Genomic DNA, 288,358 nt, shown 5'->3' with positions numbered 1-288,358 from the left:
TGTCCCAGAGTGACAGAAAGAAAAAAAGTCTCAAAATTCTTCAGCTGACTCACGACAGAGGCATGAAGCTATTGTGAGGTGCCAGACCTATTGGAATAACATTTGAAGATAATAAGAATTATTTGAATAAATGGGTTGTAAATCTACTTAACTACTCCATTTATAATGTTACAAAAGCAGCAATTCTTTCCCAAGTCAATAGGAACACAGTGGTCATGTTTAATTTAATAATCAAGTAATCCATGGACATTAAAACAAACGGCATACTCCAGATACATTTTCAAAGGGTGGGGGGTAAAGGGGGGGAAGTCATATTGAAATCAGATGCCATGTGCATCACACATCATTTCTTCCTGTATTGCACTCCTGTCCTGCCCTGTTTTTTCCAGTTCTGGAGATACATCTGTTTCTTCTCCCTCAGTTGATATGATCCAGTTAAATCCAAGCTTTGGAGACACTTGCATGAAACATCAGTGATTACTCGATTTCTCAGTACATAAATCTAACTACAAACCTCGCTGTGTAGATCTCTGTAATGAGGTAACTTTTCCTACGAAACATTTTTGCCTTTGCTGCTATCAGTCCTGAGACCCACTCTAACCAAATGCTGTCAAAACTGATGTCCATATAACACACAAAACAATTCTTTTCCCAGATCAAGCTGATGGAGAGTGAAAGGATTAGACAAGAGAAGTTGCCTTTCAGTTGTTGCAGGGACGTTCAGCATTTCAGTAAGCAGCTACAGTATAATTTGAATACTCAACTATCTGTACTAAAAATCAAGGGCTCATATAACTTCAGCTGAATAAAAATTGTTTACACAGACAACTCTCTTTAACTTGCCATTTAGATGCCCCAAAGTGTCCTTATGCTGTTTGACCTTTACAACTGCACAGGACCCTGTAAGACGCATTTGCACTAGCCCGAGCTCCATCCCCAATTCCCTGCTCGGTTCTTGTCCTCCATCCCCAGTCCAGTGCAGATGACCCTCATGATTTAATGTAAATGTGACTAAGTCATTTGAACAGTCTGCCAGTCAGTCAGACAATGAGGATTGATACAACAGCAGTCAGCAGCAGTCTGCAATGCTGTGTCCAGGTAAGGAAGGGCATGGACCAGCTGAACTAATCTGGTCAGTTCATATCAGAAAGGAAGTTTGTCAGACTGAATTCTGTGGCATACCACAGTTGCCAGATTTTGTCCCTGTTTAACCACCTCCTCTCAGTGGGGGAAGGGGGAAGGAGAGAGTCATCTTATGCCCCCTAAACATTTATGTATTTTTTCAGGGCTGCTGGAACAATTTGTATAGTTGGGTGCTGAGAGCCATTGAACCAAACTGTTTACCAATTGAACCAAACCCTTTCAAACCCTTGAACCATTGAACCAAACCCTGTTTACACCCCCCTTCAAGCCAGGGGGTGTACCAGCACCCCCAGTTCCAGCACCCATGCATTTTTTGCATTTCTCTCTTGGCAAATAATTGACTAATTGCTGTTGTGATCTGCAGGATTTGGCTCTTCCAGGTCTTGGCTGCAGAGCTGGTCAGCCTTTGCACCTGAGAATACTTAATCTGAGGTGAGGAGGACACTGAATTTTCTTGTATGCTCCCTTTCCTTCTCTGTCTGGTCTCCAGATCTCAGATGTGAAGGTGGCCTACAGCTTGATGAGAGGCAGGATGGGTACTTGTGCCTATGCTGAGGGGAATCCAGTCTCAGTTGCATTGGAAGATGGAACTACAAACAAAAAGCAACACAAAACCTAGGGTCATCTCTGCAGATTTTCAGTTGCTTTAAAAATATCCTTGTTAGTGGGTATAAAGCAGTGGTAGGCAAACTATGGCCTGCAGGCCACATCCGGCCCCTGAGCTCCTGGCCCTGGAGGCTCGCCCCTGGCCCCTCCCCTGCTGTTCCCTCTCTCCCACAGCTATGCAGCTGCATGGGCAGTGGGGCTCCGAGCTCCTGCTGCTCTGCGCGGCATGGTAAGGGGGCAGCGGTGGCGCACACGCGGTGGTGAAAAGGTTGGGTAGGGAATCCCGGGGGGCAGTTGGATGGGGTGGAGGTTCTGGGGCGGTCAGGGAGCAGGTGGGGTTGGATAGCGAGTGGGAGTCCCCGGGGGCCTGTTCAGGGGGTGGGGGTGTGGATAGGACGGGAGAGTCAGGGTACAGGGAGCAGGGGGAGGTTGGATAGGGGGTGGGATCCTGGGGGGGCTGTTTGGGGTGGGGGTCCCAGGAGGGGGCAGTCAGGGGACAGGAAGTGGGAGGGGGCGAATAGGGAATGGGAGGCAGGCTGTTTGGGGAGGCACAGCCGTCCCTACCCAGCCCTCCATACAGTTTCGCATGCCAGTGTGGCCCTTGGGCCAAAAAGTTTGCCCACCCTTGGTATAAAGGGTAGACCTCTGAACATAGGACAGCCTTTTGGAGGTGCTGATGATGGACTTGTGGATCAGTGAAGTTATGCTGCCTCATATGATATTTGCTCATATTACACCTACTAAGGAGAAAGCTTTAATGTTGCGTGTATTGCATTAATACTATATATTGGTAAATATAAATGTAGTTAGTACATCAACTTTTGAGCCTTTTGACATGGTCCCAATGTAATAGTATCAGTGTAACATCTAGTTTGAGAAGGTAGGTGACGTAATATTTTCTATTGGACCATATTTTGCTGGTGAGCGAGACAAGCTTTTGAGCCACACAGAGCTCTTCTTCAGGTCTGGGAACGGAAAGACGTATGGCTTGAAAGCTTGTCTCTCTCATTAATGGAAGGTGATCCAATACAATATATTACCTCACCCCACCTTGTCTCTCGAATACCCTGGGATCAACACAGCAACAACTACACTGCATATCGTATCTGGTGTGTCTCTGAAAGGAAGCTAAATTTTGCGCTTCCTGGGCAACAGACAATAAGCTAATGGTGTTTTACATCTTTGAATAGTATGGTACTAATAACTAAAGGGTAAAAAGCAACATGAAATGTGAATTCTCAACAAAGGAATGCAATTAGCCAAACTGACCAAAGTAAACAATGTAGGTTATTTTATTGTGGTCCTGTGAATTTCTTACTACACTTCACACTTGAAAAAAATGGTGTAAAAACTGTCATTAGAATCAATTTTCCTTCATTATTGCATTTTCAGTTAGGAATAAAGGAAAAAAGGCAAAATTTGCATGTTTTCAACTGTTTTTAACTTTTTGAAGAATGTAAAATAAAATCGTGTCAAGCACAATTTCTGTAAAGCAAAAGTACTTGCCATTTAATAGCTCTTTGCCTTCTCCTTTGAGAAAATATTTAGAATATTATGTACCCAGTATGGCTAAAATTTGAACATATGATCGGAAGAATAACCACAGTGATCAAGAGATACTGAAATCAGAGAAAAAGGAGAAGGAATGAGACAGGTAAACACTAAAGTAATATTCTATATGTTTCACAGAGACTTAATTATAGAGTTTCAGAGTAACAGCCGTGTTAGTCTGTATTCGCAAAAAGAAAAGGAGTACTTGTGGCACCTTAGAGACTAACCAATTTATTTGAGCATGAGCTTTCGTGAGCTACAGCTAGCTCATGAAAGCTTACTTATGCTCAAATAAATTGGTTAGTCTCTAAGGTGCCACAAGTACTCCTTTTCTTTTTAATTGTAGAGTACAATTATTCATTGGAACACACGAGAAGATGGCTCACAAAGACACTGATATTTTACAAACAAATCTTAGGATTGCATAGTATGTGCCATAATGTTTTATTTCTCCTGAATCTCGTTTTTTTTTTTAAAACAGCATAATGATAGCTTGATCCAGACCTGATTCACAGTAAATTGAGAACACGGAGGCTTTCTAAAATGTTATAGTAGCATTTCTGCCAGCAGAAATATAGGAACAAAGTACAGACCCTACTTGGCTACGTATGTCATTTTTAAAAAAATGCTCCTTGCTCTTCTTTGCACTGGGATATTATGCAGCAGTCTGATCACTAAAGTTCACATGCCTTTTATCCATTAATAGCCTTTGCCAGATATAATTCAACTCTTTTTGGAGCTTTAAAAAAAAAAAAAAGGGATACCAAGAAAACTGCTTTGTTGATTATGTAGTCCTAATCCACTAGGTGGCACTTTAACTCATGTGAAGAAGGATCCTGGATTGCTGGCGTGGGATGGTACTGGCCTTGTCCAGCTATACCGAAAGGAGGACAGGAGACACTTGATATGGATCTAATCAGGCCGCAACTTTATTATTAGATGTCTGGGACTACCCAGAAGTTAAAAGTGTACAGTGCAGTTACCCCATGTTTATTCCATAATTACCCAGGGGCTTTTACCAGCTTCTCCCTCTTTTCCATCCAGGTCCCTCCAGCACATCCATTGCTGGGACCTTAACCCTTTAAGGTGGGCTGGCTCCCTGCCATTCCAACCATCGGAGCACCAAACCCCCGACCTTTCCATTCCTTTAACCAGTCCCTCCTTTTTAAGTCCTTTACCAGGCCATTTATCTGACAACTGGATGCCTTCTCTATGGAGTACCTGCACTGAACATCTGCCACAAGGAGGCAATTAGTTTCGTTTCCTCCTGCCCTAAACCCAGCTGTGATCCCAGACATCTTCCAATGGTCTTTTGTGTAGCAGCCCAAAAATATGTCACCCCCCAAGTTTGATAGGTGAACCCCCATCCTCCCAAATGAACTCAGTTGCCCCTTGCAATATGCAAGGATTCTCAAGGACTCCCGCAGGCCATATAGGTGACCAGTATTCCAGATCCTGAAATTGGAAGAACTCTTTACAGCTTTCTTCATAGCTGAGCCATGTGCCCGGAGCCCAGGGGAACAATGTTTCTTGAAAGCCAAAACTCTGATCAATTTACATTCACTTTAACTATCCATAGGAGTGAACAATCAGTCCTTAAGAGGGAAGGACAAATGGAGCAGTTCTTCTTCTCTCCCTGTGGAAAGATGCTAGCAGTGAGCTATAATTCAGCCTAATTGAACAGAAGTGGGGGTGCATTTAACTGGGGCACCAGCTATGCAACAGAGGAGCTATGGAAGCTCTCTCTGAGTTCTTCCCCTCTTGCTTTCTTGGACAGTTCCTCCTTCTTTTATTCTTCATCCTTTCTGGTTGGTCTTGCTCACCTTTACATCCTCTATAAACCACTGTAATATGTGCTGGAGGGAAAAAAAAGAGAAGACCTGCAGACCAGTAGAACAGGTTGCTCCACCTTCAGTAAACATTCCTTTATGTACTGGCATGGGGGACTCTGTCTCTCTAGAGTACTCACACACCGGACTTTACCTTCTTATTGAGCTCTGTTGAGTGTTCCTCCTCACCAGGGCAAAATATACCCTCTCGCCACCCACCCAAATGGGTGGGACGCTACACATATACTACTAGTCAAAGACTGGGTCAAATCCAGGGATCACTTGATGATTACCTGTTCTGTTTATTCCCTTTGGGGCACTTGGCATTGGCCAATGTCGGAAGACAGGACACTGGGCTAGAGGGACCTTTGGTCTGACCCAGTATGGCTGTTCTTATGAATTGTAGATATAAAAGGAGAACCACTGTAAGAGAGAATGGGCCACTTTATAACTTCAAAAATGTGGCTGGTGTGTGTCTGGGTGGGTGTGGTTAAAACCTTGACCATACTTTTCACATCCATGCCAAAGAATAAAATATTTGCTCCTTCTCTAGCGGTATGGAGACTTCAGCATGGAGAAGTTCGGCTGGTCCATTAGGCAGCAATTACAGTTTTTATGAGGCCTGTCAGATATGCCAAAGACAACACTGATGTTCTGAAATAGACTTTTTTTTTTGAGAAAGAGGAGGTATTCAGGCAAGAGAATTAGAACATAAATTGGCGGAGTGGCTGTCTTGGGAGATGGAAGAAATTTAGATATAAAAAGATGAGCGGGTTATCAGAATGCAATATCCCAGATGTTAACCATGTGAAAGCTACTGTGGGTTCTGCTACTAATTTATCAGGGAGTTGAACACATTTAAAAGGGCAAAATAGGATCCCCTGAGTGACTGAAGGTTCCCAGAGAGTTTTATTTTTTTCAAGCACAGGTCTGTATGGTCAAGGCCCAAAGTAGTTTTCTTGCACCTTACTGCTGTCATGGAAAGTTTGTGAAGCCTTCTTTTTAGCTTTTATTATGATTACATATTTATATGATGGTAGTGTTCAAAGAATATTGGCACTCCATTGTACTGGGTGCTGTACAAACACAGAAAAGAGAAAATCCTTGTCCTGAATGGTTTACAATATAAAGACTTCTGATGTAGGCTCTCATTTATAATCCCATCATTGGATTGCAGAGGGGGAACAGATTAGAATTTGGCCCTTTGTGTTTTACAGGTATGGCAAACAAGCAACATTTTAGATATAGTCACCAAAAAAAATCAACACTAAACATCAGATAAAGATCAATGTATGAAATTGCATCATAGTTTATGTTAGATGGAAGAAGCCAACTGAGGAAGAGAAGAACTAAGGGGAGTCACTGAAGGGGTTAAGCCAGAAGGGTATCCCAACTATTTCTAAGATCTCCTGGAAGAGACTGAGAAAGAGCCAGGTGCATGGGTGTATTCAATATGGCTCCCTCCCATCATATTGGATTGTTGATAAATCATTTTAACAAATCATTTTTAGATTATTGAAGTTGGTGTCTTCAAACTTTGGCTTCTTTGTGGTTTTTCAGCAGTGATGTTGGGGCCAGGTAGAGATCTGCACTTGTGTGAACACTGAATAAGAGTTGCCTTTAGAACCAAAAGCATACAACAGACACTGTGTTAGAACCTAATTCTGCCAGGTACTGAGCACTCCTTGTGAAGAAGCACTGAGCACCCGCATCTCACACTGAAATCAATAGGAAATGAGAATGATCAGCACATTACAGGATCAAGTTCTTAAATCTGGCCATAAGCAAAGCAGTAGTTAGCTGGTAGGTGCAATAAAATCATAGATTCATTTTTTGTGTGATAGTGTGAATTTTCTCATTCTTCCGTATTAACTGTAAAGTGGCACCAGTTCACTGCTTTTGCATACCACTTTGGATACCCCCTGACTTCTTTTAATGTGTCCATGCTGGTTCATTGCTGAGAAGGAAAAGTGGCATTGTGCCAGCCCTAATTTAGCAAGAAGATGCTCCAGGCAGAGCATTTCTGGGGATTATTACATGCCTTGAGTGTGTCAGTGCCCAAGAAGTGCAATGATCCCACAGACATGTCGGGAATAAGTCATTGCTATTTTGAAATGGATATTAAATGTACAGTAGGAGAGCATGGGAAAAGGAGGGAGGGAGAGAGAGAGAGGATTTGCCACATTTTGAAAAGTTTCCATAAAGATCACAATGGGCGCATGTTAAATGCTACAGTGTCTCTTGGCTGTATGTCTGTCTAGCAATCCTCCACTGTTTTGCAGAGTTAGTGATAAATCAGGCTGGTTTAGAACATTTTAGGTATACTGGCCATTCATCACATTCCTAGTAAGCAGGAACATTGCTATGTTTTCTCCTTATTCACATATGCCTCTAGAAAGGGTAACAGCATTTTAAATGCTCAATTTGTAAATGCTTGTTTATCATTCTAGAAATCACTGTCTTTTGGAGATACTTTTTACAAGGGTGCCTGTGGACAGGATAATTGTTTTGTTGGCATATATGGACACAGACAATAGATTTGACAGATCTGTCATCTCCATCCAGATGTCATTTTCTGTTCCATGTTAAAGGATCTACAATTAAATACAGCTTTGGTTCTTTACAAGTTCCCCTGTAAATGCTCTATTTCTGTTCTGTACTAGACCAGAGATTCCACCCTCAATCACTACTGATTTAATGCCTAAGTTTTGTAATTGATTTCACATTTTGAGTCTGCAATTTTGTGCCCACAAGTAATTGTGGGAATAAAAGATGGCAATCTAACCTCTAACTGGATGATTGCAGGATAGGGCTTCTATGAAACAGGCAGAGGTCTTAGATCTCCATTATACTGCCATAAACATGATGACACTAGGCTGTAGGTCACATTAAGCAATTTATTTGTTATGTACTACAAGTACAAAACGAAGCTGGAAAAAATAATAAATCCATTCATATTGTGTCTCTCATATATCTATATAACAGGAGTGCCAAAAATCGTGTCACAGTTCCACTAAGACTAGATCAGTAATCAAATATTTTTACTTTCAAATCCTAAAATGCACTTGACTATAGTTCGTCTGATGGGTATCTAAATCAAATCAAATTCAAGTAGCTCAAATAAACTGAAAAAAAAATCAGTCTTTGAATTTTTATTGTTTTACAGTCTCTGAGCATTCAAAGGACCAACAAACATAAAACCAATTTTGTATTAGCTCCAAACTCTAATGTAGTTGCTGTGAAATAGGAATTGAATGAATCTACAATCATTTCTCTACTTATCTAGACCTTCGTGGAAATGGTCTGTGTTCTTGTACACATCTTACAACATTAAATTACAATGACATAATGGATGGTTGTTTTACGAATGCATTTTCTTTCTTTTTTAAAATGACTCATTTTGTGATAGGAAACATTGATTTTTGTTGTTGTTGAAACATAACATGTAATTGTAAATAAATATGTTCATTACACATAAATATATATTTATGCATGTTCATGCACGTGTGCGCATGTGTGTACAATCACACATGGATATATGGAGATGAAGGATGATCTTGTGGGTAAAACAGACCTCGAGGCACCATGTGAGTTCTATTCTGACTCTACCACAGATGATATCTTATCTTGCTATTAGTTTTTGCTGAGAGTATCTGTTGCAGTTATGAAGCTTTCTATAGCTACTCGCTATTTCTATTTATAGCTAAAATTCATTCCAATAGGAGTAGTGTGGGGCAAACAACCTAACTAGTTTAAGATGGAACTTCATAAGTTTGTGAACAGGATTATATGGTGGGGTTGCTTGCGATAGGAAGGGGCGGGACTTGGTGATCTAGGATATCCCTTCCGGGCTTATGTCCTATGTTTCTAAAATGGTCGAGTTACTCCATCTTAGTTACAAAGTTAAAATAGATTAGCAGTATGTTTGCTTTGCAGTCTCTATTCTTGGTCATCCCCGTATGTATTGTGTTTTTAAATGTAACTAAGAAAGATGTCAAAAGCATAGCATAGGAAGTTTATGAAGTTTAAGTTTATGTTTATGAAAATCATTTTGAATTGCAACAGAAAAGATGGGAGTAGGAAATCTTACAATCCACACAACCATTTCAAAGTGCAACATTGCTGGCAAACATGTCATTTTCTCCAAGGAATTAAAAAAATTAAAAATCTAGGTCTATCAGAAAGTTATTAAGATAATATTTTCCAAACTATTCACAAAGAGATATGGACTGTATCAGATTGGTTTTTAGAAGTCCTGCACACTCACTGCTCTCACAGACTTGCATTAGAATTGTAGGTGCTCAGCACTTCTAAAAAAATCAGTCCCTATATAACTGATGTTGATCAAGTCTCTCTGAATTTGTTGAAAGTATTATTATTACTACTAAGATTTACTGAAAATATTGGTACTAAAGAAATAAAGTCTCTGAGTTGTCAATTATCTCTTCTGAAGTTGGATGACAAATGGCATTTTCCATTTGCTTGAACAACTTCAGGCTGGTTAAAATCAACAATTAGTACTTAAAAACCAGAACACCAAATGTGACAGGTTAGTTAAAATCTATTGGGGAAGGAACATGCAGATAGTGACTGTAGGACGGGGTTATTACATGGGGGGTTGCGAGCTATCAGCCTCCACTCCCAAACCCCGCTTTGCCTCCAGCATTTATAACGATGTTATAAATAAAAAACACGTTTTTATATATTTAAGGGGGGGGCGGGGGCTGCACTCAGAGGCTTGCTGTGTAAAAGGAGTCACCAGTACAAAAGTTTGAGAATCACTGCTGTAGGAAATTGAGGAGGAAAAACTACTGAAAGAAATCCACACCTCCCAAAAAGCAAATACGCTAAATTTGAACAACAAAGACAGGAGTCCCCTGTGACTTTCCTCAATGAAAGGAATGTTCAGATCTTTTGTAGTGAACAGAATTGCAGGTACTAGTAGGTTGTGGACGGCAGATAAGAACTATTTTTCCAATGGAGCAGTTTTCTGTCAGAATATGCTGTTTCATGACATTTAAATGTTTTGCAGGAACATGTTGATTTCAACAAAATTTGACAGAAGAAAGTAGAAACATTTTATGTGAATATGGTAAAAGTGTCTTATTGTGGTAAAAAGTATCTTATTACCATTTTGCCTTATTTTGTTTTGATTTTATACTTGTATACTTTTATGCTTTGTTTTGATTTTATATTTCCATATTGACTTTATTATATTTAAATATATTTAATATTGTATGCTCTATTATGATGTTTTGACATTATCAAAACAAAACAATATCACTGAAATAAAATGTTTCCGAATTTCCATTTCACAGAAAATGTCAGCATTTTGACTTTTCATTCCGATTTGAAATAAAAGCAAATTTTGAAAATTTCAGCATTTCGAGCAGAATGGAAATGGTATTTTCCACGAGCACTACTGCAAATAAAGGAAAGAAGGAAAGATTTTGTTTTGCTGCTAATGGTAGTTTTGCTCCTTTACACACCCATTCCCCCACACAATCCTTGGGAAAGTAAAATTTAATCAACTCCATTTTAAAACCTTTCAATCATTAAATTAATCACTGACCCTTGGTAATAGCAAATCTGAAGTTGCTTAATTTAGAGTACAGGTAGTAGAGTGCTGTGCCATTTTCAGGAAGGCATGACCTGCGCACACATGGTGTGTGCAAAGTTATGCTGTGCAGAAGACTCTCTTTGGTTCTATTTGCACGTTCAGGGGCCAGACCGAGCTATCCTGTGGGCCAGATCCAGTTGGACAACACACAACTGGTTGGGCATGCGGTGCATGCACTGCGTATATAGACAGCACACCACTGATTACAGGTAAAAGCTATTAGCGTCCACTCCATCCCCTATGTCCTCCCACCTCCAGAGCTGTGTTGAGCTCAGCTTTGCTGCAGCTTAGAATCAAGACCAGAATACATGTTCCTTCTTCCTCTTACATCAACAGCAGAAAGACAGGTCCTGCAAACAGATCTCTGCTACTGATCTGAGCTCATTTTGTTGGTGCTGCAGAAAGCGGAATAAAATGCAGATAACTCTTTAATAGTTACATTGTCTCTAAAGTAGATTCTGGGATATGTTCATACAAAAAAACAAAAAAAAAACCCCCAAAACCCAACCTCCCAGCAGCTGCTTAAAATCAGGGTTTTGTTCATGTTCTTTCAGGCTCAAAGAGTGCCCCAGATCTACAGGTTTTTTTGTAGACCAGATCATATGTTTTTTGAACAATTCTATCCCCTTTATCCTCCGACTTCCACAGGCACCACCCTGCAGCACAGGCAGTAGCAACAGCCCCTTTGCTACAGGAGGTAGGTCCAGAACCATCCCATTCTCACCTGAAACGGTTTTCTGTCTTTGGCTTCGCCCCTTCCTTCCCTGGCACCCTGAGGCCAGGTGAGCCCCTCCAATTCTCTCCCTGGTCTTTGTGGGGACACCATGAAACTGCTCCCCATCACAAGGGTCTCTGAGGGCCTACTAAGTACAGACCACTGACCTTCTTAAGGTCTAAATAGGCAATTCTTCACAGGGTGGCAGAAGTGAAGATTCAATCCTACTCTTTCCGCATCTGGCTCAGTCAGAGATCTAAGGCAGGAAGATATCCACAATTCCTAGCATAGGAGATACGCGGAAAACAACAGAGTTTCTAGAAGCAACCACAAGTTAGAAATTTTGGGGCGTGGTGACTAGGGTCACCATATCTGAGATGCAGAAAAACCAGCCACTGGCCAGCTCCTCACCAACAAAATGTGTCCTAATGCTGACTATAACTAACTGTTACTAAAATGTTTTAGAGAGCCATTTCTTTCTTGCTTCTCTCTCACACACACAAAACACCTCAAAATGTGCGTATTTTTATATTATCATTTTTCTTACTTCATCCTAACATGGTGCCACAGTCCAGTCTACAGGGGTATGAACTGTAGAAGGCTCTAACATGTCCCGAATGAAAAAAAAACAAAAACAACAAAATAGCACATTAAATCTTAACTGGTGAGGCAGAATAAAAAATTCCTGCTAGTTAAGAATTACTAGGAACACTTGTGTAAGGCCCTGAGCCCATACGGTTTGGTCTGATGCTGACCCTGTGGAAAGGCCGGGTTTGGTTTGTGGACCTGTATTAATCAGACCACGCAAAAATGTGTCCAGGTCAACTCTTTTGTGCTAAGAGTAGTAAATATGAAGTCAGTGGGAGTTAGCCTGTCATTTGTGCTTCTGAAAATCTTCCCCATGTCATTAAAGTGAGCAGTCACAGAGTGTGACAGACACATTGAGAGCAGAAATGATGAGCAAGACATTACATATTTATAAGCTATTTTTACAGTCACCCTAAATTAGCCGATATTTATTTCTTTTGGTATAAGATGTTGATAGAGCAATTTTTACTATTAGAAATAAATCTGAAGGAAATGTTTCAGTAACGCTGTTGGATAATACTGTAGCAAAACACACAGATAAAGATGATGTAGCAAAAAAAAAAAAAAAAGAAAGCATTGAGAAAGAACTAAACAGCAGAGCATCTCATCCAGAACTAGTAACCAATTTAGACTCATAGCAGATAAACATGAGTAAACAAGTAAATGTGGGGTTGTTACACATCACCGGACATTGGCAATGCCAAGAGGGATGAGCTGGAGTGCCGATGAGAAGTGCAGTTGGGAAAGTAACTCAAATACTTTCCTGATGGACTGTTTTTTTCCCTCTAAATAGACAACCTATCCTAAATTCTCAATTACTGAGGAACAATCTTCACTCATTGTTATAGTTTGCTTTCCACCACCAACGCTCTGTATAACTTTTTTCATGAGCAATGTACCCGAATGCATGGATGCTAAATATCTAAACTGTATTCTTAAATTCATTCACCTAAATTTGGGTTATTCTGGTTATGCAATATGTTTATGACTTTAAAAACAAACTTTGTATTTGTGGATAATCTAAGCGCTATACCCAGATGTACAGACACTCTTTTCTCAACCTATGTATTATATAGTTTTTTTAACATTAGCTTTAATAAAATTTTTAATGACAACTATCAATCCCAAGATATGTATGTGTGTGCATGTACGAGCAAATGTGCAAGAAAGAGAATGATTTTGAAGCTAAACATGGGACAGATGAGACATATGGCCACAATATTCTGTTTTTATTAATAGTGTGAGACTGCATTTATCTAACATTCAAAGGCCTGAATTAAGAAGACTGTATCATACGCCAGTTCCTATCAGTTCTTTGTACCAGTAGAGGAGAAGGGAACAGGGCTTTGATGTGGTGTGAAATAGCAGTCTGTGCCACCTGCATAATGTGATCACTTTGCCAAGTTACTTCCACTATTAAAAAAGCATGTTTAATCATTAAAGGGAAAACAGAAATGTTATCCAGTACGATTGTTTCCTTCCAGTGGTGCAAACTAACTGTAAACTCAGTTTAATCAGACAATTAAGCAGGGTTTACAGCTGCTTTGCATTACCAGAGCAGTGCAAAGCAGCCAGAGTATTCCAGTGAATCTAGCCCTCCATGTGCCCATCAGCTAGTGAGAGGGGAACTGAAGACCAAATTCAGTCCTGTCTATGTATATGATATTTAGAAGGTAAAGGCACTGAAATCTGATGGGAGGGCATTCAACTATATTAAGGATAAGTTTGCCACAGGGTAGAATTCTGTTGAAAAATTACTCGTGCAAGAGAAGAACAATTAGTATCTGTCTGTTGGATTCTTATATTTAATTGTTTTTAGGGGGGGGGGGGGGAAGGCATTTGCTTTTGCTATTAGACCTGACTATACAGAAACTATAGAACTGGGTGCAGTGCTTTCTCCGTAGTTAACATACAGCCAATTCAAACTAAAGACTAACAACATTTCTAAAGCCTCAATTTAAACCTTCCTCCAGACAGGTAACTAATAACTTATACTATAACCTGTACAGACGGAGGAACAAACGTATGCTAGACTGACCATACAATATGTATAGTACAAGGAAAAAAACCCCCCAAAACACAACTTGTATTAGAAGACACTGAAAATAGGATCACAAGAAAACAACAGAAGATTAAATTGCCACCAAAATCTTACAGTAGAATTCCTGGAAAATACCTCCATCTGAGAGCTCAGCAGAAACACAGTGTGAGTGCTAAGGAGCTGAAGGTTGAATTGTGTTGCAAAATTGCTCATTCAGCTTCAGAAATTCCTTTGCAAAAAACTACCCTTTTCAAAATAACACAAAATATTCAGTTAATTAAGAAAGAGCCTTGTCTGCTGGTCTTTGAGCTATGGAACTGTAGATCTTGTCAATAATCTTATCAATAACTTTCCCCACTCTGATCTCAGTTACACAAGCATGAAGAAGTGAGTGGATTTACTCAGGATTGAAACTAGCCTAATGAATGGGGAAATCTGCCCACTTGATTGCTTCTGAATATGGGGCTGGATACGGCAATATATGTTTTGACATTTCCGCACTGAATTTTTTGTGAACTTTTCATTCTACACAGAATATAGATATCTTGACTATTCTTCCAGATTCAGCACAAACAAAAATGTTGAAATATTGGCATTTCCTGAGGGATGTAAATTGTAATTTTTTTTACGATTATTAACAATCATGTTACTTCCTATTCCTTATGCGTAAAGACCCAATCCTGCAGTCTCTACTCAGGCAAAACTCCCTTTATATTCATACTGAAGTTGTTCCTCCCTTCTGCCTCCCCCAATGCTTCCTTATCACCTTTTATATTTTTCTTATTTGGGTCCACCCCTTTCTTCCCTTACCATTTTTTCCCCTCCCTTAAAAAAATGAATTGAGAACTCTAACTCCCTTATGAGGAAATTATAACACACTGTCACATAGTGCAGGGACACTAACTGATTCTTAGTGAACAAGAGGTTAACTTCAGCTCAGCATCCCCGTTTCTTTGCACAGGTGCTCAAGGGAGAGGCTATGTGAGTATCTGCTTGGATGAAAGACCGAGAGGGGAATGCCCTTGGGAAGGTAAATTTCCACACCAGTGGGTCAGAGAATTGCATTATGTCACAAGGGTGGGCATGGCTGTTTATATATTTTAATTTCCGGTTATGAACACTAACACTTGAAGCTTCTGTGCTGAAGCTGGCTTAAATATATATGTAAGAAACAGGGGCCTGGTTTTCAGAAGCTCCGAGCGCCTGCATCTCCTGTTGGCTTTAGTTAGAATTCAGTACACAACATCTCTGAAAAAATCATAGAATCATAGAATATCAGGGTTGGAAGGGACCTCAGAGGGTCATCTAGTCCAACCCCCTGCTCAAAGCAGGACCAATCCTCAATTTTTGCCCCAGATCCCTAAATGGCCCCCCGAAGGATTGAACTCACCAACCTGGGTTTAGCAGGCCAATGCTCAAACCACGGAGCTATCCCTCCCCCCCGATAAAGCCCCCAGGCCTTCTGGAAAACCTGGGTTTTAAGGCTAGTGAATTTTTGTATGTCTTCAAAGAGTATCAGTTCTTGTTTGTAAATACATAACTAAAAAAAAGGGTTAAAAAGCTTATTAAATTTTTATGAAGGATACCTAAGAAATGGAGAGAGAACCCTCTCTCTCTCGAATTCCCAAATTCGATGTTTTTCAGTCACAGTCATTTGACTTTTGTCTTCCTCCACAGCCACGCACATGAGACTTCAAGTTCACTTATTAATGTTTAGGAGCATAATGGTGTCCTCTCATTTGTAATCTTTCTGTTCTGCTAGTTTCCTTGATGATGTGAGGAACATGAGCCTACAAGCTGAGCACTGTCTAGCAGGGTTGTGTTCAAGAATGTAATGTCTGAACTTGGGATAAATGAATAATGGATGTTAAATTGTTTACTTAAGACAATGAATGGGGTGCTGGCGTGCTTGAATATTAGCTTTTGTGGTCAGAATCTCAAAGCACGCTGTGCAAGCCAAATTTCAGTTTCCTGTATACTGTTCTGCAGGAAACTGATTAATTTGGAAGCCTGGCTTGTGGCTTTTTTTTTTTTTTTGTAAGTTCATGTTCCATGTTTTGCAGGCACTTGCTGAAATGTGATTTTTCCTCTTGTGACGGAGAAGGCTCCTTGTAAAATCAAAAACTTTCAAAAGTTTCAAGAATGGAAGGCTACACTGGAAGAGTCCCTTTGGAGAAAGGAGGAGCTGAAGTCAAATATGAGGAGGTGGGGGTTCCAGACTCTACCTGCCTATAGGGTTCCTGTCCCCAAAAGCGCCAGCAACTGAAGAGGACTATATAGGTCATTCACTGCCACCACATACTACAGCTGTCTCTATTTTACTCTTGGAGAGAAGGGGAAGGAAATGAAAGGCATCAGATAAAAAAAACTGATTGTTTCAAAGAAAGAAATTATAGGAGATTTAATTAGTGAGGTTTAGCCCCATTTGGCCTTCATTACTAGCTTCCATTGCTGCAGAGAGAGAACTACACAGTACCTTTGAATGCCCTCACTAAAACAGGATGCTGGTAGAGGTAGATACGCATTCAGAAGTGTCTTTGGAGTTGTAAGATCTGCGAGCCTGCTGGGAATCAAGGAGAGACAAATGAAGTTAGTGATGGCTGAAAGATAGAGAGGTTTGGTTTGGATAAGTTCTGAAAAGGTTGGATCGTTATCTGAAGTTAACAAAAATATATCGGACTTTTTTGGATCTTTCTCCTCTTCCTTCCTGTTTCATCCTCTCCCTGCTTTCCTGACCTTTCTTCTGCCTCCATCCCTCCATTATTCTCATCCCTACTTCTCTGAACCCCAGGAAAGTATTCCAGTTCTTTTATCTTGACCTGACCTGATGTATGCCCTGAGTTTAGGTGTTACATGACTTATGAGGTGCAAATCTCAGATCTGTCATATTCTCTGCTAGGCTACGTTATTAACATCTGTAACATTCTGGGGCTTCCTGAGGTGTCCGGGTATTAGCAAGATCTGAAGACAGTAGCCAGCCCAAGGGACCTTGACAAGCTTTATGGCATCTGGAGAAGGATTTCAGCAAGAAAGAGGTTTAGCAGAGGACTGTTGGGAGTCACAGAAAAGGACAAAGGCACGTATTCTATCTTTTATGAATCCATTCTATTCCGGACAAGATCTGAGATGAGGATAGGAGTGGCTCTTTTTCTAACTGATTCATCCATATCCAACACGGGACTCCATTTACAAAAAAAGGTACAAAGAGGATTTGTAAAAAAGGTAAAGAGAAGGATTTGAGTAGGCAGGTAGGAAAATAATGGCAGATGGATGAAGAGAAACCTCAAAAGGTTTGGATGAATTTGTATGTTTAAGATAAGTATCCAGTTTTGGGGGGCACTTCTGAACTCGATCTTTGTACCTTTAGAGGTTTTGCCATCACTAATGTTTACATCATCAAAAAGCGTGTGTGTGTGTGTGTGAGAGAGAGAGAGAAAAAGAGAGAGAGGAGAAAGAGGCTGATTTATGAATCTGAATTCTTGGAAAGACAAATTAATTGCAGTGTGGCACTTCTCTGTAAACTAATATTGACATAGAGGACAGCAGGAAGAGATGAAGACAATGAGGAGACCCTGTAGCACTTAGCAATGAGGAGATCCTGTGTCACCAAGGCCTATTAACCAGACATGTACAGAGGCACTTAATTTGTTTGGAAGAAATAAATGTGCATCCTAAAGGTGAATGCAGTAATAATAAGCATTTTATAAGATTATCCCCTTACAAATACACACAGCAGAAATGATTACACCCCAGACCTCTGATTAATGCTGGGCCTATCTTTTAAAATATATATATATTGGACATTCAAAACTATGTGTAATAACAAAAGGTGAAAGCCTATGAAGGAATAAAGAGAATGGATATATATAGCCTGATCCACTCCCCATTAGAGTTGACTTAATGATGTCAACTGACTCTAATAAGCTTTAGATCTGGCCTATAATTCATGAAAATCTGTTACATAAAGACATCTCTAACTACTTTTATATGGAGTGTCTTGCACCAGATTATTTGTATTACACTGGAGTATGCAGAAGTAATACTGATTGTGCTCACTCTGGGCTCTTATGGCAATGAGCTGTGCATCTGATCAGGAGGAAAAATTTAAATAAATGGTTTATTTTTCACCTAAAAAGGTCAACAAGATCATAGTTTTCACATTGCCCAAAACCACCCCTAGGCAATCATATTGGAGTGTTCTTGGAAGAGGTGCAAATAATATAGTACTTGTATAGCACTTTACATCTTCAAATTGCTGTTAGAATATTAACTAATGCATGAAACGTTAGCAGGCTTAAGTTATACAACTTTACAGCTCACTTGCTGCATTTATCTTTACTGCTGCATCTCCTTATATCAATTTAAAAAAGTTATATTCACTTATAAGATTTTTTTTTAATCGGCAAATGGGTTTATTGTATGCGGTGGGGTGAAAAAATGTGAAAAAATGTGAAAAAAATGTGAAAAATGCACTTTTGGGGGGAACTGACCTAGCAAAGTCTGGGACTGAGGGTATCTGCAAAAAATTATACGATTAGAATTGGCACTAACACTTCCTGGATCCATTAAGCATGCGCATATCTGCCAATGCATTTATTTGACAGCTTGCAGTGAGCTCATTGGAAATGCTCTGCAGCCCTTTTCTCACAGAAATAACAGAAACAGCACGACAGCCAGATATTGCAAAAAGTATTCAAGACAGAAACTTAAGCCTTTTAAAAATGACAAAGGCAGTGAAGAGGGTGCAAATATTATGAAGATGAGTATTTTAACTTTCAAAGAATTCAATGAAGAGACTAAAAGCTCAAGGGCTAATCTAGACAATGTTTTTCTATAATTTAGGCCTGCATGTCTCAAGCACCATGAAACCTGTCTCATTCAGATGACAAATTCCATTGCTGCATCATTGCCTATATATTGACGATCAGGGAATGGGGAAGGTGCAAGGAACTTTGTGCTCCCTCTCACCCACCTACCCCTTTCCCTTACTTGTGCATCTTACAGAAGGAGCAGGGACAATCACAGTCCCTATGTTTTAGGGAGTGTAGGGATTGTTCTCTCCACGAGCCACTGGGGAGGATGGACATTACCCCACAATGGTGAGAGGGTGCTGGGGACGTGATCCCTCTACATCAGCCTGCAGAGTGGGCTAGGCACACCAGGGAAGTACACTGCATCATTCTAAAGGATATTGTTGCCTGCACATCTCGCTACTGCGCTGGTGCAAGTGGGCACAATCCTTTCCTGTGTATCCTCCTGGAATGGTGCCCTTACAATTTAGCCCTTAGAAATTGTTTTCAGAAGAAATGTAAAGACATGCTGGCAGAGTGAGCATCAAACAGCTTTAGAGCTAATAATAATTTCAGATGCATGAGAAATACTACCCATTGTTACCTTTTCTTTAAACTTATAGTATCACACTCATGGACCTGAAAATGCTGTTCGAGCTATACTATTTTTCATTTCCAGAGCCACCATTTCTGGGGCTGAAATAGCAGTAAAAATTGTCCAAGAAAGTATGAAGATACAGTAATAGCCTCCCAAGGGGCATGGAAGAGCCAAAAGCAATGTCCAGTATTCCTGAAATTCAGTGGGATAGCAATTCTGTGAATGTTCTGCTTAGATAAATGACACCTCTGCCAAATGCCCAACTAGCTATCTTTCAATCCTAAATCTTTCCCCTTCACTTGTACTTGTTTTTCACAGTGGTAGTTTTATCATTAAATACATCTGCCAGATTTGCATAAAGCTAGGTGCCAAAAAGTTATGCTCATAAATCAGTATTTACATGTCTAATTAAGTGGGCTAACTTTCAAAAGTGCTGAAATCCACTGAAGTAAATATGAAATAAAAACTATTTAGACTTGATTAGCCCGCTAAATCATTCAGATTGCAAGTTCTTTGGCACAGACACGGTCATTTATTATACGTTTGTACAATTCTTAGCACAACGGTAGTGTGGTCTGTAGTGGCTACTTCAATATACAAGTTTAATAAAATAAATAATTTAATTTGATCACTACAAATAGTGTTGGATACAACTGAGTTTGCCTAGAAGTTAAAGATTTCTTATATTTTAGCTTATTCATGTTCTTTTCCATTTACAGAGTCCCACACAAAATGGAGAATCCTCCATCTGGGAAAACTGGTTGGGGCTCCCAATTAGCCTTATTACTTCCCCAGCACTCAAACCATTTCCACACTATGGACCATCTATCTGAGGTACTTATATGTCCCCCTCACTAGTGTATCTAAGTGCCTCACAATCTTTAGTGTATTTATCCTCCCAACAACCCTATGAAGTAGGCAAGTACCATTGTTCCCATTTTACAGATGGAAACTGAATCACAAAGAGGCTAAGTGACTTCCCCAGGATTACGCAGGAAGTCTGTGGCAGAATGAACCTGGGTCTGTTAAGTCCCAGGTGAGCACCCTAACCACTAGACCATCCTTCCTCTTTGGGAATCAAGCAGTAATTTTTGATGGTAATGAAACATATGAACACTAGGGTCCTGATTCTACTTGCACCAGTGTAACTTCACTGATTTCAGTGGAATTATTCCTGATTAACACTGGTGTAAGTGAAAGGAGAATCAGGCCTCTAAGTCCTGTCCAATGAAAAACATTATTTCATAGTGAAGGAACTCTGCACCTCACTAAAGCAATTGGATTAAACATTTTGAACTAACACAGAATCCATGAATTTTAAAGCTACCTTGAGCCTCCTCCATATAATTCTAAAAGAACACAATATTCTTCATGCTAATGCAGTGAAGATTGGATCTCAACATTTCAATATGTTGATAAATGCAATTGTAAAAAGAGACATTAAACTGCAGAATCATTTTACTTCCAAATTTTTGCTAACTTAACACACCAAGAAACCAATATTGAAGACAAAGACATGCTATTTTGTGATGAAATGTTCTTAGACATTGTCTGCTAAATCCCTATAATTAGCATGGCCCCTGGTGAATGTCACTGCGTATTTGATGAAACAGGGCATGAACTCTGCAGCAACACCCGGGGGGGTCCGTAATGCTATCCAGAATGACTCTTGGAATTTTTAACTACTAGATAGGTTCTCCTTATCTAGGAAACTCAGGGGAGAAAGGCATTTGTCCAATCTAATGACCCCTGTTAGCAGATTTATGCCACCTCTCTCTCACTCTTTCTTCCCTCCCCACTCTACTGATGTTTAATTTGAGGATTTACTAAATTTCAGAAAGTTTATATTTAGGAAAAGAATATTGAATTAAACTGGTCAAGGAAACAACCAGTGAAGCCCATTTTCTATTTTATTGTATATGCTTGTTTTTGCCATTATTATTGCTCCGTTATTAAAAATACAACACAGAGATATAATCTCGAGGGGAAAAGATGCCTTCTTTTCAGAAAAGAAATAATAATTTTATCAAATACAAAAACATCAAGCAGCTCCACAGGATTAAATTAGAAATGTATATTAAATAGACAGCCTGACCTAGGAAAACTTAGCACTACCTCATTACTATCAAGAGTAGTCATTTCATCCTGAACATGTTACCCAGTCTTTTACTTTCCTTCACAAAGACAGAGTACAAGCTATGTCACCATTCTCTTTCTTCAGGTATAATCATTTACTTTTCATATTTCAAGTGGCAATAATTCTCACCAGAAGCATTGAGTCCTGAAATATTATAGAATTATTTCAAATTGAAATATTAAAGACTTCAATATTAAGGTCAGATTTTTTTTTCTTCTGAATGAGACTTCACAGTTACAATCAATAAACAGTGGAAAGAGATTAATTTTACATAATCTTGTTGGTCAGATTTGCAAAATGAAAGCCAGAGTCTGTTTTGGAAACAGGCCCCATTTTATGCGCTGTATTGTTTTATTTTGATGGGGTTGGTGTGTGTGTGTGTTGGGGTAGGGGTGGTGATAAGGGAACAGTAGATTGAATGAAAGGTTCCAGTTTAGCCCTTTTCTAATATTATGTCCTAAGTAGTGCATGCTTCCAAGAAAATGATCACACACGTCCGGTGAGCTGGAATCAAGAAAGGAATAAAGTTTCCTGTTATATTAAGGACTAACTCCTTGATTAAATGACAGGTTTCAGAGTAACAGCCGCGTTAGTCTGTATCTGCAAAAAGAAAAGGAGTACTTGTGGCACCTTAGAGACTAACCCATTTATTTGAGCATAAGCTTTCGTGAGCTACAGCTCACTTCATCGGTTGAATGCATCCGATGAAGTGAGCTGTAGCTCACGAAAGCTTATGCTCAAATAAATTTGTGAGTCTCTAAGGTGCCACAAGTCCTCCTTTTCTTTTTCCTTGATTAAATATAGCCTCAAAACAAATAACCTCCCTCTGTGTTAACTAGCCTAATTAATCTTCATGCTAGATTAACTTGATAAAACATTGACCTAATTTAGGATTAAAAGATTACCAGTAACATTTTGAGCTGAAAGATGTAACATGCCTCATGTCAACACAGTAATGACAGAATTAACCCTGCAAGCCCTCTTGAATCAGTGCATTAGATGCTGCTACTTGAGCAGGGTTTAGATGGTCTGTTAATGGCTGCCATACAAAAAAGGCTAATACTGAAGCATTCACAGCTAGCTGAGCAGACCCACTATAGGTCAGGCACATACTAAGGCAGGCCATAAAGTCAAAAGGGAAAACGACTGAGCATACCACATGCAGACTGAAGATGTGCTGCCTGCTACATGTCAAGTGAATTCTACAGTCAGATAGGTGTTTGGCTCGAGTAATAAAATAAATTGGATGGCAGCTCTTTGACTTTTTTACTAATAAAATAAAGGAAGTAACAGTGACATTTGCTTCTGCCTCAATAGAGCATCGCCATCTTGGATTTTACTCAGGGATGTCAATAGCATCAAAAAGCCAGTTCGGGGGGGCTGGGCGGGGAGGTGTTAAAAATAGATAATAGATTACAGCATAGAGTGAGACAAACTGTGCTTCCAAATATTGAAATGCCCAACACATCTCACATTATCCATTTCAAAGCTCTCCAGCTAAAACTTGCTCCACTCATTACAGCAGATGCTACAATTTAGAATGCAACTAGAATATAAATCCTTCATTCACTCATGCAAAGATGTTCCTTTGGGGTTGGAACTTCCCATGACTGGTCACAACTGAATATATCTGGAAAGCATGAAAAAAATACATAGTTTTGGGGATATTTCATAGACCATTAAAGGACAAAAAGAATATATTTTATTTCACTGAAAAAAAGGAGATGCTCTGACTTGCTCATCAATGGATGAATAAAAGTTACTTCAAAACTGGTGTCTAGCTAGTCTTCATAAATGTGTTGGTTCTACTGCGCTAACAAGAGTAAAAACGTGGTCATCACTTATTTGAGTCAGTAAAGTAAGTAGAAAGAATAGTGAACACACATAGGGAGCAGATCTATTGAGTAAGGTGTTGGCATATTTAACACTAACTTTTCAGAGTAGATCTGCCCCTTTATCCGTGATTCTTCTAGCCACTTGCTTAATTTCTTTATTGTTTCCCAAGTCTTGAATAGTAAATATTCACAGGAAAAGCTGACTACTTAGGGCCAGACTGTCTTTTATTTGATTATGTACAGGTAATGGGGTTGACAGTGCAAAGACCCTTTATACCCTATACAGGGCAAGTCCTTGTTCTTGAGAGGATGCAGAAAATACTCCATCTATGCACACAGGAGGATGAAAATTGCCCCAAAGGGGCTGATAAGGATCAGGGAAGAGACAGAGCTATGGATCGTGTAGAGTGGTTATAGGGGATCTAAGAGACTGCCCCCTGGATTGACAGTTGGACAGGGACCACTACAGACTAACCTTAAGTGAGTCAAGCTTGTGAAAGGAGGATACAAAATACTGTAAACACATGTAGCCAATAATTTTAGTTTATCATCCATTTATTGTGTGATGTTATGATTAATTGACGTCAAATTATATAAAATCATTGTATGTTAAATAGAGTTAAATTGTAGGATTATAGAAGTATAAGACTGATCAGTATCTCGAGGGAATCATATTAGGTATCTAAGTAAGGAAGGCTGAAATGCAAGACCTGAAGCCTGCAAGATTTTAGCTTAGCTATTTTAGGCCTTTGAGATAAGAAATGCTGACATAAGTAAGTGACTGAAGAATAACCCAATGCCCTAAGATTATGGGGAAAGAGATACCAAGTGGTAATATTGTGACAAATTAGCTGGAAGATTAATTTTAAATCATAACAATGCTATAGAGGCACATCGGTCTCCAACATTGTCTTAACCAGAGGATACAGGTTGTGCATCAGTGCTAACGAGAATAAAGAGAACCTACAAAACCTATAGATATCGGGGTCCTTTATGTTTCTAGGGGACATCAGACCAATAAGGAAGAAGAGGGTTGACACTTTCGTGTAGACAGAATCACATTATAAAAATGTGGTGCCCAAAGCAGGAAAATTGAGCGTCCTATGGGAGAACTCCAGCAGGAACCATCCATTTACTGATGATCAATCCACGAGAGAGAGAGCCATCTGACTCCAACTCTGTCTAGAAGGATGTGGGTATATCTGTAGTTATAACTGGTGCCTGGACACATTTAGGAGTTCTATATACTGTGACATTAATAACTTTGTTGGTAACTTTAAAATTGATAAACGATAGTGGACCTTGTTTTTGTGATTGCGTGTGTTACTTGCCTATGGTTTCATAGGTTCCTATGAGCTCTAGATCGAAAATGAGCAGAGATAACTCTGCTGAATTTAAGACTATAGCCGTCAGAGCCGAACCCTCGATGGTGTAGTATAACATCACTAAAATTAACTTTAAATAAAATTAAAAGCTGCACACAGATAAATTAGAGAAGGACCAAAGCAAAACACAGAAAAAAAAATGGTCTCTCTTGCTTTGTCAGTTATTCTTTTTTAAACAATTTTTGCAATATTGTAGTATTAGCCTTTGGCTAATTTGGGAGGGCTTTTTATTTTTATGCATACCTTACAAAAGCTTAATATAAATCATATGACATGCACTCTCCCCCCACCCCCAACATCCCCCCCCAGGAGGATAAATGGAGGAATTTTTGCATTTATTTCCATTAAAACCCAGTGCCCCTTGATAATTTATTGCTGTAGCTATATCTATGCATTATGACATTTTTTCCTATATTAAAAAAGGAACAGGATATTGAAGTTTTCCTAAAGCTACTATTACTAATGTCCCAAAACAGTATATTTTCAAGTGTTTTATTATACTCTGTCACTTACCATAAATTCATGAAAAAGAAATCAATTATTAATCCTAGTTTGGTCAGTCAATTTGGCACAATATAGAGAGGTTTTGAAAGCTGAGTAACAGAATTAAGAGCAGTTCTCTTGCTTTTATTCTTCTAGACTAACAGTTTGCAGCCAAACCAAGCTGTGCTGCAATTCTCATCAGTTCTTAAAAGCTACACAGGGTGGGTGCTAGGTCAGTATGTGGATGGGACAACATACAGGAACACTCAGTTTTTCATGATGGGAGGCCTTACAAAAACCAATTTACATAGTAATAGAGAGAACCATATTGCTGGATGTGTTGTATTTTCAGTTAGAAGTAAAACACTTGACCATCACTGGTTATTAGTAAGGCTATGATATTCTTACAGCAGTCACAGTGGTAAAGGAAATCATGAATTTAAATAAATTCTGTAAAATCTTGGAAACGTCTGTAAAAATACATTTGATTAAGCTCCCACACCAAGTGGCATTGCAACCTAGTGCACGGAGTTGCAATTTTAAGATGCTTATTGTAGACAAATGAACTAAGCAGAGAGGAGTAAACGTATTGGTATGCTCTAGATGCTTTGTGCCACAATCCCAGTTTATGGTCAACTGTGATGCCCCAGTGTACATTGTACTGAGAGTTGCAGGTACCACAGAGCCCTGTGGGACCCTAGAACAATTCAACAGGAGATATGGTTAATGCTGTATTTAAATAAAAAATTCCACCTAGCTTCTCTATTGTTTTATATCTTTTTGCTATTAAAAGTGGTTTTTTCTGTCATTTACAGAGTCTTAAATGAAAGACATTTATTCCTGTGAAGAGAATTAAGACAGTTCCAAATGGTTTCATTTTTATTGTTACCAGGAAAATAAAAGCTACAGCTCACCTTTCCATTCTGACTGCATTCTGCCAGGGTATTAAATTAATTCTCCTCCCTCTTCCGTTAAGTGGTTCGCTTTTAGTCAGTGTTCAGTGCTGAAGTTACTTTGAGTACATGTTGAGTTATTAACTTTCTCTTTACTTGGATTTATTGTGAAAGTTTTCATACTCTATTACAAAACTGAAAAAATCTTTTGGTGGCAAACCATAGTAAAGGTTTAACTTTTCAGAAGTGTTCCTTTATTCTAGATCTGAACCTGCTTCCACTGCTATCAAAGGGATTTTTTTCCATTTAAGTGAAATGGGAATGGAATCAGCTTCATTATGCATACTGTCTGTCACAATTACTATCAAAAATAGTTTGATACACGCTGGTGACATCATTTATATGACTAGATAAAAGCAATTACAGTATCACTAATTATATCCACAGTAGAACCAATCATTACAGCTTGTCTAAAATTGGTCAAAATTTAGATGAAATAAGAGGGAAATAGGTCAATGGCATTTTTGTGAATTCTCCCTCTCCCCTGATTATTTACCTGCTGTTAACCCTAGTCATTGAACACAATATCCAATAATTAAACCTACTTTGTTTTCATCCAAGGACCTCTGAGAGCTTCAGAAACATTAATTTGGCCTCTCAATACCCCTGCAAAAGAATAATATGCTCACATTACAAATGGGGAATTGAGGCACAGAGCTTAAATAATTTGTTCAAGGTTGCACAGCTAGTCAGTGTTCGAAGCAGGAATAGAATTCAGCAATACCAATCCAAGGGCTTAAATACAGACAAGCACTTAAGCGCATATTTAAGTTTAATCTTATGAGTAGTCCCCTTGACTTCAAAATTAAGCATGAGTTTAAGTGTCTTGTTGAATTGGTTGCTCTATCACTAAACCACATCTCCTCTCGAGCTAGTCAACATATATTTTCTGGGAGGGTACAGAGAAGATTAACTTTATTCATGTGTGATCTCACGATGAGCTCAGAAATAAAGACAAATATTTTATAATTTTAAAATAGTGATCTGGGGCCAAATCATATCTTCCATTTTCACAAATTGAGGGAAAGGGGATGTAGTGGCTGGCATGAGACAGAAGTAGAGGGCTGAATTGTTTCTCCTTCTCCTGACCCTAAGAAAGTTTCTCCATGGCAGCTCCAAGGACTCTTGAGTCCGCACATGGGAAAGGAAAGGGTTATGGCTGGGGGATAGCCACTGCATGCAGCATCAAACTCAGCTCCACCATGAATCCATGAGTTTGTTAAATTGTCAGCATGAAATTTAGATGGTTTTCCTCTGTATACCTTAGAGTATGATATATCCAAACTGTCTTCATTGCATACAACCTGCCTCAGAAAAATCCTCCATATCTTTTGGCCAGAACAATCTCAAATCAAGATCTATTGACACAGTGCAGCCAAGAGGATCTGAGTACCATCATTGCCAGGAGGTGTTGGAGATGGATTGGCCATGTGCTTTGGGTGGAAACTGATTCCATCGCCAGAGTAACAATGAGATGGACACCTGAAGGCAAGCGAAAACGAGGCCGCCCGAAAACAATATGGTGAAGAGCTGTGGAGGCCGAGCTGAAAAACCTGGGGCACAGCTGGGGAACCATTGAAATATTTGCCAGAAAGAGACAGGAGCTTCGTCACTGCCCTAAATGCCCGAGGCGTAACAGGAATATGATGATGATGACTTAGAGCGCTATTTTAGGAGGCAATTCTAGCATTAGTGGGCACAAGGTGATCCCAGAACCTGCACTGTCAGGAACCAGGACCCAGGGCACAGGACATCCATGTGGATGACCTTAAATCTCCGACTTTCTGTGGGAGAGAATAGTTGAGGTGAGGGAGCCACTGAGCCAGTTCCACGGGGATGGGGAGGACGAAATGATGTTTAAGAATGACAAACTTCCAGGGAAATTCTCTGAGAGTGTTCTGCTCAGTTTTCCTTCTCCGTGTGGAAATAACTGCCCAGGATCTGATCTGGCCTTTTGTTCTTACAACCTGCAGTTTAAATGCTGTGTATGTTCTACTTATTTATAAATCTCTCACTCTCCATTTAAAAAAAAATGTGTGTGCTGTGTTAACATTACCTGTGCTCCTAAAACGTTTTGGGTGATCAACAGCTCTGCATGTCAAACAGCATATACTACTTGCTTTAGCCAGCAATATAAAGAAGTGAGATAAAAAGGCTGGGTGAGAAAGCCATAGTAGTTTTATAGGAATCCTCTCTGACATTATGACTCTCCATCTTAGAAAGTTATTTCAATGTCTCCAGAACAAAACAAAAAACTTAACATTCAAAGTTGTGAGTACTCTTAGTTTGCTACCAATGTTGTCGTCAAACCACAATCACATCTATTTGGTTTTTAATACGACCTTCACACCATGATTGACAACCAAAAATTGTATCAAAATTCTTATATATAAATGATTTGATGAGGCTGATGCTTTTCATTATTCCCGATTTTAAAGTAAGGCTACATCTACACTGCAAAAAGGGCGTTCTTAACACACGTTAACTATCCCATGTTAGTTAACTTGGGTGAAAAAAGCAGCCTAACTTGGCAGTTAGGCTTTTAATTGAGTTTAGCAGCTCAAGTTAATGCCTAGAGGGCTCTCAGGCCCACCAAACATCCTGGGTCTGAGCTTGGGTGCTAGCTGGAGTCTCTGCCAGAGCTGCAACATGTACCTTATTTTTAGTGTGCTGGTTCAAGCCCAGCTAGCATGAGCCTTGCTCCCAACTGCAATGTAGGCATACCCTAGGAGAGCCTGGAGTTGAACCTGAGCTGATAACCTGACTTAACAAAATCTAGTTTGTGTCTTCACTGTTATTTTAGGCTGAGTTAGCTAACCTGAGTTAAGAACGCACCTTGTTTTGCAGTGTAGACATGCAGGGTAGGGATAGGGTCCAGGGCGACCTAGACAAATTGGATGATTGGGCCAAAATAAATCTGATGAGGTTCAACAAGGACAAATGCAGAGTCCTGCATTCAGGACGGAAGAATCCCATGCACCGCTACAAGCTGGGGACTGACTGGCTAAGCAACAGATCTATAGAAAAGGACCTGGGGATTACAGTAGATGAAAAGCTGGATATGAGTCAACCGAGTGCCCTTGAAGGCTAACGGCATATTGGGCTGCATTAGTAGGAGCATTGCCAGCAGATGGAGGAAGTGATTATTCCCCTCTATTCAGCACTGGCGAGGCCACATCTGGAGTATTACGTCCAGTTCTCCCCCCGCCCCCGGCGAAAGGATGTGGACAAATTGGAGAGAGTCCAGCGGAGGGCAACGAAAATTATCAGAGGGCTGGGGCACATGACTTACGAGGAGAGGCTAAGGGAACTGGGCTTGTTTAGTCTGCAGAAGAGAAAAGTGAGGGGGGATTTGATAGCAGCCTTCAACTACCTGAAGGGAGTTTCAAAGGGGATGGAGCTCGGCTGTTTTCAGTGGTAGCAGATGGCAGAACAAGGAGAAATGGTCTCAAGTTGCAGTGGGGGAGGTCTAGGTTAGATATTAGGAAACACTATTTCACTAGGAGGGTGGTGAAGCACTGGAATGGATTACCTAGGGAGGTGGTGGAAGCTCCATCGTTAGAGGTTTAAGGCCTGGCTTGACAAAGCCCTGGGTGGGATGATTTAGTTGGTGTTGGTCCTGCTTTGAGCAGGGGGTTGGACTAGATGACTTCCTGAGGTCTCTTCCTACCCTAATCTTCTATGATTCTATGATCCTTCGCAAACTATTAACTGGTTATATTGGTTGGTTGGCTGGATTCCCTTTCTGCCATTTTATTTGATTGCTTTTAGAATGAAAGTACATAACTACTCCATTACTGTTCTTATACTGTATTTAGAAGCAGAAAGGGATGAAAATAGCCAAGCACTTTTCTCCTTTCTCCCTCTCTCCTCACATAGACTAAAGACTTATTTGTTGGCCTGTATGAGAGTGTGGGTGTAAGCCTTTTATGATACAATATCATCCATACCCACAGTAATACTGAAAGTTGTTTGTAAATGCAAATAGCAATCTTTTTAACAACCCAGAAATATCTCTTTTTTTAATAGTGGTGTTATTGGGGTAAGGAGGAAATTGGTTTAAGTAACAACCATTTTACAAAGCTTAATCAGATAAATGACAATTATATATAAAACTGACACCTTGTTACTTAATATATCTGCTTCCCCTGCCTCTTCTACTCAGATCTGCTTGTTTTACTGAGAAAAACAAAGTTTTACTTCTTTTAGTTAGAGCTGAGCTAATACCCCCAAAATATTCTCTGAGATATTTGCTCAAATAGAAGTTGGGTGCAGCTATGTTCATGTCACTTTTGTGGTCACTTTCCATAAATAATTGAGCAAACAAAATTATTAGCAGGAATGTTCACCGAAACAGCACACTTTAGGTGAATAGAGAATATTCAAAAAGCATAAATTATAAAATGTGAACATTTGTAACAGAAACCAGTTTGCAAGAGGTACATTAATTGATCAGGGAACAGAAACATACCATGTGATTTATTTGCCCAGTCAAAACTAATCAATGCATCTCAGATTTCATATATTCAATGTCTGCAACAAACTGCTTGTGGATGGAATACAAAGCAAGAATTATTATTGCAAAATATTTGCCAAACTATTTCAAATGGTGAATAAGTTTGAGAAAAATCACAATCTACACATGGATAATTCACAAACAGAAAAAGGGATGAATTTCACTGAATAAGTTATTTGCTATGTGTTACTGATTCACCTATGTTACTCTTGTAGAGCCAGTATACTTATGGAAGAAGGAGCGGTATTTTATTCTGTCACATGCAACAGGAACAAAATCGTTCACTTGGTTCCAGTTTGTAGAATTACCATTACTAGTGATGAAGTATTGTAAGAAGCAGAAAACATACTGCTTGACTTTCAAATAGTTGAGTTTGCCATATAGTATTGGCATGGGATGGGGGTGGGGGGAATGACATCACACATTTGAGCTGTAAATCGAGCAAGTTTGTTAAGGAAGTAATTGAAAAAGGCTAAGTCCATGGCGTCACTTTGACAGTCAATAATTCTCCTGCGTTTGATTGCAATTTAAATGCACCTACTTTGGCAAGTTATATTTAATTTATTTGTCAGATGTATTATTCCCATTATAAAATAATAACTGCTTTAGTCACCTCCTGAAAAAATCAGACCTGACCAAAGTTCACGAATATTTGCTAGAAACCATTATTCACTGGCTTTGTCTGTGGCCAAAGAAGTCACCGCTCACTAATAGCAAGGATGACCATTTTGTCAGGAACTAACACAGAACTGCATGACACTGACAAGGACAAACATTATTATAATGAAAAATGGTGCAGGTCTTTCTTGAAAAGGGCACGTAATTTGCATTGTATGTCTCCCCACCCCCCACAGGAACTTGTCGAACTCTGAATGCTCTAAACCTGGTTGTATTGTAATGAAATAACCAGTTACAGAAAAATAGGAAATTCACTTTTATTGTCAATAAAATCAGTAGCGTCTAATTCTTTTTACTGAATGATTAAAATGTATTGCTCATCAAGTTTTGAAACAGAAATAATTATCTAGGTAAAGTGGAGCTACAAAATAGAAAAAGTCTGAAAATTATATTGAACATCATTATTCAGGCCCAAATACACAAGAGAGAGACATCTTTCCCAACCCCCACCCGACCACAGAAAAGTCCAGGTGTTAAGTTTAGTTTTCTAGATATTTTCCCTCTCTTATATTTTATGAATGCAATTTCATATCTGTCTTGCCATCTGTCACAAGAAAGAACAGACATAGAACAGTGGCAAATTCACGTTAAAGATACTGTCTTGGGATAACAAAGAGAAAAATTAATGGACATGGATTTACAGATTATTAATGATTTTTCTTGTCATTTTTTGAAAAATGAAAGCTATGCACGCTGTCTCTCTCCCCAAACAGATTGCATTTTATTCCTCTGCAGTTTGTCCGTCAGGCTTCACTCTGACAACATAATCCAAAACTAATCCAGAGCATTCAGTTTTCCTTGTTGGCTCTCATGCACTCTGCTTAGACAAATCCTGCTACCTGTCAGCCCTCCTGTGTGTGCCAAACAGGCTGCCAGGTTAACCCCTGGGGAAGCTGAAAGACCTGCTGACTTAACCCCTGCTTCCCTTCAAATAATCCACTGTAAATACATAGGATGTTAACAGGCTAACTGTTCTAATCAGGGCTGGATCCCTTAAAATCTGTTTCATACACAGCCCTTAAGAACTGGGGATCTGAGCATCACTGCAGGAAGAGGAAAGGCACTGTTTCCAATAACACAAGCTCTAAGCAGATGGATAGAACACACTGAAAGATCTTAATCCCCTAAACCAGTTTGTGAAAATATACATATCACTTCACTGGGCCATCTCACTGCTTATAAATTCTCCCTAATTGTCAGAACAAAGTAAAATAGTGCCATAAAAGAAATCCTAATTTAGTTATAATTTAGACTCACATCAGCCCCATTGTTTTTGCCAGTCATTATTAAAATTAACTTTTCTATTCTTAGATTTTTTTTTATGGAGCCTAAAATTGTATGTAGTACAGCTGACTAAATAGAACAGATTTCAATACACTGCAAAATTTACAAAAAAAGATTTTAAAACTATTTTGACAGGTAAAAATATATAATTATTTTGCACCATTACTTAAAACAATTCAATCCTAATACATCAAACCTGAAATACAGAGGACAATTTGAATTTACAAGTCTTTAAAAAATACTCACTATTTTTTTCCCCCCAATTCCTTCTCTTCATTGGAATTCAAGGCACTTCTGCTGCTGCTGCAGCAACAATCCACAGCAGAAAATAACTTGGGTAAGCACGGCATACCAAGGAACACTTAAAAGCCACACTAAGCTTAGCCACATGAGAAATGTAATAAAACATCGCTCAGCTCATTTAATGTTTGGAAGGCATGATGTCCCGGTTAATATCTGAAGTGGGGGAAGGTAGGGTAAGCCATGGGAGTGTTCCTGAACTCTGCCACAAACAAAACTGGGAAGGTCTATTGTGACTTCTGATAAGAACATTTATTTTACTTCAATTAAATTTCAGGCATTCTCCTGAGAGAAAGAAAGGGAGACTGTTCTTCCCCACCCACATTCATATTTATACATATACGCACACAAAGCACACACCTATCAGCCTCCGGAGTCCTTCGAAACGTTTAATTTGTGTCACAAATTCTTAGTAGCACTGTTTTTATGTAAACTTGTGGACCTAATAAATAGACCGTCACCTTATACAAATCACAAATTCAAGAGGTATTTAAAATAATCCTTCCCCTTTTAATTAAAGGGTACACACTTAAAAGTCCATTCTTGCTTTCAAGAAATTACTGGTTTTATAACTATGCTCAGTTTTTACCATAGCAAACAGATCTGAAACCTTATTTTTTAAGCTCACCTATTTTTAGATCTTTACAAGGTCTTATACTTCCTAGCAATATCAACATACATATTTTGCAATATACATTTTTACATAAATTACTGATTCTTTAACATGACATTTTATGAAAACCAACAGTGAATGTGTTCTCTTAATCTGCACTCTCTCTCTCATCTCAAAATGATCATTATTTTGTTGACAGAAAAGTTCAATGGAGTGTCAGACAATAGTTTGTCTTCTGGGAGTTGACAATGTTTGGTGGGGAGAAGGCAGGCGCCTATGAAATGTATCCCTGTCTGAGATAATGCTGTTTTGAATCAGAGTTACTATTTTATTTAGTTTGCTTTTTTTAAAAAACATGTGCATTGGTTAAATTATTTATACAAACAAATTAAACAACAAAATGTAAACAAATTACAAAGTTGGAAAAGTAAAATGAAATAAAAACTCAATGGCCAAATTCCCATTGATGTCAGTGGGGCCAAGATTTCACTCTCAATCTACTGAAGGCACTAATAGATTCAGTTCTATTGATTAGTATTAATCAATACAGAACAAAATGTTTTAAATGTAAGTTCTGCACAGTAACAAAGCTCAATATTGTACGTAAAATACTGATGCCAAAATGAGGAAAACACTTAGATGTGAGCGCAGTTTCATAAAACAATTAAATGTTATATTTAGAGGAATCAGTCTCGACAAGATATTAAAGCAAATTCCTAAGAGATAACTCTTTTCAAAGTTATCTTTTAATAAATGTGCATTGTGCAAATGTGCCTTAGCCTCGATTAAATTCTCACAGCACAAGAATTCTTTAGAGAAGAACAGATGGCTATTTTGCTGATCAAAATATGAAGATGTATCAGAATTGAACTGGAACTTTGAGAATTGCTGAACAAAAATCTTACTTGCAGTTGCCAAAAGTCAGTCAGTCTTTAGGGATGCTAAGCAAATTAATTTAAAAATAACCACACACTGCGGTTACCTAGCAAATGCCTGGGTTTAAGCTGAACTTCTTTGCTTTTGTACTAAGTCAGTAATGAGCAAACAGTGTTTGCAGAAGGGCTCTAAGAATGCTACTAAGGTGATTCAGTGGAGCAACATTTTAGGCCGAACTTAGGCATGAACTCAGAAATTTAGTTTTAAGTTGCGTGATAATCCAAATATACAGGCTTAGATGTCTACATTACAGTTGTTTACGATATGATGATTAATGTGTAACTAGTCAATACATTACAAACCTATGTTGACAATTCCAGGGCATTTGTTGATCATTTTTCCTTCATATAACACCAGCTGGGAGATGTTTTCCTATTATTGATCTTGCCACTTATCAGCTATTCACAACATATTTCTTTGTAGTTGGTACAAAATTTAAACAATGTGGACCTGGTTCATTAACCTTTTGGAGGGTTGGCAATAGGGAGAGTTGAGAATGAAGAAGAGAAGCAGTCAAAGTCATCTTAGTTATTGAGGTTTTGATTTTGACCAAGGGGGGGGTAAATATATCAACTTTTGTAGCAATGAAATACCACACTGAGCCTCTTCTAAAGCCCTTTGAAGCCAATGGAAGTCTTTCCACTTCCTTTAATGGGCTTTGGATCAGGCCCTCTTTGAGCAAAGATGAAAGTGGGTGTTCAAAAGTAGAAAAATAAATAAAATTCATATAATGCAATGGTAACTAATCCCTGATGATATCCAGCAAAGGAGCAGAAAAGACGGTTACATTTTCCTTAATGTAGTTTAGTTTGAAGGTTCAGATCTAGAAGTCTGAGATATTAGCAACATAACTTGAAACTAAACAAAAATGGTAAGATTATAGGTTTCGTTACAGGTTAGAACTCAGAGCACTAGTTGATTGAAAGGTTCATGAACCTTCTGAGTAAATTTGAGTTCAGTTTAGAGTAAATATGGGCTAATTAATGGTTTCAAATTGAAATCATGGAAAAATCATAGATTCATCTACAGTTTACTCATAGTATAATTTATTGAATCCAAAACTGAAAGTGAAATTTGGGCTGGGGGTGCCCAGACCTGAAATGTGAGAAAATGCTCACATGAATTTCTAAGTTTGACGCAGACCTATTTATAATTACACACACACACAAATAGGTTAAAAGAATGTTATGGTTGCAAAGTCAAAACACCCAAAACACAAAAAATATGATGCTGTCCCCCCTCTGTGCATGCATTCTTATATAGTCTTTAATAACTACTTTGTTGGTGGTCCCAGAACTATGAGTCACCTTGTTACCCCTCTGCCCTAGCAAAAGTGAGACTTGCTGGTGCTAAACTGTGTGTCAGTTTCCCGATCCACACAGTCAGACAGACACCCAGACAATCTCCCTCAAAGATCTGCCAGCCTTTCCTTTGTCTTGTAGCTAACACTTGGTGCACCCCAGTTCCCTAGACCCTTGGAAGGGCATTCCCCTGGACTATCCAGCCCACATCACTGGTCACTCACTGAAATGACCAAATTCACTATTTCCAAAGAGACAGCATACACACTAGCTTGTTTGATTCAATTAAGAATTCACACTTTGCTTATTATTACAGGATTGAGAAGTACTTAATGATAAAACAAGAAGTTATTATAGGACTCCTGCCACTCCCAATCTCCAGTCACCCAGGTTCCTCATCCCAGTCCTAGTCTTTTTGTCCAGCCAGTTCCAGTCATCCTCTCTGGACTCTCCAGAAATTGTCTTTTTTTTTTTAAATGACAAAATTATGTTTTCAACTGAACAACATCTGTCTGAAAAAAAAATCTGCTTTTCATGGACAATTTCCATTTTTCATCAAAAATACCTGAAAACTGAAAAGTTTTAGCCCAAAACCGAAATATTGCTATTTGTAAATACTGCTGCAGTCACTCATGGGAGTTGTAGTTTGGGTGCCCTGTGCCCCCATTCTCCTCTGAGGACCAGGTTCCCAACTGGACTATATCTCCTATTATGCACAACAGTCAGGGATTCCCATGACCACCTGTGGCATCTCAGCAAGCTGGGGAGATCATGTTGCATGAAGATGTAATTCAACCAGGGAGCCTGGCACACTGAGGAGAACAGGGATATGTGCCACCTGAACTACAGATTCCATCTGCACCCTGTGCAGCATTTCCTAACTGAAATTCTGGGGTTTGGCTGAAAGTTTTCATTTTTATTTTTTCACCAATAATCCTAAATTTCTAATCGGGGGTAAAAGAAAACATGGTCCAACCAGTTCTAAACATCACGTAACTTTAACTGTAGGTGGTATCACCAGTTCTACCTATAATTAGCAGAGCTTGCAGAGATAATAAATTAGTGACTCTGGCTTGTAAGGGGCATCCAGTCAAATAAGCAGGTCCTCACGCAGTTTTAACCCAGTCCTCTCTCAAACAAGATCCCAATGATTTCATCCAGATTTTTTCCCCAAGCCACACCGTTGAGAGGTAGCTGCATCACACAGAGAGAGGGTGCAGCATACTTTAGCATTGCACTTAGCTAGTTTCACTGTCCAGTGTAGAGAAGAGGTTGGGATATGCCCTCATGATTTTCCATCCTGTTTCAGGCAGCTAGTGATCAAAAAGATTTTAGGAATTGGGAGGGCCTGCTCTCTCCGGTCACATTTAGGGGGATCCTGCACCGGGACAATAAAATGTGGGAGAGGCTCCTTGAACTATTCACTCCTTTGTACATCCACAATCCAAGTCTTACTGGTTCTAGAGCACCTGGAAGTCCTAAGAGGACACCCCCCTGCTCATCTTACTATTATAATACTCCCCCTTGTGCCTCCTTCCTTTCATGTGCCCCCATATTCTTGTCTCCCTTTTTGAATTTTGCAGTGGTCCTGGCATTATTTAGGATATATTTTTAAGGTCATTCCTCATTGGAAGCATAGCAAGTGAACAGAATCGAATAGTTCAAGTGTAAAATGTTTCTCATTCATCAAACTCCAAATCCATGGAGAACAGCTGTTTTTGTGACATCATATTTTACAGAAAGCAAGTATTAAGAATGAGCAAAGCAACCACATCATAATACACATGGGGAATCTGATGGAATCTAACTCTTTTTATTGGCCTATCAAAATGATTTTACATTTTACTGTACCATAATCAATTGTACAGATTTTTTCCTGTTTTAGGTCATGATCTTGCAGTCTTGTTTGGCCCAAATTCCCTTTGACTTCAGTGACAGTTTAGCCTGAGTAAAGAGTATAGTATCAAGCCATGATTATTTATTTCAATGAACATTTACTTATTTTTTTTGCTCAACCAAAATCCCATTGTTAGGGCAGGTTATATATTATATTATTTGATGTGCTTAATCTTAAAAAGATATCACTTTGTTTTTCAATATTGTATAGTGTATACGTATGTGTGTGTGTATATATATATATATATGTCTAAATTATATATTGAGAAGGGTGTACATACTTAAGCCCCCAGTAGGAAACAGTAACTATCTCCCAATAATCTCTGCATCATGTTGGAGGGCACTCCAAAAACCTGCTCATCAAGTTACCTTTCTTGCTTCATTCAAATGCCTCCTAAAAATAATGGCTTACATTGTGAAGCCTACTTTGATTGAAAGCCCCTTGGGGAAGGAACTGTCTTTTTGTTCTGTGTTTATAGAGCACCTAGCTCAGTAGAGCCCTGGTTCAGGACAGGCAACAAAATAAAAGACGTGAACACTGAGTACGCCTGACTGAAAAATAACCCATGTTCTTAATATTGTTAGTTACCTTTCTCCTCTCTCTCCCCTGCTGTCTGTATCTAAATCCTACTTTGACGTCATACTGTATCTCTTTGGATAAAGGGTTGTGTATGCAATTGTACTTATGCCTGTAAGCACCTAGCACACTTACATGTGCTCAAAAAATAACAAGCAAACATCATCATCTCAGCAATCCATCTTCTAAGTGGAAGGAGTGCAGAATACATGATATGCTGGAGTCATGTTCGTTTTAAGGGGAGAGAATAGGCGGGTAACAGACAGATGCTGTAAATGCTCTCTGCTATCATTTATTCTGACACATTCTATGCATTTCTACTGGTAAACCAACCATTGAATAGATGCTGAGATAAGGCTCTCTTGTCACAACTTGTACTTTCCAAAATAGCAACACAATTCCAAAGTGCAATGACATGAACAGCACTTACTTGGCAAATCATTTTTTGGCTGAATGCAATTCTCAGTCCCATCTCCTTTGCCCTCTTCCATCAATTTGCTCCAGCAGAATCTGGCCATTCACAGAGGAGGCTTGGCAGCTGCAGGAACCCAAGTGTCAAGCTCTGGAATGAAGTTTTCCAGCAGTGGAAAATTGGTGTTAATTTTGACCCATGGATTTGGCTAATTAAAGCAATATATTAAATATTAATATCACTGGCAATTTCTAGTAAGTCAGATCTGTACGCACTAATTAGATGTTCAGAATTCCATTATCTGTGTACCATCAGTGGAACACATTCTTAGCAGGGTTTCCAAAGCTCCACTGAAGAAACAAGAAATATTTATCAGGACCAGATAACCTAGGCAGGAGTTTTCTTCTGTTTTTTTCCAAGTGGTAAATATGTATGCTAAATGTTACTTTCTAGGCTTACTCTACCTTAACCCATAAAAGCTAAAATTGCCCTTCTCCGATTAGAAGACACTAATATTCCTATTACCACCCTTCCCTTTTCCTAGGGCTCTTGATGGGTCATACAGCTGCATCTCAAGTTCCCCTTAGGTGTTTCAGACGCATATGGGAATAGCAATTTCAGAATCTCTTGCAGTACATTTTTGGCGGTGTTCAATAAACAAACAGTCATGTCAACTCAGATTTTTTCTAAACTAATTTGTTTTCACCTCATCAGTACAGAATAAGCCTGTTTATGCTCTGGTACTTTTGAGAGCAAAAAATAATGAATTACTCATAAGAAAGAAAGAATATTTACATGGGAAATTTCAGATTAGTAGACTCTTGTTATTTTATAATGGGCCACTATTTACTGTAATCAGCAGAATAATCCAGTTGCATGATTAGCCTAACAAAAATCTAAGAATTGTATGAATATAAAATTTCATAGAGTGGCGCACAGATAATAATTGGGAACATAAGCAGCATGTGAAAATACGAAGTCAAATTCTGTTCTCTGTTACATCACAGTGTAAATCTACAGTAACTCCATTGCTTCACAGTGGAGTTACTTCAGAATTACACTAGTGCAATGAGAGAACAATTGACCCAAATAGATTACTATGATGCATTCATATAAATTGATTAAACTATATGTGACAGTGAAGAATCTAGGAGGCCAAAAAAGTTCCTTTTAAGACCCATTCGCAGTATACCGTATGTCTGAAGTTGGGTCCTTCTATGTGCTCCTACAGGGCCTACTTGTCAGTCATATTTTGTTTAAATATTAAGTTAGTTTTCCAGTGAAATCTCCATTTTCACAGCGATGACATTTCAAATAGTCCTTTGTGGGGGTTTAAAAAAATTACAAGATGTACTGTGAATGTTGTGCAGGCTGGCAATATAACAGTTTTGGTCTGAACTAGACCTGTTGTGTTGTATTTGTGCATATCAGAAGTGAAATATAATTCGTCTTTAAAACTAGGGCCAAACCATTTAAGGGTTTGAAATTAAAACTGCATAGTGCTTGTTATGCATAGCTGGAAGTGGTAACCAGTTGAGTCCTTGCTGTATACTCTGATTGGTGTTCATGTGGATTACATTTTAATATTATCCTGGAAGCTTAATTATAAAGGATTATTAGCAGATCATAAGAGTATTGCAGAGAGATAGGGTCACACAGAGTGAAATATTATGAGCTGTCTAATCTTTGACCGCTCTCTCCATATTATTTTGGAATCTTTGCACAAGAACCACTGACAAATCTGTTCAAGACACACACACTTTTCCCGCGCCCCCCCAATCTAAAAGACTCTCACTGGGTCTCCTGGTACCATTTGTATTGTCATACTGGTTAGATGGTAGACTTCCTGGGGCAAACGTCATACTTCCTTTTGTGTCTGCATAGTGCAAAACACACTGTTTTTTTGGAGGTAACAAATCTTCTTTCTGTGTGGAAGCATTGTGGCCATCCTAGCACTCTAATGGATAGGAGATGGCCTATGTGAAAGACATTTAGAGTCATGATACATTTAAAAAAAGGAATATGCGTGAGTGTGTCTATATATAGAAAAGTATCTAAGATACCAGCAGGCACAATAAAATTGCAGCAAACTGGAGAATTGGTAGAGGTCGTTAAGCTTTTCCTCAGTTGATAGGAGTGGTCAGAATATAAGCAACACTGTTTTTTGTAAGGGGACGGACTGCAGCCTTAAAATAGCACTTATGTTAGCTTTTGTCACATTAACTGTGGGAACTCTGGTGGAAATACATTTAGATACTTGACTATAAGTTCAGAGATAAGCCTGGCTGATATTGTGAACAGCTCGCCTGAGAGGTAAATTGCATGCAGAAACTAAACATGACAGCCTAAGATAAAACACTTATTATGATTAATTCCAGAAGATGTAACAGGCTTTACTTACTGCAGCCCCAGGAAACCTCACTTCTACCTGATAATGTTTACAACTTCAGTTGCCTTCACAAGGCACCCCCATGCTTTCATACTAGCTGGCCTCTTATCTATGAAACTTCTTGCCAAAGCAAATTTTAACTTCTGTGTTATTCATGCAAGTGCTTTAACAGATTTACAGGTCTTTAGGATTTTAAGCACCCATTAAAAGCCTAAAGCAGGCTCACAGCAAGACAATTTTTTAAAAGGCCGTAATTGCTAGAGACTGGTCTTCTTGTGAAAGGCTTACACTATGGTAATTGTTAAACAAACATTAACTCTTGTGGAGGAAAGAACATCAGGGACACTAATATCTACAGTCTCTAAGACATTTACAGAAGAGAGCATGCTATTATACTATATTCTTCATTTTATATGTAGAATAATTCAGTACCATAATACAGGGAAATAGCTATTAAATATCAGAATAAATAATTTCAAAAAACTTTTTCTGGCTTAACTTTGACATTTATTCTAGATGCCTCCAAATAACTAACTTATATTTTAGTTCCCTTTTTCTTCAATATTTATGTTTTTCTTCAATAAATAATGATATTTTATGCATCAAGGAAATTAATACTCAGCTGGAAAAACAAATCTGTCTCCTTAAAATTACTCCATGGAGGGTAATAATCAGAAATTTATAACAACAGATGTAAAATCCAAACATAAACGAGCAAGAGACCCAAGAGAGGATTTCCTCAAGAATGAATTATTTTCGTAACAGTTGGGGGGGTGGGAGGGAGTGTCGATACGATTCTTATCCAGTATGAATCAAATCCACAGGCAATATTTTTTAGTAACTAGGCGATGAAATAACTTGGGAGAACTGGAAATATATTTACACTTAAAACAATGGAATTAAAGAAATAAATGCATTAAAATATGAACCTAAAATAAAGAAATGAAAAGAGAAATAAGATGGGAAAGAAAGGAAGAAAAATACTCTACTACTTTTCTTACCACAAGCAAATAAGAGGAAAAGCTAAATGTACTTTGACAGAATTAAGTAAAAATCAGTCTACACATTAGCAAACTCAGTGAAACTGTCAAAATGCCTGCAGTGTGCTACCTGATTGTTGTTTTGATGAAACCTGGGGACTTAACCGATCCAAATGAAGTCATAGGGGCTGCTATTATTATTGATTTCAGTGGAAGCAGGATGGGAACCAGACTATAAAAGTGGGGTTCTCTCCATATGCGGTGATTACAAATGCTCAGTAGGTGCACGTTAGCCCCAGCGATATAGATAAAATTCCTGCTTGTGTAATTACATTCTTATTAGCTATAGCCCTGTGTAGTTTTATTTGGAAATAGTACTCTTCTTCATTTCCTGCCCTAAATTATGTGGTGTGTACTGTTAAACAGCTGCTGCATTCTACGCCATAGATAGGTAGTATTTTACTATTTGGTGGGGAAAGTAATTACCATGGCTTTTGAATAAAATTTGCATTGTTGCATTAAGGGCCCTATTTTGCTACCTCTATGCTGAGTAGTACTTAGAGTGGTCTGTTGACTTGATGGGTTTCAGAATTGGAATACATATCATCATCATCACTTAAAGAAATGAATGTAACAAAATGTCTCTGATGTTATTTTAGGTTTATTATTTTTAGGTTTATTAACCAAATAAATTGGTTAGTCTCTAAGGTGCCACAAGTACTCCTGATGTTTTTTTAATTGATCAATGCTTTTTTAGACATCGTCATCTGCAAATCACCACTCCATTGCAAAATAGCTAAATATAGGGAGGGAGAGACTGCCTGCCAGAGAGACTCTGATTCACATTTATAGTATATTATATGCATGGATGCACATGTGAGGTCAAGAGTGGCTGAGAAAGATGCACTCTAGATCAACCTCCAGAAGTGCCAGAGGAGCTGAGGATCTGTCACAGCTCATGATCCAACCAGGAAGGAAGGGTAACCTGAGGTGTTGAGGCATTGTCAAACTGAAGGAGAGCAGCAACTGCCAGATCTTTCCACTGAATAGAAGCAGGCAGCACACAGATAAGAGTACCCTTGTCACTTAGGGGCTGCTCTCACTCAACATAAATAATGCTTGAAAAACTGTGAGCAGGACCTGGATGATCAGGAGCTCTGGCTGCTCAGTGGGAAACACTGGCCCACCCAGCCGCTGCACAAGCTAAGGCTGATGTCCTGCAGCTAGTGATGCCAATGACCTTAGATCAGATGTTTGTGATGTAGACACCTTCTCTGCTGCATCACTATGAATGTGCTTCCCCTTTACAAGCTCTTCTTCCCAGTCTCCATTTAGCATCCCCAGTCGCTGACTGTGTTCCCTGAGGGTGAGCAGTCAAGGTGTCCAACTTGAAAATCAGAATTTTGGACAGCCAGAAAGAGTAAATAAAGTTTAAGGCTGACAGCATAATAATAATAATTGTTGATTGTTATTATAGGGAAGCAGCTGATAAGTCAGTCTGTTTCTCAGCAGTACCCCACAGTGTGTCCAAAGCTCTAATGAGCCATACTCTGTGACTGAGAGGGAAATAAATGAAAAAAAAAAAGCAAACTCCAATATTAGCATAATCAAGCTGCCTTTCAGAGCACACAGTAAAGCAGCCTTGCATAAGACTGCACGTAAAACGGATTGTAAATAAAGAAAGCCACAATTACCGTGACCACACATGCACAAATACGATTGCTTACACAAGTGAGCAGAGAGCCACCTAATTGACCGTATGCATGTGCAGTTCCCCAATCTGCATACAAAAACACGATCATTATACACTACAACTACAGTGTGCACCTTTACAAAAAACAAAAAACATTTAAACCAGTTCTAGCTAGATTCCTATTACACAGTATGCCCAGGGAATCTCTCAAACTGGTAGTACCTTCATAAGGCACCCACTGTGGCTGTACAATTGCATAGTTAAGTTTGTTGAGAGTTAAGACCAGAAGGTTCAAAATGTTGATCCTTCACTGAATCTAAAGAGGACCACACCAGGCTACATAGCCCTCTGTCTACACAAAATGTCCTTCCACCCCTCAGATCTTGTGACAGGTTTGTGAGGTAAAAACCAGCCATATTCTCCCTGGCACTGGAATCAATCAGGAACAATTTATCTGACTTGCTCAGAGAAAGCATAGCAAACGCACAAGCCACTCCTAAGAAAATGAGTCAGAACAACTTCTGCTAACTCTCCTAATTGCATGGGATAGGCTCAGCCAATAGGAGAACCAGTACCAATACCATGTGATTTATATGAGCAGTCACAACTAAACTTGTCACAAACAGTTATCCTAGTAGCTGGAAAAAAACCAAACCCAAACCACAAACATGAAAAATGTTTTAAACATTTTCAAAATCTCAGGTAATTCTTCCTATTTTGATAAATAGTTAATGAACCTGAAAACAAGAAAATTTTTGACTAGACAAAAACATTCCAGGACTAAATATTTTGCCCATTTCTAATCAATATATTTTACTTGTTTTATCTATATTTAAAAACATTTAAAATAGGAAAACTGGTATTATAGCTGTTATAATCATAAAAACACATGTAAGCCATGGAAAAATTGAGAGAAAAATTCACAGGAACCACCTACCAATACAAGGCAAATTCTGAAACTTTGTTTGTTTCCCCAAGCAAATTATTTCAAAAATTATCAATCAAAACCAAATGTTTTCAACAAAAAACAAAAATTTTTCACACCAGTTTTCATTTTGTCAAAAAAAAAGTCTGTTGAAAAAGTAGTTTAAATAGAAATTTTTCAACACCGTATAGTATCAAGGATACTTTCAGATTTGCCCTTGTTAACACTAGTAATGGGCCATCTCTATTATTGGCTTGGGATTTCTTTGCCAGTAAATCTCTCAATCCCCCTGTCAAAAAGAATTTTAGGACTAATTACTAATTTCTGTAAGTAGCTGGAACTACTCAGTCTCTTGCAAAGTTCCCTGCAAGTAGCAAGATACTGCAGAATTACAATTCAGATCATGTCAGATTCTTCATAGAATAAGCTGTAAGGTTTTACATAAAAAAATTTCTCTCTAAATAAAAATGATATAGTATATAATTTCCTGGCAGTAACTAAACTCAATATTTTTTCTTAATTAAATTAGGCATTAGCTAATTGCTGCAGGTTTATGTTCCTGTTTGTGTTTATTAATTAAATTTGTACCATCGCTCTCTATCTGTTTCTCAATCTTTTCATCTAGCATTCTATGTTTATATTTTAAATGCATATTAGCTTTCATGCAGGATTCTGGAACTACAGTATAGTAGTTCCAGTGACAATCATTATAAAATGATACAGAACATGTATACAAAACACGTTGAAAGAAGAAATTCAAAACACCAATATTGGGACAAAATCAGATAACAGAATAATTCATTAGCAATGGTCCTGTTAAAAAGACGGGTAAATAAACATTGTTAATATATAACTACACCATTCGAGAAGGCCTCTTCTCCCATAGATGGGCAGGGCATTTTGAGTTTACCCACATTAGTCTCATTAATACAAATGGAAGAACAGACACTTCAATCTAAGTCAAATAGAAAGAGCATACTAATAGGGATGGCCGGAAAACAAAATTCCAAGATGCAAACATTTTTGAGGTTTTGGCATTAGTTTTGGTTCCGATGTGGATTGAAAACGATACCTTTAAAAAAACAGATGGGGCTGAGGGGGCACAGAGGGGAGAGAAAGACAGCAAGAGAGCAAACCGCCTCAAAACAGTCAGTAGCCCAGTGGTAAGGACACTCCTGTAAGATTTTGGATACCCACATTTAAATCTCTCCTCAGCCTGACTCAGAGCAAGGAGTGGAGCCTGAGTCTCCTACATCCCTCCCAGGTGAATACTGTAAACACCAGGCGAAAGAGTCAGCCTGTCTTTCTCTCAGTGTGTCATGTTGGAGCTGATCCACCACAGCAGAAATAATTACTATTCATTGGAAACAGAGAGAAAGAGATCAACTCTATAAACTGGTGGTTTTGACCTTCTTACATCCCACTGACTCTTCTGGGGTGCTGTCTTTTTGTTTGTTTTGATCAGATATTCCATCCTGGAGACAGATACATTTCTGCAAAAAAAATTTTGGTAAGGACACATTGGCATTTTCTGACCAAAAAACTGCTTTGTGAAAAAATTGCCAACTGGCACTGCATACAAATATTCAAATTTTTCTAATTAGGTAGATTTCTCAGAATTAGAGAGCAATATAGCCATTATCGCCTTCAGTTATTATTTATTTGTACAGCAATAGCACCTCAGAGCCCTAGTCATGGACCAGGGCTGATGATGATCTCCTTAAAATATTGCAGACTGTTTTACTTTATGTCTGGATTTTACTCAGCTGTGTTCATTACTCTACTGAGCAGCCATAGCTTGTTAATCCATAATGCAATTATGCTAACATAGCACACTGGTTTTTACCATCCCTGAGAAATATTTCGTAGTGGGAGCAAAAAGGATACCTTTGCCAACCTCCTTAAAAAAAATAAATAAATAAAAAAATCACAGGAGAAGCCACTATCCTGGAACAATCACTCTCTAGCGAGGAAGTAGTAAGGAAAGCACACTTTTTGCTAACCTCACATTTTGCCTCTTTGCTTCCCCTCTAGCCCCAGTGTGCAGTGCCATGAGCTACCTGTTTCTCTCATAGAAAGCCCATATGGAAGACCTGAAAAGAAAAACGTGCAGCTCTTCATGGGATGGTGGAAAGACAAAGGATGAGGTTTGCTGAGAGACCCCTTTCCCTCCTTCAAGTGGGAGCATGGCAACAGATGGTAGTAAGAATGTGGGGAGGCAAAGAGAGAAATAAAAAGAAACAGGAATTGAGGAAGCCATAAAATGGAGAACCAAGGACAGAAAGATGGGAGGACCTGAACAAAGCATTAAAGAAGAGGTAAGGGGATATTGGGTAAGAGAAAGGGAAGAGGGAAGAGGTAAGGGGATATTGGGTAAGAGAAAGGGGAGAGGGAAGAGGTAAGGGGATATTGGGTAAGAGAAAGGGGAGATACACTAATAATGGAGTAAAGCTGACAGAAACCAACCAGTGATATCAAGATGGAAGGAAAGAATGAAAAAAAGAAATAAGGGAAAGGCAAGAAAAAGGGAAAAACTAAAAGGTCAGAATTTTAATCTTTTCCTTACAATTTTTTTTATTTCCTTGGCTGAAAGTGGGGACTCTACTTTAAGTCCAGGTGCAGTTTTTGGGCCAATAGCCATCCTGAGGTTTATCTCAAGGGAAAGCCTCAAGTCTTCAAACTGACCATAGCCCTGGGTGGCACAACATACCAGCATATTTCAACCATCAATATGAGAAGTGAACACGCCAGTTATTCTGAGCCCAGTTCTCTCAATCTCCAATACCGGTGAAATTCTGGTTACATTGAAGTTAACGGGAAAATTCCAATTGACTTAAATAGGGCCTGAATTTCACAGAGGTAGCAATAGTACTTTATGCCACAAATAGTCCCATGATTACTTGTGGAAAAGTGAGAGTAAGGATGGCAGGATGAAGCCCTTTATATATTGGACATGTGTTCCTTGTGATTTACTCACTCACAGGGCTGCTGAGAGTGCAAATTAGGACCAAACTGGTTCACCTCTACTTAAGTTGAGCAGTCCTACTGAAATCATTGCAGCTACTCAGGGAGAAAAGCACTATTCACTGTGAATAAGGGTGGCAGAATCTTACCGTGTTTATAAAAGCATGATTGGTGCTAATTAATATTTTTATTACTGATCTGTGTAAAATACTGCATGGGATAGCTTTGTGTGTGATAGAAATGTAATAAATAATTGTTAATTTATGGTATTTTTTTTCTGTGATAAAAAGCACGAGTGTAAAACATGGATTATCTATAATTTTTGGTCCCGTTTACTACTCAACTTTTCCTCAGAGTATCTGGCGATGCACGCTCAGAGTTGAGGCCTGTTCTGTGAGACTGCAGTTAACGGACATAATTACATAGCTGTCGATAAATAGTCTTTAAAAAATGCTAATATTTGCCTTTAACGGAAGCAAGTGATTTTTAGCAGTATGACTCTTTGATAAAATGGTACTAGACAAAGCAAAAGCTAAGATTATGGGGGGCCCAGTTCCTCAGTCAGTGCTGATGGATAGAAGGCATATAAAAACGGGAGGGTCTTTATCTTCTCTTTGCATACAATTATATGAAATAAAAACTGCTGTCAGTCACGCAATCTGGAAGAGATACAGTTTACCTTTCTAGATTTTGAAGTACTCAATTCGTATCTTTCGTCTTAAATGGAGAAGAAACTCTTGTTGAAATGAAATGGAAATTAAAGAATTTTGTGTAAATCTCCTAGGTAGCACAATGTGTGTTTTCATTGATCAGCTCCAAGTTGTCATAAAACGCCAGTGTATGTAGGGTAAGAGTAATCACCAATATTAGTGAGACAGCTCACCGCTCCCCCCCAAAAATGTGTCTGTCAGTCCTGCAGAAATTGGAAGTATTTCCCTTTAGGATTAAATAATTTTTGGCTCTACATATTCCTTTTGATTAAAATAGACATAGTAGGATACAGAGCCAGAGTCAAAAGATACCAAAAATAAATTTATTAAAATAATGTAGCTAATATCTGTTCTCTGTTACACTGGTGTAAAATCGGAGCGAATCCACTGAAGTTGATGGATTTACTTCAGACTTACACGTGAGTAACTGAAAGCAGAACTGGTCTTTCGGTAGTATGTTGGAGGGCTACACCACTCACCTTTCACAAGGAAACTTGGAAGCCACTAGCCTACAAAATGTAATCCTCAGCCTCAGGAGATGTGCGGATAAGGAGCTTTTATTTGTATACCACCGCCTTTTATTCAAATGGATCCCTAAATGCTTTACAAATAAGATGCACATGGGAATCCCAAAAGGTACATTTGTAAAAAAACAAACAAACAAAAAAAACCACACAAGCTCAGGGAAGTTGTTAAACAACACTGTCCCGCTGATAGGTGCCACTACCAATATGAGTTTGTTCTAATGCAATTTTTAGACTTGCTAGGGAATTGTGTGGGCAAAGTTCTGACAGCTCTGTCTAGACAGAATTCTAACTACCTCTCCTGCTCCTGAAGCTGAAATAAACTGTCATAATAAATTCAGGGTTTTTAAAATTTACCCCAGGTTCTTTGTCATTACACCAAATACATATTTATTATTTGTATTGTGGTAGCACACAAAGGCTTCATGGCCCCATTATGCTGTACAAAAACCGAAGAAGATACCCTCCTGTTCCAAAGAGTTTTGAATCTAATTTAAAACAAGAAGCAATAAGGGCATGCAATAAGCAGAGGTGGATTCTGTTTTGTAGGACCATGGGCCAGAGCAAATGGGGGCCCCTTCCCACCCCTTCCACCTGCAGTCTCCCTGCTTCCCCCTCCCCTGCGCTCATGCTGGGGAAATGGGGTCAGGGCATGGGGGCTTGCCCTGCTTCACCCACCCGCCCAGTGGTCCAGAGCGGGGGCTTTCCCTGCCTGCTCGGCGCTCCAGCCGGGGAATGGCGTTGGGTGTGGGGGCTTGCCCTGCTCCCCTGCATGAGCACCGGGTAGGGGGGCAGAAGGGGCAAGCCCCAGCGCCCTGACCTTGCTCCCCAGCAGGAGCCCTGGGCAGGCAGAGCAGGATGGGATGTGGGAGCGTCCATTTTTCCAGGGGCCTCTAATTGACCAGGCTAATCAGCTACCGGCAATAAGCAATAGGAAAACAGGACAAAGGAGGAGGAAGTTAAAAGAATATGTTCATGCGGTTACAAAGGCTAGTGATATGCATGACCTAATCATCATCATCTGGCTTATTTCTTGTAGACAACAAAATAAAAATGATCTTGAGTGGGGATTTGAAAGAGAAAGGGTAGTGGCCTTACAGCAATAGCATTCAATGTGTAAGAGGCAGTATGGAAGAAAGTGCAAATATGGTTATAGGACAAGAATACAAACAGGCAGGAAGGGCTAGCATAATGGCTGGAATGGATGATGCTGTGGTAACATATAAAAGCAGTTAAGTAACGAGGGGCCGTGAAGTTGAAGACAATAAACTTGGATTTGATAGGCTAGAGACAAGAAGTTAGTGGAGCGATTTGACGAGGGGTGGGATACAGGCCATGTAAGTTTTATTAGCTTCTTAGCAGCTTGATAGAAGCAACACAGATTTTGAAGCAACCAGAGTGGGTGAGATTACAGCAGTCAAGGTGGAAGATGACAAAGACCTGGGCAATAGTTTTAGCAGTGCTATTGATCTATTCATCATATATAATGCAATATGCCACCCGCCCCCCCAATAGAGTGGTAGCCATTAAAGCTAAACCTTCCCCAGAGATACAGTGCAGCATTATCTGAGATAGTGTAGCTATTCCTTTTTCTAAGAAAAAATAACTGCAGTATCTCAAATAGTATATGGAAACTATAGATGCATTTTGGATTTTTAAATGAATTTAAATTGTATATTAACATGTGATTGCATCCATGGGATAAACTCTCATACACTTTTGACTGTCTCACCTGTGTTCTGTCCACAAATCTATTCTATTTTTCTATTCTAATATCCAAAATTGCTAACCTACCACCACTATTAGCAAGAGATAAATCAATCAACAAAAGTTAGCCTGCCAGAGAAATGTTTTCTTCTGTTTCCCAAATTGTGGGATTTCTCCCAAACGTGGAAAATTACATGGGCCAAATGCCCAGGATGGGCAATATACAGTCCCGGAGGAGTGTCTGTACATAGTATAAAATGACTGGTACCTAACAAATTCATGTCTCTCTACCCCAATTAGGAGAAAAAGGAAAACAAAGACTGTGCTCTGACTTTTTATCTAGTTTAAATCTCTACCAGACAAGATTCCAGTAGAATCCAAAATCTGAGAGTTCTGAAGGATCAGAGATGCTTCCAAATTACCCTTAGATTGCTTAGTGAATATTAAACCTCTCTGAAGCTAAGCATGTAAGAAATCTCTCTTGTACTGTTTCCATGTGTTCTGAGCAGTGATAGATATGTTACAGTTCTGTTTGCATCCCCAGTGGCGGGAAGGGGGGGAGGGAAGGGGGCGTGACCCACCAAGTGCAGCTAAGGACACATTGTTCAGCAAGTAGGTCAGCTGAATTCCTTTCCACCACAATGCAGGGACCTCACTCTCCACTTGGAACATGGGGGATATTAATGTATACGTTTCATTAGCTCCAAGTGGCATTCCATTCAGACCCCTTTCCCCCCCCCCATGAATTTAGAAGAGCAAGACTCTCATGTGACCAAAGCACTCCACTTCATCACTGGTCTATTCATGTCTTAAACCCAGTTCATGTCCTCTTGGGTAAATATGTACTCAGGCTTCTGCTTACCAGATGTGTTTATTTTAAAATCTGGAACATTTCTAATTTAGGCCCAATCCTACAAACACTCAATACCATATTGACTCCAGGGGGACTTTTGCATGGTCATAAGCATTATGCCTGGTAGTAACCATTTGCAGAATTGTGCTCTTGTTTGGTAAAATTATATAATCTTGTGAAATATTTTTTCATGTGACCCTACTTTAGAGTGAAAGGTCTAAACATATAGTCTCCTTCCCCCACTTCCCCCCTTCAACCCTGTTGCAGAATTTGATATCCAATCCAGATGTTTGGCCTTAAAAACATAGAGCCAATTCTTCCTTCAGTTACACCTCTGAAATCCCACTGCCATCAGTGGAACTACATGGGTGAATCCGAGGGCAGAATTTGGCTCCTACAGTACTGTATATTTTAAAATAAAATACCTGATCTTTCACAGAGCTCTTACTAGCCTCAGGTTCCCATGTTTATTTCCATTTTAAATATAGGTAGATATGAAGTGAACCAAAACCCGAGATGTAAAAATCTGCAACTTTCACGGAGGTCCAGAATCTAAACCTAGCTCTGGATCTGAATTTTTGTGATTGGAGTCCAGCTCCAATTATAAAACACAAAATAGATCTAGCTAAATAAACTACTTTTTCTGTTTCCCATTGGAGTGGTCACATCCTCATCACCATGTCAGCCTCAATTCAAATGTAAATATATCAGAAAATAGATTCTGGAGCAAATAATTTGATCACATTACTTCAGAGTGGGGCTAGACTACTCAGAACCTGGTCCTCTGAGATAGCGATTGCCCTCTCTGAAATTCTGTGCATCTTCCACTCCTGGGGCCTGCTCCTGCCATCCTTACTCATATTGGATTGGCCCTTACTATACTAATTCAATGAGTCTACAGCATTTGTGAAGTGAGATAATACTCAATATGAGAAAAGGTGAGTGAATCAGGCCTCGATTGATTCAAAAGGGAGGTAAGGGTGCTCAAAAAAAAATTAAATCATCAATCAATCACAGGATGTGGCCCTGTGTGACACCAGTCATGTGTGTGCCTGTTAGAAAACACAAATTATATACAGTAAAAAATAAAAATAAGAGAAATATTGAGACCAAGATGTGCATATCTCTCATTGATGTTAACCTCACCATCCCTGCACTTCTCCCCTCATTCCCATACCATCACGTTATGGACAAGAGCAGGAACCTGGTCTTGTGTATCTTCGTAAGTCTCTTACCACACATTATGCACTAGATAGATGAATCACAATACATGTTTGATGCAATCAAACTCAGCTCCCGGACACGGTGGATTGGAATGGGAGAGGCAGAGAGAGTAATAAAGGTGCTTTTTTCCCATTCATTTTGTGCTTATGCGATTTATTCAGTACCTACTGCAGAGATATGAACTTCCAGGGCTTCTTTATTATTAACACATACAATTTACATTGGGATAACACCTTTCATCTGAGAGCCATTTTTACAATGCACACATTCAGCACCACTGAAGCGCAGCCACCTCTGAGGTACAGGGTAGCAGACAGCACAAAACAGTGTGTGCATCGGTGGCGTGGGGGAGGAAGAGGTGAGGGGTTGGAGAAAAGAGAAATGTTGGTCAAAGACACCAAGATAAACACCTGTAGTTGTGGAGAGCCTTTTCAACTCTTATCCTAGCTAGTTTAATTTTTTTCTCCAATCAAGCTTTTGATGTGGAGAGACAGGACCCCATCCCCAGAACATCTATTTTTAAGGCCCAACCATGAAACCCTCCCATAATATGCTACACAGAACTCATTTTCTCTGTTTTGAAAGAATGAGGGGATGGGTCTGTTATGTCAGGTTTCAAAACCGTGCTTCCACAGAGCCTATGTATTTTGAATCGGAATCTTAGACCACTATGCCATCCTCTCCATACCAGAGTTTAGCTTTCTAATAGATGCTGTATAGTGGAACTGCTCACTAAAAGCATCTAGAAGGGTGGAAAACTATATAACACATTGCAAAAGGAATGCAGGTCTTGCCCATTCCTGTTCAATTTCAACAGCCCCTTTGTGTATGTTTAGGAGTGGTAGGCACTTCTCCGTATCTGACTTTTTTCCTTTGCATTGTAAGGGTGTTTCGCATTTCACACAGTATTTCTTCTATTAAAATTCTTCTTGCTGCCTTAAACTGCTCACCTCCTAGCACCCAGACAGCTTTTGTGCCATTTTTCTTTGTGAATCATGTCTAAAAATAAATTTACAAGCTTTCAGCAGCACAGATAAAAAGGAAAAATTTCCCCTCGTCCCATTAGTCTCATATAAACCTTCTTGTGCTGTTGGGTAATACTCTCACATTGAGTTGAGTCTGTTGTGAAAGCTTTTTTATGTTAGATTAATTGATTCATACATGTCATTTCATTATATCTTATCTTATCTTTTACTTAGCTTTCTGGCAACAAAGACTCATAATTCAAACACAATTTTAGCCAAATGAGTAATACCACTTGTAATAGGGTGATATTTAGTTCTTGTTATTGCAGTATACACAGTCTCTCTCTCGCTCATGTTGTGGTGTATTTAGCTAGGTAACTATTATGTCTTTGTTTTCCACATTCAGCGGAACTACTCACATGAGTTGTTTGCATTATAGTTTTTAGGACCATGACCTTAGTTTGTTTTCTTGCACTTTTGAGTAGAAGGAGAGGAACATATATCTATTTAAAATACAGCTGTGTGAGTATAATATAAATATAAATGGACACACCTTAAAATGAGGAAGAAGGCATCACAGGGTACTTTATAAATGATTTAAGATGGCTCTGCTTCTCTAAATTCCTTTCAAAATGCAACATTTCTAAATAAAACCTGCATGGACTCTTGAATGAGTGATAGTTTTAGTCAAACATTGTGTACTAACAGGTCACAGATGTCTATGAATCAAGCAGATATGACCACCCTGTAAACCAAGCACTTCATGCTCACCAGAGAACAGACTAGTCAAGAGAGTAGGTTTACAATTACAGAGTGATTTTATATGACAAGGCACTACTTGTTAAATTACCTGGTGCTGGGATGGCTGCGTGCCAGAAGAAGAAAGTGCACGTCAAAGACCATAGAATTGCTTAACAAACGCACATTCCAAGGGACCGATTCTTCACTGCCTTGCACATTGTACAGCTATTTATACCAGTTAAAAGTGAGTGCAAAATGGATATAAAATGCTACCAAATTGGAATAATTGTATTTTACATCAGCTTCCACTGGTGTAAATGACTGCATAAAGTGAAAGGCAGCGGAGATTCAGGATACACTATGGAATGTAACCCAGTGATATATATTCTTTTGAACCTGACTGCTATTTTCTATTTCAATGAACATTTTGTTTGGCACTTTTTGTACTCGGGTCATACTTTTTATCCTTCCTATATTATTGATGGAAAATGAAAAGGTTAACACTACTTATCTTGACACTGGCAAATGAAGAACAACTTGAGTAAGAGGTTCTAGTCTGTAACAGTTGAATGATTTCTGCATGTTTGCTTCCAGTTTTAAGCTATGATTGCTTACTACTAACAGTAGTGGTAAAACACACATTTGCAGGTAATGCTCTAATCTCACAGTCAACTCAAGCAATCTTATCCTGTGAGAGGGCTCTAAATGAACCAACATTGTATTATGGTCTGTTAGCTGTATTTGTAAAAATTATACCAGAGGCATTACAGAAATTTATTGAGGTATATAACTTAGTTAGAATGAAAAAAATATTTTTTTGTTAATGGCATCCAAAATTGAGAAAGGTGCTTTACATACGTATAGAAAGACAGGTCTGTACCCCAAAGAGCTTCAATCAAAATAAGACAATTAACAGAAAAAGGAAAGGGAGACAAGAGATGTAAGGTGAAGTGTTTTTTATTTGATCTCATACCTACTTCCCACTTTTTGTTACTTGACAATAGACTTCCACTCCCTCCATTTTTATTGTATTTTTATTAATCCAACCATCCTTTATTTAGAATTTTAACCCTTCCCTATTAACTTAAAAATATTAGATCCATGTGGCCTAATTCTGTAAAATATTTATTACATATCATATAAGGGCACAATCTTGCAAAAGCATAGGCAACTTTATGTACATGAATAGACCCATGGTTTCACATAAGTAAACTTACTTGTCTGCATATGTGTTTCCATCATCTGGCCCTTTTATGGTATGTAATGAAAATACTTAACACTAAAGATAGTTGAATGATGAAAAACAGATTTACAAATACAGTTGTGAATAAATGGCCCAGTTTCATTCCGTTCTTATTCCTAGATGATATTTGTTACTTTGTGAGTATCTGAACGTCTACTGGGAATTCATGGAAATGTTTGAGAATCCTGCAAGTTTCACAGATGCCAGTATAAATGATTACCTCTACACTGGTCGTGCACTATTCACTATTTATTGTTCGCTAAACAATTTCAAGTACCAGAAGAAATATCATATGACTTGAGTGATCAGTCACATATTGTTGTCCAAACTCTTTAGTGAATACTTTCACAGAAATTAAGGTTAATTTGTGACTGTTTTGCAAACAAAGAAAGAGCTAAAACCATAGTAAACAATTCAACCAGCTCTACTTAAAACCTATACACAGGAAATCTTTGTATCTTCAATATTGCCAACCCCAAACACTCAAATAGTGTCAGCAACCCTCAATTTTTTAAAAACATTGCATTATTTTTATTTGCCTTTTGGTTGCACTTGGTCACATTTTCTGCAACCGTGAGAGCTAGAAACTTACTTTAAAACCAAAGAAGGTGGAGATTCTCATGCAAATCACTTATTAGCAGCAGCGTACTATCGCCTAGGCCGACAAGGCCTAGGCCTAGGGTGGCAAATTTGCAGGAGTGGCAAATTTTTAATAGCAGCATTTTTGTAATTGTGGCATCAGTGACGTGCACTGCGATTCTACCAATCATAGCGCGTATTGAAACCACCTATGACGGCGCGACACCATTTAGTAAAGAACATGCTTGCGACAATCCTAAGCATTAACAATATGACCGGAAGGAAGAAATTAAGCAGTTCTTCAGTTAAAAAAATGCTATACAAAAGAAAGAAAGGGAAAATGAAATGATAGCAAAAATGCACAAAATGGATTCCTTCGTTGTATCAGTTAGTACCGACAGTGAGACAGAAAAAAATACTTGAAAGTAGTAGTGAAGCAAAAAGTGAAAATATTGGTGTTGATATTGAAAATATTGATGTGATTAAAGTACATAGTGAAACTAAGGAAGAAATTCCGGCTGCGGTTATTGTTGAAGAAAATGCTCCAAATACTGGCATATCAGAGACTACCGGGAATCATGTTAATCTGGATGTCTTTGACAATACTGCAGAGATTTGCAAATCATGTCAATCAGAAATTCAATCTGACATTGAAATATCTACCATAAGTGACGACCCAGCCCAATGGCTATTGAATGATGCTACAATTGAGTATTTATCAACAGATGGTATTAAACAAAATATTGATATAGTGATTTTACTAACTCAAAAAGACAATATACTGATAAAAGGTGTGTTCTAACAAAAAATGTGTTTGAACAACATCTTTTAAATGGTGAAGTAAAGCCACGGCAATATCTTGTATATTCGGAGAGCAAAGGAGCTGTGTTTTGTGCCCCATGTCGATTATTCGGAGGGATCTCTAGTCTGGCGACGAGTGGATACCATGACTGGAAAAACATATCAGCTCAACTACGTGAACATGAAAATTCGACTGAACATAAAACATGTACTAACAATGGTGAAGAGAGGTGAGATATCCGGAAGAATGGATACAAATTTCAAATGGAAGAAGACATTATTTATTGGAGAAATGTGTTGAAGAGGATTGTAGCAGTGGTAAAGAAACTGTCAAGCAGAGGACTTGCATTCAGAGGTAAGGTAGAAAAATTTGGACCACCTAATAATGGCAATTACATGATGGCCCTTGAGCTTGTCGCAGAATTCGATCCATATCTAGCAAATCACATGGCATGTTACGGAAATGAAGGTTGAGGTAGCGTATCTTATCTTTCACCCTATATATGTAATGAATTTACAAAATTGATGGCTTCAAATGTGATCTCAAATATTATTAAAGAAGTAAAAGAAGCCAAATATTTCTCCATAAGCGTTGACTCAACTCCCGACATATCTCATGTTGATCAACTGGCTTTTATACTGATATGTAAACAGTGATGGCATACCAGTAGAGAGGTTTCTTTGTTTTTTTAACCAAATACTGGCCACAAATCAGAACAGTTAGCTGATGCTGTATGTTCAACTTTGAATGGTTATGGATTAGATATAGTAAACTGCCGTGGCCAGTCGTACAACAATGCTACTAACATGTCTGGTGTATATAGTGGGTTGCAAGCAAGAATAAAGAATATAAATCCTTATGCTGTGTATGTGCCTTGCTCTGCACATTCTTTAAATCTGGTTGGAGTATGTGCAGCAGAAAGTTGTCAAGAAGCATGTTCATTTTTCTCAACTGTCCAACATCTTTATTCATTTTCTTCTGCCTCACTGGTGGGAGATTTTACTATCTAATTTGAAGCCAGATAGTAAAGTAATAAAAAGACTTTCTGAGACTCAATGGTCATCTCCAGTGGAAGCTTGTCATAATTCGAATGAAAACTGGAATGCTATAATTAAAGCCTTAAATACAATAAAGGAAGATGCTACTGAGAAACCTGTTACACGTAATGAAGCTGCAGGCCTGCAGCTAAAACTCCATCAACTTGAGGCAGCTTTTATGGCTGTATTTTGGAGCTCACTCTTGGAAAGATTTCATATAACTAGCCAAAAACTGCAAAATGTTTATATCGATATACAGACAGTTGTAGAACTCTATACAGGACACATCAGCTCTATACGGGACTTGTTTGATATGTATGAAGAGACAGCCAAAGAAAAATCTGAAATTGAAGACTATAAATTTGACACAAGGCGAAAAAGAAAGCGTAAACTTCCATCTGATGAGACACGCGAAGTTGAAGTGGAAATGTGTGGAAGAGATAAATTTAAAGTAGATACCTTTTTAACAATACTAGACCTTGTATGCTCCGAATTAAAATGCAGAAGTAATGCGTATCAAGAAATTTATGGCAGATTTCAGTTTCTCTCTAACATTACCAATAGTTCAACATCAGATATAACAGTTCATGCTAAACAATTACAACTATGCTACCAAGGAGATTTAGAAGAATCATTCGTGAATGAGTGTCTAGATTTTCGATCATACATGGAAGGTGTCAAAATTCCTGAAAATGAAAAGAAGTCAATTTTAAGATATTGCAGCCTTCTTTGAAATCTAAACATTAATTCAGTATATCCAAATATTGATATTGCCTTCTGAATGTTCGTTTGCACACCTGCTACAAACCGTTCAGTGGAACGATCATTTTTGGCATTAAAAAGGGTGAAAAACTATCTGAGGGCTAATCTCAGTGAAGAAAAAGTAAACTCCCTTTCTCTCCTGACAATTGAAAAGGATCTAACAACTTCTCTGGATTATACAGAATTAATTAATAAGTTTGTCGCTCAAAGGTGTAGGCATAAACAAATGTAATTACTTACTACTCACATACTTTTATTTCTTTTATTATATCTACATAAAATTAAAAAAATAAATATTTGATATACACCGGACCCCTGCTTGAACGCGGGGGTTTGGATCCATGCGCGGTCCCGCGCTATAAGTGAACTTGTGCTATACAGATGTGCGTTCAAGTGAGGGTCTGCTGTACTTGCAATTTTCTTTTAATAAAACTTGTAAATGTTCAATTATTTTAATGATATTTAGATTCATTTTAGTGCAAATTAATTTGTAAAAAAACGAAAACAAGTTCATATGGGGGGCGGGTGGCAATTGTTTCAGGGCCTAGGGGCAGCAAAATCATTAATCCACCACTGCCTACTAGGACTTTATGTAAAAAACCTAAATATTACAGAAGCTATAAAAATCATGAGAGTAGGCAACACTGATTTTTCAAAGTATTGTTAAAACATTACACCACTGGGAGGGAGGTAAATATTGTTTTCACCATTTTACAACACACAACATTTCAGAAGAAGAGCAGGAAATACAACTCAGAAGTTTGTCTTGCTTCTCTGAGTTCCGTCCACTGGACAATTCTTCCTCCCTGTACATATTCCACCACAAAGGTGGTGGAATCTCCTTCCTTAGAAGTTTTTTTAAGGTCAGTCTTGACAAAGCCCTGGCTGGGATGATTTAATTGGGGATCAGTCCTGCTTTGAGCAGGGGCTTGGACTAGATGACCTCCTGAGGTCCCTTCCAACCCTGATATTCTATGATAGAAGACTAGCATCAGCAGTTACACCAGCTAGGACTGCACCTTCAAAATGCACCCCATCACATGTACTCAGACCACCAAAATATCATCCACATTCTTGTAATATCTTGATTGCATATTTCTCTTTGCTGACCTGCCTCAACTCTCATTTCTTGCCTCTGTTGATTCAAACTACATCTAAGAAACTAATCTTCCTTTCCCACTGCCCTACCCTGGACTCTCCACTTCCTTGAACTGCTGCACTGGCTCATATTCATCTCCCAAACTTCTCTGCAGTCTGAGACTAGATTATGATTTTTGCCAAGCAGATATAATTTGAATAATTCCTGAGATTGATTTTTGCTCTATAGGTCAGTCATGAATAGCCTGTTGTGAATATTCAGTATTCAAAATTTCAGACATTTTGATTGGACATATAGGTCAGATGGTACATTTCGTTTCCCTGACTGGATGAATGATCCTCTTGGAATTTGTTTTCTGGGGCGAATACTTGCAAATGTGAAGATGAAATTTGCATTCTATGAATATTCTCCAGTACTATTCAATACCGCTTTGATTAACATATCTGCATGGAAACTTGGTCATTAGAATACTTCTGTAAAGGGAACATAGGAGGGGTCAAATTCTTATAATGTAAATCTATTTACAATTTTCAGTGAATGTACATGGGGTTCAAGCTTTTTGTTCAGGTATTTTAGTTTTTCAGTGTTGCCGAGCTCTACTGACAGCATAGAATCAAGGAAATAGAGGGCACAAAGAGACCTGGAGACATCAAGTCCAGCCCCCTGCACTGAAGCTGGACCAAGTAAACCTAGACCATCCTTGACAGGTGTTTGTCCAACCTGTTCTTAAAAATCTCCAATGATGGGGATTCTACAATCTTCCTTGGAAGCCTATTCCAGAATTCAACTACCTTATAGCTAGAAAGTTTTTACTAACTTAAATCTCTCTTACTGCAGATTAAGCCCATTAATTCTTGTCCTACTTTCAGTGGACATGGAGAACAATTGATCACCATCCTTTTTTATAGCAGCCCAAAACATATTTGAAGACTTTTATCAGGGTCCCCCTCAGTCTTCTTTTCTCATGACTAAATATGCCCGGTTTTTTAACCTTTCCTCATAGATCAGATTTTCTAAATCTTTTAGCACTTTCGTTACTCTCCTCTGGACTGTCTCCAGTTTGTTCACATCTTTGCTAAAGTGTGGCACCCAGAACTGGACACAGCATTGTAGCTGAGGCCTCACCAGTGCCTAGTAGAGCAGGAAAAATCGCTTCCCATTACACTCTTGCTAATACACCACAAAATTATATTAGCGCTTTTCACAACTGCATCAGCATTGATGACTCATTCAATTTGTGATCCACTATAACCCCTGAATCTTTTTCAGCTTTACTACCACCTAGCCAGTTACTCCCATTCTGTAGTTGTGCATTTGATTTTTCCTTCCTAAGTGAAGTCCTTTGCACTTATTTTTACTGAATTTCATCTAGTAGAATTTAGACCAATTCTCCAACTTGTCATGGTCCTTTTGGATTCTAATCCTGTCCTCCAAAGTATTTGCAACTCTTCCAGCTTGGTGCCATCTGCAAATTTTATAAACACACTCTAATTACTTGGATAAAGCAGTTGAAAGAAAATATTAAGTAGTACTGGACCCAGGACTGACCCCAGTGGGACACTACTGGATATGCCTTTCCATTTTGACAGAGAACCTTTGATAACTTAACTTTTGATAACTTAACCTTTGATAACTACTCTCCGAGTATAGTCAGGTGTGCACCCACCTTATAGTAAATTCATCTAGAACATACTTCCTTAGTTTGCTTATGAGAATGTAATGTGGAACCTGAAGAATAGCACTTTGTACCTCAAAAACTTGAATCTGTCACCAACAGAAGTTAGTTCAATAAAAGATATTGCCTCACCCACTTTGTTTCTCTAATGTGGGACTGCGTGAAAAGCCTTACTAAAATCAAGATATATCATGTCTACTGCTTCTGCCATTCCCTAGGCCAGTAACCCTGCCAAAGAAGAAAATTAGTTTGGTTTGGCACAATTCTGTCTTGACAAATCCATGCTAGCTCGTCCTTTATAGTTCAATTATCCTTTTGGTACTTACAAATTGATTGTTTAATAATTTGTTACATTATCTTTCCAGGTATCAAAGTTAGGTTGACTGGTCTATAAATTCCCACGTTCCTCTTTGTTCCCCTTTTTAAAGATAGGTTCTATGTTTTCCCTACTCCAGACCTCTGGGACCTCACCTGTCCTCTATGAGTTCTCAAAAAAAAAAAATTGCTAAAGGTTACAATATTGCTTCAACTAGTTCCCTAAGGACTCTAGGATGAATTTCATCAGACTCTGCTGACTTGAATACATCCAACTTACCTAAATATTATTTAACCTGTTCTTTCTCTATTTTCAAAAAGAAAAGGAGTACTTGTGGCACCTTAGAGACTAACCAATTTATTAGAGCATAAGCTTTCGTGAGCTACAGCTCACTTCCTCAGATGCATATCGTGGAAACTGCAGCAGGCTTTATATATACACAGAGAATATGAAACAATACCTATTCCCACCCCACTGTCCTGCTGGTAATAGCTTATCTAAAGTGATCATCATGTGGGCCATTTCCAGCACAAATCCAGGTTTTCTCACCCTCCACCCCCGCACACAAATTCACTCTCCTGCTGGTGATAGCCCATCCAAAGTGACAACTCTTTACACAATGTGCATGACAATCAAGTTGGGCTATTTCCTGCACAAATCCAGGTTCTCTCACATCCCTCCCACCCCCATACACACACAAACTCACTCTCCTGCTGGTAATAGCTCATCCAACCTTTCTCTATTTTGGCTTTCATTCCTTCCCCCTTGTTAATATTAAATTATGTTGAGTATCTGGTCACCATTAACCTTTTTTGTGAAAGCTGAAGTAAAATAGGTATTAAACACCTCAGCCTTCTTTAATCAATCAGTTATTAGCTCTCCTCTGTTAAATACAGGACCTATGCTTTTGTCTTTTTCTTGCTCCTAATGTATTTAAAGAACTTCTTTCTATTACCTTTTATACTTAGAAAGGGACATTACTCATTTTGTTCCTGAGCCTTTCTGATTTTGTCCCTTTGTGCTTGCACTAATTTGTACTCCTCCTTAGCAATTCACCCATGTTTCTAGTTTTGGTAGGATTCCTTTTATCTAGGACCTCACATTTATACAGTAGCTCTCAGCCCTGAGTATTTTCCCAATTGATAAACCACCTTGGAGCAGGAACTCTTTTTTTGCCAAATTTGGAACTTTAGTCAAACTACATAGATTTTAAACCTAAACTTTTGAGTATTAAGATTCATTAGTTCCCCTGCTTGCCCTAGAGATGGAGAGCCAGAATTACGATGAAGTGAGCTATAGCTCACAAAAGCTTATGCTCTAATAAATTGGTTAGTCTCTAAGGTGCGACAAGTACTCCTTTTCTTTTTGCGGATACAGACTAACACGGCTGCTACTCTGAAACCTTTCCAATGAGAATTTTTATTGTTTAAAAAAAAATCACACAAGCTTCTGTTAAAAATCAATGTTTTTTCCCTAAAATTAAACTGCTTTGCCAAAGGAAGTTTAAATGAAGGAGAAAAGTATGTAGTGACCCCCCCACATGTAGTAAAAAATTTGGTCGTTCTGTGAAACTTCAAATACCAGGAGATTGTTTTATCCCTAATACAACCATACTTCTGGATCACTGCCTTCATCATTGGTCTGTTCCAGTATTTCAAGTCTGCCTTAAGTCTGGCACTGATTTTTGCATTAATATAATAGCTTTCAACCAAATTAAAGGCATAACAAATATATCATTATAAATACCATTTCATTATTCTCATAAATAAAATCCAGTGGACTGAAAATCCATGGAGTCAGTCCCACTAGCTATTTGGTAAATGGTGAGCAGATCCGCATTTACTTAGCCCTGGTCTATACTGTGGGGTGGAGGGGGAATCCATCTAAGTTATGCAACTTCAGCTATGTGAATAATGTAGCTGAAGTTGACATACTTAGATCGACTTACCGTGGTGTCGAGCGGTAGTACAGGAGTCAACGGGAGAGCACTCGGGGGTCAATTTATCGCATTGAGACTAGACAATAAATCGATCCCCGCTGGATCGATCGCTGCCCACCGATCCGGCGGGTAGTGTAGACATACCCTTAGTATATACTTAAGTATCTTTTCCCCATTTTTATAAAAAAGCAGTAACGTTATCATTTTTACAAACCATTAATCCCCCCCGCACACACACCATTACCCTGTGTTCTACATGGGAGAAACTTGGCTTCAGGTCCTGTTCAGGACTCATTTCCTGGGCTGGCAAGGCCTAGGAAGGAACACCAAGAGTCCAGTCCTGCAAATAGTCCTGTTGAAGTCAAAGGAATTGCTTGCATGACTAAGGGCTACTCATAAGTAAATGTTTGCAGACCCAGGCCCCCGATGCCAGGTGTCATTCTGCAGATACTACTTTAGCTGAGTTAAGAGCGAAACTTGAAGATCAGTTTATAGTGAGCTACACCAGCACAGTGGCTACGAACCAGCAGTCTCAATTACTCTTCTTGCATTGAGGGCACTCTGGGCCCAGAGTATTTCCCAGGTGCACATCAGGGACAGGCAGTCCTTTGCGCTAGCTGCTCTACAAGCTGGTCCCTGGCAGCCAGAGGATTGGGACGGCACAAGCCATCATCATTCCATCCCTACACTGGTGCAGGAGTGAATTCAATCTTCATCGTTTTGAGAGGGGACATTGTTTGGGGATGGGGGAGGAGCGAGTCCGCCATTAAGGCTACACATATACCAAAACCCAGTTATTTCCTCTACTTCTCCTCTACGAGCCCTCGTTGGATCATTATATTAGTACTAATGGTTGGAAATAAACTGCAATTTTTTTTCCAGAAAGGCTAAATGAAAATGCTCGGCATTTTTTATTTATTGATAATAAATAGGCTTGATAGCTATGGATATAAACCAGCAGGGCAAGGCTGAGTTTTAACAGCACACTCTGTGATGTCAAAGTTATAAATCATACAGGGGAGTCTCATGTTATGTAACATCCCACAAACTGAAGCACTAGCCATTTTTTTTAAAGTAATAAAGTTAAAGGCTAAGTAGGTTACTTATCACTTTACAGCACTCAGACTTCAGCTTGTACAACACTTAAAAATGCACAGATGGACTTTAGAGTCTTTAAAATCAATTTGTAATTTCAGAGCTGAAGTTATACACATAAACCAGAAAGCAATGCAGTCTTTTGAATAAGACTTTGAAGCCCCTTTAAGTAAAACAGAGGCATTTGGTATCATTACATTATTATACTTGGAAAGATGAAATGCTGCAAAACATTGCAACATGGTGCCAAAGCTAAAAATGTAGCCTAGAGCTCAGACATTTTGGGACAGGACTTTTTAAAATGAACTCAGTCACCAGGTATATACGGATTCAGAAGGAGATGTATGAAGGGGACATCCAAAAGCCAACTCCTAAATTATTATTCTTAAAACATGTTTTCTCTCTTAACCAACTTTGATGTTAGTCCATGAAAATTATTTACCAGAGATTTAAACTATAAGCAGAAAGCTTTAGGTATCATTTTTGCTCTCTCATTTTTTCATTATATTCTTTTTATACATGTGAAGACTGGTCCCTGCACAAAAGAGCTTCCAATTTATAGCCCAAATTTTATGTGCCTTATTCACATGAGTAGTCCTTTTTATTTCAATTTTTTGTAAATAAGGTGAGGAGAATTTGACTAATGATACAAACCTATTGCGTGAGGTTCTCTTGCGCACATGGACATCTCACTGTTTTGGGCCATAAGAAGAAAAGAAACCAACAAGAGATGGGAAGGAGGTTTCAACATTCTTGTTTAAATTGTAATCATTGACTCTCTTTTCATTGTGAGTGAAAGGTTAGAACAGTGTTGTTTCAAGTGGAACAATCTACCCCCCCCCCCCATATCATACTACTTGTTGGACACTCTGCGCTCTTTTCCATGTAGGTGCTGTTCTGCTTGCTTAAAATTTTACCAGTACCAGCTGAAGTTCCCAGACTCCCAGCTCCCTTAAGTGTTTCCATTTGGGGAAGAAGAGGCTGTGAAAAGTCAGTCCCTTGCTTCTCCTCAGGTGGAGGAGGAAGAGGAGAGAGGTGTGCTGGGAAAGTCTAACCCCCCTCCACTCCATCATCTTGCTTGTCCTCTACAATGCAATATGAAGGGAGAGAAGAGGGGATCTGACTACTTGAGGACTTCGTTAGGGGGATTTGGCAAAAGATGTCCCATATCGGTGGTCTTTGAGAGATTTAAAATAGTTCTCATTTCAACCATTATTATACTTGGATTTGATGCACTTTTTTCTGCTGCTAATAAATATAAAGGAGGCAGGGAACCTCCTCATCCCAAAGCCAAAATCCCTGAACAAACCACAGAAGTGGTCTACAAAATGCATGGGGCCTGATTCCCCACTGCCTCCTACCTTGTGTAATCAATTATACCTGTGCCATTCAGAAGTAAAGTGCTACTGTATTGGAATGGTTTATGTGATATCAGAGGCAGGGTGCATTCTGAAGAGAGGAAGAGAGGGCATAGGTCAGCTGCAGACCTTTCAGAAGGAGAATTATGTGAAGTGGATGTATGTCTCAAGAGGGTGACAACTAAGGTGTCTTTCATAAGCCAATCAAATAGTCTTCCTTCAAACATTTCTTAGATCAGAGACTGGTAGTACTCACTAGCTCATATGCATCTTGTCACTTTTATGTGCCCCACCTTTTAAAAAAACCTGATTGCTTGCCAAGACTTTCCGTAACTTTTATAGGTCAGCTTACCCTTGTGTTGCTTTTTTCCTCTCCCCCACCCCCATCTCATGTGCTACATTCAGAAGTTCTTGTGCACCCTGCTGAGAGTCTAGCCTTCCACATGCTATTTTTAAGCTAGTGAAATGTTTAATGGCAGATATTCCTTTTCAAGGTTTACAGATTTTTGAGACTGAATTTATATATTTCAATGATTGTTGCAAAATGTTTACAAAACACATTGCTGGCCAGCTATTCACTTTCTTATTGTATCTACAAGTTCCGTGCTTTGCCAGTTGTGTATCTGCAAAGAATATATCTGCTGTTCCATTAAGAAATTTGCTTCTGAAGTCTCGATGGAGTATGGGTCAAACTGGGGGGGTTGATTTCTCTGAACCTTTTAGGACCAGCATTACTGAGTAAGAATACTGCTTATTCTCATGGCACTGAAGACAAAGTAACCACTATCCCTTGGAAGTGAGCATTCACAGGACTGGGCCTTTACTTCATTAAGCATGGTTGCTTCAGAATAGACATGAGATAACTGGCTGGTAGAAAACATTTCCAGATTTTCTTCCAGAGGTAATAGGGATTAATGGAAATCATTCATGGTTTTGTTTGCATATCTTGGATGAAATGCCTACACTGAAGTCATTGAAGCTACAGCAGAATTGAATATTTCCCCTTCCTTTTTACCAGCTCTACTGTGAGCACCTCACTCACACCTTTTCAAACATCCACTGCCTCCCTCATTCTTTCAAGATCCAGTGATAGGTTCTCCAGCACATCATCTTTTCAATATCTGTCTTTTAGACCTTAGGGACAATGACTTTGTATATGTATGTATATTTGAAGATGTGTGGGAACTCCATCTCCTTACAGTATAACTTCAATAGAATCATTAAGGTGTAATGTTGTGGACAATAAAAATCACACTGAAGTATACTTACGAAGGAAGAACAAGTTATCATTTTTTCTGGTGCAATCTCAGTGTCCACAAAATTGTTTATTGAGTATGCCATTAAAATTGTGCACTGATCTTCTCCTTTACTAAAGTAAGAATTTCCTGGGACATAGGCCCTTATTCCATTTTATATGAAAAATCTGGAGCAATCTTTCTTTTGTTTGTAAGTCTGACAAATCAAAAGGTTAGAAAGTATGCAAAATATTGAGAAAAGCAGTCTTGACAAATGGTACTTCTGAATGTTGAAGACCATATCTGTGTGAAATATCTTCATTGAAACTTTGAATCTTCATTGAACTCTATCAGCCACAGTATAGGTCACAAGATGTGTTCATAAACCTTAGCCAATGTTCTGGAGAAGCTCAAGGGACAAAGAGATTATTCATGCAGCTACCTTCCACTTGTTCCTGCCCTCAACAGCTACCTAAGCCCAAGGACTCCTCTCCTGTAGAATGTTCTCGTTGGAAGCTCAAGTTCTGTGAACTCAAACCCTCAAGTCAGATGGCAGAGGCTGGCTCACTTCCCACCATTATGCAGCAAACCTCAGTTCTTAGTTTACAAAGTATTTTTTGAATTGAACTCTGAAGGGTTTACATATCTTTACTCAAGAATTTGTAACAGCACATAGAAAGCAGAAAGATATTGTACCAGATAATGACCACAGTCACTGAAAGTGAATCCAGAGTAACTTCATTCAATACAGTTAAACTACCAGGTTTACATTGGTATAACTAAGATCAGAGGTTTCAGTTCTCTCCTCTGCTCTGTCTCCTTTATGCCACTCATGTACTGTAAGGATGGAGAAAGAATGGTCTGGTAGGTAGGGGACTGAGTTTAGACTCAGTAGACTTACGGTCAACTTCCAACATAGCCACAAGCATCCTGCGGTGACCAAGAGCAAGTCATTTATCCTGTGTAACAGTTTCCCCAACTGTAAAATGGGGATAGTACTGTCCTACTTCACACAGGCATTGTGATTAATTAATTAATGCAAGGTGCTCCTGTGCAATGAGGGCCACACAAGTAGCTAGATAGCTGCAAAGGAGGTTTGAAGTAGCTGTATAACAAATACATCCTTTGTAAAGGACCTCCTCACTGACACTGGGCTGGCAGAGTAGTAGGGAATATGCTGAAGGTAAAGAGGGAGGATGTAGCGGGGTTAGGGCTGATCAACAGATAGGGATTTCTCTCTCATAGAAACATTTGGCAACTGCCTCCCCACTCCCCCAAAAAACAAAAACAAACGAAAAAACCATCAACACAAACATTTTCACCTAAATTTTGATTTTAGTGGGTGGTAGAAATTTGAATACCAAAATTTTGGCTCCCAACCAAAATATTCCAGTTTGTGAGTATTTTGTTTTTCCACAAAGCCCCCACATTTCCCCATGTAAAACACTTTTAATCAAAAACTTCATGGGAGGGGGGGTGGAGAGAACAACTTTCCCTTAAAAACCAATTCTGGTGGAAATTTTTCAACCAGTCCCTATTCTGGGCCAGTGAAGAAGTTCATACATGGGTGTAGGAAGCTGCCATAAATTAGAACAGGCCTGGAGGTTCTAATTGGTTTTGGGGCAGGACAGGGCCCAGAATCTGGTACGCTGAAAAATGGCTTAAAAACAGTCTTGGCCTCTTACCCCCACCATTCAGAGACAGGGTCAGCATCTTGTTAGCTCTCTCCATTTAAATGATGACGATTTCTCTCACTGACGCAGTCACATTAAGTAAAGTTATTGAGCCAGATTCTGAACTTATTTACTGTGGGGTAAATTGGAAATAACTCTATTGAATGCAGCATAGTTACTCTGAATTTAAACTGGTGTAACAGAGAGCAGAATTTGGTCCACTGAGAAGAATATCATTAAATGCATATATTAAAATTTTTTATGAAAAAAAACCTTATATTCTTCATGATTCTAAATATACACAGACATTTCCCAAATGGCAATGTCTCTAATCAGTGCATGCAAGACCAAAATGAACCTCAGTAAGCACAGCTGATTTACAAAATGCAGGGTGCATTTTAAAAGGCAAGAGAGATAATTAAACAAGTTGTCTTTTAAATGAAAGAATGAATTATAAATTATCTCTATTCACATTGAGGGCTGTACAGCTGCATTCTCTTACCATGAGTCACTAAAGTGGACCTTTGCCATTGGCTGAAATCCATGAGTTTCCCCATGTTGCAAACAGCATTTCAGTGATATATATCAGAACCAGGCTGTTTAAAAAACTTTAGATGAAGATTTTTCTTCATACATTTTGGTTTGAAGGTATAAACAACTGCTCACAGAATTTTATGCTATTTGTATTCAAAATGCAGGAGAATATCTTTCACTGACTCAATAGTAACCAAATTCAAACTTTATATCCCCTCTTTTGGGTTATGTGGGTTTACTACAATGTAAAGAAAAATACAGAATAGGCTCTATTTGGATAAAATGGAGTGTTTAGAAAGTTTTCAGTATAGCTAATTACTTTATAATGTTACACAATAGCAAAGCAATTGACAGCCCCGTAATTTTCAAAGAGATACTTCAGGACCCACAGAGATCGCTGTATAGGACACTAAATTATTTATAACAACAGGAAAATCAGACTTTGTTTTCTTTGTGTACATTGAGCTTACAGTATGTATAACATGGGATCATGCCTTCGGGTAGTATTTCCCAAAGTGTGGGAGGGACAAAGAGCTAGCTATGGGACATTGAAACACTTCTCAGCTGCTCTCTGGAATCTGAGTTTTCATTTAAAAAAGTCACTAAATGTATTGAAAACCTCCAAAACATGAAGCAACTGTAACTGAAGGAAAGGCATCTGTTTGAGTTTGCAAAGAGCCTGAAACAACTGCAATCTTTTCAATGGGTGCTAACTCAGATGCAAATCATGGTACTTTAAATGTCAACACTATTAACTATTTTCCTGCTTGTGAAAGCATATGAGAAAGGAGAGGGTGTATCACATTATGAAGATGCACACCAGTGTTTCACAGAGTAGGAAAGGGAAGAGAGGGGAAAAGAACTAGCTGAGAGGAAGTGCTGAAGATTTATACAGTAAGGTGTGTAGGCTTTTACATACATCTCAGAGGTGCAGTTGGGCAGTACGGCTTTTTTTTTTTGAAAGGGGGCTTAAATTTCCAACGTTAGGGAAACTTCTTAGGAAATATGACAAAGAAAAGGTGCAATATCAAAGTTCTTCATTTCAATACTACAAAATCATTTTGCTGCTGATTTGATAAAGCATCTGCCTGTGTGTACTTTATATAGCATCAGCAACTATTTCACCTTTTCCTTGGTAGATTGTCTAAAAGCAAAATCCCGCCCTAACTCACTAAAGGCACTTGAGGGTCAAGAGTGGGGTGGGGAGAGGGTATAGGCGAGGTGGTAAGGACAAAGTGGAGGATTCAATAACCAGCCTATCCTACTACCTAAAGATGGGTTGATGCAGGTGTGCCTACAACATGCTACAGAGCACTCCTTTTTCCTAAACCCAAACAAGCACCCTGTACCCTCCATTAGTGCCTGCTGTTTACCTCAACATTTGCCCAGAAGACTGAACCCCAGACTGCCTGAAAATATCCCTTTAGGTGTGGAATGCCTGTATGAGCTTTCCTCATAGTGCTTAGGAAAATGCCAAGAGCATACCCTATTCTGCTTTAGTGTGGAGGCAGCAGTGGCAAGGGAAAGAAACAAAGAGGTTTTTGATCTCTCTTTACCCCTAAAGTCCCACACAACATAAGGCCAGAGGTGCTGGTACAGAGCATTTTTAAAGATCGGTCCCCTCCCTCTTGTTTCTTTGCTGGTATTTTGTCAGTAGTTCATGGCACAACCTGTGTGTTATGGAAGTACAGTGGTAATCGACGATCCTCCACACTGAGTATTTCATACTTCTTTCCAATAGAGTCAAGGCTTGAGCCTGCAAGGTGTTTCAATAACTGATCAAGAAGGTCTTCTGATGAATATTGTGTGAGAAGACAGTTCACATGAGATGTTATGGTCAAAGTCCTCCTCAAGTTAATTTTCATCTATCTGTTTGAGATCACTATTTACTATTTGTATTTCAGTAGAACCTAGAGCACCAACTGTGCTGGGCATTGTACAAATTCAAAGTAATAGACAGTTCCTGCCCTGAAGTTCTTACAATCTAAATAGGACAAGGCAGACATTGGGATGGAGGGGGAAAAACAAGCTCACATAGTAGGTCAGTGGCAAAGCCAGGAATAGAACTGCTGCTAAACCTCTAAAAGAGTAGTTGGGCAGCCACATATCCATTCTGAAATCATCGTAGAATGTGCATCATGTCTGGTACACTAGTCAGCACTGAAGGTGTGTTTTGCCTGACACCTACCTAGCATGCTAGACAGCAGCAAAACTATTAATATACTTTCCCCAAATAAATGCTGCTCTGGAAAGAAGTTTTCTGGTGAAACTCAATGTTGGACATTAGGAATGAGCAGCTGCTGCATTAGAGTCTCTTTTAGGTGGCCCTGAAATCTGATGTAGTCTTTCTTATCCCAAGCGATCCAGCAACTTGAAGGCATCCTCTACACAGCTGACACAAGAACAGAATTTATCAGACAGTTCTTTCATCTGTGGCAGGTAGCCACAACTAAATCCCGAGCCTGATTTCTGTATCTGCCTGACTGAGAGGTGTATCTATTTCAGTCACTATATTATTTGTCTGCATTTTATATGAAATCCTTACATAAGGCATTGGAACTCAAACAACCCAATTAAGCAGCACTTTCTGAAAGTTAACCTTGACTGTACAGAAGATAGCAACAAGTCACAAAGTTGTTGACCAAAATGCACAAAATTAAATAATGTAGTAAAATACAATGAATGCAGGATTTATCAGAATTGCTTTGGTAAGCAAGCCAGGTGGAAGTGGAGAGAGTGGAAAGGGGGAGGGAACATTCATTGTAAAAAAAGAAAAAAGAAAACATCTGTGTATAGAACAAAGACTCTTGTTTGAAAAAAAGGTCAAACACATAATTTTCTCTGGTGATTATTATTAGCGTAGTTCTTCGTGCTAGAAAGTATACCTAGCTGAAGCTGTAAAAGCAGCAGCAGATAAAGCAGAGTGCTCACAACTTAGCAACAGCTTTGAAAGTATTGTCAATAAATGCGACAGTTTGAAATGGGGCCAAGTGATAGTACGTGATAATACTGCACAATTGAAGCAGCACTTCAGTATCTAATCTTGGGATTACAGCAGATCTGGAGGTTCACACTATTGAAACCATGTCACGACTGAATTTATAGCTCTCCTTAGTTGATATAAATAACAGCTACAGATTAGTGGAGGCAAACTATGATACAGTCTAGCAAAAAAATGCCTCTCAAAGCCATGGAAACTTATTTTTTCATCCAAAATCAAAGAAAGAACAATCTGAGCCGCAAAAGATGCTGAAGCATCTGTTTTCCACTATCACCATGTTTATAGAAATGTTTCCAAAGATCCAGTTCCTTGATATTTTGGCTTTTGGTAAGTTGACATAAGAAAGCCCTGACTACCAACCAAACTTTTGCCAGACACACACACGATTTTACATGCAAGAGGCCATCATCACACAACCCTGCATGCGCGTGCGCACCCCCCCCCCCCAATTATGGGATTTGAAATAATTAGCAGAGTTGATACCACCCTAAAAGCTGATAAAAATCACACGCAATTCATTAGTGGCAATCCTCCAGAAGTGCTTTATTATTTTACAAACTGTAAGAGGAAAGCCACTGTAGTATGGGGGAGGGGTGAGTGAACAAATTGGAAACAGAAGCTTAAAGAAAAGGTGGGGGATGCCATTTTGGCAAGTAATCTTTTAAACACTGTTTCTCATGTCATGACTAGACGCTGTCCAAGCTACAGCCAAATCATAAGATTAGGTCTGATTCGCCAACCATTCACTGTCATTCTGGGTTAATATCATGTATATAATGTATCTGGTGTGTTTACTGTTTTTCCAGCAGCTGCAAGAATCTTTTACATTTGGAAGAAAGTGTTTTGAGGGGTGGGAAATATCCTCCCCACCACCACCATTACATTTAACTACAAAAAGAGGAACTACACAAAAATGAGGAAGCTAGTTAAATGGCAATTAAAAGGAACAATCATAATAGTGAAATGCCTGCAAGCTGCATGGAAAATTTTTATTATGGTGTTTTTAGAGGCTCAAACTAAATATATACCCCCAAAATAAAATAAATAATATCTGAATAAATAATAACAATAATAAAGTAAGGACCAAAATAAAAGAAACATCACTATGACCAAACAGACATGTTTTAAAAACTGGAAGTCAAATGCTACTGAAGAAAATAGAAAGCAACATAAATTCTGGCGAGGCAAGTGTAAAAGTATAATGAGGTAGGCCAAAAAAGAATTTGAAGAGCAACTCGTAAACGACACAAAAGCCAACAGCAAAATATTTGTACGTACATCAGAAGCAGGAAGCCTGCCAAATAATCATGGGGCCATTGGATGACTGAGGTGCTAAAGGAGCACTCAGGAAATAGAAGGTCATTGCGGAGAAGCTAAATTAATTTTTTGCATTGGTCTTCACTGCAGAGGATGTGAGGGAGATTCCCCTTCACTGCAGAGGATGCGAGGGAGCCATTCCTTTATTAGGTGACAAATCTGAGCAACTGTCCCATATTGAGGTAGAAGAATTGAAAAGAGCACAGAAAAGGGCAACAAAATTGATTAGGGGCATGGAAAAGCTTCCATATGAGGAGAGATTAAAAAGTCTAGAACTGTTCACCTTAGAAAAGAGATGACTAAGGGGGGATATGATAGAGGGCAAAAAATCATGAATGGTGTGAAAAAACTGAACAGGGAAGTGTTATTTACTCCCTCACAAGAACCAGGGGTCACTCAATGAAATTAAAAAAAAAATCTGACAATTAAAGGAAGTACTTCTTCACACTGTGCAAAGTCACCTGTGGAGCTCATTGCCAGCGGATGTTGTGAAGGCCAAAAGTCTAATTGGGTTCAAAAAACAATTTTAAGTTCATGGAGGATAGGGCCATCAATGGCTTTTAGCCAAGATGGTCAGCGATGCAACCCCACGCTCTGGGTATCCCTAACGCTCCAATTGCCAGAAGCTTGGATTGGATAACAGGGGATGGATCAATCAATAAATTTCCCTGTTCTGTTCATTCTCTTTGAAGCACTGTCAGAAGACAGGATAATGAGCTAGATGGACCATTGGTCTGATCCAGTATGGCCATTCTTATGTTCTTACATTTACAGATTTTATTTATCTATTTTGCTGCATTCGCATGGAAATTCCACAGAACATGGCTCTTTTTTAGTCTGACTGACAGGTGCATCTGCCTTGGCAAGAATAAAACTCAGCTCCATTACATCCATAATCCTTCCATATGACATTGTTACACAGGAGATATATCATTTCATAACATTCCTGTCAGGGGGATAGGTTGCCATTCTACATTGATAGGTATGGTTGATGATGAGCAGCAAAGAGTTTACTTATTATTTAAAATGCCTTTCCATCAAATTATAACAAGTCTTATTACAAGATACTTCAGGCTTAGTTTTGTATTGCCCTGAAGCATGTGCAGTCAGCTACACCAGTGCCAAAACCATCAAAGCATTGGGAATGGGGGAAGCTTCCTTATGGGGTACACAGCACTCACCTGTAGTCCTGGAAAGACCCAATGGACGTCCACATTATGATCTTCTTAGTTATTTAGTTATGACCTTTTGAAGTTATTTTAGATGATTTTGAGAGATGTTTATTAGTTTTATCTCTCTCTCCCTCTAAGCCCTGTGCAGTTGGAGTTGGGTAACTAGAGCATCTTGTTTTAAAAAGGTGGAATATGAAAAATAGTCACAGACACTTTTAAAAACAAAACTCTATAAAATATTCCTAGTCATTATTCTGTAACATATGTGGCATATACATACTTGTCTGGTCTGGTGTAAAGGTTTTATCAGCATGCATTGTGGATGCCCTGCATAACTCTCTTGTGGCTTCATTGCTGACTGATGCCACAGTCTCAATTTCATATTGAATAAAGCCTTTATATCACACCACATCAATATGTATTCCATATTCACTTCTGCTCCCATGCACAGCTCGAAATCCTGCCCTCTCCTTTTTGGACAATTTAATAACTTTGACATTGCAGCCTAGATCCACAATGTTGGGTGCACTAGAAATGCAGAGACAGGTAAATGAAATTGAGTACCAGGGAAATGACACATTTAGATACAATTGTTCGGTGCTCTTGTACCACATAGAGAATTAATGATTACCAGTCAAATATTTTTTTCCCCACTGTGAATGTTTTGTCAAGGAATGATCTCCCTGAGGTATTATTTTTAATCCTCACTTTTAAGTGGCTCCTTAACAAAGGGCATTGTGTTCCCTTCATTCTATCCACGTAAATCTCCAAGCTAATGGAGAAACAATCAGAGATTTACTTCTTTGTCTGGCTGTATAAGAGAGGAGGGCTTTCAAAAGGACACATTTCTTTCATTTGTGAGAAATTAAATCCAGGTTTAAAGCTCTTCTCTAGCCCACTACTGTTTGCTTTCTTTGGAGGGAAGCTGCAGCAGTGCCAGGCCCCGGGAAGGATCACTACATGTGTTGGCAATCTTGCAAAGTGAATGTATAGCCCCTCAGATTCAATATTGGGATATTTATTAAGAGAAAATCTTGCCTGAAGCTCTTTATGGGGGTCTAAGCTAAGCTAAGCTACTGGCAGTCTCTTCTCGGGTCAGTTTCCTGTTGTTTATCCCCGGTGATGTTTAGAGCACTGCTAATCCACTTCCTGGGGCATCCCACTGAGATACAAGTCATATTATTAACAGTTAGTAGTTTTGACCATGATGTCCAACAGGGACATGCAATTTGGTTCCTGGAATCTCCTGTATTGCTTTTAATTTAGACAAATCACTCCTGGCTGGAGAGAATAAAGGAAAGATGAAATGGGAGGGAGGTAGAGTTTTCTCTGGTAGCTTTTTTGTATGACCTTTAATTCCCTGCACTTTTCTAATACACCTACTTCATTAAGGTCAATGGGGCTGCATGGGTGTATTTTAGGATAGCGTTTGTCCCCTTCCACAATCTGTAAACCAGGTCTATAATCAATAAGATTTAAAAATCAATGGAGTTATGCCATTTTACAACAACTGGAAATCTGGCCAACGTCTGTAAACCTTATTGGGTCAACCTCAGCCTCCATTAGTGTTAACAGCTTTTGTAAAAAGCTGCCTGTTTCTTCAGTCAGGTTTTGAGTTTTAATCTCTACAACATAATTTCATTGGGAGGAGAGGGGATCTAGCAAATACAGCAGGGAAATGGGAGTCAAGACTTAAGTTCCATTTCTAGCTCTGCATCCTTGACAGCCCCGTGGGTTTTTCAAGCCTCACTTTACTCATCTGTAAAATGGGTATAATATTATTTGCCTTCCTCAGAGACTTCGGGCTATAGTGAGCCTTGAGGCTCAGCTCTGAATAAAGAGCAGTACACATAAGTGCTCCACCCCAGGACCAGCTAGGTGTCACAGCTGCATCCCTGCTCTCCTCTTGCTCTCAGGGTGAAGTAAATTACTGCAGTCCTTGATAAGATAAAGCTTACATCCCCACCATCTACCCTGGCCAGCCAGTAAGTGGGGATGGTACTAAGACTCCTCTCTCTTTCTTTCTCTGTCCATTCACTTCAGGGTGACATACTCAAAGTGAATTAGCTAATGTTTTAACTTTTATCCAAATCTACCCCAGGCCTCCAAATAGATCCTGTACATCTTCGTATTCTACTTTTCCCAGTTTCTTAAATGCTGTGATGTAAGATATATGCAGTGCAACAGTTAACAATGTTGACATTTAAAGTATCACATTTGGTATCTGAGATAGCTCACACTGAAATGACGGGGGGAGTTCACTCCTTAAGGCTATTATTTCAGGCTGTCTGCAAACTCAGGCAGACATCTACACTAGTTAATCTTTAAAAACAGGAAATGAAACTTTGTTATTTAAATGGAAGCGGAGACTCTGTGGAGGCTTGTCCAGATATGGACTAGCTGAGATATGGACTAGTCTCAGAGTCTCTTACCTTTGCTAGTCCCAGATGGCATTCCCTACAGTGATCTAATGAAAAGCAGTAAGGCCAGATCCTCAGCTGGTGTACCTCAGCATAACTCCACTGAAAAAAAAATCAGTGGAACTACGAGCTCGGGTCAGGGGCTCCAGAACATGGGGCATGCCCCCTGACTTTTTACCAGTGGTATGGACAAGTGACAGGGGAGTGGGGTGAAACCACTCCCATGTTAAGAAGCTTCCACCACCTCTGACTGGGGTTCTGGTTCTATGAGTGCAAGGTATTTGTGTCTACTCTGAATAAGTCATTCCTGGCTCCATAACAATTGGTCTCACAATTCCTCTTTAGTTCTTGTTGATGCTATTCAGCAAAGTTCAGCAGAAAGGTGCACTTATAAAAATGGAAGTAGAATGTTATGTGAAATCAAGAGGGTAAGGATACAAGCAGGCAAATCAGTGCACTGCTGGCTCATTATACAGCCATGGCTACTTAAGAGTTACTTTGCTGTAATTACTACAGCAAAAGGGATTGAATTCTCCTTTAAAATTCATTGGCTCTGCTACGGTTACAACAACAAACCAAAACAAATTATTTTAAGCTTCCTTCATAGGTGGACATGCAGAGCACATGCAACTGCCAAACAAAGATAATGGTAAAACTGAAGGTTGAAAAAGAAGTACCTGATTTGTGTGAATTTTTCTCCTTCTGGTCTTTTTCAGTACACAGTTTTACAATTAGACCAGGTTGTTGGGACATGCCTCCCATAGGCCCTAAAAGTATTTTAGTGCTTGGCTGAAATATTGTTTAGTGAGCATAAAGACCCTGAGCCCTACTGATACAGAATACACTGTTAAAAGAGGGTTTTATGACACCTTAATTTTTCACAGGGTGTGACTGGAGCCTGATTAAGGGGGGAAAAGCACATTCCTGTTAAGCCACAATGCTGGAGTCACACTCAGATGACCCCTTGACATTTTCCAGTCATTGCAGAAAGGGCTGTCCCCTCTCTGGAAATAATCTAAACACTCATTCTCCTGACAGAGAAGAACCAGAGATAAGGAGAAAATTGTCTATAGACACTTTCTGATCAGCCACCCCCTCTTAAACTTGACAAGAGACTTGCTGTAGTTGGACAAAAAGTTTGCTTTAACTTGTAACAGACAAATGATCACAGGAGGCCCATCTCCCATGAATAAGCAGAAGGATACTATTGGTACCATAGCAAAACTGGAAGGATTCTACAGAATCAGTAACACACTAACACCAGATCAGTTGATCGCGGTCCATTTACTAGAGACAGAAGTTGAGATCTAAAATTTTTCCTATGAGTGGGATTGATCAATCTTGGTCAAGTTCAGCTTTAACACATCACTATATAAAATCTAGAAGAAATACAGGCACAAATGCACTGGTAAATTTAAGCATGGAAAACAGCATTGTATACGACTTGGCAATTAGGCTGGATAGTTGGTGGTCCTGTCATTCAGAAAATACTCAGGCATATTTAGATTTTAAAAAAACAAACTTCTAATGAAAATAAGAGTAAATTAAGAACAGTGATGGACAGAGAATTGAGAACCGCAGCAGAAGCTGCATTACAATTTGTAGAGAGAAGGGAAGAGATACACTAATAGCCTTTGATGCCTTCCTACCATTTGCTTTACTGCTTTCACCCTTCTGTTGACATACATACACACTGCAGGAGAGACAGAGAAGCTGGTATTGGGAAATATTCAGCTCACCAAACAGATCTAATAATCACACACTATGTCAAATTTATTATTTAATTTATTTATCCTTAGTGTAGTTGCAAATCATCACAAGCAGTATATATTGTACCTAATGAATGAAATCCAGTTGTGCTTAGTTTAATAAAAATGTGTACGCCTTCGGGTTTTGGAGAATTTGCTAAGATATTTTATGAAATACAATAAATATGGAAACATATTCCTAAAAAATTGGTCCTCGGACACTTCAAGTGCAGAAAACATGTTTAGGTAAAACTTCCATATATAAAGCTTGAACTATTACAGGCAAACTATCAATGGGTATCAAAGGAAATTTATTTGGAGCTTTTGGAATGAGTTGTGGGTTTAAGAGAGTCAATAATAAAGACAAATTATTACTAAGGTTTTTGTTTTGTTATGCAGATGGACATATACTTGTGCCAGAGTTCAAATTTTCATTTGTTTGGTCTGTACTTTCTGGTCTTTTAGGACATTCTTGGCATAACAAAAACATCACATATACTGGAGTGGTATCAACTTTCTGGTGAAGCTTGAAAAAGATCTCCAGACAGGAGTTTTCCTCCAAGTCAGAAAAAACATACCAGTAAATTTTTTTTACAAATTACAGCACCTAGAAAATAAAAGCCAAAGTTAGTGCAGTGATGAAATATCACATTTTGTGTGGGAAACATGGATATGTGAAGCAAATTGAAAAAAAACAAAACAAAGACTGTAGATATCCCACCTTCAAGCCACACAAGTTTAGACTATAGAGCCAGAGACTACAGAATTTGTATAGCCCTTCTGGAAAAAAAAAAAAAAAAAAAAAGGAGGTTAGTGATCATTATGTACGTTGGCTTTTCTGAAAGATGTTAGCAGCCATTGGCTGAGCAAAGGAGGCATGTTACGGGCACCAAGGAACTTTGGGAAACGTCTACATTTCAGATGAGACCTAGAGTTGTCATGAGCTGTTCAGTGGGTGTATGAAACCACCAATGCAAATTTTAGTTTTCCTTTGTTAATTTCGCTACTCCAGCCTGCAGGAGCCTCTGGCTACAGGTTTTGAGGAATTATTGACTAAAGGAAAAGGTAATTTTTCAGGTTAAAAATGGTTTCCCTCCCTTTAATTTCAGATAGAGTCCTCTGAGAGTGAAGAGGCCTGGAAATTCTCTAATATTTGGAGAGAATATTTGGGGATGAAATATTCAAATCCAAATGTTAAGCACAGTCCTATTCAGCATGGCCTGCTGATCACGATGTTGCAGCAGTTTTAGTTAGCTAGTGCATAAATTAAGGAGAATGGCAAAGGAGGCAAAGTGTTCACTTGCCATTTCCCAGACAGAGCGGGCAGTCATCTTGCACAAAAAAGTACCAGGGGTAGCAAACGAAAGTAAACATGTGCTAATAAGAGGTGTATGTTTTTTGGTTTACTTCCGGCAGCAGAATCTTTGGACCCATCCCATTGTAGAAAGACTTCAGGTTGCTTAAAATCTCTGGAAAGAAGACAGACTAGGAGGAAAGTCCCCTCATTAAATTCTTATCATTTGACTGGTCCCTATGTACTCTAAAACTTCCACTGTTTGGTTGGGGGGGTGGGTCAGAAAGAGGGTTTGGATCAGTGATAGGTAGAAGAACCATTCTAGATAATATAGTACTGTACATTCTGGTTTTAAGTTATTTGTATGAGAAAGGAAGGATGGAAACCAAACCTCACAAGAGTGTTTCTGGCAATCTTCGTGATGCTCAAAAACCCCAACAACTTTTGCTAAGCACAGCAGAACGTTGGATATACAGGTTGGACCAAAGTTCTTGCCCCATCAAATCTATAGCTGGTTTGAATTTGTCCTTTTCTAGTTTGGCTCGTTGTACAAAAGGAAATGGTCTAAAACACTGAGTGAGTAAGATATCCCCAGGATTTATGTACTGTTTTAGTTTTTTACTCTTATTAATGAGGCGGTTTTCCCCACTACCCCACAGTCAGAGCATAAGTAAAACTAGAGATTGGTCTGAACTACAAAGTTAGAATCTGAACAATCCCAAAGTTAGGGGGTATTTGTATGCAGGGATTAAACTGTGTCCATCTCTAATGCAAAGAATAATACAGGATATGCAATCCTAACAGAAACAAGAAAAAAATAATTATTCTTGACAATCACTGGTTATGCAGCAAACAAAAAGGGGTGCAGGGGAGGAGACAGAAACAGATTCCTGGTCTAATATTTTTTGCCAAGAAAAAGTGGTCTGATCATACACCATTTATTAGGATACAGACTCTTGATGAAGAATAACCAAAGCCTAAAGATGAACCATGTTTAACTTCACACCTGACACTGTAGGATACTTTGCCATTTTTTTGTCTGAGGGATTTTTAAGAAGAGGTGTCACTTAAAAGTTGAAGTGCTATCAGTCTGTCTGGGAAATGTCTGTCTGAAGGAATCTTGCGGTCTCTAAATTCTTGTCTGTTGCTGTCATCAGTTAAATAGCCTTATATCTCTTCTCCAAGAATTATAAGCTAGTAGAATTGCTAAAGCTGGCCTCAGAGGAAGATGGGAAAATGTCCATTGTACAATCCATCATTTGTCTGCTTTAGAAATGTTTAGATGTGAGGACTTACTGTCTTGTAAATGGGAGTGCTGCTGAAAATATCCAACCATGTTCTAAATCTGAGAAGAAATGAACAAAAGGTGGGAAGTTAAATGGGTCAGGGGAAGAGTGCTGGGCAAAAGAGCCTTCCATCTTTCTACTGCTGGTTAAAGCTAGCCTTAGCCAACTACTGACTGACCGTTGACATGCTCTGAAGGCTGGTCAGTGACCTATGAGAATCACAGTTCAGTCTGTGTACTCATGTCTTAAAACCACACTTCACAAATAGCATCCTGGTCACAGTCTCAGCGCAGAGGAAAGAAATTATATCTAAGTATGGAGTCTCTGCATCAGGGAAGGGACACGTTAGGACAGGATAGTTTGGGGAAACTTTTGAGCTCTATAGTACCTGTTCTATGGATAAACTCACACCCTTGAAGACTGAAGCTCTAAATTCACTGACACACATAAAAAAATAATAAAACAACACACAGTAAAAGCCATTGAAAGTTAAAATTTTTCTAAGCATTAGTGCACTGTTACCACAGATATCGCCTATTATAAGAACAGGGGAAAGCGGGTACACGCTGAAGTACTGCTGCATGCTCTTGTAGCACTTCACATTTTCAAAGTCTTGTACAAACATTAACTAATTAATCCACATCCACTGTTATTAAATACACTATCGTATTAAGAACTGACCTAATGTAACCCTAAATGTTAAACAAAAGTGCAGTCTTCAGAAACGATAAAGATGAAGTTCATAAATACATGTAACCGTGAGGAGTCCATCTCATCGCTTCTTTCACAAACATTTAATCATTTTAAAGATATTAGCCAAACTGATCTCTGGTTGGTGTAAGGCCACTAAGTTACACCAGAAGTGAAGTTGGCCCATTAAGGAGCAATTATCATCAGAGGAACTCTGCTGCATGCTGTTTCTGCAAAGAGCAATTTGATTTAGTGACAATGGTCTCTATGCTAGTGTTTACAGGTTTAAAGGATTAGAGAGCCCTTTAGATTTTAAAACAGAAGATCCTGGAGGATTTTGTTTTTAACTCCAGTTTATTTCCTAAATCATACATTAATGTGATTTTTGGATATGAAATACACAGCGCTAAGTGCTCTAGTGCTAAATTAGTATAATCTAAAAAGAGAGGTTTAACAATGGAAACACTAGGTCTCTCTCTCATTCAAATTGCCTTTTAGGAGCAGAACAAGAATCCTTCTCTCCATATCTCTAATCTTTACAAGAAATACATTCCCTAAAACACATACATACTCACTCTCCTTTTAGGACTATCATGTTTTACTGAAGAGTCATACAGCAAAGTTTACAGACATATTTAAAGATAACTAAGACTGTAAAGTAAAAGCCAGAAGCATCAGTTTAAGAGAGTTAATTTATCTGACTTTTGTCTTGGAGAATAATAAACATATTCACACTAAGTGCATCAAGGGATACCAATTCATACCATAGAAATACCTACTGGAATACAATAAAAAACAGATACAATATACAGAGTTCGTTTAAGAAATATTTCATTCATTTTCTAAGTGTTGTAATGCATGTTATGCACAATGTGTACATAATATTTTTGTTTCATTTCCAGTGCAACTTTCCCGCCCATTGTGCATTTACTTCCACTATAGAAAATAAATAAGCCTGATCCAGTAACATTTCAAGGCTTCTTTATTTATACAGAGCCAAAAGTAATCAACGACTGTCTCCTACTACTAGCAATACCTCTTCAGGCACTGGGGGGATTATTTTGGAAGTGTTTCTGGGACAGAAGATAACAATACTGGAAATATGCCTAAGTGCCTTGGCAGAATCTGGGAGTGAGCCAACGTAACTGCTCCCCTTCTGAATATTTTAGGATGTTTTTGGACAAGGGGATCGCTCTCTTCTATGTTCTATAGTTTTCAGGAAGTTTAGAGTATAGCATATTTTATGCCATTTATACCTATGGGATTCGCAAAAAGAAAAGGAGGACTTGTGGCACCTTAGAGACTAACAAATTTATTTGAGTGTAAGCTTTTGTGAGCTACAAGATCCGATGAAGTGAGCTGTAGCTCACGAAAGCTTATGCTCAAATAAATTTGTTAGTCTCTAAGGTGCCACAAGTACTCCTTTTCTTTTTGTGAATACAGACTAACACGGCTGCTACTCTGAAACCTAAGGGATTGTGTCAGCTTTGGAGCAACTGAGAGTTAACTTTTCAAAACTTGACATAAAGTTAGTTTTTTAAAAAATATTATGGCATGCTGAGAAAGAAAGAGTAATTTTGGTGTCTTGCACGTCTGTTAGGTGTTGTGTCATTGTATCAATACACTTATATTAAATGTACAGTGGAGCTCCCTCTGGCTAGCAATGTGCTTATGACTTCCAAACTAATGGATAAATAAGTAATAGATATTAAAACATCAGCTATTGTAAATATTGTCACTGGTACAGTTCAACTACTCTTGTGAGAACACTGTTAATAAGAATACAGGGGATTTATGAGACGGTTGGGGTGAGGTACAGACTTATACAGGCTGTCAGCATGAATATTAATAGGAACCGTGCACATATTTTTTCATACCATTGACATAGTGGCATGCAGATTCGTAACATGAGAAAAATGTTATTCAATCTGGTTATTAGGATCAATTAGATTATGAGACATTTTCTATCTATTTTCATGAGTTTTGGCTAATGTCAGTTCAATGTTTATCAGTACTAATTGTGTCCATAGAAACAATGTTTAAAGGCTCTAGCCAGATGGATTTTTTTCTTTGTTTACTGGCCACAATTCATGAGATTTCTTGATTCATTTGATTTATTGGATTTGGTTTATTGGAAGGACAGAATTGATTCAGAGAATAGAAGAGTTCTCAGCACTTTTTCTATGAAATCTAGACCCTGGGCTTTGCAAAAATCCATCTAGAAATAGTCAGGGCCCTTTTCCTCAACCCTTGTTCATATATAGGAAGTGATCCCACACTTGCTCAGCTTTCTCCAGGTATTTTTAGTTTGTCTTTCTCTATGTAGTGTTTTGTTCAAGTATGCTTGCTCATTGCAAAACATTCTCCGAAAGAGCTCTATTATGGCCAACAGGAAACAGTAACAATGCCCCTGTTGTATGTTTCCCTTTTAAGGGCAAGCAGCATGCTTTGTGTACATATTACTACTGCCCATCCCCTGCTTGTAGGCATCTGGGTTTACACTATGAACTGTATATCTGCTTGAGCCAGGTAACAAATCAATGTGATAGAAGGGTACAGAAATATTCTGTGTTCTTGATCTCAGTGCTTCCACACACATACAACCCCTCCTTCAACATTATTAATTAGTACAGTTATTATTTATGAAGCACTTTGAAATGTGCGAGGGACCTCAGAAAACTAGTGCAGACATGGAAGGACAATCTAAATTCAAGATGTCTTAAGAAAGGATCATAAACAGGCAGATGGATTGAGGAAGGTCAAGTTAAAGTAAGAAATGTCACATCGTCATGGTTCTGGAACTTTTTCTCCTTACCTTACTTTTTCCTCTCTTTTCACTGGTGAGAAGGCAGAAGTGAGCTTTTAGGAAGGATTTGACTGTGGTGAGGGAAGTGTATTGATGACCAAGTTTGAAGATATCTTGCAACTATAGTGCCATCATGGAAAAAGGTAGACAGGCTGTGAAATGAGGGGATGAAGGGACATCAAAGCTAGTATCACTGGTGGAGCCAGAAGGGGGACAGATGAAGATGAGAGGAGACCATGTCAGAGATATTGGCCGAGGCTATCCAAAGTAGAGTCTCTCAGATAATACAACCAGTGGGGAACCAATGGAGTAACAATCAAAGCAATGAAAAAGAAAATATGGGTGGATCTTTACTATATCCACATAAGAAGGCATCACATTTTGCTGTTAGCCGATAATGGTGATACACTTGTGAGTGGTTGCCTGCTTTTGTGTCTAGTAGATAAAGAACAGGGCACAGGAGTCAGGTGCCTGGGGTCCCTTCCTGACTTACTACTTTGTCTGTGTCCTTGGGCAAGTCACTTAATATCTTTATGCCTCTGTTTATCTATTTGATAAATAGAAATAACAATAATAATACAACACTGTTTCCTTGTGATAATGAAAGAATGTTTCTAAAAGCACCAGTGCCCACTACTAAATGTATACTCAAGTATACTAAATGTATACTCAGGTGGCAGAACTCCACCCATGTACATAAACTCATCGAAAACTGAGAAAACAATTCTACATCAGATGGCCAGCAAGAATAGCTGGAGCCAATCAGCTTGCTTCAGTTACTTCAGCCTTTTCCCCTTAATCACAGGTGCATAAACTCAGGATAGACACCTGAAAACATTACTCTTTCTAGCTAGGAGTCCCATCTTCAGACAAATGAAATTTTGAAAATTTTCAGACCGCTTTACACTTGATGTACATAACAGTCATGATACTTGCACAATCCATGTCTACGTCTTTTTCAATGTCACTAGAAGATAAATGCAAGATAAATGCCAGGTAGTTGTGGGTTGTAAATTGATAAGATGGCACAAAGAAAAAAGAGAAATCTCTCCTGCAATATACTTTTTCAAAGCCAGTCCTCACACAGTATGGTTCATTACATGTTATCTCAGATGCCTCCAGCACAGCACCACTACCCAGTCTCTCCACATGGTATTGCTACCCACCTAATAAATGTTGCAAAGGGAGATAAGGACAAAAAGTCTGAAGGAGAGGTGAAGACAAAATGAGGGCAATACAAACATTTTCCTACCTGAAACCGAAGAAAGCATTTAGCCTATCACCGCAGATGAAGCAGAAAGGGCAATCAAAACACTGAAAACAGTTAAAGCCTAGGGACTTGATCACCTCTCCCCCAAATTTCCAAAGAGCCTGGGAAAAAATGAGCAGGCAATGGCTAGCCACATTTCTATCTGGAATCATCCAGGAGAATACCATACCTAAGACCTGGTGCAGAGCACAAGTAATAGCCCTGCCAAAACCTGAGAAAAAATACTGACATCTCTTTGCAAAGCTGCATGCACAAATTGCTTGAAAGGCTTATCCTTCAAAGAACTGCCCCACTATTGAGGAGAGCCTGAGTGTAGTCCAAACAGGCATCAAACCACAGCACTTGTGGTCAGCTCCTAGCACTTATCATCTACATGAAGAATGGCTTCCAAACTAGGCAAAAGACATGTGCAATATTTCTAGATCTTTCTACTGCACATGACACAATTTGGCATACAGGCCTAGTGTACATTGGCCCTACTGAAGTGTGTTATGGCTGTGGAACTATTGCTGGCAAAAGACCAGCTCCTGGAGGTTCCAAAACAATGGTCTACCTCAGGGATCAGTTGTAGCACTGACACTTTTCAACCTCTTCATAACTGACCTTCCCAACACTACTGTCAGGCATTTATTTACACAGACTACATCTGTCTGGCAGAACAGTACTAGGATTTTAGTCACTTGAAGTAGTGCTGGCCAAAAAGAGGATGTACCACACTATTGGCTCAGATCTTTCAACACAGGACTAGCAGACAGTTGAATTAAACTATACTATGAGACCAAGTAACCTGGCCTGGCCAACACTGTCCCTCCTGACATCAGGTGACAAGTTACCTTGCAGAATTTGCTCCTTATGATGCAAGACATGCCACATTTACCCCTGTTTAAAGATGTGTTTAAGGTACTGAGTCATCATCTCAGCTCCTGAATGGTTAAGACACTTAGACTTACACACTTGACTTGATTGTCTAGATAGAGGTAATCAGAATATATATACCAATTGCCTCTACCTAGATACTAGAGAGAGAGAGAGAGAGAGAGAGAGTTCTCAAATGTTAACATGCATTAGATCATGTGCCAAACAGAAAGATGAAGTATTAGGGAAAGGAAAAACACAAAGGTTAAGCCCAACTAAAACTGCCATCATGACAGGTAGTATTGAAGGGGACCCTCAAAAAAAAATCTCATTGTGGCCCAGATGAAACTGGAATGACAAAGCAAACCATGAAAATACACTCTTCAGGCTGCCTGTATGGAGGCATATCCATGATGGACAGGGTTTGCGTTAGAGTGAGCCATTGTTGCTCTACTTGGGTGGCTGAAGGTGTAAACCAATAGCCGACTAATGCACACCCTGGAATGGCTTATTGCATTAGTAGTCTATTATTGCATTGCTCTGGTGGCTTAAATACCTGCACCAGTAGCCTTCATGTAAGGCACACCCTGAGGTGGATTATTGCTACATTCCAAAAGCAACAAAAAGTAGGTTCTAAAAAGTACTTGTAGCCTGGTGAAACTAAGAAATACTGGAAAATGCAAAAGAAAGACAGGGTCATGTTTCAGGCTATTTCCAAATCAAAGAAGTTCACACTAATTTGGATAAGCTACATTTGAATGTTTATCTGAACCGCCAAATAACTTTCAAGATTTACTCACCCTAGTTGCCTGAAGTCCTCAATATTTTTATGTATCTTTATCTTAATATAGATACAGAGGGCACTTACACAAACTAACTGCCACTAAGGACAATATTTGATCCTTTGTATGCTACTCTGCATACAGAATTGATATACGACTATTAAACAATAGCTGAAGACTCATTAGCCTTCATGATAAATCTCAGTAAAGATTTGTGATACTAATAGAATACTTTTAGCAATCAGTTTTACATTGGATAAAATTACTTGTCCCACCCCTTTTCCATCTGTTCAAATTTATTGCTTTTCTGAAATCTGTCCCAGTTCTCCTCTAAAATATAGCGGATATTAACTGTGGAGATAGCAAATCACAGAACTTTGTTGAATGTCATGAATATTATTGCTATTCCATCAGCCAAATTCATGCCATATTTAAGTGCTGGCTACGTGGTCAGGCATCCAGAACCTGTTGCAAACAGAAGGAAGTGTCTAGTCCATTCCCTCCATTCTAGTGCAGCAAAATCCAGTAACTCCCCTATTGCTCCAACTCTTTAAAAGTTAAAAGCAATAGTTTCCAGACCACACAGTGGATGGGTGGCAAGTGATTTAGGATGTTAAAGTGATCAGAGTGAGATCATAGAGTTTCCCTCCCATCTTCATTTTAGGATTTCTCCCCTTTTTAATAACCTCATTCCAGATCCTCCTCTCAGACTCTGCAGTGTTACAACAGTGCCCCCAAAGGGTACTCAAGTACAGTGCGGTCTTAAAGGGGCTTAAATCATTCTTAGGGTATGTAAACACTGCAATCAGATAGCTGTCAGGGGCCAGCCTTGGGTGACTTGGGCTAAGGGGATCACATTCAGGCTTGGACTGCAGCCTGAGCTCTGGGATTCTCCCACCTCACAGAATCCTAGAGCCTGGGCTCCAGGCTGAGCCAGAACATCTGACTACATCACAGTTAAACCGCCCCGTTGCCCAAGCCCCATGAACCTGAGTCAGCTGGCAGGAGTCAGCTACGGGTGTCTACTTGCAGTGTAGACATATCCTTAGAACTCAGACTCCTGCTCATCAGTGTTATGAAGGTCCCTAAAATTAACATCACATTCCACTTTCTGTCAGCTAAGTAATGGATCTTGCCCGTACAGCTATGTTAGGTTATACTGAGATTAAAATCCTGTATCAAATCACTGAATTTTGCCCTTTGGGTTTTGGAATGATTGGTAAATGCTCTAAATGGATAAATGGCAAGCGCTAAAAGATACTTTGATCATTTGAGAGGGAGAGAAAAAATAGTTTGCATTTTAAAAAAAAATATTTTGTACTTTTGTCAAATTATATTACTTGTACTGTACACATCAAAATAAAACACTATACAGTAACTAACACCTGGCCCAACCTGCAGAGTTTGAATTGAATCCAAATTCTTAAATTTGGGAGTTCGATAGTAGATGGATCTGGGGTTCAAGATGGGACAGAGGTTGCAAAGTTTGCAGACAATACAAAATTACTCCAGATAATTAAATCCAAAGATGACTGCAAACAGTTATGAAGGGATCTCACAGAACTGGGTGACTGGGAAATAAATGGCAGATGGAATTCAGTGCTAATAAGTGCAAAGTAATGCACATTAGAAAATATAATCCCAACTATATATACACAAAATGATGGGGTTTAAATTGGCTGTAACCACTCAAAAAAGAGATCATAGGGTATGTCTACACTACGAAATTAGGTCAAATTTATAGAAGTCATTTTTTTAGAAATCGGTTTTATATATTCGAGTGTGTGTGCCCCCACAGAAAATGCTCTAAGTGCATTAAGTACATTAACTCGGCAGAGTGCTTCCACAGTACCGAGGCAAGCATCGACTTCCGGAGTGTTGCACTGTGGGTAGCTATCCCACAGTTCCCGCAGTCTCCGTTGCCCATTGGAATTCTGGGTTGCGATCCCAATGCCTGATGGGGCTAAAACATTGTCGTGGGTGGTTCTGGGTACATGTCGTCAGGCCCCCGTTCCCTCCCTCCCTCCCTCTGTGAAAGCAAGGGCGGACAGTCGTTTTGCGCCTTTTTTCCTGAGTTACCTGTGCAGACGCCAGACCACGGCAAGCGTGGAGTCCACTCAGCTCACTGTCACTGTATGTCTCCTGGGTGCTGGCAGATGCGGTACTGCATTGCTACACAGCAGCAGCAACCGATTGCCTTGTGGCAGCAGACGGTGCAATAGGACTGGTAGCCGTCATCGCCATGTCTGAGGTGCTCCTGGTCACCTCTGTGAGGTCGATCAGGAGTGCCTGGGCAGACATGGGCGCAGGGACTAAATTTGGAGTGACTTGATCAGGTCATTCTCTTTAGTCCTGCAGTCAGTCCTATTGAACCATCTTATGGTGAGCAGGCAGGTAATACGGATTGCTAGCAGTCCTATTGCATCATCTTCTGCCGAGCAGCCATGAGATGTGGATGGTATGCAGTCCTTCTGCACCGTCTGCTGCCAGCCAAAGATGTAAAAGATAGATGGAGTGTATCAAAACAAGAAATAGACCAGATTTGTTTTGTACTCATTTGCAAACCACCCCCCCTTCTGCCCCCCGTCTAGGGGACTCATTCCTCTAGGTCACACTGCAGTCACTCACAGAGAAGGTGCAGCGAGGTAAATCTAGCCATGTATCAATCAGAGGCCAGACTAACCTCCTTGTTCCAATAAGAACAATAACTTAGGTGCACCATTTGTTATTGGAACCTTCCGTAAAGTCCTGCCTGAAATACTCCTTGATGTAAAGCCACCCCCTTTGTTGATTTTAACTCCCTGTAAGCCAACCCTGTAAGCCGTGTCGTCAGTCGCCCCTCCCTGCATCAGAGCAACGGCAAACAATCGTGCATCTGAGTTGAGAGTGCTGTCCAGAGCGGTCACAATGGAGCACTCTGGGATAGCTTCCGGAGGCCAATACTGTCGAATTGTGTCCACAGTACCCCAAATTCGACCCGGCAAGGCTGATTTAAGCGCTAATCCACTTGTCAGGGGTGGAGTAAGGAAATCAATTTTAAGAGCCCTTTAAGTCGAAATAAAGGGCTTCATCGTGTGGACTGGTGCAGGTTTACATCGATTTAACGCTGCTAAATTTGATCTAAAGTCCTAGTGTAGACCAGGGCTTGGAGTCATTGTGGATAGTTCTCTGAAATCATCTGCTCAGTGTGCAAAGGCAATCAAAAAAGCTAGCAATGTTAGAAACCACTAGGAAAGGGATAGACAATAAAACAGAAAATACCATAATGCCACTATATAAATCCATGGTGATGTAAAAATCATGAATGGTGATCAGAAAGTGAATAGAGAAGTGTTATTTACCCCTTCACATAACACAAGAGCCAGGGGTCAGCCAATGAAATTAATAGGCAGCAAGTCTAAACCAAACAAAAAGAAGTACTTCTTCACACACCGCACAATCAACCTTTGGAACTCATTGCTGGGGATGTTGTAAAGGGCAAAAGCATAACTTGGTTCAGAAAATAATTTGATAAGTTCAGTGAAGATAGCCATTGATGAACCTATTAGCTACGATGGTCAGCGATGCAACCCACACTCTGGGTGTCCCTAAACCTCCAACTGCCAGAAGCTGGGACTGGATGATGGGCTGGATCACTCAAATAAATTGCCCTGTTCTGTTCATTTCCTTTGAAGCATCTGGCACCAGCCAATGTTGGAAGCCAGGATACTGGGCTAGCTGGACCATTGGTCTGACCGAGTATGGCCATTCTTATGTTCCGATGGCCCAGATCTGACAATTAAATTCAAATAAATAAATTAGCACAAAACATTTGGAATTTGTTTTCTGGAGGCCCCCGGCACCTCAAACACCATGCCCTTCATTTGTATACACATGCACTGAGGACCTGGTTCTGCCGTCACTGAAATCAGTGACAAATCCCATATTGATCTCACAAGGCACAGGACAAAATAGGTTTTGTCTACACACAGAAATTGCACTTGTTTAACTTAAATCATTTTTTGAATCATTTTAATTAACCTGGTGCAAAACCCTGTACAGATATTCCCAGTTTGGAGTAAGAGTGGCTTATTTCAGTTTTAAATTAAACCTGTTCCTAACTGATTTAAGTTAAATCAACATAAACTGAGTTTCTACACAGCCTTTTGTACCTTTTTAACTAAATCAATTTTAATCACACCTTGAGTTAAACCTGAGCAACTTTTTTTTAAATAGAGACTAGTCCTTAGTCCTTTGTCTGTACCCCCATGAAAAAACACTGAGTACATATCTACCATTTTATACTGTACATCATTTTCATGCTTTGTGGTTCTAGCTTCCATCCATTCAACTTTCTTAATGGATCATTTTAAATTTGATGTCACAATAATGTGTTCCTTTGATTCACAGTATATGCAGGTTCTCCCTCTCTTTTTTAAATATGTAGAAGTCATAACTCTATGGCGAGGGTTCATACAGTAACCTTTTAATTCTGGCATGTCCACTAAAGGGTTACAGACATTTCTGTCCCAACAAGCATTTATGGTTTGACAAATTTATTCTTAGTGTCAATTTAACACATGTGTTTTGAACTTAAATTTGATATACACCCTGATGTTTTCTATTAGATCATATAAACAAGTATTTGATTTAAAACAGATTTTTTTTGTTGCTTGGCTGAGGCAGAGAGGAGAAATAAACATCACTCTTCACAGGGATACAGATGAGGTGGTAATAACATTAAATAAAACTAGTAAAATAAGAAAAAAAATATCACTAGTTTGAGGAGCAAAAAACCAGCACCACAATCCTGTTTTGTGTACTGACCTTCTGGACAGTAATAGTTCCTGCGAATTAGTTCCCTATTGAATTCAATCAGAATGGGGTTTACCTAATTTTTCCTGGGAAAGGGCAATCTGTCACCTTTAAAGACAGACACTCAGTAGGTATCAATACAAAATGCAAGAATGCAGTGTTCAGCATTGGTTTCTGCTGTGTGGGAAGAATCCCTTTTCCTCACTCACATATTTTAATTGCCGCTAAAAATTACTCTCCTTCTTACTCCTTGTGTTTTGTAAAATTATGAGACTGCAAGTTTGCAGACACAGCTTGGAAACTTTAAAATCTAAGAGGACTCAAGTGAGAGCATTTCCTTCCACCCTGGGGGATTACTGCCGTAATCAAACTTTAATGAAAGGAAAACCTCAAAGGAGCAGTGTGTGTTGCATGTTTCTTTGTGGAAATATTCCCAACTCAGAGAGGGCCAGTTCACGGTCAGGATGCCTTAAGGAAAAGACAAAACAAATTTGGATACTAGCATCCAGTTTGTCTTTGTAAATAAGTGACTGGCCAACACAGAGATATAGGGCTGATTTCAAAACAGTGCCACAGCTCATCACATTGCTAAAGTTAATATTTGTAAAAGAACCAAGTTTCAAAGCTGATTTGGTAAAGTATATTGCACAATCTACCCAAGCAGATGCCTTGAGGGAATACATCCATTAATTTACATTATTCTTGCTGCTGCTACTATACTTGCTCTTATCTAAGGAAATTATTCTGCAGCAGGTCAAATACTTTACAGAATTAGGTTCTAAGTGATTAAGCAGTCTTCATATTATTTTATTTCAGGCAGAGAAGGGCATTGATCCTCCTGACCTGCATGCAGTTAGAATGAATGGGAGACTCAGCTAGTGAGAAGATGATATAGGAACCTAACATCTGTGTTGCTTAAGCAGAATTTGGGGCTGGCATTCAGCTTTGTTGATTCATCAGCACATGGGGCATATAATAAGGAACTGACACCAATCTATAAATGAAAAACATCCCTATAAATAATCAGAACATTTAATCCCCCCCACCAAAAATACATAATACAGACAAGCTAGAATGAAAGGTTAATTGAATTACAAAAGTCAGAGTCAAAAAAGACCCATTAGATCACCTAGTCCATCTTTCTGCCAGTGCAAGATTGAACTCGTGTTTGCCAATGTCTCAAGAGAGGAGATTGCCGTTGTGTCTCTTAGGAGAGGGAAGGGTTTCAAAGATGGTTTAGAAATGTGTATGCATCACTAATTCTCATTTTGTTCTCCACATAGCTCTGCTTTTATTGAAATTCTAAATCAAAGAAATTCATGGGAACTTGTAAAGTCTCTTACCTAATCCTGCACTACTTCCATAAGCAAAACTCCTAGCTTCAATAAAAGCTTCACACACACATAAGACTTAACAGAACTTATTCTAACCGCAAGGGTTGAAAACCACGTGCTTTATCACCACATCTATTTGCAATGGAGATAATTTTCCATCGCTCTAAAATCCATTTGGAAAGACGAAGCTCTGTTAGTTTACATGAGAACTATCTCACCAACAGCAGAACATCCACTTACCCCAGTGTGCATTGGAACTGGCATCAATTCTTTCATTGAAGGAATCAAGCAGGGAGCCTTTCAGAACTGCTTGGAGCTTATTGGCCTCTGGCCTCTATCTGCTAATCTACTCATTGACACTTTGACACAGGGAGTCATTTGTAAAAGGTGGGAAGTTTTAAACAGTACCCAGAGACATGTAGAAAAAGCACAAAGAGCTCGCAAACTCTGTGTACGTGTTTTACAATATTCCCAGAGAGCACGTGAATAGCATTTACTCCTAATGAAAAATCCAAACAGGATAGAAATGGGTACATTGCAAAAGGAACCTCCCCCCTCTTGCAGTGCCTTTTAAAGCCTCATCTTTTCACAGTTAAGATTCAATCTAGTTCATTTCCTGATGCAGCAGATATGAGATCTGGAAAACCAAATTGTCTCTCAGTCCTTCATCAGCTGCAGCCAGTGAGATATACTTTCAAACAGCCCTGAGTGCAGTACTGCAGAGGTTTCAGCTGAATTGATTAAGAACAAATATTTCTAAGAAAAGAGTAATTTTGCCTAAGTAAATTGTAATTGTCTTTTAATTAATCTGAAGTTCTGTCAGTGCAGAGCTAATCTAGAAAATAATACAAAATTGACTAGCAAATTGACTCTCAGTGGGTTTCCTGTGAAATACGTAGTTTACTGGAGAGCCCATGAAACATGCCTTAAGGAAAAGACAAAACAAACTTGGATACTAGCATCCAGTTTGTCTTTGTAATTAAGTGACTGGCCAACACAGAGATATAGGGCTGATTTCAGAACAGTGCCGCAGCTCATCACATTGCTAAAGTTAATATTTGTAAAAGAACCAAGTTTCAAAGCTGATTTGATAAAGTATATCGCACAATCCACCCAATCAGATGCCTTGAGGGAATACATCCAAATTCAGACAGCAGTATTTTGGACCTCTTTAAAATAATGGCTAGGATTTTGTATTGGATCACTGAGCAATTTGTATCTGCTAAAACACAAAATAACATTTTAGAACCTTACACTTTTTTTTTAAGTCTCTGGAGCTAACACAGATATGCCAGAGGGAGCAGGGGGTTCTGTTGCTTCCCGAGCATCACCAACAGATTTGTTTACTGAGTTCAGTTACATGATCAATCAATTACACCTGAGGCAGTTGGTCTGCTACTCAGTTTTTCTATTCTTATCCACTTGGGGCAGGGTGAAGGGGAAAGAAGGGTGACTGGAGGCATATGTGACTTTAGGTCAACATTATGCTCCCAAATATTTTAGGGCCATACAGAGGGCCTGCCCAGCTACAGCAGTCTCTGAAGATCCTCCAACCCAAGCCCCGGTGTCCCTACAGCAATGTTTAGCCCTGTGGGCCTGAAGTCAGGTGGCCTGGGCCAGCCATGGCTGTGCACGGGTCTTTTATTCCAGTGTAGATGTGCCCTTAGTCACTCTGAAGGGCAGCGTTTAGGACAAACCCCTCTCCTCAGAATTTTCTACTGGCTAATTTAGGCAGCTCTGCATGCTGTCTTTTGTGGATCCCACTTTTAGGTGCCTAACTCTCTCTGTGGATTGTGTTGGGACTCTGAATTCCACTGGGTGGCAAAACACCTAAAGTTGGGTGCTGCAATGCTGAGCATTGCAATACCTAAATCCCTTGCTGATTCCAGCCCCTAGTGTGCCAAAGAATCAGGCCCAATTAGGGCATAACTGGAAGACACTGAGATCAGATGTGTGTAAATGAGGACATATTCTGACCTGCTGTATCTTTATTACTAGTGATGTTGCATGAGGAGAATCCAGTCTGCATGTCAAATTCCTAGCTAAATTCTCAGGGCTGGCAATTACAAAAATCATCATTAGTATTTTTGTTATAGAAGGTACTCTCAGACAAACGTGAAACCCCACAGTGTCATTTTTATATGTACAGTCTTCAGAGTGGAAAAATACTAAGCAAAATCATGTTGTGAAACATAAAGCAAAAATATTTTCCACGTTCCCGGCCCATGTATGTCAGATACATAAACTCAAATTATTGTTTAGTTATTCTCATGGGGTGAGTTTTAATGCACATACATTATAAACATATTAATATAAAGATGGCAAGACATGACATGAAATACAGATGCTTGTAACATGTCACTGGCTGAAACAATTAATTTCTATGTTCCCATTGAACTAGGACGTTAAAGTTTGGTACACTTATTCATTACGGTCAGCTGAGGCAGTTGTGCTGGATATGAAATGACATTTAGGTCACTTTAGCTCACCCCAGTTTTATTTATTAGGCTTAAGTCAAGAAAATGTCCATAAGTATGTTTATTCAGTACTTGATTAGAAAATATTATTAAGTTCAATGTTACATACTGCTATAGTTGCTTCCGGTCAGTTGTATATTTCATTATAGTGTGTTCAATCACAGACATTCAAAAGAATGTTAATGGCAAAACACTGGTATAAGGAAAGCGACTTCATCCTATGCATTGTGAATCTAGTACTTTCACATGTTTTAAGGGGGCCTGAAGAAAAATATGTTCTTCTGATACCTCATTAATATAACCTGTCCAATGCTTCTGCAGCATTTTAGATTATGGTGAAATTACTTAATTCCACTTTTACTATACATCAGAAACACTTCAAGCAGTATTAGTAGGAGGCTGGAAAACTGCATATGTATGAATAATGGATCAGTGACTAAAATGAAAGTGTCCCTTTATTGATCACAGGATGCTTTTGTTGATCAAAATAATAAATATTTCAAAGCCACAGTTTGCCACTGCTGCTGATGTGGATAGCCACGTATGCTCAAATGGTTCATGATGTTTTCTAATGGCTCATGATCAGACTGCATATCCACCTTGTGCCCAGACATGAACTGATGGAATTGTTCCATTCCAAACTGCCAGTAGCTACTTGTCTATCTGAGCACATCTCCTTTCTGTGTCTGTCAGAGCTCTACTTGAAAATGCTATGGGCTACTGGCTTTGTATCAGTGAAGCTCCAAGGCCTCCTTCTGCAGCATCATAGTGTAGCTCCAGATGTTTTGCAGGACTGTAGTACTTTAGGTCTGGTGTCTTATTTATGATTTTTTTTACTTTCAAATGCCTGTTCTTAGATCTCTGACCATTCTCATTGTGTATTATCTGTCTCAAGGGTCTCCTGACTCCGTGGCCAGTGCTTTACCCACTAGGCCACCCCGCTTTAATTGATCTAATTTTCTTAGGATCTAGATGGAGTCCCTCAGAAGCCAACAAATGTCCAATGTAGACATTGCCTCAATTTTTCTCAGTTTCAGCTTGTCCACATTCAGCCTAATATGCTGCACCCAGAACCTGTTTAGGAATTGTCACACCTTGGTATCATGGTCCTAGATTTCTTCTTCCTTGACATCTTCTTCTCCTGAAATTAAGAATGATGACATTAATTGATGACATCAACAATCTTGATGCGTGAGAGTACCTCTAGTTTCTGGTTCATTTTTCATTGGAATGCCTCTGGGATTGGGCTGATGCCCATAGGTATTTGTATCCAGTGGTACCTGTCAAAAGATGTGGCAAAGTTGTCAGGTGGCTGGTTGGCTCTTCTAGCTCAATGTAGCAGAACCCATTCTTCACATGATAAATAGTGAACACTTCTACCCTGTATAAATTGAGTTGTATGTCTTCAATCCTTGGTAATGGGTAGTGACGTCTTTTCAATATTCTCTTCAGTGGTTTTGGGACAGTGGAAAGCCTCTGTTTACCTGCAGGTTTTCTCACTACTGCTAAACTGCTGATCCACTCTGTGCTAATTTTAATGTGCATAATGATGTTTCTTCTTTGCAGACTTGCCAGTTCCTTCTTCAAGTGGCTCCAGCAGGGCTAATGGCATTCTGCATTTTGGTAGTCTCAGAGGCTGCAAATGGGGTCTATTTCTAACTTCAGCTTGCCCTCTAGATGTCCATCTCCTTCATTTATATGTCCTTATAGTCTGTTAAAATGCTGGACGGGGCCAAAGGTGAATGTACTCCTTCCTCTCTCAAATTGAGTATATTCTGGGGTACTGTAATCAAATACATAGCTTATAGTTCCCTGCTGTCCAGCAGTGGATGGTACTCCTGTGTGTCAACTACTATAAACTCCAAACTATAACATCTCTTGTTTTGCAGAGTTTTTATTGACAGCCTGCATTTGCCCACTGGCCTCAGAATGATTTTATTGTACATCACCAGCACTTAGTCACATTCTCCAGTCTAATATCACTGCTTATCAGCGTTGCTGGGATTACATCGCAGCTGGTTCCACAATCCAGCTGGAATCAAATTGGTTGTTGATCTAATAACATATTTACAAATATGGCAGTTGAATGGCTGGAGCCTTCTTCTGCAGTGCGTGTATATTGAAAGACTTTGGCTCTTCTAAAATCACACTGCAGATATCCTCCTTTTCATTGGAACTTTCTACATATTCAGTGAATGCATCTGCTGCTACTTTTTACTTCCTGGGGTGGCTGAGGCACTGGGATATAAAGTGGGTCTGTTTCCCATATCTCTTGCACTATTGCCTTTAGGCTGGGCACTTTCCTTTTTTGCCTCTTATGTTGCTTTCCACAGAATATACATTGAACCTGTATTCTCACTCAGTCTCTCTCTGTCCTGCTTGCTGGGTTCCTTTAGATTGAGCCTGTGTACTTGTTCTGCACTAGTGGCTGTTACTGTTTTGATCCTTTCTCTGGACAGTTTAGCTGCCTTTTTTATTTTTAGGCATTTCATGAGGGTTAGATCTCTTTTTCTCAACAAATTCTGCTGTAAACTGGAACCACGTGCCCCACAAACCATCCTGTCTCTAATTAAGGAATCTTTAATGTCTCCAAATTAACATGTGGATGCCAGAGTTCACAGCTCTATGTAAGTATCTATTCCCTCTTCTGACGCTTAGTTTAGGGTCAAAATAATCCAGTATCTCTTTACAATCTCATTCTGTCTGCGGTCACAGAATTTATCATATACCTTTATCAGCAATCCCTCTGTTCTGAGTATAATTCCTGGCAACAGTGTTCACTTACTACTCGTCCCTTTTCCCAATAAGAGAGTTTAAAAAAGCTCTTTATCTTCATTTTTCATCATTTCCCCTCATGGCCATTTCTGTATACAGACGCAGTTCTTGCTTCCACTGCTTCCACGGTTGTACTAGATTTCTGTCTGTAAATCCAGCATTTCCAGTGGTCTAAGTCCCTCCTGCTTTCTGTGTGCTCTGTTTCTAAATTATGCTTTGTTTGCTTGTTACACACTCTTCCTGCTGTGGGTCTCACAAGATTGCTGGCACCATGTTTTATGTACCAGGTGCTGGGCAAAACATGAAAGGACTCTGTAAAACTAATCTGTAAAACGTGCAAAACCAGGCTGGCTCTTTATTAAGATGATTGACAGAGATGCTGCAACTGCAGCCAACATTCCACCCATATGCACTCAGACTGCCAGGTACTACACAGGAAAGTCACTACTGGTGGTAGATAGACTGAGTAGGGCATACCTTCCACAATACAGCACAGTTGACTCTGTGGAACAGGAGATAGTCTGTAAACATGCTGCAGTACCTTTGCATTTCTGATGTATGCTCCAGGCAATCCAAAGCACCAAACAAAATGGGGTGCTAAAAACAATAAAACAGTTCATACTCCTGGTTGATCACATCAGATGGAATAATTGCCACAGATGGTGAAGAGTTTAGAGTTTTAAGAGCTGACATCAGGAGACAGATACATGCTTCACACCACAGGATCGAGGCATACCTGAGATGAACATGTGTATCTACTTCCCAGGCATGAATGTCCAATTCAGAGAGTGTCCATGGAACAGTTTGAGGTGTGCAAAAAGCATAATGATCAACAACAGAAGGCGGCTCTAGAACCTAATGAAATCTCAACCCAATGCTGAGATAAGGTCAGAAGAGACCAATTTGATTTTAATGACAGGAACTACATGGTCACAGTAGATCACTACTCTGATTTCTGAGCAGAGTATTATCTGGAGGACACTTGGGCAAAAAATGTGATGAGGAAATTGAAGGCACTTTTCACAAAGTATGGTATACCTGATGAGCAATGCTCAGACAATGGCCACTGTACACTGCACAGAATTCACATGATTCAACACCAGCATTCAGAAAATGGGAATTTAAGTACAAGACATCTTCCCCTTCCTACAAATCAATCAGAAGGCAGTGTCACCAGTAAAGACAACCAAGAGACTGATGGCAAAGGCAAAACAGATAGGAAAGGATTCCTACCTGGCAGAGTTTTACCATCATGATATACCCTCCCAGGGACTGGATTGTAGACTGATGGGGTGAGGAACCAACACTGCTTCCCAAGTGGGGTAATCTGCTGAGGTCCTGCAGAGGAACAATGGACAGCACACAGATGCAATTAAGACAACACCAAGATAAGCAGGCAGCCTGCTACAACAAAGGAGCTAAGGACCTGAGGCCACTGCTCACAGGGAAGGAGGTCTGAGTCCAGCCATCAAATAGCCGCACAAAGCAATGGCAAAAGAGGACAGTCTAAGCTGCAGTTGGACACAGGTCATATGATGTATGCAGAGTTGTTGGAACCATACCAGTCCTAGGATATTAGAGAGAGTGAGCTGTAGCTCACGAAAGCTTATGCTCAAATAAATTGGTTAGTCTCTAAGGTGCCACAAGTACTCCTTTTCTTTTTGCGAATACAGACTAACACGGCTGTTACTCTGAAAGGTGGATGAGGTTATATCTTTTATTGGACCAGCTTCTGTTGGTGAGAGAACAAAAATTTCGAGCTACACAGAGCTTAGAGACAAAACTGAAGACCACTGCAGAGTAGAGGCAGACAGCTGGCTTACCCTGATAGGGGAGGTCAAGGCCAGAAACAGGAAGACATAGAAAGAGCCTTAGCCATCAGCCATCAGTCTGATGTAGAAGGGTCAGAAGAAACAAGGTATATGAGCAACATAAAAAAACAATAAGACACCACCAAAACAGAATGAAGACAGCAGGAGGATGGAAACAAGTCCCCCATCAACTGTGATAAAATAGGAGGCCTAATAAGCTGCACTGGGTTGGGTAAGATGCCTGTTAGAAACCTCTGGCCTCAGCCAGTTAAAAAAAACTGCTTGCACAAAAGATACAACAACTGTTCAAAGGAAAGATTAGCAACTGGCATGAAGCTTGGAGAGAGGAGCACGGATTGCAGGAGGCAGAAGTTTGCCTGGAAGACAGTCCAAGTACACACAGAATGCTAGCTACAGTTGAAGCATCTCTCTTAATAGTTCTCTTAATAAAGAGACAGTTTAATTTTTCAAGCATGGAGTCCTTTCATGTTATCATTCAGCACCCAGCACACAAAACAGAGAGTAGGAGAGCTGTATCCCACCAAGATCACAGCCCTGCAATAGCCTTCCGCACTTTATCTTTGATTAATCAGGGTCACAAGGATGACTGGGTGCCTGGTTACCCTGTCAGTTTGTGTTGTAGCCACATATAAAATGGCATGGTTGTCACAGCCTGTCGAACAATGCATTGTGTGCTGTTTCTATCCTGACAGCAATTGGACTTGAAAGTTCAGGGATGTTCAGGCCCCGATTGGGAGAGTCTTGGAGTTTGGGACAGTTCAGATCCAGACCTGTACTCTGTGGCTCAATTCTGAGTAGTATTGTTTGTGTTTGATCAGATTTGTACAAAAATGAGAGCTAGAGTGACTATGAAACAAAGTTTGGTTCAAACTGCTTGTGTGCGAAGCCAATGCAAATACCATGTCTTTGGTGAAGAACATACAACAAAGCTGCAAATAACACCGACATGCGGGAGATGCCTGTAAGAGAGGATTATCTCTGATCTATCTATCCATATCTATCTATATAAATAAACAGATATTTATTTAACATACCACACAATCAAATCTAATTAGAAGACCAATTATACAAATGCTCTAATTGTCTGAAAGAGCTTTTACAAGTTAAACTGAGTCCAATTATGTGGTCTTTCTTTTGGGTGCTACAGGAAGAACGACCTTTACAGTGTTTCTTTGCTTTGAAATTTCTATATATGCATTACAAGGAGGGGTGGAACATGGGGGAAGTTGAGGGATTCCCTTTAGGAATTGCTGTTTTACATCAATGGCACCAAAAGAGGGCAGCACATGATTTGTCACCCTTTAAAAGTATTTATTCTGTTTGCTCTATTTTGTTGAGTTTAAGCCATGCTTGGGTGCCCTCTGCTGTTCATTTTGTTCTCAGAATTTTAAAAGGAAGAAAATGTGAGCTTTGTCCATTTACCTTTTGGCAGCTGGACAAAGAGGGTTGTTTTTTTGGGGGGGAGAGGGGATAATGTTTCCATATTTATTGAATGCAAATTCTGTTTTGTGCTCTTCTTTGCTAGTTAAGGCTGTTATCAACCTTAGGATATAGCTCTCTGTAAAGATATTAATAAGTATTCAAGCAGCAGATGACATCTTCGGACTGTGAAAAAAGAAACACACTAAAATGGCTGTATTAAAGAGTTACAGGAGATATCTTTAGTTGAAACAGCATCATTAGATGGTATTTTGGATTCTCCGCAGTTGATTTCAAGCAGTGTCTTCTTTCCTTTAGCCTTTAGTTGGATCAAAAATAGTAATGGATGAAACTTTAAAAATCTATACATCAAATCTAATTTTGGATTCTTCTTTCTTGGGTCTTCATCTTGAGACAACTATGGTTAATTTTCAGCTCTTCTGAGCACCACAGCCTTACTCTGTCTTTCATGCAAATGAAACTTCTTAAGCTTTTTCAATATCTTATTCAAGCTTTTGGATGTTGATCTAAGCCAAACACCGAAAACATTTGTATTTTTTGGGTAATCATAAAATTCTGGAATAAATTTGAAGGTATACATTTGTTCAAAAAAAACCCCATTGTATTGTCTATAAATATTTTTTCAATATAATGAAATCTCCAAGTCTGAGTTTCATTTACAAAAGGTTTCAGAGTAACAGCCGTGTTAAGTCTGTATTCGCAAAAAGAAAAGGAGTACTTGTGGCACCTTAGAGACTAACCAATTTATTTGAGCATAAGCCACAAAGGCCACTTTAGACTGTTTAGTCTGTACAAAATGGTTTTAAAGTGAATGTAAAGCAGCGTAAATGTAAATGAGAATCAGACCGTCCATTTTTTTTCAATCTGTGTTTCATTGGGTAGGTCAAGGACTTATTAACATCTGCCCACTTCTTACTGCAGCCAGCTGACTGAAAATAGCTGAAAAAAGAAGAAAAAGAGAATATTTTCCCCATTTTGAACATTGTTTAAGTCTTAGCCCATTTTACCTTGAATATAACATCTTAATTCCTATTTTCCACTGTTGTTGTTCAGCTGTATTATGTCAACTCAAAAAAGCATACAGCTTTTATGAAAGATTCTATACAAAAGTTGTCTTGTATTGTTCATGTCATGGCAAAATTTTGCTTGAATTGTTTTTAAAAAATCCTTTGTCCTCTTTTTTTTTTCTTTTAAGCATTCAGCATGTGTATTGAGGAAAAAATGCACCTAAATGCTGTAACAGCAGAGTGACTTCACTTTCCAACTGTCTGCTAGATTTGCTTTGCATAAAGATGTGGACACTTATACGACTGTGTGTGTTTTCTTTCTATGCCAGACAACTAAGAGAGTGGCTCAGGATCACACTGTAGCCTTTTGCTGTGACTAATCTCCCCCGGATTTGGCGTAGCCTTTCAGGCTGCACTTCCTGTCTGAACCCGCCTATGCGCTCTGAAGGCAGAACAAAAACAAAACAAAAATCCGGCAAAGAGCCATTTTTTTGGAGAATGCCAAAACATTTGCTATGCAGGTTGAACTTCAAAGAATCTTTTAAAAAAAATCAGTGCAGAATCTTAGTCATTCTTTGGCATTGTCACACAGTGTAGAGGTCTTTTCTAGGATCAGAGTTGAGCCATTAATAGTGGGGAACTCTAGCTCTCTTCAGTGATGGGAAGGAACTGAAGAGTTTGTGTAATCAGTGCTAAAACAACTTTACTGGAGCTAAGCAAAAGGATTTTTTTCTTCCTTTAAAGAAGAGTTGACTTCAGAATCAACATATTTAACTGGAAGGATTTTTTGCTTTGTTTTGTTTTACAATCTGCAGCCTACAGTAAATTATCCCCAAATTATTTGTGAAAGTGCATCTTTTATGCTTCCCACATTGTATTTTTAAAGACAGGAGAAATAAATAGACTCCAGTGCTCCAAAATACAGTTTATGTAGGCCTGATCAAAAGATTTGCCCTGTTGATGGTATTTAGACTCCTAAGTACCTAAATCCCTTTTGAATATGAGATTTTGGATCTTAAATCAGTTAGGTGTTGCAACACTGAACACAGCAATTTAAAAAATCTGGGCCTAAGTGACCAGCAGAGTGAGGAAGGACTGTCTGTCTACTTGGGTATATTGCCTGTCTGTCTGTCTGTCATTATTTTAACTTCCTACAGCTGTGGTATGTGAAGACTACAAACAAAACTGTTTATCAGGCCTAGTTATCTCTATAAGGATCCTGCAACCCTTAGTCATGTAAACAGGTAGTGATTTCAATGGAATTACTTACAAGTAAGGATCACTGACCAAAAGTTTCAGGGTTCAGCCTACATTTTGTAGTATTTGTTAAATCCTTATTTAACCCCATTATGACAGCAACAACTACCTTACGGGGACCAGAGAGGAAACCAAACTCTGTGAGGCTCACTTCATGGAATATCCTGGAAAGCATCCCCCACCTGGAGTGAACCCTCTTGGATCCTAAGGATGGTCAGGAAAATGATGGCTGTCCCTCTATGTACTCTATTGGTTCCCCCTCACCTGGCACCACAGCTCTTGCAAGAACTATACTGCCAGTGTCTGGGCGCCCCATGGAGAGAATCTAGGCAGTTAGTGTTGTCTGAAGCAGCATTGACTCTCAGTGGCACATTCAAAGGTTTATTCCTGGACTGAGCAAAGGATAGTACTGCAAGCTGGGAGATGCATTTGTCATTGGGAGTTTTTCCCTGAGTAAAGCTCTGAGTCCATAGTGCGTGAATGGTGAGGTAGTACACTTTTATAAAGTTGGAATAATGTATACAGTTAAAGCATATGTTTAGAGCAGCACATCATTACTTAGTAGAGAAAAACTTTTCAGATAGGATTCCAAAATGCAATAGTTTCTAATTCTTAAATAAGGTGTTTGAATTCATAGAATCATAGAATATAAGGGTTGGAAGGGACCTCAGGAGGTCATCTAGTCCAACCCCCTGCGCAAATCAGGACCAATCCCCAATTAAATCATCCCAGCCTAGGCTTTGTCAAGCCTGACCTTAAAAACTTCTAAGGAAGGAGATTCCACCACCTCCCTAGGTAACGCATTCCAGTGTTTCACCACCCTCCTAGTGAAAAAGTTTTTCCTAATATCCAACCTAAATCTCCCCCACTGGAACTTGAGACCATTACTCCTTGTTCTGTCATCTGCTACCACTGAGAACAGTCTATTCCACTGGTTCCCTGTTTGTAAGCTTGGGTTTAGCTAATATCTCAGGATGATTTTTGTTTCTTTATCATTTAGAAAAGCCAGGCATATTTCCTTGATCCATTTGTTTTTCATGAGAGGAAAAAAATAAAGTTATTCCTCCCAATCCTTTCCTGAAATATTCTAGCAGATGAAAATGTTTATAAACAGAATGATTTTAATACCAATCAGATTCTGTATGAAACATCACTCTGATATGCTATTTCTGGAATTAAAAGAAGATAGGAGAGGAAAGGATAAAGACAATATTCATTTACAGGAAACACAGATCCCCACTCCCTCTTACCACCATCCTCTGGAAACAACTCTACGTCACTTTAAATAGCCCTTTGGTAGCCTTTTAAATCTGGTTATCAGTCTTCTTTTATCCACGTTCCATTGATAGATACTTCAACAACACGCAGAATTCCCACACTTTCACTACCTCTAGATCATCCCCCCTTTCCGTGGCATGAAACATAACTAAACATTTCTTTCCTTCTCGGAGATTTATTGTTTTGTAGATAAACTTAATCTCCCTCACTGTCTCCCACATCCTTTCCTCCAAAGCTTGGGCCCACTGCAAATTGAAATCTTGCAGGACATATTCTTTAAGAGGAGTAAAGGGTTGATTTACATAGCAGTATGAAAGAAGCTATCACCTTGCCATCAAGGTGAAAGTAGTGCATTGGACACCTGGAGTCAGCAGATGTTTTTGGATGTTTGTTGTTTAAATATCTCTCTTGCATTTTCAACATAATAGCATTCCCTTCTCTACAAAACTAATTAAAGTATGAAGGCAATGGAGATAGCATGCAATGTCACAATGTAATACAAAGCCATACGGTCCATCCAATAGCAGCACTTCCATTAAGTGCATAGATGATTCATACACATTCCTATTATATTTTCAAAATATACACATGGATAAATTACACATAAGGGAAGTCCATACCAACCATATTTCTCAATTTAGGAAGTTTCTTGTCCGATGAAAGTCAAAAAGGATACCTTCAGTCTTCATGCTGAGGCTCATTTTGCTTACTTCATATTAAACTAATAATCCAGAAATACAGGTTTCAAGTATTTCCTCATTTCGCCACTCCAAATATTTGTGTTTACCTTCTGTGGCAGAACTGGAAGTTGGTGCCTACAAGGAATGCACAGTGCAAACTAACTTGTGATGACACCATGACAATATCACTCATCATATAGTTTTAGCGCAACATAAAAAAGTTAAATTGAAAGGTGATGTTTTTAACCCTAGAGTTTCTATAGATCATTATAGACCTTCCACAATAAATCTTTCCACAATCTAATTAATTTGTCTGCTAAGATATTTTTTAAAAAGAAAGCATTATAATGTTAAAAATTACGCCACACAACTAGAGAAAAAAAATTCTCCTCCAGTTTGATCTTTTAAAAATCCTCTTTTTCAACTTTTATCTTTTCTGTTGCCTAACACTTTTAATTTATATGATCACTTTTCTCTAGGATTTTTAATTCTGCTTATGTATCTGTATAATCTGCATTACAGATCTTTAATAGGGATGCATACATATGAACATACATAACAGGCATATATATACGCAGACATTCAACATCACATGCATCAACATATAGTATACTGTACAGAGTGCATATTTCATATATTTGCACATAGTCTGGATAAATACATGACCAGGGGAATACTTTATAGACCAAATTTACTGTTTAGAATATTTAGGAGGATCCTTTGAAATGGGAGTAATCTGTTTTATAAACTAAACTCTCAAATCAATTTTGCATATAAAGGACAAAATCACTGCAGTGTAAGACTGTGTAGATTACAAATATGCATTAAATTACATATTGTTGCAGAGGAAGTTTTTTTTGCAGATGATTCACTGAACACTTTTCTCTCTTCCTGTTTGACAATATGTTGCCATGCTATAAAAGCCCTAATGCCCATTTTCAACGATTAACTGTACATCAGCATTACTGCCTCAAATCCACAAGTTTCACATCAAGCATTAAATGGGATGAATATTGATCTGCTAAAGAGGATTTATTTATTTCTAGCTCTATCCAAAGATCAACTGTTAGCAGCTTTTGGTGGATCTGTTGAGCTCTCATAGCACAAAGCTACTGCATGCATGACACTGGACTTGACATTTCAGTTCTGGAAGAAAACCAACAGTAAATTCAGTGCAATAATCCTAGATAAATGAGATGATCACTGGAAAAGCTGAGATAGTTAAGTGGTCTATCAGAGAAGTCCAAAGGATGATATTGAACAGTTGTTACATCGTGACCTGTCTCATGTCAATATGGGCCAAGATCACCATAATATCAGATACTTATATAACCACATTTTAAAAAGCAATATGTCTGCTGCTTATTTTAGAACACCTTAAAATTATTTCCAGTATCGAATGAATATATATGCAATCAATGTATAATGAGATATGTTTGAATAGCAGACAGTTTACCCTTCAATGCATTTTAATCTACCAGCTCTGTAATATATATCTACCAAGTCAGTAATATATGAATAATTATATAATATGAAATGCAAATCTATAAAACTGAGCTGGTAACTGTAAGAAGAATTTAGAATGGCCTTTGAAATGTATTTTCCAGAAAGAATCTGTTCCTATTCTCTGACCCAAAGATCATTCAAATACAGAAGTCAGCTGATCAGAATTTCAAGCAGATTTCAGATGAACCAAGAGCTGTGCTGCCTTTTTTCATTCAATTGCATGGGTGCCAGAGAATGCTGCATTCTTCACTGCCTTTGAAAGCGAACATTTAAAATGCTAACATGAATTATTGTAAAAATTCTGCTGTGTCACACACACACCAGAATGAGAAACTCAGATAGCGAGAAAAACTATAATTTCATCTGACTATTCATTCCAGGGACTAATAATGTTGTTCCATTCCACTACTAAATTATTCATATTTATTTTATTGCATATTCCTATTAATCTTTGCTAATTCTCTGATTAATCATGAGACAGTGTTAATTGAAGCACACCTGAAAAAGAAACAAAGACGATGAAGCATGGTCCGGATATTTACTATACCTAAACATTGGGGGCAATATTGTCTCATTTTTAGCTTATCAGAAAGCACTTTGCCCTTTAAAAAAAAATCTACACTGTGCATTATTGAGAATGGATCTGAAAGCTGAAAAATGATGCTTTTGTTTTGGTTACTTGAATGCTCTGAATTATCTAATGTCCTTGCCACAGGTAGCACTTAGTTTAATTAGGTTGTATCCACAGACTAGAGTGTCTGGTTTGCCAAAGACATAGTGCTTTTGTCAGGCTCCACAGTGTAAATGGAAGAAAAAGGGACTGGTGCAAAGATTATAAACAAGAGTAGCCCTTCATGTAAGGCAATCATTAGTTCTTTCCTTTTTTCCAAATACCTTCATTTCATGTCACCTATCCGAAATATCATCATGGAGACTATATTAGTGAACACAGTATTGACACTGTATATTCAAAATGCCTTTAGGATTTTGTATTACTTCCACAGTGCCTGAGAAGCACAGATTTAATAACACTTGGAAATAAAGCTACTCCTAAAAAGTCTGAAAGACAATGTGGAATCTTTACTATAGTGTGTGTTTCCATGAAAATATCTTTAAAGGAGCTAAGCTGATTTAGGCTCTGGCCTAATGTCTTTCTCCTTCCACTTGCTGTGCTTCATTTTTAGATTCACTGTGCCAAGATCTTTTTTTGTGAAAAAATAGTGGGAACTATGGAACAAAATTGTGAGTGAACAGTGATAACAAAATTCTGTCAAAGCTAATCTTTGACTATCAAGTTAATTATGCTGGAGACATCTAAGGCAAAGTTAAATCCATATCCCGAGAAATGAGAGTCATTTTCCCAGTTTCTTCATACTCAGAGTTGGCTGTCTACAAACTGCCTTCTAGGAACAGTATCCACATTTACAGTAGAAGGGGGTAAAAAGTTAATTCAGGTAAGTAATTCTTTCTGATTTTGTTGGGTCTCAAACCAATAACTAAAATATAAAATAAAAATATAAAGATTAAGATTAACTTCAAGAAAAACGTATATAAATTGTGATATCTATAAATTCGAATGTCTATAAACAAACATTGCTGTGGTTGTGTTGGATATCATTCTATTTGACTGGGTCTAGAATCTTTTTGGCAGGGAAACAAAATCAGGAATATTTAACTAATTCCTGGTAGGACATAATGCTTTTATCTAACAATAACTCCTTTCTTCAGAAACACTTCATAACATATGCCACTCTGAAACACATTACAATGTTTGTGGTTTAAAAGCATGGCAACATTTCAGATGTGGAGAACTCTCTCTTCCACCACCACCCCCTTTAGCATCATTATGGTCATTCATATCTTTGCAATTTACTGTAATTGCTTGGTAATTTTTTTTTTCAGAAGAAGTACTCCAACATTTTGTGCTTTAGGTGTGTTTCTAAGCATGTCCTTTTTGTGGAGATTTATTTGATCTTAAAGCACAGTTGTATCTGCATGTAAGAAGGTAAAGGCCAACTCTCATGAAGCAGTGCTGACTGTTGAAACAGAAATATTAGTAGGCATTGGGGTAATCACAAACAATAATGTGACTAGAGCCAAATTCCGTAGCCTGTACTCAGGAAAAACTTCCATTGAAGTCAATGGGAGATTTGCCTGAGGAAAGACAGTAGAACTTGACACGTGTTAAACTTTCTTTGGCACCAGCTTGTCTCAGATGGGATGCAATATTATTCCAGACTGCCTCCATGCAAACGAACATGTTGTCCTTCATGTTTATTTTCTTCTTTGACACATTTTCCCTTTTTTAGGAGATGGATGTTTCTGTGACTTTTTAAGCTGCTTACTCCAAAATTTGCAAAGGCTCCAGCCTCTTCAACTGCAGTGTGCCCTGGTTTTTATGACTTCTTTTGTTTATTCTTTTTTTTCTAGCCCAACCAGGGCTATCACTATTGTTAAAAAAGATGGACTCCATGTGCTGCTACAGACCATGTGAAACACATATGAGGATTCTGTGTGTGTTTGTTTTACAAGTCACAAATTCTAACACTACCTAACAAAACTCCTAGCAACATAAAATGATGCAATAAACCTCTCTAACAGTAGCTGATTTGTATGCAACATTGACCATAAGGGTAACTCTTCAGTAAACCTGAATCTCATATATAATGCATAGCAGTTAATAAATCATAGTAAAATCAGGTGGCTTAGAGCCAACAATACCCAACTAGTAATGGAAAGAAGGAAAAGATTTATAGAGAGACAGACTTTGTCTGGATTTTGCTTTTAAGAAGCTCACACAGTGTAGTGGAAGACCTTGCTGTGGTTTCCAGCTGGACATCTGTGTCATGCTGACTCATTCCATCCTCCCTCTTTGCTGCCCCCTCATTTACCCCACCTCTGTTTGAGACCTTCCTCTTTGACCTTTTGCTAGTTATTGGTCTGCATGCTTCCTAGCACATATGCTGGAAAGAAGAGAGAAGAGGTCAGAATGAGATCACATCACTGTTCCAGAAAGTTCGCAAAGCTAAACACCACACCTAGACTGCAAACTAAAGTAAAAATAAATGATGAATGAGTAAACGGATCCTTTTGAAACTGGTTCCTAATTCTAAATTGCTATGCTACAAAACGCTCAAAGTTTCATGTATCCCCCTGTTCCAAAATATGATTTTAGCTCATTGTTTACAACAGGAAAAGAGTTTTTTTATTTAAATATCAAGGGCAAAAACTCTTTCTTCACTCTCATTGGAGACAGGGAGAGCAGGATATTAGAGACGAGATATACTCTGTCGATCTGAAAGAATTTTGATATTAATCTGTCTGTGGTAACCAGAAAGCCTTAGCCAATTTTCATTATTAGTATAGACGTAAGATATGTCACCTCAAAGTTAGGTATATTTGAATCTGTTGCACATACACCTTCCTCAAGACACCGGGCTGTGTTACAAATCATATATTTTCAAAAAAATAAAACCCAAATGTTATCATCTGTGCTACTAATAACAGCTTATTAAACCCAAAAGAATTTATATTCCACCATTTATGCTGTTGGTTTACTTTTTGTTTTTCATTCAGCTTGGATAAGGGAAATACACTGCTCTGTTACAGTTTGTTTCTATTGATTTTATGGTTCTCAAGCACTAACACAATGGTTCAGGGTTTTGAATTGGAAACACCACAGGTAAATGTTTCAATCCAACTAAAATATTCTTTTAACTGAATTAAAAGAAAATCATTAAAACATTTCTATTAATATTAAGTTTTGTAAATCCTCTTTTTTTTTAAACAATGTGAACTCTGGCTCTGCAGTACTGGATAATGCGTCTGTTTAAAAAGAAGTATATTGTACACAGTAAAAATGCAATAAATAAAGCAAGCAAAATCACATTAACAAAATTGCATTAAATATTCCTATTTTTTTCTGAAGGATTCCTATTACTAATGGAGCAAACTTTTACAATACTAAGCAGACCCAAAGATCAAGAATTTTAGACATGGTTGTTTTTATACACGGTTTCTACTGCAAGTAATTTGTGTGTTTTGTACACATATATTTTCAGTCATATATATTTTACATTAGACCTTAGAAAATAATTCAGAACAAATCATTTATATAACCAGTTCATCTTGTTTGCTAAAGGCTTATCATTGTGTGGATTGTAACTTCCTTAAGTATGTTCATTATTCAAAATTACTTGATGCATTTTTGGCAGTTTTAAAACAATCTATAAGGACTGGTCACAGACACTTCTCTGTGCATGTTTGATAATCGCTGTTTAAGATCTCTTTGTTAGCTGTGAGTGATTATAGCAGTCAAGTAGAACTGTATCTGTTCCTGGAATGGATGAGCAAGCAAACATTTCTAGTACGAATATTCACATGACAGAATTTAAAGTTCAGTTTCTGTAACTACTTGAGCATATACATTTAAATTATATTTTCTGCAAACATTTGTACCAATAACATTTAATTTCAGTGTATAAATGTTCACAGAAGGTGAACATAAAGGGCTATGAAGTGCCTTTGTGGTCAAAACAAATTCTAATATAACATTTACAAATAGGTGGGAGTTAGGTGCCTAAATACCTTGAATCCCACCCAAAATATTTTTGTTGTGTTTACCCACCTGTATTTTATATATACATATATGTGTAGGCGTGTGTGTGTGTGAAAATGAGTTATCGTCAGCCCCTAAACCTGCTGGATTTTTTGCTTTTATTATGATTTATGTTAATAGGGATGTCCTATGTATGTGTCAAAGAATTGGATACAAAATTCATTTGAGACACTAGATGGCAGCACCGGCTTGATGAATGACTATCTGCTTTGTATTCTTTTATGAGCTTCTATTGCTACAGATATTGCTATTTGATTGTCAGATGAGTGACAGACCCAGGCCTAGTAGAAGAGGGGCATGCAGGAAGAGTATAAGGAGGTCACCTGACTGGGGGAGATTTTTTCTTCTTCACTGACTTGTAAAAATTAGCCATATTTAACATTGTAATTGTCACAGTACATTTTAAGTTAATTTCTCCTATCTTAATGTTCCCTAATGTTCAAGAGTAGTCTGAATGTTTTCTACAATATATAACTTCATTAATAATTTCCAAAAATACATAAAAATACACAATGAAAAATTTAAAACTAAAGCAGTACTGTACATATAAAGTCGGCATCCTTTCTGAATCTTGTAGGGTTCTCAGGACAATGTTGCAGGATACTTGGCACCAAGGCTTCTGCAGGAGCTGTACTGTCAAAGGAAGGCAGAGGAGCTGGGGGGGAAAGGGGACTTTCTACAGAGAAGAGTGCAGTGTCTCTTCATACAGAGGAAGTGCTACTGCCATAGAACACGAGTGCAAACCCCAACCTGTGATGGAGGAATTGCAACCTCATGGAGTTTCCACTCCTTTAATTAGGTTATTCCCATATAGGGGGTCATGGGGCCCTATATACATGCAAGACATACAACAGATTAATAAATGAAAGCACTTATTTTATAAGAATAGCATTGTATGTAAAATAATAGTAAAAATGCTTTCATAATTCATGTATCAACGTAAGCATAAGATTATCCATCTCTAATGACAAGAGAAGACCTAACAAATGTACTCCACATTGATGTGAGAAATAGCCAAGAAAGTGTTCTTCCAGAATCCATAGTTCCTTGGTAGTATTTCACAAAGAACAGTCTGCTGGCAGACTCTAAGGATGTACAGTCTGTACAGTGTCTAGGTCTGTGGTTTGACTCTGTAGCTACTAGCCAGAATATTCCACTGTCAATCAGTGCTAGATAGAAATAGATACTGCTGTGGCTATTAAACACAACTAAGAGCAAATAAGAACCAGGAAGATCATCTGAAATGGATAGCAAAAGGTGTTCAGTAGGTCAGTCAATTAATATGTTACTGGAGGAAAAGCATAAATAATGAACATCTTTTCTCTCAATAAGTTATTTCTCTGAACTGATGAAAAAAGAGTGAAATGCCTAAATATCTGTCACTCAAAATCCCAACAAACAACTTTTTTGCCAGAAAAAAACACATCAAAAAAGAATTAAATTCTCCACATCCTAGAAGAATGCTATGGAGAGTGTTTACAAATAGTCTATCTGGGATGTATTTTTTTGCTGTTTGAATTCAACAGATACTTGAACCCCCATTTTCACTAAAGGCTGTGATTCAGATGGGGAGCTGGGCCACAGAAATCCATACTGCTTGCTTCTACTATCTGTAAATCTTTGCTTGGCTGTGTATGGAAAGTCACATGGACAGAAAAAAAGCAACTCTTAAGCATAATATAGGCCCTGGAGAAGAGATATGAAACTAAATCCTTGTATTCTTTCCCATGAGTTGATACCTTATTTATACTGTAGCTTGAAATATTGGTACAAACTCAGCAAAAAGAAGACAAAATTAAATAAAAGAGGCTTGGGGAGGAGTAGGTATGGAGCTTTGGCGGCGGAATATGGCAGCTTTTTAACAGAGAACAACACCACTATACAACAGTTTAGGACATGAAGTTAAGAATACAGAATCCAACTGAAACTACATTGGGACTTTAGATAGACAAAATGTAATAACCCAGGTTGGAATTTAACTAAGACTTCGGGGGCTAATAATCCTATTCTTGCAAAGAGACACCAAAAGGGTATCTTTATTGACCACAAGTGGTCAGGACCTTAGTTTTACTTTTCATTTGAAAGATGGATTACCTAGAGACAAATTGTGACAAGGATGTGATCTTTCTGAGAGATGATTTCCTGGCCAGCAATCTCCACTTCCGCCACAACCTGCAAAAAGAGCTCAGTGAGTATGAGATTTAATACAAAATTAAATAAAAATCTTTTCTAAAATTGTTGCCAAAATATTTTAAATATGGGCCAGTCATGGATGATTGTGCTGTAATCACAGTAATCTGAACACATTTACTATTTAATCTATCTTTAACATAATTTTATTTTAAAAATTCTATTTCTTGTTTTTGGCTTATAGATTGCAATGCTTTACACATCAAATGGTCAATTCAACGAAGAATTAGAGCACTTGATAAACAAGTAAAACTATTTAACAATATTCTATGCAAGATGGAATGTTTATATGCAGATATTACACATACACACACATCATACATACATATGATCCTGCAAATACTTAAGCATGTATGTGAATACTCCTATTGCCTTCAGTGTGACTATTTAAGTGTTTAAAGTTATGCATATGCTTAACTGTTTTCAAGATGAGGATAATAGATATAAATACAGATATGATAGTATAGTGCGGTATAAGATGCTTTTTCACCATGAATTTTGGATGGATGCATTATTCATAGTGACAAAATCAAGCATGAGTTACCCAGGTCATCCAAGACAAATTTATGCTGATAAAACATTTGTACCATCCTACACTATCATATATTTTGTGCCAGATGTGTTACAGAAAAAAATATTTTAGGAATATTTAGAGAGCTTTGAGAAAAATATATTAGAACTATTTTTTGTATCTCTACCTTTTAATGCATTAAATATGAATGCAACTAGACAGGCCTCAGAAGGTGCTGTAAAAATATCTAAACATGATGTAAAATAGTTTTCCTATACCTGAAAAAAAATTAAAGTCCATTATTTTGAGCCCTTCTACAGCTAGAAACAACTTGCTGAGGTTATAATCCTCCTGTTCTAGCTCTACTGGAATGGGGGTCAATTAACTTTTAAACCTTAGTAGTAAGGGGTGTATAAAAGCTGTTACTGGTGAAAGACTGGATTTTGCTCATCCAGTCCTGAGGCAAGGTTAATTTGTTAGGAAAGATTCCGTATTTGGTGAGAGAACAAAGAAACATTTCAATGGCAGGTGGATTTTTTAAAAAATAGCAGCTGTTTAAAGCTGTTAAGGAGTTTGAAATGTTAAAATAAGTCTCAGGAGATAGATTAGTGGGCAGAGTGCAGGTGAGGCAGTTAAAAATGGATGCAGTTTATCACATGGTCTGTAAATCTTGAGCAAGGTCTACACCAATATCCTCCAGCTGATTTGCACTATTCTGGCAACACAAAATAGCTGTAAAACAGGCTTAAATGAATGGTTAAACAGGTTTATGGCTCTTGAGTGTTGTCAGATGCGTGTAAAGAAGCTGAAATGTACTCGTGAATCTAGCTCTTTGTGTGTGACTGTTTTATGTTTCAGTGCCTTGTCGCATAATGGTGAAAGCCAAATATGGGAGTTTAGTCAGGGTAAAAATCCAGTAAAATCTTTGAAAATAGCAACTTTTCTACATATATTTGCCACTGCTCTTTTAGGAAAATAAGGCTGTATCAATACAATTAGAGAACTTGGAAACTAAGAGCCAAATTATACCCTAGAATGTCTTTGTGTGACCTAGTTCTAGATAGAAGGTTACGCCTTGAGGGGCCATTACATTTGCACGTGCGCGCGCACACACACACACACACACACACACATATAAAACTTCGTATTTAAAAAAAATTGGAAAATGCATTATCTTAAAAGAAAGAAAGTTATTTAAGTTGCAAAGCCAAGCACTTATAAATTAGGACATGCCAGATTTATAGCTGCTTGTGAAACATTCTGTTACTTTGTGTGTATGTGTTATGATTTAGTCTTTAATTACATAGTCACATACTATTTTTCAATGCACATGATGGCCACACCTGAGGGCAGAATTAAGGTTGTGCCAGAAAATTAAATTTGGCATTTCCCAACTTACAAGTGGCTGACTTTGCAATCTAAATAGCATTTTATCTTAGTTGTTGTTTGTTGTTTTGCTTAATATGTATTCAGCATACATAAAAACTGGGCATATTTACTTGTATACCTGTCCTCCATTCTTCATATAGTTCCTGTCTTAAATTATACGCTCTTCTGGGTCAAGGCCTGTAGTGTCTTGTGGAAGTAAATCCAGGCACACATACAGGAAGAGGATTAATGCTCTATTAGTGAAGCTGCAGCAGTCTGCTCCAGTCTCCGAGAATTCCAGCACTACACTGACTTCAAGCAGTGCGGAGGCTCTCAGGTTACCGCAGTACAGTTGCTTGCCTTAAAGTGACAGTTCATTACTGGACTATGTCTCCCTATGTGCATATACAACACCAAGCACAATGGGACCCTGACTGTGAGTGACTTCCCTGGGTCTGATTGTACTACCACAATAGAAGAAAATAAATAGCAAAAATAGATGTACAGTTCTCTCATTTTTATGCATAGATCTATGTGCTATCCATTTGAAAGTTTGGCAAATTATGTCAATAGGCCTTGTACCAAAAGGGATAGACTTTTAAAAGGTGACCATTGTTTTGGTGTCTTCAGCTTGTAGGTGTAAATGACTGTGGTTCAATTTCATACCATACTTATCTGTAGTTACAATTAATGTCACCTGGAATCCTAATTAGTGGCAGGAACAAATCAGGAATTTAAACCTTTACATGAATTTAAGTTTTCACACAAGTAATTTCAGAAACAAACTTGGACTTGTAATTATTTGTGTCCATAATTTAACAGTACGTATAGGAAGACCTTGTTAAGGCTGAGCTGAAAATCAGATGTACAATCTTTTAAAATAACATTTGCATATACAATATTTCATGCAATGCTCAGAGAGCAAAAAGTAACTCATGATCCTAATCCTACAAACTCCTACTGATATGAGAAGCCCTACTCATGAGAGTAATCTGACGTAAATCAATAGACTGATGATTTGAATAAGGACTGTTCCATGAGTAAGCATTTCAGGATTGGTCCATCCATATACTACATTTTTCACAATTCCTTACGGTGAATTGCAGAAGTGCACTTTTGTATAGGCATTAGAAGCAAAGCGCAGATTCCTTTGTTAGTATTCATTTGAATAGAAGTCAAGCTGCTCTGTTATTCTGAGCCACCTTTGTTTGGTTTTTTGCTGCTGCTGTTTAATTTCTTTCTAATTTTTCATGCCAATCATTCTCATTTTCTTTCTCTTTTATCTGCCTGAGGTAAAGCAGGATGTTTATGCTCGGGACATGCATGGGTGAGGAGATGGGCCCACACAAGAAGCAACTTGTTGGCTCAAACAGTATGCAAGTAAACGGCTAGCAGATTGGGATTGTTCACCGCAGAACAGAATCCTGGACAAAATGATGGCATCAGCCTGCTGAAAGCAGGTTGGGACCATTACTGGTAATTATAGTTAATCAGCAACAATTGTCTTGACCAAGATACAGATCAACTCTGAGCACTAACCTAACAGGACCTAATGAGTGTAATGGAGGATGAAGAAAGTCTGATTAAACTTGCAAGACACTGAGTGACCTGAGCAGATGATGCATTGTAATTCCCCCACCTCTCTCTCTCTCTCTCTCACACACACACAGCAGTCCAGATGGTAACAGCTTCACAGGCAAATCACAGTACTGTGGTTATATGGCAATATGGGTTGCATTGCAATGTGCTTTGAAAAGTGGTTAATGTTTAATGCAGTGGGTAAATATTTATTTGAATTTCCTACCGCGTTTATTTGATCTGGCTGTAGTGGGTTCTAAACGTGGGGATATTGTTGAGCTACTGTCAAATTTTCTAACAGCAGTTGTAGATTCCATGATACCTTTTGGAATTCAGTGGTTTTGAAATCTAACAATAGAAGTACAAACCATAACAGCTATAACAGATAATAGTTAGCTAAAGGGGGAAAAGTTCTATTTTTTCTGAATTTGAAAGTCAGTTTAGTGCCCGTGAAAGAAAGGGACTAATAGCACTATTTTGAAGTAGGCATAGCATGGGTCAGCTGTGAGCAAAGTTTTCCTGCATAGACCTATGAGGGTGAAATTCACCCCAGTGCAGAGGGATAGTACAAGGCCTATGCATCACTTAAATTCAACATAATACCTCCAAATAAATCTTAAATGGAATTTAAGCTTCATGCTGACCCTCGCCTAATTTCACCCAGAATTCATAATGATCTGCAACACCTCTGCTGTTCCAGCCTGGGACCCCTCTTGAGCAGATAATAACGATCATGCCCAGTCACTAGATGGTTTTATGAAATGGATAAATGGAAATACGGAAGTTAACATACAACTCATTTTCATTAATGTACAGGGTATGAACACAGATCAAGTGAAGAGTGAGTGAACTAAACCACCACAACAACAGCCTCTCCAAATTCAAGTTCTACAGGAATAATGAATATCAGCTCTCTACCTAGCTCTCATATGTGGTATGAATGTGTTGTAAAATCAGCCATGGTACATCATATTTACTTGGGGCTGATTTTACAAGATGTAGTGGTTTCCCTAAAACATATTCAATAGTTTTAGATAATTAAACATTACCTCAATATCTGCAGTGCTTACTAGTTATTCCTGTACAAATACTGACTATTATCTAGTTATCTAACACAAAATTGAAAAATTTTAAGGGTGATTCCTATACATGTCTACCTGTGGCTTTGCCTCTAAGGTTGGAATTGAGCCCTTAAAGATTGTTAGAAATCTGTTTATTTCTATAAAAAAGTCTACATTGAACCATAACTTTCTTCTTACTGAAATGATTACATGAGAACAAATACAGAGAAAGAATTTTAACCTCTAAGATGCTGATTAATAAAGGGTTCTTACAAAACAATGATTATACGGCAAGTACTCATACTTCTGCAGGTAGTTATGTCGAGTCATATGATTCTGGATTAGCTTTGATTTGGGAATATACTAGTGTATGAGAAGAAGAGAAGTGGACATGGTTTTACTCCCAAATAGACTATAAGATATGAGAAACATTTATTTTGGCTTTTACAATGAATGGTTTTGTGATGAATAATTGGAAATTATGTGGATTATTAATATAAGTACCTAGTATTTTCTCCCCATGAAGATACTTACACACCATAATCAAGTTACACCGCAGGCTTCTTTCTGATAAGCTAAACAGAGCACCTTAAGTCTGTCACTGTAAGAACATTTTCTAGCCCTCAAATCATTTTTGTGGCTCTTCTCTGCACGTGCTCCAATTTTTCAACATCTTTTTAAAAATGGGATCAGAACTGGACATAATCATAGAATCATAGATTTTAAGGTCAGAAGGGACCATTATGATCATCTAGTCTGACCTCCTGCACAACGCAGGCCACAGAATCTCACCCACCAACTGCTGTAACAAATCCCTAACCTATGTCTGAGCTACTGAAGTCCTCAACTCATGGTTTAAAGACTTCATGATGCAGAGAATCCATCAGCAAGTGACCTGTGCCCCACTCTGCAGAGGAAGGTGAAAAACCCCCATGGCCTCTGCCAATCTGCCCAGGAGGAAGATTCCTTCCTGACCTCAAATATGGCGATTAGCTAAACCCTGAGCATGTGGGCAAGACTCACCAGCCAGACACCCAGGAAAGAATTCTCTGTAGTAACTCAGATCCCACCCCATCTAACAGTAGTAACTCAGATCCCACCCCATCTAACATCCCATCACAGGCCATTGGGCATATCTACCGCTAATAGTCGAAGATCAATTAATTGCCAAAATTAGGCTATATTTCCATATCAGTTTGTTGTATAAAACCTAAAGTGTGCTACGCTCTTTATAGAAAATACAGACATGGACTCTTCTCTGAAGAGCTCACAATCTAAATTTAGGTAGCGTATCATGGGGGCGGGGAGGGGGAATTGACATGAAGTTTTGAGGCAATAGCGTTTTTGAAGACAGAAAGAATGATCCATTGCAGTAGTGACAATATAGCACATAACCACTCTTCTTTTGGTTGTGAATTTAATTTAACTGGCATATAGATGACATTTTATTGTACATAATAAAGAAGATGGGCAAACTGTGTCAGATACAACAGGAATCGCCCAAAACTATCTGAAAAAAACAGATCTGAATCAAATTTTTGTGAGATTTGAAGAAGTTCATTTAACTGCATGTCCTGGTTATGTCAGGAGACCAAATCTTTCCAAATTCCAACTGAATGAGTATACGTCGCAATTTTGTGACCTCAGGGGCTTGATCTCTTTTTTACACTGTTGGAAATCAAGAATAACACCAGTGAAGTAATGTAGGAAACAGATCTGGTAGAATTTTTTGAATTTTCAAGTTTTTGGTGAAACATATTTGCCGTTTTTTCTAACCAACTAAAATAAATTTAATTCAACTTTTTTCATAAAATATTTATCATTCTTCAGTCAGCTCAAATCAGAATTGAAATCAGAATCAGACCTGAGAAGTTTTGCTGAATATCTGTATTTTTGGATGCCGACCATAACTGAACTGAAAGAAACCACTGAACCTTTTAAAGTTCATTATTTACACATTAGGAAGATTCCATGCTCAGGTATCTGGGTGCAGTGCCATATTCATAAATGGATACACTGTTGTTTGTAAGTCCAGTTGTTTATTTTCACACAATGCATTCTAGGCATGTTCTTCTCTCACTCTCATTGGTCTTATGCTGGCGTAATTCCATATATTATTCCATACAAGAGAATTTTTACATGATTTATTGGTATTTGTACTTTGTTAAGACAATACACATAATTGATAAAATAGGAATAATCAAATCTTATACCTCATGTCCTCTGCTGCTTGCTGTCGGAGTCAGAGAGGAATCCACCACATACCGCATTATATAATTGGCCAGTTGAATCATGTGGGGTTTCACCTTCCTCCAAAGCATCAGCTATAGTTTATAGCTGGAGGTAGAACAAATCTAATATCTTATTTTCAGTAGCTAAGTAAATTAATTGATAAATCATATCCCAATCTTGATCTGTGGCATGGGGTCTTCTGTTTGAAAATATTGTGGGTTTTTTTTTTGTTTTCTGAATATGCATATCTTGTACTTTAGTTTCTCCTTTTCATCCAATTCCCCACTGGAATTATGCATCCTCTAGGTAACCAAGAGGTTCCTACTTCTACTTAATGGAAATGTGATTAAATGAACTACACACCATCAAATACAAACATATTCCACACTTGTAAAGATAATAGCATTTGCCAGAAAGTTGCTTGAATAACATTTATTATGAACAAGACCCTTGTGGTTTTAATAAGCTGTATCAAAAGATCATAGACCCCTCAAATGAAGGCAAAATTAACACAATAAAGGAAAAAAGATAAAAATACAGCCACAGAAAATTCTCTGGCATCAAGTTTCACCAGAGAAATGGGTGGATGAGAAGGGCGTTTTTTGTAATCAAGTTTTTTGGTTTCCTATATTAAAGGACCAAAAAGTAAATCTGCATATCCATTTCATGTTTTTTCTGCTCAGTGCTTCCTTTTATATTTGACATCTTAGAACCTTGCTCTTTTTAAAATAAGTGACAATCATTTAAGACTTTGCTTACGTGAATAATGATGTAACAGACAGTCCTTGATTCAGTGCTTCTGAAAATGATGAGAGCACTTGGCTTTTAGCCTTAGTACTAAATCATTTCTATGACGCTGTAGCAGGGCCCACTGGTTCCTGCCTCTGTTCAAGTCTACCAACAGCTAGGAGACCTTTATGCTGCTAAAACACCCGGTGCAGTTTATTTACAATGTTGGTTCCCACCACCCTTGTACAATATACAGTCTTACTCCTACAGTCTCGGGGAGCCCTCAGCTCCTGAGGCAAGCAGGAAAGAACAATTTCTCTCTCTCCCTATCTCTGCCTACTTCCCCCTATCTACTTCCTGTGCCTTTTTGTATCTTCTGCCGAATGGCCTAATTAGCCTTCCAGCTCTCCTCCACCCACCAGTTAGGCACAACTCTTCTTAACAAGGTCTGTTCTGCAGTGTTTATTTGGAGCTGCAGTGACCAGAGTGTTGGCTAACTGTTGTTGCCCAGCACTCTGTCACAGATGCATTCTTGAGAATATATTTACATTTCATTTTTGTCCTAAACTTCCTTAAGTGGATGTCTCACTTTGCAGAATGGGTGCATTGATGCAGAAGATTCTTAGTTTGTGGGTGAACCTTGTGACCTATCAGTGAGATATGGTTCACTCTGAGGACAGACTCCAGATAGGAGAGGAAGGAAGAGTTTACCCTAGTTTTTGACCAAAAGTGAGCCAGCAGCATACTGTGTATCTCAACTAGTGAAAGCTGAACTTCAGAAGGCTGGGAGATTCAGTTTGGATAAACTCTTACTCAAACCTCATGGTTATGAGTAGTTGGACTAGAAATCATACTGGAACATGCTTTCCTGGGAGATTTCACGCTCTTTGGCCTAAACTCCCATTGATTTCACAATATTTTGTCACTTCAGCTACCATCCTGAATGTGGAAGAGACTTGCAAAACTGAAAGACAGGGGAGAAAAGCTCTCAAAAACCCCAGAAAAGGATTTGTTCAGATTTGACTTGAAATTTACAAGTTTGGCTTGCCTATCCTGGGGCTTTGTGGTGACTGTATGCTTTACAGTTAGAAGTAGAGAAGCAGGTTCCAGAGGGGACTTAGCCACAAAGAGGCAAGAAACAGAAAGAAAAAGAGAGCTGTGCCTTTGCAGTTATCAGTTGCTGATGTTTTTGGGGCACACTCTGGATCTCGTTCCTAAGGCTCTGTGCTCTGAGTGCTCCAAAGATAGAACAAGTGCTGCAAAAAGTCATTAAACATTAAAACCTGTTCAGTGGCTCCAGAACCTTGAAGTTGGACCTTCTTCACCCAATATAACAAGAGCTCCAGGTGGGAACCTGGTGTGTATCCCTGATCTGGGAGCAACTAGGGAGTACGGGGAACTATATAAGGGAGCTCACACATAAACAAAGAGTGGAATTTCACAGGAATTTGACACAAGATATGTTTTTAAGGAAGAAAACACTTGGAACAAAAAACATGAAAGAAACCAGTTCATAGCTAGTATGCTGGGAAAATGCTAGTTCAAGACAAAACACATTTTATTACTGATGTTATGGTAGAGGTACCAGGCTACGGGGCATTTGGATTACTGGTCATATAAATTATGTGTTAAAGAACTGACCTAACTTGCTTATTTATGGCAACTATCTTCCTCTGGTCTCTCTCTCTCTCTTTCTCTCTCTCTCTTTCTCTCTCTATTTTCAACCAGCAAACATCTTGCCAATGTGTCAGAAGAATGTCCCATTGCACAGTAATAACTCCAAGGTCTGATCACTTATGAACTTGGATGAGACCATTGTTACAGAGCCAGTTGTTGGGTCCCATGAAATCCAATCTGTTTTCTGTTTGTTTTTGTTTTTTGTTTTAAATGCAAGCTGCTGACCTTCTTCCTTGTGATGAACCTTGAAAATGTTAACTGATGTAAACCAACATAAACAAGGAAAAGAGGAATATGCAGCTGAATTCCTCTTCTGCAACAGAAGGCTGAGGGATAAGGCATAATGTTCTAAGCCCTCTCCCTATTGTCACACATTTCTTATGTAAAATAAGGCAGTTAAGTATGGGTGTACCCCAAAGAATCATTTCACTAACTCCCCCCCAAATCCTGAGGCCAGACCTGCGTACAGCGGTGTGGTCACAGTGGACTGGAAATGGCTATGCTTGCAAAACATTTCCTTCACCAGCCCATCCCAGAATTCTAAAGCCAGCTCTTCAGGGTTACAGGCTGGGATTGAGCCAGCTGCTGCTCACTCAAATAGGTGCCCCAATTCATCGTCACCCACCACAGTAGATGCTGTGATAGCAGCTGCAAGAGGAACTCCTCTCCTGCACTGCCTCTCCCCCAAAGCTGCTCGGAGCGTGAGGCACACACCACATCATTCTCCCACCTCCTGCTCCCAATATGTGCATGCCCACAGCTCCAGCAATGCACCAAGAGGATGCAAAGTCAAACTGCTGTTGCAGAGTGAAGTTCTGCAGCAACTTCAGCCTGCCTCTCTCCTTGGTGGTACCCTGCTTTGCCCAACCCCAGCCGTAATGTTAAAGAGTTAGTATTTGGAAGGAGCCAAGAGCCCCATTACCCTCCAAACCACTCACACCCGCCAGGGATGCTTACTCCCCCACAGCAACTAGGAGAGACCTCAAGAACCAAACAACTTTCCAACCAGTCACCTGGCACACCAGCAAACTGGACATGTATCACCAGCTGATGAGGATAATCCTTGAAAACTCTTCTTGCTATAAATTTGACAGCACATCACTGGTCCCAAAATGCCAGTGCAGAATATGAATAATTCACCGTTGGCTGCAATGGGAGTTACTTGTAACTGGTGAGGGTAGAAGTTGTAGGGAGAAATAGCCTCCAGATTGGAGGTGGTAATTTAATGTAAATAAAACATGAGATATTGTTAATTACCACTTTTCTATTTAAGTCCTACCAAAAATTGACTGGGGGCAAAGAGAGGAGGTACAGGGCCATCATTTCAAAATAAAAGTTCTCACATAGATACATTCTTTTGCCCAGAACTTCAGTAAGAGGTGAGCAATGTTAAATAAGGTAAACACCAAATAGTGCACATAAAGAGTTCTTATTTACTTCACAAGTCTAATAATGACTATAGCTGTCAGGTTAGCTTGTGAAAAAAAATCTATTTAGTCAACCTATTTACTCCATTGTCATGTATTTTTTTAAATTTGTTTCATTACCTGAAACCTGAAGAATTCTCAATGATGACATTGGTATTAACTGTGTATAGATATATACTAACTGTAATAGGATACATTAATTTTGTTTTAATAAAATAGACTTTAGTGGTGATTTACCTTTTCTTTTGTAAATGGAAAGCATCTATCAGATTGTTTCAGATGTCGGAAAAAGTGTCTTTTCCCAGTTGTTTCTTCCAAGTAAAAGAAAAATGGATGTCTTATTTTATGATTAAACTATATTGCTTCCTTAACAGTGATTTTATGGATGTACTTTAATTTTAATAATTGCCGACAGAGAGTCAATTGGAAATACTTGAATCAATTATAGTGTGTTCATACATGCCTAATACACTGTTAATTCAGAAATAACTCTTATAATCTCTAAAAAGGGAGAGTGCTGACACTTTTTGGTTTTTGCCTGTGCTCCTGCTGACAATTACAAAGGCAAACGTATTGGTTCCAAGAAGATTTAGAGATTGCCATCTGCCACTATTATGATACTTAATAATCACTTATTACCAGCAGCAGCCTGGCTTCGATTTATATTGAAAATGGTAAATATTTTAATGTCCCCATAAGAGTAAATCGAGCCCGGAAGAGCTAGTTTTGAGTCATACTGTAAAAGTTCTCTTCAACAAATACTAAGGAAGGATGAATATATCCACAAAGCCCATTTTTTCTCTTATCCTCAGGGAAATTATACAGCAGTATGGTAGTGCAGGATTTGGCCAATTATGTTCATATTCCTGTTGTTATTTTTCAGTTTAGCTTGTTCAGGTAGAGGTGGACCATGCCCTATTACAAATGATTAGATCTGAAATGGACAATATCCTTGGTCTACCTTAACTTGTTTGCCCTGTCTGGCTCATTTTGCTGTGACTGTGTTTTATATGGAGTGATCTTACAATCCTAAAATAAGCAAAGTTCCCTCTGACATGTTATTATTACTTACTATTTATATAGACCCAAATGGTATTATTTTCACCTTAACATATGAATGTGAAAGCTGGAAATCCACCAAAGGTACAGACAGACATCTAAATGCTTCAAAAGCAAATGCTTCAGAAAAATAAAAAAGTATTAAATTGACTGAATTTATAAGAAATGCTGAGATTTGTCAGAGACTTCAACAATCCTTTATCTCTAAAGTTATCCAGAACAAAAGATGGAAATATCTGGGGCATATGTTAAGAATGTTAAGATATGCCATTGGGCAGCTGGAGGAATATGTAAAAAGGGACTGATTGAAAATCTCTCCATTGAATGTCATTTAGATAAGGAAAAATTATGGGACTTAACAACACAAAGGACACGCAAAGAGTAGCTCAGGATAGAAAGGAATGGCAGAGCCTTGTTTGTGTCCTAAGCAACATTTGATGGTGCAGAAATGATTTAGATTCAGAACAGTGTGTTAGGTGCTTCACCGACAGAAAATTAGGCCCTAATGGGACTGCTCACATATAGAAAGCTACTCAGGCATGTAAGTGTTTGCAGGATCTGAGCCCATAGAAGATTCCTGCACTAATGAGCTTACATTCTAAATAAACAACACATTTAGGAAGAGGGGAAGAAAGATATGCAACACCATTTTTAAGGCCCCTTGCCTGAATTTTTACTCTACCCTAACCCTATGTTTCCTGTGTTCCTATACCCTAGTCTCATTTAATTTTTGCCTTTAAATTTAACCCTTATCACTCTGCCTCCAATAGTTTTGAAACTCTTTACAGTCTTCCTAGATATTCTCTGTATCTCACTCCTAACCTTCATCATTTTCCTTTCCCTATGCCCAATTCCTCTTTCTAATTAAACTTTCGGGTGGTTGATTTCAATTGACTTTTGGCTTGAAAATTTCAGTGGGAGTTTTACCCTGTGTAAGGAGTGCAAGACTGGACTCTTAGGGCTTGATCCCGTGAGGTGCTTCAATCAACAGTAGTCTCTGGTGCTCCACACTTCTCATAATAAGGCCTGAGGCATGTATTTGTTGTAAACAATCGAGGCCAAATTTTTCAAAACTGGTCACTGATTTTAGGTGTCAATGTAGATGTTCCATCAAACACCAAAAGTTTAGGCACTCAGAATAGCAACCAATTCTGAAAATGTGGGCCTGAAAGTACAATGAAAATTAGCTGGATATAGCCAGCAGTACCATATTCTAATGATTTTGCTTTCATGAACAATCCACTAATCACAGTACACTTCAGCAGTGAAGGATGAAGGATAGTCTTATGATTAATCTTATGATATGAACAAAATTGTCAGACACACAGATGAACATAATTTGTTGGGGGAAGAGTCAACATGGTTTTTGTAAAGGGAAATCATGCCTCACCAATCAACTAGAAGTCTCTGAGGGGGTCAACAAGCATGTGGACAAGGGGGAATCCAGTGGATACAGTGAGCTTAGATTTGCAGAAAGCCTTTGACAAGGTCCCTCACCAAAAGCTCTTAAGCAAAGTAAGTTGTCATGGGATAAGAAGGAAGGTCCTCTCGAGGATTGGTAACTGGTTAAAAGATAGGAAACAAAGGGTAGGAATAAATGATCAGTTTTCAGAATGGAGAGAGGTAAATAGTGGTGTCCCCCAGGGGTCTGTACTGGGCCTATTCAATGTATTCATAAACGATCTGGAAAAAGGGGTAAACAGTGAGGTGGCAAAATTTGTAGATGATACAAAATCGCTCAAGATAGTTAAGTCCCAGGCAGACTGCAAAGAGCTACAAAAGGATCTCTCAAAACTGGGTGACTGGGCAACAAAATGACAGATGAAATTCAATATTGATAAATGCAAAGTAATGCACATTGGAAAACATAATCCCAACTATACATATAAAATGATGGTGTCTAAATTGGCTGTTACGACTCAAGAAAGAGATCTTGGAGTCATTGTGGATAGTTCTCTGAAAACATCCACTCAATGTGCAATGACAGTCAAAAAAGTGAACAGAATATTGGGAATCATTAAGAAAGGAATAGATAATAAGATAGAAAATATCATATTTCTGTTATATAAATCCACGGTACGCCCACATCTTGAATAGTGTGTGCAGATGTGGTTGCCCCATCTCAAAAAAGATATATTGGAATCGGAAAATGTTAACCAAAGGGTAACAAAAATGATTAGGGGTATGGAATGGCTGCCATATGAGGAGAGATTAATAAGACTGGGACTTTTCAGCTTGGAAAAGAGACAACTAAGGGGGAATATGAGAGAGGTCTATAAAATCATGACTGGCGTTGAGAAAGTAAATAAGGAAGTGTTATTTACTCCTTCTCATAACACAAGAACTGGGGTCACCAAATGAAATTAATAGGCAGCAGGCTTAAAACAAAAGGAAGTATTTTTTCACACAATGCACAGTCAACCTGTGGAACTCCTTGCCAGAGGATGTTGTTAAAGCCAAGACTATAACAGTGTTCAAAAAAGAACTAGATAAGTTCATGGAGGATAGGTCTGTCAATGGGTATTAGCCAGGACGGACAGGGATGGTGTCCCTAGCCTCTGTTTGCCAGAACCTGGGACTGGGCGACAGGGGATGGATCACTTGATGATTACCTGTTCTGTTCATTCGCACTGGGGCATCTGGCATTGGCCACTGTTGGAAGGCAGGACACTGGGCTAGATGGACCTTTGTTCTTACCCAGTATGGCCATTCTTATGTTCTTATGATTACAGCATAAAAATAATGCTCAGAAAATCTGGGTTCTTGTGCTCTGCCACAGACTTCTTGGATGACATTGTCAAGTTATTTATTTGTGTTTCAGTTTCCTATTTGTAAAATGGAGATAAGACTGCTTCCTCCTACCCTTAGTCTGTCTTGTCTATTTAGACTGTAAGATTTCTGAGGCGGGGGAACTATCTTTTACTGTATATTTGTACAGTGCCCGGCACAGTGGGACCGTCATTTTGGATAGGGCCTAAAGGCATTACTTTAACACAAATATATAAAAATAATGAAAGTGAGGCACATTATCAAGGTAGAATTCATGAATAAGACCCTAGTGACTTCATATCAGAGATTGGCTTGACAGTGAAAGTTTTAGAATGAGAGATCCTTTTGTTGCGTGCTCAATTCCAATGTTAGGGGGCTGAAATATCTAGACAATTATCTGTCTTTTCACACCCATGTTTAGTTTCCATTTTATCATGCAATATTCCATTTCTATACTATGCACTGTACAGCTGGGACATATTCAGCTGCAGACTTGGGACTTGCCGGTAATTGGAAACAGGTTCTGAAGCAATTATTATCGCACAGTAAAACTACAGTGTTCCATGTGCTGCACACCCCTAGTAACCCTAGCCATTTTCTTTTCATCTGAGAAAAGAAAGCCATGCATTTGCTAAAAAATTTTGACAGCTAAGTGGCAAATGCGCTATGAACTTTGCTTTCAAATTGTGTTGATATCTGCTGAATTTACAAATCATCGAATATTAATTCTCCATTACAACGAAGCAAAGTCACACATTGCAAACAGTAAGTTAAAGACTTCATGACACAATTCTAGTTAATTAAAGGACTTAGATCTATTTCAGAATGGTGTCAAGTTTTCAGAGATATGATTCACTGTTTTTGAAGAAAAAGATATTTCAGTTTGAATTATGTACTGGGATTTTGCAACACATCTAGGCAAGTTTCTCAAAACATTGCACATTCCTATCTAAAATCAATAACAAACATTTTCACTGAGAAAATCTCTGCTGATGATTTCTTTTAAATACAATGCATATCTTGAAATTAAAAAAAATCTAACAACATTTTCATAGTCAGGCACAGGGAAGATATTGGTGCCTGATATATTGTATTCAAGAACTAGAATGACCCTTACAAAGAAATTGCATGTCAAAGCAATCTTTACAGACCAAGGGTCCCCCTGCCCCCAGATACTGTTAAGTGTGAAACAGGGAAGATGAACCAAAAATTACAGCAATAGGAGTCAGGAAATTGGGTTTCTAATCCTAGATCTACCACAAAGTTCCTGGGTCACCTTGGGTAACTCACACAAAGCATAGTTCTGCTCTGATGCTGCAAATATAATGTTGTGGGTTACAGGTTTATTTTCTCTATTATTTCCATATGAATTGTAGAGTAGAAAGATGTTTTCCCCCCGCTTAACTGTCAGCCCTGCAGATTTCCCCTGGGATCCAGCCTCTTCTTGTACTGATACCAATAATTACTGTTCTGCAGATAAAACTATGCTATCAGTGACACCCGTGCAACATCATTGCCACAAATAGGTTTGTATAGGTCTGAATAATGGGAACTGAGTAAACAATTGCATTCACGATGCACAAGAACCTCCCCCCACCACACTCCCTGTCAAATCGTTGGCTCTACAAGGTGAACAGGACGAAAAGGTAGAAAAAACTATTTTTTTGTCACTGAAGTCATCCAATATGGCTATATATGCAGGGATCAGATTTGTGGAGTAAGAAAGCATCATTTGCAGAGAATGACTTTGCTCTTCAGGCTCTTCTTTCTTTCTGTATGTTTCAAATAGAGATAACACCTCAGAGGTTTGTGCTGAGAAGCTTAATTCATGAATGTTTGTATAGTAGTTTGATAGTTTCAAATGGTGAAATTCATCCCTCTGCAGAGGGCCAGAACAAGATTTATGCAACACTTCATTCCCACTTGATGCGGAGGTCTTGGCCTAGAGAGGAATTTCACCAAGATGGAAAAAGCTATAGAAGTTCCAAGTACTATCACAGTATTACCTGACACTTCTACAAGGAATTATTAATAGGTCTTTATTTATTTAAACAACTTGGTTTAAGGCCATTATATACACCTTAGTCTGACTTCTGTAATGGAATAATACCTTATAACATTTTAAATATTCACAATCTCAGTGGTTCCTTTTAATCCTGTGACCCTGTGGTTCTGACAGAGTGAATATACACTTTATTTTATGTAATTACAGGTTATAAGATAGTCTATAATGAAGGGACTGATGATTGAGATTCTTTTTTAATTCATCAGTCCCATCATTCATCAAATGGTGGTGTTGAAGGCATTTAAACAAATAGTCTAACTATTCTTCATAGTAGTGCAAATATATTTTATTGTTACCATCTGGAAGAAAATCATCAATTTCCTGCCTAGTAAAAGTATTTGGCGTGGGATTTTATATATATTCCTCTTGTAGAATATATACTGCCAATGAGATATGAAAGGAATTTATTTCTCAGCTGTATTTTGTACACTCGCTTTTACAGTCAGGCATATATTGTGTAAAAAAATACCCCATGAGCTTAAGTTTGCTGATGGAAGGTTAAGCACATGCATAAGGATTTGCAGGATTCAGCCCTCATTTTGTGCATTGTTTACATACTAATTGTTTACAAACATAACTAATACAGATAATTTATTCAATGCCTAAACAGCACCACTCACTTCTCAAATACACTTTTTCTTTTCATTTTTCCCCCCATCATGGCAATTAAGGAGTAGAACATAAAGCCAAACGTCTTCCAAACAGCAAGTCAATAGTGAAGCCTTTACTCATAACTGGATAAGCCTTGCCATGAATACCTGCCTGTGGAATCACGAACATGTACTCATTCAGAATCCAAGCGAGTGGCTCCCCACTACACATTTCAGCTACTTAAACTATTTTTGCATGTACTGCTGTGTTTCATGTTTATAAGATTCCTTACTAGATTTTACATTAGAGTGAGGCTGAGAAGGCTGGGGAAACAGACCTACAACTGTACTGATGAAAAACAAAACAGAAGCAAAACAGCTGAGGGTATGTCTACACTACGAAATTAGGTCTATTTTATAGAAGTTACTTTTTAGAAACCGATTTTTACAGTCGATTGCGTATGTCCACACTAAGCCTATTAAGTTGGAGGAGTGCGTCCTCACTACTGTGGCTAGCATCAACTTACAGAGTGGTGCTCTGTGGGTAGCTATCCCTCAATTTTCACAGTCACTGCTGCCCATTGGAATTCTGGGTTAAGCTACCAATGCCTGATGGGGCAAAAACATTGTCGTGGGTGGTTTTGGTTACATATCATCAGGCCCCCCTCCCTCCGTGAAAGCAATGGCAGATAATTGTTTCGCGCCTTTTTTCCTGGGTTACCCATGCAGATGCTATACCACGGCAACCATGGAGCCCACTCAGCTCACTGTCTCCTGGGTGCTGCTGGCAGATGCAGTACTGCATTGCTACACAGCAGCAGCTCCTTGCCTTTGCGGCAGATGGTGCAGTAGGACTGATAGCCGGCGTACGTCTCCGGGGTGCTCCTGGAAGACCTCGGTGAGGTCAATCAGGGGCGCCTAGACAGAAATGGTGTTTCTCCTCTTAGAGCACCAAATGGGAGCCAGAGACTCCAGGCCATTCTCTTCTTTAAGTTTCATCTCATGGAGATTCAGTTCTGCCTGGAATATCATGCGAGCTGGAGGCTTCTGCCTCAGGCTGCTCTTCCAGCTGGCAGCACCGCGCGGTTGCACCTACCCCAGCCTACCCCTTGCTCCCATGGCTCATGAACCCTGGACAGTAGTAAGAAGCACTATAGTTCAACTATAGGCTGAGCAAGTGCAGAATGGTGGTAGAATGTGCCTTTGGACGTTTAAAAGCTCGCTGGTGCTGTTTGCTGACTAGGTCATACCTCAGCGCAACCAACATTTCTATTGTTATTGCTGCTTGCTGTGTGCTCCACAATATCTGTGAAAGCAAGGGAAAGATGTTTATGGCGGAGTGGGAGGTTGAGGCAAAGCGCCTGGCAGCCAGACACCAGGGCAATTAGAAGAGCACAGCAAGGCGCACTGCACATCAGAGAGGCTTTGAAAAGCAGTTTCATGACTGGCCAGGCTTCAGTGTGACACTTGTGTGTGTTTCTCCTTGATGCAAACCCGCCCCCCTTTGTTGATTTTAATTCCCTGTAAGCCAACCACCCTCCCTCCTTCGAAATAAAGTAACTATTGTTTTGAAACCACACATTCTTTCTTTATTAATTAAAACAAAAAAGAGATAATGGACAAGGTAGCCTGGGTGGGGTGGGGGAGGAGGGAAGGAGAAGGCCACATTGCTTATTGAAGCCACAATAAAAATCAAACTGTTTGAATGACAGCCTTCTGTTGCTTGGGCCATCCTCTGGAGGGGAGTGGCTGGGTGCCCAGAGCCTCCCCCACCGCATTATTGGGCGTCTGTGTGAGGAGACTATGGAACATGGGGAAGAGGGTAGGCGGTTATACAGTGGATGCAGCGGGGGTCTGTGCTCTTGTTGGCTTTCCTGCAGCTCCAACAGAGGCTTCATCACGTCCGTTTGCTCCCCCATTAGCCGCAGCATTGCATCCTGCCTCTGCTCTTTGCGCTCACTTAGTTCTTTCCCAGCCTCTGCCATTGAATGCCTCCATGCATTAAGCTGTGCCCTATCAGTGTGGAAGGACTACATGAGCTCGGAAAATATGTCATCGCAAGTGCATTTTTTCGCCTTGTAATCTGCGGTAACCTCAGGGTCAGAGATGATAGGGGGAGTGTAGAAACATTCTATGCTCTACGATTCTGGGGGGACTGCATGGTCACCTGTGCTGCTGAGTGCTGCTGAGTTCGCCATGCTGACCAAACAGAAAATGAAATTCACAAGTTCTTGGGGCTTTTCCTGTGTACCTGGCTAGTGCATCACAGTTCAAAGTGCTGTCCAGAGTTGTCACAATGGAGTACTCTGGGATAGCTCCTGGAGGCCAATACCATCGATTTGCGTCCGCACTACCCCAAATTCAATCCAGCAAGGACAATTTCAGTGCTACTCCCCTCGTCGGGGAGGAGTACAGAAGTCGATTTTAAGAGCTCTTTAGGTCGATGGAACGGGGTTAGTTGTGTGGATGCAGGCATTTTTAAATCGACCTAATGTGGATAAATTTGACCTAACCCCATAGTGTAGACCAGGCCTAAGTAGATAAGACTTTTATAAAAGGTTAGAGAAAGGGAGTATTATTCCTATTTTACAGATGAGGAAACTGATGAACTGATGGGGGTGAAAGCAGATTAAGTTATTTGTCCAAGAATACACAGTAAGTCTGTAGCAGAACCAGGAACTGAATCCAGATTACCAAAGTTTCATTTCAATGCCTTAACAACCATGTCAACCTGATGTGTAAGTGACAAATAATCCATAGTCAAAAAGCATCCCTGCCCCCAAACCCTAGACTACTGGCAACTGAAAAAAAACTTCCAAAACCTGTAGTAATTTCAACAGGATACAGTTGTCTCCTAGGGAAAAAAATGACTGCAGTACACATCTGAGAAGCAGCAGTGATAATCTTAGGCTATGTGTACACTACAGACCTTACAGCAGCACAGCTGTATCATTGCAGCTCCACTGCTGTAAGGTCTTCCGTGTAGCTTCTCTGTGCTGGCAGGAGAGAGCTCTCCTGCCATCATAATTAAACCACCCCCAACAAGCGGCATTAATTATGTCACCAGGTGAGTGTCTCCTGCCAACACAGCGCTGTCCACACTAGCACTTTTGTCAGTGAAACTTATGTCAGTCAGGGGTGTGTTTTTTCTCACCCCTGACTGACAAAAGTGCTAATGTAAACAAAGCCTTACTCTTATACATGCGTGACAGCTTCAGTTCCTTCCAGAAAAATCTGTTTTTTAAAACCACTTTTTAATTGACTAAAGCTTATAGAACTAAATGTAGAAGTCTCATTTGTCCCCACAGTTCATAAATGACACCTACAGCTATGTTCATAGATTCCAAGGCCAGAAGGGACAATTGTGATCACCTAGTCTGATCTCCTGTATAATACAGACCATAGCACTTCCCCCAAATAAATTCCTTTTAGGAAAACATCCAATCTTGATTTAAAAATTGACAGTGATGGAGAAGCCACCACAGCCCTGTGTAAGTTGTTGATGATTAATTACTCTCCCTGTTAAAAATGTACACCTTATTTTCAATGTGAATTTGTCTAGCTTCAACTGCTAGCCATTGGATCATGCCATACCTTTCTTTGCTAGATTGAAGATCCCATTATTAAATATTTACTCCCCATATAGGTACTCGTTAATGCCACTGAAAAATGAAAAAACAAGATAAACTGAAAAGCTTGTGTTGCTCAGTGTCCCTAGAATGTGCATTGAGGTAAGGTGAAACTCCAGCTCACTCTGATCTTGTTCACTAATTCACTTGTTAAATCTACAGTTATTGAGAAGGTTTCTGCAAAAAAAAATGTATTTAAACTGGCAGGCAGTGTCTTCCCCTCAAATATGTCATCATCACAGGTCTGTCAGACTGGCTAAGAAAGCAGGAACTCTTATGCCTCCCCAGGGTGTGGTAAGTTGCAGACCTTTAGGCTGAAACTTTTTAAAAAACCTACATTAAATCCAGGGATCTATTTTATAATCTCACTGGATACCCACTGCTTCCCTGCTTTCTAAGGCAAAGAGAAGAAAGAAGACATTAACTCTTCCATTGATTTTTATCCCTGTAAATTATGGAAACAACTGCAATACTCAGTCTTGCTGATCATAAATTAACATCATTAACATAAAAGTTACATTTCTCTTTGATTGCGGTTTGCAGTGTTCTTGTAGCCATGTTGGTCCCAGGATACTAGAGAGACAAGGTGGGTGAGGTAACATCTTTTATTGGACTAGCATCTCTTGGTGGAGGGACAAACTTTCAAGTTTACAGAGCTCTTCTTTTGGTCTGAAAAAAGGTTCTGAGAGTGTCACAGTGAAATACAAGGTAGAACAGATTGTTTATCATAAGATGTTAACATATATTGTAAGAAACCATTCAAGGTGAAATGGCCAGTTAACACCTCTGTGGACACAGGACAAAAAAGCGGGGGGCACTAGTGGGTTACAGATAATTGTAATAAGCCATACATTCAGAGTCTTTATTAAGACCATGATTTTTAGTGTCTAGCATAGTTCTGAATGTAAGCTCCTAGGCTCATCTTTTGAAAGTGTTGTCCAGGTTTCCTTTGAGGATGAGGACTGAGAGGTCAGATGTGGAATGATTGTTTTGTGACGAGTGTTCCCCCATGGGTGACATGCTACTTTTGTCTTTTATAATTTTTCTGTGTGAGTTCATTGGAGACCATAGCAATTGGGTGGTTTCACCCACATAGTTGTTTTAGGGGCATTTAGTGCACTGGATGAGGTACACCACATGTTGCGATAGGATTGTGTAGGAACCATAGATCATTAAAGGTGTATTGTGGGGATACTGGTCATCATAGCAGCGAAACTATATTTGTAGGGTTTGCATTTGTTGTTCTGGCACAGCTGTAGCTGTGTCCTATCGTAGCAGAGGTGTTAACCAGCCACTTCATCTTGAATGGTATCTTACAATATGTGTGAACATCTTATGCTAAACAATCTATTCTACCTTGTATTTAGCTGTGACACTGTGAGGCCTAGTCTACACTAGGAAATTAGGTCAGTATACAGTTGCTCAGGGGTACGAAAAACCCATGTCCCTGAGTGACGCAGTTTAATTGAACTAATCCCTGATGTAGACAGTACTATGTAGATGGGAGAATTCTCCTGTCAGCCTAGCTACCACCTCTCTGGGAGGTGAATTACTTGTGCTGATGGGGGAACCCTTCCCATCAACGTAGGTAGCATCTTTATGGAAGAGCTACAGAGATGCAGGTGCAGTGGTGCCGCTGTAGAGGTTTGTGTGTAGACAAGCCCTGAGTACCTTTCCCAGACCTGAAGAAGAGCTCTGTGTAGCTCAAAATCTTGTCTCTTCCACCAACAGAAATTGGCCCAATAAAATATATTACCTCACCTACCATGTCTCTCTTACTTTATTTGAAACATTAACCTATTACTGTTTCAAGTATCACCTTAGTTTTTTTTAATAACTGAAAGAGACAAGATTAAAAAAAAAACATTTTGCCTAATTTTCAAATAGTTTAATTTGCTCATTGACAGCACTTTGTTTTTGGTCAGTTTCGCCATTTTCCCCATGCCATCTGTTTCCAGAATTGTTTGTGTGGCTGATTTGCACAGCAAAAGGGGAGAGAGAAACTCTTTTAAAATAGGAAAGTGTTGATGGGAAAACCACAAAAATTACCCAGGGGCAGTGTTTGAAACTACTTTTAACATTTTGTTAAAATGTCTAGATTACAAATTGACAGTGTTACTGTAATGGAAATAATAAGAATGTATTTTGTTATTCTGCTCTGAAAAGTTAGAGTTTTTTCTCAGGCCTGGTCTACACTACGGGGGTAGGTCAAATTTATCCGCATTAGGTCGATTTAAAAATGCCTGCATCCACACAACTAACCCCGTTCCATCGACCTAAAGAGCTCTTAAAATCGATTTATGCACTCCTCCCTGACAAGGGGAGTAGCACTAAAATTGACCTTGCTGGATCAAATTTGGGGTAGTGTGGACCCAAATTGATGGTATTGGCCTCCAGGAGCTATCCCAGACTGCTCCATTGTGACTGCTCTGGACAGCACTTTGAACTCTGATGCACTAGCCAGGCACACAGGAAAAGCCCTGGGAACTTGGTGAATTTCATTTCCTGTTTGGTCAGCATGGAGAAGTCAGCAGCACAGGTAACCATGCAGTCCCCCCAGAATCGTATAGCGTAGAATGTTTCTACGCTCCCCCTATCATCTCTGACCCTGAGGTTATCGCAGATTACAAGGTGAAAAAACACGCACTCATGATGACATGTTTTCCGAGTTCATGCAGTCTTCCTGCACTGATAGGGCACAGCTTAATGCATGGAGGCATTCAGTGGCAGAGGCCAGGAAAGAATTAAGTGAGAGTGAAGAGCGGAGGCAGGATGCGATAATGAGTCTAAAGGGGGAGCAAACGGACATGATGAAGCCTCTGTTGGAGCTGCAGGAGAGCCAACAAGAGCACAGACCCCCGCTGCATCCACTGTATAACCGCCTACCCTCTTTCCCATGTTCCATAGCCTCCCCCACCCCACCCGGGGTTCCTTGTCTGTTATCTCTTTTTTTTAATTAATAAAGAAAGAATGCGTGGTTTCAAAACAATAGTTACTTTATTTTGAAGGAGGGAGGGTGGTTGGCTTACAGGGAATTAAAATCAACAAAGGGGGTGGGTTTGCATCAAGGAGAAACACACACAAGTGTCACACTGAAGCCTGGCCAGTCATGAAACTTCTTTTCAAAGCCTCTCTGATGTAGAGCACGCCTTGCTGTGCTCTTCTAATTGCCCTGGTGTCTGGCTGCTCAAAATCGGATGCCAGGCATTTGCCTCAACCTCCCACCCTGCCATAAACATCTTCCTCTTACTCTCACAGATATTATGGAGCACACAGCAAGCAGCAATAACAATGGAAATGTTGGTTGCGCTGAGGTCTGACCTAGTCAGCAAAAAGCGCCAGCGAGCTTTTAAACATCCAAAGGCACACTCTACCGTCATACTGCACTTGCTCAGCCTATAGTTGAACTATAGTGCTCCTTACTACTGTCCAGGCTTCATGAGCCATGGGAGCAAGGGGTAGGCTGGGGTAGGTGCGACTGCATGGTGCTGCTGGCTGGGAGAGCAGCCTGAGGCAGAAGCCTCCAGCTCGCACGATATTCCAAGCAGGACTGAATCTCCATGAGACAAAACTTAAAGAAGAGAATGGCCTGGAGTCTCTGGCTCCCATTAGGTGATCTAAGAGGAGAATGGTCATGTCTGTCCAGGCGCTCCTGATAGACCTCACCGAGGTCTGCCAAGAGCACCCCAGAGATGTATGTTGGCTATCAGTCCTACTGCATCATCTGCCACAAAGGCAAGGAGCTGCTGCTGTGTAGCAATGCAGTACCGTGTCTGCCAGCAACATCCAGGAGATGTACAGTGATGCTGAGCTGAGCGGGCTCCATGCTTGCTGTGGTATGGCATCTGCACGGGTAACCCAGGAAAAAAGGTTCAAAACGATTGTCTGCCATTGCTTTCACAGAGGGAGGAAGGGAGGGGGGGGGCCTGACAACATGTACCCAAAACCACCCGTGACAATGTTTTTGCCCCATCAGGCACTGGGAGCTTAACCCAGAATTCCAATGGGCAGCGGAGACTGCAGGAACTGTGGGATAGCTACCCACAGTGCACCACTCTGTAAGTCGATGCTAGCCACAGTAGTGAGGACGCACTCCTCCGACTTAATGCGCTTAGTGTGGACATACACAATCGACTGTATAAAATCAGTTTCTAAAAATTGACTTCTATAAATTCAACCTAATTTCGTAGTGTAGACATACCCTAAAGAATGTACGTTCTTGTGGGAAGGGACTCTATATGTTTGTAGAGTGACTAGCACAATGGGACCACAGTATCAGCTGGGGACTCTAGATGCAATTGTAACACAAATAATAATAAGATACACATACAGAAATTCCTAAAGGCTCTATAGGTTTACAATTCCTAGAATATTATATGAAGCAGAAGTTCTGGATAAACAAGATCACCCTTTGTCAGTCTCTCAAATCCTTGTGCTATGCATTATTCAGGACAGCACAATTTCTGATGTGTCCAGTTCTCTTGGGAACTACCTCTGAATGTCATATTTACAGACTAGCACTAAAGTATATTGAAATAGGTACCAAGACTGGGGAGCTAAATGCTATAGTGGGTTAATGCATTAACCTTTCACATCTGAAGACCTGGGGTGAAATCCTGGTCCTATTGAAGTCAATGGCTAAACTCTCATTGACTTCAGTGGGGCCAGGATTTCACCCCCGAGGTTCAAGTGTGGCTTTAATGGTTTAGGTCACAAATGAAATGATTGTGGTATGTCAGTCAAGTCCCCTGTGGATGTTTGTCCACATCATATTAAGCCACCAAATTATCTGTCCCAATTTGGTGAATGTGGCATGGCAGTGCCTGGTCTGGGCCCAGGATAGCAGGGAGGTTGTTGCATTAATGGAAATTGAGGTGCTCTAACAGTGCTGTGAGGAGAAGCTTGCTCTGTAGCATTTAATGCTCTGCCTGGTTTATGACAATCCATTCAGCTTTTCATTCTGCCACTTCAGAGCTAACTAAAATAGTGCACATGAAAATTCATTCCCCTCTCCTTCCCTCCCAAAATTTAAATGTGGACAACTACTAGAGTTTTAAAAGACATTATTAGACGGAGCGCAAAGTAGAAAAATATTATATGCTTTTATTACTTTGGGATATTTGATCAAGGATCTTAAAACAAACTTAACATTGATACCCTAATTTGTCTAAAACTGCAGTAGATAAAGCTCAGAAAATAGTGAGTGTCATATATCTAACTCTAAAGCTTGAAATAACCTCTAGAGAACATTAAAAAACATTCAAGAACTTTTATATTTAAGTACATCGTGACATCAATCCATCAAAGACAGGATCTGCATCAGTGAAAATGTGCTTTTCTTGGTGATCATTCAGTGCAATTTTGGTACAGATCTCTAGTGGAAGAACAAGAATTAAGTGCATTTTTATAATTGTAAATAAAAATAAGGACACTTATTGACATTACATACACGAATTGTTCATTTCCTCCCACTGTGGAAGTGAGGATAAGGCTAGCATGGTGCGAAGTGATCCCTCTATCTGAAGAACCAAAATCTGCTCTTTTCTAAATTTGATCTTGGTTTTGTAAGCTGCTTTGGGAACCTTAAAGATGAAAGGAATTATTATAAATGAAAGATGGAATAATATATATGTGTATGCCTATTCACTTTTGCTACTATGGTAATTTGCTCTTTACACCAAAGCCAAGATAATCCATGCATTTTGTTTACTACAGTCTCTTGTAATACACATTATGGAGAACTGTTTCCCCCCCCCCCACATGCATACTTACAAGTAAGTATCTGGCTATTTAATCTGACAGTGAGCTGGCATCTTTCTCTGAGATATTTTTGTTAGTTATAAAAGGATTTCATTAGTGTAGGTTCTTCAAGGCCTTGACATAAAGAGTTACTTGATGGATGCTGCACATGAATCAGTCCTTCTGTAACCCCTCTGTCAGGTGCCAATAGCCATAATAAAAGCCAGGTTCAAGATGATGCCCATTAGGTCTTTTTATGATAGATAAAAAGTTTGACTTGAAGCCCCACCGAGAACTGTACTCACCTTTCTGATTCTAAGCAATTAAACTCTCAACTCCCTGCTCACCTTCATTGGTATACTGATTTCCCTTTCACAACCAATAATTTGGGTAGTCTGGAAACACAAATCTATTTTATTGGGGAAAACAAACTATAGAAACTATAGGTGGAAAAAGACACACTAGGCCAACTAGCGCATCTTCATGCCAGTGTAAGATTGTTTCTTATAGTATTTTGTCCAGTCTAGTTGTAAATGATTCAACAAATAGGGCTTCCACCACTTCTCTTGGGTGAATGTTCCACAGCCTAACACAAATGAACCTCAAATATCCAGATACCGCAGGGGACATTAGAGACATTTGAAGAATCAGAAGGCTCACATAATCAGAAGCTTCAGACTTGTATAGCTCCTCAGCTTTACAGAAGAGGAACTGCACCGGAGTTCTACAGGCCTGGAGCCCCAGAGACATAATAGGTTAACTTGGACTTTGGTTAATCAGATTTATCAGTAGATCTCACAAACAGTACATTTCTCCTGCTAGTCAACCTAATATTTAATGTTGCTTAAGTTCTTACCATTTCTCTGAGCTACACCTCCTTGAACCACCCTAAAAATTCCTCTCTCTTGTTGGTATTCACAACTTGCAGCTTCATGAAGGAAGTTACAATTAAGTTTGGTGGTTGTTTGGCTTTTTCATACATGTTTATTTCTTTTCATCTACATCATATAATAGTCCTTCCAGCCTTTTGCTCCTCCTCTAAAAGTTCATACAATTTGTCATCTTCTTTCAGGAAGTGAAGTACCCAGAATTGAACACCACAGCCCTTTGCCTTATTACTTTTTTTTTTTTTTTGTTATTGGAGAAGTTATGGGTATCCAGATTATCACACAGAATACATCGGTAAGATTGTAAATTCATTAGATCTTTGGTATGATTGGAAATGCTCTTAAACCCATATACTGCTGCCCTGGATCTGCAAGCACAATTCCTATTTATATGAGTCTATCCAAGGGTCAATGTGGCCTTTGAGTTAGTAGGTTGGATGCACTTAAAATAATTCATCCATTGACATAAAAAACATATAAAGAGTATTTGTAAAATTATTCCTTTGAAAAACCAGCATGATAATCATTATAGTTTCCATTTATATAGCACTATTTAGGATCGCCAAGTGACTTAGAAACAATTAGAATTAAGCCTCAGATCACCCAAACGATCATGCACACTTTGCACAGATAAACTGCCTTATAGAAGAGAACACAGTGAATCCGTAGTAGAGGTGAGAATAGGAGCCAAGAGTCCTGACTCCCAGGCCTTCTTTAACATATGGAAGCTGTGGTAGTACAAAGCAGCCACCTCATCCCTTGTGCCAAAGGGTATAGTATAGGGTCAATATTGCCTAACATATAGAGGAAGGCGGTATGGGTTGCATAGCTGAGGAGTGTGCTGATTCAGCATCTTCTTGCAGCATCTCATATGGAGCTGCATCTGGACCAGGAGTTAAAGAGATTGCACCCCTGCCCCCTCCTCCCAGCAAATGACCTGAGGGAAAGTGGTAATGTAAACAGCTTGTCCTCCCTTGGGGAAAATACCACTTCACTCCTGTTTTGCTCACTAGTTTTAGAGAGGTGTAATTTACATCTTCCCATGCCAGCTTTAGTGAGTCTGGCCCATTCCCTCTGTATCTAATTTATGGTATGACTTAAGCATTACTACTGATGTCAAATACAGAGAAGCATAATATAATGAACATAAAATTATTGGCACAGTAGCTGGAAAGGATTTTAATGCTCATTATAAATCTATTTATTTTTAAATTAGTTTCTAAAGTCCTCACCCGGGGGGAAAGGGGACTCTAGCTTATTGCATTCCAAAAGGAAAATGAGCACTTTGGATGAAGTGCCTCTTAGTCACTCACCTAACCCTCCAAATGGAAAAAAAAAGATTATAAAGAATCTTGCTCTGATCTGTGTTTGTGGTCTACTTCTAGCATACAAGTGACTCTTACTGTCTGTGATTTTCTTGCCAAGAGGAGGAAGTGAATTGTGTAATTCCAGAGGAATGAATGGAGCATATCTGATGCAGAAAAGGTTGGGAAAGGTCAGGGTGGATGGTGGCTCAGATAGGATTTAGGACAAAGAAGTGGTTAGGTAGGTAAGGGTATGTGGGGCGAGGGTTGGTATTTGTGCTCACATATTAAGCACTGGATTGGGACAATTAGATGGGGGGGAAATTAGATGGTGTGTGGCTTGTTTTATGCAAGTTCTTTCTTTCTGTTCTCCTATCCAAAACTGGAAGCAGAAAATTTAACGTATCACTAAAGCTCGTAACTTGCTCTCAAGGAAAATAAAATGAAAATTATGGAATTTAGGGAGTCCATCAGATCAGAGAAATTCCTTTTAATGCACATCAGTTACTCTCCCAAGCCCATACAGTTTACTAACTAAGCCAGAAGTGGCTAGAGAGGCCAGTATAGCTCTAGCCTACAGGCTATGCTTCTGATTTGGGGTTCTTCTATCTACAAGGGATATGTTCATCTTTCATGGTACACACAAGTGTAGTTTTAGCCCTATTTGGTGTGATAGTCTATAAAATGCTAGCTGATTAGTAGGGTTCATTTTTAATCACTGTTTCCCCCCTATCGATTAAGAGTAATTCATACTGCCTAGGCTGCCTGCCAATGATGGTACAAAGACAACGCTGGCTCCCAGCTGACTGCTTGCATCTGAGCTAAGTCCTTTGACTAGCAGACAGCGTGGCTTCTGGTCGGAAGTGGTACAGCTTCATGAATGAGAGGCTGACTGTTAGCTCAACATGGCCAAAACCAAGTTCAGCACTTTCCATGCAAGCCCTCTCCAGCACTGCCATTCTCTATTATAGTTCACAGATTCACCATTCTTCTTGCTCCACTGAGGTCATCTTTGACTTCTCCTCTCTGTCCTTCTTCCCCACAGACAAACTATGGCTATGTCCTGTTGCTACTTCTTCTAAAACAGTCCTAAAATCCACCTCTTTCTTTCTGTCTCAATGACCAAATCGCTCATCCATACCCCTATCTCCTTGTTTCAGGACTTTTTGCAACTGCACCAACCACCTCCAAACTCCTGTCCTCATACTCCCGTTGCACAAGAAGCAGGTATAATAGCAGTTCCTGTGCATGGAGGAGGTCAGGCGCTGCTCCCTTTTAGCACCCCACAACACATAAGTCACCTCCAAGGGGCAGAGAGGGATAAGAGGAGGCAGGCTAATGGCTCTCCCCCTCCCCACACCTCTGCAGCAGCCCATGGAACTGACCAGCCATGCTAAGGGGAGCAGGCTCCACTCCCCAAAATCAGGATCCCCATGCATACCTCAGTGCTTGGGGACTGGGGAAGTGATTGTGCCTTCTGGAGCTTCACTTGGGTGGTGTAGCTTTAGGTCACTATAAAGTGTGTGCACAGAAGCTTAACTTTTCTGCCTCTATTGCCCCATCTGTAAAATGGGGATAACAATACCTGCCCACATTGCAAAGGTATTGTGGGAATTAAGTAGCTATTGTTTGTAAAACATTTTTATACAAATGCTGATACTGACTAGAATGGACATAAAACCCTCAGGTAGCCTCCACTCCACTCTGACATTTTTGAAACATTGTCACCTAAAATATTAGCAAATATCCATGGAGCCCAGCACAAGCAGCTGGAATCCATCTCTTCATTAGGAGGTACAGAGTGGTCACAAAGATGCCCCTTGTTTTATTATATATAACTACAGAGATAAATATGGGGGTCCCTCACAGAACCATTTTAGTGACTCTCTCCAAAATCTCAGCACTGGCCCTGGCAGGGCCAGCCTTAGGGAAAATAGTGACCTGAGCAAGCTATCTTTGGTGCCCTTTAAGTACTGCTCCCCAAGCAGTGGGCGGTCGCTCAGCAGGCAGACCAGCAGCAAGTGGAGTGGTGGTGACATTGCAGGTATCATGCTGCCAGGAGGGTGGAGAGGGGATGGGTAGGAAATGCCTGGTTTCCACCTTGCAGCCCCCTCTATCCCATCCCCCTGCCTCCAGGGTGGGCACAGGGCCTTCTGCAGCCTCTTGGCCATGGCACCCCCCCGACCACAGCGCCTTGGGCAGTCGCCCATTTCACCCACTTGTAAGGCTCGCCCTGGGCATAAGGATGTGATTGCTGTGGACAGGAATCACTTATCTTAGAATCAAAGAATATCAGGGTCGGAAGGGACCTCAGGAGGTCATCTAGTCCAACCCCCTGCTCAAAGCAGGACCAATCCCCAACTAAATCATCCCAGCCAGGGCTTTGTCAAGCCTGACCTTAAAACTTCTAAGGAAGGAGATTCCACCACCTCCCTAGGTAATGCATTCCAATGTTTCACCACCCTCCTAGTGAAAAAGTTTTTCCTAATATCCAACCTACATCTCCCCCACTGCAACTTGAGACCATTACTCCTTGTTCTGTCATCTGCTACCATGGAGAACAGTCTAGATCCATCCTCTTTGGAACCCCCTTTCAGGTAGTTGAAAGTATCAAATCCCGCCTCATTCTCCTCTTCTGCAGACTAAACAATCCCAGTTCACTCAGCCTCTCCTCATAAGTCATGTGTTCCAGTCCCCTAATCATTTTTGTTGCCCTCCGCTGGACTCTTCAATTTTTCTATATTCTTCTTGTAGTGTGGGGCCCAAACCTGGACACAGTAGTCCAGATGAGGCCTCACCAATGTCGAATAGAGGGGAATGATCACGTCCCTCGATCTGCTGGAAATGCCCCTACTTACACATCCCAAAATGCCATTGGCCTTCTTGGCAACAAGGGCACACTGTTGACTCATATCCAGCTTCTTGTCCACTATAACACCTAGGTCCTTTTCTGTAGAACTGCTGCCGAGCCATTCGGTCCCTAGTCTGTAGCGGTGAATGGGATTCTTCCTAAGTGCAGGACTCTGCACTTGTCCTTGTTGAACCTCATCAGATTTCTTTTGGCCCAATCCTCTAATTTGTCTAGGTCCCTGTGTATCCTATCCCTACCTTCCAGCATATCTACCTCTCCTCCCAGTTTAGTGTCATCTGCAAACTTGCTGAGGGTGCAATCCACACCATCCTCCAGATCATTTATGAAGATATTGAACAAAACTGGCCCAAGGACCGACCCTTGGGGCACTCCACTTGATACCAGCGGCCAACTAGACATGGAGCCATTGATCACTACCCGTTGAGCCCGACAATCTAGCCAGCTTTCTATCCACCTTATAGTCCATTCATCCAGCCCATACTTCTTTAACTTGCTGGCAAGAATACTGTGGGAGACCATGTCAAAAGCTTTGCTGAAGTCAAGGAACAACACGTCCACTGCTTTCCCCTCATCCGCAGAGCCAGTTATCTTGTCATAGAAGGCAATTAGATTAGTCAGGCATGACTTGCCCTTGGTGAATCCATGCTGACTGTTCCTGATCACTTTCCTCTCCTCTAAGTGCTTCAGAATTGATTCCTTGAGGACCTGCTCCATGATTTTTCCAGGGACTGAGGTGAGGCTGACTGGCTTGTACTTCCCAGGATCCTCCTTCTTCCCTTTTTTAAAGATGGGCACTACATTAGCCTTTTTCCAGTCGTCCGGGACTTCCCTGATCGCCATGAGTTTTCAAAGATAATGGCCAATGGCTCTGTAATCACATCCACCAACTCCTTTAGCACTCTCGGATGCAGTGCATCTGGACCCATGGACTTGTGCTTGTCCAGCTTTTCTAAATAGTCCCGAACCACTTCTTTCTCCACAGAGGGCTGGTCACCTCCTCCCCATGCTGTGCTGCCCAGTGCAGTAGTCTGGGAGCTGAGGTTGTTGGTGAAGACAGAGGCAAAAAAAGCATTGAGTACATTAGCTTTTTCCACATCCTCTGTCACTAGGTTGCCTCCCTCATTCAGTAAGGGGCCCAACCTTTCCTTGACTTTCTTCTTGTTGCTAACATACCTGAAGAAACCCTTCTTGTTACTCTTAACATCTCTTGCTAGCTGCAACTCCAGGTGTGATTTGGCCTTCCTGATTTCACTCCTGCATGCCCAAGCAATATTTTTATCCTCTTTCCTGGTCATTTGTCCGATCTTCCACTTCTTGTAAGCTTCTTTTTTGTGTTTAAGATCAGCAAGGATTTCACTGTTCAGCCAAGCTGGTCACCTGCCATATTTACTATTCTTTCTACACATCAGGATGGTTTGTCCCTGTAACCTCAATAAGGATTCTTTAAAATACAGCCAGCTCTCCTGGACTCCTTTCCCCCTCAGGTTATTCTCGCAGGGGATCCTGCCCATCAGTTCCCTGAGGTTGTCAAAATCTGCTTTTCTGAAGTCCGGGGTCCATATTCTGCTGCCTTCCTTTCTTCCCTGTGTCAGGATCCTGAACTCGACCATCTCATGGTCACTGCCTCCCAGGTTCCCATCCACTTTTGCTTCCCCTACTAATTCTTCCTGGTTTGTGAACAGCAGGTCAAGCCAAGAGCTCCGCCCCTAGTTGGTTCCTCCAGCACTTGCACCAGGAAATTGTCCCCTACACTTTCCAAAATCTTCCTGGATTGTCTGTGCACCGCTGTATTGCTCTCCCAGCAGATATCAGGGTGATTGAAGTCTCCCATGTTTTGTGTTTTGTGAGAGGCTGAAGAATATTGTTTTCCAGTCACATGCAAAAAAGCCAGAGCTCCTCTGCTGCTAACCCAGCTGATTTTTTCATGTATGATATAATTCCCCTGTGTAACTCTTGCTGTACAAATGCATGTTCCTCATATTTAACAGTATTAAAATGTTGTTTTCATTGCCTAGATATCTTTAGAACATAACCCTACATTTGGAAAACTTGTAACCGGCAGCCTAGAGTTATACAATTTCCTGGTTTAGAGACACGTTCTTGAATTTTGCGAGGAGTTCCTTGCTTGGAAACGTCCATGCTCAATTAGCTGCTGAATCATTCCCATTACCTTTGTTTGCACTATGCACTGCTGTCACTGTAATTGAAGTACTCCAGTATTTTGCTTAGGAACAGACAAGGCTAGCAGCAAGCACAATGTGAGTTAATCTTCCATGCTTTTTAATGTTAAAAAATCTTCCCAGGACCCCCTTGAAGAGAGATTTTCATCTGTTTTAAAAAGGAAACCCTGATTTTGCAAACCCTTGATTTCTTGACATTTAATTTCCTCTCCTCACCATTCAGATATATTCCCATTGCAGATTTATTTAAAAATAAAACCCAAAACCAGAAGAATAGATTCCCCCCAGTCCTGCAGTAGCAGCTGTGGAAATCATGTTGAAGATGATATGCTGGACTTTTAAACACTCTGGGGCCTGAAAGATGCTCCAGAAGTTACCAACCAAGGAAAATTTTCCAGTCCTATGTGAGAAGATCTCTCTGGCAAAACAGTCTGAGGTTTTTCACTAGCTCCATATAATGGGAAAAGCATAATTTCCAAATCCACTGATGCAGGACAAGGTCTGGGTCTCAAGCCATATAGTTCATTGTCATCTAAAGATACCAGGGCTTGGGGGACCTCCTACAAAGGCTAGAGATGGTGCAATAAAGCCAGCCAGCTGCCTCTGAAGACCCAAGAGAAGAGGGATGAGGATAAAAGGCAATCAGAACTTACTCCTTCAGAAAATTGCTTCAGATAAGTTGGGAGGGGAGCTAGGCTCTTGTCTAAGAAAAGGAAAAAAGACAAAATGCTCGGTGTTTTTGCACAAAGGCTGGGAACATCTGTTTCAGGAGTAGAAGAGAAAGCAGACAGATCTTTCTTCTATTATCTCCCTTTGTTCCGAAGTTGGGAAAAAAGACCTAGTAACTCAACCCTCAGGACTGTATCAGTGAGAAGGAGCTGATAGGCACTTCTCCTCCTCCTCCAGCTCTGATCCGTATAGCAAAGGCAGAGATAGAAGATGAATGAATCAATCAGATTGGAATGAACAGTCAAATATTCTTGAAAAAAAATAGGATAATTTTCTAATCTGTGCCATATTTAAGTAAAAATTGTAGGTAGGGGCCATCAAAACTCTCCTTAGATGTGAATCTGTTAATCAGTTAAGGGCATATTTAAAGTGCCCATTAGTCTTCTGCTGTGGCTGCCAAGCTATTCAGCGATGTGTGGCTGTCCCTTTGAAGTTCTGTTGGTGCTCAGTAATATTCTGGAGGGAGTCCCTAAAATAATTCAGCAGAAAAAGGTTTGCCTTTGAGATGTCTCCTTAAAAATCTTCTCCTCCCCTCCTTCTCACCCACATTGTTTCAAATGACGCAGATTTAACTCTGTCCTATATTGTTCTATATGCAGTATATTCAGTGATTAGCTGCCAAAATCTTAACAACTGGTTCCCTCCTCACCCCATGAGGGGGTCATGGCCGACCCCCGGCCCCTGGGACTCCTGCCCCATCCAACCCCACGAGTTCCTTGGTGCCCCCCCAGGACCCCTGCCCCATCCATCCCCCTCCCCTGTCCCCTGACTGCCCCCAGAACTGGGCAGGAGGGTCTCATGGGCCACTGTACTGAGTGCTCACCCCGCCCCGCCTTAAGAGATAGAGGGACCTGCCAGGGGGCGAGGTGGGGAGTCCCAGTGTTGTTTACCTGGGGAGGTTCCCAGGAAGCATCTGGCAAGTTCCTCTGGCTCCTAGGGGCAGGGTAGCGTAGCTAGGGAGGGGAGCAGGGGGAGCAGCTGCTCCCCCCACTGATCACATCAAAAGTGGCACCTTAGGCACCGACTCTGTGGGTGCTCCAGGGCTGGAGCACCCACGGGGAAAATTTGGTGGGTTCAGAGCACCCACTGGCAGCTCCCCGCCCTGCGCCCGGCCCAGCTCACCTCTGCTCCACCTCCTCCCCTGAACGTGCCGCCCTGCTCTGCTTCTCCACCCCAGGGAGGCGGAGGCGAGCTGAGGCAGGGAGCAGTTCCCCTGAGTGCCCCCCGGGTTACCTGCTGCAGCGCAGGTGGCCCTCCTCATGCCCCCCCACCCCAGCTCACCTCCACCACGCTGGGCCTGAGCGCAAAGCTGCCGCTTGCTTCTCAGCCCTCCCAGGCCTCCCGCGTGAACAGCTGATTCGTGGGAAACCAGTGGCAGGTGGGGCCAGAGAAGCAGAGCCGGGTGGTACATTCAGGGGAGGAGGTGGAGTGGAGGTGAGGTAAGCTGGAGCTGGGCGGGGAGCTGCCGGTGGGTGCTCTGCACCCACCAAATTTTCCCCCTGGGTGCTCCAGCCCCGGAGCACCTATAGAGTCGGCGCCTAAGGCACCACTTTTGGCCAGTTGTTAAATTTAGAAACCCTTTTAGAATCGGTTGTCCCGTGGGACAACTGGTTCTAAAGGTGGGACAACCGGTTCTAAAAAGACTTCTAAATTTAACAACCAGTTACAGCGAACCAGTGCGAACCAGCTCCAGCTCACCACTGAGTATATTCTGAGAAATATTTAGATGTTCTAGCAGGTTCTCTTCATAAAAGGCTGTTTGCCCAGCGAAAGGCTGTCTCTCTTCTTGCTTATGGTTAAGAGAAAATGTTTGTGTTTCAATGGGAAACTAGTAGAATAGGTTCCTCAAGTTCTTCACCGTTTCCTGCAGCAAACATGCAGAGCATCAAAGGCTAAGTGGTAAAAATTTGGTGGGAGCTCCTTGTAAATTTGTTGGCGGAACATCAATTCCCCTAGTGGACTGTGATCTAAATAGGGACAATGAAGCAGATGCCTCCTGCCTGGAACCTTCATTTAAAGATGCGGCTAAAATAACAGCTGGCAATAGTGGTTTCTGACATGATAGAATTGGGATGATAGTACATTTATTTTACTTTAGTTTTTATTATTTTTCTGATTGGACCAGCACCTCTGGTCCCTCTGGGCAGAAGTGCTAAAAGCTGATCAGACAAATAAAGTGAACGTCCAAATTTAGAAAACAATTAACTGTTCAAAACACAAAGCTGCTGAGTCCCCTCAATGATTTAAATTCCACCCGTAGAACATCATAGACCAAACACTGTCTGTGATTAAAATTTATGTTCAGTTCTGAAACATATTTAAAGGGTTATATTTCCACCAGAAACTAAGCATTTCGTACATTTTTTTCTGACTGAATGAAGATTGCATTGATAAGAAAGTGCCCAATCATGCTTCCACTGAAGTCAATAGCAAAATGTTCCTGGATTTTCATGGAAGAGGCATCAAGCTATCTGGGTAAGCAGAAAAACAACAACAAATAACATCTGGTAGAAATCAGACTGAATCTAATGATCCTTTTACCCAATAGACAAAAAGGGTCACTTTGTCCTTATCCCTTTTTATAAGGGAAATTAACACAGAAAATTTTAAGTACATAAACTTTTGAACTTTGGGAAATATTTTGCTTTTTTACAGCCATACACAAAAAAGTCATAAAAATGCCTTTAAATTTCACTTTTTTAACTTTGATAGCTGGATACATATTTTTCACTGACTAAGTATTTAGGCTTGGTGGTACTTAAAGCAAATGCATTTGTACAAGTGGAAAATTAATTTGTGGAATGAACAAAGGTCCTTGTAGGTTTTTTTAACTGCCTCCACTAAGAATATTTGTTCATAAGCGGCCAAATCCTGTTCTCTGCACGCTGACAAAGTTAATGGGCTGCTGAGAATGGGAGAGCATTGGGGGCAAATTTGGGAAAAGATTCCTCTTTTTGGCTGTTGAGTAGTGTCTTAGCTGGGACAAAATTCCCAAAACATATTCCTACTTCAGGAAGCAGATTTGGTATAAGCCTAAACACCAAGTGGGAGTGATCTTGATTCTGCAGTGAGAAACCAGGGAGGAACAAGATTATAGACCAATGCAAAGCAGATCAGAAGACTGTGGATGCACAATGCCTGCAATAATCAAGATCATCTCCTCAGATCTTTGGCATTCCATCTTTCCTCGCTGTTGGAGTTACCTTCGCAAATTTATTTTTCAAATATCACATCAAAGTTCAAAAAAAGGGGGGTGGAGGAGGAGGAGGAGGGAGAGAGAATAACCTAGGTACAAGTGCATCATGGACTTCTGATGTGCTTGGCCGATGAGACAGAGGGTTTGGCAGCTGGTATTAAAGCCTAAGACAGAGCCTCTTTTGCTAAGGTTAAGCTTTTTCATCTCTATGGCTTGGTCATGGATTTTATTCTTGATTTGTTTGTTGATTATGTGGTTTAATCATATAAGAGTTTTCTTTCTGACCTTGATTTCTGATTGAAAAGTTTCAGAGGCAAATGTTGTCCTCTCTGGTTTAACCAGTTTTTCCACCATGATATATTAATTCTTTAATCCCATAACTATGCACTTACCAAAAGTTATTTTTTATCCAGATGTTTTGAGTGTTTTATAATAGCTAGTTTAATTTACTATAGTTCTTCTATAAAACTGAGCAACTTGGCAGAAGTAATGTGCTATCGGTTTTTACTTAGTTCAGAAAAAAAGAGCATACCAATAAATTATGTGTTTCTTCAGACCAGACAATAAATCCATTACTTCATAACCTGATATTTAGAGCTGTCATACAAAGATGTGACACTTACACAATATACTGAGATGCTGATTCATACTTGGCTACTATTAATTTCTGTTTGTGGTTTAATTGTAAAAATTCTCAAGTACCTTGCTCCTCCAGTAGTCCCACTGAAGTCACTGCAGTTGCTCACAGAGTACAGACTACTTGTGACCTTAGACATCCCTGTATTCACACCCTACATAATACTGCACTATTTGTACAAAATATGATTTGTGAGGTATATGAAAACTAATAATATAATAGTATTATTAACCAGTGTAATATGCACGTGTTAATGTTCTATATAAAATTACGAATTTCTTCTCTATGATGTTATTAGAACATGTTTAAGACCGGACAACTAGCCTAAGTAAAGGTAATAAACAAGCTTGCCCTAGACAAAGGAATGTGTGTTTACCTGTATTTACACATTAGCAGTAAACAAATCCATCAAGCTAAACTGGTGGGGGCTAGCCAGATACTGAACTCAAGAAACAGAAAATTAATTTGGCTTCTACACTCTAGAGAGACACAGGAGAAACTGAATCCCCAGGCGGCCTTCCTGACTTACAAAACAAAGACTGTCCCTTTGGGAAAAGAACAATGAGAGAGTTCATCTTTATCCTTCATCTCAGGAGACAAAGAAACCAAGTGATTTGATCAGTGTGATGGGCCGTGGCCTGGCTGGCCAGTAAAAAGATGGAAAGGAGACTGGGTAAAATAAACCATCTTGACAAAGACTCTGTCTATGGCTACACTTGCAGATATTGAGCGTCAGGAGTTAAACCAGCCCTTGGAGACAGCAGCAGGGAAAGCACTGCTGTGTGTTCACACTGTCAGCTGCAAGCGCTATGGCATGGCCACATTTGCGGCACTTACAGCGGTATTTGGAGTGGTGCATTATGGGCAGCTATCCCACAGAGCACCTCTTCCCATTCTGGTGCTGAGGCTTGTGAGAAGGAGAAGGGGGGCACGGGGCACCCTGGGTCCTGCCCCAATGCCCCGTGATGCATCGGTTAGTATCCCAGCAATACACGTGCTTCCGTCCACCTTTGGCGCCATCTTTCAATGGTCTTTGTACTGCATGCTCTGTTTTCCCTTTCCGTCTGCGGGAATGGATCCTGAACTGCTGAGGAATATGTTGATGGGTCTCGCCAGCACATCACAACTTGCAGTCAAGTTACTCCTTAAGCTACAAAGTGACAGTGAGGAGTCTGATGATGATGTCAACATGGATAATGCATACGATATGAGATTGCTTGTGGCATTCACGGATATGCTCACCATCATAGAACGCAGCTTTTGGGCTCGAGAAACAAGCACTGAGTGGTGGGATCACATTGCCATGCAAGTCTGGGATGATGAGCAGTGACTGCAGAACTTTCAGATGAGGAAAGCCACTTTCATGGGACTGTGTGCTGAGCTCGCCCCCACCCTGCGGTGCAAGGACACAAGATTGAGAGCTGCCCTGCCAGTGGAGAAGTGTGTGGCGATTGCAATCTGGAAGCTGGCTACTCCAGACAGCTACTGATCGGTCGTTAACCAGTTCGGAGTGGTCAAGTCTACTGTTGGAATCGTGTTGATGCAAGTGTGCAGGGCCATCAATTGCATCCTGCTCAGAAGAACCGTGACTCTGGGCAACGCGCATGACATTGTGGATGGCTTTGCACAAGTGGGTTTTCCAAACTGTGGAGGGGAGATAGATTGCAGATTCCAATTCTGGCACCAGACCACCTAGCCTCCGAGTACAAAAATTGGAAGGGGTATTTCTCGATGGTTCTCCAGCCGCTTGTGGATCACCGTGGGCATTTCACGGACATTAACACAGGGTGGTCTGGAAAGATGAATGCCGGGACTTTCTTCCCAGACCAGAAGATCACCATAGGAGAAGTTGAAATGCCCATTGTGATCCTTGGAGACCCTGCATACCCTTTAATGCCATGGCTCACAAAACCATACACAGGGAGCCTTGATGGCAGCAAGGAGCAGTTCAACAACAGGCTGAGTCAGTGCAGAATGACTGCTGATTGTGCTTTTGGCTGTTTAAAGGGCCGCTGGTGCTGTCTGTATGGGAAGCTTGACCTGGCCAATGACAACATCCCTACGGTTATAGACGCATGCTGTACCCTCCATAACTTTTGTGAAAGGAAGGATGAAAGCTTCACTCAGGCATGGACCGCTGAGGTTGAATGCCTGGAGGCTGATTTGAACAGCCAGAGACCAAGGCTATTAAAGGGTTCCAGTGTGGGGCCATAAGGATTAGGGATACCTTGAGGGAGCAATTTGATGCTGAAAGTCACCAGTAATGTTTGGTGCCCTGCACAGGAGTGAAGTGCAGTGGTTCCAGTGCTAGTAGGTATTGACTAGCAGTGCCTGTTGCTTTCCTGGGCTATCCTATCTTTTACTTAATGCAATAAAGAATGTTTCCAAAACCAAAAAAATCATTTATTGAAAAGAAACACAACTGCTGGAGAAACACACATGGCACAACACATCTGTGCTGTGTGGGAGGAGGGAAGGGGGTGGGGTGGGGAACGGAACAATCACAGATTTGTGTATGTCCTGTTATCATACTCGTGCCGCAAAATGGGTGGTGCACTTCAGGCTGGCTAAACTGCATGGTGATGGGGGTTGAGTGCAGTGGGTAAGGGCCATAATTTGCAAGGCTGGGCAATGATGCTAAAGGTGTTGGAGGCAGCTGGTGTCAATAAGAAACCAGATGGAGAAAGTGGGTTGGCGGTGACATGGGACCACAAGGGAAAGAGTTTTGGGACAAGGGCTGCGGGGGAGAGGGGGCACGGATCTGCTCTGTATGCTATGAGTGCCTGCATTGAGTCCACTTGGCACTCCATTATGCTTAGGAACCACTCCGTGGTTTGTTGCCAGCGATACGCATTCTCCTGGTTGACCCTCCTTTCGGTCTCCTACCACTCCTGTATTTTTTTATTTTCAGTAAGCGTCTGCTGCATGACTTCACACAGAAGGTCCTCCTTGCTTCTTCATGGCCACTTCCTGAGTCTTTGCAGCCTTTCAGCTGTTGATAACAAGCATAGCTGGGCTTTCAAGGTTGCATCTGTAAAGCCAAACATTTAACAGAGGCAGCATTGTTAACACTAGGCAGAGCAATGATTCAGCCGAACTTATAGACAAGCACAGTGCACACAATAGCACAAACTGCCTGTGCCAAGGTGAGTGCACATAACCCACAAGAGCCCCAAAATGGTGAGTAACCACAAGGGCAGGGGGGACTGATTGTTCCAGGGCCGCACTGTGCTCTGGGGTTCTGTGCCTTGGGGAGAGCCAACAGCTGCAGGAGGCCTCAACACTGTCCCTACCTTTTCCATGGGATGGGCTTGTCCTGGAAGATCTTGCTGTTGAGGGTGACCTGGGAAGCAAGGGAGAGTCTTCTGCAACATTGCAGCTTCCAACCTGGCCCTTATGCGGTTTGCCTGTATGCAGCAGTGGTCCCCCCACCTCTCATGGCACAGTTGTGCTGATATGTTAGCCTTACTGAGACAAGGAGCACAGTAGCTGTGCCAAGGAACCTACGCAAGTGGATTGCCCAGCTTCTGCATGAGACCTTTGAAGAGATCACTGAGGCTGATTACTGCAATGTGAGACAGCATATCAATGCCCTATTCCACATCTATGCATGCACACAGCCCTAACCCTTCTTTCTGCAACCCTCCTCGCCCCAACAGACTGCACTGAACAACTCCCTTTCCAAAATAAAAGCTGCTTACCTGGCACCTCCTCTGCTGTTTGTTCTTCCCCAAGCACCACCCACTGCAACTGGTTACCTTTCTCCTGGCTTGAAAACAGCTCCTGGCTGCATGCATCTAGGGATGCCATGCCATCCTCTGGCTCTGGGCTTCCCTCCTCCTCAGCATCCTCATTCCCGCTTTCCTCCTCTTGCCTTGTTGCACCTGGGCTGCCATGGGCTCTGAAGTGTCCATGTTGGTCTTCGGAGTGGAGGTGGGGTCGCTCTCAAGTATCTTTTCCAGCTCTTTGTAGCACCAGCAGGTCATGGGGGCAGCACCGGAGTGGCGGTTTGCCTCCTGCGCTTTGTGGTAGGCATTCCACAGTTCCCTCACTTTAACCCTGCACTGCAGTGCATCCCAGTCATGGCCCCTTTCCATCATGGCCCTTGATATCTGCCCATAGGTATCGTAATTCCTATGGCTGGAGTGCAGCTGGGACTGGACAGCTTCCTCCCCACAAACACTGATGAGATCCAGCACCTCACCATTGCTCCATACTGGGGATCGCCTGGGACATGGAGGCATGGTCATCTGGAAAGATGTGCTGAGAGCACTCCATGCCTAGCTGAACAAACAGGAAGGGGACTTTCAAAATTCCCAGAGAACTTAAAGGGTGGGTCTGACAGTTGGTCACCTGAGGGCAAGGCAGTAGAGTTCAAAGTGATGACCAGAATGGCTAGAACAGGCATTGTGGGACACTTCTTGGAAGCCGATCAGAGTGCATTAATAGACCAGGGCCTCCACACTGGCACTGCGGGACTCCAACTGGGGCGCAGCAAGCTCTATGCTTCTCGTGGAGGTGGATTACCCGGGGCGCTCCAGCCACAGAATCCGGGCGCTCTACGTGCCTTGCCAGTGTGGACACCTCAGAAGTTGGAGCACCCAGGGCTGATTTAATGGGCTCTAACTTGCAAGTGTAGCCAAGCCTTCTATCTTGCTAGATTAAGTTTTAGCCTTTGAGATGTGTTTTCACTTTTATTTGCTTGTACCCATCTCTACCTTTATCTCTTTTTCTTGGTATCACTTAATCCCTGCTCTTTTGTTAATAAACTTGTTTAACTTTTACTATAAACCAGTGCAGTGCTGTGTTTGAAGGGAAGGGTGTATTTACCCCAGTTAAATTAATAAACTATGATGTGCTGACTCTTTAGCAGAACAACAAACATCTTCTGTGAATGCACAGTGGGAAGGCTGGAGTTCACTTATTGTTACCTGCTAGACAAGGTCTAGTCCAGTAGTATTTTAGTACTGAGTGTCATATTATTATGCACTTCACTTGATAAGAATATAGATCAGTCTCATTCTTTTTATTCTCTACCACTTATATGTTTTTATATTTTCATAATACCGTTACTTTGCACTATATTATTTAGCATGAAGGATCACTGTTCTGATCAGATATGGTAGTTCTGATGTTCAACTCTTGGTTCAGCAGTGCAGAGTAGAATCATAGTACTGTACACTCACGCTTCCCTCCTCCACAAAACAGACAGTATCTGTTATTCATATCAACTTTTTTAAAAGATAATTTTTATAGGACGTTTTTGACACACACTGGCTAAACACAGGGAGATTGAAAGGTCAAAATGCCTTTCACAAGTCTCATTTCCACACACACTCTCAAAGAAAACTTTTTGTAACAGAAACACACCAACATTTCTTAGTCTATTTCCAGAGTCCAGACACCATCACTATAGAATTGCAGAGCTGGAAAAATATTTTTCGTTTCAATGGGAGTGTCGCTTGTGATCTGAGTACAGGAGAGAGGCCCTGAATGCTGGATGACATACAATGATCATAGCTTTCCAGTGCCTTAATGTGAGGCACATTTATATACAAAATATTAATTGTGGATGTTAGTGGATTATGAGCCAGATAAAACACTTCAAGCAATTTTTTTGAAATTGCTAAAACAAAAAAGCAAAGAAGAAAGAAAAAAATATTCTTCTTTATACAAAGTTGGACATTTTGTTCCATATCTGTTATTCTTTTTCCTAACTTCATATGCACAAAAGCCAGCATGTCCCTGTTTCTCAGCTTTGACTTATCCTTTACAACAATGACTAGTTAATCCTTGCTACGTATACATGAGGTAGGTAAGTATCATCCCCATTTTATATATGGGAAAACTAAGGCTTAGAGGAAACATGATTGGCAAAATACCACAAAGTCTGTGTCCATTTCAGAAACTCAGATGCTATTTGCTCTAAGTCCCCTGTTTTAGATGATACCTTTCTCTGGTGGCAGAAATACTGTGAAATACCTTTGAACAGGAACAGCTCTTTAGACAATGATCACACTAATGAAATACTATACTGTGCCTAGCAGTAATTCAGAAAGTAGCAGTAGCTTTTTAAACTGGAGTAGTTTACTCAGAGTATGGGTGTAGCTATGGACACAGTACTGAGCTCTAACAGGGTGATTTCTTTGTCCATGGCTCCCTACCTGGTTTGTTCATACTCCGCTATGTACAAAGCTGCTCACTCATGTATTGCATACTGTGAGATTTTGAGAAGCAGAAAGAGGTGCTTGGTGTCTTCATTTCTCTGGAATTTTCTTAATTTTCTAAACTATTTTGCAGCACATCTGGTGTCCAAGTTCATAAACCAGAACATTTTGGAGTGCTTCTGTGTGCATGAAATCTGGGGAATGAATAACAAACTACTGGAAAAAAAAAGCTCAGCTTTCGATAAAGGAAAAAGCAAGTTTTTTTTTCTTTCTTTTTGCTTTTTGCTATTTAAAAATCCCCCCAAAATCTGCTTGAAGCATTTTATTTAAATTGTAATCCAATAAACTTCCACATTTAATATCTCCTACATAAATGTGTCTCATACAAAGTCCTTGGAAAGATACCTCACAACCCAAATGAATGTATTACAAAAGTGACAATCACAACTGTATTTGTCATGGGAAAAATTAGAGTCTTGATTTAAATTAGCTAATGAAAATTTTCCTCAGCTTTACTTGAAAGAGACCAATGCAAATCTTAAGAAAAATATAGAAAAAACAACACTAGGAATTGTAAAAACCTTCACTTCAGACAACAAGATAAAGATCCCCCTTTTCCTCTCTTCTTTCTGCACACCCCTAACAATACTTTGCATGTTTCCAGTTACTTTCATCATAGTATCCCAAACAGCTTTGTAAAGAAATACTATTATCCTCATTTTACAGATGTGCAAACTGAGGCATGGGGAGGTTAGTGACTTGCTCAAAGTAAAACTGTGAGTCAGGGGCTGAGCAAGGAACAGAACCAAAATACTACGGACAAGATCGGGTACCAACTGAAGTCAATTGTAAGACTTCAGTGGGCATTGGATTGGGTTTTATTCCCACATATTTAGATGCAAATGTTATTGATTTTTAATCATTTTTAAAAGTAACAATTAAATGTAAAAAACCCAACAAACAAACAAGCGTGCCACAAAGACATGAATATGCAGTGTCCCCAAGGCACTGCACCATTTTTGGATTTAAGGTTTACTATACACTATGAACAAACATATTTCATATAAAAGCCTTCAAAATGTCCTGTGTCATAACTTCAAAGCCTTATGGCTAGAATTTTGAAAGGCAGATGCAATGTATACAAAAATGGTTGTTTGCATGTGCATATCAGTTAATTGTACATGCAATTGACCATCAAGCATGAAAATACCTATTTTAAGGACACAAATGAGCACAATGGGAAAGATACATTTTGCATCTTGTCCCACATTTTAAAAACATTGTTACCTAGTCTTCCAACCCTCAGCCTTGGTATTTAAAATATTGTTTTTGTTTCATAGCACCATAGGCAGTGAACTTACAATCTTCTAAGAATATAGGGTGTATTTTTTCCTATTTTGATATAGGAATATAGGGTGTATTTTTTCCTATTTTGATATATAAGGCAGACCTGTATTGTGTATTCTGCATTCCTTATGTTCACCGATTTCTAATTGATGTCTAGGGGACTTCTATGCAAGGAAAAAAGCCTTATCCTGAAGACATTTTCCATGCTTGTGCATATACGTTCTATTGTTTAGGGTGACTACTCATGTGAGTCAAGTTAAGCATGCGCATAAATGTTTGCAAAGTGAGTGCCCAAGTGTGTAATATGCAACTGCGATCCTGCAGTGCAGACCAGAGGAGAAAATTTTGCCCTCAATCTGTAACCTGCAACAGGAGGGCTAGGTGTCTTGAAAAACACATCACTGAACATGTGAGCACAAGCATGGAAAACGATTTTTCACGCTAGGTACACTACCTGAGGTTAGGAACAAGCTCATAAAATCAGATGCAAAATATTCTAGTTGTAAAGGTATGTTTCAATATGTTAATTCAGAAATGAAGAATATAATTATAAAATGACAGACTCAGAATGCAACTGTTGAATTAATGGATGAATTTAGAAGAAATATTATATTACTAAAATTACTGGTTACCCGCAGCAAATTATATTTAAATCAGCATATCAATAAATCTATAGCTTTCAAAGGAATATATTTTTATCAAATACAATTACAAAGACATGCATCTAATATTTCAGTACCTACTGATTCTAGCACAAAGTACCATAATGGACATTTGCATTATATATAGTGGTATATATTACATTGAAACATTTAAGCCAAAGAATACTGGTTTATGCATAATGATACACATCAACTCATTGCAGGAAACTGGAAACAGATACTGTGTTGGGGAGTAAAGTCTATTCTAGTGTTATATGGTGTGATTTGAAGAGGTTACCTACAATGGGAAATGTAGCACTTTTGCCCCAGTATCATGACTGCCATATTCATGATTTATATAAACATGTGGCATTCTGCAATGCTCTCCCTTCCATAAAATCGTCCTTAGCCAGCTGGGCGATGTTAACTAAGAACTAATCATAAACATCTGCTTAGTTTACATAAATGTTGCTTTTATTCCCAGATTTTCCTAAAAGAAAATATACTGTCAAGCAATTTGCACAAATTATTTTAGCCATCCTTCTTTTTTTGTTAAATAATTTTAAAAGATGTTATTTATATTCTGAGACCTATAACTTTCTGTATTTTTGATCTGACACACACAAGGACTAGCAATATGCTCTGTTTGAAGTTTGCTGTCTCTTTTCTAACACTTAATAAAAAGATCAGATATCTTGTATCAAACTTACCAGGTTGGCAATACCTTCATTATTTGGTTGCCAGGTCTCATACAACATTCCATTTCATACTAAATGCAACTGACAACCTAAACCCAGTGCAGACTTCTAATAGGTTGATCTTAAATGCTGATGTGTTTTAAAGAAAACAATTCAGATGACTTTGGGAATTTAATTTATGAATCAAATTGAATATAATACACCAAAATGCTACATCAATCACTGGATTCCTAATGTCTTTAACTTTATTTATAATACAGGCTGGCTTTGGGTTAAAGCAGCCCCGAAGGCTCATCCAACTTGCACCCAGGCTTCCAAGGTCTCTATGAACATTGTGGCAGCAATGGAATAATAGTAGTGTAGGAACATCCTGACAATGCCTCTTACCACCCCAAGCCACTCACAAACAGGCTGAGCCAGGGTTCTTTTTTAGAAGTGGGGCTTATGCTTTGTGGTTCCTTTGTACTAGCTATGCATAAAACAGTTAAAAATTCTTCTCCCTGGGGCGTAAAACATCACAAACAGAGCAAGGAGAAGGTGGACAAGGACCTTGCTTCCCTTCCATATCAATCTGCACAGCTGGTCAGGTGCACTGATGGGAGCGGTCTGTGCCATTCTAAGTGACAGTGCAGCTTACACACTTCTGCTGTTAATGAAAGAGCTGGAATTACCCAGTATGGCTCCCCACTAACCCAAGTTCAGGCTGAATTGTTAAGGACATAATCTGCATCAATGAACTGTTGTGGTGTTGATGTAGCTCTGGCCTGTGTTTTTGTAACGTTGACCATGATGAAATTGAAGATGGGCTTTTGCATATATGTGTGTGTGTGCGCGCGTGTGTGGGAGTGTGTGTGCAATATAGATGAACGTTCTTAATGTTAGTTCTCCCTTGGTTTTACTGTATTTTCCTTGCCATTTTACAAGCACAGAAAGAATTATTTAAAGGGAAAAGGGAGAATTTTTTTTTCATTTGAGTCTCAAACGCTAACAGGGAAAACTTGTTAAGTGTAATCCTTCATATTCCTGTTATTTCAAAATCAAAATTACTCTGTCCAGGGTTTTGCATCTTTCAGAACAATATAGTCAATGTAGTAAATTGTGAACACAAAATAGAAAGGGGAGTTCTCTTTCAAATAGGTACCATTTAAGCTGTAATGCGACTCTCCACTCCAGTAATAGAGATCTAGCTTGAGTTGAAACATTTTGTAATACTTTTATGGGTTCTTTTAAGAGAAACTCTTTTTTAATGGAACCTTTCCTTGACATACAAAATCATGTTATAATTAATGTGATTTCCTTTTTTTTGTGGGGTGGTGGGAGGGGTGTCAGAAAAATACAGAAATAGATGTCCTCTCCTTCAGTCAAGATCAAGGTAAATTCCAGCTAATATAGTCCTTACAAAATATGATCCAGCAAAATTCACTCACCGCATTTAATTTCTGAACATGAGTCTTGACTCTTAAATGCCATGTGCACAGGGATAAACTGTCTACAGTACTTATTCAGTACAACATAGGCTCTCTAACACAGCGTATAGAAAGCAGATATTGAGATCTGAGGTAAAAATGGGTGTTAGTGCTCCTGAAAGGTGACTGACAGTTCTAGAGAGTGAAAGAGTTCTAGATAGAAGAGTTCTAGCAGGGTAGAAGCAGTGCCCACTTCTCTATGCTGCCCTGCAAGAATCACTTGTAAGGCATGTGAGGGTACATTAAGTGTATGGTCTTTTTAGCTTCTCAGATGCATTTGCTAATTACTGGTGTGATTCTGATTTAAATAAGGTTGTTCCCTGTCCATTAGGAATTAGACCTGCACTTTCCTCAAGTCACCAACCTGTCTTCATAGGAATGACCAATTGTCCATCTAGTCCAATATTCTGTCTCAGAGTAGCAGTATCATGTGCTTCAGAAGAATGGTTAAAACCACATAGTAGATAGTTATGCAATAATATGGAAAAAAGTCTTCTTTGCCCCTGTACTTAGGGGTTAGCTTATGTCCTGAAGCATGTGGGTTATCACATATACATTCTTCTCCCAGCTACCATAAATGAAGATATTATTATTCATATCAATGTCTAATCCTTTTCTGAAGCAGAGGCAAGTGATTTTCAGTGACTAATGGCATGGATTGAACTCTAACTTGTGATGTAGAGAATATGATATACCATTACCAGTCTTCTGAGAAAACTAAAAAAGAGAGGGAAGGAGGGTCTACCTCCTACAGAAGAAATGGAAAACAGGAAACTAGTATGAAAGTACTATGGGCTTTGCCTTCTTTCAGTTTGGGACTTAAAAAAAAAAAGAAAATCTGTTAGCAGTATACAACTAGCCTCTTGAATCTTAGTGACATAATTTCCTTTAAAAAGCACAAACCACAGTTTTCAGTCAAATTATATTCAAAATGAGTGATTCAGAACATCAGCCAACAAACTTTCCTCAATCTTAATCTGTTTATTTTTCTTTTTTTTAAGTCTGCAGGAATAAAAATACATATCTGATGTGCATTATGAAAACCACCCTGCTGAGTTCCATTGGAACTAAGCAAGAAAAGTCTGTACTTTTAAAGAGGGCATCACTATGGCTAAATCCTGGTCCCACTGAAGTCAAAGGTAAAGCTCTTACATACTTCACTGGGACAAGAATTTGGCACCAAATTACATTTATTTCACACCTGCATCAACTATGAGAGTATTATCTATATTCAGCAAGATACGGTTGTGATTACACTTTGGTGCTGAAGTTTGTGTGAAATCATATGCCAAAATTAACTAACAAGGCTGTGAGGGAAAGTGAACATGTGTCCAGCTGCTTATTCTTTCCATATGAACGTCACTTGGTGCATTCTCTTCAGTGGAATCAATTAATCAAGCATTATAATTTGAACAAACTGAAGGAAAATGCATGGGGGGATTTATATACGGGGTGTCTGCTATCAGAAAAGGCCATTCAAAAAATGAGTCTAAGTGAACCCATTCCTGTGTAATTCTTAGAAACCAGAGTGTGTGATGATGATTTAGTAAACATCTGTGACTCAGTGTCTAAAGTAAGATTATGACAGTCTCTTGGAGAAGTGTTACTAACTACAGAACTTCAAGAATTTTCCTGGCCAAAAGATCACATGCTCAGTCAAACATCATGGGAAAATTAATGACCTTAAGTGTTTCCATGATTTTTTTCCCAATGCAAAAGCCGTATTTTTGTACAAATAACTGGCATGTTTTTATTTAATAGTTTTGACAATTCACACCAGATAACCTGAAATAATTGATAATTTAGCTTTACAGAGCCAGATTCTGTATTGCACTCATCTTACATTGGGTACAGTGAAATGTATGTGTGTATATGAGAGGTGCCAGGGCTCTGTCAAGGAGCCAGATACAGCTCCCTAAGACTGCCCAGTCTCAGTCCCAGTGCATGTTAGAGATGACAGCTGGGTATTGTTGCTGAGGACAGCCAGAGCACGTCCTGCTCCAACCACTCCCTCTCCCTGCCCTGACACATCTCCTGACATGTCCCTACAACATGGCCTGTGAGGAGGGAAGCAGAGGAGCCAGCTCTGTTGGCCACGGCTGCTGGGGCCTTTTTCCATGCTGTGGGGAAGCTTGTCAATGGACACAGTAGAAGTTTCCATTCCCTTTGAACCACATCAAGGCCCCCATTTTATTTATTTAAATATATACCAACATTAAGGGGTGCCGCTATGTACTGTATGTATACTAAGGAAAGCTAATGTTTGAAACCTTAAGCATCTAAAGGTATGGAAATGGATGGTAGACAGAAGCTAAATACATATTCAGAATGTAAGTGCACAATTTGTAGTTTGCTTTTACCTATAGGGATCCCAAAATAATAGTAAATGTTGTTTAAAAGCCCACAGTATAACAGGTTTTCAATAATTTTTGGTAGTGCGTATTAGACACCTAGATGTTTGGTGTACCAAGTGTGCACCAATTCTCTCACTGTTGCATAACTCACAGGTATCCGTGATAGTAGTTTCTACAGTTTTGTGGGGTGAACTAAGAAACATGTACTGTGCAGACAATACTGGATCCCAAATTGCTTAGACCCAGATTCTGCCACCCTCATTTCAATGGTGCTACTAACCATGTAAGTTACTAGTCAATGTTAAGTAAGAGTAGCAGAATCTGGCCCTTAATTAACAACAAGATGGTATAAAATTTTATTTCTTACAGGAAGTGGAAATGATATTGCGGGTGTTTTGCATAGTACTGACCAAAATGGTCTGTAATATAGGACAAATACCAATGGATCAAAAATCTAAAACCATAAATAATATATTTATTGCAAGTACAATGGAAATTATTGGTAAATCTGTGATTTGTAACAGATTTGTAATCTGTAGTAACTAATGAAAGTAAAGATTTGGAATATATTTTAACCATTCAAGAAAAGGAGATAAACTTTATTCATGGGTTAAAGGAAGCTGACAGATATTTAAGAAGTTATGGAAAGCAAGGGACGCAATTAAATTAAGCTTTAAAAATATGAATGAGCATTAAAGACTTGGTAATGGGTTACAGTGTTTTGATGCATAAGGCTTTCACATGTGGAGATCTGGATTCAGATTTGTCTGAAGTCACAAATGAAAATAAATGGGTTGGGGGCCTCAGTCTGGTCTTTTTGGACATTTGTCTATCTCAAACTTTTGCATACAGCTTGGCAAAGGTTTACATGCCAGGCGGTCTTTACTCAGGAGCGTGGGACTGAAATAGAATGATCTGCACTAACAGAGCTGCGTGAGGAAGATTGCACAGCACCTGACTCAACTACATAAATTCTTGACAGTTTTATCGATCTCATCACTTTAACAGAACTGAAATTTACACAATTATATTTTTTAAAAGAAAAGAAAACCACAGTGGTACTTATTCATCATTGTGTCATTTACACATGACTGTAGTGTCTTTGTCCTTACCAAAAGAAAGTGCTCCCCTATTACCCACATAAAGCCCTGGTCTACACTAGGACTTTACGTTAAATTTAGCAGCGTTAAATTGATTTCACCAGTCCACACGATGAAGCCCTTTATTTCGACTTAAAGGGCTCTTAAAATCGATTTCCTTACTCCACCCCTGACAAGTGGATTAGTGCTTAAATTGGCCTTGCCGGGTCGAATTTGGGGTACTGTGGACACAATTTGACGGTATTGGCCTCCGGAAGCTATCCCAGAGTGCTCCATTGTGACTGCTCTGGACAGCACTCTCAACTCAGATGCACGATTGTCTGCCATTGCTCTGATGCAGGGAGGGGCAACTGACGACACGGCTTACAGGGTTGGCTTACAGGGAGTTAAAATCAACAAAGGGGGTGGCTTTACATCAAGGAGTATTTCAGGCAGGACTTCACGGAGGGTTCCAATAAGAAATGGTGCACCTAAGTTATTGTTCTTATTGGAACAAGCAGGTTGGTCTGGCCTCTGATTGATATATGACTAGATTTACCTCGCTGCATCTTCTCTGTGAGTGACTGCAGTATGACCTAGAGGAATGAGTCCCCTAGATGGGGGTTGGGGGGGTTGCAAATGAGTACAAAACAAATCTGGTCTATTTCTTGTTTTGATACACTCCATCTATCTTTTACATCTTTGGCTGGCAGCAGACGGTGCAGAAGAACTGCATGCGATTCACATCTCATGGCTGCTCGGCAGAAGATGGTACAAGAGGACTGCTAGCAATCTGTATAGCCTGCCTGCTCACCATAAGATGGTTCAATAGGACTGACTGTAGGACTAAAGAGAATGACCTGATCAAGTCACTCCAAATTTAGTCCCTGCGCCCATGTCTGCCCAGGCGCTCCTGATCGACCTCACAGAGGCGACCAGGAGCACCTCGGACATGACGATGACGGCTACCAGTCCTATTGCACCGTCTGCTGCCACAAGGCAATGGGTTGCTGCTGCTGTGTAGCAATGCAGTACCGCGTCTGCCAGCACCCAGGAGACATATGGTGACAGTGAGCTGAGTGGACTCCATGCTTGCCGTGGTCTGGCGTCTGCACAGGTAACTCAGGAAAAAAGGCGCGAAACGACTGTCTGCCCTTGCTTTCACAGAGGGAGGGAGGGAGGGAACGAGGGCCTGACGACATGTACCCAGAACCACCCACGACAATGTTTTAGCCCCATCAGGCATTGGTATCTCAACCCACAATTCCAATGGGCAGTGGAGACTGCTGGAACTGTGGGATAGCTACCCACAGTGCAACACTCTGGAAGTCGACGCTTGCCTCGGTACTGTGGAAGCACTCCGCCGAGTTAATGCACTTAATGTACTTTAGAGCATTTTCTGTCGGGACACACACACTCGAATATATAAAACCGATTTCTAAAAAAAACAACTTCTATAAATTCGACCTAATTTCGTAGTGTAGACATACCTAAAGAGTCATATTCACTGGTATGCTCCAACTGCATTGCATTGCTCTGCGATACAAAACAGTGTAAACTTGGTTAATACCTGAGGTATTAAAACTGGGTTTATGGCCATTTTGTACTTCGAGTTTACCAGTGAATTTGTCCCTAAATGTCTCTCTTTTGTACTTATGCCCAATTGTTCCTTGATTTACTATCACTGTCCAGTGTGAATAGTCTTTTTTTTCTCTCTTACATCATTACTAGACTGGTCAGAATTTTTTTTTCTAAAGTTCAAACTTTTGATGAAAAACAAACAAAAGAAAATTTAATTAAATGTATTTTGGGAGGGCTGTTTTCCAGCCAGTTCTAATCATTAACTTTTATTTATAGTTGGTTTTGGTTCCAAATCCCTTGGTTTTTAGTCAGTCCTTAGGCAAACTCTCACTGAAGTCATGGGAGTTCACCTGAGTAAGTCCTGAGTAAAAACCAAGTAAGAGATTCAATATTTATCCCATCATATTCTACTGCATTATTTTTTCCTTAGGCTACATATATTTAACTTCTTTAACATTTTATCTCACAAATCCCTGGTATCATTTGGTTGCCTTTTTTTTTTTGAGCACTTCATATCTTCTAAACCAAAGAAAGAGCTGATTAAACTGTGTCATTCTTTTATTAGCTCTTGGGGTGGCACATGTATTTATTTGTGGCACAATGGGCAAAAGTTTTCTTTTGAGAGTCTCACAGGATGTCTTGACTCTTAATATTCTGCTCTCCTAGCATAATGGTGGTGTCAAAATTCTCAATGCAGATCGAAGGAAAATTCTGGTCCATTGTCGACCATCAGCAGCTACACTGTCACCATAAAATTGAAAGAAAACATTGTGGGTTTTATTTATTTAGATTAATAGTATTTTCAACTCTCTTTCAAATATTTGCTTTAATTCTTAATATGCTTTTTCTAGTTCCTGTGTAAAAAGTATCTATTTCTTCCTGTGAGGTGAGGCCATTGTATAGTTTGTATGTGTCCAATATCCACTGATGATAGAGAGTTATGGGACAGTGGCCTTCTGTTTCTTCAATTAGTTTCATTCCATTTTTAAACAACCAATGTTTAAATGTCTTTCACATCAATAAGGTCATAGAGACGCTCTGACCACTAGCACTGAGGGTTATATCCACACAATGATAGACCTCTTGAAACTTTTAGCATTCCTTTAACTAATCAGAAGTGTAGTTCCTTTTTGCATATGGCACCTCCACATGCATAATGAATGTAAAATTGGCTAAGCTTTCAAGTTTCACTTGCTTCTTTTTTAATTTTAAATCAATCAGTTTGCTCTCTTCACTGGGCCACAAAATCCAAGAAAAGGACAGGATTTTTATCCTTGTATATTCTTTGTTTGAATTCAATTCTCATGAAATATGTCGATTAACAGACTGCATTTATCAACAGCAAAGGTAGCAGCAGAACAAGCTTCCCCATACTTCCCTGCCAATGTTCCTTGAACTTGGCCTAGAAGGACTGCTTCTAGGGATGAAAGGCTAGTTCCATCTTTCTTTCCCATTCAGTCGTTGGGGTAAAATCCTGCTCCATTGATGTCAGTCGGAGTATTGCCATTGGTCTCAGTGGGGCCAAGATTTTACTTTGCGTCTCGGCTGAGACTGCTGCAAAGTTGCTATCCAGCAGAAGATTTGTTGGTGTTTTTTCTGATGTGAACTGAGGCCACCAAACCAGCACAGACCACCCAAACAATGATCAGACGGTAAAATCTTTCAGTCACTAATGAACTGGGATGGGTATGATGCTGTAACCCACAGCAGGAGTTGAAAGGCTCCACATATCCTGTTACTAATCCCCAGAGGCATCTAGTCCTTCAGGCATTCCTATTCTTAACTAATTGGCAAAATTAATTGGTATAGTTAGAGCTAAAAATGAGTATCTGGAGAAAAGCCCTGAACTGATATTGCTACAGAGTGAGCAGAAGTGGAAGAACACGGAAGTATGGGTGAGACCATGTCCAGTCTCTATTAAAATCTCTTCACTCCCCTCCCTTCACCTTCTCTACACCAAATTTAAACTCCTGATTCTTGGCTTCAAAGCTCTACACAAGCTGACTCTTTCCTACCTCTCTGCCCTTGTCTCTTTTCATGTATCCTATTGCCATCCAAAATGCATGATTAACTGAGCTTTCCATCTCCCATTTTTGGCTGTGTGGCATCTTATATAGAACCCATTTCCTGATTTAGTTTGCAATGCCTCCTCCCTCTCTTTCAAATCCAGCCATGTGTGTGTGTGTGTGTGTGTGTGTGTGTGTGAAAGAGAGAGAGCGCACACACATGAACTAACAAAGTGAGTGCTGAACATCACAACCCACTCAATAACTTGGTTTTGTTGCATCATTGCAGGGATTTTGTCTGTTTAGTTGTTCTTCGAGTGTCTAACACAGTTTTGTGCTATCTAAATAATAAACCATACACGATAACAAGAAAAACATTTACAAGATAAGTAGTTTTTAAAATAAGTATTGAAAAGTAGCACTGGGAAATCTAATGGAAAATGAAAAGGTAGAAACATGCAAATATTCTCCTAAAATATTTCTTTGCTTCCAGTTATGTTAAATTCCAGTACAATTAACTCCTGTTACCTAATTCATATATGTTAGGTGTAGGGCATACCATATTAATATTCTATTATACCTAGCATGTGAGCAGTTATGTTAACTGAGTTATATTATTTCTTTCCCACAATTCTGTCCACTTTGCTGACTTATGTGAAGAGATCTATATCCCACAATGCTCTACAAAGCTATTTGGCATTAGCAAATATAAAGCCTGTCAAAGGCAAGATATATTTGTTCCATGTCCTAGTACAGGTACCCTCCTGGGCAACCAGTTTGAAATGTAGCATTCAAAACAGAGATAAGGAAAGGTACAGAACAATAAGTTAAAGAACTGGTACAAACTGGTGGGTTGGATCTTAGGTGATATATAAAGTTCTTTCTAACTTGTAAGCAAGCATGCTATAAATATAAGTGGTTTGGGAAGTTCTGGGAGCACGCCTTTTGAATACGGTGAACTGAACAGCACTGCAAGAAACTGCTTCCCAGAAGGATTGGTACTGTATTAACTCTGTATTGTACTGTTAATGATTTTTAATCAATAAATTGGCTGTTTGGTTATTTGGTCTCAATATTTTTTTAACGAACCACAAATGCAGTCAATCAGTTAGCTTTACTGTTAATCAACGCTACCGTATTTTTTCATTTCATCCTGTTAAAGTACAGCAGTATCCAAGCCATGGCTACATTACAAAAAGCAAGCACTGCATTAGCAGTCCCAGATTTGTTTGTGGTTTCAGATATTTCTTTGGTCATATTCCACAAAATATTTTAAAAGTTTTATGGATAACTTTAGCAAGCTAAGTACATCTCCATCTGCAAAGTTGGAAAGAGAACCTCAACACAGCACACCAAATTTGGCTCTGGTGTAATTACATTTACTTTAATTACATTACACCAAAGATTAAGTTAGTTCATTGTGTTGATTTAAATAAATTCCTTAAATTGGCACTGAAAGTTAACTATAGCGTATAACACAAGTTAACAGTGAAGGGGATAGCACTTCAATGTAATTATTTCAAATATTAATAGCTGTAGAGGACAATGATTCAGTTTGATTTTTTTTTCTGTAATTTCCGAATACATTGTGGGTGTCAATAATATTTTGCATGCCTGGTTTTACAAAATGATATATGAGAGTTAACTCCATTGGAATTAATAAATGTAACCTGAGGTATTTTGCCTTACAATACATATCTACTGTGTAAATAGAAGGAGGGCTTGGAAATCCCACTGGTAAACCATAAATTGCTAATGCTACAATAAAAAATAGTGTTTAAGGGTATAGCAGCCATACCTGATAATGTTTCCTTTGCGTGCTTTCCAATCATCAGCAGAGGCTGCTTTCAGTTTTTCAAGACTTTTTTCCTGCTTTACTCAATTTTAGCATATCAGGAAGATAAGATGCAGGCCCTTTCTCTCTACCAAAACCAGTTAACCATTAACATATTTTATACATTATCATGAAAGAGATGGTTTTAGTCCATTTAGCCAGGCTGTATTTGTATATATTTTTTAAAAGAATTGAAATACTGTTATGAAAATCTCTGGCCCAAACTGAGAGGAGCTTTGAGGGTATGGTTTGAATCTCGTTTGATTTCTTCAGGGTCTATGGATGTGTGTTTGTGATTTCACTTTGGTTTTTAGTTGACTATTCAACTTTTGAGTGTTTCTGTCATGCTCCTGCTTCCTTGGTCTGGCTGCTCAGTTCAAAACCTCCTCAGAACTTGTGATTCATCAGTGAATTCTTCATCAGTGATATCAGTATTTCCAATTATCTCGCTGTGACACTCTGTACCTCAGAGCTGCACCCTGAAACCCCCATGTTCACCTGTCAGATAATTATGATATGTTTTGTACAAAGTATGCCTTGTGAAGTATCATTCTACAAGTCTTCATCTGTTGAACATTAATAGCCTGTCGGATTGTGTGTGCTATCATTATATGTGAGGTTAGAAAGTATTGCTCTAAATGTTCCTGAAATATGTTATGAGTTTGGGAACATCCACAACGAGCCTTTCATGTTCAACAATGGAGTAGCCAGACGTGCTGATGGCCCATTAAAGGGAATCCAGTTTCCCAGTGGCCATCCCAGAAGACTTCTCAGAGCAAGCTCGTAGACAATAGAGACTGCTTGACCAAAGGGGGCGGATTCCTATGTCACAGCAAAAGATCTTTCCAGCAAGCTAGGAGAAACTATAAAAGAGGGGAAGTGACATCATCACTTGGTCTATCTCCTCTCCCCCCACCCCTGTCCCCAACTCAATACCTGGAAACATGTCTGGAGGTCAAAGACTTTGAACTGGGAAAGGGTGGTTGTGGGCTGGAAGGCAGTTCCAGCCTGTGTACTGAGGATCTGTGAACGGTTGGTACCATCTGTCAGGGTGAGACACTGCTTGATTCAAATCCTGTTTAGTTTGTAGAACTCAAGACTGCAAATTTATATTATTTCTTAAGTAATCAACTTTTACTTCTATGCCTGTTCCTTATAATCACTTTAAAATGTATCTTTCTGGAATTAATAAATCTGTTTTATGTTTTACCTATAACAGTGTGTTTTGATTGAAGTGCTTGGGAAATCTCAGCTCAGTTTACAAAGGCTAGTGTGTGTCCCCTCCAGATCGAGGGAGAGGCGGACTGGGTAGTGAATTTACACCGGTCAGGCTTCTGATCAGGGCATGACAGAACAGTTCTGGAGCGCAAGGCTAGGGAGCTGGGGGGAATTGGCTGGACCCTCCCTATTGATGGTTCACGAGTGGCTGAGAGATCATTCATGTAACTCTGCTGCGTGCGTCCCTGCCTTTGGATGTCTGTGTAAGTGCAGTACCTGCCAGAGGTGGTGGCTTAGCAACAGCATCACAGTGTGAGAGGCAACTCAGGTTGGTGGGTAATGGGGGCTTAGTGGTCCCACAGTCCAGGTTGCATCCTGGAGACCCAATCACATTGCTCTTCCCCTCCTTTATCTCCCCACTGTCTACGTAAGCTTCTCTTCTATTTCATCCATATTCTCTGCTTCAGAAAACAAAGAAGAAAGCAATCTAAAATAAACTCCACATGGGTATTTGACTTTTCTGTGGATTTTGCTCAAAAGAAAGAGAAATGTGTAATACAAGTAGAGGGACAAATTTAGCTCCCAGTTCCACCAGTGTAAACCTGGTGGAATTATACAGGTGTAAACAACAGTAGAATTTGACCCATGATATCGCTGTTTCTGGCATTCTTTAGTGCTCTGTTCTGCAAAGCTCACTTGCATGCTCTATAATGGGAGTATATACTATAGAAGGGGAAAGATTTTCTAGATAAATGACATACAGTGACATACCTATTGGAATTAGCAGGTAAAAGACATAACAACTGTGGGACATGGTATCTGCGGGGGTAGATTCAGCATCAGAGTATCTAAAATAAATTCACTCAGCCAGAGTCTGCTGTCAGTTACACCAGTGTAAATAAGGAATCACTATTTTGAACTTCACATAGTTAATCCAGATTTACACCAGTGTAACTGAGAGCTGAATTTAGCCCAGTAAATTTGTTTAACGCTAACCTATATCCCCTTCTCAGTTCTGCTCTTTGTTATCAAATGTTATTAATGTGTGCTCCAAACTCCACTGAAACTCCAGAATCACAGTACTTGCTTGAAGTTAGCTGACTTCAGTCATATTGTAGTTAATATAGCCTAAAACCACACATCTCTTTATAATCTGAACTCAGTGGTTTTGGTCTCTGCTCAGAAGGATTCAGACCCTTTTTCTTTTTTTGATTCTCCCTCTCCCCACCCTCACATACTAAATTCAGATGGTGACACGGGACAGTCTAATTTTGGTTATCTAATTTTTTTTCCTTCTTTTCTCTTAAGACAGAATATTGTCTTCTCCTAAGTACAGTTTTAACCCCTGATCCTGCAAGCGCTTACACATTTGTGTAAGTTGACTCATATGAGTACAGCCACTAAAGTCAATGGGACTGCTTAACAGTTTAAAGTTAAGGCAGTGCATATAAACGTGTTCGTGGGATCAGGCCATTAGAGATGAAACAATATAATCACTATTCAGAAAAAAGAAGGATTCATTAGTGGAGAAACTTCTTAGTCACATATGCACACAAAGGTCCATACAGCTCCACTGAAGAATGACACACGACATCATTTCTGTACTGAGATAATAGTAGTGCTGTTCTAATCATATGAAAAGAATTTCACTGAAAATATTTTGCTCAGGATTGTATGAACAAGATGCCATATCTCATTTTCACAGGAGTCTCAGGGACAGGGAAAACACTAAAAAACACAAACACACTAATGCAACAAACTTCAAATCAAACAGGAGATGAACTGAAACAAATAAGAGGTCTTGTGAGATAAGAGAGCAAGTCAATCTTATATTTCCCCCCTTGCTTCTGTTCTTCTAGCAGAATTTCTAACTGCTTGGTTTTCACAGTATGAAAGGCTGATATCTCCAAAATGTTGATCCTTCAGTAACCACTGGGTTATATTATAGGGCTTTCAAAATATAGGAATTATGAAGTAAGTTTATCTTACTAGACCAACAATGTGATACATATCTACAGACACTATATACATACAATCCATAACAAACGGCATATTTTAATGTAGATTTATTAAGTTCCATCACCATCATATTTTCCTTTACATAGCTATGTTTGGCCGTCAAAAGAAAGCCAAGCTGCAGCCTAGGCAGACTATAAAAAGTACCTGTAGCTCAAAGGACTCAAAGGATATCGCACATTCAATGGCTGGTATTATCACAAATAATAACTCTCTAACTTGAAACAGGAACTAAGCTAAAAATGCAATACCGAGGAAAACTATGCAAATATATCAGATGTATGATTTGTATGTATAGTAGAGATTATTATTATTTTTATTACAATAGGACCTAGAAGCCTCAGTGGAAATCAGGGCTGACTGTGCTAGGCACTGTACACATGTAGTGAGAGACAGTCCCTGCCGCAAAAGAGCTAACACCCAGATCCTTAAAAATGGTATTTAAGGCACCTAACTCCTATTGAAATCAGTGGGAATTAGGCATCTAAATCCCTTTGAGAATCTGGGCTTAACAGCCTAAACAGACAAGACAAAGGGTAGGAGGAACAAAAGATTATTCTCTGCCGATTCCCACACTAAGTGCGCTATATTTCAGTTGTTAAAGTCATATATATCATAGCTAATACATTAAAGTAAGACCCAATTTTCAAATCTAGGTGCACCATATATTTACATGTGCCTAATCTATATTTGCAAATCTCCAATGCACTCTAATTGCAATATACTCCAGCTGGCCATGGGTGCACACAGATACATGAATTGAGTGTATACATTTGACGTATGAACAAAGTACTTGGATGTATGGGATTCTCTGCAGCTAACTTTGAAAATGTGATCCTGAAACTCTTAAAGGAAACCAGAATACAAGCGAGTCAGCCCTCTTTGTGGTTCCTTTTGTTAATATTTTCTTAGAAATTTGAGCTTCATGACACACTTGCAAACATTTAAAAAAAACCTTTAACGTGACTGTACAGTGATTTTCAGTTATTTGTAGTGTTAACACCTCTGATTAAAGAGGAAAAAAGACTCTGAAGAACATATCTATCTATCTATTGTTTTATGATTCCTTAATCATAAAAGTCTGTTTAATCTCAACACAACTACAGTGCCCTGTTTGTAATTATAGAGACATCTCTGTAGAATTCAAACACCACTAGAGAGAAAACAGTTATACAATATATACTGGTTATTATATTATTTTGGCTCACTTGGAGTAGTGTACAGCCCAAGAATTCCTCAAGACTACTGACAACATATTTATTCTTGTTACTTTTCCTACTCCAGATAATTTGGTAAGTGTTTTCAAGCTATTTCATATCCAAGGAGAAAAAATGGTGGGAGCATATTTTGCAGATACCATCATTTGCACTGCAATAGCGAAACACATTTGTCTGAGTGAATGACACAGCCTTATATAATACACCTTGGTATTATATGTATGTCTCCTACCTCCACCAAGATGCATCTATTCTAACCCATACTTAGCTAGGATTTCCCAGGTCCTGTCAAAGTCAAAGGTGATGAGGTCCATGGGGAAACATGCAGGTGGAAAATGAGGAAACAATACTCTTGAGGTGCTGTTGTGATTTTTAATCAATGAGATCTGGCCCATAATGACTGATGAAAAATCACTGTTCATTGCTAGTGATTTGCAGATGGTGGAAACTCGTTCAAGCTAATTTTATTTCTTTCATTTTCCCCTCCCCCCAAACATCAAATGTGCTTGATTTAAACAGCTGGTGAAAACTTTTCTCCTATTATTCATTACAAATAAGCATGCTCAGCTGCTCAGAGATTTTTGTTTCCTTGCAAAGAATTATCTTACAAAAACATTATACTTCACAGACTGGATCAGATGCCGGGGGTGGGGGGAGGGTTGAAGGAGGACATCAGACAGGCAACATTAAAAACAAGGTTGAAATAGGAAAGCCCATAATTGTGAATCACAAATGACACCCTTTTAATTAATCTTATTATGATTTGCAAGGTGTTCTGGAGATGCAGCAGAAGCTAATAAGAGACACAGACACCACAGCTTAGAAAAGTTCAGTTTAAATTTCAGTTTTAAAACTGGCTCAGATTTCACAAAGATTCTCATTTAGATTAATTGGTTCACCTATGCCTAATCTGTACCCTAAATTTTTCTTTTAATGAAATGAATGGCCTTTTTACAGGGCTGTATCTAAAATTGTAAACACTGTGCTACATATTAGATAAATATTTCAAGTAATACTGTATATAGTTTTCGGCACTGACATGTGCTTTTAATAAATTAAAAGCAGCTTATTTGGTGCAGTAGAGGCTCTGTCTGATACACACACAAACCACTTGAAACATGAAAAAGAAATCCAGCAATAAAAAAAGCTCCACCAAGATTAGTTAATAAGACACTGAGCTATTGGCTGCAATGTCAAGATGTAAAATGAATAAACATAAATTAAGTGTAGTCTTTATGTCTAGCCACATCATGCCACGAGAAATTATAACACAGATTAATAAACAACAAAACTGAAGCATGTGCTGCTCTATCATTCCATCAGCTGTAATACACAAAATATGCATTGCATGGGGTGAGACGTTACGCTTTCAATAAAGATTTCACCCACATTTCAGATGTTTCCGCAATAACACTTGCACCATTTTACTCGGCGGTTCTAATCCCATGCTGGCATATAATGGCTGAGTGAATTAAGAATAGCAGCAGGTTTTTAAGGCAACACCTTTTCTTTGCCCTTTACATATTTTAAGCCCTGGAGATTCAAGGCTCCCATCAAACTATTTATCAGGTAGAACATGGGTAGTGGTAGGGCAAAGTTTCCTCACCAATATGTCTCAGTCTGATTGGGAGAGTCCACTTCATGGCTGAGGGAGAGAGAGTAATAGCCTCCATGATCCATGAAGTCTGTGAACATGTGACATGAGGGTTTCCTCTTTAACCATACTAGAGATTATTGAGACTGTGTAGAGGGCTTGTTGAAAATTTTCCATAAAAAACTGTGTTGATGGAAAATTGGGTAGCCAACCAAACGGATATATTTTGTGTGGAAAGTGTCTGTTTTCTGTGAAAAATAGGAAGTTTTAATTGAAAAGCCAAACCCAAACATTTTCCAGCTGAACATTTTTGGTTTTCAGTTTTTTTGATGATTTTGTTTGTTTGTTTTCATTAACATTTCTCACAGGGAAAAAATTCAGACCACCTCTACTATCTAGAGAGGGATCAGGAAAAGAGGGAGTGTTTTCTCTCTCTTGATGCCCTATGGGCTCAGGAGACAATGACTCTTACTTAGCAGCCCCCCTATGATGACTCACACAGCACCCTTGAAGGACTCCAAAGTAAGAGGTCACTGGGTCACAAAATGGAGCAGCAGGCAATAGTCCAGATGGGAAGAAAAGTTCTTCTGTAAGACAACAAAGGCAAGTAGGGGACGCCCCTGAATGGGGTGGGAGAAAGGACAGAAAGAAACCTTTTGTTTCTGTAAATGTGTACACTCAACTAAAAAGGATTCTATCTGGATGCGCAAGCATGAACATGATGGTTGAAAAGCTGGATAGACAACAGAACCTAAACTCATACAGGTGAAAAATAGGAAAAGGCATGATTTTCCAGCCAGCAGCTATTTCATTTCAGGGCTATTGTCTGAACTCTGGGAACTCACAGTGATGTTTGGGCAGGATTTGACTAAACTGTTATTTTTTGTCTACTTTGAATAACACCTATGGAATGTTTACCCTCATTTATCAGCCTCCATGTTAATGTGAAACACTTAAAGTTACAATACAGATGGGCAGCTGGGGAAATAATTCTTTAAAATGTTGTGAATTGGCTCAGAAAATTATTTATATGCATGACAATAAGTGAACCTCAGAGAGTTTGGTTCAGATAAACATCCATAAGTTTCAATGTTTCCCCAAAAATTTAATCAAGCTCTCAGAACCTCTTGAATCTGCAAAACTGACCGGAAAACCTCACAATATAGCTGTCTTGCAAAATGAATGATACTTCAACTTCCACTCACATCAAAATAATCAGAAAACTGCCTGTTGAGTAGGATTCTGGCACTTTTCTCCGCTGCTAAATCCTTATGGAAATAACCCCAGAACTTTTAGAACCTTGGGAAAATATTTTGAAATGTGCTTCTAGAAATAGGGGAAACTTCAGGGAAATAGGAGAACCAGAAGCTTCTTAGTTTTTCTGAAGTGGAGACATTGTTCTAGGCATGCAGATACTACGGAGGTAGGTACCATGTAAGAACCATCTTTGAATTTGAGTGGATAAAGCGCCGTGCATGCATACCTGGGTTCTATTGTAATGGTGCCACTGACTTGCTGCATGCCTTTGGGAAACTTAATTTCTCTAGGTTTCATATCCCCATTCCATAATATAAAATAAATACTGTCATACATCACTGTGGAGGACGGGGAATGTTAGCGGTGCTTCTCCAGATTGGGGTAAAGTGGTTGGAGAAAGGCCTATTTACCCAAACTTCTGGAACTCTTACTCCAGGAGGTGGTGGGGAAACGGGGGCACCATAGTCCACTCACCCTTCACCCTGAGGTGTGTATCTGGAGGACCACCAGGGGGTAATTATAAAGCCACCTGGATCCTTAAAAGACTTCTCACCTCCAAAACCACCAACATTGACTCCTGAATTCTAAACAGGGCAAAATAGGCTAGTCATGCCCTCAAAGAGCCAAAATAAGCTACAGACTGAGACAGTAAGTGACTTGGCTAAGGTCACTCAGGAAATCTAAGGCTGAAACAGGAAATGAATACTGGCTTTCTGAGTCCCAGTCAAATGCTTTAACCAGAAGACCATTTTTTGAGTCTCACAGAGGTGGGAAGATTTTCTACATAGACTTCTGAATGGTGGCTGCCTCTCACAAAAATATGGCTTAAGTGATTTGATAAGCACCACATCAAAGATCTGAGATAAAACACAGAATAATACCTAGTGTTCCTGGATTCCAGGCCATTGCCTTAACCACAGGACCACCTTTTTCTTCCTACAGCTTCTGGCTCATTCATTAAACACCATTACTACAGTGAGAGTCCATTGTGTACAACCACTGCCTAGGGCAAATCAGCTTTGGAAAAATCATTTTAAAAGAACGTGCCCCTAAGCTGATGTGAATTGTGTCTCCCATATTAGAAACCTGAATTCTTTTCCTAGCTCTTCTAGATGTGAACTTATGCAACTCCATTCCCTAATGTGATACTGCCCATAGGTTTGCTCTTATCTCTACACAGACAAACATTATAACAAAGTTAAAAGTTTTTGAACCGCTCATTGGAAGGATGTGTGTGGGGTGGGGGGGGGGTGTGGGGAGGCGTATCTCAGTACAGCTTTACTAAACGGCCCCCGATTTGCACCGCAAGCTCTACCACTCCAAACCCTGAACTGGCCTGGTAATTTTCAGGCTGAGTATGTATACAACAAACCACATATGACAGACGTTCATCACGTTACTTAATTCACTATTGGAACATGCTTAGATACTACAGTGATGAGGGTGATATATGAACATGACTAGAATAAAATGTTGATTTTAGAGAAGTTTGAAAACTCAGCTTTAAATGGAAGTCCTGTTGCAACCTTAACAATGAAGCAGCTGCTCAGTACCCCATAATTAAAAGTTAACCCAAACCTTTCCTAGTCTTTGTGATAAATGATAGTGCATAAAAAAGGTTAACTGAGCTCTGCTCTCATACACTTAAATAGGGATGACATTCTTTGGATGATGCACAGACTAAAATAGAAATGATAATAGGGAAACTTTTCCCAAGAAGTGCCAGAACAATATGTTTTAGGCAGTTTGCCAACAGTTTGACCAGGGACCAGTCATGTCCCTTGATTATTTTGCTAGCAACAAAAACACTCATATTTAGATTGCCCTGATAGACAAAAGAAGAGTGCCTCTTTCTCACCATCAGAACATACATAGAACAGGTTGCTTTGAAACAAACAGAGGAAACTACATTTTCAGAAGAAAAATTGGTAACATAAAAAATAAAACAAAAATGTGGTAAGGTAGCTACCTTTTCCCAAATATTTGATTTCACAGTTTTTATATTGTTCTTTCCTTTTGAGAAAACAAATGTATCTCAGTACAGCTTTATATGTATGTTTTATAAAACTGGAGTGAAATGGATGATATTTGGCTCAGCTTGTGTTGTGCCCCTGTGTAGGTGTGCAACAGGGGAAAAGCCGTAAAGAGCTTCTTATCTCCTGTTGCATTTCACTGTAGGGGCCAAACACAAGAGGCCTTATTCTCTGTGTTACTCTAGTTTTATGCTTGTATAACTCTATGGAACTACATTGGCATAACTTGAAATAATATTGGGGTGAATCAGGTCCAAAGATTCTGATAAAAAAACTAAAAAATAAAGGTAGCTTAGATACAAGTGATTATGCCCTGATCACATTTATAATGTGCAAACAGAATTAAGGACAAGCCAGTAATATATATAGTTGTTGCTTTAAAGGGACCAGTTTCACAAAGCTGAAAACAATTATGAGCCAAATCAGCTAGGCGGAAGAATTTAATCAGAAAAATGTGACTGATACTTTGGAATTATTTAAGAATGCTTTACTAGATGCCCCCAAAGCCACAATCCCTCAGTCAAGAAAGAAGGCTGTATTGGTTAACAAACCAACCCTGGTTTACAGGGGAAGTGAAGGTGGCTATAAAAATAATAAAAAATAATATATAACAAATGGAAGAAAGAGGAACTTTGATAGTAATGAATATAAATCAGAAGCAGGAATTGTAGGAAAGGAGAAATTTACTGCCAGCAGAGCGAAGGACAATAGGTTTTTTAAATTTATTAGGAACAAAAAGAATCCTGACAGTGTTATTAGTCCACTACCATTTACCAAATTTACCAAATGGTAAAATTATCAGTAAAAATGCAGAAAAGGCTGAAGAGTTCAACAAATATTTCTTTCTGTATTACTGGAAAAAAACAGAGGATGTAGTCTCATCATATGACGACGATAACGCTCATTCCATTCCACTAGTATCTCAGGAGGATATTAACAGCAGCAATCAAAGTTAAACATTTTTAAGTGAGCAGGTCCAGATAACTTGTATCCTAGAGTTTTAAAAGAGCTGGCTGAGGCACTCACTGGACCATTAATGTTGATTTTTATTGAAAGCTTTATTAGCTTTATTCCAGAAGATTGGAATAAAGCTAATATTGCACAAATACTTCAGAAGGGTAAATGGGATTACCTAGGTAATTATAGGTCTGTCAGCCTGACATTGATCCCAGACAAGATAATGAAGCAGGTGATATGGAACTCTATTAATAAAGAATTAAAGGAGGGTAATATAATTAATACCAATCAACATGGGTTTATGGAAAATAAATCCTGTTGAACTAACTTGATATTTTTTTCCCAGATGACAAATTTGGTTGATAAAGGTAATAGTACTGATGATTAGTCTTCTGTAAGGCATTTGACTTAGTGCCACATGACATTTTCATCCGAACACTAGAAAGACTTAAATTAACATGGCACACATTAAATAGATTATAAACTGGCTAATGGATCATTCTCAAAATGTAATTGTAAATAGGGAATCATCATATAACAGATGTGTTTCTAGTAGTGTGCTGAAGCGATGAGTTCTTAGCCTTATGCTATTTAATATTTTTATCAGTGGCCTGAAAGAAAACATAAAATCAATATTGAATAAAATTTGAGGATGATATAAAAATTGGGGTATAACGAAGAGGTCAGATCACTAATACAGAGCAATCTGGATTGCTTGGTAAACCGGGTGCAAGCAAACAAAATGCATTTTAATATTGACAAATGTTTATTTCTGGGAACAAAGAATGTAGGCCATATGCACAGAATGGGGGACGCTATACTAGGAAGCAGTGACTCTGAAAAAGATTTAGATGGTGGTGGTGGTGGATAATCAGCTGAACATAAATTCCCAGTGTGATGCTGTGGCCAAAACAGTTAATGCAATCCTTGGATGCATAAACATGGGAATCTGGAGTAGAGTAGAGAGGTTATTTAATGTCTGTATTTGGCACTGGTGCAACTTGTGCTGGAATACTGTGTCCAATTCTGGTGTCCACAATTCAAGAGGATTGTTGAAAAATTGGAGAGTGCAGAGAAGAGCCACAAGACTGATTAAAGGATTGGAAAATCTGCCGTATAGTGATAGACTGAAGGAGCTCAATCTATTTAGTTTAACAAAGAGAAAGTTAACACTTGATTACCATCTAAAAGTACCTACATTGGGAATAGCTATTTAATATTGGACTCTTCCATCTAGCAGAGAAAGGTATACCATGCTTCAATGGCTGTAAATTGAATCTAGACAAATTAAGACTGGAAATAAGGCATACATTTTTAATAGAAACATAGAACCATTGGGGTAGAAGGGACTACAAGGGTCCTCTAGTCTAACCCCACGCTAAGATACAGGATTTGTTATGTGTAAACTATCCAAGACAGTGAGGCAGCTTCCATAACCTCCCTAGGCAGTCTGTTCCATTGTCCTACTGTTCTTACAGTTTCAAAGTTTTTCCTGAGATTTAATCTAAATCTGCTATGCTGAGTTTGAACCCATTGCCTCTTGCCCCGCCCTCTTTGGCAAGAGAGAACAATTTTCTCCTTCTTTTTTATGGCAGCCTTGCAAGTATTTGAAGACTGCTATCATATCCCCCTATTAATCTCCTCTTTTCCAAGCTAAACATACCCAATTTCTTCAGTCTTTGCTCATATGGCTTGCATTTCATCCCTTTGATCATCTTTGTCGCTTGCCTCTGGATCCTTTCCAGTTTCTCTACACCCTTTCTATACATTGGTGACTAAAATTGGACACAGTGCTCCAGGAAAGGCCTAACCAGCCCCAGCAGAGTGGTACTATCACCTCCTGTAATTTGCATGCTATGCCTCTGTTAATGCAACCCAAAATTGCATTTGCTTTTTTTTGCAATAGTATCTCATTATTGACCCATGTTAAAGTTGTGATCCTCACAACTCCCACATTCTTTTCAGCAGTGCTGCCGCCAAGGCAGTTATCCCCAATTCTGTATTTGTGTATTTGGTTTTTCTTCCCTTAGTGTAGCAACTTACATTTGTCTTTGTTGAATTAGATTTTGTTGTCTATACCCCAATTGGAGGATTGGGCCAAGAGAAATCTGATGAGGTTCAATAAGGATAAGTGCAGGGTCCTGCACTTAGGACGGAAGAACCCAATGCACAGCTACAGACTAGGGACCGAATGGCTAGGCAGCAGTTCTGCGGAAAAGGACCTAGGGGTGACAGTGGACGAGAAGCTGGATATGAGTCAGCAGTGTGCCCTTGTTGCCAAGAAGGCCAATGGCATTTTGGGATGTATAAGTAGGGGCATAGCGAGCAGATCGAGGGACGTGATCGTTCCCCTCTATTCGACATTGGTGAGGCCTCATCTGGAGTACTGTGTCCAGTTTTGGGCCCCACACTACAAGAAGGATGTGGATAAATTGGAGAGAGTCCAGCGAAGGGCAACAAAAATGATTAGGGGACTGGAACACATGAGTTATGAGGAGAGGCTGAGGGAGCTGGGATTGTTTAGCCTGCAGAAGAGAAGAATGAGGGGGGATTTGATAGCTGCTTTCAACTACCTGAAAGGGGGTTCCAAAGAGGATGGCTCTAGACTGTTCTCAATGGTAGCAGATGACAGAACGAGGAGTAATGGTCTCAAGTTGCAGTGGGGAAGGTTTAGATTGGATATTAGGAAAAACTTTTTCACTAAGAGGGTGGTGAAACACTGGAATGCGTTACCTAGGGAGGTGGTAGAATCTCCTTCCTTAGAGGTTTTTAAGGTCAGGCTTGACAAAGCCCTGGCTGGGATGATTTAACTGGGAATTGGTCCTGCTTTGAGCAGGGGGTTGGACTAGATGACCTTCTGGGGTCCCTTCCAACCCTGATATTCTATGATTCTATGAATTCTCAAATTTATCAAGATCCCTTTGAATTTACCTCTGTCTTTCAAAGAGTTGGCAACTCCCCCCTGCCAGCTTTGTATCATCTTCAAATTTGATTAGTATGCTTTCTATTCCTATATCCAGGTCATTAATAAAGACTCAGGACCCATTAAATAACACCGGAGCTACAAGAGATCCCTGTGGAACCCCACTGGAGATCTCCCTCTAATTTGACGTCATTAATTAATAGTTACTCTTTGTTTGTGGTTGTTTAACCAATTATGTGAAAGTAATTCATCAATGGAACCATATACCAAGGGTTATGGTGGATTTTACATCACTGGCAATTTTTAAATCAAGATTGGATGTTTCTCTAACAGATATGCTATAGTAATTATTTTGGTGAAGTTCTATGGCCTGTGTTATACAGGAGGTCAGACTAGATAATCACAATGGTCCCTCCTGGCTTTGGAACCTATGAATCTAGGAAATTCAGGGATTATGGGACTGCTGTTAGGCCTTCCAGTGCCGCTCTCATCACTAGCCTGCATAACTGGAGCAGAGGGAGGCAAAGCTCTGTCGAAGGGTGATTGCAGTCCTCCTGCCTTTCCTTCAGTGTTAGAAGGGAATAGGCAAGAACCTTAGCTGTGGCATAGATACACTTAGCACAGCTGAGAAGGGGCAAAGGTGGCTCTCAGCCACTTTTTCAGCATACCAATCCTGAGGCCATTCACAGCTTTTCTACCCACTGCCCTAAGGGGTAATTCTGGCAACAGGCATCACTGCCTGAAAGATGGCAGCCCAGCACCAAAAGCATCTTAGCCATAATAAGTGTGCACATGTGCATTTCGAAAAGAAAATATATCTATATTTCTGGAAAAAACATTGTGAGCATTGACAAGTTATTATAAACAACACCGAGGAAAAATATTACAAAATTCACAATTCACAATTAGACATGGTTAATTTTATATCAATAGTTTGTGAAAGTGCAAAATTTCACATTTTGATGTAAAAATCCATCTGATTAAAAATGGGCCCATTTTGTTTGAATGTCAAGTACCTTTACATTTTGTCATAAATAATTTGCACACTTCAGTTTGATGCAAAGAAGTGCTGAGTACCTCCAGTGAGGGGATGAACACCTTCAGCTCCCACTGAATTCAGTGGGAGAGGAAGTGCTTTTTAAGCACAGAATTGGGCTTATGGCCAAGTAAGAAAAATTATAAGAGTATTTGATATGGATGTGGAAACAATGGGAGAGAGACACCATAATGTGGTTATATGTAGAGCCTGCAACTTTATTATAATTAATATCTACCTGGGGTTACCTCCCCAAACTACTCAGCAAGCAAATTGCAGTGTGGGTCTCAGGTGGAATCTGTGGTCCCTGATGTACTACACATGTGGTGTGAAGGCCACTTCTCTACTCCACACTCAGGCCTGCCAAAGGTCCATAATTGATAGCCAGAATGCTTACCCTCTTGCCTCCCCAAACTGCAGAGGCAGGTGTGATGAGGGGAGCAACACGCTACACAAGACATAGAGGCATACCCCTCACCATGCAATGTGAGGGATTAGGGCCAATGTCCAAGGAGCCCACTAGGTTTTTGGACCCTTTCTGCCCCACCAACTACAGTGGACCCTGTCAAAGGTGTGACAATTGTAATTTAACCCTTCATCCAACTACCAGAATACCTGACGCTAAGTGGGAAAAAACCCTTCCAGATCCCAAAACTGGTGATCACCCTAGCCCCAGACATCACCAAAGATCCAGCAACTAGAGAAAGGGTGGGAAGGGAGGGGCTGAAACAGAGAGCCTGCAATGGTTTCTTCATATGGGAAACAAACTGCATCATCCCCCTCCCAAACCATCAGAGGGGGAGCCAATCACTCATGCCTGCATCACCCTCACCACCCAGGGGCAGCAGCAGTGACCTAGAGCCAGATGCAGCATGTGACCCCCTACCCCTCATGCATTGCAGAATGAGGAGTGGGAGAGGGAAAAGGCATGGTGAAGCAGCTGCCCACCCCACCATAGGTTAAGGGTGTGAGGGATGAGGGAGCACGTAGCACACTATCTCAGCTGCTTCTGGCCAAGGTCTCCCCTTTCCCCCACTAGAAATGTCTTCACTGTTACTATCCCACCAAAGCCCGACCCCAGCTAGCAGGATGAGCCATTTTGTGGCTTTCTTTACTTTTCACACTTCATTTGTAACCTGTTTTTTAAAGCACAGTTTATCCACTTTTGATAAGACATCAAAAACTTTATCCTTTTGTTCTACCTTTTGCTTGAATGTAAAATATTTAAGGTACTGTCCCGTCCAAGACTACAGGCCTGTGTGGTGAAGAGCAATAATCAGAGACTTTCTTTCTATCATCAAAATCACATGCATTTCAAGAAGACCCAAAAACATCTGAGAGTTAAAAAAAAAAAAGTGAGTGAGGGCAAAACACTGAACACACTAAGGTCTATTATCTCTACTTGCATGAAGCCTGAGTATTTCAGGTTCTTTGTAGGTGGAATGCAAAGTGATAGGGGAAGTGGAACCCACCACCCCATCTTAGGGCCAGGTTGAAGGGCTGCTATTAAAGTTTATGGACTGTAAACAACAGCTGCAGTCTCTTCATACCAGTTGTGCAGGGTACTGGAGCCATTTGTTCCCCCCTCCTGACCCGCCTCAGATTATACGGGGCAGCACAAAGACTCTTTCTGTGGTGCTCAGGGGATGTGTGATGGGCAGCCACTCCTGCCTGCGGACCTCTGGGCCTAGCACAGCCTCTATATGGGGCTTGAAAAGTGCAGGGAATCTTGCGTTGGCTCTCCTCACTGCAGCTGAATTTCACTCTATGAGAATAAGAAAAGGAGGACTTGTGGCACCTTAGAGACTAACCAATTTATTTGAGCATAAGCTTTCGTGAGCTACAGCTCACTTCATCGGATGCATTGAAGTGAGCTGTAGCTCATGAAAGCTTATGCACAAATAAATTGGTTAGTCTCTAAAGTGCCACAAGTCCTCCTTTTCTTTTTGCAGATACAGACTAACATGGCTGCTACTCTGAAACCTGTCTATGAGAATAGTACATCTATGCATGAAACCTTTCATTTGTGCTTAGGGGATATTTGCCTATAAATTTCACTCATGCTGAGGCCAGAAACTTGCAACTCATCACACCTTTCACATGAGCAAAATAACAAGTGTGAAAAACTGCACACACCAATACTTAGACATGAATAATTGCAGATGCGTTTTTCGAGGCTGGACACAGGGCCCTTTAAAAATGCAGTCCAAAATGTCTAAATAAATGTGGGCTGCAGAGAGAGAAGGTGGTGCTATTTTAGAAGCCCTGGACAGGGCCTCAGTGTACAGCCAGAACTAAAAGAGTGTGGCTCATATATGCAACTCATTCATCTAACCTTGTGTTAAGTATGCCAGGGAGGATAAGCCTGCACAAGAGGAGATGAAAGGTCTTTGTGTGGAGGAAAGTTAGATGAACATTTTATTTGAAGAATTGCCTTTCATTTATATTTTAAATTAAGGCCGGATTCTTCCATCTTTACTCTTGTTAAGCAGTGTTCATTGAGTTCAACATTCAAATTACATGAGTAACCACTACTTAATGTGAGTAAGGATAAGATAATTTAGTCTTTGGTGTTTTATATGTTATCCCTGATGATATCCCTACATTTTTATCCTCAGCAGTTAATGTTCTGATAGTATATTGTTGAACAAAAGTGGCAACACATAGGCATCTATGGAATTACAGCATTCATTACCAATAAGGAGTATTTGTAAAGTAATGGTCTAGAGATGAATGAGTCTATGGCTTTTAAATGGGATACAGAATCTCCTTGTATTCAATGGAGTTAGAATACATACAAATTGACCAGGCCTCTTTAAAACACACACATTTTTGAACGCCATAGCCTAATTATTGAAACTACTGAGAACCCTCCCTCACCACACATGCCTAACTAGACAATGCATTTTTCTAAGTTTAACTGTAAAAGTTCAACAATGTGTAAAATGAGCCTTGAGTGAGATTATTAGATGTTATCAGCTTCTGAAAGTGTGTGAGACACGATCTGATAATGCTTTGAGGATCAATGCATCTGTCCTTCTTGCATCTCTGCTCTCCTGAAGAGAAAGCAACTGTCAGACCTACTGAAGAGATCACAGTTGCTGAGCAACAGTAACAACACAAATATGCTCCTTGCATTAACTTGGCAAAAAAAAAGGGGGGGGGCTTTTTATTTTCTGTTGAAATGATAACCATTGATTGGAAAGATATATGAAGCCATAGCACATGAACAGAGTTAACACTAAGATATTAGTTGAACTTTTCAGTAGAAGTTACACTATAGTCCTACCATCTTTTTTCAATTATGATGCAGTACGTATGAAGAATATATATTATAGTTAGTACTGAAAACTAGAAATAAAATTCTTTATGGAAAAGTCTTATAGAATTTAATAGGGATTAATCCAGCAGTGTTATATAAAAATTACCCAAAATATCTGCAGAATGTGGTAGAGAATGACAATCTTTTTATAGTTTTTTTTTAAACCATACTGTAGAATGCTATAGCAGAGATAGGTTCTCTATTAGATTATATAGGATGGCTCAAAGACCCTATAGAAAGATGATCTTTTTCTATTCAATTTTATAAATTTTTTTCAATAAAGGATTAGTTGCCAAACGCACACTAAAGTTCCAGTTTAATCAAGACACAGGAATTTGGACATACTTTGGGTTAATAGCTTGTTTACAGTCTTTATTTTTCTTCTCAAAATTGAGCAACTGCTTTCCTTTTCATAATTTGTAAATTGAAAACCAATCAGAATGAGCCTCCTGGAACCTTCCTCAAGATCAGTTAGCAGATTCAAATCTCCATATGCAAAACAAACAATGTGAAAATTAAATGATCTAATGTAACAAAGGAACAAAATGAAAAGATTTCTTGCTATATTCTTTGTTTGTCTATTCTTAGCTACCATCTAGGGAAAGGGTAAATTAACAGTTGAAATGGTTTATTTCAGAAGCTAAATAAATTGATCATACTGCTTCTTTTTCTTTTCTTTATGTACCTTCACTTCTTGCTTCCCCCCCCAACCCCCGAAAGTGCTATTTCAACAAGACCATGTAAATGTCTATAATTGCAAGAGAAAATGTTAATACAGCATTTACATAGTTTAACAGCTTCAAAGTTGTTTCAATGTATGAACATGCCTAAGAGGAAAAACTTACACACAGAGGCGAAAAACCCACCTAACAGCTGTTTTAGTTGGAAATTTTGTGACGAAGCCTTAAAAGCAAAAACAAAAAAAGGAAAGAAAATCAAACAGCCCCATCTTCCATCTAATTCAAGCCATTTAGAAGCTCTGGTTCTAAGCCAAGGATTACCAGTGATACCATCTACTTCAGTTTTCAGTGCCTAAAGAAAGCATCCCTCTTATTTAAGAAAAAAAAGACATTTAAAGCCAAATAATTCAGGCTTGCATAAATCTTTAATAGGAGCTACCCTCCTAGGATTGGCTGCACTTTCTTTTCTGTGCCCAAGGGAAACACAATATGTCTTAGAAGAGAATAATAGTAACTCCATCTTGTGTGTTATATGATATCTTCAAGTAATCCAGAGGATTTTCCCTTTGTCTGCCATAAACAAAAGGCCACCCATACATAATGTATCCAGGCTTTTTCAGACTCCTCACCTTAGCAGGTGACACCCAGAAGATGGATGTGGAAGACTTAGCCAGCTCATCGCTGGAGGGAAGTTTACTCTCAAGGCAATTTGGAAATACAAAACAAAAAGCAAAGTCTATCCTTGTAAGAACAAAGCATGATTTGCACCCTGTAGTTGTCCCAATTTTCCAGAGCTTTACTTAAAAGTTATGGTGAAGGGCCAAGCCATATGTTTCCATGCTGTTGTTTTGACTTCATTTCTGCAGTTTCCATTGATAATAAAGTTCCTTGTAAGAGAGCCATTGGATAAAAAATTAATGTACAAACTAGAGAGAAAAACATTTATGGACAATTAAGGGCTTGTGAGTGGCATTTAGCATTAATGTAGTTATGTTTAAAATCCATAACAAATAACTAAAGGCTATTTATAAAGCCCCATACTTTTACCTCAACTGAAGCATTCTGGGCACTGAACAGCTATAATACAATTAAAATATTAAAACAGAAGAAGAATATTTAAAGGCCAGACAAAATGGCATAGCATGGAAAATGTTTCAAGATAAATAAACTATGACCAAAAAAAGCGTACAATTGTTTTCAAAGGTGCATGCGTCATGGGCCATACTGAGGCAGATGTCCCTGAGAACACCATAACAAGAGTTCACTTACCCACCAGGCTTAGCTACAATGGTGGAACCCGCACAGCACACACCACAGATACTGACTTTGCTCAAGAGGAGATGTGGAACATAGCCAGGATGCTCCTTACTAAAGGCTTTGAAAACCTGAGCACTGCCAGTTTAAAAATCAATTTGCCACTACAAAAATAGCCAATGTAAAGAGCTCAGTGCAGGTGTAATCTGATGATGGCTGCTCAATCCCAAGCAGGTGTAGTAGTTGCAAGCAGTAGAGAAGACCTGCTGGAATGCGTATAAAAGGGAATTATAATAGTCTCGCCTTGGGGCCACAAGGACATGTGTTACAGCAATCTGTTACAGCAGAAGAAATCCAGATCCTGTTTTCAGTAACTCATGTACATATATTAAATAATTTGGGTTGGGGAGAGGTGATGCTTCATGGGTCTTTTGTCAACTATAACTAAAGGATCTGCTATATTTTCAGTGAATGGCACTAGTTATAAGACAACGTACTGTCAAAGGTCTGGCCTACCAGTCAGTAGCAGGTATGGCAGGTGTGAATGGCATTTGTTGGAATAGTCTTTTCAGCTGATGACAAGATAAGCTTTCATACAAGAAGTAGTTTTATCCCAAGACAATTAATCACTTTCTGTAGGGATGGTATCTGTTTGCATTGGCATCTGAAGCATGAAAGAAGAATGGGCTGAATGCTGAATATTAAAATATACTTTTATATGTGTAACTTTGACATGAAAATCAAGAGAGCAAGTGATTAAAATTTACTGACACCTTCAGAAGAAAAACAGTATAATAAAATGTATGAATACAACAAAAATATTAACAGAATATAGACAAAAACAAAACTGAACAGCACTCAGTAAGTATCTTCCACCCCCAACTTACCCCCTCAAAAATTATATTAGAGCATATACCTTACATGTTGAAAAAGGAGATATATGATTCTGTTAATAAATTTTTCTGATTCTGCCCCTGAACCCCACCCAACCTCCAAACAGAGTTTCAGAGACTTATAAAGATTACCACTTGGTGGTGGTGGTGATTTTAAGTATAGTCAACTCAATCAAGCTACTTGCCCTGACCACTTTTATTTTCTCTACTCTCCCCTCGCTTCTTGCTCCCTTCTACAACAGCAACCTTCCTGATTGCAGACACTTCACAGGATACTCCTTATGCATTGTATTTCTTCAATCCTTGAAGACTTTGGTCCAGATACTGAGCTGCCTCTGGCACAGAGAGCACAGTGAAGTTCAGAAAGAACATGTTCTAGGTGATGTTCTGTTACAATAGGCATGTAATACTTAAGTGTATAATACAAAAAGAGTTTGCTTAAGGGATACAACCAAGATTAAAATATGCTATTGAAAAATAGAGAAAAATGATAATTTTTAAAAACTTCGCTTTGCTTAACCTATGGATGGGCTAGAGAGTTTACTTCACTGACCTTCTAGAGGGCCTAATAAACCCCCAACTCCCATAGAAAAGCACCTGGAGATCCAGAATTCAGTCAGTAAGGATTGTCAGCAAGGATTGCACAGGGTCAACCTCCCCACAATCAAATCCCCGAAAGAACAAAAGGAATTATCTTAATTCTTAAGTACCAACTTTATAAGATTTTATGATAATTAATAACAACAATAATAAATAATTTTACAGCATAACAGGTCTACTTGATAGTCTGTCAATTACTTCAATGTGTTTAAGAGCAGGACTACCAAAATGTAGCTATTCTGTAGCCACACAGGATTTCATGGTCATCAACTCTTCCACATATTGTCTCACAGAACTTCACAGCCTTCACTGGGGATAAAGAAAAGGAGTACTTGTGGCACCTTAGAGACTAACACTGGGGATAGAATTCTGGGCCTTCTGCTAAAAAGCCAAACAAACAAAAAGAGCCTACACTCAGACAGCTAACACTTGAACAAAAAACCCTAATGTTTGCTGTGGCAATGTGTTATGTTTCTGATCCCTCAAGGACCAGACAGGAACAATATCTCTCTCTCCCTCACACTCACACACATTTACACTCACACCTCACACGAGCAGATCTGACTTTGCATTGGGCAGAGGGCCATGGCCCACTTACCCACAAACCAGTACATTACAAAAGGTTGATAGTTTCCTATGAAGGTGACACATTAGCTCTTATACCCAGTCATTGGGAGTGTTGGATGGTGATCTACACATATATGATGGACCTGTCTTTGCCATCCTGATACAGTAAAATTGGATCTGAGAGTTGTAAATTACAGGTTCACATGAGAGGGGCAGACTGCTAATGCCACTAACTATGGGAACAGCTATGGTTTATGATTTAACTGGGAATTGATGATTTAACTGGGAATTGGTCCTGCTTTGAGCAGGGGGTTGGACTAGATGACCTTCTGGGGTCCCTTCCAACCCTGATATTCTATGATTCTATGATTCTATAGCCAGAGATCCATAAAAGCCTCACTAGCTGAGGTTGCTCAGGGGATGCACTGAATAAATAAGTGCACTACCAAGCTGCCCTGAGCAGGCCCCCTTTCTGGCTGTTCTGCACACTTTTGGGTCATCAGTAGCCCATTATAGCCCTTTCAATGGAGGGGAGACTATGGTTGTTCTATCTCATGCCATAAATCTTCTCGTCAAGAGAGGGCCCTGCACATGGAATTGTATGAGCAGAAGGAGGCATGGACCTGGATTTTCATCTGACCCTAAAACTGTCAGTAATATCATCATATCTGGAGTTTTGAAAAAAATGTTCCGCAACTTCACTCATTCCCCCCCACCCCCCTAAAATGCACACGGGCAATGAAGGATACATCTCTATCATTGACTATTCATTTCATCAGTATTTTGCAAATTGTGTATAGTTCAATTTTTCATTTGGATCTTTCCATTGAGTTGATACCATCTCGAGAGATGGCCTCCGTACTTATAATTAGTTTGACCAGTTTTGCTTTTCTATTCATGAATTATCCACAGACAGGCTTTGTAATAAAAAATAAATCTGTGAAACTCAAATTGTTGAACCATAAGTTTATGCAAACATTTCAAGTTTACAGTTTTTGGCTAACTTTTCATTTGCACTCTGTCTTCATTACTCTCTGTTAATTGTGGTGAGTAATTGTTCACACAATATTGCTTCTGCTCCCTGACTGGATGAGTGAATCTTTTATAAACAAGAGTACGGAAATCAAAGAGATTTCAATACGGTCCTGAAACTGTTTCCTGCATGAACCTTCACACAAGAATATATTTGCACAAGTATCTTGGAACCTTTCACTTACACAAACACTTTTGCAAACAAAAGCATCCATACGATTGTCCTTCATGTGGGAACAAATTATATGGCTAGATTCTCACTGGAACGTATCAAGAGAGACTAATGCCAGGCTGGGGAAGACGCTGAAGGAAATTGAGACTCAGGTGATCTTCAGTGGGATTCTGTCTGTTCCTAGAGAAGGGCAACAAAAGGTGTGACAACATTATGATGCTCAACAGATGGCTCAGGCACTGGTGCTATGAGGAGGGCTTTGGGATGTATGGCCAGTGGGAAGCATTCATGGACAGACGACTGTTCTCTCGGGATGGACTTCACCTGAGTAAGGAGGGAAACAGACTTCTAGGATGGAGGATGGCACAGCTGACCAAGAGAGCTTTAAACTAGGAATCTGGGGGAGATGGTTGGGAGATGTCCAGGTAATCTCCATGCCAGACTTTAACACTGAGAGAGAAGAAAATTAAATAAGAAAGGATACAGTGGGTAGGAGAATGGACATAAGGAGGAAGGGTAGTATACATACCAGTCTAATAGGTGATACTGATGGTAGAATGTCTGTGCCTAATAGGATACAGAATGTGAGCGAGACCAAACAGCAAAAATTAAGATGTTTGTACACTAATGCGAGGAGCCTAGGTAACAAAATGGAGGAACTAGAGCTACTGGTGCAGGAAGTGAAACCAGATATCATAGGAATAACAGAAACATGGTGGAATAGTAGACATGACTGGACTACAGGTACTGAAGGGTATGTGCTGTTTAGGAAAGACAGAAATAAAGGCAAAGGTGGTGGAGTAGCATTCTATATCAATGATGAGGTAGACTGTAAAGAAATAAGAAGTGATGGAATGGAGAAGACAGAGTCTGTCTGGGCAAAAATCACATTGGGGAAGAAAGCTACTAGAGCCTCCCCTGGGATGGTGCTTGGGGTGTGCTATAGACCACCAGGATCCGATCTGGATATGGCTAGAGACCTCTTTAATGTTTTTAATGAAGTAAATACTAATGGGAATTGTGTGATCATGGGAGACTTTAACTTCCCAGATATAGACTGGAGGACAAGTGCTAGTAATAATAATAGGGCTCAGATTTTCCTGGATGCAATAGCTGATGGATTCCTTCACCAAGTTGTTGCTGAACTGACAAGAGGAGATGTCATTTTAGATTTTGTTTTGGTGAGTAGTGAGGACCTCTTAGAAGAAATGGTTGTAGGGGACAACCTTGGTTCGAGCGACCATGAGCTAATTCAATTCAAACTAAATGGAAAGATAAACAAAAATAGATCTGTGACTAGGGTTTTTGATATCAAAAGGGCTAATTTTAAAAAAATTAAGGAAATTAGTTAGGTAAGTGGATTGGACTGAAGAATTTGTGGATCTAAAGGCGGAGGAGGCCTGGAATTACTTCAAGTCAAAGTTGCAGAAACTATCAGAAGCCTGTATCCCAAGAAAGGGGAAAAAAATTCATAGGCAGGAGTTGTAGACCAAGCTGGATGAGCAAGCATCTCAGAGAGGTGATTAAGAAAAAGCAGAAAGTCTACAAGGAGTGGAAGATGGGAGGGATTAGCAAGGAAAGCTACCTTATTGAGGTCAGAACATGTTGAGATAAAGTGAGAAAGGCCAAAAGCCATGTAGAGTTGGACCTTGCAAAGGGAATTAAAATCAATAGTAAAAGGTTCTATAGCCATATAAATAAGAAGAAAACAAAGAAAAAGAAGTGGGACCGCTAAACACTGATGATGGAATGGAGGTTAAGGATAATCTAGGCATGGCCCAGTATCTAAACAAATACTTTGCCTCAGTCTTTAATGAGATCCTTAAAGGCATGAAGGCACCCATTAGAGATAAGTGCCTAAAAAATCTGGTGACCTGAGCTTCACCTCCTGTCAGTTTAAGAAGCCAGAAAACTTTCATTTGTTAAACCTTCTATTTCTCAAGAATTTTCTAGTCATTATTGCCCTGTATCTAATGTACCATTCATGGCACATAAAAATGAAAGGCTCATGTCGGAAAATAGCAAGAACCTCAGCAGGTATCTTGTCCATCAGAACAGCTGCCAATCTGGTAGTAAGCCTTTTTAAATACTGCCAAGACTGCTAGTGAAGGTCTTCAATAACTATTTTTACTGTGGAGCTTTGACTGTGGAACACTCATTACTGTTAACAGCAGTTGTGCAGCTACAGTTCAAGTCACCACATCCATGCCTATGTGACCTTTTATCATCTCTAAAATGCTCCGGTTGTAAGTGTTAGTGCTGAAATTCCCCCCCCCCCCTTTAAATACATTTCCTTGCTTTACATTGCCTCTGGGTAGACCTGGTCAAATTATTTGTGGCTAATAACATTTGTTATTAGCATTTGTAATGCTTCTTCCTATTTGCTAATCATTCACAAGACAATGTAGAGTTTTGTGAATGTTTTTGTTATTCATAAACGTTCACAGAACAGTTGTCAGGAAAAGTTTTCAGTCTATGAGATGTTCACAAATGGTTTACTTTGACTGTTCTCTGTTCATGATGTACAGTTGGTCACCTAAGTCACCTGGGATTGTTTCCATTTCCTAACTGATTGCAAGTTAAACAGGGGGACAATGAATTACAAATAGAGAACAATGAATAGTGTACTTAGATTTTACAGTATTGAGGACCAGGTAAGTACCTAGTAAATAAATTAGCTAGAGAGAATGCACTTGTACAAATTTTCCAAACAGAACATATCCCTCAATCAGAAAGCTAATATTGTGCCCCCAGGAAGCATAGAGGAGTAGCCGTTTTATATGTGAATCTATTTTCATTGTTCAGCAAGCTATACTGTGTAGCATGGCTCTGAAATGTTCTAATATTCAGGAAGGTTACTAGAAAATGCACCACTGGGTTGCAACCTGCATGTGCACCTTTTGGGACAATTTGGTTGCTATGGGAGCTATTCAGTATAAAACTGTAGCAACATTACAGAAGATAGAGTTGCAGGATCAGACCCACAAGAGTGAACACTTACACTCCCTGGAGTCACATGAATTTCACAAGCAATTTTAATGGGAATCTGTACAGGAGTAAAGGTTCATGTGCAGTACTCTTTGCTGACCCAGACTGCTAACCTTTAGTACAACAATGCTGTTTAGGGATTTGCCACTTCCTAAAGGGATTTAGAAGAGCTGCTAAGGGGTGCCATATATAGAGGTGTGTTCACTAAAAGGCAGGACTGGATTAGGAATCTTCTGTTGAGTGAATCATGACTAGTTTAGCCTTCCCCTGCTGGAACAACCCCTGCTCTCCCGGCCTGCCTGGCTTTCTCTTCCCACCGCCCCCCCCACCCCACCCCGCCATCCCCAATGTCTCCCTTCTCTCCCAACTGCTCCATCAATCCAGAAATTTTTAGGGGAAAGTGACACATACCAGGTTTCAGAGTAACAGCCGTGTTAGTCTGTATTTGCAAAAAGAAAAGGAGTACTTGTGGCACCTTAGAGACTAACCAATTTATAAGTGAGCTGTAGCTCACGAAAGCTTATGCTCAAATAAATTGGTTAGTCTCTAAGGTGCCACAAGTACTCCTTTTCTTTTTGACACATACCAGGCATTCAGGCTAAATAAGGTCAACCGGTGGCAGTAAGGAAGTGAGCCAACAGCATGTTGCTGATGCCATACTGGGTGCAGGGGCACTGGCTCTGGCAGTGAATAGGAAGAGGAAGGCTAGGCAAGTACAGCAAGAGGGGTCTCAGAGAGGTGAGGAAGATGGATAGGGTGGCAAAGGATGGAGGTGCAGCTTGTGCTGCACTGGACAGGGAGAGAACAAGAGAGACAATAGATTTCTCAGCTTAGCTCTTTCAGGCCAGATCTCCTGGTGTTCTTATTAAAGCACCAAGATCTTATATTTTACAACTACATTATTTTTATTTAAACACTATAGAGCACAGAAATGACAGCTTCATCCAGACACAGACTGGTCTGCCCATGCAGTCCAGAGCCCTACCTTCCCAAAGAAAGATTAAAGGACTTACATGTTCCAAACAGGTGTGTTATGGCATTTTTACACTGCATCGCTAGCAGAATGTGACCATAAACCCAAGGATTACACCAGGGCAAAGGTGATCTTCCTGTGGTGTATAGAAAGGAGTGTGGCTAAGGCATCACTGCATCAAATCAGTCCTCAGCTGCAGTTCTAGCCCCTTAGGTATACTTGCAGCAGGTGAGAGTTAGCGCAGACTTCAGGCTGCAGTAACTCAATGCAAGGTTATGGTTCTGCACAGATACAGCAGCAGTTATGCAATGGGGAGTTTTAAGCCATACACGCAGATCCCCTAAACTGTGCTGAATGCATGTCAACAGCACTCTTGGACTTGGTCCTTTATCTTGAGAATTTTAAGGGTTAAACGCACATTTTTTGTGTTGCAAGTCTTCCTGTGTTTTATGAATTCACATGTAGGATGTGTCTCGTGTACTCAAGCACGGCAGCATTCTTTTGCTTTTTTGTTTCTGTTTAGAATGAGAGGATAAAAGAGGCAGTCAATTACCTACATAGAGATGTACTGTAAATTAATAAATCACAACACTGATTTGGGAGGGGGGGAGAGGTTGGACACAACAATCTAGTAAAAAAATGGTAGAATCTTCTTGTATTCTAACAGTTGTATCCAAAAATAAATGATCAGCAACATTTAGCAGTGACATTTTTGGATTGAAATGTTGTCCCTAATTTAAAGGCCTTATCCTACAAGTCTTTATGAAGAGCAGGCAGTTCAAATAATACTTTTCCTGTATTTGTGCTACAGGATTGTACTCTATTGATTGTATATGTTGAGCAAAAATAAACGATCAAATAGATGTAATGGGCTTGCCTAATGACATTGTAGTGACCACACAATGGGCTGTAGTACACTATTAGTAGTAAATATGCATATGATGATAGCTCTCAGAGGCCCCAGTCAGTGCTGGGTACTGTACAAACAGAAAAAAGAATGGTTTCAGAGTGGTAACCGTGTTAGTCTGTATCAGCAGAAAGAACGGGGAGTATTTGTGGCACCTTAGAGAGACTAACAAATGTATTTGAGCATAAGCTTTCGTGGGCTAAAGCCCACTTCATCAGATGCATGGAGTGGAAAATACAGTAGGAAGATAGATAACTCTTATATGTACACACACAGAGAACATGAAAAAATGGGGGTTGCCATACCAACTCTTAACAAGACCAATTGATTAAGATGGACTATTATCAACAGGAGAAAAAAAATGTTTGTAATGATAATCAGGATGGCCCATTTCAAACAGTTGACAAGAAGGTGTGAGTAACAGTAGGGGGAAAATTAGTATGGGGAAATAGTTTTTAGTTAGCGTAATGACTCACCCACTCCCAGTCTTTATTCAAGCCTAATTTAATGGTGTCCAGTTTGCAGATTAATTCCAGTTCTGCTGTTTCTCGTTGGCGTCTCACAAATCTTGGGAGACAGGCCAGTCTTCACTTACAGACAGCCCCCCAACCTGAAGCAAATACTCACCAGCAACCACACACCACACACCAAAAACACTAACCCAGGAACCTATCCTTGCAACAAAGCCTGTTGCCAACTCTGTCCACATATCTATTCAAGGGACACCATCACAGGACCTAATCACATCAGCCACACTATCAGAGGCTCGTTCACCTGAACATCTACCAATGTGATATATGCCATCAGGTGCCAGCAATGCCCCTCTGCCATGTATATTGGACAAACTGGACAGTCTCTACGCAAAAGAATAAATGGACACAAAGCAAACATCAAGAATTATAACATTCAAAAACCAGTCGGAGTACACTTCAACCTCCCTGGACACTCAATTACAGACCTAAAAGTCACAATTATTCAACAAAAAAAACCTTGAAAAACAGACTCCAACGAGAAACAGCAGAACTTGAATTAATCTGCAAACTGGACACCACTAAATTAGGCTTGAATAAAGACTGAGAGTGCATTAGTCATAACACTAACTATAAACTATCTCCCCATGCTAATTTTCCCTTGTTACTCACACCTTCTTGTCAACTGTTTGAAATGGGCCATCCTGATTATCACTACAAAAGTTTTTTTTTTCTCCTGTTGATAATAGCCCATCTTAATCAATTGGTCTTGTTAAGAGTTGGTATGGCAACCCCCATTTTTTCATGTTCTCTGCGTGTGTATACATAAGAGATATATATAAATATCTTCCTACTGTATTTTCCACTGCATGCATCTGATGAAACGGGCTTTTGCCCATGAAAGCTTATGCTCAAATACATTTGTTAGTCTCTAAGGTGCCACAAGTCCTCCTCGTTCTTTCTGCAGAAAAAAGATACAAACCATGCTGTCATAAAAATAAAGGGAAGGGTAAACCCCTTTGAAATCCCTCCTGGCCAGGGGAAAGCTCCTCTCACCTGTAAAGGGTTAAGAAGCTAAAGGTAACCTCGCTGGCACCTGACCAAAATGACCAATGAGGAGACAAGATACTTTCAAAAGCTGGGAGGAGGGAGAGAAACAAAGGGTCTGTGTCTGTCTGTAGTCGTCTTGGCCGGGGACAGAACAGGAATGGAGTCTTAGAACTTTTAGTAAGTAATCTAGCTAGGTATGTGTTAGATTATGATTTCTTTAAATGGCTGAGAAAAGAATTGTGCTGAATAGAATAACTATTTCTGTCTGTGTATCTTTTTTGTAACTTAAGGTTTTGCCTAGAGGGGTTCTCTATGTTTTTGAATCTAATTACCCTGTAAGGTATCTACCATCCTGATTTTACAGGGGGGATTTCTTTATTTCTATTTACTTCTATTTTTTATTAAAAGTCTTCTTGTAAAACACTGAATGCTTTTTCATTGTTCTCAGATCCAAGGGTTTGGGTCTGTGGTCACCTATGCAAATTGGTGAGGCTTTTTATCCAACATTTCCCAGGAAAGGGGGGGTGCAAGTGTTGGGAGGATTGTTCATTGTTCTTAAGATCCAAGGGTCTGGGTCTGTAGTCACCTAGGCAAATTGGTGAGGCTTTTTACCAAACCTTGTCCAGGAAGTGGGGTGCAAGGTTTTGGGAAGTATTTTGGGGGGAAGGACGCGTCCAAACAGCTCTTCCCCAGTAACCAGTATTAGTTTGGTGGTGGTAGCGGCCAGTCCAAGGTGTAATATTTTGTACCTTGGGGAAGTTTTGACCTAAGCTGGTAAAGATAAGCTTAGGAGGTTTTTCATGCAGGTCCCCACATCTGTACCCTAGAGTTCAGAGTGGGGGAGGAACCGTGACACATGCCCAGAAATATTTAGGGGAAGCCTGCACTCAAGCTGGAGGTGTAATTTCCAGCTTGGGTAGACAAATGTGCTAGCTTCCATCGCGCTAACTTGCTAAAAATGGAAGTGTAGCTACAACACAAGCAACAGGAAGGCCTAGCCACCCTGAGTACAACCCTGTCCAGAACCCTAGGTACTTACTCAAGTAGCTAGCCCCTTCTGCTGCCCATATCACTGCAGCTACACTTCTATTTGTAGCATTCTAGTTCAATCAAAGCTAGTATGTGTACGTCTACCTGAGCTGGAAATTACACCTTCCAGCTCCTGTACCCTTTCAACCTAAAGGTACAAAGAAATGAAGCAAAGTAGACATGAGTACAACATATGAGAAAATGAATATGGTAGGAAATTGGCACAGCTCAGGCATTCAATCTGTGCCAAAAAGAGGGGTGATCCTCTATTGTATGGGATCCACTCCAGCAATCATGAGGGGACTAGGCGGTAGAAAAGCATTCCCATCCCTGACAGCTGATTCAGGGACAGATGCTGAAACTGGTGCTCTTCACTTACTGTTTCCCTGAGAGAAGAAATGTGGCAGAGTGCAGAGCTTACGTGGTGGAGGGGGTCTTGTACAGGCCTTCTCTGCTTGGGTTTAGGTGTTAATGAGAGTTTCACACTTAACTATCTGGAACCTGAAGCAGCTTTAATTATTTACAGCTGGGCTGGCACCTTGCAATCTGACCCAAATAAGGGGAAATGTGCAGTTGTGCTACCTCTGGAGCAGGGCAGGGATGAAATCATGACTCAGAGAGTCACCTTTTGCTCCTTATTTCCCCCTTGTTTCAGAGGAGCAGTAAGTTGCTTTAGCTATTTTCCTGGCACAACTCACTCCTATCTTCATGCCAGCTCAGCTGTGCTGGCCAGCCAAAGCTCCATCCGCTTCCTACTGCTGCTCATCCATGCCTTGCTGACTGCTGCTCACATTCTGCCTGCATTGGGTGTTGAAGCATCTGGTGTGGAAAGCCCACAAAGGGGAGTCAGGTGGAGAGTAATGTCCACAGGTATTCCTGAACAGGCACATAAGCCAGTTCGTGAATATGCCCTTTATAAGTATTTCAGCTCACATTTAAAGCATGGTTTAGATGCTACCTGTGATCAGATTATAAGATTGTCTACCTACCACATGAACCCAGTTAGCAAACTTGACAGTTGTTGCCTAAAGTACCATATGAAGTCAAATGTTCTGTTTTTAAGTAGACTTCCTAGGCAGTATGCCCATGGCATGCAAACTGATCACCTATGTACACAGCAAGCATGTTACATAACAAAATCACATTTGTCAAAAGCATTGTATCTACTTAAAGCATTCTTACTGAAAGTGCAGCCATACAGACACATGAGGAATGCAACTGTATCCCAGCTGATAGTCCTGACAGATAGACAGACAGTGCTGTATAAAAAAATGGCAGGGAGAAGCAAATGAGATTGAACAGGTATCATACATTAACACAGTTGTGTTGCTTAAGATTTCTAAATGTGATGGGCAGCATTTTACAGCATAAAAGGTATCAAACCCCATCCAACTCACGCTGGTTTTACACTGGTGTAACTTCATTGACCTCTATGGAATTACTCGTTTTAAAGTGTTAGAAGGAAAAAGAGAATCAGGCCCACTGCCTTCAAACATTTCAAAATGTAACATTTATAAAGAATTACATACAGTACCCGGGGATTTGTGCATTGCATTTTCGTGGGTACCAGCATTGATGTGGATAGCAGGTAGTTGCTGTGGGAGGCATCATCACTTCTCCCCCCCCACACTTTTTTTTAATATGGTCAAGCCTCAATACGTGCAACCTTAAATCTTTGATGTGAGGGATTCTGTAAAACAAAGACAGCAGCTCATTTTAACATTCATTTCAGTATTGACGGATTTTGGAACTTCATCCCAGTTTACAATTCTTTAGCGTAAATTCAGATCTTCTATCAGGAATTTGTGGGAAACCAATGATTGCCTGTCATTAAAGCGTTAATTCAAGTCATTAACATGGGAAATATTCACCCTTCTTCACTTTGAGGAGACGGACTACACTGTTCCTTTAATAGAACTCTGCTGGAAATCAAACACAATTTTTATTCAGGGGAATGATTACTGTGTCTTGTTTAATTCTCGCCTAACAAATGTCAGCACTAATGTATTACAGATTATTCAGTCAATTTGATGGTTCCAGGTGAAAGAAAGGAACACAAATCTCTTCTTTTAGTGTAAAAAGGGTCAGCTGGATGACTTCCACTGCAGGAGCTGAGATGAGGCTTGACATGAATCAATCAAGCAGGCTCAATTTTACAGTTATAGTGGCTAATGCCTAAACATGAGCGTATGGGTGGAAATTAGCACCCGATTATGAGCATACATGATCTTCCCTTGGAAGACAATAATATTGGCATTAAGCTTCTCAAGAGGGAAGATGCTGCTGGTTTTTAATATGTCTTAAATTATGTCAGGAAAAACACTGGAACATCACACAAAAGCCACAGTCAGTGTATATTGCTATCTCATAGAGCTGGAGATCTTTACAACAATATTGACACAGGAGCAGGCAAGCAAATGTCAGCCAATATAACATATGAAATACTTAACGTAACCAATTTTCAGCTGTCAATCAGGAGGGAATAATGACTGATGCAAGGAATCAATATGCCACAATTGAATTCCAGCTCACAAACTTGTTTCGTTCTGCACTATAAAAGACTGTCAAATGTCACACCCCAAGAGATGCAACAGGATTCCAAAGATTTATTTATTTCAAGCTCTGAAGTCTATTAGCAATAGTGCTCCTTGCACTATTGGAAAAAGAGCTTTGATGACATTAAATTTTCAGAAATGACAACTCATTGTATATAAAGCCAGTTAATGATGCCATTCTATATAATATTTCAGCAATCCTCTGCCATTGTACTAATGAGAAATCATAAATAATTATACTTAATCCAATTCTTATGATTTCAAAACTGCAAATATTTGATTGTGTAAAATAATTTACTCTACTGAGTATTTTCAAATAAGTTGTTTTATACAATAAAGGGAAAACATAATGAAACACAGTAACTGGCTCATTTTCATATAGATACACATTATGACATCTCACACACACACACACAGTTAAATTAGAGGAAATTTTTAGTTCAGCTGAATAAAAAAATTACTATAGAAATGTAAGATGTGTTGAACTATATGTTCAACTATATGTGTTGAACAGTACCCTGAGTTGTTATTTCCGGAAACAATATTATTCATGTTCGTACTCCGTACTGCTGTAATACCAAGAAAGAAAAACGAGAAGCCAAAAGAAAAAAAATAAGAGGCCACAAGGCTGATCCCTGGAAGAGTCTTAATGTTCAAAGAATATCGATAGCTTTTACAAAGAAAAATGTATGGAATGTAGCCAGCACTTAAAAGAGAAGTTTTACAGCCATAGCAGGCTAATGTGGTATATATTCAGATAATATTTTTCTCAAATGGGGAAAAAGCATACATTATAACCTATTTTTGCTAAGAGAGAACCAGTTTTTTAATTTACTAATATGTCCTTTTCTTTCTTTCTGGCTATTCTAACACTATCAAACCTCCATTTTTCATCCCTCAATCCCACAGTATAAAAGTGAAATTTAATATAGCAAACAAGTTCAATAATATATTGAACCTATATAGGGCCAAGTTCTGCCACCCTTACTCATGCTGAGTAGTAACTTACTCCATGACTAGTCCCACTGAACGCAGGGTTAAACACAATGCATTTTGCTTGTTTTGAATAATATCACAACAAGCTACTGTTTGATGTTTTAGTTCTTGTTTACAAAACAAACATTTTAAGTGATAGTAGGCAATATTGTTGTTGCCTATATTGTATTGAAAGCAGTGGGACTACTCACAGAGAAAGGTACTAATCAATATGAAAAGAATCTGGCCCACAGTAATTATAAGACTATTAGAATTAGCATATTTTCTTTACCTGGAGCTGAGTGTTAATTAAAATCTGACAGTACAATGTATACAGAAGATAAACATTACTGTATTTTCTTTCCAATACATGGATATATAATAATTCATTTAAGACGGAGTAGCTCATGCTGTTGAATGTGCTTATTAAAAACAGCAAGGAAGGTCACGGGCAGTGCTTGCTGTATCCTTCATTTGTTCTTCACCGAAAATGATACAACCAAACTGCAAAAGTTGAGATTGAAAAGCCACTAGCGTGTTGTCTAATTTCAACCACAGAAGCTGCTGTGCACTCCGTGACTTTATGAGAGAATAAGATTACAGGTCACAATAGCTTCTTTATTTCCCACCTGTAGCTTCTAACAACATTTTATTAAGGATTTTCCCATCTTCTCTTTCTGACCTACAGGGGACAAAATTCTAACAGCTGTTACAGGACCCTTACCAAAATGGCATTAACATAGATTAGCAGTTCTGAACAGTAGTATCATTTTATCAGGCTAAATTTATGACTGCTAACTAGTATTTTACAGTGGTTGTAAAATAAACACAATATAATTCTGTAAACAGGAAAAGGGCCTTTAATATGGTTAAACACAAGGCATTTTGCTTGTTTTGAATAATATCACAAGCTACTGTTTGATGCTTTAGTTCTTGTTTACAAAACAAACATTTTATGTGGTAGTATGCAATATTGTTGTTGCCTATATTGTATTGGGTTTTTATCACTTTCTTATTCATTAACTATTACTCTCGGCAAAATAATACACTCAAATGAAGGCAGCACATCAATCAAATGTTGTCAGATTAATATACACAATGGTCACACCTGCAGATCTCACTGGGAGCCGGGTGGCTGGACCCCGCTCCCGGCTAGGAGCCAGGGTGAGAAGCCCTGGGCGGCTTCTCCTGCTCCCAGCATGAATGGGGAGTGGGGTGGGGGAAGCCCACCAGGAGCCTGTGAGCCTGTGGGGCAGCCAGGCTGAGAGACTGGTCCCTCAGCTCCACTGGCAGCTCCCTGGCTGGAGCCTGGCTGCCCCACAGGTCTCTCAGCTGGTCTCTCAGATTCCCACATTGCCCCTCTTAGGTTGGTGGAAGTGCTTCTGGTGAGGATGCACATCGCTGACCGCAGGACGGTAGTGTGGCCATGCACCACTGCACTAATTATGGTGGTGGCTGTAACTCAACCTAATATAGGTCGATTTACATTTCTAGTGTAGACAGACCCCCAGAGGCAGTTTGACCAAGTAAATTCAGATAAATTGCAGCAAGTACACATTTGGTTCACAATTCCTGAATGGATCAAGAAATAACAGATAACTGAGGCAGAAAGTTTTCCTTATGTGTTCTTAATTTCCCAAATAATATTCTTCCTCCCTTTCAGTTTTTACATTGACAGAGAGTTAAGGAAATTAGGTCCCAATTCGGCAAAGCACTTAAGCATATCAATAGGACTTAAGCACAAACAGAAGTGCTTTTCTGAATTGTGGCCTGAATATACAATATTGTAGATTCAGGCAATATTGTTGGGACTTTGAACCATTCTAAGTTCCTAGCACAGCCAAAACTCCCAAGACATCAAATGGGAATTCTGGCTGAGCAGGGAATGTGAAATCAGGCCTCTCCTGTCTGTGTTTGTTTAGGTATTAACAAAGGAAATAATAAATAGCATTTACTTTACAATAATCAATCAGTTAAAAAGTAAAATTTTAAAAATCCTGGGCCTCTGGTCTTGGGCTATGTAGCAGCTACATTGCATCCCTTCTCCATCCCTATCCACCACTGGTATAAAGAAGCTTGAGCTCAGCCATTAGTTGATCACCCCAATGTAGGGGAGGATTCTCAAGTGACAGAGTTAGCATAGTGACTTCTACATCACCTCCCTGTGAGTAACATAGAGGGAGTGACCAGGGTGTCCTTGTGCCCAGCTGATCTTTGGCTGATGCATTGACCCTTTGGGACTGATAGCAACTGTAACTTACACAACCACCGGCCCTGGTTTGGGGAAGTGTATGGTTGGCTTAAACCTACTGTCTCACATCCCCCAAGCTGCATGGAGTGCTCCTCTGCTGAAGTCATGGATCTGAACCCTCTCTCTATTAGACAGAGAGAGAGTGAGTATACTGTATGCATTTGAAACGTGCCATATTTTATCTTCCCCCCCTCCCAAAAATTGGAATTTCTATACTATTTATACATGGGGCACTAAAACAAGAAATAAAGTTATTTTCTAGTCATAAATTCCTGAAAATCACTGTATACAAACTATCCAACACAGGCCTCCAGAGACCATAAAGCTGCAGATCAAGTTTGTCTAAGACAGAGGCTCGCTTAGCTTTTAGTAGGCTCTGTGCAGGCAGGAAAAAGAAACTATTTTCTAAAAGTGTGAACTTTAATAGCCTTGAAGCCTGGAATAGAATTTGTACGATTATCTCACCATTCGTCCAAGTATAGCTCTTACTCTAAGCAAGTATGAGTTATTGCTGTATTAATCAGTTAGAAAACTAGTATGATATCAGTACCAAACCCACAATATTATGTAACAGCATTGTAAAACTCTGCTTCTCCACTCAACTCACAGTAAGCAATATTATCAGAAAAGTATGTGAAATATCATTAATTTTCACATTATCAGCTATGTCAAAGAGTGTGGAGAGTATATTTTGTGCATGTGCTGGTAAGTTTTCATGTCAACATTGCAAGACTACTGCACAATTTGGCTAGAATTTTTAGAAGGGCTTAGCACCCACAATTAGGTCTGGATTTTTAAGAAAGTTTGTCTTCTATTTAGGTACCTGAATAAATAGCAAGATGTTCAAGAGATCTCAACACCCAGTGTGATGACTGATTTGAAAATCTGGCCAAAAATGTCACAATGAGAGCTGCTAGATGCTGAGTATTTTTGGAAAATTTGGCTGTGTTGTATGTTTACAAGTGCAGGAATGTGCATGTAGGGTCTCTTGGTAACACTGAGAAATATGGACAGATGTGACCAATAACAAAACCAAAGTAAAATAAAACATTTTAAGTTGGTGTGAGAAGCAGCAATTTATCCTTAAATACTGTACCACTCCTGCTCTTCCTCATTGCTCTCCAAATTGTCACAGAACCTCGATGCCAAGTTTTTGAGAGATACTTCTTCAACAACAGCATCTGGATGCTTGGCAGACACTCCAGCCAGTTGTGCTGGTTTCTTTGGATTGACTTCCATACATCTGTCCATGGTCAGACTACTACTGATTGACTGTCTGGGCTAGATTGTCCTGTTCATTGCAATTTCTCTGCTCTTTAATCCATCTAAAAGTAACTTTGAGGTCCAAGTTAAAAGAAAAAAGTTATCTTGTTAAAGGCCATTTATAGGAGAAAAGAGTAAAGGATTTTACTGGGCAAATACTCACACTAGCTTTTAAAGTCACCCATACTGTCCCTGCCCAATTACAGATAATTAGTTTACAACTTTTAACCATTAAAGAAATGTCCCAGGCTTTCTGCTGTTCAGTGGAAATATTTATCATTTCACATGAACATTGGTAACTTTTATTCATTGTGCTCTGTAATTTTCTGGAAACCATCATATGAGTAACTGTATGGTGTGTTCATTTTTCAACTGCAAAGGTGAATTTCTCGAAAAATAACAGTACCTTTCCTCCTGTCATACTGGGCTAGAAGACAGAGATGGGCAAATCTCAGAAGGTTTGGGTTCAGTTCAGATAACCTTTAAATCCTTCGGGTTCCTATCTGAACCTTATTCAAACTTCTTGATTCTGAAAACTTGGTTCTTGGTCCTGCAGTCAGATTTGTATGTGCAGACCCCTGTGCTCACAGAGTCCCACTGAAGTCAATAAGACTCTTCACAGGCACACATGGATTTTCCAATTTTACACAGTTCTCCTCTTGGCCTTTTTTTTTTTTTTTTTTTGTATTTGGCAGCGTCAGAAGCTTGTCTGAGTCCTATGGTTTTAAGTTTGATGCAGTAGCCTTCTGACAAGTGCTGTTCAAATAAAAAAGAGTGTCAGTTTATTAGCCTGTCGTTTAAGAACTAGAGAGGGGATTGCTGATATTTTCTAAAATGTCTAGGACCATTTCAGTGAATTCCTTGTAAAGAAAGACGAAATCATTAAACCTTGATCAAGGAAAGCATCTCTTTATCCTTCCAGTCATGAACATAACAAATTATATTCAGCCACTCAAAATGTGTGGAAGTAATGAAAGGTCCTGTCTAAGAGTAATTAAAACCAAGGAATCATAGGGTTAAGAAAGACTAAATATTCATGCTACTGCAGACTGGCCTTCTACAACTCCTGTCTTTGTATTAAGAAGCTTTTTTGGCAGAAGAGAGTGCATGAGCTAAGGCTGGTTTGTCAGTCCAGATTTTCAGCTTTTACTGAATTTCCTTGCTTTTGTGGGCTTAAGTCAAGTTCTTTTCATTATTTATTTGATGTGGCATTAAATATTACTGGCTATGTTTTTGACTTACTGGAGAAATACAAAGTTTCTTTTTATTAGTGCTCAGCTTCTTAAACAGTGTTTAGTTAATGAAGGTTTGACTTACACATCAGAAACAAAAAATTCAGTTAAGTCTGGAAATCCAAGCTGACCCGCTAGCCTTAAGTACTCATGCTGTCATAGTAAAACCCCCTTACTTAATGTAAGTTATATAAGGCCAGTATGTTATCATGGACAATTAGCCATATGAACCCAATAATTACTTATTTTTGTGAGTTTAGGTCAAACCCTAAATCTTACATAGGGCCCAATGACATACCTCCTGTGTAAGGAAAACTCCCAATTAAGCCAATACGGTAGTGGCACGGAACTCAGCCCATAGATTTTCCAGTACCTGGTCACAAACAAAGCAGAATTTATATTTTAAAGACATAGGTATGAAGGCCTTGGCAGGCTGATGTTTGTGGGCAAGGAGAGTTTGGGGGGCTGTTGGTGGGTGAGCAGTTGAAAACTTTGTTTATTAATATTTAAATTTGTCACAGAGATAGGTATAGTTTTACAAAAGTGCTTCTTCAGCAGAAATCAACAAAAATAAGTTTAGTTACATACAGCAGTTCCCTGCAAAAAATTCTATTTTTTTAAGATATAAAGAATAAAAAACCTTCATACAGAAAGCTCTAGAGGACCTACCAATTAATTAAACTACCAATCTCAAATAATGACCACCCAGCAAAAAACATAATTATATACAAATATTAGATTAACTCAGCCAGCCAAAAATTCAAAGCAGCACAACAGCCCTTAGCCCCTCCAAGGAGCATACCCTCAGACTTCCTCAAAGACCCTGTCAAACAAATAGTCATTTTAATACTAGACTCAGACTTTGCAACCAAAAACAGTTTGTATGACCCATTACCCATTTTAAAACATTCAGAAGACAATCCCAATGCTGCATTTTTAGGGGCTGAACTTGAATAGCAATAAATACCCCCTTCTATGGCACAGTCATGGTGCTGTAAAATGTTTTCTATTCTTAAAGGAATCACTAGTTTGTTATGTAGGAAGAGCTCTTATATAATAACGTGATTATCCCTGCAGCCCAACATATATCTATGATGCTATGTGGAAATCTTTCACTTTTTGTAGAAATACAGCTGCTGATACAGCCCCACAGCCAATCACTACTTTCCTTTGAGCAGGTGGGCTAATAGGCAGGAAATTCTCTCAGCTACAGAGAATTTATGTGGGTTGCTTCTGGGATGGAACAGCAACTCACATCCCCACAATGGCATATGTCCTTATAGCACAAGCAAAACCTCTAATTAAGAAGGTAGAACACATTGTGTACAGAAAGTAATGACTTAAATTGCTACAAAGCAGAACACCCTTAAAATAATAGCTTCTACAAAAACTCATCATACATAAAAATATTTTTACCAACCATGTCAAAAAAATCTTCAATTGTTTAAATACCTCTTCTAAGCACCTGTAATTTGATTATATGAATTAATACCTGTAGTTCTTCATAATTTTAAAATGGAAGTGAAAATGTTTGGGAAAATGTTGATAAAACAGATGAGCACGTTTTGGTGAGCTTAATGAACACGAACGTAGCTTTAGAAATCATGGTGGTGGTTGTCTCTAATTACATCATTCGCCAAAGTGCTGTGCCTCTAAGAATCATTTTCAAGGATATCTCAGCATCAGCCTAATTTCTCAGTGTCCTGTTTCTTACCTGAATTTTTCAAAAAACACTGTAAATGAAGCATCAGTGGAATCTTTCACTAGGTTCGTAGGTATAACAACATACCCATAGTCTTGTGCACTAGTGGTAGATTCGGAGAATACGCAAACTCAAGGAAACAAATATTTGGTGCAGAGGAGTTAGGGCTTCTGAAGTAGAGGGCTTAGTATAGTAACAAAGCAGATTGTCCTGATCTTCCCAGCCAGTCCTGCTCATACCCTACTAATTCTCTCGCAGTTGTCTTCCAAAAGGTCCAGTCCTCAATGTACTTTCAAGGCCACTCATTCTTTATCCCCCATCTTTTTTGGATGAGAACACAAGGCAGAGAAACAGGCAGAACTAGCTCATTGCTTACTCATTCCATTTTAGGGCTGGAATAATTCATTTGTTGACTGAGCATTCTTCAGATTTTGAAGCTGGGTGTACATGAAGCTGACCTGTGGGCAGAAACCACTCAAGTTCTGCCAGCCTTTTTACCCTGTGCCTCACCAGTGACAGAGAATAAGCAAATACACTGTTTTCTCTGCCAGCGTAAAGTTGTATAATAATAATACACATGCCCTTTCAAAGAGACAAAAAAAAATTCTCATTCTTACAGGTTCAATAAGCCCCAAAGCAGATTAATTTTTAACCAGTACAATGGCAAAGAGTCACATTTAATCACAGCATTGCAAGATATTAAAGAAATTTAGCTCAAGCAGACTATATGTTGTTCTATTTGAATTCAGTAACTTAACCGAGATCATGAAATAAATATGTTTATATGTCACTTGGTTAAAGAAAAAGACCATCTTACAGTATGTCCCCGGTTTGCAAACACCATGATGTCTTTCCGGAGGGGAAGTATACACATTTTTTCTGATATAGTCTGAGCAACCAAGTCTCAGGAAAAAAAAAAAAAAAAAGACACTGAAATCTGAGTTTGTTTCACTGGGAATTCCTACTACGGTTCTGATCCCCACTAAGCCTCATCTTATTACTGATGGGGGAAAAAAGTGTTTTATGAATATGACGAAGCTCAGCTTTTTTGAAAGCAGAATCTAAAAGATCTGTAGACTTCGAAAATTGCAGTGTCTGTGATTCAGATGAAGAGAAAAGGCTTTTTCAATATCTTGTTAAATCACCACCCCTGAAAAACAGGGTCTTTTATGGCTCTGGTAGTGGGTGCTGTGAAGGGGCAAAATCCCCAAGCTACTCCTTCACATTTTGCCCCCTTCCCACATACCTCCGTTGCGCGCACACATACACACAGTCCAAACACTCACTGTTCTTGGCTGGCACTTGACTTTAATTTAAATAGAGCAACAAAAACGTAAGGCAGAAATGGATTTAGCAAGATAACCTGTCCTTTCTTTTAGTTCTCGCCTAATCACACAACCTCTCAACCTTTTATCTTTAAAGAGACTCACCCAGCCTGGCTGCCCAGGCGGGTCAGTACACTATCTCTGCACTTCCTAAGAGGGTTCTAATGATATTCGGGGCAGGGCCATAGTACACATTTACCGGGGTGCAGCTGCACTGATGCAGCTGCGTAGCTGTAACACCACCTCGGGTGCTTAATAACGCCACCTTAAGGAGAGGTGGAAGTTGTACCATAGGAATAGTATATAGATCATGTACAGGCTTGGCAGAATTCTTATTTTTAATCATCTCAACAGACAATGTTGATTTTTATTTTTAAGCTTGTTTTTCAATTTTTACCAATTTAAGATTCCACAGCTGTGCAAAATCGTGAGTTTTAAGCATTGCTTAAAAATGTTTATTGATTCAAATTTTCACAGTTTGGGAAAATTATGGGGGCATCCGATTATAGGGTGGTTAGACCATTATTTAATGACACTAGACACTGAGATTCAAAAGGTTATACCCATCAAAACACAATTGCCAGCTTCATATGTGAAAATATATAAGGTAAATATCCTTACAATCGATATCTAGTAAGTTCTCAAGGAGCATTTTTCTTACTTTACCTATCTATAAATTTTGATTATCATCGATGGAAATATTTTTAATATGTTTGTGTGTGTGTACAGTGAAATTGAAGTTTACCGATAAAAACCTAATTCTTCTGAGCTTAATCATATACAAAAACATCATATGAGAAAGACAGAGAAAAATTTTTTGAAAGGTTGTGATAACATCAGAAAAGAATGGAAAAAGACCTCAGAATGTGTGGGGATCTGGTTAAGCAACTACAAGTCTTGGGGACTTAACCATACAAAAACAATGAATGCTTTTCAAAATTAGATCTTTGTTACTGAAAATAATGGAGACAAGGAAAGACAGTTCACAAAAACCACTAGTAGAGCACTGTAGACTGGAAAAATCAATCAGCAACATTGTACAGTATATCATACATACAGAGGACCAAATGACAGCCTCAGTTGTATGGTGTAGAGGGGAACAATCGGCACTAGCTGCATGAAAATGGGACAGAGAATAAATATAGAGTGTACAGAAAAGACCAACGCTGCTACCTTCTCTAAAACAAGTACTATCTGCTGCTCCACTGAATATTTAAGGTTACACAGAGTTTTAAGTATATGTCTGGACAAAGGGGTGTAGAGTAAGGAAGCAATTCCCATAGGTTCCCTTTGAAAACTGGTGTTTAAAATGCTGAAAAACTAATGGGAGTCAATGCAAATATAAGTAGCTTTAACTGCCAGTTCACAGCTTTTGCCTCCCTCGTTGCTGTATGTGGGAAAAGCACTGTGGTGTTCTGCAGCAGACCAATGATTACAACAGTGCCTAGCCAGCTGTGCTGCCAGGAGTGCAGCTCTGGAAGAAGTGAAGGGATAGACACACCACATAGAGGCCACGAGCATCAAAATTACCTTTGATCCCTGGATTCCATACAATTAAGCAGTGCTCCCTGCTTCTTCACTTTCCCCATTAATCCCCACCTTACTGGGACAGTCTTTTTTAACATAATTTTTCCTCCTCACTTGTTTTCCCATGGTTAGGGAGAAGATAATGTTGAATGCTGTTTTTTAAAGTTTTTAAAGTTTGCGATAATCTTCATCATGGCAAATCCCAAAGGGACATGGTCTCCTTACAAGTAGAGTGCTACCCAGTTTGATCTCTGGCATGCTGCTTAAGGTAGTGTGATTGTATATTAAGTTTTTATCCATCACTAGCAATCTTGTTGTACCACCAAAACTTTTGTTGCCCATGTGATTGCCGGCCATGTAGCAGCATTTCATGGTACATATGCTTTGGAATTCATTGGTTCTCTATTCTGATAATATGTCCATACCAAGAAAACAGCCAAAACTGAACCAGTGTGGATGGAAGCAGTTGATGGGTTTGGTTTGGAATATCCTCATTTCTGATCTTGCTATGCCACATGGAGATGACGAGAATGAAAAGGTCAGTTCAGGGTTCTTCAGGCTTCCCGAGTGCCTTTGTTTCACTGCCATACAGCTGAGCTGATAGCACTGTGGTTCTGTAGATCTACAGCTTCATAACAAGCTTGATATCATAACATTCCCACAGAGGCCACTGAAAGGCCCAAAACATGGGAGCAGCTGCTGCTATGCAAGCATCTGCATCTTTCGAGCATCCTCCAGCACGGTCTATGACACTGTTCAAATATTTGACAGCTGCCACCTGCTCACTGTCCCATCCAGACAGGCTAATACTGAGCTGGCTGTAATCTGTAGCTGGAAGCTGTTTGATGGGAACAGTCAGGGACTTTGTTTTATCTAGATTAATAACCAGACCAATGTGTGTTGCTTCTTGCCCAACCAGACCAGTCATCAGCTGCATTGATTCACCAAACTGAGCCAATGTCATTGGCATATTCAAGATCTTGAAACTCGGCACCACCAACAGTTGCCTCCTCAAGCCTATCCATCAACCATTGCTGATTGATTTTGACAGAACACAGTCGTCATGACCCATAGGCCTCAAACCTGAGTCGACAGGGGTTACAGGAGCAGCCATGCTGCAATCATCCATTTGACTGTCTGCTGACAACTGCTGATCCAGGACCGATGAAGCCTAGTCCAAGTTTGAGGCTCCATCCTAATGTATTATTGTCAGAGGCCCAGAGTAGATGATTGGCCCACTGGCCCTACTTAAGCCAACAACCGGAACAGGAAGCTGTCTGAACAACTAGGATCCACCTCTGGACTGTGTGCCTTGTGCTTCCCACTCCCCCAGCTTTACTTCCCAGGATCCTGACCTGGCTTGGCTCGGCTCTGGACCTCTGACTTGTGGTTCTGATCTCCAGTCTGTCTTCGGATTCTGACCTCCTGGTATCCTGACCCAGCTGATACCTGACTGTGGACTCTGGCTCCAACCACTTGGTGTAGCTTTCCACTTCCCAGCCCTGATAACAGACTTGCCAAACTCCTGTGGAGATAGGAAACCATTCTGTGGCATCTGCCATTAACTTGAATGCAGCTTTCCATTCCATTATAGAGCTTTTCTATCAATGACATTATCTTCCCAGGGATTCCAAACTGTCTCATTAGATCCCACAAGCTTGCTTGATGCACTGAGTCAAAGGTCTAACGGAAATCTATACAAAGTATTGCACACAGCTTATTAAAATTAACCCTTCTTCTCAAAAAGATGTCTCAGGGTAAAAATCTGGTCAACAGTTGAATCTTGTCTACATCTGAAACTCTACAGTGGCTGTAGTGCTTCAGTATAGATGTTACCTACGAAGATGGGAGGGATTCTTCTGTCAGTGTAGGTAATCCACGGACCTGAGAACAGTAGTTAGATCAATAGAAACATTCTTCTGTTGACCTAGCATTGTCTATATCAAGGGTCAGGTTGTCTCAACGACTTCACTCAGTAGATTTTTACACCCCTGAGCAACATAGTTGGTTTGACCTAAATTTTTAGTATAGACCAGGCCAATGTCTAAGAACTTTTCTACAGGATTGATTAAAGGTATGAATTTAAAGTCAGGAGTTTATGTGGTTTAACTAACTATGGGGGAAAAGTAGCCTTAATTCAGTTTAGCTTAATTCACTTTGGAAATAAATTAAACTAAACCAAATTAAGGCCATTTGAATACTGAATAAGAACGTTCACATAGGGGTTTAATGCAGTTTAACAAATCCACTTTAAATTCACACTGTTAGTCAATTCAGAGTAATTTTCTTTATTGTGCCCTTCTAGACGAGCCATAAAAATGCACTGAATATCCTGGCTTTTTCCATGAAGTGCATCATTGATTTGAGACATTAACAGGGAAGTGAAGCCGTTTCCTGGGACCAGCAGAAGTATAATACTTCTGTAGTTGCTACATTCAGTCTTACTGCCCTTTTTTGAACAGAGGCCAAATAATCCCCTTCTTCCAATCACAGGGGATGATATTAGTACACCAGATGGTCTGGAAGACCTATACAGCCACCATACAACAATATTCTCACCTGTCTTCAGCAATTTAGGTGTTACAAACCATGGTGCATTCCCAAACTTCAGTTTATTGCATGCAATCCAGAACTCTTCTTGGTTAAAGGAAGATGGCTCTCTGGAAATTTCTGCCCTTCTTCAAATGGAATAGGGACTGCAAAGGATGAACAATTAGGACCATCTTGAAATGATCTATCAGTGCAACTAATCCTGCAGACTCTGGCTGATACTGCCATCCCAATTCTTTACTGGACAACCTGGTACCACCTTCCTCCACAAATACTGCAAAGTTGAATACAGGGTGCATACCTGATGTCTGTTCTTAACTGGATGCCTGAGCAAGCCACAAGGATTTCTTTATCTTTCTTACACAAAGATATGATGATGTTCCAAAGTTGAACCCATTCAGCCATCATTTTTGCTCTCAACAAACGTGTCTTGGGAGATGCAAAGTTTATAGTCACTCTTTTTATATATTTTGGAGGGAAAAATAAAATATCTGCTGTCTACACAGAAATTCATTCCATTGTGGTTGCAAATTATGTAAATTAAAGAAAGTGTTCTGATTTTATTTGTTCTGGCATATGTGTTTACAGAAGTCTATTGCAACTCTTTATGCAAATACTGTATTTAAGCAGCTGACACTAGATTTAGTACTTAAAAGCATAGAAGACAGGAAGGACCAAGATCTACCAATTCCCAGGGATGCCATGTAGTCACAGAATATTGATTACCTGGGATATTGCCAACTCATGATGATTCCTGTTCATTGAAGTAAAGGTGGTGACACCATTCCCACTGCACCCAAAGGTCCCAACTATTTCCTAAAGGAAGATAAGTTTTCCAGTCCCCAATCTGACCAATGAGATTCCTGTGAGCAATCTTGTGTTACCGTTCTTAACGATCTAATCACATATTTTAAGATACTGATGATGTCTAAATAATTATCCATTGCACCAGAGAGTCAGCCCTATGACTCACTCAACACACAAACTCTTTAAATGAAGGCAGAACATGGACTTGTAATGCAAAGGGATAAACGCAGTTTCTATTCCAGTAGTTAACCCAATCCAGCTGGAGGGACAAGAAGAAATGTTCAGGGAGCAGAAAAGCTGTACTGAGCATTATCCACCAGGCTCATTGCCCTTTGTTGTGTTCCCCAACACCCGATACCTATGTTGTAGGGCAGTGATTCTCAACCTTTCCAGAGGATTGTACCCCTTTCAGCTGTCTGATTTGTCTTGTGTACCCAAAGTTTTACCTCACTTTAAAACTATGTGCTTACAAAATCAGACAAAGATACAAACGTATCACAGCCCACTATTACTGAAAAATTGCTGACTTTCTCATTTTTACCATATAATTCTAAAATAAATCAATTGGAGTATACGCTATTGTACTTGCATTTCAGTGTATAGTATATAGAGCAGTATAAACGAGTCATTGTATGACATTTTAGTTTGTACTGACTTGCTAGTGCTTTTTATGTAGCCTGTTGTAAAACTAGGCAAATATCTAGATGAGTTGATGTACCCACTGGAAGACCATTGTGTACCCCCATATGTATATGCCTGTTGAGAACCACTATTGTAGAGTATTCCTTCACCAAGGGCCCATAGTCAAGATCAGGAAGCCAGGAGACGTGGGAAACCTGTTTGCTTGAATTTAATAAGTACTAATGTAGGCTATGTACCAATATTACCCACCTTCATTTGCCCAGACCTCACTGACTTGCATGAAATACAATCCACTCATATAAAGCTGAGTAACTGAGCTCTATACAAATGGAGTGTGGGGAGCATTATGGAAGAGAAGTCACCCCCACAAACTGTGACCTGAGTCCAGGACTGCAGTGCTACCCCTTCCTCACAATTTGGGGGCTGCTCTTCCCATGCCCTTTCACTCAGGCTGCCTTTGGCCCATCCCATTGCAGCCATGTGTCCCTGTCCATGTTAGGCCAGCATAGAGATCCTTTCCGGAACGAAGGTATTCACAGGTCTTGTGCTTTTGCTCCACCCACAGTCTCCTTGCTGAGCCTCAATGTGTGGTGAAGTGTGGAGTTGTGTTTTGTGCTGCTCATCCACCCCTAAACTCAGTTTGCACAATAGTCCCATGCAAAGAGAGCAATGCATGAATAAATTGGTATTTTCATTCCAAATTAGGTAACTGAGAAGCAAATTGTTCTTGCACATTTAAAAAAGGACTCATTTGCATGTGGAATTTAGGTCTGTATATATGTCTGTAATTTTGCAAACACATTTTAGCAGCTTGTTCTAGCAAATATGGCCCTTAATGTGAGATTTTAAGGGAAATGTTCTCAGCTTGAAGCTCAGAGGATTTAAAAGTTATAGACTGTGTGCAAATTCCACACATTTCCCCCCCCCCATCATTTTAATTTTGTTGCTTTAACTCATTCATCTCAATGTTTCAGTGTATTGCCCCAGGTAATTTCTTTCCCCTTCTTCCTCATTGCTTTGGCAAGTGTTGCTTTCCTTGCTTTTGCCTTCATAATGTGTTATTTCTGACCTGTTGCTCATCTTTTATAATACTCTGGTTCCTAGCTCTACTATTCAAGTTGATAGTGCAGCTGTGATTTCTATTTTTTTCTTTGCCCTTTTTGGCTCTGCCAGGCATTTCATTAGCAGACGCACAGAGAGTTTATACTGTATCTGCAGCTATAGAGTTTAGTGGGATTTACTGAAACAACTGAACTATTTGGATATATCTATGTCCATTTACTCTTAGAAATGCCTTCCCTTGAAAAATACAAAATAATAGGTCATGCTCAGATCTGGTATAAGCATGCACAAATTCATTGAAGTTAGTGGAGATGTATCTACTTTCATCAGGTCTGAATTTGGCTCACTGTATAGCGGGGAAAAAAATGTTAATATTTTTTAATCCAGACACAGGCCTTGATCATGCAAGCTACACTGCATGAACAGAGACTTCCCTTCATGCAAAATGACTTGCAAATCAGGGCTTAGATATTGTTACAATTAAGTAGCATAAAGCCACAACCTGCCAAAATAATCTCTTAACAGGTTTGGGTCTGTTTATTATAGTATATTTCGATACAAGATATTGTTTTGCACAACAATAGGATTTCTATGCAAAGAATTTCAGCTGAGACAACTGTACATTTTTTCCTTTGTGCCTTATGAAGTTTCTATTCCTATTTTATTCCTCCCTTTGCAGTCCCTCCTGCTCCGACCTAGCTTCATAACCACTTTCTTTTTGACTCCCCCACCCACAATGTTGCCTTTTAAGCTTACTGCAACTAATGAACTTCTGTGGCCTTCAACCTTTCTAATGTCTCTGCTTATTTCTGTAAGTTAGTTTTGGCTGTTAGGTTATGTTATAATGTTCCAGGACAGATATTCTTTTTGTGATGACAGTAAATAAGATACACACAGACTTTTCTGTTTATTTTTTCAGCTGTTCATTTATAGTAAATTTTAATAAAAACTGTGAAACAATTTTGTTCTGTGGGGGAGGCTTGACACAAAAGTAGAACAATAATGTGCCAAAAATGCATTGTTATGATCTTTCAGATGGGTACTGTCATTAGGAGTGGTCTGCACTTCAGTCAGTATGAACATGATAAAGTATGAATAGTACAGCTGCAAACTCCCTTTGGATAACACTGCAAAACATATGGAAAATGTTTCCTGACTTATGAAAAATAATATTGGGGCAGAGTATAGTAAAGGGATTTGGGTCAAAAGGGTGAATAAAGCATTAGCACAAACCATAACTGCAATCTTGTAGTCATAAATTCCCTATCAATGAAATGTGCATGTAATTCTTAAAAACTCTTCAGTGTTTTAAAAAAAGTATAGTGTTAATAAAGATGCAGTGACATACTTAGAAATGTCTATGGGAAATTATTCATTCATTATTTATTTGAAGAAATAATCGTGAATCTAAACATCCCTTTTGGAAAAATTCAGATCATGACTTAGTGCAGATCTGAAACTTTCTGGCCTGAGCCTATCTCTAAGTTTGTTTGGTTTGCATGGCCCTGTTCTTTGGTTGCTTATCTGCACTTTGTTTAACTTTTATGATTCAGACCTTGTTCCTGCAAGTCCATGCACAATGCATAGCAGTTTATGCTAGGTTGTTGCACTCCAGGGCAAGCGTGAGTAGAGGCCATGAAGGAGCACAATGCCACCCTAGTCTCAGTCTCAGAGAACAGGAGGCATTGCCTGGGACCGCTGGGGAAAGAAAACTCTTCACCTCTTTGTTGCCTTTGGCCATTGCTTTATGTGGTTGTTTGATGGTAACCTGCTCATCTGTGCATAATGGTCTCAAGTCCTCGGATCCTTTGCTGTAGCAGACTGCCTACCTAACATGACATTCTCTTGTTATTTCATTAGTTGTCCCCCAGAATTACTTGGTTTCCAGGTCCTGTGGATCCTCCTTTTAGGCTGAGGAGGGGATCCTTTAGCAGTGAGTGGGCTTCCGCCCGTCCACTCTCTGGATCCCAATAGAATGACATTCTCCTAACTGTTTCTGTGTATCATCCATCATTGCATCACTAAGCTACAGAACACTGCTTCTCAGGTGGGGTAGAGTCTTCATTCTCTGGCCCATCAGTCCCACTGATCCCTGAATCGGTGTATTATGATGATCTAACATTGACAGGTAGGGATTCCTGCCTATCTGTTTTACCTTTCCCATCAGTATCTTGGCTGTCTTTACTGCCAACTCTGCCTTTTTGGTGTTTTGTGGGTTGAGGGGGAAGATGTATTGCACTTAAATTGCCATTTGGTGCTGAATTTTTTGTCTTCTGCCACAGTATACTGTGGCCATTGTCTGAGAACAGCGTGTCATATATGCCATACATTGCAAAATATGCCTTTAGTTTCTTGATCACTGTTCTTGTCCGTGTGTCCTCAATATAGTTCACTGCTCAGAAACTGAAGTAGTAATCTACTGTGATCATCCAGCTCCTGTCAATGAAAGAGAACAGGTCTGTTCTGACCTTTTCCTACGGTGAAGTTGGGATTTCCTGAGGCTGCAAAGTCTCCTTCCATCGTTGATCAGTATGCTTCTTGCACATCTTGCATTTTTCTATATACGCTCTCAACTGGACATTCATGCTTGGTCCGTAGATATACTCCCTGGTTCATCTTAACCATGCCCCAGGTGTGAAATGTGTTACTTATCTTTCTCTTAACATTCTCTCCTGTAAGATGGAATCAAATCACCCTATCAGAAATTAGGGAACCTTTTACAGCTCCAAAGTTACATATGGATGCCAGAAATCTCAACTCTGTCATATAAATATCCATTCCCTCTTCTGCTTTTTGGTTTTGGGTAAAAACCCAGTCTCATTCTGTCTAGGGTTCACACTTCTCAAACATTTTAATCAGCTCTTCTAGTGTTTTGGGCATTAATCCTGGCAACAATGTTTCACTCTCTCTCCACCAATGATCTAGTAAAAGGCTTCATTTTTTTTCATTGTTACCCTCCATGTTCAGCTCTGTTTACAGACTCAATTCTTGCTTCCACTGCTTCCATGCTTGTGCAAGGTTTTTTGTCTCTTGCTTGCTGTGGGTCTCACTAGTCTGACCATTGACATCATGTTTCATGTACCATATGTTGGGTAATAACATGAAAGGACTCCATGTTTCTAAACTAAACTGGTTCCTTATTCAGAGAACTATTTACAAAGATGCAACAGCTATGGCTAGCACTGAAGTTGTGTGCATACAGATTAACTTCTTTCTGCCTCCTCCAAACTCTTCCCTCTTTCAAGCTGTGCTTCTTGCTTCAAGTTCCATGTAAGTTGCTACCATCTCTGCACATGTGCTATCCACTGTAGGATCAGAGCCAATTTGTTCAGCGCAGCACTCCTGAGCAAAACACTGAACTAAAACACTGGTAGAGGTATAACAAAGGAGGCAATTTTGAAGTAGAAACATGCTAATTTCAAGTTTCGAAGGAATTAATCCCAAATAGTGACTAATACACTGTCTTGCTGGGGTGAAGGGCAAGGTGTGAAGAGGATCACCCATGGTGCTGGGAGTATCAATTCTTTGTGCATCATTTTTCCAAACCACTTTGTAAAACAAATTAATAACCATTAAATCACTTGATCCTACCAGAAATTTTTTAAAAAGTCAGAGAAATAGGAGTGCAACAGGAATAACTCCTCTCTGTTTGAGTAAATGCTTGGAAAGTTGTCCCCAAACAACTGCAGCCACATCACCTGAGGGAACTCTCCATAGGGTTGAAAAGTAGAGAAAGTTTTACTCTAAAACTGGAGTATTCGGGAATTTACATTAAAAATGTAAACAAAAGCAAACAAAAATATAATATTATATACGGTCTTTCAAATAACTATGATTAAATTCCAATAATTGAACAATAGCAATAAAAAGTTGCATCATAAATTGTAGCAGTCCAGAACGTCGTTTAACACAATGTAATTATGTTCTGAAAACTGATTATTGCTACACTGTGCTATTTTAATGACTCGAGTGTAAGCCAAACACAGGTATGTATTCTGGAGATAATTATAGAAGTTAAACATGTAGGAAGACTAGCATTAGGCTCCTCCTATGACATTAGCTAGATAAGGGAGCCTATTGGTCTAGGCATTATATAGCTGCCAGTAAAAACTTTATAGTTAAGGTTGAAGTAGCTATTCCAATAGAAACCTATTTTCAGTTATATCTTCCTATTATGATGGTTGGCTCAGTTCTCTCCCAAGTTTCTCATACTTGTACGCAGTCCAAAGGTGTGGGTACACAGGTGCTGGAACTAGGGGCGCAGGGTGATGCTGCACCCCCTGGCTTGAAGTGGTTTCCATCATATACTGGGTTTACAGTTTGGTTCAATGGCTCTCAGCACCCCCACTATACAAATTGTTCCAGCACCCCTGTGTGTTTCCTTTCAGAAGTTTGAATATAATCTGTTCAGCCATTTTTGAAGGGGTGTTCATGGAAGACAAAAAAAATACGCCTTCCACTTTAAAAAACAAACGCTGTTTGACTGTTTTTTGTAACTGGTTATCTCAAACACATCCTCTCTTTAAAGGAAACAGCACACAAGTAGTCTTTAATAAGGAATGTGATCTTTGCGAGGTTTGGAAAATAGTTGTTTTTAGAATAAAGGTAATTTTAAATTGACCACTGAGTATGCATATTAACATAAAAAGAAAAAAAATGACCCACAGTGAAGTCTGCTAATCTGGATATGCATCCATCCAGAAATAGATTAAGAAACACCACTCAGCTTGGTTATCTGATTCCTCCTTCTTTACCTGGCCAGCTCTCCTGTCCCCTTTGCTATGTGATCCTCAAATAAAACTGGCCGTTCTAATTTCATATGCTTTGAAGATCTGCACACAAGCATATACTAACTCAGTTTAAAAATGTTTGAAATGGATATTTGAGTATTTGAAGAAAATATGAAATGGAGGGGGAGGGGACACTGGCACAGAAGTAAGGTTACTGAACCCGTCGGTCCCCTTCAAATGTCATCCAAAGAGGTAAAAGGAGTGTAGGGGCTTCAATAAGAACTATACATTTCAAAATACTCTTGATAAAGTAAGTGTTAGAAGACAGACCAGCTCATATAGGTATCAGGCTTCTATGCAGGTCAGCCTCCCAAAGAAGTGTCCATTAGTAGACCATATTGATAAAACAAGTGTCAAATGCACTGGCAAGTCATTGGGGAGGGGATAAAGGGTGAGGGACATGTGAGAAGAAGCAGAATAAATAAATTCTAATGTACAAGGGAGACCAAACAAAACCATCTTAGTGTGAATTCAATGGGCAAGCTCAGGACAGGCTCCAATTGATTAACACACTGCTCAGATATCAGCAGGAAGGAAGCTGAAAAAGGGGGTGGGGCTGTCCCCAAATCCTGACCTGTGTCCTGAATGAACCTAGAATATGCATGATCATATTCTCTTGGACTGGACTAGGACTCAGGAGATTTGGGTTCAATTCCAAGCTGCCACTGACTTCCCATATGATCTTCGGCAAGTTACTTCAACCCTGTGCCTTAGTTCCTCTTCTGTGAAGTAAGAATAATACTACTACTCTACCTCAGCATAAATTTATTAATGTTTGTGAGGTGCTCAGATTCTACAGATGAGCACCATAGAAAAGTCTTTCAATAAAATTATGCATTTCTCCAAATGACCATGGTCATATAATCATGTTTTGTGCCAAACTAGTGGCTACGGACCGTTATGAAAGGGTAAGATCCTTTAAATATTGTGTGATGAAGAGTTGAGGAAGCGTGTGCACAGAGTATGTTCACTCTATCCATCTAACAGCTGTTTGTCTGTTTTCATCACTGAAGGCACACATGCTGGGTGTAATGACAGCCTGCTCTGTGATACCTGTGTCGTATCCTATTTGGAGAAGGAACAGCTGTTTGCACACAGCCCACAAGAACGTCTGAGCACAGATAGTATGGTAACAAATTTGGCTCTTCATCAGAAAGTCATTTAATCTTGTTACTGTGCAGGTACAAAAAAGAGCACAATCGTGATAGCCTAGCCACTGGGTGTGTATTAACATATATTTTATGATTAAAAAACAACAACTACATGCCACAAAATAAACAGGCTTATGCTTTTATCATTTCACTGTAATTAGTAAATCTGGCACAATGCTCCAAGATGGGAGCTATGGAGTTTTACCACATTAGAAGCTGAGACCATTTACATCTGTCAGACTGTAAGAGGACAACACATAAAGGATGAAAACAAATGGTGTATGGATAGCTATTCTGTCTGGTTCCACCTTATAATGGCAACATCTGCCTGCAACTTTATAGCTGGGATGCCCAGCAGCATCTGTGCACTAACCAGCTTAAATGTATTGATGTCCTGCACTTCCAAAATCAATTCTATTTTTAATAGTTTTGGTGCAAGCTGTAGAGAGAAGTATAACATTAATAGATCTGTTACTTTTACAGGTTCTCTTTCTCTACAAATCCCATTTGTTTTGACAATTGATGCTATATTTACTTGATGCTCCAGAGCAGAAGATCCAATAATTCTAAGAGGACCTAGCATTGAAAATTCAAGAGTTATACAATATTATGGGTGAAGCTTTCTACATGTTGATATTTCCAAACAAGCAAAGCCTTTTCCCTTCTTTCTAGAGATAATTATATGTAAAACAGTGTGAATTATAAGTTTTGCCTCACAACATTTCTGTGGAGGGATTCCTGGGCTTTTATTTTCCAAATGTTAATTTTACCAGTAATGTGGTATTCATTAGCTTCTGCCTGCCTGTATTTCAATTAAGAAAATTCAAAGAAAGAGGCAGCAGCTGCTAAAAGCTAACCCTTATTTTTTTTAAGTATTAAAAAAGTTTTCCTTTCCTTAAAGGACCAGTGGAGCACTCTCCTACAGTTACAACACAGTCAAAGAACACAGAGTTCAAAAGCATTCTGAAAGGTTCTGGTGTTAGGGTGAGGATATTTGAGTCCTTGACTCCAGTCCTTATCCTTTTACAGGACCCAGGATTGCAAATGTAAGCCTCAAATGGCAATTAAAAATAGCATCCAACTGCATTCTTTAAGTATTTTTTGTCCCTGTTCTTTGTCTGCTATACACCTGCCATGGAAAATGTTTGTTATGAAAAGTACAGCAAGTTTGACAAATGATTTCTTGTTTAATAAGTGTTATCGATGGTTGACATACAATACAAGATGGAAGCCAACAGATTGCTCACGTGCCATATTGAGACTGATTATCCTGGGACAGAGTTTGTAAATCTCCTGTTTTATGTGTTTATGTCTGCCAATTTCTCAAAGATCCTATGAAAAGAAACAAATTTAAAATACAGATGCATGTTTCTCTATCACAAAGTTGTACTTATCCTAATTCTACTTGATTGCTAGCTATTTTTCTTGATTTTTTCTGATTCAAAGAGAACATTAGCCAAGGTTCGGTTTTTAAAGCAGTCTCTTTGCTAAAGGCTGAATTCACTTTTCTATCTTATCTGTCCACATGTTATTACATCCTATACGTAACTGATATCTGCATTTGTTGGATAGAGTCCAACCCTATTCCTTTACACTTGTGTGTGTGTGTGTGTATATATTTTAATCTATCAATCTATCTATCTAAAGAAAGAGAGATGTGTGATTTTCAGGTCCATATTTTCCTCAGAAAGCAATATGGGGAGGGATACCAGTCTCTAAGTGCTATTGCATTATGATCTAGTGACCCTGAAAATAGGGTCAGAAGGAGGTCTCACTGCTAACTGGAAAACTAATCAATATAATTCCACCACAGAGCTGGTGCACACCAAATAATGTAGTCCCCCTCCCCCCGATAAGGTCTATGCTTCACTGTGGTGAATATAAATGTCAGATTTCAGCATTCAGGCAAAAGTAAAAAGAACCCTGAGAGGTTCGTGTCTTATAAGGCTAAGTGAAGTCATTAAGTTATAGCATGGCTCTGTATTTTTAACTTTACTTAGGAGCAATTTAATTGGTTATGTCAGAAGTTGTTAGCTTAATAATACTTAACTCCAAGGCAAGAAGTGCAAAATTATGGGTTTTCACATTAAAAAAACCACCCATACAAACAGAAAAACAACTAAGCTAAACAAATAAATATTAAAGAAAGAAGAAAATTTTATTTTATGCTTCGAATCTTGCACAAAACTTGTGAATGGTACTGTGCAGCCTCAGGAAACTCCACTGTAGACCAGTGTTACATTTGATTCAGATCAGGTACTTTTACCAAGAAGGCGAGCAAGACAAAGGGTAAAAGGTCACTGGTGACTAATTTTCTGAAAACTAGCAGCTTGTGTAAGTAATAGAACATTTATTGCATTTCTCTCTCATCCCCGCAATGAGCTAGAAAATCCATAAGAATTCCCAGCCCTAGCCTTTATTAAGGTATAGCCCTGGATTAGTTTAATGTCCAATTTAAAGTCACTGCCTGTACCTACTTTGCTTATCTTCCTTAAAGACAGCCATTTCCCCCATGGTATTTCCCAGTTTAAGTTGCCAAAAATATATTTTTCCTTAATTAAAAGTGGATTTTCATTTATGTTATATACAAAACACTTGACTGTTGTATTACTGCATTAACGAGAGCTCTTTTCCTCCACTGATGTATTAAAACATGATTACAGCTGGACAAGTACTGCAAAAATATTCAGAAATGGTCTTTTAAACACTCACAGGAAAAGACTCACAAATTCACATTGATGGTATTTGAAATGTCTTTTGCTCACTCTTCTTATGAATATGCATAAGATTAGATTTTTTTCTAATGAAAATTTGTCACAGGAATTAACTTTGTAGATGGTATGTAAACCTTTAACAGCAGTTGCACAAACCCATACCCCGGGCCTGAGGACTGACACTGAGGCAATTTAGCAGATGAGAGAAATAAAGAAGCGTGACCATGCCCTTCACAATGAAGGCCCTGCAAACACATTGGATTGTTTGTATGCAATGACTTGACTGTGGAGAATAGGTGGGATGGTGAAAGGAAACAGAGATCAATGATTTCAGTCAATGCACTTGGCAGCTGAACATACTATTGTTGTACAAAAAGATGCGGTATTTAATACACATAAGCACCACAGTTACTCTGTGTGAATCGGACAACTGTACAGAATGTAAAGGCTGTTAAATAGTTAATAAATCTTCAGGTTTTCCTACTCCTGAAACAATTCCAGGACAAAATTCTTCCATCCAGTAACTTTACCAGATCATGACTGTCCACCAAAGTTATTTTCTTCTTAGTACCTATATCTGGACACAAGGACATTTACTCTTCATAGATAGTAAGGTCAGAAGGGACCATTATGATAATCTAGTCCAACCTCCTGCACAACGCAGGCCACAGAATCTCACCCACCCACTCCTGCAAAAAACTTCTCATCTATGTCTGAGCTATTGAAGTCCTCAAATCATGGTTTAAAGACTTCAAGGAGCAGAGAATCCTCCAGGAAGTGACCCATGCTCCATGCTACAGAGGAAGGCGAAAAACCTCCAGGGTCTCTTCCAATCTGCCCTGGAGGAAAATTCCTTCCCGACCCCAAACATGGTGATCAGCTAAACCCTGAGCATATGGGCAAGATTCACCAGCCAGATACTACAGAAAATTCTTTCCTGGGTAACTCAGATCCCACCCCATCTAACATCCCATCACAGACCATTAGGCCTATTTACCATGAATATTTAAAAATCAATTAATTACCAAAATCATGTTATCCCATCACACCATCTCCTCCATAAACTTATTGAGTTTAATCTTAAAGCCAGATATGTCTTTTGCCCCCCCCTGCTTCCCTTGGAAGGCTGTTCCAGAACTTGACTCCTCTGATGGTTAGAAACCTTTGTCTAATTTCAAGTCTAAACTTCCCAATGACTAGTTTATATCCATTTGTTCTTGTGTCCATATTGGTACAGAGCTTAAATAATTCCTCTCCCTCTCCAGTATTTATCCCTCTGATAATATTTATAGAGAGCAATCGTATCTCCCCTCAACCTTCTTTTAGTTAGGCTAAACAAGTCAAGCTCCTTAAGTCTCCTTTCATAAGACAAGTTTTCCATTCCTCAGATCATCCTAGTAGCCCTTCTCTGTACCTGTTCCAGTTTGAATTCATCCTCAGTGACATCTGAATTTGGGATTTATCCCAGGATCAATCACCTGCTGAAACCCTTCTGACCACATAGACTCCAAAGTGAGAGTGAAACTCATGGGAGCTATTATCAATATTGAGAAAAGCAATCTAATTCTAAGACAGTATCTTGGGGTAATGAGTGACACGATCTAGAGGGATATCTAACCTCTCAGTAACCAGCTCCTCCAAGATCCTTCACATAATCCATTAGAATGCTCAGGCAAGATAGCTAGGATAAGAACCCTTGGAAGAATCCTACTGACTTCAATGAATGCTGGATCAGGTCCTATGTTTGCTAAACATACTGATCGCCTACATAGAGTTTCTCCACTCAGCAAGATGGTACATTAGGGATTTAGCATATTTTTCTCGTCTGTGTGGCCCAAATCATGACTCATACATGGAAACCTTCATCCATAAATGAAGGAAGATATTGTTGTCCCTTTGATGTTTGACAGACAATGGGAAAATTGCTTCACAGATTGGGAGGTACTGACATAAGTTGCCTGCAGGATGGGATAGGGAGCAACACCTGATCCCACATTGAAGACAGGGCACATGTTCTGACAGAGAAAGGTCAAGCAGCATACATTTCCTTTAATTAAGAGATGTACACCTCTTGGCCCTATATGAAATATACTCCTCATTAAAGACATTACAATATTGTTTGATAACATCATAAGGTAGTATAATAACTGACAGGGAGAAATTTAGAGAGGGTTTTTTGTTTGTGTTTTGTTTTTAAAACCAAGAGGCCCTTACATTGTTCAAGTAGTTGAAAAATCCATACTATTCCTGTGGGCAATGTACTTCAAGGAGACCAAAATGATAAAACCTGATTGGGTAAGCAGCAAAACCATTCACTGGGAGAAATGGTCTCCAAACTCCAAAGAATTCCCAAATGATAGTGTCACTGCTCAGGTTCTCTCAGGTAGACTTATTTACATCCTTAGAGAATAACCCTTCCTCCCTGCCACCCCTGCAATCCTGTCTACCAGGAAACGAAATCAAAGCCATCAGCAACAGACAGACACCTTTTCAATATTGGTTAAAATACCAATTCTTCTATACATTGTCTTCTATATGCCTCTCTTTCCAAGGGTAATTCAGAAAAATCAGGGAAATCAATGCAAAGAGGATGATCTGCTTAGTGGAGGCCCAGTCCTCCAGAATGGCCCAGCCAATCTGAGCCTCGATGCCTGAATGGGAACTCATGTGGCAAGATTAACCTCACCCTAATTATCTAAATAAAAAAATCATTACGAAGGGCCCATTTCAGAACCTGAGCAAGGTTTTGCCACTAGTACAAAGAAAGAGGGTCTAAGCTCAGGGTGCACAACCTACATTCTGACAATTCTAGGATGACTGTGACTGAGATGGCATCTGTCAGAGACTTTCATCCTGCACACTGAGAATCCAAATATTAATTATATGAAGCCTGTTCTCGTTACCTTTTGGTGAACAGCTTCCAGAAAGCTTCTAAAAATATCAGTCTACCTCCGTTATATAAATCTCCCTTATGGTGAATCTAAATCTAGTCCTCCAACTATCACGCAGGAACCCTTTGAGACACTGTGTCAGAATCAGTCTACATTTTAGAACTCCAAGTGATGTTCTTGATGGTGATGGTTTTCAGGAGAAGAGGATTGGAAATGTCAGCTGTTTTCTCACACTCCCGTACTGACGTGACTGAAAGATAAAATTATCTTCTAGACCTCTCATTGATTTCATCCCAAAGTTCAATTTATTCTTTTACAGAAGACAGAATATAGTGCTCCTCTCCTTGTTACATCGCAAACATAAGAAGGAAAGTACTAAGCTTGATTTCAAGAGTTAAATATATAAAGAATGAAATTTTCAGAAAATCAATTTCTCTTATTAACACACCCACAAGACATTCACCAGACACAAGCTGTACCATCTCGCCCAGACCGGCACAGCTAGACATTCCTCCATGATAGAGTTCCTTCCTATTTCCAGCATAGCCTCTCTCTTACTCACTCCTTTCCTTGCAAGCAGATTTCTTGTTGCATTCCAGACATGATTGTTCTATTTTATTCTGTATAGGTTTCAATGCCACACATCACCATAGTATCTGTGTGCTTTCCAGTAATGCATTAAGTAATGTAACTACACATCTGTCACATGTTTGTTCTCTCATCCTCTCCCCAAGGTGAGAAGCATGTGCTATGGAGTATCTTGTTTTTTGGTAGTTTGGTTTGTTTGTTTTTAAAATAAATATACCTGTTGCTGTGTGTTTCTATTAGAGAGGGCAAGATTAAAGAAATATGCCTTGCACTTGGTGCAGAAAATGGTATGGTTTGTGATAGTCCTTAGTTTCTGGGGGAGTTTATTCCACAGTCTTGGACCATCCCCACACAAAGTTCTGTCTCTTCCACAGATAAGCTTTATTCTTAACAGAGAGTTCTTTTTGCGGATACAGACTAACACGGCTGCTACTCTGAAACCAGAGAGTTCCACTGTGGCAGAGGAATATTTGAACATACCCTCATTGGAGAAAGACATTTTTTTCTACCTGACAATTTCTCTGCTCTATGCCAACATGTCTCAAGATATAGACTCATGCGGTGTGCTTTTTGGTTTGTTTATATGTTGAGGTACTTCAGAGTGCGGAAGAAAGCAGGTTCCTATCTGAGTACCCATGATTCTCTTGCAGCTGTAAAGATTTTGTTCCTTTTTAAAATTTTGCACTTTCTGAAACTTTCCTTTTCTGTTTGTAAGTAATCTTGAATTTTGAAAGACTTTCTGGAACTTTGATATGTGGGCAGGCCACTTGTCACCAGCCTTCCTGTGGTTGACGATCCTTGCTGTCTGTGCATACACTGCCCAGTGATCAGTGGACATACTGTGCTGGAGAAGAGAAATAGGTATAAAGGACAAACTTTTCTTCTTATAATTTAATTCCCTGATATAATTGTGGCTATATCCAGCTCATAATTCACTCTTATGACATCATACCCAGGAATCATAGCTTGGTTTTCAGGAAGCTGTGTTTAATGTGAAAGTTTTCCTGTTTTGCCTAGCTATTAGACAGGATTAATGCATTACATGTATAGCTTTACCAAAATTAAACATTTAAACATGTCTGAAAGAGTGTATTGTAACTCATGGATTCCTGATTTACTGAACGAATATTTTCAGGCAGAAATCCTGTGAGAAATATACATCCATAAACACACACATTTAATGAAAGCATTTATACTCTTGTATGAGCCTGCATTACTGAATATTAAATACACACAATTTAAACCAAAATGGAAGAGACTGTTAAAAATCAAATGCATTGAGTTCGCTGATTTGGTGACTTGGGAGGAGAAACAGAAATATGTATCCAGGTACTTCTTACCTATGGCCAAAGAAACACAAGAAGAAAGAAGGCATATTTTACAACTACTAATATGACTGGTTCACTAAAGTTGATATGAAAACCTGTCCAATGACACCAATGCATCGAAAACAGAGGACTTCATGTGAAATAAAGACCTAAGAATAACAAGTATTTTCAAGGCCAAGCCTAGCTTGGATTTTCAGAAGTGCTGAAATAAGCAGAAGCTGTAGTTGTTCAACACCATTAAGTCAGGCTAAGATTTTTCAGAAGTGACTAGCAAAGTTGAGTTCCCATCATGAGGCTCTTTAAGTAGCCTGTCTTTTCAGGAAGAGGCTGCTTAGCTGTTTTTGAGAATCAGGCCCCTTTACGGTTACCCAAAATCCATTATTCAAAAAGAGGCCAGAAATGAGAATTTGGCTAGGTAATAAAAGAATTTGGAATTTACTTAGATATAATCCCTAGGAAAAAATACCAGCTGGGTACAATCCTCAAGAATCAAAAGAGAAGATAAGGGAAATAAGACGGTAGATGGAATTTAACATGGGTTGATGATGAACCAAGATGGTATTGAAAGGGAGAAGAAAACTAGCAGAAACAGGAGTATTCAAGTACCAGATACAATCTGGGGCACATTAAGTAGAAGAAATAAACTAAACAATAGCTTTATACGCATGGTTCAGCACTGTGTTTCCCTGCATAATATGTGAAAAGGGAGTAATTTTTGACTGAGTTTTAAGTTTCAAATGTACATGCCAGGAAACAAAGAAGCCCGATTCTCTACTGTACACTGTTGTAAATCTGAAATAACCCACCTCAAATCAAAGGTTACAATAGTGTAAAGCTTGTACATGAGCAGATTCAGGCCCATACAGAAGATCCAGAGAGCACCTAAATCTTAATCACAATCCCGTTAGAAGTGTATTAGGAGCCAATATTAGTGATTTTAAACATTTTTTAACATACACAAAGTGTCTGTGAAAAAATGAGAAATCATGGAAAAAAGGATACCACAAGGAAATAGCAAATGCTATAAGAAAAATTAATGTACTCTCTTATGTTTAAGAGCTTTGAATGCCATCTACAGTAACTGTAATACATACAAGTAGTACAACAGAGACCAATGCAAATGAACAAGGAAATACAAAATATAATTAATGCTAAAAAAAGAGGACATTTGTGTAATGTATAAAGCAGCAGAGTGGCACGTTGACAGACTAAGACCGTAATTTTGCAACCTGCTCCACACAATCAAACCTCTCCACCTGCAAAGAGCAACTTGCAAAATTGGAGCCTAAAAAATTAAGGGTGAAATGCTGGCCTATTGAACTCAATAGCAAAATTCCCATCGACTTCAGTGGAGCCAGGATTTTACTCTTAGAGTGAAAAAAATATAACAAAAAAGGTTTAGACGTGAAAGATGCCCAAGAGATTAAGACGCCCAAGATTTTTTCAAGTATTTGAGGAGCAAGAGGTCGCCAAGGACATTGTGAGGCCCCTAACAGATTGAAAACAAGACTAATTTATTGACTGATGATTTAGACATCACTTAAGAATTAAATGAATTCTTTGTATCACAAAGAAGGATGGATGATAGATGCCAGAAACAGATTTATTTCCCCAAGGAGGAAGAAATACTATAGGAAATCAATATGTCAGAAACAGGTGATCAAGAAATTTGAATGTTTATATTCTCAAAAAAGAAATCATTGTTCCTAGTAAATCTGATCCTCCTCTTCCTCCCACCCACTGATCCCAAGAAGAAACTAAACTTGACAAGATATGCTGTGGACTTAATTTTCCTGGAATTTGAGAGATAGTGGAATCAACACAAAAGAAGTTCACTAAACTTCAGATTCAGGTGGACAGATTAGGAGTATGGGCAGATAAGTGATATTTCCAATTAATTGTCAAGAAATGTAAATTTAAACATAAAAGAAACTAAATTGCATTCTTTTCTTCATCCCTCACTACTTGCTGCCTGGTTCCAGCAGTATCTGAAAGCACAAGTGGCAGATTACCACAACAACTGCTGGAAATGGCCCACCTTGATTATCACTACAAAAGGTTTGCTCCCCCCCCCCCCCCCCGGGTATTAGCTCATCTTAAGTGATCACTCTCCTTACAGTGTGTACAATAACACCCATTGTTTCATGTTCTCTGTGTATATAAATCTCCCCACTGTATTTTCCACTGAATGCATCCGATGAAGTGAGCTGTAGCTCACGAAAGCTTATGCTCAAATAAATTTGTTAGCCTCTAAGGTGCCACAAATACTCCTTTTCTTTTTGCGAATACAGACTAACAGGGCTGCTACTCTGAAACACAACAAAGAGCATTCTCAGACTATTTCACAGCTTGATAGATGGCATGCCTTACTGCACTAGAAATTGAGTTTGCATGGACCTTGCAGGTCACACAAACAGGACCCCACCTGGCCAGTTTCCAGAAGGGGTTGGACCTGTGTCAATCTCTGCTAATTTGGAATTCAAACTTTCAAAACAAACACACAAACATTTTATCTTCAAAGAATCTCCTCCCAAATCAAGGAGCCACTACCACATTTACTAGTCTTTTTGAAGTGGGGGTGATCATTTCAGTTCCCAAACCTATTATGGACTTTATGCAGGGCAGGGTGGGGAGAAAAGAGGGGAAACTGTTTGTGTACTTCACAAACAGAAGAGAGGGGAATGAAAAAAAAAAAAAGAAAGAAACCAATCACCATCTCCAGTAGTGCCATCACTCATACTAAGCAGTGAGGTCTAACAGCTGTGGGTGCTTCAAGCTTAGTTGGGCCAGAGGTACTACACAGGTTAAGGTACTCAAGCAGAAGTCCCTCACTGGATGCAGGGTGGAAAGACTGCAGGGCAGCCACTCTCCAGCTACAATAACTACAATACAAACAGCGTTTCCCAGATGTGCACCTCCTGCAGTGCATCAGAGCAGGGCTTCCTCCTGCACATCTTACAAGGCCTGGCTGTCAACAGGTAATCAGATATCATATTGATGGGCAAGGTATACAAATCTTGACTGCTATTCAGACAGATAGAGCCCTTCCTCCAACTCCAGCTGTGCCTACTAATTTGCAGCAACATATTTCACACCAGCTTTCACTCCACCACTAAACGAGCCCCCTTCCCCCCACACAGAGTAAATTTTTCTTTAGCTGCATGCTTTACATGCTAGTGAAAAAAAAATCTCACTATGAGATTTTTCAAAGGCTCATAACTCAATCAAGCCAAAACCAGCTCTCTCCAGAGCCAGAAAAGGCACTTCTCAGTCAGGGGTGCTTCTATGCCAAATTTCAGTTTTTTGTCCCCAGCTGTTGAGGATGTAGAGCTGCTCAAGAAAGTTCACAAGAATTTTTTTTATAATGGGAAAAGTTCCTTCCTTACAACCTCCTGACCCTCTTCAGACTCAATAATGGCAGAAACACAGTTGTTCAAACTTAAAAGCTTTTGAGCAGGGACCAAATTTAGCCTGTGAAGTAAAGTTTCAAAAATTTAAGAATAATTGAAGTTTAGAATAGAAAGCATTGTCCATCTTTAACTAGTATCACACTCACTGTTGCTATCAGAGTTATATTGTGGTGTTTAGCCACAGCCTGCCACCAACTGCACCCGCATAGGAGTTGCCAACCCAAGAGTGCCTTCTGCTACACCCTTTGAAAGCCTGCACACCCATATATACAAGGCAGCTGCTAGCCAATGGGGAAGAAAAGCAAGATGCTGTCCAGCTCCTTCCCTCCCTTTTGGGGCCCTCAGGGGTTCTAAGGAAGCACAAGAACTGGGAAGATACCTGACTGTTGCACAGGGATTGCAAAGATGAGGGTGGGTGGAATGCGTCTTGCACGGTCTCTCAATTGAATCAATGCAGGGCTAGGAATAGTCTGTCCCTTAGATGCTATGATAGGCATAGGTGAGTTTCTTCACATTCCCGCTCTAAGTTTCTTATGCTTCTTTTATGTTTGGACTATTCTACATCTTCTATCACATAAATTGAGGTAAGGGTAGCTGAATATAAAAGTGTCCAGTACCTATGCCAGACTATGCTTGTTTGTTATTTGTTTTAATAGCACTGCAAACTTTGTCTGGTGGCAGATACTCAGATTTTTTTAAACTATTTCTGTGAAAATCAAAAGACAAAAATGCAGCGCTAGCAGCTTCCTCTTCATTTAAACTCTTTGCTGCTGACCCAGACAGCTGGCATCAGTGATATTGGCAATGGGGGGCATTTGGATTTATTCCAGAGTCAAATCCTCTGATCAGGAATGTCACTAATAGCAATAATAGTGCACTGTTTCCCACATAGTCTGTCCTATACCAACATTTTTCTACAATAGCTGTGTCGTGAGATCTTCAGTTCAAAGTCTGAAAACCAAACTTTTTTCAAGCCCAGCTCATACTTGCTTCACATCTTGTGCAGTCATTTACACCATTGCAAAGTGGTGCAAGTGACAGCTCAGGGCTTGATCCTGCAAGGTGCTGAGCACTCTAGCTCTACTACAGTAAAACACCTAAGCATATGCCAAACTTTAAGCATGTAAGCAGTCTCTGTGGTACTTAGTGCTTATTATCCTGTAGGAACTACTGGCATTCTACAGAAATCCTCTCTTCAGCTGCACCTGTTCTTAACTTTGCCAGAATGTGTTCTCTACTGCTGTTTATTCACTCACAAATGAACATGTTTAAAATGATATTGACCACAAAAACTAAAATTGCTAAAATACGAAATGATACATACATAGATAACATTTTTCCTTAACTGCCTGGCTTTACAAGAAATAAAACATTTCAGTGTAGTAGCCATTGATATCACAATATAACTTTCATACTGGCTGCCTATGACTGAATGAAGTGTGGGTTAGAGACAGGGGTTCCCCCTTCCATTCTCCTCTACAATCAGAGGTCTCATATAACTGTTATATTGCTTTCTACAGTCGCTCCCTTCCATAGCCCAAAGCTATTTCTTCAGTGAGACAGGAGTCATCACTGTATGATGGGTAACATCAAGAGTTCTCTCCATTCCAAGATTCAGGAATGAAGGCTCCAGAGTGGATCTGGTCTTTGCAGAGCTAGCCTCTTGAGCTCCGGTATGATGCTGCTAATCCACCAGACTTGTCCAAGAATTTCTGTATCAAAATTAATTGTTATTAATGGAAAAGTTAAAATGAGGCATTATCACCACCATGTTGATCCTTTTTAAAAAAGCTTTTCTTAAAATAAGTGAACTATCAGATGCTAATCTCTTTGGGGCAAGGACTATGTCTACCTCTGTGTTTGTACAGCATGTTAACACAATAGACTACAGATCCTGATCAATGACCATAAGCACTATCATAATATACATATTAAATAACAAACAACTGCATGAATTCTATTAAGTGATCTCTGCTTGAAGTGTGCTAGAGATAAAAATAGTTGTTGCTATAGAATGATTCTTTAAATTGAATTCAATATCTATGTAGAGTGTTCTTGGAATTCTTGGTCAAACATGTTTGATTAAATCATTATAATAAATAATATTCTAGACCCCTTTCTTATCATTCAGCAGCAGCAGACTGAAGCACCAACCAATAAAGGCCCCATTGACCACTCTTCTTTTTGATGAATTCATCTGTTGTCTGTCATTTTTTACTTGGATTGTAAATTCGTCAGAGCTGGGACAGTCATTGTACAAACATATAACAAAGACTAACACAATGGGCTCCTGATCCCCACTTGGGGCCTCTAAGCACTTCTGCAATACAAACAATAATAAGAATTTATGCTGGACTCCATACAAACACTTACTAAGACACAGCCGCTACACTGAAAAGCTTACAAATAAATACTTTAACAGTACAACGTGCTATATTCTCCTCTCATTGAACGAGCATAACTCTTTGATATTCACGCAAACTCTGAACACCCATCATGAATGAATGGGTGGCTCCACTGTAAGCCTGTTTAGATGTGTAACCAATAAGGAGTTGAATGCAATAATTTCACAAATCCCTGGCTTTAACTTGTCCAAAGTGGTAAGTGTATGAATGGGATTATACAAAACCATACACATTCAGCTTTCCTCACTCTGTGGCACCACTAGAAAATATATGGGATCATTGCCCACTTACATTAGCTAATAGCTTTTGATGACACTCCGTTCTTCAAAAAAATACCCTTTATCCTTTAATGTCATATATGGTTCCATTTTGTTATGCTGTAGGGAGGTTTTCTAGTTTTAAGCAGAGAATACATCCTGCACCTTCACCAAATCATTGTAATGATGGTACTCAGTAGGTGCATGTAGCATAAGAAATAGAGATGAACTTCCAATAGTGTAATACCAACTTCAGATCTTTGTCTATAACACTTTGCAATCATTTGATGACAGACACCACATACAAGAGGCAGTTTGGCCCAAGGGATAGAGCATTGAGATGCAGAACTTTGATCTACCACTGGCTAGCTGGTGACCTTGGACACTTCACTTCTCTGTGCCTGTGATTTCCCATCTGTAAAATGGGGATAATGACACTTCCTTCCTTTGTACGGCACTTTGAGATCTACTGATGTAAATACCCAATAAAAGCAATAAATACAAAATAGGAGTTGGAATAGTGATGGCAGCAAAATGAACACCAAAGAAAGAACAGGATTCTCATTTTGTTCCAAGAAAGCTAAAACAAGGCACATTCCAGTGGGAGGGGGAAACTGTGTAGGGTCTGGTTTTAAGGTAAATACTGTTTGAAATAACTGCACTGCTGGAATTTTGAAGCAGAAGGAGGAGGATTTGTTATGCCTTCCTGCACTCTTCACGGCTGCCAAATGAAAAAAAGAAAAAAAGGAAAGATTGAGACTAAGAAAATGTTGGCACACTCTCACTTTGAGGAAGCCTTCCATTACTTTTCTTTTCAGATTCAAGTACTATAGAAGTATGGGTTTGATAACCCCTCCCACAGGTCATTCTACACAAAGTGACCTGTGAAAATCAAAGGCATGGTTCTATTGTAAGAGCTTCAGCCTTTGAATGTCAAGCACTAGCAGTCAGATGCTTTGTAGGAAGTGTTGTTGTGTGAGGCTAACTCCCATTAAATGAAAGCAAACACCTGCTATTCATATGACTGACACCAAACATTGATTTCCCAATCCCTCTGCCACCTAAAAGCATAGAATAATCAAAAAATTCTCTTGCAGTATAATAAAATAATGACATAATAGTAAATGGAAATAAATTACATTAAATTTAAACATTTGTGTAGGGGAAAAAATACCAAAGAAACTCACCACAGTAGTACTTAGCTTCAAAAAGGGAAATTACACAAAAATGAGGAGGCTTAAATGGAAATTAAAAGGAACAGTCAGAAGAGTGAAATGCCTGCAAGCTGCATGGAAACTTTTTAAAACCACCACAATAGAGGCTCAAACTAACAGGACCAAAAAATGCAACCGGGGTAAATAGTTAAAAAGGTAAAAGAGGCAGTTAGAGACAAAATTGGAAGTCAAATTCGTCTGAGGAAAAAAGAAAGGAACAAACTCTGGCAAGTCAGGTGTAAAACTATAATTAGGCAGGCAAAAAAAGAATTTGAAAAGCAACTAGCAAAAGACACACAAACTAACAGCAAAAAATTGTTTTAAGTACTTCAGAATCAGAAAGCCTGCCAGACAATCAGTGGAACCACTGGAAGATTGGGGTGCTAAAGGAGCTTCCAAGGAAGACAAAGCTTTTGTGGAGAAGCTAAATGAAATCTTTGCATTGGTCTTCACAGCAGCAGGTGTGAGGGAGAGTCCCACATCTATGCTATTCCTTTTTCGGTGACAAATCTGAGGAACTGTCCCAGATTGAGGTATCAATAGAGGTGGTTTTGATAAGTTAAACAGCAATAAGTAACCAGGACCAGATAGTATTCACAGAAGTGTTCTGAAGGTATTCAATTATGAAATTGCAGAACTACTAACTGTGGTGTGTAACCTATTGCTTAAATGAGCTTCAGTGCCAGATGACTGGTGAATAGCTAATGTAACTCCAATTTTAAAAAAAGGCTCCAGAGGGAATTCTGACAATTACAAGCCAGTAAGCCTAACTCCAGTACCAGTCAGATTGCTTGAAACTATATTAAAGAACAGAATTATCAGACACACAGATGAACATGATATGTTGGGGAAGAGTCAACACAGTTTTTGTAAAGGGAAATCATGCCATGGTACACCCACACCTTGAATACCGCATGCAGTTCTGGTTGCCCCATCTCAAAAAAGATATATTAGAATTGGAAAGAGCACAGAAAAGGGCAACAAAAATGATTAATGATGTGGAACAGCTTCCATATAAGGAGAGATTTAAAAGCCTTGCACTGTTCATCTTAGAATAGAGATGACAAAGGAGGGATATGATAGGGATGTATAAAATCATCAAATGGTATGGAGAAGGTGAATAGGGAAGTGTCATTTAGCCTTCACATAACACAAGAACCAGGAGTCACCCAATTAAATTATTAGGCAGCAGGTTTAAAACAAACAAAAGGAAGTACATCTTCACAAAAAACACCATCAACCTGTGGAACTCGTGGCCAGGCGATGTTGTGAAGGCCAAAAGTATAAGTGGGTTCAAAAAAGACTTAGAAGTCCATGGATGATAGGTCCATCAATGACTATTAGCCAAGATGGATAGGGATGCAACCCCATGCTCTGAGTGTCCCTAAATCTCTGACTGCCAGAAGCTGGGACTGAAAGACAGGGAATGGAGCACACAATACAATTGCCCCGTTCTGTTCACTCCCTCTGAAGCATCTGGTACAACCCACTGTCAGAAGACAGAATACTGGCCTAGATCGACCATTGGTCTCACCCTCTATGACTGTTCTTATGTTCTTAAGTTACAAGTAAAGACTGCAGCAATATCCTAAACTTACCATCTTTCTCTTAGTGCAGTAGATGTAGTCCACTCCTCTTGGTTCAGTGGTGATTTTACACAGCATAGCTAGGCAGAGAGGTGCAATGACTGCAGTTGTATTGCTTTGTCTTTGTCATTTTTATTATTTTGTGTGCTTTGATCCAAAAAATCATAACTGTTCTAAAATTAATTTGTTAATTCAACATCACAGAACTGGAGGTCAAGTGGAGCACTCTAGTTATCAGTACCTAGGGTAGCCCCTTTGGAAGCTGGCAGCAGGATATCATTAGTAAAAGCATCTTGCCTATGAAGTGTCTGATTGACAGTCTTCAGAACATGATGTTGGGCTGGTCCTGAATGTTAATAAAGTATTTGTAGGATGTGAGTGGACAGGGGCAGTGGCAAAATGATGCAGATGGTTTATTTCACAACATATTATCAGTAGCATGCACAAGCATTTAATATCTGTGTTACATGTCATGACAGTGGACAAACAACAAACCTTTGCCTCTTCGCTATCCCAGAAGAGTATGGCAGGAGAAACTCTGGACTGGACCACTAGTGCTCTGCCAAAAGAAACCCTTCCATAATAGACATGTGTCAGGGCACAGTAACATTAAGGGTTAGTGAGCGAGTAGGTAGGTGGGTTGGAAGTTTGGTCTGAATATCCCATAGCCATCTAGGAAAGAGAGGAAGGTCAAGGAAGATCCTGAATTAAGTATTTTCAAATATCAAAAATGTTCCGAGTTTGGTTCAGTTCCTTAGATAGAGAAAAGTTCCAGAGGTTCTTTTTTCAAAGCAAAGTCTTCATCCCTAATTATAATACCTGAATTACTTTATAGATCCAAGGCCCCCAAGGGTGTTTCTCAAAGCCATATAATGTTTCCATGCACTTCTCGGGTTTACTACAGGTGAGAGATGTGTAAAATCACAAGTATCGAGAAACTCTTTTGCGAATACATGTGTGCAGATGCCAAAGAGTGTAAATGAGATCTGCTAAAGTTACCATTAACTTATTATCAATATTTTCCCTCCATATTCACCATTTCCTAATGTGATCCTTGGTGTTTGTGATTATTATTCCTATACTTTCGATTAAATAAGACCAGTTTTGATAGTTCTTCTCACATGAACATGGAGGATCCGTTCAAGAGGAGAGCCACCCCTGCTTTGGAGAACTGAAACATACTGGTAGATTATTAATCAGAAGTCTCTCAAACAAGAAGTAAAAGCAAATTGTGGAGATCTGTAGTTTCTATATTTAGGGCCATATAATACACTCAACTTTGAAGATTTAAGTAGAAAAGTGTTGTAATCAAATGAATTACAAATGAATTACACTTTGTATAAGTGATTCAGAATCTGTTTCCTCAGTCAGCAAAGTATGTAGGGGTGGAGCTAAAATTTTCTCTTACAATACGTAGACAGATTTTGTCTTAGTTATATTGTAGCAGTTCAAAATACAATGAAACAAACACATGATAGCTATATATCTATATCTATCTATATGCACACACACACACAAGTCCCTTGCCTTCCCTAATGTTGTTCAGAAAGGGAGGTTTTCCAGAGGAAAACATAAGAATAAAATTAAATCCTAATCCTTATCATATGCATTGTTTTAGTAAAATTTGGTATTTTGACAAAAACAGGTATTTTAAGATGATATTTTAAGTATTGATCTTGGATAACTTCTGTTTGAATTGGTCACTCACTCAGCCAAGTCCCCATTGTTGACTATTCTTTTACTCCTGTTCCCCAGCGAGGTGGTTACACAGTGACAGTGAACTCCTGACCATAAGAACAGAATCGATCACTTGGTGGCTGTATTTATGATTTGTTTTCACAGCATGGAGCTTATTTCACACTACCTCTCATATTCAGGTTTAAAATGTAGTTTTCCTCCCCCCGGGCGGGAGTAACATTAGTGTGACACTGGCTTCAATAAGTAACTTTTTATTGTGTCTAATCATGTGCAAATGTGTTAAAATTGGTAGTTTTTAGCAAAGAGTTATGGAACATATTACCGTAAGGCATTCGTTCATGGCGTGACAATGATTGGCCTCTCGCCACTTAAATGTTTTATTTAATAATGTGGGAATTTCAGTGTGTTTTCCTTTCATTATTTTTAACTTGAAAACAGAAACAGAAAGCCCCTTCTTTAAAGTTAAAACTTTACCGCCTAGAGTCTGTCAAATGCAATATAAGCATCTGGATTTTAAAAAGGGAGCTTTTACAGGATGTTAATTTAATATATTGGCATATTTCATGCATACTTTTTATATTTTGTATGCTTGAAGCTATCTCTACAGTGACCACCCAGGAATAATATACTTCTTTTCAAGGAGCAAAAGATGTTGTCCGTATAACGTTGTAAATTTAATGTGTTGTTTGCCAATCTTACAAACTCAGTACAGTGTTTAGCATTTCAGCTGCTCTCTGCAATAAGTAAGGTAGAAAGAAAGAAAGAAAAAAAAAAAGGCCTAACATGACAGTGTATGTTTTGGTCTACCGTGAACTACACTTCCAAAACAATCCCATTTTCAGTAAGGAACACAACACTCAAATAAGTTTTCAATCTTCAATTACACACATCTCTACATGGCAAATCTTCAAGCCAACACTTTTTATCTAAGACATGTCTGTAGTTAGAGGCATCACATTATTTGTCATGTGGTAATTAAGAATCAATGGAATTGTCCCTATTCTGACCCTGAAAAAGGAACTTTATTAGAATAAGGAAAACAAAGATATCTCTAATTCACTGTACAACTTCTGCTGAGACCTTCCCTGTCTGGCTTTATGCTACAGTTGTAAAGAAACAGGCTACGTTTTCATGTTATCTTTGTGAACACTAATTGTTGGCTTATGTACAAACATAAGAGTTTGGGAAATTTGAGAAGGAATTTTTTCAAAATATAATTACTCCAATATGAAAGAATAGTTTTTTGTACTAATATTTTTCAAATGTATTTCCATACAACAAACTATCAGCCTGAGAGCAAAAGGAAAAACTTATATTTTATTTCCATCTGGATTATTTAATTTAGATATACCAATTTTTTAAGATTTGGATCTGTGGTGGCCAGTCTGCAAAAACTCTGAGGACATCCTTGAGTCAACTACTTTGGAAGATTACATCGTACATCACCATTCTCATATTGATTGTCCCACAGAAGACATCGGGCATCTGAAGACGACAACAGAGAATAAATTTCCAATGTATTACTTTACGTTTTTAATCCCTGCTGCACCATTTTAAATTTACGATGCGTTTGAATGACGAAAATCACATGTGGCACTTTGAAAATGTAACAGAGGGCAGGAGGAAACAAGATTACTTGTTCATGCTCTGAAAGTCCCTTTGACATTCCTTTAATAAACTACACTAAGCCTTGGTTGTAAACTGAACCAGAATTTGAAGCACAATATGGCCAACAGAGCCAAGGTTAAAAGACAAAATTAACGGCAAAAAGGAAGTGTTGTTTAGTAGTCAGAGACAGGAGTAAGAGTCAGGACTCCTGGGTTGCTCTGTCACTGGCTCAGGTGTTACTGTGGGTTAGTCAGCCTCCATGGATCCATCACAGTATGATGGCCTTGTTTGTGTCTGGCATTCTACTTTATCTTCTACGTCACCTATGTCTTACTACCATTATCATAATTATTCTCTCCAGAAAGGGTTTTTTCTGATATCGAAATTCCACACTGGAGAGAGGAGGGGAGAGAGGGCATTAAGAGGAAAGACATGGAACTACTACCAATATCACAAATCTATTAGTCTGTGTATTTTACAGGGGTACCAGATACTGGATATGCCACCTTCCTCACAAGAGTGTCGTGAGGTTTAATTAATTCACTTTGTAAAGTGCTTTGAGATCCTCAGATGAAAAGCACTAAGTATTACCTTTAGTTACTGACAGATTTTGAGAAATGTTTCCTAGACATAAGACAAATTATGTTGGGGGTTTTTTGTTAGTTTGTTTTTAGAGTTTAAATCCAGCTTGGACTCGGGCATTAGAATTTGCCTCTGGCTTGGAGTTCACAGTTGAATTACTTGTACCTGCTGAAAACTGAAGTGTGTAGCCTGTGATCACATTTTAAACTGCCTAATGAATAAAGTGGTCCATTTCCCAGAGGGAGGACTGTTCATTACTTGTGCCAGAGTGACTATCCAACCTCTTGCTGCATGCTAGAGTGGCCATTAATATTTTCTGCTGAATCAGACAGACATTCAGAGAAGACAAACTGTAATTATTTTAATTTCTTGTAATTCCTTTTAACTTCTAGTAGATTGGATAAAATGAGGGAAAATACACCATACAGTTCACCTTTTTAAAAAGTTAACGAAGATACAAAAAGTCACTTATGTAGGTTTGTTTTAAATAAACAAAAATAAATAAATAAATATTGGCAATGATATTATAAAGCAGGGACATCCAAACTTTCTCTAACTGAAGACTGTATTAACGAGTTTCCAGGAGCCTGACAGCTGCATTTAATTTTCATAAAATGGACCAGATTGCTTCAGCTGCTCTCTAATCTGAAGGTGAGGCACACAAAGAGTATCCCTGTGTGGGACATTTCATCTTGATCCAACTATTATGCTCAATTCAGGGTGGAGCAATTCACATACTGTGTCCTAAAGTTTCATGGATTACACTTATGTAAAGTTGTATGTATCTCTTTCTCTTCCAACCCCACTGGATAGTGGAGTGATTTACCCAGTATCTATCTAAAAGAGATTGGGACATGCATGAGGGCTACTTGCTTGAGAATGAACCTGGGTTAGACAGATAATATTTATTGGGTGGAGGATATTTTATTTATGTATCAGCAGATTGTTTTTTCCCCAGCTATAGAAAAAAGGTAGGACAAACATTCTCCCTAAATATTAATAGAATTGTTGGATATCAATTTCAGAAGTACAGATACCTTAGATTGCATAACAGAGCTAAAGTTTGGACCAGAAGAATTATGGTCTACAATCTTTGAAGACTTTTTTTTTTTAAACACAAAAGTCTACAAAATATTATTTATGGTTCTATTACTGCTACCAGTTGCTGATGATGTCACACTTGGCTTTTTACATCTTTTCAGTTACCCCAATTTCAACTCCAAGAAACTCTACCCTGCAGTGAAAGGCAGGAAGATGTGAAAAAGCATGTGCTGTGACTTATCACGCCCAAAACATGCTGAGAGCACAGACACTATGTAATGCCCGATAGAGTGCTTTCGCATCAGGATATCAACAGCTCTCTCTTTGTCGGTAGTAGTAAATGAATTGGGAGATTGCTGTTCTACAGTTTCTCAGTCAGAAGGCCTGTCAGCAGCTTTTTGATGGCCATCTGGGGAAAACAAACTCTTGGCCCAAAGCAAGATGACGTAACATACAAGGAGCACTGGCAAGGACATGGTGGATTATATTAAAAATCTATCATATTTGTTAGCTAGCTGTGGATGACAGCCCTGGAGTGCACAATAAAATGCTTTTATGCTGCTGTGTAAATCCCTTGAGTTCACCACACTGTATGGAACTTGAGCTCATCTATTGGCCATGAATAAAGCAGAAATCAGTTCTATGCCAAGATTACAATGTGTATTTATGTACATTTTTTAAAAAAGGTATCAGTTTAACACTGAAGTTTATATACTGCATTCGGCGTTTTTTGACATTCATTTTTGTTTGTTTTCCTAATAAAGGTCTTCTTGATAACAGATCATGAAGATTCTTTTATTAAACAATATCAAACCAACACTGGAAGTCTGTGTGTAATGTACAATATTCACGGCATTGTGGCACAAAAATAAAAATGCCCTCATACAACTGACAAATGCTGAAGTTCAAAAATTTGCTGCCTCCAACATTTTATAAAGTGTAACATCTTCCTCACAATTGACAAAGTCAGTCAAGTTAATAAATTATAGGAAATGGCAATATTTCAAAATGGAAAAAAGGTGCAATCTCTTGAAAAAGTTATTCAGTCACCCACCTTTTGCAACCCACAAAGACATAAAGGGTTAGATTCTGCTCTTATTTATACCATAATAAATAATCCAGAATAATTCCATTTATTTAAGTGTAGTTTCTCCTGATTTACTTCATTGTAACTGAGATCAGTCTGGCACTATACAATTATCTTTTGGCCAAATCCACAGTATGATGACAGAAGCATTATTGAAGAGTGTATGTCCATGGATTGGCCTGAAACAATTGATATGGATAGAGAAAAAAGATGACACCTCTTAGCCTGTTTATCTTCCATAATTTAGAAACAGTTTATGGGCATTTTGTCCCAGTGACTTCATCAGCTATTTTTATAATGCTAATGGCAGCGGACATGAAAGTCCAACAGATTGTTTCACTTAAAATGCTTGGAACAGTAAGTCTGCACATATGGGGTTAGATTATGCTCTTCATTACACCAGTGCAAATCTAGAATACCTCCACTGAATTCAGTGGACTTACACAGTGGTAAAACTGGTACAAGAGAGGTTGGAATCAGTCTTGCATATACTATTACTAGAGCAAATGATTGGGACTTGTAAATTAGGATCCCTGAGTTTTAATTCCATTCTGGACACTAACTTGCCATGTGGTCTTGAGCAAGCCAGGAACTCTGAGCTCTACCCCTCAGTAGTTTCTTAGACTTTCATCAGGCAAAACTCCCATCGAGGTTGCTGAGTTTCATGAGGTTATTCAATTAATTAGGAGTGGACTAGTGAAAACAGAGTCTCCGCTAATGAATTATGTATCTAGAAACCATACATTACTCAGTATTTTCAAATGTTACTGTATTGTCTAGTTTTCCAGATAAGTGGAGTCCGACTAAGAACTTCACATGTGAATTAGCTTTTCAGCGGGAGTTTGAAGTACTGGCAAAAATCTGCCAGTTAGAAGTAGGCCTTTTTGCTTTCAGACTTATGAAATGAAGTATTGAAATATCTTACATCTCAGACTTACGAAATGAAGTATTGAAATATCTTACATCTCAGCCCACATAGAAATAACTTTTTTCTCACACATCATATTGGGGAAAATAATATCACTAATTGCTTTTACATTGCAGGACAAGCACTCAGAAGCCCTAGTCAGGATTGGAGTGCAATTATGCAACATGGACCTTTCTTGAAAGTGTTTACAATTAGGGCCAGATTAAACCAATCCAGAGTACTATGACCACCACAAGATGGGATTCCCAGACTCTTGGCAGTTGCAAAGATGGCAGTAGAGGTGCCCTCTGCTTCTATGAAGGGTGGTAGCAAGGACGCTCTTCCTTCCCCCCTCCCCCCCCAGCGCCAGTACTAACCCCATCCCCAGAAGCTAGGGTATGTTTGCTTGCGTGGGCTTCCTCCCATTATACACCAAATCTTCTGTTGGGATGGTGTTGGTCAGGTTTCCCAGATCACTGGGTTCTTGGAGTTAACACCCCAGAGAGACCTGTGGGCAGTTCATACCTCTCAGAGCTACATTTCCTACAGCCTCTACTCAAGCAGACATCACTCCATAGTTTACACTCAGGCCACATTTTCAAGCTTTTCTTTGTAACCAAGTAGGACTGGTAAGTTTGGGGTTTTTTTAAAGTGAAAGTGGAATTTTTGATGTCATTACATGACTTTAGAGCTGGGGTCACAGTCATAGGCCCTTAGTGCCTGTGCCTTAAATTGGTCCTATTTACAATCCAAGACAAATAACATACCAAATCCTTATTACTCACTGCACTGGTGAAAGCAGAATGCACAAAATGGCGAGTAGCTGGATACTATGGGCCAAATAATGCTCTTAGTTAGGCTTATGCAATTCGATTTTAAAATTGACATGAATGGGTTGTACAGGTGTAACAAAATTTGGCCCTATTTTTATCCTCACCATTTATAAATAGGGTGATGAAGCATCGTAAGTAGAGAAGAGGAAAAATAAAGAATATTTACAAATATTCAATATCAGCTCATTGCCTGGGACATGATATTTTCTATAAGCTTTGTTAGTTTACATTAATCTTAACTACTACAATACATGTAGTTAACTAATAAGTTGCCAGAGAGAAATCCATATGGGATTTGCTTATTAGCATCCCTTATAAGAAAACTTTATGTCTAATGACTGCACAAACAAACTTGGGATAAGGCGTAAAAACCTGAATGGATTTCAGAGGCTCACCTCAGCCAGACAGGAATCCAGCAGAGACCTTGAATTAGTTTATAATTTCTTCAGTAGAAAGGTGAATTGTAAAGCAGATTCTGTGAATTCTGCAAAAAGAAAAGGAGTACTTGTGGCACCTTAAGAGACTAACGAATTTATTTGAGCATAAGCTTTCGTGAGCTTATGCTCAAATAAATTTGTTAGTCTCTAAGGTGCCACAAGTACTCCTTTTCTTTTTGCGGATACAGAATAACATGGCTGCTACTCTGAAACCTGTGAATTCTGGTAATTACAGACCTTCTTTGTTCCACACGAGCTAGCTTCTAGATTGTTACTGAAACAAAATTCTTTTATTTGTACATTTGAGTAAGCATGATTTATTTAAAAAGCAGTCCTGCTGAACCACATTTGCATTGCCTGATTAGTTTAGCATGTTCATTTTCAGTTAACATATTTTTCAAATAAACTCTTTTAAAGAATAGCAAAATCTAAGTAACATCTAAAGGCTGACAATTCACCAAAATATAGCAAACATGCATGCTGGCTAAGAAAAAATAGAATTTCAGTGTGTGGCAAAGGATGTGGATTTGATTCTTGCTTCACAATAGAGCCCCGATTCGCACAATGTATATGAAAATGTGGATGGCTTCAGGGCCAGATCATGCAATTCTTTAAGAAATTGAACTGGAGAGAAATGTAAAGGAACACTGTAAAATGTTTGGTATGAGCAGTATGTTCTCCAGTTTATAACACTGTAAGAGTTCTCACGAATCAGAAGGTATTATGTGGGAGGAAGAGGGAAAACAAAAGTTCCTTGGAGGATCAGAAAACAAAAATGTATAAGCAGGTGAAACAGTTCAGCAGCCCAAATTCGAAGCCAACATCTCCATTGCTCATAGAGAATCCAAATACAGTCGCAAGAAGAATGGTCTGCAGAGCTTCATCCTGGTCTGTGATTGGCTTCCAAAAATGAAGGCGGAACCAAATGAGATCAAACTACAACATCACAGATCGCTTCTCAAACTATACTTAAAAAGGTTTAAAAATGTTTCTTTTGGGAAAAGAATTACATTCTTTACAAATCCTCTTATATTATTGAAAGCATCACCACAGATCGATTTAACGGTGTATCTACATTTTTCCAAAAGGTTAACTAAGCAGAAACACAGAGTAAACCTGCCGACCAATAAATGCTAATGACAGCATTTACAGGAATCCAGAAAAGTCTTCCTTGAGCTCCTGAACCTAGGAAATCAGCCTCCCATTGGTACATTTTATATTTAAAAAGCTCCATACCTGCTGGAGAAGGCACCTCATTCCCTAATTCCTCCTCCTGCTAAACTTCTGTTATCACAGCTGTTATCCCCTAAGGAGATCCTGAATTGCTGGTTATGCGTTCAGCTCTTCATCCCACGCAAAATGCCAGGTTCTCAGAACTCCTGCTTTTCTCCTCGGAGTACCTCATAATTAAGCCAAAAGCCTATTCTGCCTCTTTAGTAGCACATTGGCCGAAGGAGTCTCAAGAATTTGGTCCACGTCATCATAGGGCAAGTTTCCAATCCAAGCTGCACTTATGGTTTTCTGAGGCCTTATTACACAAGACTTTCACTTTTAGCCACTCTGGGTGATACCTTTCTCCGACAGTCACTTTACTACCTAGTTGTATATCAATTATTGTGTATGCCCATTAGGATATCCGGGGCTAGCCCCTTTTACCCATATGAATACCAGAGCCTACACATCAATCCTCAGGCCAGCTCCCAGAATATGTGTAGAATCTCCTTTCAGACATGCTAGTAAGAAAATCAGCTAGAAGTAGAAGAGCTAGATATTATTAGAATAAGAAGTTGGTAACTATGAAAATAATGCACTATTATACTCCACTGTGTGTGCAGTGCTATTAGCACAGATAGGTGGCTTCTGGCCAGCCTGACCTCTGTGCAGACTGGAGTGACCAGACCACTGTGAAATGGAGGGCAATTTGCACTGTTAGGGCTATTACAGCAGCATTCCCCATCCACACAAATGGAAACTGGAAGTCCACATGCTCACAGCAAGTCTAATCCAAATGGTATTTGGAAAGTCTGAGCACCCTTGAGTGCAAATTTGTGTGGATATAAAGATATATTACAGCACTATGAAGTGATCCACATAGTGGTTACAACACAAATGTTTCTAGGTTAGCTAAAACATTACTACCATGATACAGGATTACTTTTGTCCATTTTAGGTACCATTAATCACTAACCAACCAGACTGGTATTAAAAGTCATTCTAAGGATACTGTGGGTTTTGTAAGGAAAAAGATAGCCCATCACAGATTGTAGTTTGACAGCGTCTGTTTAAGTGGTATTCAAAATTAATACTACATACTGCTACTGCTTGTTCTAAGCCTCATGTTCATGTTCTCTTTCTTTCCTTTGTTTAATTTTATATGAATTTGGTTAATCATAACAGGAGCCAGATTAACATCACTGGACAGTAAGTCTCTGATTTATATACCCAACAGGTACAACACAGACATTAGTCCAAGGTCCCACCATACAATCCTGACCTGGAAGGATTAAGTCCAGGTTGAGATGTTAATTCAGTCTCTGTAAGATCACGCCCTTGGCTTCATCCCTGAGACCATGAGTAGTGCCAAGTATATTTCAATAATAGACATTTATTCACTGGGGACCACTGTATCATTACTGGTAGTAATATTAGCATTGCACTTGGAAGTCCCAACCAAGATCAGTGCTCCACTACATGTACATTCATATAGTAAGAGACAGTTTCTGCTCCAAAGAGCTCAGTAGATACGAGATAAAGGAAGCATTATCATCCTCATCTTACAGATGGAGAACTGAGGCAGAGAGAAATTATGGTCACAAAGGAAGCCTGTGGCAAAAGTTGAGAACTGAACCCGAATGTCTTCAGTGACTTGTCCACATCATCATTCCTCCTCTCTGGCTATTGAAACAATTGTGACAGCTCTGAGTCACACTGACATTGCATCCCCACCGATATTGCAAAGAATACTTGGCAGGGCACAAGCACTAGTATATGAAGGCAGAATCAACAAGCTTTCCACCTAGTTTGGGTTGGCACTGAAAACAAGAGACGCCATACAGTAGGGAAAGGTGTGGCTTGGGGCTAGTGAGTTTTCAGGCCAGAGTAAGTGAGGCATATGCAGAGTTACAATGAAGAGGAGAGACTTTTGGCTACCAGGTGCTGGACACAATGGTGTCTGAGCCCTGGTCTACACTACAGGGTTGGGTCAAATTTAGCCGCGATAGGTCAATTTTAAAATGAATGCGTCTACACAAGCAACCCCGTTCCGTCGACCTATAGGGCTCTTAAAATCTACTTCTGTACTCCTTCCCGGCGAGGAGAGTAGCGCTAAAATTGACCTTGCTGGGTTGAATTTGGAGTAGATGCAAATCGACGTTATTGGCCTCCGGGAGCTATGCCAGAGTGCTCCAACATGACCACTCTGAACAGCACTTTCAACTCCGATGCACTAGCCAGGTACACAGGAAAAGCCCTGGCAACTTTTGAATTTCATTTCCTGTTTGGTCAGTGTGGCGAGCTCAGCAGCACAGGTGACCGTGCAGTCCCCCCAGAATCACAAACAAGCTCCAGCATGGACTGAAAGGATCTGGATCTGATCGCTGTATGGGGAGAAGAATCTGTGCAGGCAGAACTCCGATCAAAAAGAAGAAATGCTAATATATATGCCAAAATCGCACAGGGCATGGTGGAGAGATGCTACAACAGGGACACACAGCAGTGCCGCATGAAAGTCAAAGAGCTTAGGCAAGCCTACCAAAAGACAAAGGAAGCAAATGGTCGCTCTGGATCAGAGCCCCATACATGCTGCTTCTATGATCACCTGCATGGGATTCTAGGCGGGAACTTTACCATGACTCTACCACTCTCTGTGGACACCTTCCAGGTGGGAGTCTCATGCAACACAGAGGAGTATTTTGTGGATGAGGAAGAGGAGGAGGAGGAGGAGAATGCGCAGTAGGCAAGCGGTGAATCCATTCTCCCCTGCAGCTAGGACCTTTTCATCACCCTGGAGCCAAAAGCCTCCCAAGGTGGGATCCCCAACCCTGAAAGCAGAGAAGGCACCTCTGGTGAGTGCACATTTGTAACTACAGTACAGGGTTTAAAAGCAAGAGTGTTTAATGTTTGATTTGCCCTGAAGACTTGGGATGCATTCGCGGCCAGTACAGCTACTGGGAAAGTCTGTTAACCTGTCTGGGGATGGAGCGGGAATCCTCCAGGGAAATCTCCATGAAGCTCTCCTGGAAGTACTCTGAAAGCCTTTGCAGAAGGTTTCTTGGGAAGGCTGCCTTATATCATCCTCCATGGTATGACACTTTATCAGGCCAAGCCAGTAGCAAGTAGTCTGGAATCATTGCAGCACAAAGCATGGCAGCAAATGGTCCTGGGTTTTGGTTACATTCAAGCAACATTCAGTCTTTACCTTTCTGTGTTACCCTCAGGAGAGTGATATCATTCATGGTCATCTGGTTGAAATTGGGGAATTTTTGTAAGGGAAAAGTAAAAGGACCCTGTTCATGCTGGGCTGTTTGCGTTTGGCTAGAAGGGATCATCCCATAGCCACGTGGTGGGGGGAGGGGTGAAGGGATCATCCCAAATAATCACGTGGAGGTGTGGTGGGAGGTGTGTGCTGCACATCCACCTGAAAACCGCAGCCCGACCTTTTAAATGGCAAACCAAACTGGCATTGCTTGCTATGGGAAAGGAGGGTGCTGCAGTTTGGAAACATTCCCACATGTTATGAAGGCATTAGAAGCCTAACCCGCGTACCCTTTGGCTTACCATGACTTACATGACCATTTGGAAACCAAATTCTGTTGCCCAGCCATGTGTGATGTGTCACCATACCAGCAGGCTCTCAACATAAAAGGCAAAATGCGACCTTGTACCTAAAGCAAATGTGCTGTCTGCCATGAATTGCTGGATTCACTGTGAAAGAGAGTCTCCCTTTTGTTCTCAGAAATGTATCATCTTAAATTTTACTCTCCCTTTTTATCTCCCCGCAGGTGCAAATGTTTCTGCACTCCCCCTATCATCTCCGTCCCTGAGGTTGGGGGAGGGAGGGGAGACTGACGACATGTACCCAAAACCACCCACAACAATGTTTTTGCCCCATCAGGCATTGGGAGCTTAATCCAGAATTCCAATGGGTAGTAGGGACTGCGGGAACTGTGAGATAGCTTCCCACAGTGCACCGCTCTGCGAGTCAATCCTAGTCACTCTAGCGAGGACGCACTCCGCTGACTTAATGCGCTTAGTGAGGACATACACAATCAACTGTATAAAATCCATTTCTAAAAATCAACTTCTATAAAATTGACCTAATTTCACAGATATACCTTTAGTTGGAGTTCTAAGAAAGGAGTTTTTCTACCCACATGCTGAAGGATGTATGGAACACATTAAACCAATGTTCTTAATCAAGAGGAACAAAGAAGGTGAGGATAGGGGGACAAATAAGATCCCTAATGCACTTAAGATTCAGAAGTCACCGTCAGAGGAAAAGTATTTTCTTGTAATAACCAAATTATTTGTGTGTTGTAAGAAAAGGCATTCTAGGTTAGCCATGCTAATATGGGGAAACTCCATAACCATACGTGTGCACATACAAAAACCCATCATTTAAAAACTACTTGTTGTGGATGTTCACTGGACAAGAAAATATTCAGAGAAAAAAATATATAATAGCAAGAATTTCCTATTAACAGCTCAGAGGATTCAGGCATATATATAATGGCTTGATCGTTATTGTATTTCTATCAGCACGATCAGCATCATTTCTTCAACCTTACACTACAAGACTCCTGAAAATAATTCAGAGGAAAAAAAATCTTGATTTCTATGTTTCTTACAAAATAACCAATTTTAATTGTATAAAGCAATGCCCTTTGAACATTGCATTCAATATACAGCTCTTTGGAAGCCATTTTGACATTCTTGCAGTGGTCAATGCATAACTATGTGGGACATAGAAACTACTCTAAAACAAGACCAACTCAGATTAGACGTTATGGAGAACCATTACAAGTTTTAAAGAAACTGCATGGGAATTTGAGCTTCCAAAAAAATAGAATAAAGGAGGACTGACACTAAGGCTGATATTTTTATTAATTGTTTTTGTGGGGGGAGGGGGAGGAAGGGAAGGAGAGGAGAAGATATAATGATGTTTGAGAGTGGAATCTGGTGTACCCAAGAATAAGTGTCAATTAATACCCTTAATGTGGAGAATTCACCATAGCCCTAAACAATCACACTAAAGACATGTGAAATTTACATTAGACCTCCTGTTATTTACCTCACTAGGAAAAGGACTGTGCTAAACAGAAAAACAAACAAACCCACCAATTCATCAGGCTGTCAAACAAACTAAAGGAGGATATGAAGGCCAACAAGACCTTCAACATTATAATATGGTGTCAACATGGTAGGCACCACAGGCCTGATTCCCAACTCCGTTATACCAGGTTTTTTGCCAATGGGAAGTCAGTGGAGTCACAAGGTGTAACACAGTAGTGAATTGGGCCCAGTATTTTCAATTGTTTGGTGCTCATTTATAGGACTATTACCAACAGAGTTAACCAGCCAAATTAGAAGCAGTCTGCTGTTAAGAATCTACAAGTGAATGCAATTTTCAGTGCAGAGATTTAGCCATACGATTCCAATTTATGCTGGTCCCACATTTAAATCCTATGCACTTTGTTCGAAGCATTTCCTAGAATTTTTTCCTATCTCTCCCTTTCTCCACCTACCCACCCACCATTACTTACTAAAGTTAAAAATCTGTCCTGGTACATTCTGATAATGAAATCCTAATGAAGACCTTGAATAAACTGTGCCACACCAAAATCAAATCATTCACATGTTCAGGGAATTTTTACTGCAGTGGCCAAAGCAAAAGACGTTGTTGTGCAGAGAGGTACTCATATGCATGGATCACAAACCTTTTTGAGACAGCATGTAAATGCACCCTTCATTTCACATAACTGTCAGGACAGGTTAATCAAAAACCCTCACTCCAACCCCACCCTACCCCACCTCACACTGTTAAGACAAAAGGCCTTGTGAACCTACCCAGGAGTTTTGAACTGAGTAGACAGAGGAACTTCGCCGAGTATTGTTTTGGGTAAGAGTGTGTGTTTGTATAAAAAAAGGCAGAACACACCTAACCAGAGAGAGAAACAGACAGTCTGAAGGAGCAACTGAAAGCACATGGGCTGACCATGGAAACCTAGGGAAGAGGTTTTTGAGTCAGAGGTGCAGGTTAAAAAAAGTGTCCTAGGTGCTGTGAGCAAAAGAAGTGGTTTTCTGTTATTTGATTATTTCTGTGTTCACAGACACAGCACTTTGTCCAATTTTGTTAATAAAAAAACTGCATAGAAGAAATACCTGACTGTCATCAATTTCTCCTCCTAATTGGGACAACCAATTAGATCCCAAATTTTTGGCTAGCTGCTTAGATCAAAAAGGGTTAACAATGCTGTCCCAGGTTAGTTATGTTCCAGTCAGATATAATCTTGATGTAAACAAGCACTTAGCTCCAAAAGTGGACAGAGAGTCAAGTTTTTATTCTCAATGGGTTGTGAACAATTAGAAATAGACTTAATTAAGCATCATAGACTTGCCTAGAGAATAGAGGGTGATACAAGATGTGATACAGGAGGGCCAGGGAACAGTGGGAGAGTGCTAGATATATAAACTCAAGGCTAATTAAGGCGTGGTTCCCTATAGACTAGGGGAGGTGGCTGAAGGTTAATTGGAGCACCTGCAGTCAATTAAGGCCCTGTTAGGAACCGAATAAAACCCCGTGTTAGGCAGACAGAGGAGGAAGGAGAGAGGACTGGAGCTTGGGAGGTGTGTTGAAAGATTTGGAAGACCTGAGAACTGAAGTAAGGGAGACCCTGACCCAGCAGGACAGGGAGACTCCCTCCCCTCCCCTCCACTCCTGTCCCCACTGCCCCACATCCAAGGATTGAGGGTAACCCCACCTAAGGGGGATGAGGGTAAGAAACCCGCAGGGGCTGAGAGGGGCTGGGACTCAGAGTGAGAAGCAAACCCAGACCCCTCCCCCGCTTCCCTCCTCTACCACCTTCCTGAGCTAGTAGCGGGGCCCTCGGCACCCAAGAGCAGGGGCCAAGGGGGGCATCTTAGCTCCACGCCCAGAAAAGCGCAGGACCCACCAGACTAAAATCGGCCATCTTGCCACATGTGGCATCTGCTGTGGGATTTCTGCACCATGAACATAGTCCAGGGGGGGTCACAACCACCCTGCCTCAAAATGAAGGATGTGGTCAAAGCACTGGGGTAAGACACTGCCGCCCAGCAGGAGGCTACCTGGGTCCAGGCAGCTGCCCAGCAGGAGGCCATTCAGCTGCAGCAAGAGACCAATCACCTGCTGATGACCCAGGCCGCCCAAGATTGAGTCATGCTGCAGGAACTAGTGAACTAGGTGAAGGCCCTTGCAGAGAGGAGCCGCGGATATGATGGGACGCAGACCATACGGGCCAGCCACTATCTGCAGAAAGTGACGCAGGAGGATGATGTGGAGGCATACCTCCTGGCCTTCGAGAGGACAGCACGGAGGGAGGCCTGGCCCTGAGACCAGTGGTCAGGTGTCCTCGCCCCATTTTTGTGCGGGGAGGCCCAGAAGGCCTACTAGGATATGACTACAGAGGAGGTGGCAGATTACCCTGACTGAAGGCGGAGATCCTGGCCAGGGCAGGGGTAATAACAGCCCTGCAAGCCCGGAGGTTCCATGAACGGCAGTACTGCGAAGACAAGACACCATGATCACAACTATTTGACCTAATTCACCTAGCCCAGAAGTGGTTACGCCCAGAGGCTCTCAGCTCAGAGAAAATGGAGTTCCTGGTCTGGACCACTATGAGGGGACTACCCTCGGGCCTCCTAGCCTGGAGGCCAGAATGACCCCTCCACCTATGATGAACTGGTCACCCTAGTCGAGAGACAACTGGTAGCCCGTGAACTGTTCGAAACCCCAGGAGGTGGAACACGGTGTTTCAGGAAACCCCAAGGACCCAGATCATTGAGAACATCAGGAAAGCTATAGCCAGAAGAGCAGGCCCCAAGGAGTGGCTTGAGGCCCCAAGAGGACCTGGGGGTCCAGGGAGAGAGAGTTGGGGAAGCAAGTCAGAGGGCAACCTCTGGGATAAGATATCACTGTTAAGAGTTTGGGGAGTTGGGGCATATAGCAGCCCAGTGGCCCAATAGGAAGGAGTAATGTAATGCAATGTAATCTGGGGGATCCCGGGGACCAATGTGGACTAATCAGCCTGGTAGGGGTTGCAATGGCCTCACATGAGTACAGCAGGCCGGTAAAAATGAACAGCATCCAGACCATAGCTTTGGTGGACTCTGGGAGTGCTGTCAGTGGGGCAAGACCAACTGAGCCGGGCCAAGAACACTGGAGTGACATGTGTCTGTGGCACAGTAAATTTCTACCCCACAATTCCAATATGGATTGAGATCCAGGGAAACACTACAAAGATGACTGCAGGGGTGGTCCCCAAGTTCCCCTATCCGGCCTTAATTGGCAGGGACTTTCCTGGGTTCGAGAGCTTACACCCCCTTCTCCCCCCCCCCCCGCATTGAGTTAGGGGAGGGAATTAAACCCAGAGCAGAGTCTGAGCCACCCATGGATGACCCTACCACAATTTTTGCTGGATTTTCCCCTGAGCTATTTTCACCCCCTGGGAAGTCTTGGAAATCCAGATGGGAAAGGAGGGCAGACAAAAGACTAGGAACCAGGATTTTGGCAGCAAACCAAAGAGCTGCCCTAGTTGGGAGGAGGTCCTGAGGAGACCCAGAAATGGCCCCCAGCACAAGTGGAAGCACCCCAAGAGAAGGAGGGGAGCCCCTTCCAATAGAATCAGGCCAGATCGGTCCCGCACGCGACTGTTTTGGGCAGGACCAAGCCGATGACCCACTGCAAATGTGAGGGAGGAGGTAGTAGAAGTAAATGGTGAGCAAGTAGAAGGGAAAACCAAAGGCCCAGGGCCCTACTAGATAATCAATCGGGATCTGTTGTACCGGGTAGTGCCAATATGGGGGGGAAGTAGAAGAACAGCTCTTGGTACTATGGAAGCGCACAAGGGCCGTATTAGAGTTAGCTCACAGTCATCTGTTTGGGGGACATTTAGGAGTAGACAAGACCCTGGATAGAGTCCTAAGGAGGTTCTGCTGGCCGGTGGTATGGGCAGAAGTCAAGCACTATTGCACCTCCTGCCCAGAGTGCCAGCTGCATCGCGCCTGACATCAGTTAAGTGCCACGTTGGTACCCTTGCCTATAATTGAAGTACCTTTTGAAAGGATAGCAATGGATCTTGTGGGCCCACTAGAAAGAATGGCCTGGGGCCACTGAAGCATACTCGTCATTCTGGACTACAGAATGGCTACATGGTACCCCAAAGCCATTCCTTTAAGAAACCCCACGTCCAAGGTGATTGCAAAAGAACTGGTGCAGGTTTTTGCTAGAGTAGGCATCCCTAAGGAGATCCTGACAGACCAAGGGACTCCCTTCATGTTGAGAGTAATGAAAGACTTATGTACCTTGCTCCACATCCAAGCCTTGCAAACCTCGGTCTACCATCCCCAAACAGATGGTCTGGTTGAGCGACTTAACTGAACTTTCAAGAGCATGATCCGAAGGGTGGTGGCCCAAGACGGAAAAGACTGGGAGGTGGGTGTTTGCAAGACAAGAAGTTCCCCAAGCATCTACTGGATTCTCTCCTTCGAGTTACTGTGTGGATGCCATCCACGTGGCATATTAGACATCGTGAAGGAAGAATGGGAGGAACAACCCAACCTGGGGAAGAACGTCATTACACATGTAGCCCAGATGAGAGAATGAATAGCCCAAGTGATCCCCATAGTACAAGAGCATTTGGAAAAAGCACAAGAGTCCCAAAGAACCTACTACAATCATCGGGCAAGAACACAGAAATTTCAATCAGGAGAACAGGTGCTGGTGCTGGTAACAACAACAGAAAGTAAGCTCCTGGCCAGTTGGCATGGACCCTATGAGACTGTGGAAGCCATTGGGGAGGTGAATTATAAGGTGAAGCAGCCAGACCGCCAAAGGCCAGAGCAGATATACGTCAACTTACGGAAAGCCTGGCATGATCGGGAGACATGCCTGGCTGTCCTGCCGGTTCCATCCCAGGCAGATGGCCCACAAGGGCAGGTAAAGATATCCCCCGAATTAGCCCCAGAACAACTAACAGAGGTTGTCGAAATGATCCAGAGGAACCAAGATGTGCTCTCCAGACAACCAGGCCATATGACGCTGATCCTGCACCACATCATCACGTGTCCCAGAGCAAGGGTGACAATAAAACCCTATCGCATACCAGAGGCAAAAAGAAAAGAAATTAGGGCAGATGTAAAGAAGATGCTGGAACTTGAAGTGATTGAGGAATCACACAGCCAGTGATCCAGTCCTACTGTCTTGGTCCCCAAGCCTGATGGCAGCCTGAGGTTTTGTAATGACTTCTGGAAGTTAAATGAGGTATCCCAATTTGATGCCTCCCCAAAACCACGTATTGATGAGCTGGTGGATCATTAGGTAAGGCTTAATACTTAACCACCTTGGACTTGACAAAAGGCTACAAGCAGATCCCCCTGGCTGAGGATGCCAAGGAAAAAACTGCTTTCTCTACGCCCGATGGCCTTTTCCAATATACCGTCCTCCCTTTTGGGCTCCATGGAGCCCCTGCGACTTTCCAACGATTGATGGACCAATTACTTTAACCCCATGCCAAGTATGCTGCTGCCTATTTAGATTATGTGGTAATCCATAGCCCTGACTGGGAGACGCACCTGGGTAAAGTGGAAACGGTACTAGATGCTCTTAGACAGGCTGGCCTCACTGCTAACTCATCCAAATGTGCACTAGGGTTAGCCGAGGCCAGATACCTTGGGTATGTAGTCGGAAGGGGCCTGGTGAAGCCCTAATGGAGCAAAGTGAAGGCAATACAGGAATGGCCCCGCCTGATCTGCAAGAAGCAAGTCAGAGCATTTTTAGGGATAGTGGGGTACTATCGCCGGTTCATCCCTCACTTTGCCACAAGGGCAGCACCTCTGACGGACCTGATAAGAGCTTGGGACCCGGAGATAGTTAAGTGGACTGAAGCGGCAGAAGCAGCTTTCACAGACCTAAGGATGGCCCTTTGCAGTCATCCAGTGCTCATAGCCCCAGATTTTAAAAAGGAATTCATCCTACAAACAGACACCTTGGAGGTAGGACTTGGAGCCATCCTTTCACAGATGGTGGGGGATGAGGAGCACCCAATCCTTTACCTTAACTGAAAGTTCCTGCCCAGGGAGCAAGGATACACCATAGTAGAAAAAGAATGCCTAGCAGTTAAATGGACCATGGAGATTCTATGGTACTACCTGCTTGGGCGGCGGTTCACCTTTGTAACAGACCATGCCCCACTCCAATGGATGCACAAACAAGGAGAGGAATGCACGAGTGACTAGATGGTTTCTATCCCTACAACCTTTCCACTTCTGGATACAGCATAGAGCTGGAAGTCAACACGGCAATGCGGACAGCCTGTCATGACAATGCTGTCTCTCATCCAAAGTAGCCCAGCACCATGGTGTTGAGCAGTGCGGGGGGGGGGGGGGGAGATGATACAGGAGGGCCAGGGAGCAGTAGGAGAGTGCTAGATATATAAGCTCAAGGCTAATTAAGGTGTGGTTCCCTGTAGACTAGGGAAGGTGGCTGCAGGTTAATTGGAGCACCTGCAGTCAATTAAGGCCCTGTTAGGAACCTAATAAAACCCCCTGCATCAGGCAGATGGAGGAGGAAGGAGAAAGGACTGGAGCTTGGAGGTGTGTTGCGAGATTTGGAAGACCTGAGAATTGGAGTAAGGGAGACTCCCTTCCCCCAAGCATCTAAGGGGGAGGAGGGTAAGAAACCCAAAGGGGTTGGGAGGGGCTGGGACTTAGAGCAAGGAGCAAACCCAGACCCCCTTCCCCGCTTCCCTCCTCTACCACCTTCCTGGGCTAGTAGAGGGGCCCTCGGCACCCAAGAGTAGAGGCAAAGGGTGGCATCTTTGCTCCCTGCCCAGAAAAGCGCAGAACCCCCTCAAACTAAAATCGTCCATCTTGCCACGAAGACATATCCCAAAACAATTAAGGTATTTAAGCAACAATGCACCAGAGGGCAGATATTGTAGGATAAAAGGTAAAAAGAAAATAAGCTAGAACCCAATTCACAATCACTGACCACTGTGTTAGATCTTTTTGTCAAATGCCAGGCTTTAGTGCCCCAAGAATAATAGGCAAAAAGATACAGGTTGAAAAAAATTAGATCTGAACTGTTGTTCAAAACACAAAATTCACTTTGAGTTTCCAAAAAAAGTTGAAAAATTGTACAAAAATAAATTCTATTGCACATGGCTACAATTCTTGGGTTTGGCCAAGATGAGAAATGACCAATTACCTCAAAGTACTGCACATTCAGTATGTCTATCCCAACCAGAAGCTGGAAATACTGGAAATCTATTGGGGGAAAAAAAAGTTCTTTAAATGTTTGTCCAATTTTGCAAACTCAAAGTTGGGAAAGTACAGATAAGAATTCAAAACAAGTTGCATCCCTGAACCTTTTGGAAAAAAAAAACACTCATTACTAGCTAGCACTAATCTCTTCAGTGAGATTGGCCATGGAAAGATGATCCAGAAAAGGGGTTAAGACACTGAGCCCTTAATAGATCATCAAAATAGCTTTAATAAGGCAGCTGTTGTTGGCACCACCAAAGTTTGCATATCAATTTAGGAGACATGGATATTTAGGTCTAGAATTGCTTAGTATACTTCGAATTCCTCAGCACTCGAAAGTTAAGGTTACTTGAAGGGACAGTCAGTGTTTGTGGGCCCACACTTCAGTAAAATAATACTCCCCACCTCCCACACATGTACATTTACCAGTATTTGTCAGATTTTTTTTAATCAAAGCATTGTGTTCACAGATATGCATAAATGTTTGTTAGTGCTATGTATGCACGTACATGAAACCAACAGAGGGAATTATGTTATCTTCCCCTTACCAAAATTTTAGTCCAATGGGGGAAGTAGTTTCCCTGGGCAACTTACCCAGCACATTCAGTCACTTAGCCCTGGTCTACGCTGCGGGGTTAGGTCAAATTTTAAAATGAATGCGTCTACCCAACCAACCCCATTGACCTAATGGGCTCTTAAAATCAACTTCTGTACTCCTCCCCGGCGAGGGGAGTAGCGATAAAATCAATCTTGCTGGGTTGATTTTGGGGGAGTGCAGACGCAATTTGACAGTATTGGCCTCCGGGAGCTATCCCAGAGTGCTCCAACATGACCACTCTGAACTGCACTTTCAACTCCAATGTAGCTAGGTACACAGGAAAAGCCCTGACAACTTTAGAATTTAGTTTCCTGTTTAGTCAGTGTGGCAAGCTCAGCAGCACAGGTGACCAAGCAGTCCCCCCAGAATCACAAATGAGCTCCAGCATGGACTGAAAGAGAGACACTGAATCTGATTGCTGTATGAGGAGAAGAATCTGTACAGGCAGAACTCCGATCAAAAAGAAGAAATGCTAATATATATGCCAAAAATCACACAGGGCATCGTGGAGAGACGCTACAACAGGGACACACAGCAGTGTCGCATGAAAGTTAAGGAGCTCAGGCAAGCCTACCAAAGGACAAAGGAGGCAAATGGTCACTCCGGGTCAGAGCCCCATACATGCCGCTTCTATGATCACCTGCATGGCATTCTAGAGGGGGGCCCGACCACTACCCCACCACTGTCCATGGACACCTGCAAGGAGGGAGTCTCATGCAAAAACGGAGGAGTATTTTGTGGATGAGGAAGAGGAGGAGGAGGAGAATGCCCAGTAGGCAAGTAGTGAATCCATTCTCCCCGGCAGCCAGGACCTTTTCATCACCCTGGAGCCAATAGCCTCCCAAGGCGGGATCCTGACCCTAAAAGCGGAGAACGCACCTCTGGTGAGTCCACATGTGTAACTACAGTACAGGGTTTAAAAGCAATCGTGTTTAATGTTTGATTTGCCCTGAAGACTTGGGACAAGTACAGCTACTGGAAAAGTCTGTTAACCTGTCTGGGGATGGAGCAGGAATCCTCCAGCGATTCCTCAGGAAGCTCTCCTGGAGGTACTCTGAAAGTCTTTGCAGAAGGTTTCTGGGGAGGGCTGCCTTATATCGTCTTCCATGGTAAGACACTTTACCAGTCCAAACCAGTAGCAAGTAGACTGGAATCATTGCTGCACAAAGCATGGCAGCGAATGGTCCTGGTCGCATTCAAGCAACATTCAGTCTTTATCTTTCTGTGTTACCCTCAGGAGAGTGATATCATTCATGGTCATCTAGTTGAAATAGGGGAACTTTTGTAAGGGAACAGTAAAAGGACCCCGTTCTGGGTTGTTTGCAAATGGCTAAAATGGATCATCCTGGAGAATAGCGACGCAGCAGGAGGAGGGGTGAAGGGATCAGCCCAGATAATAGCCATGCGGTGGCGTGGGGGGAGGTGTGTGCTGTACATCCACCCGAAAACTGCAGCTCCTCCTTTTAAATGTGAAATCCAACTGGCATTGTTTGCTCTGGGAAAGGATGGCGCTCCAGTCTGAATCCATTCCCACAAGTTATGAAGGTGGAAGAAGCCAACCCTGCATACCCTTTGGCTTACCATGGCTGCCTGGAAACCAAGTTATGTTGCCCAGCCATGTGTGATGTGTAACCATACCGGCAGGCACTCAATATAAAAGGTAAAATGTGACCTTGTACCTAGAGCACATGTGCTGTCTGCTGTGAAAGAGTCTCCCTTTTGTTCTCAGAAATGTATCATCTTAAATTTTACTCTCCCTTTTTATCTCCCCCCAGGTGCAAATGTGTCTACGCTCCCCCTATCATCTCCGTCCCTGAGGTTATCGCAGATTAGAAGGCGAAAAAAAACACACTCACGATGACATGTTTTCCGAGCTCATGCAGTCTTCCTGCACTGATAGAGCACAGCTTAATGCATGGAGGCATTCAGTGGCAGAGGCCAGGAAAGCATTATGTGAGCGCAAAGACCAGAGGCAGGAGGCAATGCTGAGGCTAATAGGGGACCAAACTGATATGATGAAGCGTCTGTTGGAGCTGCAGGAAAGCCAACAAGAGCACAGACCGCTGCTGCATTCACTGTACAACTGCCTGCCCTCCTCCCCAAGTTCCATAGCCTCCTCACCCACAAACCCAAGAACATGGTGCCGGGTGTGGGGGAAGGCTCCTAGCACCCAGCCACTCCACTCCAGAGGATGGCCCAAGTAACAGAAGGCTGTCATTCAAACAGTTTTGATTTGTAGTGTGGCTACAATAAGGAACATGCCCTTGTCCTTCTCTCCTCCCGCACCCCACCCGGGCTACCTTGTCAGTTATGTCACTTTTTTTTTTTACACTATTTACTAAATCGAAGCGGGGGAGGGTGGTTGGCTTACAGGGAATTAAAATCAGCAAAGGGGGCATGTTTGCAGCAAGGAGAAACAGACACAGCTGTCACACCATAGCCTGGCCAGTCATGAAAGTGGTTTTCAAAGCCTATCTGATGTGCAGCACGCCTACCTGTGCTCTTCTAATTGCCCTAGTGTCTGCTCAAAATCGGCCGCCAGGCGGTTTGCCTCAACCTCCCACCCTGCCATAAATGTCTCCCCCTTACTCTCACAGACGATATGGAGCATACAGCAAGCAGCAATAACAATGGGAATGTTGGTTGCGCTGAGGTCTAATCTAGTCAGCAAACAGCACCAGCGAGCTTTTAAACATCCAAAGGCACATTCTACCACCATTCTGCACTTGCTCAGCCTATAGTTGAACTGCTCCTTACTACTGTCCAGGCTGCCTGTGTATGGCTTCATGAGCCATGGGAGCAAGGGGTAGGCTGGGTCCCCAAGGATAACTATTGGCATTTCAACATCCCCAACAGTAATTTTCTGGTCCGGGAAGTAAGTCCCATCTTGCAACTGCTTGAACAGCCCTGAGTTCCTAAAGATGTGAGAGTCATGCACCTTTCCCAGCCATCCCACGTTGATGTCAGTGAAATGTCCCTTGTGATCCACCAGTGCTTGCAGCACCATTGAGAAGTACACCTTGCGGTTTATGTACTGGTTGGCAGGTGGTCCAGTGCCAAGATAGGGATGTGTGTTCCATCTATCACCCCACCACTGTTAGGGAACCCCATTACAGCAAACCCATCCAGTAAGACCTGCACATTTCCCAGAGTTACTACCCTTGATATCAGAACGTCAGTGATTGCATTGGCTACTTGGATCACAGCAGCCCCCACAATAGATTTGACCACTCCAAATTGATACCCAACTGACTGGTAGCAGTCAGGCGTTGCAAGCTTCCACAGGGCTATCGCCACTCGCTTCTCAACTGTCAGGGCCACTCTCATCTTGGTATTCTTGCGCTTCAGGGCAGGGGAAAGCAACTCACAGAGTTCAAGAAAAGTGGCCTTATGCATGCAAAACTTTCATAGCCACTGCAAGACTATGCGGTCCCCCCAGTCTGTGCTTGTTTGCCGGGCCCAGAATCGGCGCTTTACTATATCAACCAGCCCCACTGCCGCCATGATGTCCCAATTGCCAGAACCCTTGCTTTCAGGAATGTCTGAGTCCATGTCCTCATCACAATCATCCTTGTGCCGGCGTGTCTTAGCCCGGTTCTGCACATACTCCAGGATAATGCACGAGGTATTTGCAATGCTCTCAACAGCAGCAGTGAGCTGAGCATGCTTGGTGTGGTACGGTGTCTGCAAGGGTAACCCAGGAAAAAAGGCGTAAAACAATTGTGTACCATTGCTTTCACGGTGGGAGGGAGGGGCGACTGATGACATGTACCCAAATCCACCCTTGACAATGTTTTTGCCCCATCAGGCATTGGGCGCTTAACTCAGAATTCCAATGGGCAGCGGGGACTGAGGGAACTGTGGGATAGCTACCCACAGTGCACCGCTCCATAAGTCGATGCTAGCCATGGTATTGAGGACACACTCCGCCAACTTAATGTGCTTAGTGGGGACATACACAACTGTATAAAACTGATTTTTAAAAATCGACTTCTATAAAATCAACCTAATTTCGTAGTGTAGACATACCCTTAAAGGAGCAGGTTCCTTGTCTATGGCTGTTCTCTGCAGATAGAAGCTGATGAGGCACAGCTCCCCACAACATCCTCTCTGTGAATAGTCTGGCCTTGCTATCACCACAATAAATCCAAATGGCCTATCACTCTCCAGATTCAGTTCCTGCTGTAAGGGGGTTAATAACTTTCCCTCCGAGTGCACTAGGGAACAGCAGGAATCATACTGCTTCCTGGTGTTCATGCCGAGATGTGTTCCTCCACAGTGTAGGCCACTACATATATTCCACAATCCGGCCTCTGGGGCAAGCATTTTTAAAATTGCCCTACCAATAAAACCTTGAAAAACACTTGCTCTAAACATGGTGTGACTTACTAGGATTCACATGGTACTGGGTTTGTATTTTACAGATACAAAATAAATAGCAGCAAGGAGTGGCTATAAATGAAATACATTATAGCCCTCTGCATGCTAAGGGGCTGGTCACAGTTTAATTGGTTCAAGGAGAACATAATTTGGGGAGAGTTTTGTTTGTGACACTACTGTATTTCTTCTGTGGGCACACTTTGAAAACATCTTTCTAGTGGCTCTAATCTACCTCACATAACAACCATATAGTTACGAGCTAGACTGCAGCTTTTTAAAATCATGAGCTAGTAGAAAGGGAAGAGATAACAGTAAACAATGCAATGATCTTTCAAACTTAGATTACCATCTTTCCTCGGGAGAGGGGTGTCTCTGAAAACCCTTAACTCTGTCTGGGTTGTGTGCATATAAATGCATGGGTGTCTTTGAAGAATTCTAGCTACTGTTTCCCAACATCTGTGCCCGAAGCTGGTTTTCCAACACAAATTTCCAGGTTCATACCACAGCTGCAAAGAAGCTGATAGTTGGCATAGCAAAATCAGCCCTTGTGTGTAGTGCACAAACACTGAGGCTAAAGTTCCAAGTGTTTTACAAAAGGAAATCTTGAGAGAGCAATTCCGTGATGTCTTCAAAGGGAGTTACAGAAAACTGCAAATCAGGTGAATTATACATGAAAACACCACTAATCAGAAAATAAAAAGCAACTTCAAATATACTATCTCTTGTGAGAGAAATACCATATTTCTGAGATCACATATGTAAATAATATTTCATTTGTTTTGCTTCTTTACTTTGTATCTGTATCATTATAAGGAGATTTCCTCTTACTTTTATATTAATTAGAATGGTTTCATTTTAAAAGCATTATAATTGGAACCTTTTCTTCTAATTTATTGTGGGGTTATTTGAAGTTTCCAAGTACATAGTTTTTTGGACTTTTTTAATTAAAATTAAACAGCTGTTTATTAGCCAGAAAATATACATTAAACCCTTTACCCACCAATAGTATATGCTGGAGTTCAGGTCTCCAATCTCTACAGTCTATAAGGAATTATGACAGATTGACATTATATCTATAGTTCTTATTAGATTTGAAAGAATGCACTAAATATATTCAAAGCCATTTTTATGCATCATTGCACGCACATTCAACAGTTTTGAAGAATTAAGTCCATAACACAGAAAATGAAGTGTACCCAAATAATTATTCAACAAAAATCACTGAGGGCTTAAAGTAATTTGACCATCACCCAAATCACTTTGATAAAATAATTATTCATTCAGACTAATTGCACACCTGATTCTGAAACTAACCTCACAGTTTGTAACATTAAGTAGAGATTAAAAAGTTAAGACACTGCTGTGAATGCAATAAGAAAAATGCAATTATTTGTTCACCATCGCTTTGATAGATGTGGCATGCTATCTTGACCTCCTGAATTGCAAGAGTCAGATCCCATTTGTGCTTCAGCACTGTAAAAACCCTTCACCTTCTATCTTTAGTTTTGTCACCATCTCCCAAGTCTTCCTGTTGGTGCTTAGCTCCACACTCATTAAAAAACATCCTAACCACCCATGTGCAGCAGTACATCCTCTCCTTCAGCTGGATGGCAATATGCACAAACTGTATTGCAAATGTTAACCCTGATCGCAGATCAAGAATTAAGCCCATACATATAATGCTTCTAATTATTTCCCTTTAAAGAGAGTAATTGGAAGATACTGACATTTCTGCATTGAAGTTTCCTTCAGGCTTCATTTTGGTCATAGAAAAAAACTCAGTAGTTATGTAAACCACAGTTTGTTCTTATTTTTTGTGGTAATATCTAGAAGCCCCAGTCAGTGATTTGGGCCCCCTTGTAGTAGACACATATATAACAGCTCTTAGCACTGCTATTCTTTCTCCCTTTTCTTCCCTAACACCTCTATTCAAAGGTATGGCTGTCCCCAATCTGAAGAAGTCTTAATATCTTTTCCACCTACCCTACCCCAGCCCAGCCCAGCCAAAGCACCCAATGCAGCTATAATTTGGCTCCAAATGCCCTATACTCTCCAGTTTCAGAAATAAGTCACAGAAAGCACTTGCCAAGGTGCTCTATTTTCAGTTTCAGCTGAAAGCAGCTAAAGTTTTGGGTTTATGTTTTGATTCTTATTTTATCCAAATTGGTGTGCCCATCCCTGCTTTTCACCTTGTTCCTGACCAAATTAACTATTATTAGAAACCATTAACAAGGCCAATTTTCTATTTTTCATTCTAGATACCAGTAAGTACCCATCCTAGAAGTAGGAAATGGAAATCTACTGTATATTGGGTCTACTAGTTTGACCAGGGCAGATAGGCCAATAAGCATGCCTTCCTGTGTCTGTACCTAACCAAATCCCAGCCAGTCACCTTCCCCAAAAAATTCTCATGGGGAACCACTCCTACTCACAAAGAGGGAAGGGGACTCCTAAATCCTTGACTCCTAACCCCATGCCAATTAAAACTCTGTGACTAAGGGAGTTATTGGATGGTACAATATATGAGTACCATTCCAGTGCAGGGATCTTGTGGAAGAGTGCGCTCACGACTGGCATGCTCTCCCGTGGCTGGGCACGCATGCCATAACTGCTCTTTCCTGGCTAGTGTCTCCTTGTTAACAGTCATTCTGCTCTTTCAGATGTACAGCTGTTTCCAGGGCCACTTCCTACTCCTGAGCTCCTTTATTGCTTACTTTCAGCCTGCATTTAACAGAACCTCTCCTCTGTTTCTCAGACCTCTGTCTTCTTCCCTTCTTTCTCTGCTGGAACACAACTCCTCAGGACTGCCTCTCTGTGCCTTGTCCCTTTTCCAGGATCCATCATAGGTCCTTTGTCGGGGCCCCAGTGTACTGACAACTTCAATTGCTCTCTCTGATCATGGTTTCTAAGAACTCAACTGTTTAGCCACAACATATCATATACTAGTTCCTTTGGTTTCCACCTCCTGGTCTCCTAAATGGATTGGATAATGAGGTTTCAATTGTTTTAAGTTTTCATATTATTTCCAAATCATAATTAACAAGTCTCTTATGATATTAAATTTGTCCCGTGTGACTGGGTACAGTCGCTCTTTTTCAGCAATGTACTGAACCTGAGCAAATACTATTGTTGTTGCCTCTATTACAATGTACCTAAGGACAGGAAGAGAAAGGTTTTATCTCTTTCACCCCTGTAAACTACATGGGATACTGACGTGAAATACAGCAAACAGAAAACTTCAGAAAAACAGAAGAATGTTTGGTCACCAGCCAATTCAATTAGAGAAACCTCCTAGTGGACCAAAGCCAGACAAGACAGAGAAAAGTCACAGCAAAACAACCAACCAACAAAATAGAGCAGTCTATGACAAGTAATTTTATATCCCTTTTCTTTCTTCTGATAAATGTATTTCTTCACTAAAACTAAATTAGAGTAAATTCAGAGCTAAGTCTGGTAAAGGACTGGCCTCACACAACCAAAGTTGGAAGGAACTAGGGTGTCACCCGCCCACCATTATACTCACCTCCAACACATTCATAAACCCAAGGAGACTTAGGGTGACAGTATGCAGGTGCCTCAACAGGCATGGAACCTTCTAGAAGGTTCCAACTCAGATCTGAACCTCAGGTTTACTTAATAGTGAGTATGCACAGAGGTCACTTGAAGAGCTGCTGTTGCCTAGAATATTGGCCAATATTAGCCAGTGGATCAATACTAAAGATGGACAGATGATCTGTTTTGATTTTTGGCAAAATCTCAGTAATCCGGGTTGACAAACACAAAGCTAAAACCACTCTAGGCTTTGATGTTGATTTTGGTTTTGGTTTTGAATTCAAGACTTACTGAAATACACTATATGAGCAACTATATTATAGTCACAGTGCAATAGGTGCTCTGTAGAGCATTATGAAGATAAGGTCTCTTTTCTGAACAATAAAGCATTGTGGCCTATGTATGTCTTGTCAAATTTCAATTATTTTTAAATCACCCTGTTAACTTTCCTTATGTGACAGATCATTAGTGACAGAGTCATTCTAAAATAATAAAAAACAACAAGGAGTCCAGTGGCACCTTAAAGACTAACAGATTTATTTGGGCATAAGCTTTCGTGGGAAAAAAACCACTTCTTCGTTTTTACCCATGAAAGCTTATGCCCAAATGAAGCTGTTAGTCTTTAAGGTGCCACTGGACTCCTTGTTGTTTTTGTGGATACAGACTAACATGGCTACACCCTGATTCTAAAATAATATTCTCCTTTGAACATTTTTTGCCCTGAAAAAATCTGCAAAAAAGTTAACTACCTAGACTTTTTGAGAGGACCCATTACTAGGGCTGGCTGGAAAACCAAGAATTCATATTTCATAAAAAGAGGTTTTGAAATATGTTTTCATTCTCCAGCGAGACAAAATGAGATGGACTTGAAATTTGAGGAGGGGGAGGCACACAGGATACACACAGTAGCAAAAGAGGCATTTCAGAATAGTCAATAACTGGTCATTATAGCACTCTGGATGTGGGAGAGCCAGGTTCAAGTCTCTGCTCTGCCTGATTCCACTAGGCTATAAAAATCTCACACTCTCCTGTTGAAGCTATTTTGCTTTGTATAAATTATTAAAAACATTCATTGGGCCAGAGAGAGAGAGAGAGAGAGAGAAAGACACCCACACATTAACTTCCACATCTCAGGTGGGTGCCCTAACCACCAGGCTATTCAGGGGAGGACAGTCTCTCTCTCTCGAAATTCCATCCTGGGCCTGATAAATCTTCCCAGTAAAATTTTTTTCAAAACCAGTATGTTTCCGCAAAACGTTTTGTTTAAAAGAAATTGGTATTTGCTAACAAAAAAAGTTTACTCAAAATATTCCCAACCAGCTCTACCCATCACCTCTTAATATAAAGGTTTAAATCAGAGCCTACAACTTAAATCACTAGCTCCAAATATAAACCTCATCTTTACTTTTCTGTCTCCAGCTTCTTCTGTATTGCATTTACTCAAATGAGCACCACCTGTTTTCAATAGCAAAATAACTTATTAGTAAAATGCTCTCAATTAACCTTTAACAACCATACACTGCATTACAAAAAGATTATGCATGCAGATCAGATGAGAGTCCATTACAGAGAGGGAATTTGAAGTATACATACTCAAAGTCCATTACACCATAAACTTGTGTAAAATACCTCAGCAGGGCACCTTCAGTATTTTCACTATATCTGAAAAAATCTGGGTGCACACTAATATTTGCCAGAGCTACCCACATGGCTGAGTAACCAAGCAATAAACAGCAAAGTGATGGTCATTCCAGGCTTTACAACACTCATCTTAGTCTGGTGTAATCTAAATGATTGAAGTGGAGTTATTCCTGCTTTACACCAGGCTAAGTGAGAGGAAATTGCAGCTGTACATATATATATATATATATATATATATATATAAAAATGAAGGAACCAAGTTATTTTATACAAGTTCAGGTTTAACACTAATGGGAACTAGTCGTATTGAAATGGGAATATAATCTCTCTAAAATTCTAAAGGAGTATGGTAATGAGGGGGATTATAACATGGTTTTAAATAAAACCAAAGTTCCAAATAGCTTATACAGCAGAGTCCATTAACAAAGCCTTGCAATCAAGACTTTGTGAAGTATGACCACTCCAAGATTTCAGTCATTGTTCTATATTTTTATTTTATGTCCTTTTTTTTTCCAAAATGTATAGATTAATAGGAACATAAGTATGGCCATACTAGGTCAGACCAATCATCCATCTAGCCCAGTATCCTGTCCTATCTTTTAACCAGTTACTGATCCATGAGAAGACCTTCCCTCTTATCCCATGACTGCTTACTTTGATCTGGTGTGGCTCCTTGTCAAGAAGACTTTCTGAAAGTCCAAGTGTGCTATATCAACTGGATCACTCTGTCCACATGAGCTTGACAGACTCAACAATATCTGGAGTGGCTCTGCACCATGAGTACCAACCACAGGACAGACTATTAAGAAGCAAGGCACAAACTTCAAACTGGTTGTGAGTTCTATACTTACATTTCACCAGCTGAGTACCAAGTGTGAATTCCTCAAGCGCTATAACAGCCTTAATATGGAGCCACAGACAGTCCCCTGGGGCACCCCATTCTATCTTGCCACCTAAGTAAGCTTGCCTTTCTGATAGATGGTCCCTTATACCAAAAAACAAACAAAATAAATTCCAATAATATTCCAGTTAGTCCCAGTCCCAAAAGACCAGTCACTTTCCCCAGGTCAATTACACGTCAGATCCTACACCAAAAACAACACTTGTAGCTAATTCTATAATGAATTAACTAAAAATGTATTAACAAAAAAAATGAAATAAGAGATATTTAAAAGGTTAGAGCAGGTAAAGATACACACACAAATAAGTTACAGTCTTAGGTTCCATAAAATGGTAGAAGCTCCTACAATAAGCAAGCTCTGTGTGTCCTTTAGGGCTAACCCAGGCCAAGCACTGGGGATCTTTTGCTCATGCATAGTAATTCTTGCCTTCCTCCAAGGTCCACGGAGCATAAAAGATCCAGTTTCTTCTTGTCAGGGATTTTTATTTCCTTCCCCCAGAGTTTATGCTGATGGGAAGAATCCTCGTGGATGTCTCCTCTTCTTGGGTATAGGGGGAGCAATTAATAAAATCTTTGTTCTTTGATGTTTCTGAATGGCTCATTTGATTTCAAGGGGTCTTCTTGGTGGGTAGGACCTAACACCTTCTGTAGGAAGCCAGCATTTTACATTAGTTAAATGAGCTGGCACTAGGTCTGCCAACATCACAAAGTACCTCAAAGAATTCTAATAAATTGGTGAGGCATGATTTCCCTTCACAAAAGCCATGTTGACTCTTCTTCAACATATTATGTTCATCTGTGTCTGATAATTCTATACTACTATAGTTTCAACCAATTTGCGTAGTACTGAAGTTAGGTTTACTGGCCTGTAATTGCTGGTATCGCACTTGGAGCCATTTTATTTTTTAAAAAATGGTGGTATATTAGCTATATTCCAATCACCTGATTCAGAGACCTATTTAAGTGAGAGGTGACATACTTCAATTACAGATTTCAGAGTAGCAGCCGTGCTAGTCTGTATTCGCAAAAAGGAAAGGAGTATTTGTGGCACCCTAGAGACTAACAAATTTATTTGAGCATAAGCTTTCGTGAGCTACAGCTCACTTCATCCAATGAAGTGAGCTGTAGCTTACGAAAGCTTATGCTCATACTTCAATTAGTAGCTCTACAAATTCATATCTGAGTTCCTTCAGACTCTTGGGTGAATACCATCTGGTCCTGGTGACTTATTACTGTTTAATTTATCAATTTGTTCCAAAAAAATCCTCTGACACCTCAATCAGAGACAGTTCCTCAGATTTGTCAACTAAAGAGAATGGTTCAGGTGTGAGAATCTGCCTCACATCCTCTGCAATGAAAATTAAAGCAAAGAATTCAATTTGCTACTCTGCAATAGCCTTTTCTTCTCTAAGTGCTCCTTTAGCACCCCTTCAGCAACTATATGTCATTCAAATATTTGATACTACAAGATGCTACTTTATGAAAAACTTATCTGAAAATAATTAGATGCTGCAAAATAATTATGAGAGATTGGTAAAGTGCCTTGCTGATTAAGAAACAATCTTCATAGTTCTGTCATGGTTTATAGGGTGCTACATTTTTGGAATATGTTCCTATTCTCAAACTAATCCTTTTCTTCAACAGCAATGGCTAATTGCATTATTGGGCTCTATCATGGCAGAATTTGTTTGGGCTAATTTTTCCATCCGCACCACACATTTGTGGTTTCGCCACTCATAAATTATGTCTATGTACCTATCATATGAAGATGAATGTGCCACATTATCACGCCAACCACTGTGACATAGCCCCTAATAAACACAGCCAGCAAGAGGAGAGCATAAGAGGAATGAGAATATGTTGTTGCTTAAGGACCAATTTAATCTTTTCAAGAGATCTTTGTTTCTAAATAAAGAAGCAAAAATTCAATTAAGAGCAGAGGCCTAACATATGAATGTCATTTATATGGTTAAGCAGAGATAACACACTGTTCTGCATTTAATCCCCTGCACACAGCACTAAACCAAATGTGAAACTGAAACGTTGGTGACAAATTATCCACAGCTTCATGAAGTTGTACAGCTTGTTAATTATTACTCGAGTTGCAAACTGCCTAGTCCTCTGCTCTTTCCTCTCCTGGTAGGGAGACTTATTAAGAACCTCTTAAGAAGAAAGATGCTCAAATACTCGAGCAAATGTGACATGATGGACAGCAGCAGGTCACTTCTTTTCATCTTGTATGTCAGTCAGCAGCCAGGTAAGTCTGTAGAAGTAATGCAGTGAGAAATATCTGCACTGTTATCACAAGGCATGCCACAGAAAGTGTGTGCATATGATGGCCTGTACCACTACATTTTATCAGGTTTCATTTCAGATCAGAGAATGTGTCTGCAAGCCTGCTCGGATGGTGCAGATTTTTTTTCACAGCATTGGGAAAGCCTGAAACGTCTTTACAGGGTTGCTAATAGCACTATGAAGGTTAGAACACGATAATATTTCGAGTATTAAGTGCTACACCTACTTGCTCAGATAACAATACTTGATGCACAATGTGTGGACAAGACAGGAGCATGGCCCTACCTGTGCTGACTGACATACAAGATAAAAAGAAGTGACGTGCTGCTGTCCATCATGTCACATTTGCTCGAGGCAAATGCTCACAGAGGATTGTAATGAATCCCGAGTGGAGGCTGCCACACTGGTTAATGACCAAGAGTAGTTAATAAAGCTAACTGGATACCAGTTTTACACAGGAGCTGCAGGATCAGGTAAATACTTAACCCAATTTTCCTGGATTCACGTGAACCTGTTTTGCAACTTTATATATTCTATTGGGTAGAGCACTATATCTGGCATATGTCATTCTGCTACAACTTTTTAAATACAACAAAATTATATATAATGTATAAACAAAGCAGGGCTTCGTTCAACAAGTTAGTAACTTGAAACCCACTTGCATATTGTCAGAGATCACTTATCTTTTTGTTTGGGGGCTGCATTGCAGATTAACATCAGTGCCTCAGTTTCCCCTCATTCTTGAGTATTTGGGTAATCTGATGTGATTTAGGTGCTTTGACCCTCTAGATAGAATAAAAGTCCTCCCCCCTTCCAGGGTAACCCAAAGTCTCACACAAATTCAAAATGAAATGAACTACCTCTGCTTCGATCCAGACTCTGTATTGGTAAAAGCTCTCAGTTGTGATCCTGTCCATCTTCTCCCCTCTCCAGGGTGTAGCACCACTTTCCCCCAGGACATAGCTTCCTTTCCAAGTCCTTCTCTTTGGTTGCAGGTTTTTTTCACCCTCACTGTCACTAGTTAACACCCAGGAAAGTCGCGGCCAAGGGCAGCTTTAATGTGGGTTCATGGGTGCAACTGTACCCACAGAATTCATGAAACCAAGGATATAAAAACAGGCAGACATAATTCTCCTGGCCCTGTGGTGAGGAGAGTCCCCAGGGAGTGGGGTTGGACAGCCAACCCTGCACTACCCCAATAGGCCAGCTCCTGTCCCACAAGGCTGGGCCCAGCTTCCCACTTTGGGCACTGCAACCTGGTGCACAGGGTCCTAACACCACTCCGATTTGGCCAGCCACCCTTCTGTCCAGAGGGAGGAACTGGGGCCAGCCCCATGGGACAGGAGCTGCCAGTGCAGGGCGAGTGTGGGGCAGGCTTACTCTGTCTCCCCACCTTGTGCCTTCCCTCTGCAGTAGGCTGGGATGAGGGTTGTGGTGCCGGTGTGTCTGGTTGGTGTCCCCTTGGCAGTTTAGTATTGTGCACCCATTGAATCGACAGGCTATATATACCCTTGGCCCTGCCCTTCTTTTACTACAGACTCTAGCCCCCAACCCTTTACCATAGGAGTTGGCCCTCAAACATCAAACTGGTCTGCTTTACAGGGCCACCTTTTACAATGCCCAGTCTCTGCCTTTTTTCAGGCCTTCTTCCCAGCCTTTCCACGTGTCTCTCACAGGGTGACCAGATAGCAAGTATGAAAAATTGGGATGGGGGCAAGGGGTAATAGGTGCCTATATAAGAAAAAGCCTTGAATATCGGGACTGTCCCTATACAATCGGGACCTCTGGTCACCCTACTCTCTCACCACAGGGACTCACCGCCAGTCTCAGTTCAGACCCCTGGGTCCTGGAGCATTCTGATGATCTGCTGCTCTTCCCAGATCTGGTGATGCGAGGGATGATTCAGTAGTTAGGGCAGTCGTCTGGGACTTAGGAAATCCAGTTTCAAGTTCCTGCTCTGCCACAGACTTCCTGTGTGACCTTTTTGCAAGACTGAGACACAGAAACTGTTACCCACCTATAAAATGGATAAACAGCTCTTTCCTAACTCATAGGGATGTTGTGAGGATAACTACATTAAAGGAATCTGAGGCCTTCAGAGTATACAGGAAGCCTGAGAGGGCTGAGAAGCAAGCAGCGGCTCTACGCTCAGGCCCAAGGAGGCGCAGCAGAGGTGAGTTGGGATGGGGGGGTGGGCACAAGGAGGGCTGCCCGCACCGCAGCAGGTAATCCAGGGGGCACGCAGGGGAACCGCTCCTTGCCCTAGCTCACTTCCGCCTCCGCCTCCACCTCCCTGGGCCTGAGTGCGAAGCTGCTGCTTGCTTCTCAGCCCTCCCAGGCTTCCCGTGCAAACAGCTGATTCGCAGGAAGCGGGGGCGAAGAAGCAGAGCGGGACAGTGCGTTCAGGGGAGGAGGCGGAGGCGAAGCGGAGGTGAGCTGGGGCCAGGCTTGGGGCAGGAAGCTGCCGGTGGGGGCTCTGCACCCACCAAATTCTCCCCGTGGGTGCCCCAGCTCCGGAGCACCCACGGAGTCTGTGCCTAAGGCATCACTTTTGATGTGATCAGTGGGGAAGCAGCCACTCCCCCCAGCTAGGCTACCTCACCCCTTCCCAAGGAGCCAGAGGGACCTGCCAGATGCTTCGTGGGAGCTGCCCTAGGTAAGCACCGACAGGACTCCCCACCTCGCCCCCTGGCAGGTCTCTCTGGCTCTTAGGGGCAGGGCGGGGTGGGCACCCACTACGGAGGCCCACAAGACCCTCCTGCCTGGTTCTGGGGGCAGTCAGGGGACAGGGGACGTGGGTGGATGGGGCAGAGGTCCCGGGGGGAGTATCAAGGAACGCGGGGGGTTGGATGGGGAAGGAGTCCCGGGGGGAGGGGCAGGGCCACGGCCTCCTCATGGGATGAGGGAACCAGTTGTTAAGATTTTGGCAGCTCATCACTGGGGCAGTCTATCAATCACTGATGTATCTGCTGCTTATAATTAAGTCAGTGAGGCCACCATGACATTAGAGGTAAGTCAACCAATCACTATCCAGCTTTTCCAAAATAATGCAAAATAATTCCTAAATAATGGAAATGCTAATATAGGATCTACTTAAAAGGATAGGAATATAATTAATGCCCATCAACATGGTTTTATGGAAAATGGGGCTTGTCAAATGAACCTGATTTCATTCTTTGAGGAGATTACAAGTTTTCCTGTTAAAAGTAACTGCATATAGATGTAACTTTTTGTAAGGTGTTTGATTTAGTACCTCATGACATTGATTAAAAAATTAGCACTATACAATATCAATAGAGAACATGTTAAATGGATCAAGAACTGGCTAATTGACAGATCTCAAAAAGTATGTCATCAGTGGCAAATCATCATCAAATAGGTGTTTCAGGTGGGGTTCTGCTGGGATCAGTACTAAGCTTAGTTGCTGAAAGCGTTCAGTGGCATCATCTGGAGGTCAATATAAATAATTGCTGATCAAAGTTATGGATGACAAAGACTGGTAGAGTGGTAAATAATGAGAACAGGGCAGTCATACAGGGTGATCTGGATTTCCTGGTAAACTAGGACAATTCAAAGAAAAGGAATTTTACTTCTACCAAATATAAAGTTATACATTTAGGAACAAGAAATGCAGGTGCTGTATCCTTGGAAGCAGTGACTCTGAAAAGGATTTAGGAACTATAGTGGACAAGCAACTCAGCATGAGCCCCCAGTGCGATTCTGTGGCAAAAGGGCTAATATAATCCTTGGGTGTATAAATGGGGGAGTAATGAATAGCAGAAGGGAGATGATTTTACCTTTGTATACAGCATTGATAAAACAAATACTGTGTACAGTTCAGGTGTACACATTTTTAAAAAAGATGTTGACAAAATTGGAGATGGAACAGAAAAGAGCCACAAAAATTATTCCAGGGCTGGAGAAAATGCCTTACAGTGGAAGGTTTAAAGAGCTCTATCTATTCAGCTTATCAAAAAGCCAATCAAGAGGTGACTTGATTATGGTGTTTAAATACCTTCTTGGGGAGAAAATGCAAGGTACTAAAGGACTCTCATCGAATGCAGAAAGGCATAACAAGAACCAATGTCTAGAAACTGAAATCAGATTAAAAATCTGTGCCATATTTCCATTTTGAATTTAACAGTGGGGGTGATTAACCATTGGAACAAACTACTCAGGTGAGTCTTCAAATCAGGAATGGATGCCTTTTCTGGAATAGATACTTTTGCCAAACACAAGTTAAAAGCCTGTGATATACCGGAGGTCAGACTAGATGATCTAATGGTTGCTTCTGGGCTGAAGCTTTATGAATCAACCTTCTTGTACAGCTAAATTTAAATGCAATAAATTATATTACTTGTAATCACTCATTGGTGTGAGGGACACTGGTCACATGTTTCAAGATTCTCAGTGGTAGATCAGTTGTCCTAACTGTCACTGTTCTTTAGATGTTCGATGGCTGTGTTCTATCTTGAGCTTGAAAGGCTCTCTATGTTTCTACTGCTTCAGCTCCACTGTGCCCGCAGGTTAGAGGAACAGCAGTAGAAGTACAAGGGAAGCCCATCAAATGCAGAGACATTGGGACTCTGGGACAGGGCTTCCCCCACCTGTCTTCACTAATACAGCCCTCTACACCCATAAAGTCAATTGCAAATTAAGAACCAAGTTCACCAGAATACTTTGGAAGTTATCCACTGTTCTGGCAACACACAGCATCTGAAAACCCAGATTAACTGCCTAGTATACACTGGACACTTTACATCTTTGCACTTTGAATATACCCTTGGAAGTTTTTTTTAATGACTCACAGTTGATATTACATAGCTCCAAATCATTAGACATGATGTTTGGTAGCATCCACTGTGTGTTTCTTGTTTAGTGTTCAAATATGAAGTTACTTTAAAAAGAAAGGAAATTCCAAGACCAAAAAAAAGAAAAGAAAAAGAAAAAAGAAAAGAAACTATTAACATGAAGTTAAGGTTGAAAGTACACATCAGTAAGAAAAGGGTAAAGAGACATCACAGGGATGCTGTAATTATCCATGTAATAAGGGCACTCACCTCTTGCACACCTCCTAGCAGCTGGGTGTGGTACTGCAGTCTTTCTTGCCCCAGCACCCTCTGCGGGCTGCTGACCAACCTTCCTGGGTCTTCGATCACTTGGGCCTCTGGCCAAGTCACAAAGTTCACATAAACCCCCTCTTGGGTAGTAAAGAGTTCAATAAATGAATAGTTCCATTGCCATCAATAGGGTCTTCACACATGTCCATGGGCCTTTAAAAGTCAGCTCTTTGTCCAGGCTCTCAAATAAGCCCTGTCACCTTCTTGGGGTTTATGCCATTGTGGCCAGTTGGGGAACCCAGGCTCACCCACTGTTCTGAGTTCCAAGCCAGGGATACTATAAACCGTAGCTACACACTGCTCAATTTCAGTTTATTGCTGCTGCTTCCCTGGGCCTCTTCATACCAAGCTTCACCCTCACCTCAGGGTTAAGGTTCTTACATCCTCTCTCTCTCTGCAAACCCAGCTTAAGCAAATGCAGCAAGAAACAACCCTGGTTATCCCTCCAGGTCCTTTGGCCAGAGAGGAACACCCTTCTAATCCCAGACAGGAACTGAGCTACTAAGCCCCAGCAGCTTTTTTTATCTGAGCCTGCTGGACAGTGATTGGCTGCTTTGTGAGGCCTCTCTAGACAGGCCTGGAGGACCCACCTTAGCTGCTCCTTTCTTGAGGCAGGGTGTAGTATGACTGTGGGATATTCTGTAGGGAGCTGCAAAGGCCAGGCACACCCTATCACAATCCCAAAACCCAGCGTAGGCAGGCAGACAGAATTTGAAGAGCCAGAATTTAAAGGAAGAGTCTGGGGCATTCTCACACTCACATACCTTCCATCACCAAAAAAGGGTAATCCTCTTGCCCCAGTCCTTGACACCACCCATCCTAGACCCACTGTCTCACCAGACTCCACACAACAGCTGGAAGAAACCAACAGCTGTTGGGAGACATATGAAGAAAAAAATGTTTAAAATCTTTCACAACAATATTTCTTGTTAGTTGATCAGCTCTATAAAATATCACCAGGAAGTCTTACCTAAGGAGTTAATCATTTTGTGCTCACAGTTACATATTTTTCCACAGAAAAGTACTTGATTGGACCCAGACACAAATTTTGCAAACACAATTTTTAATGCCATTAGTTGAAAATCTGGCCCTGGATGCATAAAAGAAAAATATAAAAGACTATAACAGGATTTCTGAAAGCATCTCTGTGATTTAGAAAAGAGAAAGCATTGATTAGTGGACTTCACATTATGTAGCCATTAGATGTGGCAAATGTGTCGGGATCACTGGGGAACCAAATGCTATGACTAAATACTCGCTTTTTGCTTATGCATAAATCCCACATTGAATGTTGCAGGTTAATCGGCCCATTACATCTGGCAGCTGTGAAGAGAATGAGCAGAACAGTTAAGGTCATTGTTTGTTAGGGACAGGTGAAGTCTAATATAATTAGCTTAAAATTGTGGTAAACTGCAGTATACAGTATGTAATAGGTGATTTCCAGTTTAAAATGGAGGAGTCCTAGAAATTTCAGCTTCCACAAGTCAATATTTTATTAACTAATATTTATGAGATTTCTTAAAATTTAGGTAATAAAAAGGTAAAAATGAAAAGTTATCATGCAATGTCTAACATCTCATAATATTGCTCATTGTAGCCACCAGAACTGTTTTGTGCCACTCTTCCTTGTGTTCAATACAAGCCATTCATGCAGCTACAGTGTTGTTTAAACATGGCCTTCTCTCGCCTGTGAAGGCCTATACCCTTTGAAGTTCTTTTATCCTATTTATCTATTGAGGTATACATGCTGCAATTATCATTAGAGTATCTGAGCACATTAGCATATTCCTTCTAGGTTTCATGTATGGTGTATTAATGTCATTGTCACCAGATCCCATGGTCTACTTGTTTTGAAATGAATGTAGTGTTAACATACTCTAGGGCTGGACAGATAGCTTTGTAAACATTTCTGAACCTGGTCTATATTAATGGATATGTTGGTCTTCCTTCTGAAAATATGAACATTTACATGGACTGTGCTGGATTTGACACTGAGAAATAGATTTTCAAAGATTAGCTCCCATTTAGGCTCTAAAATAAGATTTAGGTGCCTAAATGAGAGTTGAATTCTTTTGAATGTCTGGCCCTTTTGTGGATCCCAAGCATTTGAAAATCTGGCCTTGTGTGACAATGCCTGCTTTTAGATACATGCGCACAACAACCATGAAGGTCAATAAGAGCAGTACAACAATCTTGCAAAGAGCTCTGAAGAGAAATCTCACAGGTCAGACAAAGTCCTCATTTACCACTCTGTTGGACAGAAATAAATTATAACTTTATTCCAGAATTAATGCCTCTAACTTATTTGGGACTTAACCCTTTCTATTATCTGTCCCCATGAAATTGCTATCTCCCTGTTACCTTACTCAAAGCATTTGTCTCTCCATTACTCATAATTATTCCAATGTGCCTCTTTTCTGCCCTTTTACTTCCACTAAGTCAGCTATAATTACTAAGAGGTTTCTTGTCTTAGACATCACTGCATCACGAAAAGCAATAGACCTTTATCAGGCTATATAGTTAATCTTACTCATAATGACAGAACTTGTAATATTCTAACATCAAATCCATTTTACAGCTCATTTTACAGCTCTGGGGTTAGTTGTAACTGTGATGGCTCCTATGAGATGAGATTAATGTATCTTTTACAAAACATGTAAAACATTATTTCAGCTAAGTTTTGCTAGCAATTTTAATATTGCACACTACTTCAATCACTGTGGTACCTACAATACTATACACAGCAATAAGGAAAACACTTTATGAGTCTTCATTCTGATGCTGAAAATACTCCTTTCCTGGGTGTTTTTTTGTTGATGTTATCTACTCATGCTGGGAGATTTAAAAAGTCATTATGAAGGTTTCAGTTTTAATTCTTCTTAAATCTGATCAACAAGAAGACATACATCCTTATTGATTTCCCAACAGTTTAATGAATAGGACACTTAAAAATGGTTTCTCTTTATTAGCTGTATGGAAAAGAAAACAAAGTAGACTCATGACAGCCCCTTGAGGGAAAATAGTAAACAGTACTGCATGTAAGCAAGTTTGTAAATCTAAATGTAATATGCTTGTAGGCAACCTGAAGAACTAATTAGTTATAATTTAGTTCTTTGAAATTGCCACTGCAACTTGGATTTATGAAGTCTGATAAGAATAAAAAATGGCATAGATTAAGAGCAGATGGTTCCTAACCCGAACAGTGGATCTGAACCTCTTTGAACTTTGGGGGCATTAGATATGGTCTCAAGTTTTGGCTTTGGTTCATCTCCATAAGAATGCACAAAACCAGAATTCATGTCCAAACTTTCAGAGCATTGCAAGCTAGATCTGACCTTCGAGGACTTGATCAGTAGCTAATGTTGAACAAGTGCTTTGCTGAACTTCAGTGCAGGATTTAGGGTTTATAAAACACCCAGCAAACGTATAAAGAAAAAAATTCGGTTACGTCAGTGAGAAAGAGTATGGTTCGTGTTTTCAGGAACAATGGACAAAAACTACACAGATATGTAAGCAAGTTCAGTATAGACATAATGAGAGCAACTGTTCTCTGTTCCATTTTTTCTCCCTCTGCGGTCAAGACTCTGATAAGAATAAAAAAACAGCATAGATTAAGAGCAGGTGGGTCCTAACCAGAACAGTGGATCCAAACCTCTTTGAACTTTGGGGGTGTTACATATAGTCTGAAGACTATCATTTGGCAATGTAAACTTTTTTTTTCAGTTTATACAACTTTATTTTGTATAGCATTTATCATATAAACTGTATCCCACAATGATATTTCTTAATGTATAGAATACAGTTACAAAGATTTAAACTTCATAAAAAAAATGTTTAAAAAAAAAATTGTGGAGCCTGAATTCTTTCCCTATTTAGGGCCATATTACTCCATTGACATCACTGGGCCTTGTAAATGGTAGTTGTACTAGAAAACTTCATCACTTTAAAACTTCAGTGTCAATGAGCATTAATGAATTAGCACAAATGACTTTGACACTGTTTCAGAGGCTCCCTGATCAGCATAAAAATACCTTTGCAGGGGCTATTATTCTTTCAGGCAAAATACCACTAACTTATCTGGGGTAGGACTAAGCCTCCCACTTCCACAACTGTAGGTTTACACTCCTTTCAGCTTCCTCAGTCTCTTTTCTGCTTCCCTGGCTTCCAATCCTCAGAGGCTTCCTTATTGGCCCCATATCTTCTACAGTGGCTTCACCCAACATCCCCCCATTCTTCCAATTAGAAGTCACAGGCTGTTTGGGATGCGGGTCAGGCCACAAGGCAGTTACAGTTCATTCTAACAGTTACTAGGGAGGGAGGGGCTTCTGACTAGGTTGAGGAGTCAATTATTTGTCACATATGCAATGAAATTAGCCATATTGCAACTCATTAAACTAGATATGAAGCACAGAATGGAAAGATGTGCTTAGGGACATCTGAGAAGCCTGTATGGATAAAATTTCTCTTAGACCTACTGGGCATAAGATAGCCAAAGAATTATATAAGTTATGAGCCCTTGGATTCATTGACTTTAATAGAAGCTAAGTAGCTAAATCTTTGTATACTGCTTCAAAATTTAGGGCAGTGGGAAATGCATGGCCAAAACCCAACAAAAATTATAATAACCAAATATTTTAATTGTCATATTAGCACTTATTCACCAAGATTGTTAAAAAATGATAGTGGCAAAAAACATA

The sequence above is a fragment of the Lepidochelys kempii genome, chromosome 4 (genome assembly GCF_965140265.1).
Source record: "Lepidochelys kempii isolate rLepKem1 chromosome 4, rLepKem1.hap2, whole genome shotgun sequence".
In the NCBI taxonomy this organism is placed as follows: Eukaryota; Metazoa; Chordata; order Testudines; family Cheloniidae; genus Lepidochelys; species Lepidochelys kempii.
The sequence above is the reverse complement of the archived record's forward strand: the minus strand, read 5'-3'. Positions refer to the sequence as shown.